The sequence below is a fragment of the Oryzias latipes genome, chromosome 7 (genome assembly GCF_053564925.1).
Source record: "Oryzias latipes strain Hd-rR chromosome 7, Olatipes_Hd-rR_3.1".
NCBI lineage: Eukaryota > Metazoa > Chordata > Actinopteri > Beloniformes > Adrianichthyidae > Oryzias > Oryzias latipes.
The window spans coordinates 18,437,493-18,725,850 of record NC_136243.1 but is presented as its reverse complement, the minus strand read 5'-3'; the positions used below and the strand labels follow the sequence as shown (position 1 = coordinate 18,725,850).

General features: G+C 39.4%; 11 protein-coding genes across 52 annotated transcripts in view; 6 read left to right on the top strand and 5 right to left on the bottom strand.

Annotated features, from left to right (window-relative positions):
* fbxw12 (F-box and WD repeat domain containing 12) overlaps nt 1–7,482 on the bottom strand; it is an 18,312-nt gene extending 10,830 nt beyond the window's left edge. The window contains exons 1-5 of one of the 2 annotated variants that reach the window (XM_004070542.5): nt 7,302–7,473; nt 7,155–7,192; nt 709–875; nt 492–616; nt 18–224 (exon numbers count right to left, since the gene is read on the bottom strand). In XM_004070542.5, the coding sequence (XP_004070590.2) occupies nt 18–224; nt 492–616; nt 709–875; nt 7,155–7,192; nt 7,302–7,403 (639 nt within the window). In that variant the 5' untranslated portion in view covers nt 7,404–7,473. Of the gene's footprint in view, nt 1–17; nt 225–491; nt 617–708; nt 876–7,154; nt 7,193–7,301 lie in introns of both variants that reach the window. The other variant, XM_078950454.1, reaches the window with a different exon arrangement.
* Nucleotides 7,483–7,974: 492 nt separating this feature from the next.
* On the top strand, nt 7,975–14,847 carry wnt7ab (wingless-type MMTV integration site family, member 7Ab). The gene is made up of 4 exons (XM_004070543.5): nt 7,975–8,324; nt 8,715–8,941; nt 11,222–11,484; nt 13,225–14,847. The coding sequence occupies exons 1-4, from the start codon at nt 8,254–8,256 to the stop codon at nt 13,705–13,707; spliced, it is 1,044 nt and encodes a 347-aa protein (XP_004070591.1). The 5' UTR covers nt 7,975–8,253; the 3' UTR covers nt 13,708–14,847.
* A 32,718-nt stretch (nt 14,848–47,565) lies between these two features.
* Nucleotides 47,566–71,219, bottom strand: LOC101172410 (fibulin-2). Its single transcript, XM_078950452.1, has 17 exons — nt 70,690–71,219; nt 67,614–69,007; nt 61,513–61,627; nt 61,036–61,163; nt 59,417–59,599; nt 57,533–57,751; nt 56,859–56,969; nt 56,351–56,449; nt 54,030–54,161; nt 52,057–52,194; nt 50,859–50,999; nt 50,489–50,617; nt 49,899–50,024; nt 49,514–49,630; nt 49,301–49,429; nt 48,982–49,105; nt 47,566–48,469 (listed from the first exon to the last, which is right to left on the bottom strand). Exons 2-17 carry the CDS (start codon nt 68,917–68,919, stop codon nt 48,112–48,114), a joined length of 3,555 nt encoding a protein of 1,184 aa, XP_078806578.1. The 5' UTR covers nt 68,920–69,007; nt 70,690–71,219; the 3' UTR covers nt 47,566–48,111.
* An 8,078-nt stretch (nt 71,220–79,297) lies between these two features.
* On the top strand, nt 79,298–111,741 carry nup210 (nucleoporin 210). Of its 2 annotated transcripts, none has more exons than XM_011477293.4 (40): nt 79,298–79,926; nt 81,105–81,244; nt 82,783–82,914; nt 85,260–85,356; nt 85,545–85,695; nt 85,798–85,930; nt 86,091–86,249; nt 86,407–86,475; nt 86,557–86,663; nt 86,866–87,006; nt 87,106–87,243; nt 87,468–87,623; nt 88,921–89,119; nt 90,872–91,017; nt 91,753–91,971; nt 92,048–92,221; nt 94,939–95,131; nt 95,314–95,420; nt 95,545–95,649; nt 96,035–96,136; nt 96,271–96,399; nt 96,599–96,726; nt 96,808–96,943; nt 97,018–97,080; nt 97,655–97,834; nt 97,918–97,998; nt 98,089–98,220; nt 98,697–98,855; nt 99,241–99,332; nt 99,427–99,601; nt 99,874–100,049; nt 102,389–102,609; nt 103,116–103,252; nt 103,926–104,040; nt 105,509–105,655; nt 106,460–106,710; nt 106,797–107,001; nt 107,364–107,483; nt 109,900–109,977; nt 110,685–111,741. In XM_011477293.4, exons 1-40 carry the CDS (start codon nt 79,769–79,771, stop codon nt 110,780–110,782), a joined length of 5,649 nt encoding a protein of 1,882 aa, XP_011475595.1. In that variant the 5' UTR covers nt 79,298–79,768; the 3' UTR covers nt 110,783–111,741. The 2 variants fall into 2 exon arrangements, with proteins under 2 accessions (XP_011475595.1, XP_011475594.1); XM_011477292.4 differs by having other exon boundaries at nt 107,361–107,483.
* A 4,287-nt stretch (nt 111,742–116,028) lies between these two features.
* On the top strand, nt 116,029–220,360 carry iqsec1a (IQ motif and Sec7 domain ArfGEF 1a). 18 transcript variants are annotated; one of them, XM_023956711.2, is made up of 17 exons: nt 116,029–118,170; nt 140,592–140,621; nt 149,390–149,497; nt 204,807–205,086; nt 205,303–206,582; nt 207,091–207,252; nt 208,802–208,924; nt 209,449–209,615; nt 210,418–210,557; nt 211,609–211,638; nt 212,994–213,119; nt 213,213–213,312; nt 214,001–214,162; nt 214,354–214,530; nt 215,732–215,781; nt 216,182–216,243; nt 217,018–220,360. In XM_023956711.2, exons 1-16 carry the CDS (start codon nt 117,911–117,913, stop codon nt 216,203–216,205), a joined length of 3,219 nt encoding a protein of 1,072 aa, XP_023812479.1. In that variant the 5' UTR covers nt 116,029–117,910; the 3' UTR covers nt 216,206–216,243; nt 217,018–220,360. The 18 variants fall into 18 exon arrangements, with proteins under 18 accessions (XP_023812479.1, XP_023812471.1, XP_023812470.1 ...); XM_023956703.2 differs by lacking the exon at nt 216,182–216,243 and having other exon boundaries at nt 149,393–149,497; XM_023956702.2 differs by lacking the exon at nt 216,182–216,243.
* A 2,425-nt stretch (nt 220,361–222,785) lies between these two features.
* Nucleotides 222,786–224,247, top strand: gp9 (glycoprotein IX platelet). Its single transcript, XM_004070544.5, has 2 exons — nt 222,786–222,917; nt 223,042–224,247. The coding sequence occupies exon 2, from the start codon at nt 223,043–223,045 to the stop codon at nt 223,787–223,789; it is 747 nt and encodes a 248-aa protein (XP_004070592.1). The 5' UTR covers nt 222,786–222,917; nt 223,042; the 3' UTR covers nt 223,790–224,247.
* A 1,415-nt stretch (nt 224,248–225,662) lies between these two features.
* On the bottom strand, nt 225,663–232,860 carry LOC101172977 (haloacid dehalogenase-like hydrolase domain-containing 5). Its single transcript, XM_004070545.5, has 8 exons — nt 232,551–232,860; nt 230,546–230,749; nt 229,398–229,510; nt 229,227–229,320; nt 229,107–229,140; nt 228,422–228,596; nt 228,156–228,344; nt 225,663–226,702 (listed from the first exon to the last, which is right to left on the bottom strand). Exons 1-8 carry the CDS (start codon nt 232,674–232,676, stop codon nt 226,306–226,308), a joined length of 1,332 nt encoding a protein of 443 aa, XP_004070593.1. The 5' UTR covers nt 232,677–232,860; the 3' UTR covers nt 225,663–226,305.
* Nucleotides 232,861–233,460: 600 nt separating this feature from the next.
* Nucleotides 233,461–239,071, bottom strand: cnbpa (CCHC-type zinc finger, nucleic acid binding protein a). 6 transcript variants are annotated; one of them, XM_004070547.5, is made up of 6 exons: nt 236,634–236,722; nt 236,424–236,474; nt 235,088–235,208; nt 234,882–234,947; nt 234,548–234,746; nt 233,461–234,467 (listed from the first exon to the last, which is right to left on the bottom strand). In XM_004070547.5, the coding sequence occupies exons 3-6, from the start codon at nt 235,203–235,205 to the stop codon at nt 234,350–234,352; spliced, it is 501 nt and encodes a 166-aa protein (XP_004070595.1). In that variant the 5' UTR covers nt 235,206–235,208; nt 236,424–236,474; nt 236,634–236,722; the 3' UTR covers nt 233,461–234,349. The 6 variants fall into 6 exon arrangements, with proteins under 6 accessions (XP_004070595.1, XP_011475598.1, XP_078806577.1 ...); XM_011477296.4 differs by having other exon boundaries at nt 235,094–235,208; XM_078950451.1 differs by lacking the exons at nt 236,424–236,474; nt 236,634–236,722 and adding an exon at nt 238,933–239,071 and having other exon boundaries at nt 235,094–235,208.
* raf1a (Raf-1 proto-oncogene, serine/threonine kinase a) lies at nt 236,891–250,212 on the top strand. Of its 15 annotated transcripts, none has more exons than XM_023956715.2 (18): nt 236,891–238,085; nt 240,736–240,961; nt 241,063–241,175; nt 241,764–241,866; nt 241,958–242,115; nt 242,598–242,687; nt 243,311–243,464; nt 243,843–243,962; nt 244,123–244,147; nt 244,382–244,497; nt 244,584–244,701; nt 244,804–244,888; nt 244,997–245,173; nt 245,246–245,292; nt 245,376–245,494; nt 245,654–245,785; nt 249,228–249,362; nt 249,457–250,212. In XM_023956715.2, the coding sequence occupies exons 2-18, from the start codon at nt 240,761–240,763 to the stop codon at nt 249,595–249,597; spliced, it is 2,034 nt and encodes a 677-aa protein (XP_023812483.1). In that variant the 5' UTR covers nt 236,891–238,085; nt 240,736–240,760; the 3' UTR covers nt 249,598–250,212. The 15 variants fall into 15 exon arrangements, with proteins under 15 accessions (XP_023812483.1, XP_078806567.1, XP_023812487.1 ...); XM_023956719.2 differs by having other exon boundaries at nt 237,774–238,099; XM_023956716.2 differs by lacking the exon at nt 236,891–238,085 and adding an exon at nt 238,363–238,483.
* Nucleotides 250,213–255,523: 5,311 nt separating this feature from the next.
* syn2a (synapsin IIa) lies at nt 255,524–266,417 on the bottom strand. The gene is made up of 11 exons (XM_011477298.3): nt 265,603–266,417; nt 261,353–261,410; nt 261,166–261,257; nt 260,925–261,081; nt 260,686–260,775; nt 260,537–260,599; nt 260,204–260,346; nt 260,044–260,118; nt 257,779–257,881; nt 257,478–257,624; nt 255,524–257,375 (listed from the first exon to the last, which is right to left on the bottom strand). Exons 1-11 carry the CDS (start codon nt 265,941–265,943, stop codon nt 257,241–257,243), a joined length of 1,404 nt encoding a protein of 467 aa, XP_011475600.1. The 5' UTR covers nt 265,944–266,417; the 3' UTR covers nt 255,524–257,240.
* A 2,215-nt stretch (nt 266,418–268,632) lies between these two features.
* Nucleotides 268,633–277,521, top strand: vgll4a (vestigial-like family member 4a). 4 transcript variants are annotated; one of them, XM_004070792.5, is made up of 6 exons: nt 268,633–268,819; nt 269,342–269,488; nt 271,874–272,036; nt 273,165–273,390; nt 273,633–273,747; nt 275,644–277,521. In XM_004070792.5, exons 2-6 carry the CDS (start codon nt 269,407–269,409, stop codon nt 275,841–275,843), a joined length of 786 nt encoding a protein of 261 aa, XP_004070840.1. In that variant the 5' UTR covers nt 268,633–268,819; nt 269,342–269,406; the 3' UTR covers nt 275,844–277,521. The 4 variants fall into 4 exon arrangements, with proteins under 4 accessions (XP_004070840.1, XP_078806573.1, XP_078806574.1 ...); XM_078950448.1 differs by having other exon boundaries at nt 268,736–268,819; nt 270,400–272,036; XM_078950446.1 differs by lacking the exon at nt 268,633–268,819 and adding an exon at nt 268,901–269,036.
* The last annotated feature ends 10,837 nt before the right edge of the window (nt 277,522–288,358 follow it).

Below are 288,358 nucleotides of genomic sequence, written 5' to 3'. Positions count from 1 at the left end.
AATGTTTAACAACTCACAGTCAAGAACCAATCGTTGTTTTTACTGTACTGCAGCAAAGTACAATGTGGAGATGATGTAGAAAAGGAGCCTAACTCTTTACCAGTCTGGCCCTTCCAGGTCTTTATAAGACCATTCGAGTCAGATGTGATCACAACTTGATGCTGCTCCTCGCAGATAATCCCTGTCAAAGGACTCTGCACAGGTGTGCACCACAGAAGTTCGCCCTGATAGAAGGAAATGATAAAAATCAATAACCACATCATTTAATACTGAGCTAGTTCGACATTTATCTTTGGATGGATCATGGACGTGTACAATTTACATGTACAATTTAAATGATAACAAATGCAGTGGAGATAGTTTTAGGAGTCTTTTTTTTTTTCTTCCTTCACAACCCCATAAAAGTTTGTTAAATCTGTGAGGAAAAACACACTTGTTACAACTAATTAAAAATGCTTTCTGGGTAAGTGATGAAATGATGCTAGACTGACATTTCGGATGTTCCATGCTCTGACTGTACCATCAGTCGAGGCACTGCAAACAGTGGCCTCCATGTTCCAGAGGTTTGGATTGTGGCTAGAATTCCCATACAGATACGCCAGACCAACCACCTTGCCTGAAGGACAGAAAACCGGTAAGACGCAGTTGAGGTGAGATTATGAAATCCTGCAAAGGGAGATTTCTGACCCAGACAGAGAAAAAGCACACCTGTATGTCCTCTTAGGCCCTTGCACGTGTAGCTACCCGTCTGACCTTTTGTCATGTTAGCCTCCAAGAAACTACGGCGTAGGAAATATCTTTTCCAGGAGCAAGTGTCATGTTCACTCCCCAGGGCTGCGAGGTTGCAGAAACTCCAGTGCTGCAGGCATATCCTCCTGAGATGAAGACAAATGTTTGTAGTTCTTTGACCTACTTTTGAGGTGTTATTTTAAAACAAGATTGATGTTTTTCACATTGACAGAGTAGAAAAAGCTTCAATATATATACAGTCAGACCCATAAATATTTGGACAGACACATTTTACCTAATTTTGTTTCTGTACATTACCACAGGGAATTTTAAATAAAACTACTCAGATGCCATTGAAGTGCAGACTTTCAGCTTTTTCTTTCATAGGTTGAACAAAAAGACTGTATAAAAATGTGAAAAACTAAAGCATTTTTTAAACACAATCCCTTTATTACATGGGCTTGTAAGTAATTGTTTTTCATTCATTCAATTTTCATTACTAATATTTGGTTGAAAACCCTTTGTTTGCAATGACAGCCTGAAGTCTTGAACTCATGGACATCACCAGATGCTGGGTTTTCTCCTTCTGAATGCTCTGCCAGGCCTTTACTGCAGCGGCTTTCAGTTGCCGTTTGTTTGTGGGCCTTTCTGTCTGAAGTTTAGTCTTCAACAAGTGAAATGCATGCTCAATTGGGTTCAGATCAGGTGACTGACTTGGCCATTCAAGAATATTCCACTTCTTTGCTTTAATAAACTCCTGAGTTGCTTTGGCTGTATGCTTTGGATCGTTGTCCATCTGTATTATAAAACGCCGCCCAATCAGTTTGGCTGCATTCACCTGGATCTGTCCAGACAGTGTCTCTGAACACCTCAGGATTCATTCAGCTGCTTCTGTCCTGTGTCACCTCATCAATAAACACTAGTGTCCCAGTGCCACTAGCAGCCATGCACGCCCAGACCATCACACTGCCTCCACAGTGTTTTACTGAGGATGTAGTGTGCTTTGGATCATGAGTTTCTCCACGCCTTCTCCATACTTTTCTCTTGCCATCATTCTGGTAGAGGTTGATTTTGGTTTCATCTGTCCAAAGAATGTTTTTCCAGAACTGTGCTGGCTTTTTTTAGATGCTTTTTAGCAAAGTCCAATCTAGCCTTCCTATTCTTGAGGCTTATGAGTGGCTTGCATCTTGCAGTGTACCCTCTGTATCTACTTTCATGCAGTCTTCTTTTGATGGTAGACTTGGATATTGATACGCCTACCTCCTGGAGAGTGTTGTTCACTTGGTTGGCTGTTGTGAACGGGTTCCTCTTCACCATGGAAATGATTCTGCGATCATCCACCACTGTTGTCTTCCGTGGACGTCCAGGTCTTTTTGCGTTGCTGAGTTCACCAGTGCTTTCTTTCTTCCTCAGGATGGACCCCACTGTTGATTTTGCCACTCCTAATACTGTAGCAATTTCTGGCATGTTTTTTTTCTGTTTTCTCAGCGTAACCCTTGTGCTATCCTAGGCACTCTAACATTGGGAGTTGGGTCATCTAGACACACTAGACAGTGCGCTAAACCTTTTTTCTTCAATGATTTGTGAACCTCACTTGTGTCCATGGATTACATGAAATCCTCTCCACCTTTATCATGGTAAGGAGAACATTTCAAAATAAGGGTGGGGTGCTAAGATAGCACAAGGGTTAATGGTGGCTCATTTCACCTGCATGGAGAGCTCCTTTGACCACATGTTGTCTGTTTACAGCAAAATCTTCAAAATACAAGCACGAGTCCTCTAATCAACTCCAGGCCTTTCATCTGCTTCACTCATAATGACATAACAAGAGAATTGCCCACATCTGCCCATGCAATAACATGGAAGTCCATTGTCCAATTACACTGACCAAAAATATAAACGCAACACTTTTGTTATTGCTCCCATTTTTTATGGTATGAACTCAAAGATGTGAAACATTTTCCACATACACAAAATAACCAGTTCTCTGAAATATTGTTCACAAATCTGTCTAAATCTGTGATAGTGAGCACTTCTCCTTTGCCAAGACAATCCATCCCACCTCGCAGGTGTGCCATATCAAGATGCTGATTAGACAGCATGATTATTGCACAGGTGTGCCTTAGACTGGCCACAAGAAAAGGCCACTCTGAAATCTTCAGGTTTCTTTTATTGAGGGGGTCAGGGGACTCAGACAACCAGTCAGTATCTGGTATGACCACCATTTGCCTCATGAAGTGCGACACATCTCCTTCGCATAGAGTTGATCAGGTTGTCTATTGTGGCCTATGGAATGTTGGTCCACTCTTCTTCAATGGCTGTGCGAAGTTGCTGGATATTGGCAGGAACTAGGACACGCTGTCGTATACGCCGATCCAGAGCATCCCAAACATGCTCAATGGGTCCGGTGAGTATGCTGGCCATGCAAGAACTGGGATGTTTTCAGCTTCCAAGAATTGTGTACAGATCCTTGCAACATGGGGCCGTGCATTATCATGCTACAACATGAGGTGATGTTGTTGGATGTACGGCACAACAATGGGCCCCAGGATCTCGTCACGGTATCTCTGTGCATTCAAAATGCCATCAATGAAATCCACCTGTGTTCTTCGTCCATAACATATGCCTGTCCATACCATAACACCACCACCACCATGGGCTACTCGATCCACAACATTGACATCAGAAAACCGCTCATCCACACAACGCCACACACGCTGTCTGCCATCTGCCCTGGACAGTGTAAACTGGGATTTATCCGTGAAGAGAACACCTCTCCAATGTGCCAGACCCCATCGCATGTGAGCATTTGCCCACTCAAGTCGGCTACAACGACGAACTGGAGTCCTCGATGAGGACGACGAGCATGCAGATGAGCTTCCCTGTGACAGTTTCTGACAGTTTGTGCAGAAATTCTGTGGTTATGCAAACCGATTGTTTCAGCAGCTGTCCGAGTGGCTGGTCTCAGACAATCTTGGAGGTGGTCATGCTGGATGTGGAGGTCTTGGGCTGGTGTGGTTAAACGTGGTCTGCTGTTGTGAGGCCGGTTGGATGTACTACCAAATACTCGGAAACGCCTTTGGAGACGGCTTATGGTGGAGAAATGGACATTCATTTCCGTAGCAACAGCTCTAGTAGACATTCCTGCTATCAGCAAGCCAATTGCACGCTCCCTCAAAACTAGGGGTGTGTATTGGCAAGAGTCTGGCGATACGATACGTATCCCGATACGCACCCCGCGATACGATACACATCCCAATATTTCACCGAAACATATTTCCTTTCTGTTTTTTTTAATATGACTTTGAAAAAACTAAACCTGAATTTTAATGTCTTCTTCATAGTGCTTTTATTTTGGTAAGTTAAAATATAGAAAGGGAACGGTTAGCATTGTCTGATTTCCAAAAAAATATATATTTTTCAGTGTAAGAAAAAAAACAAAGAATGAATGAGCCTTAACCAATACGTTTCTATTGGGGAAATAAAATGCTGTTTATTTTCAGCATTGCTTAATGTAGCTTCTCTAGTGCTTTTAAACAGTTCAGGAGCCTGAATGGTGCTTCAAATATAAAGGGTGGGGTGGGGGGGGACACACTGATTCTTTCCAGAAACAACAAAGTGTAATGATGAGGCAGCATGACAGAACAAAGGAAAGTTGCTTTAATGTGACACAAAAGGGGCTTTGTTTACATATCAGTCTGCTCTGCTGCACCTTTGCAGCCACGCTTCTCACACATGGAAGTAACTGGTAACGCTCCTCGCCACGATCTGACATGTCGGCCTATTTTCAGAGCATTGTACACATCCCATGATCCAACAGGTCGCGAAACTAGAATCTGTTGCTGGGAGGTTCTGCAGAACTTTGGCCCGCTTTGCCGATAGCATTTTAGCAGATGCTGAGCGCATTAGCATATTAGCTGCTGCCGTGCTTCATTATCTATCTTATTTATCTGAGCCGCTAAAAAGCACAGCAATCCACGTTTTCATATCTTACTGGCAGCAACATGGCTCAGAGTTTCTGTTTTGTATCCATTCCAAGTAAAAACTAAGTAGTTCATGTCTAATAACAACAGAACAAGCTGCCTCTGGCTGCAGTCTTCCTGTTGTCTTGTGGAGAGTAAAGCTGCTCAAAGAGGCTCCGTGTGCTCTGCTGCCAACTAGCGGCCGTAGGGTGAAGTGGACAACGAGAGTCAGACACTGAGGGACGCCCAGAAATAATTAAATAAATATTGTCCTGGCAGCATTTTGAATCGATAAAAGTATTGCCAAATGAAGTATTGCCGAATCGATTTTTTCTTACACCCCTACTCAAAACTTGCGACATCTGTGGCTTTGTGCTGTGTGATACAACTGAAGATTTCAGAGTGGGCTTTTCTTGTGGCCAGTCTAAGGCACACCTGTGCAATAATCATGCTGTCTAATCAGCATCTTGATATGGCACACCTGTGAGGTGGGATGGATTGTCTTGGCAAAGGAGAAGTGCTCACTATCGCAGATTTAGACATATTTGTGAACAATATTTCAGAGAACTGGTTATTTTGTGTATGTGGAAAATGTTTCACATCTTTGAGTTCATACCATGAAAATGGGAGCAATAACAAAAGTGTTGCGTTTATATTTTTGGTCAGTGTATTTACAAGCCCATGAAATGAAGGGATTGTGTTTAAAAAATGCTTTAGTTTTTCACATTTTTATGCAATATTTTTGTTCAACCCATGGAATAAAAGCTGAAAGTCTGCACTTCAATGGCATCTGAGTTGTTTTATTTGAAATTCACTGTGGTAATGTACAGAAACAAAATTAGAAAGAATGTCTCTGTCGAAATATTTATGGGCCTGACTTTAAATCTGTGAAGGGCGCTGCAACCTGTAAAGCAAAAAGAGCCATTATGTCCATTCTCTTCCAGAACAAAACAAGCGAGAGCTCCAAAGCTCCACTTTATTGTTCCATCATTTACACTTTATTTGTGTTTGTGGTCATTAAACTATTCATTTATAAAATGTAGCTTTCATGCATTTGCAATGACTTAATTAGAACTGTGCTCATTTTTAATGTGTAACAAATTTGACTTCTTTTACTTTTGACAGCAGCACATACAAGTTCCTTTTCAAAATAAAAGACATCCTGTCAAATAAGGATTCACTTTAATTAAAAATGCAAGAAAACAAACATGATACTATCTTTTATCATGACTATGTTGCGCCTTCATCACATTTCTATTTTTTTACCATAAAATTCAGAACATGACATGATAGGTGTAGAATCCAATTTTAAAATTAAATTAAACCTTTACCATCATTTTGCTTGTTTGTTAAACTCGAAATCTAAATGACAAAAACCTAATTAACTAAAACAAACTACAAACCTATTATTTATTTAAATTGTTAATATTTTTTTCAAAGCCAAAGAGTCACAATGGAGGGATGAATGAGTCACATGTGGCTCCGGGGCCTCAAGTTGCTGATCCCCTGGGTTAGAGATAGTGTTTAGCAATGAGAAACTGCATAGTGCTTCTGTTAAAAGTAGGTAAACACAACAAATATTTGTATCAACCTTGTCATCATTTTGTGCAAATACTTAAATGTAAATGGGAAAAAAAAACAAGTCCTTTGTTTACGATCTTTTTGAATTACTTTTCAGATATTTTCAAGTCTTAAACGTATTTCAAACATAAACAAAAAACTGTAATAGTTTATCAAAGTATTGCAAAAAAGTATTGTTATTTAAAGTTGTCTTTTGTCTTGCCTCTAATTGTATATTTTAATTTGACTTATTTCACTCTACTATTTTTGTGATTATATGTCCATTTCCTAATGATATTATACCCGTAATCCCAAAACCCTCGCAGTAAAACCATAATAGACCTTGCATTTACAGCTGCGACTACTCGGTTTTGGAATGCCCTCCCTTTGTAATTTGACAGAATGACTCCATTAAGTGTTTAACGTCTAGATGTCATTCATCCAAATTTGTCTTTTACTGTGATACATTTGGTTTAGTCTGTGATATGAGAATGACATCTTGTAATTTTAAGAGTGTTTACTATTTTGAAGCACTGTGAATTTAACTGAGGATTCTGTAGAAATAAACATTTGCTTATACTTGCCCTGACTTGATTTGTACACGAATAAACTAATAAAGTTTTTATTTTAATTTGATTATTCTGTGAATGAAACTGCCATGTGTGTATATTATATGGTTGCCAAACTACATTTGGGGATGTGTGTACTAAAAGAAACACAGGAGAGGGTTAACTATTAGACTGAAAATTAAGATAATCCAGAAAACACATTTTTAGTAAAAAAAAAAAAATGTTGGTGATGCAATGTAAATGCCTGTCAGCACATGAAATTAAAAACAGGTATTACCACTCCACTTTATGGGTCTATTCTAGTCGGGTTGGAAAAAAAGTGCAGTTAACTCACCTCCATAACCAGGGAGTCTCGGCAGCGTCATGCCAGTCCTGGAAATAACACACATCTAGATATTTAAACACACCTATTTTCCAAACTGTCTTTTCAACCACTTCCGCATTTCCGACACTCCTTATCCTTTACTTTCAGAGGCATTACCTTACAAACGCTTGAAACACGGATTAAATCTTCCTCGCTCAGATATGTAAAAATGCATATAAGGCAGTCAGTGGTCACTTGTGGATGAGAAGAATCATCCATCGTGACTTCAGATTGTAGAAACTCCACCAGCCTCCTCCGGGGACGGAGAGTACAGGAAGAGAAAAGGGACAAACTGGTTTTGCTTTGAAGGACAAGCCCCATCCTGCCGCTAGATGTCGCCATTGTAACATTTTCAGCGCAGAGACGCACCGAGGTTTGCAGCAAAGTGCGTGACACAAATAAATAATATTAACCTTAATAAAATCAGTGATTTAAAGTTAAATCATATAAAACTATTAGTTGAAACGCTGTAATGTATGTTAATTATAATCCAGTTTGTCTCTGCGGATTAAATTGCAACTTTAATGCTTCTATAGTTACTTTGTGGGTTTTGTGGCACGTTTTGGAAGCTTAACTTGTCGTGCTTTAAAAAAGAAACACTACTTATATATTTTGGAAAATTAAGATTGATAGTAGCTCTAATCAGTCAAGGTGAATTCAGAGCCTGCGTCTGCTTGTGTGAGTGTGTGCTGAGATTCAGCCCTGGCGGGATTCTTCGGCAGGGCCCCATGTCTCCCATGAACACGCCCCGCACAGATGAGCCAGATATATAACCCAAGACTTGTGAGCAGCAGAGGAACTGGGAGACAGATAATCGCACTTGTTCACCCCAGACGTTACCTGTGTGACACCCTCGCAATGACAAGAGGGCCCAGCATCTGGGGGCCACGCAAAGGGAGTTTGGATGATACCACAATCGGTATTTTATAGAGCCTGTCGGCAGTTTTTGGATGCTTTTCGCCACTTTCCTTTGGAGTTACCTGGGGCTGTGATCCACCGGAGAACAGAGGCGAACTGAGTTATTAATCACCTCCACAGATCCGTGCATGAAACTGAGATCTGGGCCGCCATGAGTCGGAGAACACGAAGATGGATTTTAAGAGTTTTGCTTTGTTTGGGGATTGTTTATTTGAAAATTGGGTGAGCTGCGTTTACTTTATATCTACTATTCCACCCCCCACCCTCCTTGGATATCCCAAATTGTTGGAGAGCTGACAGATTGTCATACTTTAGTTTTTCTCAAGGGGCAGTCGGTGTAGATTTCCTGAAAAGTTGGTTTCTAATTTAATAAGGGGGAATTAGAACATTTTCATGCGTAAAAGTGGCTGCTTGCGTGCGCAATAAATCAACGAAGTGGTTTCTTTTGTCAGAGCGCGTAGAGAGAAAAACTTCTGAGTTTAAATCCTGAAAGGTGTACTTGAAATGACCCTGAGTTAAGGTTTAAACCGGGGGTCACATTTTTAAGTAATAAAAACTACAATTCTAGTGTAAAAAGGATTTTTATTTTACCCATCCATCTTTTATTGACAGAGGCTTCTCGTCGGTGGTGGCCCTAGGTGCGAGCATAATCTGTAACAGGATCCCGGGTTTGGCCCCCAGACAGCGGATTATCTGCCAGAGTCGCCCCGATGCCATTATCGTCATCGGAGAGGGAGCCCAAATGGGCATCAACGAGTGTCAGTTTCAGTTCAAACACGGGCGCTGGAACTGCTCCGCTCTCGGAGAAAGGACCGTCTTCGGAAAAGAGTTGAAAGTGGGTATGTTGCTGTCTGCTAACGTTTGTTTACATTTGAAGAGTACTTTTAGTAAACACAATTTATCAACAGATTATCTTAGATGAATTTGTCTCATAGCAACCTCATGTGTATTTTTGCAGATTTTCTTTCTTTTTTTTAAAAATAAAAATAAATAAAAATCTATCCAGCACGGTTCCCCTTAGTTCTATGGAGCTGTCCTTCCTAAAGGTTTTTGCAAACTGAATTCAAAACACATCTTTAATTGTCCTTCATTATTGCACCTGTGGAAGAAGCATGCCTTAAGGAACCAGTGTCCTTTACATCAGGTGTAGTTCTGTTTCAGACTGCTGCATGAGCGGGACCCTTTGAGCCTGTTTAAAGGCATTTGAAGCCAGCATTGTGACAAAGCTCTCCTGAATGTTGGCAGCGTTTCCTTTCAGCCCGGCAGAGTCTCTGGAGGGACATTTTCTCTGGTCTTTATCCTGTGTAGTGATGGGTGCTCCCACTGTAAAGATGTAGATCTTACCACGGGTATAAGTTACAGTGGAGAATAGCCAAGAGGAAAGCAGGCCTTAAAAGTGGAAAGTTAAGGACTTAAAGGGATCCAAAATGATGGATAGATCACCTGCAGAGGATGCTGAAATTATGCTTCGAGTTTTACGGATTGATTGTTGAAGCCATGATTAGACAAAAGTGGATTAAAGCGTGGAGGATAATCTTTGCAGAAAAGCCCAACATTCTTTAAGAAGATACCTGATTTAGTTTTATGGAATGAAAGCACCATTGTTCATTCCTTTAACATTGATTTGAGTTCATTCTAAAGCTAAATAATAAAACACACATATCCAGAAATGCTTAATATACACAATTGTGAGTGGCTTGGACCAGCTGTTTGAGGCATTGTGGCCTGCTGCTGTTGGAAAATAGGATTATCTCTTCATGCTAATGAACTGAAAAGAGAAAAAAAAGTGTCTGACAGCTTGCGCCTTTATGAATGCTTGGTTTTGGCCAATCAAAAGTTCTCATTTCCATTTAAGCCATGACTTGGACAGCCATGCCAAATAGATTGGTTGCACCGGTCAGATTAGAGCAGAAGGCCACTGGTTTTAAATGCACAGCATTGTTGATGCCCAGACCGAGGGGAGCTGTGTCATTTTGATGTTTTTTTCCCCCCTGAAAAGCAAAGGAAGATAATTGTATAATGCTTGTGTGATGGGGAGCTTGCAGGTTGGATATGTTGTTGATCTGAAATGTGCAGGTAACGTAGACTAATGGGGTTGAACACAAGGTTTGTGAGCTCTTATTTACCCTTCAAAGGCTTATGAATCTGCCATTTGCCATCAAACATCACAAACTCCTTTTTATGTCTTGTGGCAAACTTGTGTACTCAGAATTGTAGGGCAAAAAATCACCATTAACGACTATCCTCCTCTGACACACCTTTTTTCCTTTTTTGCCTTTGAGCCTTTAAGAGTCTGTAAAAATGTCTGCATAATTGATGCCTCAATATGGACTTTTTTTTCCCTTTTTCAATAGCAAAGGCACTCATCCAAGATGTTTATCGGAAACGCTGCAGGTTTACATAGTAAAACCGGGTGGCAGGAAGAAGCACAAAGAAAGTATGATGTTTGTTTAAAACAAACAGTGACAAGAGGAGATTATTTACATACAGATATGACAGATTTTGCAATCGCCAGTTTCCTGTTTGCATGATAATGAATCAGAGATTTAAAAATTGAAGGATCCTGGTTGCAGGTTAGGTTTGGGATCTCACACTCAAAGCTAGAATGTGCTCAGTGTTTCCATAACGTTTACTCTTCATTCGGGATGGAGAACTTTTTTCTGTCAGCGAGTGAGATTAACCTTTACTTTTTTGCAGATATTTCTGTATGTGTAAATGATTTGTTCGGCTGGACTTGGGTGCAGATAAGAAGGAAGATTCTGATGTCACTGCCTTATAAGTTTACACACAATGAAAGAAGTGGATCAATAGCCCTTCCTAACCAACAGCCCTCTTATTCATGCAGCTTTGTTGATTGTACTGTCAGCAGACATTTTGGTTCACAGGCAGGACAGTTTCCAGGTCAAATAAAAAAAAAAGGTGCTGTCCTTGAGTGATATGTTAGCAAGACTATGATGTAAAGTCAAAATGTGTTAATAATTGACCTGTTTTGCCCATCAAAGATGCCCTCTTCCAGATGTTTTCAAGTCTTTTGCACAGAAAAAGGGCACAAACCTTTATTTAATTAGTTAAATTTCAACGTCCCTTGACTTCCTTGACACTTGTTTCGGCTTCCCCAGGTAGCAAAGAGGCTGCGTTCACCTACGCCATCATAGCAGCAGGGGTGGCCCATGCCATTACAGCTGCTTGTACGCAGGGGAACCTGAGCGACTGCAGCTGTGACAAGGAAAAGCAGGGTTTCTACAAAGGATGGAAGTGGGGAGGCTGCTCAGCGGACATCCGCTATGGTCTAGGATTCTCCAAGGACTTTATAGATGCTCGAGAGGTCAAGCAAAACGCAAGGACGCTCATGAACCTCCATAATAACGAGGTGGGGCGCAAGGTAAGCAGTCAGAAAATGGGTCGCGTTTGACCTGTGAGATCATGAGGTTTGGGGCAAAAGACAAGCTCGAATGTTGCGCTGGAGGGATGGTTAAGTAGTCTCAGTAACTATTAACAGTCTCTGACATGCTTTGATGAGGGTGAGGCTTGCCAAACATTTAGAAGCCGGGGCCAAGCTTAAACAAGAAGTAGAATAAAGGGCCGCTTTTAACAGAGACGTTGAGTAAGTGGCAAAGCTTGATTCCAGCCCAGATCCAGGCACTGAAAACAGACTGACTTTGTAGGAAAAAAAAAGAGATTTTAGTCCAGTCCCCTCATGATTTGCACTGCTGGGACAGGATACAGTTACCACTGGGACAATCTGCAACAACAGTTTCTCCAATCGGGACAATTCACATACGGGGGTGATGTGTCTGCACATGCACTTTGAAGGGTGTTGACTTACTGTTTAATATATAAACTGGACCTTCAAGCTAAATCTTGCAAAGGTTTAAGGCATACATTCCTGCTTTTACATTCAAACTCTTCAATACTTGCTAATGGAAAAATAATCCATTAAAAAAAGTATTCAGAATAGACAGAAAATGTTGAATTCTAATCACCAAGAAAAAAGGGAAACCTAATTTGGTTTTTGATGATTTTTCCTTTATTTATTTAGCAGAGAAAGCGTTAAAAGGGAGGAGCTTGTGAAAAACACAAGGAGCAGTCTGTTAACAGATACCCCTTTTCTTTCCATCTTTTCCAAAACAACCTGTTTCACACAACCAACACGTCTGACACAGAGTATGAAAAGCTTCCTCACACACAATTGTGAGGCGCAGATCGTTTTCAATGCACATTCAGGGCCAAGGTTTCAAAATGGACCTATCCGGACAGCTAAATTGCCTCCCAGGGAAAAAGACTGTCCTGGAGGAAAGAAACTTCGAGCAGTCTCACTTATTTACCCTTCCTTCTGCGCTTAAATAGACCCTCTGTTTTGATAGTCACCCCCTCCTTTATTTATGCAAATCAAAAGCAGTGACATTGAGCAGGAGCAGCGTTCATGGTGCCCTGCTGGAAGACATGTGGACAATGGCTGTCACAAGTGTTGGTCACAGAACAATTGATGGATTAAGGAGCTGATGCCAAGGTTTTTATGAAGTGCTCTGCTTGGGGAAAAGTTCCTTTTTCTTTCTTCTTGTTCATATGTCCCCCCCTCACCTTTTTTTTTTTTTTTTTTTACTGTACAGCTTTCCTGCCAAGATCACAGCCATAAATTTTTCTCACAAGCGGCTTTTGGAGACCATATCACGTACCAAGCTCCTGGCATTATAGAAGAAAAAAAAAAAGAAAAAAGGAAATTGGAATTGACCTTGGTGCTAAAGAAAATTCCTGTGGCACTTCTCATTGTCATCAAGTCAGGGTTTAGTTGTAATCCTAGTCACTCGGCACCTTGTACAGTCACTCTTGACTTTTGTCGGTTGTGTGTGGTAACTGAACACACAGAGCCTGAAATCTGATACATGATTTTGGCTTCTGTGTATATGGTATCACACTGCTGTGTGTTGGGTCTAATCCTTAGCTGCGGTGAGCGAATAAGTCACATTGTTTAATAAAATTCGTCAAAAAGGTTATAGAATGAATTTAAATTATTTATTTAATACAAAATTTAATTGAAAAAGGTTTGGAAGGAAAGTCAAGATTATATACTTTCAGTGTTTTTTGTTGTTTCAGTGTAACCAAGTTGTTTTCCTGTTCTTAGGTTCTAGAGAAGAACATGCGATTGGAATGCAAGTGTCATGGTGTCTCGGGCTCCTGCACAACCAAAACCTGCTGGACTACACTTCCCAAGTTCCGCGAGCTTGGCTACATTCTCAAGGAGAAATATGCCCAGGCAGTGCACGTGGAGCCAGTCAAAGCTAGCCGCAACAAGCGTCCAAAATTCCTAAAAATCAAGAAAACTTATTCTTACCAGAAGCCCTTGGATACTGACCTGGTCTATATAGACAAGTCACCTAACTACTGTGAGGCAGACCATGTGACAGGGAGCCTGGGGACCAAGGGCAGAGTCTGCAACAAGACAATGGTGCAGCATATCAGCGGTTGTGATTTGATGTGCTGCGGTCGAGGATACAACACACACCAGTACTCCCGGGTCTGGCAGTGTAACTGCAAGTTCCTGTGGTGCTGCTATGTCAAATGCAACACCTGCAGTGAGAGGACAGAGGTTTACACATGCAAATGAGAGTATTTATTGTGTGCGCATGAGATGATGTATGAGAGCGTTTTTGTGTGTTTTCATAGACATGTTTGGGAAAAAGAAAGAAAAAGAAAAAGGCTGCTGTTGGAGCCTTTTTTTTATATATAATGGACTGCTACTGTGCTGTCTGTGCTGCACCATGAAGATGGGCATCACCGTTCTTTTTGCACATAAAGCTCTTCACCCATCTTCTTGTGCCGTTGGGATGCAGCACTGAGGGCTGTGAGACAAAAGGAAAACTGCAGGCTTGCATATGGATCCTACACAAAGGAAGCAAAATGTTAAGACTTTAAGCTATACAGACATTTTTACTGTATGGATTTTGCCAAGTGAAATGAAAAAAAAAGGGGGGGTGAGACGATGGGCAAGACAAACTGCTTTTTCTCTCAACGCCTGTGCACAAATTAAATGACACAGCCATTTGAAATATTTAACAAACTATATGTAGAAAGGAAGAATTATTAATATTAATTTATTACGTAAAAAACTACTGATTTTTGTGCTTTACAGATAAGAGATAGCTATGTTTCATAATTTTGTAGTTTATTAAAACAAAAATGTCCATGGTTAAAACACTGGATTTGTATCTGTCTGGATAATATGAAACATTGTAGTAAACATATTGTTCCAGGGGGATCTACTGTAAGGTACTGAAATCCACTTTTATGTCTTGTCAAAACCTTTTTTTCCCTTTGTTTGCTGCTAGTCTAGAAAACTCCACATGTTGAAGTCGAAGGCTTAAAAGCTGACCCCCCTGAGTGGCAAGGCCTACTTCAAGCTCATTTAACTGGATTTTGTCTGATCAAAAACACAGACACAGCTTCCACATTTGGTTTATTATTAAATAATAGAGTATATATTTGTAAAATCTTATTTTTATATGATGTTTTATTTATATCTTCTTTTTTTGCATGTTTGGTGTCACATATTGACATTGAGGTGAGTTTTTAAATCCCTGTGAAAAAAAAAATCACTACGTATGTAAATTGGCCCAGCTGTCACTGCCAGAGTTGTATATTTTATGAGGTAGAGACTGTTTGTGTGTCTTTGGTGTTCAAATCTTTGTTTTTACTGCATTTCATGATCACTACTGGTGAAATACAGACACAGAATAACACCTAACAAGACATTATTTGCCTTTTTGTCTCATTGGATATTATTGTTTACATTTTTAAAAAAAATCCAAGAAATCAAGAAGTATGAGATATGGAACGTTTTCTTTGCCAGTTTTACAAAGATGTAAGGCATTTTTTAGGATTCATAAGATTTTCTCTTAGTAATATAATCTTATGTTGATATAGAATTTATATATTTTTTATAATTGAGTGTGACAGCAGACACTGACCTTTAGATTTTAAGTCCCAGTTCCATCATCTTTTTTATCAATTTTCAAAGCATTCCCAGTATTCTTTTAATTACGATTATGCTGTTTCTTGCCAAAATACAAAACAAAACAACATTTTTTCTGGGAAATAGTTTCTGCATAGCAGCAGTAATTTATTAGAAATTTGCCTCTTAGTTGTGGGCGGAACTGTTGGTGTGAAGTAAGTCCCCATTTCCCATCATCCATCTGTTTACTCGCTAGCTTATAACCCCAACCTAACATTACTAGTGCAACTAAAATGGCGAACAATATTGGAGCAATCCAGCAGTACAGTTTGGATCCAGATACCAGCTCACACAGGGAAAACAAAGACGTAAATGGATCTAGTCATCTAAAAGTGGATGCATCAGAATGGAGCGAAGCAGGAAGCTTGTGGCTGGCTGATTGTAGTTAACACGCCACAACTGCAAGCCAATTCTAACTGCATCTTTTTGCCTGCTCCTGGTTCACGGTGATTTGAATAAGGAGATATTCAGAAACGCAATTTTAAGGTAAATTTCTTTGTCCCCCATCATGAGGACAAGAAAATGTTAAAAACATGCTTCTCATTGGAGTGGGTCTTTAAATTAGTTCTTAGGCTAATAATTTAATATATTTTAGAGAGAAACTAAGTAATAGCAACTATTGTACATAGATGCGCTTTGAGAGGACAAGTCCAATGTGTGAAATGTCTAACTAAAAGAGAGACGTTCTTTGAGAAGGGAAAGTTATTCAGTCTTAATTGAGGACCCATCGTGCAGACTGGGAAGCGGCTGTGTGAAAGGGAGAAAAGGGTTTGTGCTCTAATAGCAGGGTACCCTTGTAATTGATGAGGCTGGTTGGGTAGACGTGTCACACTGATGACTTGCTCAGTTGGGGGAGTGGAAGTTGTCAGGTGATAGATGACTCGCACATCTGCTTCATTCACTCCTGAGCCACTAGTTGCTACAACAACTCCTGTGCAGCAGAGAAAATGCAGGGCGGTCTCCAAGAGAGGCCGGCCGACGTGTCAGGAAAATGTTAACGACGCTAAAGCCCACAGTCATTACAGATTCCACTCTCATCGGCCTGGAAGTGGAGCAAGCAGACGGCCCTGAAGGTGTTGATGGAAAAGCTGCTCCCAACAATCTCCTGAAACTTGTAAAGTTTTCACCTGTATTTTACATATTTGTTTTCAGTAAAAAAAATACAGCTTCTCTGTGGAAAGAAATGTGGGAAACCAAAACTGTTGGTTTAACTAACAAAACACAAGCTTAACTGTGTGTCAGGGGGGTAAAAAGAGGGAAAACGTGGGTAAAACCCAAATAAAAAAGTAAAATAGTGGCTTGTCTGTTTGGCGCAAGCTTTCAGCTTTTGTAATGTTGATACAAAAGATTTCTATAAGAGCAGGCAGCAGCTAGAAAAGCTCTAGTTAAAACCAAACTGGTCTTCTATGTGCAGAACTTTGCATTATCTCATGAACAATACACTTGCATCCTCAACTCTTTCAGGTCCCCCTCCCTATTTTATCTGCAGAAATCCAACATTTGAATGACAGCAGCAAAGACCCACCTTTGAATGTCTGAAGTTAAAAGCTGACGCCAAGTTCCGCCATTACAGATTAATCATTAAATTCTAAACCATTAAATCAAATTTTCAAGGCAGGATGTAGGGTTTTTATTCCCAGCAGCTTCGCCAGGTAATCCACCTGTGCTGTTTGCCTGCCAGGTGCACAGCAGAGACCAGAGTCTTTTCATCCCAGCTCAGCATCAACCCCAAACGCCCCTCGCTTTGATTCTCTTATTGATATTTTGTCAGGATCACTAGAAGGCTGATTATGATCTTAGCTGTGTTTCTTTATAAACAGTTCCAGGCCCATGTTCAAATGTCCCGGGTTCTAATATCCATGTTGTGCTGACGTTTGATGGCGTTGCCCTTTGGAGTTTTGTTTATGAACACACACAAACACACAGATCCTGGCTCCATCACCTGCAGTGGTTGGGAGGCTGTGGTGGCTGCAGATTTATGGTTGCCAGTTGGGATTGCTCCCTTTTGTTATTGCTGGAGGTTTGCCATGGCTTACCTACCTGCTCCCATGACCTCTTACATCAGAGACGCCCAGCTCTGAGCTGCAGCCAGCAATTAGCGTCAAAGCCGACAATGACTCTTTTAAACAGATTTAAGCAAGACGCATCCTGCTCTGTTTTATCATTAGATCTGCCTTAATGGCATGAGCGATCAGATTTATAGCTGAAATAAAGTAATGATGTGCTCATTTCAGGAGTTTCTGAGTCATATGCTAATCACACACCAAACTGCAAATGTAAATAAATACAACGCTGAAAATCCCACCTGCAAAGAAGAACTCTGTTTTACCTGGAAGGAATTTTTAAATGGTTAATCCTTCAAGGCTTTCAGTATGGCACAATATTTCACTCAAGCAAGTGAACAAGAATAAAGACAATAATTTGAAGGAGGAGGAGCCAGAAAATATGCTATCCAGTCTGTTTCTCCCATTCTCACACTTCGGCCATAAATCTTCTGACACATGATTTTGTCAGTCATACTTTTGTTTTTCTTCTGGTTGAGACATGCACAAGCACCTGAGCGCTGCACACTAAATTGCAGAGCACAGGGTTGTCTTTATGTGATTCCAGAGATACTGTAAGGGTACAGAGCTCATTCATGCACTCTTTTAACCGCGTGCTCTTTGAGACCGGGCGATGAAAGCAAGAGATAGACGACAATATCCACTCCTCACAAGAGAGCTTCACTACTGTTTGGCCCTGACAGGGTCTATCTGACTTCCCATAGTCTATCTGATTTCACAGGTAAACATATGGTCAAATAGCCGCAGGGTATTGTCAGGGGCATTAAGGTAAGAACAGACTGAATAAGCTCAAAGGGGGAATTTTGACAGAGCCGTTTACGGTGATTCATGTCGGCATACCGGCCTGCTTAACCTGCCGTAAAAGGCTTTCGAAATATTAAAATAAAGAAGAGTAATGCATCTGAGAAATGGTGCAACTTGGAAAAAGCTTGTTAAAAAAAAAAACACCATTAATGGCGTGCTGCAGTGTATCTTTGCATGATCTGGGTCCCCCATAAGACACTTTTCTTGTTTTTGGAGAAGTGTGGAGGCAGAATATAGAGGGCCCTCATATCTACCTGAAACACACACGCATGCAGACACACACATGAACATTTAAATATATCACCTGAGCCAAGCTTACAGTAATCCCTGGATGTCTCCGTCATCCGATCACGGGATGTTTTGAGCAAAAACACCAAACTCACTACAACCCTTTAAGACTTGGAGACGCTTAGGAATATCAAAGAGTCATATGCCTGTCAGCCGCTCCATACTTTCCATGACAGCTCCTCTTCGACCTTCCAAATGAGAAGGTAGCAGCGTTTGCTGCATTTGATTAGCTGATTCGTATAGGGAAAAGTAGCATCCATTGCTCTGAAGAAAGCCAAGAAGGACATTTGCATATGCGTTTATCTGCCAGCGTACAATTCTTACTTTCCTTTCAACTGTCAACTTAGTAAAAGGTGCACGAACAAGTTACTGGGAAGAAAACATTCTGCCTGTGCTTCACCTGTGGTGTCATAACTTCCAGGCTCATGACTCCGAGCTTGAGTTCAGAGGGAGTTGCAGTGAATTCTCTCCTAGCATCTTGTGGCCTGTTCAGACTTGCACCTAAATGTATCATTGCAGAAAGCCATGAAACAATTTGAGCTGATGCTGCCAGTTTAAATAACTAAACAGTGTGGTCAGAGCTATTATATCATTAATCTTCTACCTCTCTCCCCTTATGCTTTGCCAAGATCTAGGGACACCCTCACCATCAACTGAAATGAGTAAGAAGATAGCTGAAAGTACTTCTTTTGATATGTATCCCACGATGCAGGTGACAAAGAGGTTTGAAGTCTGCGCCACAGAGCTTTTCATTTAACTTATCTTCATTTCATTCCTTGCTGCTGGATTGAAATGCATGTTTCACGCAAGCCTTTGAAAGGAAAAGAATTTTCTACGACAGCATTTGCTCGCATCAAAACAGCTCTTATGTGCGTATAGGTCAAACTCAGCGTATAATGCACTGATGTCATGAACTGTAATAACCATTTGTATAGGGGGTTTTATGTCCGTGGTTCCCTGTAAATAACAGCCAGTGTTGGCTGTAAACAAGCCTGCTCTCTGACGTGTGATGTCTCAGGTCATTTGCTCATTCTTCCAGACAAAACATTTTCCTTTTGTCGACTTTGCACTCACACCACATTGCCATCAAGATCCAAATCTTTTTAACAGGAGAAGAAGGAGAAAAGCTGAATTGACAAGAGGTAGTAAAGTGCACAGTGACCTCGGAGTCGCGCAGGTCGTGCAAGTGACAGTGGTGGATGAGGCTGTGACAGTGGTAGATGATCCTACAGTTCAGCACAGGGTCATAGGTTTGTCTGTAGGGCAGGAGAACACAGCTGGAAGCTCTGCACTGAGGTCAGCTTCAGTGATGGTAATGAGATAAAGAATAGAACAAAAGAGAGACAGAGAAATTGATCTGTGAAAAGGAGCTCACTTTCACCCATCTTCAGTCACTTTAAATAGCCTTTTTGTACATACAGTACATTGATTTATGAGTATTGTAATGTTATATTGTTGCTGGATTCATAAAGGAAAGCTCAATGGACTTTTTCATTGGTTCATTGTGACAAACTGGAGTCTTGTGAAATCTAGCGTAAAAACCAGACATTGACAAACACCCTAAAGTGTTCGGGTAGGAAGTGTCTGATGCTATGCTGTCATGTAGCCAAAAAATAAATAAAACACACACACAGACAAAAAACTAATCTTCTGTCACTGGTTTGGTCATGTGTCGATGAAACCCGTGCTTCAAGTGCATCCTTTCCACCAAAAGGATGCCAAACAATACGATCATGACTAAGATCTGATGTCACCTCCAAAGCAGCAGCAATGCAAGTTGGCACCAATTCCACAGTGATCATTTCCATCATAAATCAGCGCTCTTCAAAAGGAGAGGTGTCTGGTGATGGAAAGAGCATTCCACACAGAGTCAAGTCTGCTGCCGTGACGGGATCTCACATAAATAAAGTGCAAACTTTTTTTCTGTTCTTTTTTTTTTCTGTGGTTGAAGACTTCTCCTGAGAAAATACCTGATGAGGAAAGGATGAGGACAGATTACAAGACAGGTTTTCTTCGAAAAACAAGTGTTCTTGAACTCAGAGTAAGGTGACGGAAATGTAAACAAGCATTTTAGCATTCTTTTTTGTTGTTGTTCTCCATAAAAAATGTTGAATATTTTTCATGGTACAACTAAACCTGCCATAGACATTTGACATTGTGGACTAATGAGGCTTAATCTACATTTGTTATGTTTTGCTGCCATAGGAAATCCCTTGTAGTCCTTTTTGACACACTGACAGCTTGCACCGGAGATCTTACAGCCACTGTGAGCCTTGAACAGGAAAAATTGATCATACAGAAAAGACAGATGGGGACTATTGCACAACCAAAGATTTTCACCTTTAACATGCAGTGACAGATTTATTGGCCACCTGGGGGCAGTGAAAACACAAAACTTTACCTTTGGTTTGAGGGACTTGTCAACTGCTGTTTATTTGTCCATTCCAACATTCTGAGGGTTCAGTAATGATTAATTTGGACTTGAAATTCAGTAAGTCTGGTGTGAATCTACCTGCATAAGATTTTAAAGTGAAACGACTTCAACCATTGAAGATAATTACAGCATTTGTCTGTGGTTTTGCTCTTCTGTTACATCACCATCAATTTTCTTCTTGAATTGATTTAGGGGTTGACAGTACCATGAAGAAACTCAGAAACAAATCCTTGAGCTTTATCTTGCAATGTCTGCATCACTGCCCGATCACCTGATGTGAGAAACTCACTGAGTTCATTAAGCACTTGTGCTGCAGCATATAAGGATGCAGCCGATGTAAAGCCGAGAGCACTCACTGTGTAAACTGCTTCCTAATGGATGAACAGTTCAGTAAACAGCATGTGCTTCAGAGGAGAGTAACTTTTAAAGGCAGAGTGCAAACAACATGGGGAAAAACAGACTAAACAGTTGCTATATTTTGTAATTAGTTTAGATCTAAATATTTAGCACTAATATATCTAACAGGTTATGGAAAAGCTCTCTATTATTCTAGGACACAATGGTTTACCGGTATATAGACTTGTGTGGAGTGTGTAAAGGGAAAAAGTGTTCTCTTAGTTAACCTGAAGCTTTATTATGATTATCATGGGTTCGAAGTGTGGTGCACGGCAAATTGTTCTATAATAAAAGCACTACAATTGATGGCACACATCTCATAACTGTTAAGCTATATTCACACTGCCCCTGGCAACGCATGTTCAAGCAACCACTTCCAATGAAAAGTCTATGTTAATGCAAGTAAATGTGTGTTTCAGGCTTCCTTGTTCAGAACTTTCGAGTTCATGTGTAGCTAAGCAAGTTTCTACAACCCTTTTCTGGTTTCATGTACAAAACATGGAGCCACTGAAAATGCATTGACAGTAAAATTAATAAGAACTTTGACACGTTAGGGACTCGGATTTGGTAGTGATGGAAGTGCCAACTGAACATTGATCAAATTAGTAGTTGTGGTTTGTGCCCAGCTGGAATTCTGTAACACCAGGTCTTTCGTGATTTAGGAATAGAGCTGTGAAAGAAAAATCCTAGAGCAAAATTTGCGTTTCACACCAGAAGGAAACAGTAGGGAAAAAAAGAAGAAGCCCCTCTCAACTTGTCCAATGTGAACACCGTGGACTAAAAACACATTCAAGAACCAGTGTTTAGAGCATTCTTGAACATGCGTCACAGTCCCGGTGTGTCCATAGATTATTAGTCAGAGAAGAAATTCAAAAGAAGAATCAGAATGTGACAGATTTCTATGGCCTTAAATGACAGGTTTATCTCGAAGACAGACAGAGACAGAGACAAACAGTACCTCAGAGTTGCTGCAGACTTTCCGTACATCCTAGAGGAGCATCAATTCACCGAGTGTGCACTGATCTTTCCTGGGGGGAAAACTATTTTCTACCACTGTCCCTCTTTGCAGCAAACTGTAGTTGTCGACATTTGGTTCAAACAATGATAAATTGGTGCCTTTCAGTAGTGGAAACTTTCTACTGTTTTGAACATAGTCTACTAAGCTGAGGGCTCTGCAGGATTTCACATGTTGATGTTTAAAGACATTGTAGATTTCCGAAGTCAGGCACACCGACGGATTATAACTCTGCTCAACTACCCACAACAGTGGCACTCCTATAAGTAAGTGCCTTTTGAAACGCTGACAAAATTGGACCAATGGCTGAAAGTGAAACAGTTGAATTTACCTTTTGCCAACAGTAACTGGTTGAATATGCTTTACAGTGAAAGAAACACTCTAGCCCTTGTCTCACAAGCTGCCTCGAAGCCAGTCAGGCAGGTTTTTTGTAATTACATGAAAAATGGTTTTGGTTCCTGCGGGGTTTTGCTCACATTGGAGAGGCAGAAGAGATGTCTTTGCATGCCTGTGAATGTTTACCATGAGCAGAGAAACAAACTAAAAAACTGTAAAAGGTTAGAATATCCCAGGATAAAAGTTTTCCATGTGATTTCACCAAAATTCCGTGACCATAATCTAAACCACAACCTGCCAGCAGTATTGTCAATACACTATCCAAACACTACTAGCATAAGCATTCAAGCAGTTTGTTCATGCACCCTTTCCCGGTTTGTGTTAAATAGTGTGAGATTCCTCCCTAAATCCTGGAGATCAGTCAAAATCTTTGCAAAACATGCCTTGAGCAACATATTCAGGAAAAACCCTGGTGTTGTTAAAGGTGGGGAGCATAAGCTGAAAATAGATCCAACAAGCATCAGTTCAGTCACCCAGCCCCACCCTAACCCTTTTTCTCTGACAACTTCATAATTAATCTTAGTTGTATGGATTTTTGGCATCAAAAATAAGCTTTGATTTTATAATATGAACTTACTAGACTGTCCTAGAGTCACACCACGGGCTGTCTGTGGGCTGCTGGATTCAGGTGAGAGTAAAATCTGTCTGGAACTCAGAAGCCTGCTGATGCTTGCGTATCATCACCTCTTTTATCACCTGAAGAGAGTCATCCTGCCAACTATGACAGTAATTCCACCTGAGAGGGTCACACTGACAGAGCTGTCAGCCCATCATGCTTGAGCAGGACTGACTGAGTGCGCACATTTGCATTACAACTCATGCTTTCGGCTGATTCCGCCTTATTTTGGTCAGCTCTGTCAGCTGATGTTTGGGCTTTCTGGATTTATGTATTCAATAAAAAGAAGAGCAGCACATTCCACCAAAGTTGTGTGCCAACTTGCGGAGCAGTATTTGTACACAGAAACCTGATTTCACGTGTAGGAGAAGGAAACTGTTAAATTCTCCTACTTTAGCAACCAGGAATTCTTTGATTCTACTTCAAAACTCTAGATGTTTACAATACTTTAAAGCTTGGGTAAAAAGAATGCCTTACAACACGAAGAAACAGCATGATTGACAAGAGTTATGAAATGTGTCTCATGGTACAATTAATAGATCAGGAGGCAACAGTTAACAGGCATCTGGTGCAGGAAAAGTGCCAACGTGCAGCCATTGGTTTTAAATAGCCTCCGGAGTTGAGCTGCTCTCAGTTTTATGGAAAGATTACGCTGCACACAAAGAGGGAATTATCACAAGTGCTAATTAAAAAATGCACCAGGCATCAAGTTTTGTGCAATTTTTTTCTGCTTCTTGTCCATAAAAGTTGCAGCATTAGCTGATTTGAATTCATACCTGAACTTGTGTTTGTTAGCTGATTACTGCAAACTCCTTTTTTCAAAAATTTTGCAGAACTTGTGGATGTTCACTTCATATTTGGAAACAGTTATCCCGAATTTAAAAGCTCACTGTGAAATGACATTGCGGTACACCAAAAAAATAAACGTATTACTTGATGTTTTTTTTGCCCTGCATTTTCGAAAAGGCTGGTTATGAGAGTCAAGCTTTTTTGGAAGAAATGTACCAACTGAAGAAGTCTCAACCACTCCTGTAGCACTTTGAACAGTGCTCAAAAAAGAGCTCTGGTTTATGAGGGATTTAAAAAAATGCTATAACATCTAAATAAATAAAGATTTAAGCAAAAACAGCCACTACAACGCAACCTAATGTCAACCGGTTATCGACCGAAACATTAACATTTAAAAGCTTTGTGCTGTTATTTACAGTCATGCAGAAAAGTAGATTTTTCCTTACTGGCCCATCTACCATCCTTGGATGCAATTTGCCAAGTTCACACATTTACACAATTTGGTGCGAAACAGGAAGCTTAAAATGTTGCTGTTCCACCAAAGACCTCTAGAGGTAGGCTGCAGAAGGGAGCCGTTTCTTCTAAATCCCATGTTAGAAAGTCAGATTTTACACTAAAAATAAATAAATGAAAAGTCTGGTACCTCTTTTTGTTGTCCATTTCCTTATGTCACAACAACAACAACTATGGGAGGGTGAAGTTTGTTTTAATCCAGCTGTTTTGATATTGGTGCTGAATGGTGACACAGTAGCTAGCGCTCACGCCTAACAGAGAGAAAGCCCTGATTCAAATCTTGGTGGGTACCTTCCTGTGTGGAGTTTGCATGTTCTCTTACCATCTTCCTCCCACAGTCCAAAAACATGCTTCAATGGTTAGTTGGATTCTCTAAATTGATCCTAGGTGTACATGTACGTATTCAGGGTGTACCTCATCTCTGCACAACTTTTGCTGGGTTGGCTTCAGTAGCTTTCTGACCCGAAAAGTATACAGCGGGTTTTAAAAGTGGATGGATGTTTTTATTTTACTTGTGGTCTAATTTCCACATTTTTAGAGGTGTGGATTTTTAATTGGCAGACAAAGACACAACAGAGCTTTGACCTTTCTTTTGTCCTGCATTAATACTGTTTTCAAAGTGCTTGTCTCACTTTATGCTTCACTTTTGCCTGTAGATCTCATGGGTTACATCAGCAAATCTAGTTATATATTGTGTGTTAATGTATATTTTCTGCTTATTAATTATCTGTCAGAGACTACACAAGCACCCTGAGAAACCCATCAAGCTTCTCCCGTTGGACGTTTTATTGGAAGGTATGAAATCTGAGGTAAAGCTTACGAACTGATTTATGTTGTTTATGATTGTTTAATAAAGAAGGGAAACACATTTATCCAACAAATATGAATGATTCATCATTCAAAGAGACAGTTATTTTCCTTCAGTTCTACGTTCCTTTATAAATTACAATGAGGCTTTGGGAAGGGAAGTGCCAACAGACTTCTTGACATCTTTCATTTTCATGTCTATTTTAATACCATGCTGTTGAAGTAAAAACTTCTTTCACATTTAATTATGGTAATTTACCATTTATAATGAAACACTCATAAAAATGTGTGAATGTACTGTATGTGTCAAAGCACTTCACGTCCTTTTATAGGGACAGCTTTGGTTTCTGTTCCGCAAACCCATATTGAGTAAATCTTTTTAGGCTCTTTTACACAATACTTCTTCAACCATTTTGGTTTGTATTGCTCAATGATTTATATACAACAAGAAGATGAAACTGATGGTTCACGTGAAAAAACTTTTTTTCCCAAACACTTTTTCGGGTAATGTAAGACTCTGTAAATCCAGCTTTCAGGAAGATCATAGACTTCTGCAAAACTGACAGCTCTGGGATCAACGACAAAGTCTTAAAAAAATTTTAACAAATAAATAAAATATTCAATCAGTTCAAGAAATTCTTTTAAAAACCTTGATTGTTTTCAGGTGCAAAAATAAGAACCCCAAGGCTGGCGCTCCTCTTTTTTTTTTGGGAAAAAATAACACATAACATTAGTTAATGAACAAACATAAACAATATCAAATTTAGATTAAAAAGCAGCACCAACCATTTGATTTATAGTTTGTTTGACAAAATTGTTTTCATATTGAGAAAAATAAACTAAACTAAAAAGAACAATATGGGGAGTAATTCCTGAACCACTAAGTTTATTTTCTATCTGTTAGGAGTATTAATTACAGTAGTTCATATTTGGTAAAGTTGGCAGATGAGGAAAACTTCACATTGGTTGATGGGTCCTAAACTTCAACTTTTTCAACAGATACAATCAAGTCAAAGCATGAAACTGGTTGAACACAACGCCTACAATATTGCTCAACTGTTTTACATTGACTCTCATCTATAATAAACTCTGGTAAAGCACAAAAATACCTTGAGTGGTAAAAAAATTATTCTAAGGTGGAATACAACTTTTGTATAGTGGTGGACACAGAAACACATTGATATTGTTAACATCAACGGCATTTGTTTTCTTTGAAAATGAATAGAATTAGCTGGAATACTATTTTTAGTGCTTTATTATTGATCAACATCTTTGTCCACCAGAGACTAGATAAATCACCAACTGTATTTTTACTGACCCTTGAAAGTTTTACTTTTATGTTTGTTACAAGTGTAAAATTCAAAAAGACCCACTTGAAAAAAAATAAAAGTTCATCATATCAGGAGAGACCCAATAAAGAAGCAGACAAAAAATTTAAAGGGAATAGTAGGGCCATGAATAAGTCAAAGTGGAAGGTCATAGGTTAAAAAAAAAAAAAAGCTTTGATCTAAGAAACCAGGAAAGTGGCAAACATGCATAACAGTCTGATAAGGGAGTCAAAACGTAAAGCACTGACGCAACAATCAGAAAAGACAAGAAAGTCTCACTTTCATAATGAAACTGTTATTTTACGGTTAATACTTTTCCCTTAAACCCTTTGTGTGAAGAAGGAATATAAATCTAGGTGATTTTTTACATTTTATTAAATTTCTATAATCCGCACTATTCATCCTGATTGGCTCTCATGGCCTATCTCAGCAGTTTTTGGATGAAGGTAACATACACCTTGTCAGGTTGCCAACTCACGCCCTAACTCGCCAATGTCAAACCTCTTATTTGCCCATGTGTGTGTGGGCTGCAGGAAGGAGCAGGACTCCCTGGGGAAACCCAAGCATAGAAACATGCAAACTCAACACAGAAAGGACAGAGATGATCTGAACCAGAATCATAAGGCTTGAGAGCGCAACAAAGAAACCAGCCCAAGTGTGTGGTTTTCTGAGAACCTTGTAATATTTGCATAAGGAAAAACGTAATCGGTAACCAATTGTAAAACTCAGAGCCATGGGCTTTTAATCAGCAAACAACAAAACATAAAAAGAATAGAAGAAAGATAAAGATTTAAAAAAAGAAACAGCTGTCTTGACATTTTCTTTTGGTCCTCCTTTTCCACATCTAGCCAACTTTGAAGTCTTGATTAAAGCAACTCTACGTAAAAAGCAGCAAATCCTGCTGTTTTAGAGCACAAGGATCTGAATTTTCATCGTGCATCTTTGAAATCATTTTGAGTCATCAGCTCCTGTGGGAACAAGTCTGCAGATAACCCAATCAGGAAGCCCATATTAGAGTCAATGAGGCAAGGGAGAACAACACACAAAAAACACAGCCCTGCAGGTAAAACAAATACTACATTTTTAAAGAAGAAACCCCAAGTCTGGCTAAATGGAATGCTCCGTAAAAACCGAAAGGGCTCTGTTTTTAAAACGTCTGAAGAATGATCAATTTATTATTATCTTAAGACAAAGCTTCTGGACTGAAAACTGTTTTACCACTCAAACCAAATAGGTCTGCTGTGATATGTCAGACTTCTCATCCCAGTTTAACAGCACAGCTCCCTGTCAAACCAAAAAGTGAGAAACACTCTAATGTGATAATAAACAAAACGTTTTCCGGCTGCAACACTTCAAAGCTTGTCTGATGCTGACATTGTGGAGATAGTCACAGTTGAATATGCCAGGATTTGACATACAGGAACCTTTTATAGGCCACCCAGGACTGTGTGTTTTACCAAACAAATATAATCAAGGTAGATAAGCACGCAGCCAAAATAAATAAAACCAAATCACGTTTTTTCTTTTCTTTTCTTTTTCAGATGCAAACCATCTCAGACGTATAAGAAGCGTACAAAAGTTTGCTTTCATGTTTTTGCACATCAAGGGTTTTTTTGTGGTTATGAGGTGAAGCAATTTCACTTTTTATAATCAAGACCTGTGCTGATTAATATTTCAAAAGCACAATAAAGGGATGCAGGGAGGATCTCACACAACGTTTTAGCTTTGCATGATGCATTTACAGCAAAATAAATAATATTTAAATGAAAGACTTGGAAAAAAAATTAAAGCATGGAGACTCTGTTGCCAAAAGTCTTCCTCAACTGCTGTTGTTCTCTTATCAAGTGTACTTCAGGTTCACAAGGATCTGCAGCTCCTGATCTGCAGGTCTGAATCTGCATTTTCAGCAGCTCTGCTGAGCCTGGCTGCACTTCAGATACTTTGGATCAGCCAGACTCCATGCCGTTTTGAAGCTCCGCTCTTACCCAAAACAAACACACACTGTCGTCACTATATCACATGCAGCGATGGCCAAGTCTGACTATCTGACCAGCCCTAATTTTGACCTCTGGTAGCTATATTTTATCAGTAAGTAGTCATCTAGACGAAAGAAGTTAACGTTGAGAAAAGCACAGTGAGAGTCAAAGAATAATAATAAGATATTCCCAACTAATTAAGCCAGCATCCGATCCATGGTGCAACCAGGTGAAATTCTCATCGTTTGAATGTGAGCACAATCAGGTGTTTTGAGAACTCGCAGCAGATACTCATCTGGAGACTGTGGCAGAGCTTCAGGGGAGGGCTGCTTTCCAGCCAATTGTTGGCTCAGGGCTGCCCTCTCTTGTGCATACCTGAGTTTCTGCACGAGTCTGCATGCCTTTGAAGGTCTTTGTGCGTTATTCGCTTTTAAGTTGCATGTACCAAAAAGCCTGAATCATTGAGACACACTGATGCGTTCAATAACCAGTTACACAAATCTTAGTCTCATGTGGTTGACTCTACCAAATGAAATCGGGGCTCCCAAAAAGGCCATGCAAAATAGTCACGTAAGATAGATTACAATAGCTATTATATCAGTTGCATTTGTGACCATGGGGGTTATTAGCAGTTAAAATATCTTCCTTTCTTCTTAATGCAAAAAAAGCTTCTCTTTTAAATCAGGCAGAAAGGTATGCACATTTTTTTCTAATGTCGCCTCTGGCCCTATTGTCAGGGCTAAGCGTGTTTTAGGAGGGCAGAAAGAAGACCCACAGCACATTCCATCTTTATGAAAATGCATCATTAACTGCTACTTGATTCAAATCAGGATATTTTCATTAGGTTCCATGTGAAAAGAAATGTTCTACTTGTTCATCTGATATAGGAAGGTATTGTTCTAACAGTTAATTAAGAAAGATTTTGAAGTAATAAATGCAAGGATTTTTGTGCATTATTACTATAGACAGATACATTTTTGTTGTTACAGTTATGATGGAGTCAACATATTTAACTCCAAACAACAATATCTAACGTGAAATAGGTTTTAACTAATTTCATGAATCAACTTTATGTTTTCTCAGACTTGGTTTAAGAAAAGACTAAAAGGAGTTGGAATTGAATTTACTTTGTAAATGCTCACTGCTTGTTTTCATTAATTACCCTGTAATTAGTTTTTCTTCGTGAAGATTTGATCCTGATCTCTCTAAAGTTGATTTTTCTCTCTGGAGCTGACTTTTTAAGCCCATAATGAATCTGTCTTGTAATTTCAAAGTCAGAGAAGTATCGTCATTCCCCTGTTATGTGTGCTTCTGTGTGCATGAACACATGCGTACAAGTGCAGGCATGAGCGTGTCTGTAAACTCTCACCAATTTTTCCAACACGTCTCCTGGCTTTGGCTCTTTCAGTGTACGTCTTCTTTGAAACCAGTACCATTTTTGACCCACAAAGTCCCGCAAATAAACTAAGTGGCACCTTCCAAAGCCTTTTCTTATGAACTGAGCCTTGACCCAAACATCCAGAGCTCAGATGATCATCATGCAGAAGCTGTATGAGACGCAGAGGAGACATGCAACCATCCTAGCGCTGTGACAGCTGTAATGAGCCCTCACATTTAAAGCTTTCTAGAAAGAAAGAGAAAATTTTAATGAAAGACTTTCTTAATGAAACAATGACAGCGCTTTTCAAACGGGAAAATCCCGCTTCATTAAAGACTTCTTGCTAAGATCCATTGGATTCGTCGGCTACAAAAGTATGCCAAAACAAAGGGATTTCACAAAATAACACACAATTTCAATTAAAATACCAGGTTCATGTAAATTATTCAAATAGTGACAATAACAGGGATACAACCTAATGTCTTTTCATGTGTTCTTTGAGTTGGAGAAATGATACCACCTGCAAACGAGTAAAAGCCCAGATGAAAAAGGCTGAAAGCTTCTTTGGATTAGCCTTAACCTTAGTAGTGGCACTGTGGGGACACCTAACATAGAATTAAATGTAATTATGAAAAAATGTTTCCAACCCAAGAGGTGCCTGTAAGAGGGGAATCAGAGAGGCTGTATTCATTTCACACAGCCCCGGGTGCTGAGAGGATATGGTAGTCCTTTTCATATTGGGAGCTGTTTGATCAGGCTAACTGTACTCTTTAGCTTCAGGTCTGATCTCAACTCCTCAACAGATTCTACAGAGACATTGCGTCTCCAGGCTCCTCTCATAAACACAGCTGAGATAGTGCGCTCACATCACAGGGTTGTCTCTTTTTCTTTTAGACAGCAGCAGATCCGAATACCTCACAGTGCCGCTATAACTTCCACCAAAGGTGTGAAATGTTTGGCGTGTGATTGCTGGCAGATGGATTGTGGTTGATAGTCTTCTTTGTGTAAAGAGCTGGACAATAGGGAACAGTGTTGTAGGACAAAAAAACGTCACCACAGACAGTTGCCGTGAAAAGAGATGCATGGGTCTATGAGACCAAAACTTGATAGCAAAGATGTCGTGTTGTGCAAGTGTTTGCACCTTGTGTATGCGATCTGAATGACTGAACAACAAAGCGCCTGAATAGGTTCAGTCAAAGCTCTAACGCTGATTCGGCTGCATTCCGGGAGATTTATGACGTGAAACACCAAAGGAAAGGAAACAATGATCTCATTCATGACTTGTCATTTTCTCCCACTTTTATCTTTGGAATTTGTCATGTTTTTTTTTTCCTTTTTAGAAAAATATTATATGTCCACTGTGTCCATATAATATCTATCTAGTAATATCTGAAGGCTTACTGTACAATCTTGACCTCTATTTCACTGAAAAGATGATAGAAACCTTTGCCATACATCTAGCTTAATGTCGTTTATAGTGAGGTATAGCATGTTCTTCTCTTCATAATCACACGTTTTGATAAAAGAGGTAAACCTGAAAGAAATCGGAAAAACACTTACATTCAAACATACATGTGACATTGAAATGATGTTCATTCATCCAAAATAGGCTTTTCTCTATAGCAGATTATAGACCCACTTCAATTAAAAAATGTGTTTTGGTGTTTTTAAAATGTTCTTGTAGCATTTTTCTGATTATGGAGGTCATATAAAAAGGAAATTTAGCTTGAAATTCAATTTCTAAATATTTCTTTATTCAAATCATAGTGAATTAGGGTCAGACAAAAAAAATGCTATTTGAAATAGCCTGCAGCTGAGACAAAGCAGCTACAGGCTCCCTGCTCCCCTCCATTCTGATGCATGCACTTGCAGACAACTAGATCCATGTACGTCTTTGTTTTCCTCGTCTGGTTCAAAGCTGTACGGCTGGATAGCACCTATATTGCTCACCATTTCTGTTGCACAAGTAATGTTAGTTTGGGGGGTGTGAGGGGCTGTGAGCTAGCAGGAGAGCACATTAGATCGATAATGGGATGCAGCCCTGCTGACAACTAAGAGACAGATTCCAAATGAACTACTGCGATATATATATATATATATATATATATATATATAAATAGATCAAAAAATGATAGGAGGTGGACTTTAAATACTTTTTGATGTAGATTCTACTTTTACCCCAATTATCCCCAGAGTTCAGATGTGACAGAATGCGTTGCTGTATGAGAGTTTACATTCTATTCAACATGGGGCTGCATATAGTAGAAAACCCGAGTCCTATGTAAAGTCTACTTTACTTGTTGGGACTTATCTGTCTAATAAGATCCTATTCAGAAATAAAAACAGGATTCTGCCTGAAATGGACACTTTTTTTTAATCTCAAGCCTACATTGTTAAGTTTGCTTAACAGTAACCTACATCGCCTGTCCGTCCTGGGGAAGGTTCCTCTTTCATGTGGACACCCCTGAGGTTTCTTATTTTTTCCAGAATCAGTTTTTTTTTCTTTTTAGGAGTTTATCCTTACCATGAAGGAGGGTCTAAGGGCAGGGATGCCCAGTTTAGTTTAGTCTGTTCAGTTTAGTTTAGCTATTAACTATTAAATTCTATGACTTTATGTTCTTTATGATTCATGTTGATTACACAATTACAGGTATGAATCCCATTGAGATGACTATTGTTGTAAATATGGGGCGATATAAATAAAATGGAATTGAATTATTGAACAGATGTGACTTAGATTGGCCACATTAAAAGGCCGCTCTGAAACATGGCATTTTGTGTAGTTGTGGGGGGGTATAGGGGGAATCATAAAACCGTTCACCATTTGCCTCATGCAGTGCAACACATCTCCTTCACATTTTTTTTTTTTTTATTGATTTATTTCAAGCATTGTAGTCAAAGCAATAAAGAATTTACACATATTTATCAAACTCATTACAGAAATGATGAAATGCATAGATTAAAAAGACAGAAAACAAAACAAATATGTCACTTAAATCATATATGCTTTATTAAATACAGTGATAATTAACTGAGGTATAAGTAGAGTTTGATTTATTGCTTGAAAAGGAGTGGGAAGAAGCAAGCTTATATAATCCCACCCCTACTGAGTTCATTCATTTGATAGTTTTACAGTGTTGTCAGATAGATTCTCTTCAAGTAACAAAATCCAGTGCCTAGAAATGATTGATGATCTTCAGTAAACATTCATTCATGATTTCAGTAAACAGTAACGGTACCGATATGTAATAATAATTGATCATCATTGATAACATCAAACTAGTTATTATTGCTACACATTGCAGATCAAGTAAACAAAATCAATAGCTTATTGATTGTAATTTAAACATTTCAGTAATATTATTGCACATTAGAATGTAAAAGTCATTAGTTTTAATTAAAGGATCTTTGATTATTTTACCACAATCAAGTTCACACATGGATTTGGAATTATTCAAACACCTGTTGATCCTTAAATCCTCTTATCTTCATATCCTGAAATAAGAGTTTCTTTATACATTTTCTTGAATATTTGAATATTTGAACATTTTTTTGAGCTCATTACTTAAAGTTTAGTGCCACACACCGACACACAGAAACCTTTCTTAGTGGTTCTTATCAGTTTGATCTTGAAGTTCCTACATCCCCTCAGTCTGTAGCCTCCTTCATTTTCTAAGAACTGTTTTTGGATATTGAATGGTAACGATTTCCAACTGGCTCTGTATAAAAGTTGCGCAGTGTAAAAATCCACAAGGTCATACAGTTTTAAAAGTCTTGATTGATAAAATAGATTGTTTGTATGATCAAGATATTCGGCTTTATGTACAATTCTGACGGCTCGTTTTTGAAGTAAAAAGAGAGGATGTAGTGAACTCTTGTAATTATTCCCCCAAATTTCTATACAGTAGGTGAAATATGGTAATATTAAAGAACAGTACAATAAATATCTACTGTTGTATCCTAATTTATGTTTAGATTTATTTACGATTGAAATACTTTTTGAGACTTTAGTTTGTATGTGTCTGATGTGTGGCTTCCAACTTAGTTTGTCATCGATAAAAACCCCTAAGAATTTGATTTCTGTAACACTTTCGATTAATACATTATTTATTTCAATTGAGAGCTCTTTATTTGCATTGTAGTTTCCAAAAAACATCACCTTGGTTTTATCTAGGTTCAAAGATAATTTGTTGTAATCCATCCATAATTTTATTTTATTTAACTCTGTGTTCACCACCTTGATAAGTTCCCTATGATTGTCTGTAGAATAGAATATGTTTGTGTCATCAGCAAATAATATGAGTTTCATAAGCTTTGAAACATTGAATATGTCATTTATGTAAATATTGAATAGCAGCTCCTTCACATAAAGTTGATCAGGTTGTCGAGTGGTCCATGGTGGTGGTGGGGTTATGGTATAGGCAGGCGTATGTTACAGGACTTTATTGGTGGCATTTTGAATGCACAGAGATACTGTGAGGAATTCCAAAGGCTCATTGTTGTCCCATACATTCATGTTGCAGCATGAAAATGCATGGCCCCATGTTGCAAGAATCTGTACACAATTCTCTGAAGCTGAAAACATCCCAGATCTGCATGGCCAGGACGTGTCACCCACTGAGCATGTTTTGGATGCTCTGGATCAGTGTAGACGACAGCAACTCACAGCCATTGAAGAGGAGTAGGCCAACATTCCACAGGCCGCAGTCCACAGCCTGATCAAGAAAATGTTTTACACTGCATGTGGGTAATTATAATGGGGTAATGTACATATGTATATTTCTCAGTTAAACAAATTATTTATTGTTCTTTTAGTGTATTACTTATTTATATTGTTTTAGCAGCTGGAGTGCACCGGAATTTCGTTGTCACAAGTTACTTGTGTAACTATGATAATAAAGGCTTTCTGATTCTGATAGTCACCCAGATGCCGACAGGTTTTCATTCTTCCTACAATCTTTATTATAAAGAATCACAATTCTGCCTGTTTCGTGTCTGAGAAATAACTGTTTTGAGGAAAGTTGGCAAAGCTGTGAAAAAGTTCACCTGTGGAAAGTGGGTCAGATAGTAAAGGGGTATAACAGCAAACTCAACAGAACTTTCAAACCCCCCGGAAAAATGGGAATTTATGAACAAACATAGAACTATTTAAAGAAAAGATACCGAAAAGGCATTTAAATCTTTTGATTTATATCATGTCTCTTCCTTTAAACAACGTAAACACTGCAGGATTAGTTGTTAAATCAAAATCATTAAGTAATGTAGAATGATTTGAGGTCTTTCTTTTGTGTCACTTTCAGCGTTTTTAAAGCAAGTAATGGAAGAAATCATGAAATTCAAATGGTTACTTTGACACACTAAAGTCTTAATTGTTTGAAACAAATGAAAGAAACAAAGAAGAGGAATGTGGAAAAAAAACGTCTTTAAAGCTAGAATCTCAGTTTTAAGATACAGGTTTGTACTTAATCGGCGTTAATTCTACTTCAAAAGCACAAGGTATCATCATTTTGAAATTTGCTAAGTTCTCTGAGGCATTAAAACAAGGCTATAGATAAGATTGTATATCTTGGAAGAAAAACATGTTTTTTTTCATAGTAACTACAGACTTATTCACATGGGTAGAACATCTTTGACGTCAGGCATCTGCTTGGTAAAAGTGAAACCTAAAGATGGGCGTGTTCCTGGTTGTTTTTGTATTTATCCTGCCTTTCAAAGCCAATTATCTGAACCTGATATTGTGTGTCTGCTGCGCAAAATAAACATTTCATGGTAAATGATTTTTTTTTCCTATTTGACAAAGTTTAGTCTTGCAAATGTTTTGTCAATTCAAAATTGAATTCAAAAATACTTTTCTAACCCCCAAGTGAAAATTAGAAGTTGTAGTTACTCATTCTTTCTTATGTTCTTGAGAAGCCATTCCAGGTGGTCATTGCTGGAATGTCGGTGGCAGACAGTGTTGCAGCAGAGCAGAAACCTCTGACTGAAGGCAATGTTTCTGAGATATGTATGCCACAGGTTTTCAATAATAACTGTGCTCCCCCTAAAAGCATACCTCTTTGAGCAATCAGCTAAAGCTTCAGAAAAGATCTCAGTGGTCAGCAGGTCTCTTTAATCCATTTGCTCAGCCTCTCAAAGTCATTTGCTTTGATGCTCTAACAGATGTACACTCATCACAACAGATCTATTGAAGATGTGGAACATCTTGCAAATGTTGAAGAACTCAGACTTGCTCAAAAAGAAGAGCTGAAAAGCTGAAAACATAATAATCGTTGAAAGTGGAACTTAAGCGAGATTTGCTATATTTGCATTTCGCATCAAGCTAAATGTAGGTGATGGATATGCACTAGGGTAGGGTAGCGACAGTCCAGTGTACACACCATATGCTAAATGCACAGTAAAGAATGTGGATTTAGTTTGTTCTTGAGCACGTCTTAGACGTCCGATATGAACGTAGCATTAAAGTTCTGTGTGCTTTATATAAGACATAAGTTCAAAAATAGACCATTTATTGGCGGTGCATCTTGTAATGCGTTGCACCCTATTAGTGCGTAAATTACGGCAAGCATATGACTGCAAAATGGTGAAAACTGTGATAGAGTTAGGTAGGTGTACATGTGTGTGTCTTTGTGTATAGGCATTCTGACCAGCAGCCCAATTTGAGAAGATGAAAATGTAATTTTTTTAGACCTGGATGTGTACCTATCCTCAAGACCATGAGAGCAGATGGTCATCTGTAACTTTTTCTTGGCCAGCCTTTAGTTTTTTTGAGAGCTGTGCAAGGAAATTTCTCTCTGCAACAAGACCATTAAGTGGGCGTGCTGCTCTTGAGTCATAAGCGTGTGCAACAACGGCAAGTCAGACAATTAGACAGAAATAACAACAAATCAACCTGTCGTTGAAAAAATTGTTCTTTACGCGCATAAAGTGCTGAGTGAAGTGATTTATGCTGATTGCTGCTTGTGTTTATGAATAAGAATATTGAGCAGCTGTCAGTCAGTTTCTAGCTGCTCACAGCTGTTTATGCCAGGATTCATTTTAGATAAGCTCACAGGCATCAGTCTTTGTAAATCAACATTCCCTGCTATCAAGAGGGTGTGCAAAAGAATATAAAAAATGAGAATGTTGTCTTTAGCGTAAAAGTATTGATTCGGACGTCTTTGTAAAGTGTCTAAAAAGTCCTTAAGTCGCATAAAGTTCAATAAATCAAGAATCCACTTTAAAGAAAAAAAGGTTGCTTCAGGGGTAAACACAAACGAATGTACACATCCAACTGAAGTTTTAAAAGACGAGCATTTTTTGGAGGCAGAACACAGAGTTTTCGACCCCGCAGCCGGAGGGAGCAAAGATAAAGAGGGTAATAGTTAGACTGTGGTCACGTTGGTATGCAGACAGCCATGAAAGCAGCACAGTACCTGTTGCATCTTGCAAATTCATTTGCTCAATATTATGAAATTGCATTTCTAAAATAGCAAAGTTATTAATGGGGCTGATGAAAAGGAAAAGTCTGTGGACCTGCTCTGATTAGCATGACCAACATCACAAATGCAGGCTAACGTTTGACTATACAAACAAAACCATGAATGGAAAAAAAAAACTGTCTTGAAAACCCAGAGAAAAAGAAAGTTGATATATTTGTATAATAGGGAAAAGTTAAAAAATTGTTTCATTCCAATACTTTGAAAAATAACAATATAATTACACATTTCTATCAGAAGTCAAATGTGACTTCATCTATGTTAGCAGTTTCTTGAAATGTTCATGTTCAGGCAGATGCATAAAAAAATTATCTTGAAAATGTTGTAGTCAATTATTCAACTCCACATGCATACTGAAAGGAGAGTAATTTAAGAAAATGTAGAATGTAGAAGAATGTATTTATACTAAGACAGATGATCAAAAACCTTTAAAATAGATTCTGACAAAACAAGTCAATCTACCAGAGAGTGGACTCAACAATAGCTTTATTTTTATTTTTGCTTTCAAATATTCTGTTAAATTATGGAGTGAGATTGGCTTTTTTGATCACTATTCTTCTGTTCATAAAAATGTTCACTACAGGGATTCCTACATGAAATCCCATGAAGCTTGACTCCTCTATATCATATCTTCTTTTATTGCTTCTTTTTTTTTAACAATGATTTAACATCATTAAAAATGACTATTTGCATTTGTGCAAATTAAATAACACAAAAAACAGTGTTAATGTTTTAAACAAGCCTCCCAGAATCTAATTTTAGAAAGCAAAAAGTGGGAAATGTGGCCAGTTGAGTCAAAGGTAACACATGCCAAAGATGTCTTGCATAACTATTCGTCAGAAAGTCAACAACCATCTGCAACTCTTATCCTGTTGGTCAGAAAGTCTGTTGCCGAGATTGTTGACCTGCGATTAAGACTCCAGTAAATCTTCCCACCCATGGAGACTTGGAGAGCGGCTTTACCCTCAAGACAGTCCACTTAGTCGAAATATTCTCCTTCTGAATCTTCCCTCAGGCTAAATCTCTATGCACTCTGCAAATTTTACATTCTAAATAACTTTCTAAAGAACTTTTGTTGAGCATAAGCAATGAGCACTTTTGTTTTTAAAGGTGGAAAATTATATACATTGTGCAATATCTCAGTAAATGTGGTAACAGGACACATAGGTTAAGCTATCAGATGCCTAAAATTGACAGGCATACTTGCATACCTTCCTTCATTTTCCTCTCAGGCAAATTCCTCTTCCACTGTGTCCCAACTCTTTTTCTTGTTCAACTTTTCTACAAACAATACAAGGAAAAACAAGAAAAGGGCATTTTGCTCTGAAGGTATGCTCAGATGGTAAGTATCATGAAAATGGACCCTTTCTCATTCTCTATTGTCCTTATACTATCTTCCAAAATAAACCTCAAGTTCATTTTTCCCTCTTAAAACACAGGGTTTGAAGTGATTTCATTAATTTCATTAATTAAGCAAATTACCCCCGTCGTCTACAAAAAATACAGTTTTAGTGGAAAACGGATATCTGTGTCATTTTAGGCACCTTTTAACACACCAGTTGTGTTTGGAAAACATGTATCCTCCTTCATTTGTTGATCCCATTTGGTAATACACACAGGCTAAACACAGCTCAGTGTCATTCCATCAGACTGATCATCTACAATAGTGTGTTTGCCATCATTGATGGTCAGATCAAACAAGTTTAAAACCCTGGGCAGAACATTGCATGAAAATCCCATATACAGAACTCGTTACAGAAACGTGCCTCTCTCTAAATGGAGAACAAAGCTGTAGCAGAAACGCCTCACCTTTTTTCTAATCTGGATTCTTAAGTAAAAAAACAACACCCCACAAAGGTGAAAAATGTAATCTTGATTGTGGAGAATCATGGCCACTCTGCTACTGTAAGAGATGGGCTTGACTACAGGTCGTTAGCCTCCGCTTAATCTAATGATGCATACTTCCCCTTGTTTATTGCAGCCAGAGAAGTGGAAGCACTAGCCTGTGCTTGTCTGCTGCTGAGAATGCCCATTAATGCTTTTTCCCCTCAGGTGATGACCACCTGAGCTATCAAAGAAAAGCTTGTCTGTGACACCACCCTCCCCTATCCTCGTCCTCCTCTCACCATGTTCATCCCCACCCCACTTTTCCTGCGACCTCCACCTATACACGCAGGGAGACTGCACCCAGTGGACTGCAGCTGAGTTGCTCTTTGAAAAAATGTAGAAATTGTAATGAGTTAGCCTTGAATGGAAATGGAGTGAACTCAGTAACCCTGTTATGAAAGATGTACATGGTTCGTAGAAATATGTGCATCTTTCATGGAAACGTCTACAACGTGGATCAAATGGAATGATGATTTATGCAGCTACTGATATTTATTTTTCTTCCTTGTTCTACTGCCGGTACTTGTTTGTTGCCTAGATGCATAGATTTAGATTCTATTGATTCTACTTGTCGCTTAGATTAAGAGTTTGTTTTAAATACAAAAAGTTTAAGATTTTTGTTGGTAAATTCAAAAAAGAAAAATCACTGAATCATTATACTTAAATTGAAATATTTTAACCCTTTATTTCTCGTAAAATATATTATTAAAGATTTTGTGTTTCAGAAAAACAGGATCTAACACCAAAAAAAAGAGGATTTTAGTATAACTGTCAGGCTTCTGAAAACATTCAAAAAACATTCATTTCTGTGCACCTGATGCTCGAATGGCCTCCTTTGTTTTTCATCTTCTTTTTTATCGGTTTTAAGTCAGATGAGTTTTCTTGTACAAACAGGTGTAGTGTAAAAATGATCACTTACTGTGGAGACCTCCCACTGAACGTTTAGCAATATGGATTTTGGGCCTCTCCATCCTTTCTCCAGACTCTGGGAACGAGATTAAATGCAAAATGCACTTTCACACCGTCTGTTTTTTTTTGTTCTCCTCAGTGAAGGTAAGAAGACTCTGATGTCTTTGCTTCAGGAGTAGCTTGCCATCAGGAATGAGACATTTGAATTCCACGAGTTGTGGCTCTTTATGCACTCAGTCTATACCAAGTGATGCTCTTCTAGATTTTTGAATGAATTTCCCTTAAAAATCCTGTTGAGGCTGCAGTTATCCCTGTTGCTGGTCCCTCCTTTTCCCACCACATCTTTTTTTTTCTTCTCTCAGCTTTCTACCAATATGTTTTAATAGAGCACTTGGTGAACAATCAACTTGTTCAGCAATGACCTTTTTGGCGTTCCCCCCTTAAAAAAAAAGAGTGTTGTGTAGCTCAGACAACCTTAGCTGGTGTTTTGAGTTAACTAGTTAATGAGGAGGTGACACCATGAGCTTTCAAAATCGCATTTTTTCACAATATTCAAAAGTTCAGAGAACTTTCCATAACTGGAAGTACCATTTTTCAAAACAATGAACACATTTGTTATGTGCATAAATTCTACATAATTATCATGTTTTATTTTAAACATATTTTTGTTGTTTTTTTCAAAGGTTTCTGCTGGAGTTAGGAGTTATCCTCTTTCCTGATTATTTATTGATAAACTATTTTAATAACCTTGACTGTATCACTCATCATTAGTAAGCATATTCAACAAAAGAAAGCAAGAAAAAAGAGAGTCCCACTTTCTATCACACACCTAGGTGTGCAAAATTTGGTCTACGCATTTGACCCATCCCCTGGGGGAGCGGTGAGCTCCAGACGAGCCTCGCCCAGGAGGCAGCAGCGTTAAGGGTCTTGCCCAAGGACCCCCACTGGGTGATGTAAATTGCTCGCCACACATTTGGTGATTGTACCCAGTACCGCAGTTTATTCCCCTCCAGGAATCGAACCTTGGATTCCTGCGTGGCAACCTTACCAACCGAGCTACCCAGCCGCATGTCTCAAAATAGAAATAAACCTAAAGCTGCACATGTCCTTATAATTCCTCTGTTTCTGCCATCTTAAAGCTTCCTCTCACTGTCCCTACACCCTTGATAGATATGCATGTCTTCCTTTATCTGGTATGCATGATTTATCACCTCTAAAAAAAACTGCAACACCTAATCTTAAACAGCAGATAAAACTAATTAAGGAAAAGAGAAATCAATCACCTTGCTCAGCACTGTTATGCACTGTACATACCAACAGTGGCATTTTAGTCACTGGGTGTGTTAAAGAACTTGACTCATCAGTACTCAAGTAGCTATTATTATGAGTTATGTGAAGAGGAAGATACCAGATTAGAGGCATGAGAAAACTGAATTGAATGCTTCCTTTCTGCTTTTGAGACAAACCAGCTATTATCATTTTCTCCAAGATAAAGGTAAGAGACAAAATTTAGTGAGAGAGAAAAAAAGGTCTCTTTTGTTGTAGTGACCTTTGACAGTATTTCTCAGCTGAGATAACAGAAAACAGGTCGTGTCTGAGGCTTGGATGTGCAAAATGCATTAATAAAGCTGTCAAGGAGATGTACACCCTTTCCTTTGATTTCACCAGGTCAAGGAGGTTCACCCAATTCTCAGTGAGGAGGAGGAAATTATCCTCAGACTCAGTTTTTGTTTTGTTTTAAGTGATGGTTCAATTATCCATGCTGAGCATTTCTTCTTTAGTTTTGTCTTTAGTTTTTCTTTATTTTCCATTATGCACATTTTTATGTGTAGAACCTTAATCTTCCTGTAGGTGGAGGTGCAGGAAAAGCTGAAATTAGAAGTTGGATGCAGCAGTTCTGTAGACAAGGGTAAGAAAAAAAAAGTTTGGGTAAATCTTCCGTTAATGAAGGAAAACCAAAAAGGATTTCTGGAATAACTTAAAACAAAGATAATTTACACAAAAAAATTAACATTTCTTAATATCAAGACAATAAAAGAAGACATTGGTTTTGAATTTTCTTTAACAGAATAATTTCAAAACTGAACTAAACCAAACTAAACTAAACCGGCCAGGAAAATAATTTGACTATAAAGGAACATGATAAACTAAGGCTAATCTTTTAATTTATTATGATTAATATGGACCACAGGAAGAGAAGAAGAGAGCAATCTCATGAGATTAGAAAAATAACAACAGACATGCTAAAATAAAAGGCTAAAAGACCATCCCTAAACAGCTCGACATTTCCTGAGATGACAGATGCACATGATTCAGAAGTTGGGACTGAAGCAGACTTCCATTGAGGTGGTCACAAGAAGAAAAAAATTAAGATGGATAATAAATTTCCCAAGAGCCAAAAATTCCTTCAAAGACATTAAAGGTCAACTCCAAGATCAAGTCCTATCGTTTATGTTACATTACACAGTTGGCCCAGTAAACTTCACAAGTAGACAAGGAAGGACACCAAATCCTAAAAGAGCAAGACTGGAATTCGGCACAGTGAAAACTGAAAAGCACCAAGGTTTCTGGAGAATTTCCTTTGGCCAGATGGGATATAACTGAAGCTTTATGACAGGGAATGTCAGTCCTTTGTCGCAGCAACCTCAGTACAATTAAATTTCAAGACTGACAAGAAGAAATTTTGAGTGAAATTTGTTGCCTGCTTTCAGAAAGTTTGGATAATGAACCAATACACATCTACTGTAAATACATCCAAGAATGGTTTACAGTAAAACATTGGATGTTTTGAATATTGGTGGAAGGAAATCAAACACCCTGTCTCGAGAAGTTTCCCTTCAAACTAGACTTTGTAAGAGCTAAAAAGTAAGAAAAATGATTTCACTAATCACAGATGCATCAACAAAGATGTAATGGTTAATACTGCTTGTGGTAGTATATGAAAAATAACATTTAAGGACATGGTCACGTTGTCAAGAGATGGTAAAAAAAAACAAAGAAAACAATTGTCATTGAAACAGACAATTATGTTTGCATGGGTAAACAGGACATTTTATAGACACTGTAGGGGTGAAACGATTCATTTGAACAACTTTTTGATTCATATCATAATTTGCGATTGCAAATACAATTTATCATTGATATTGGTTCATTTAAAATGATCCGATTCCTTGACCTAAAATTGATCTTTAGCCAAAAATTTAACTATTATGACTCAGAGATAAATACCTGGGGACTGAACAGTACAAGTGAAGTTTTCCACAATACTTGTGTGTCTTGCAAGATAATCAAGTATGATTAAATATGTGTAAAAACAAACAAGTAAACAATAATTAATGGCAAATCCATTCACATTTTAATTTCATTTAGGCAAGCCCACTGTTGTTTTTCCATTTCAAAATAATGCAAAGGGAACATTATTAGAACATTCTACCACTCTGTGTGACCACATGTCTTTGCTAAATTCAATGTATTTCCACACGTTGGACTGTAATGATGGCTTGATCCTTTTTGCTGCCATCACATGTTTTCCGCTGTGACGCAACAACCATTTTTAGGTCTCAATCCAAATGGTATTTTCCCAGATCAATATAATCAGTTTATTTCACGTTGAAACAATTTTATAATGGTATAGGTCAATTTGATTAACAGTTTGCCTCAGACAGAAGGGTCTGGTTGGATCTTAGGAACATAAATGGCTTCTAACAACTCTGACTACAATTTACTTAGAAAAACTTAAATAAAAACCCACAGCTATTTTTTTCTTAAAAATAGAATTATGTGTAGTTAACCACAAGCCAAGTAGACCACAGAATCAGTTTCGGACATGTTTCCGCTACATTGATGTCTTCGTGGGTTCTTATGGGTTACCTTCAACCAAAATCCTGATTTTAAACATTTCAATTGAATTTAAACAGTTCTAAACTTTATCAAAAGTCTACAACAATTTGTGATAAATCCTACCATTTTATGGTGAGAGTGTTTCATTAATTTAGTAGAAATATCTTTGTGTGTTACCTGCAGGTGCTTTTCAAAAAAAAAAAAACCTTTGGCCAAAGGTGCAGCTGACTGAAATGCTGAAGCCAGCTCGTTAGACCGTACCAATCTGACGTGAGGGGGAGTTATCCTAATTTGGTTTCTTCTGTGTTAGGCTGTCATTTTGTTAAATGAGTTCCTAAATTATTTTTTCATCAGACAAGGTCTGTGTTTGTCTGATAAAAAATAATTTAAGAACTTATTTAACTTTGAACATGAACTTTGTTGAATTGTCATTTTGTTGTCTTTGTTTACCCCTTCTTGTTTCAGGTGGTTTCATTAAAATGTATGTAAACCCATTTGTGTCCCTGTGTCTTAGTTAAGTTAATCTTTATTTAACAGTTTAATATAGAGTTTCCATTTTGAGTACAGTTATGTTAATATGTTAAAGTTCAGTTGTGCTTTTCTTTGCCTTTTCAATAGAAAAACAAAACCCTAGATCAGGGTGTCAAACTCATTTTCACAGAGGGCCACATCAGCATAAGGGCCCCTCAAAGGGCCAGATATAACTTATACATGTAACTAAATGTAATGAAAAATAAATGTAACTACTCCTTAATGTTAAATAACTATATTTATTTATTCTAACTTTTTACAGTCACAATTGCCCTGCTCTCTGGTTTACCCAAAAAGTCGATCTCAAATCTACAACTTCTACAGAACTCAGCGGCACGAGTTCCGACGAGAACCAGAGGGCGGGAACACATTACACCGGTTTTAAAATCGCTGCATTGGCTCCCTGTGCGTTTCAGGATTGATTTTAAAGTTCTTTTAATGGTTTATAAATGTTTTTATGGTCTTGGGCCTTCTTATTTAAATGATATTATTTTAAAATACGAACCCTCGCGGACCCTGAGGTCCTCTGGCACTGGCCTCTTAGTTGTCCCTAAGGTAAGGACCAAGACACATGGTGAGGCTTCATTCTGCCATTATGGTCCTCGCCTGTGGAACAGCCTGCCGGAGAACCTCAGGGCCGCAGAGACTGTAGAGCAGGGGTCGGGAACCTTTTTGGCCAAGAGAGCCATAAACGCCACATATTTTTAAATGTAATTTCAAAAGAGCCATACATTAATGTAGTGTCCCTTTCCCACACTGAGCCACGGAGACTTAACCTCTTTTCAGGTTTTTTATTCTGGTTACTGCAGACCGCAACAAACGCCGTACAATTAATTCAGCAACTCCTGAATCTCTCTCGCCGAGACGAGAGAGAGCGCTTCTCCCAACTTTATATTTTCTCACTGCCGCATCAGCCCTCCTATTTCCTTATTCGGCCCATAGCTGAACCCCATTGGTCCAAACTCCCTAACAACAGGCTGAGCGACAGGACTGATGGCCAATCAGATCTCTGCTTGATGCGTTCCATGAACTCCAGAACTTTTAACGCGGCCCAGTCACCCAGTCCAAGTCAGACCGCGACAATATGTTTAAAACTAAATATACAAGTGAATGTGTGCATTTGATGTAATTTCAACATTTTTAAAGTACAATAAGTCTGTGGATTCTTTTTAATAACATTGTTATGCTGTTGTTAATAAATGATGAGTATTTCTCGTGGTAGTTTTGCTGATGGTCTAGTCCGGTTGATACGTGGTGAGTTTCTGCTTCATGCAGGCGTTGAGACTTTAAACGTGATCTTGGGTCTGAATGTTCTGTAGATGTGAGACAGACATGGAACCAAACACACACTCACACGCTGCAGTGAGTGACGGACAGCGGGTTTATTACTATCCCTGCGCGATTCACCTGTTGCCTGTCCCCCCACCCCCACCCTCTGCTTTCTTCCTCACACATCCCGTTCCCGAAACTGCGCGCTCTTCCTCAAAGACGGGAGCGCGCCGTTTTAGGCACGGCAATTCACAGGTCTCCGGCTGGTACAAACTCTGTGAAATAATAGATAATAGTAAACTGATAGTTTTCTCTCCAAGCACCGATACTACTCCGCGCCTCTGGCATCGCATCGCACCCGGGAAGGACTGGTCTAATGAAAAAAAAAAAAAGTAAAATTAAGGATTTGTCTGCGAGCCACATGTGACCATCAAAAGAGCCATATATGGCTCGCGAGCCATAGGTTCCCGACCCCTGCTGTAGAGGTTTTTAAGAAGAGGCTCAAGACCCACCTTTTTTCAGTCTGGCTTTTATATGACTTTGATAATTCCTTATGTCTTTTATTATTCATCTATTTATTAATTGAGGTATTTATTTACATATTTATTTATTTATTTATTTATTTATTTATCTATTTATTTATTTTCTTGTAAGGACTATTATTATCTTTGTTTCTAATATGCAATTCTTTTTATTGTTATTTTACCAATGATATTAGGTTATGTTTTAATCACTGACGTTTTTTATTTTTTAATTACTAACATTCTTATATCTTATTTTATTTTTTATCTTTTTCTATTTTTATTGTTGTTATTTTATGATCATTTTTATTTTTTATTCTGATGTTTTTTTACTCCAGTGTTTCCTCTGGGGGATCCATCGTTCTTGGGCACCACCAGCTTGACCTGTAGGGCGTGCCGTTGCTGTGGTGCCCGTTCTGGTTGGGCGGGCTGGGGTCCCACTCTGTGGTCTAATAGCCATGGATGGGGCCCTGGGCTGCCCTGTGTTGGGCGGGCGCTGCGGTAATGGCCCCTGTGGTCCGGCTGGGCCTTGGAATGAATGGATCCCCATGATATCGTTTCCTCACAGCAGTACCAAGCTAGACCTTCTTCAACTGCAGTTATTTGTTTCTGTTCACTGTTCTACTGGGGTAACTGGGTGGGTGGGGATGTGGGCGGGGGGTGGTGAGGGAGGGGTACCTTCTTTGTGGGATTGTCCTTTGTTTTCTGTTTTGAACAACTTTCATTTTTTATGACTGTTTTATCTGTTTTTATGTTAAGCGCTTTGTGTTTTTAACCAAAATGAAAGGCGCTATATAAATAAATAAAGTTTGAGTTTGAGTTTGAATTACAGTTGCATAGAAAACATATGTTTGCTTGTTACTCTAGCATAAATCTTTTTACAATATATTCTGTCAGGTTAGGTTATATGGACAGTATTTAAGTCCTAATGTATAGTTGTCCAATCCGGTATTTTAAGTCCGATTCCCCCTAAATATGAAAAAAACACAGATTTTAAGAAATTAAAAACTTTTATGCTCTCGCGGGCCACATAAAATGACATGGAGGGCCACATTTGGCCCCCGGGTCTTGAGTTTGACAAATGTGCCCTAGATCATTAAACATCCCTGTATCCCTCTGCCTTTTTAATTGGTCTCTAACGCTCCCCATTCAAAAACCTAATCTAAACCAGTAGCATAATAGTATAAACTGTTACATAAACACACACAACACATGCTAATCTTTTTCTTTTTTAACTTTACTAAAATAATTTCATAATATTTTAATCCAGAATAAAGGTATGATACATCCACAGATATAATATATAACTTTATGGAGTGACAATAGACAACAAATAACTAAAATTGTTTTTAAAAAAAAGTCAGCAGTGCAGGTTAAGAAAAATATAATAGACTGTTGATGTCATAGCAAGTAAAATACTGCATAAATGTGAAATCAGGATTTCCTGATCAGAAATGCATCTGTAGTTGAAACAACAACAACAAAAAAACATTTTATTTTTTTTACTCAGTATTATGTAAAAAACATGTGGATTAAAAAAGGTTTTTTTGGTGTCTGGAACCAATTTCAGTACAAATTTAGGAGAAAAATACACTTGGGTAAAGTCCTGAAGTTGCATGAAGCATCCATTTTCTTTTACAGGAATGTTCAAAAGCATACGCTACAGAGAGCAGGACTTGTTTCAAAATCAAAAGTGGTGATAAGATGCATTGTTAAACAGTGACTAGATGTTCTTGAGACGTTCCTCAGTTCAGCGCTGCAGCCGTTACAGCAAGTTGGCTGTGATGAAAACGTAGATCCGGGCCTGGAAAGTGGTGAACGCCCCCTGTCTCCAAAGTTTCATCTCCACTGTGATGAGGAAGTCCCTTGGACCCTGAACTTGTCTCTGTAGGAACACAGCCCCAGTGTAGGCATTTAGCTTTCTTGTGCTGAAGTAGTTTTCCTCGTTTCCTTGGGTGATAGTGACAATAACATTGTCTCCAGAATAGGCAGGGGATGGTCCGATGCGGAAGATCTGAGCGGGAATAACAATGTTGGACTGGAAGCTGAGGTAGTAGTATGTGATTCTCAGAGGAGAGTTTTGACACTCCAGGTAGTTCGGGCAGCTGATCCGCTCACAGCGTCTACAAGTGACACACAAAAGCTTAACTTGTAAAGTAACTTTGAAAATTGCTTTATTGAAAGTAAGACATGTAAAGGTATTCATAGTGTAAACTGTGAGGGGTGGAAGACAATTAACTGACAAACCTTTAGTCTCTTTTCAGTAAAACGTAATCATTCATTTCATGTTTGATACATTTCTGAGCCCCCTTTCTCATTAGCATGATCCAAACTTTTCTTAATAACCCATGGATATAACAAAAAAATGTGCGGATCAAATTTAAGACATAACAATGTTGTGAGCAAAAACTTACCAAATTACCCAGCGTATAATAATTGATACTATCTATATCTCGTGAAAGTTGATAATGCAATTTTTTGTTGTTGTTATCCTCAAAGGTTTTAAAAAAGATCTTATTCTAAAAAAATAGAATTTTACGCCAATTTTTTGACATTGTCGGCTTTACAGGGTTAATGGGAGGGCCACTGTTTTGAAATGATTTATTAATTCTGGTTTTTAAATGTTCAGACTTACGTGTCGGACACTTTGCGGTAGTTCTGAGGACAGCTCAGAGAAAGACAGCGGTAGCTTCCTTGAATGTTGTAGCACGTGTCAGCTAAAGAGCAGTTGTGGACTCCTGCAGCACACTCATCAATGTCTGAAACAGAAATTTATGATCGACCGTCAAATGTCAGAGGGCCTTTGAACAAATAGGATTACCCCCGTAAAAATCAGATTTTGCAAGATGAGACATTTAATAAAGCCATTAGAGCTTTTTTACAGAATAATTACTTCACATATATAGGACTGCAAGCATTTGTATTATAAACTTTGAAAGGTTTAATTAATTCACCAATGCAGGATCGTCCATTTGAAGACATGGTGTACCCATATTCAGGACAAGCGCAGCGGTAACTCCCTGGAACGTTTACGCACTTATAGGTGCATAGAGGACCAATGCTCCGGGAACACTCATCAATATCTGGATACCAAAAAAGAAACAGTTTCATGACAGGGTAAGGGATGATCGTGTAAAGTGAGGTTTATGTTGTTGATCATGTCCTACCATCACAGGTCTTCCCATCTTCTCGGAGGTAGTATCCCTGTCTGCAGTAGCACTGGTATGAACCGTAGATGTTGGCACACTCCTGACTACATGGGTTAGCCAGACACTCGTTTACATCTGGAAATTAGAGGTGAGAGCTCTTAACACAAGATTCAATTGCTTTATCTTTTCACATAAACGTGCAAAATGCCATTTCTGGTACACTTATTATTTTAGATTCCTCACTAACTAACTCACTAATTCTGCTTTTAAATTTTACACTAGTCTGATGTGTTCACAAATGCACACACACATGCACGCCAAGCATATTTTCACACACAACTTCACAAAAACATGCATAGACCTGCACACACACCCATGCCGGCTGACATTAACACAAACACACCTTCACAGTTTTTGCTATCACCAGATAAGCGGAAACCAGAGGTACACGAGCATTCATAGGAGCCTGGGGTGTTCACGCAGGTCTGGGCACAAAGCCGGCCCGGGTAGCGCCAACACTCGTTTACATCTGGGAGGAAGGAGCAGAAGCATCACTTCTCGGTATGGCCATTTCGCGTTTGCACCCATGTGTGCAAGGGAGCATGTGCAGTTTTAATGTGTGTATGAGTGCAAGGAGGGAATAAAGCAAAGAAACTGCCGGTCTACTGCCTGTATAAACACTAAAGAGTTCAGTACTCTGAAGAACACAAGATGATGGAAACAAAGAGAAAGAAAGCAGACATGATCGGTCACCCACTGCCCTCTGCAGCAACCTGCAGCAAAAGTCAGAAAGCAGCACCAAAAGAAAAACATGCATGAGAAGAGTTAAAACCAGAAAAATGGGTAGAGCACCTGAGCGGAAAATGGATAATGAAAGGTGAAAAAACTGAAGGGGGAAGGTGAAAACATGCAAAATAATGTCTTTTCTGTTTTGTTTTGTTTTTTGACAGAGAAGTATTCTTTCTCGTCTTACATGAATAATGCTTAACACACCTGTGCACATCCTCCTGAATGAGTCATACTGGTAGCCTGCCTGGCACTCACAACGATAGGAACCAGGTAAATTGACACACAGCTGGCCCTCTCCACACTGATGCAGGCTGCTTTCACATTCGTTTACATCTATAAGAATCACACAAAACCAGAGTAATCTGGGAGAAATGAAGCTCTCGCCTTTGTTTGAGGTTGTGAAATGGAAATTACATTAACTTCTAATGAAACATTAAACTGTGAATTAATCATTATTTCAGGGAACGACAAAAATGTTGTTTAATTGAACATCTCAGTGACCAGGATATTTGTTCACCTTGACTTTTTCAAATCCCAGAGTGTGTGCCCCATGTGTAATAATTACAAATCTCACCGACACATCTGGAGCCATTAGGACTAGCATGATAGCCACGGCTACATATTATCCTCCTGTTGCAGATGTAAGATCCTACTGTGTTGATACAGCTGGATCTTGGGTTACAGGTCTGGGTCAAAGTACCGCACTCATCTATGTCTGGTGAAGAGAGAGCGTGAGATGAAGATAAAGGCAGGTTAAAGATGTAGGGATCAATAGACCAGAGGACTTCTCCGAAGCCACACTGCTGGAGAATCAAAGCAAACTACACACACGGTGTGACAATCTGGGTAGTCTCTATGTGTGCTTGTGTGAACCTGACATTTCTCAATTTTGCCATTTCTCACAGCGTTTCTCCTTTTACAGTGGTGTCTGCTGCCCAGACGTGCCCCAGTTCCTGCCCCTGGGGGCTAATTCCACAGCATCAGTTTGTACTGGAAGAGGACAGAGGATTGGCTTTTATCCGCCTCTTTTCAGCCTCTGAAAGCAGCTTCTCTGATCGCCTGTCTGTGTGGCATTTAACCCCTCTCTTGCATGATGTTGTTTGTGAATCTTCAGAGACCATGTTTCCTTTGTGCTGGTCACACAACTCTGCAATAACGAGTCCAAGACAAGAAGTCCATTCACAGGGTCGTGTACAATGCAAAAAAATTACTTTGTTTTACTTCTTTGTCTTAAATAATAGAAGTTAAAAAAACAAAACTTTTCCTTTATCCTAAATAAAAAAAATTTCCCACACAAGTCTTGGCTGACCATGACCCTTTAGCATTGTCATTTTTACCTTTACACTGATATTTTATTTGATGTCTTTTGTAAATCGTCTTGAGATGTAAAAATGTAAAAAGAGAATGAGTAATGTCTGAAGAATTTGTAATCGATTTTAAAGTCTTGAAAAGTAATTTTTAGGCACATAGAGGAAAATGTTATATGGTAGACACAATAAAAACAAAAAGAAAACAATTTCAGGGTTGGAACCAAGTACACAATCTGGCCTTTTGTACATTTTGACCTCAATAAAATGATGTAACTAGTGGGTTCAACTGTATAAATAAATGTGATTGGTCAAAAGAAGAGAATGATGTATGTATGCAGCAATGTAATTACGTTTTTTTTCCTATGCTAATGCATTAATTTTAATCTTTAAAAAAATTCTGCACAATTATTTTATTTTAGCTAGTAAATAATATGCATCAAAATAGGATATATTGTTGCTTACCCACACAGTTTCCCTGTGTGTCCTTAATAAAGCCTCCAGCACAACGAGCCTTGGGAGAGCATCTGAATGATCCCTGAGTATTCACACATTCAGAGTCAACCGCACAGTTATGACTTCTTTGTGCACATTCATCGATATCTGCAACAGAGGGGTAAATGAACAACTTCATGAGACCTGAAGGGCAAAAAAAGCATACATGCAGTTTCATATGTAACCACTGGATGGCACTGTGGTTTGATGGCAAAGCACATGCTCCTCTTTCACCTGAATTTACAGTAGAATAACTTTACCTTTTTAAATCAGACTCAGAAAAAAACAAATTTCTTGATTAAAAATCTAAATCACATAACTGGAAGCAATAGACATAACTGTGTTAAAAGGGTCAAACATTAATGCAGAATGTCTTAAAACCACCTGTCCATGATTGGATTTCCCCCCTGTCAATCAATCTCCAAACCTATCACTACAAAATGAATTAAACCTGGGGGGTAATAATAGTCTTCAAAGATTGTCAAAAGCCATCCATGGGTGTGTTCAGCTGTTGCACAAAGGATTGTAAAAGGGTTTTTCAGAGTTCTGCCACTTAAAGACCAGTTAGGGAGGAGCGACAAGCTGGCAGTTAGCCTCATGGATACAGGGGAGGTTTCTTAACAGAAGAGACTGACTGAGCATTTTGCTTTTGACAAAATCCTGGCAGAACTGTCAAGATGATTGGTTGAAATGCATGAAAGGAGAAAGGAAAACCTAATTGTTGGACAGTAAAAGGTCTGCAGAAGAGCATCTCTGAACACACAACATGTCCTACCCTGAGGCAGATGGGCTACAACAGCAGAACACTGGGTGCCACTCCTGTCAGCTAAGAACAGCTACAGTTTGTACAGGCTCGCCAAACTAGAGAATAGAAGATTGGAAAAACGTTGCCTGGTCTGATGAGTCTCCATTTCTGCTGCAACATTCGGATGGTAGGGTCAAAATTTGGCATCAACAACATGAAAGCATGGATCCATCCTCCCTTGTATCAACAGTTCATGCTGGTGGTGTAATGTTGTGGGGGTATTTTTATATAGGCAGCATCATTTTAGAACTTTCTTTAGGATAGGTTTCTAGGTCAAACTAAAATTCTGCATTGAGGACTAATGCCCTTACATCACAGAGAGGGTCTGTTGTAATATTTACTGCAAATGTGATCCTTTTTGTAATATAGGCCTGTCCATAGCTGCCTGTAGCTTTGACAATTTTTGTGAAATGTCTACACAACCACCAGATTCTAATGCCAATCACAATAAAATTAAAGACTTAAATAAATGATTTTTTCCTAAAACATTTTAGCCAGCATTTAAACTTTTTCCGGAAAATGGCTTTTGTTTATAAAAAGATTTTTATCAGACAGTTTAAAAAAGACACTTTAAAAAAGTCTAACTAAAAATGTATTTAACAATTCCATTTACTATATTGATCTGAAGGTTGAAGGTTTATCAGTACCTACAGTATATTTTACTTCTATACCTTGGGAAAGCAGATTAAAAGCGTCTATGAGCAAAAGCCTACATCTACAGCAGCAAATGTCTCTCAGAGCCCAGGAACTCAATCATCAAAATCCCGGCTTATGGTCCACAACAATCGCAGGTCTCAATGGATTGGTTACTGTTACACCTCAAAGTTGGGGGACCACCCACAAATGCAAGACATCAAAGAGGACGAACAAAAAATCAAATGTAAAAAAAAAGGAACAGTAATGTTTTTCATAATGAATATGTAGCTGTAAAAGAACATAATTACTGGAAGTGAACATTTTCTAAAATGCCAAATTTTCCAGTCTTAAATGCCAGGGACAAAAGAGATTGTTTCATTAACAATGCACTTTCCTAACATTCCGAACATCCAGCCGTACAAACTACTCCCTCTACAGCTTTTTCATAGTGGGTGGAAGAGAGCCTCTGGGTGCTGCTTAGTGCTGATAAGATGCACAGTACCTTCACAAACGTCATTGTTGATCTGTTGTCCAGGCAGACAGGTGATCAGTCTCTGACAAACATAACTCCCCTGAGTGTTCATGCAACGCTCATTTAACAGGCAAGCGTTTGAGGATAAACACTCATTTACATCTGGAGAAAAAAGTAAAGATAGATGTGTGAGCATAAGGACAGACATATAAAATGAAAACAAGCAAAAGGGTTCATTAAAGGTCAAGAACATTTTGGTCTATTTGTAACAGATAGCAGATAGACTTTAATCCAGGATTGATATTATTTATGAGACCTTGGGAAGTCAATTAGAAAAATTAGAAAAGCTTTTAAGTTTTCTCATTTTGCTTATTTTGAAAAGCTGTGGAGCATGATCACAATACATCAGAGCACATAGTTTTTGTATATAATTGTAGTAAATCCCTGTCCTGATGACCAGGGGGCTGATGACCAGAGGAAGTGAATGGGCAACAAGAGCTGTTTAAAATTGGGGCTTGGGTTATCTTTGGGCAAAATTTTTTTTTTTTAATCAGTGTGTGGCTCAACAGGAGTTTCTTGAGTTTAAAAATGTGGGGAAAAAAAACTATAATTTGACAGGAATTGTAATAATTTGTTCCACATTGATACCCGGTAAGGACCAGATTATGGCAACTGTGCAAAAATACATAAAAGAAACAACTCAATTGGGGTGGGATTATATAAAATTGCTTCTTTTCACTCCCTTTTAAAAAACAAATCAAACTCTACCTTACTTTAATTGGTGATTGTTATATTCAATTAATCTAATGTGACATGTGTGTAATGTATGCAAACCTGCAAAAAAGTCTATTTATTATTATGAGTAACTACGCTGATAGGAAGATGGGTTAATCTTCTAACATCTTTGTTAATATGAGGACAACTTGCGATTTGTGATATTAGTGATCAGTATTGAGATGGCGATATAACTTGCGATACATTCGCAATAAAAAAAACATAAAAAAAACAAAAAAATTATTTTCATTTCACTGCAACAGTTTAATTTAAATGAGAGTTAACATACCATAAATAACACTTTAAATTACCCTAGTCTACATGGAAGGCGAGCATCTAACATAAAAGGGCTCCATCCGATTGGTTAGCAACATGAAGGGGTCCAAATTCATAAAGGGATTTATTTAATTTATTAAATACTTCAAGCTGCCATAAGATTGTTTTAGCACATTTAAGGGACCGGTAACCAATTTTCGCCGGCTTTTGCGAAATCCGTGTTGCACAGCTTGATACGCGATGCCCAAAAATTTGCCATTTATTATTGTGCAGGCCTACTAACCCATGTATAACTTTATATCTGAAATGGGTTTAATATATGTCTGTTTTGTTATTGTTTATTGCAGAATTCAATTATTGTTAATGCTTGAAATATATCAATGAACTCAAAATTAAAAAAATAAATCAAAATGATCTTTAACATAACATGTCAAAGGTGTGCCATGCTGTCAACCTATTGCTCCATGTGTATTTATTTATTTATTTGTTTATTTATATGTTTATTCATAGAAAAAATGAATAGGATGAAAAAACCCAATTGGATTTAAAATTAATTCAACACGCAACATTTCCAAAAATGGAATAAAACCTGTTTCATGTTTGTGATTACTAAACAAAAAGTTGCAAAGATATTTCTGCGTTTTGTGTGCATACTCTGTGCAGCAATTAAGCAAAATAATGCAAATAATTATGCTTTATGGTTAAAAGTCAATGAGTTGCAGGGGAATAAAAAGCTTTAGCTTAAAATGGAAACTTAGAAAGTAGCTGCACCACTGCACACAGCATATCATGCTTTTGTGTCACTGACTATTGGCTGCTGTAAAGCTAGAGACAGACCACAGTTATGGCTTAGCTTCTGCGTGCAGCCCTTGGGAAACAGCTCAGGGACACAGTGCAGTAGCCTGGCCTAATGATATCACACAGTCCACCATCATACTGACTGTAAAAACGGGTATATCTGCCATCCAGTTGGTGAGATATTCAATAATAGTTAGGATAATCCTTCTATTATCGACTCAGTTCAGCAAGCGAGATGAAAACCTCTCAAACAAAGGATTAGAGCAGTATCTCTGCACATCTAGAGATGTCCATGAGTGAAAGAAATGAATTAATGGCAGGAAACCTTGTCAAGAAAGTCTCAGCAGTTGGAACTAAAATTCTCCAGTTGGAAAAAAGCTGGGACAAAAGCTGAACTTGAGGGCTCAATATTCTCGTGTGTCATACAACAGCATTTACACGTGCAGTCTAAGTCTGATTCAAGGTGATTTTTTTGGGATTATCTCAGGCTTTTAGTTTCCCACCTTCACAGGAGCGTCCATCAGCTTTCAGGGAGAACCCTAGAGAACAAGAGCACTGCGGCCTTCCTGCCACTAGGACACACTGTTGCTCACAGATGTTTCCTAAAAAAACAATATTTACAGGTCACATGAGCACACCGTAGCACAGCTTCACATGGCAGTATTCATGCAGGAACATAGATTTTGTGTGTTAGACTGAACAGATTTTTATTTCATCCCAATTTGACTATTTTCTTTTCCACGTTGATCCCTGACCAGGTCACATTATATTTCCTTTTTCTACTGCAGCTCCACCCTTGTCTCATAGAGACCAAATAGGAAAAATAAAATGAGAACTTTCCAAAATACTGCTTTCTCTTTTTACGTTTTATGGAAAAGGTGAAAATAACACAGTAATTTCCCCTTTTAACTATATTTTTGCATTTGAAATATTCTTCCCCATTCTACGGAAGGCCTATAAATGAATGACAAGGCTTGTGGTGAGCTGTAATGTTAAGACTGCACATCTAACCTTCACAGGGGTTGATTGGGACAGCAGGCAAGGTGGGAGGCAGAGGCGGTGAGGTGTTCTTCACTGCTGTTCTGTCAATCTCCTTTAATCTGTTCTCTTCATCCACTGAATCTGCAAGAATAAAGTCATCACAAGAACGATGATGTGTGTTCATTCACTGATCTGAGGCCAGTGGCTACAGATGAAAGTTGTAAAAATAATGTTGGTGAGACAGGAAAAAACACAGCCTGGAGAAAAACATTTGGCTTTATCAGCGCGCCCTCATACTTCACTGTAATTTACTGAAGGCTCTGGTATTAGAATCCTGTTCAGACAGGCTTGTGTTGGTGAAAAAAAAGCCACTGTTGAGTTAATTAGAACCTGGTTCTATGCAAAGAATTAACGTTCAACTGTACTTTGATGCTTTTTCACAACTGCAGAGATTTGAGCAGGAAAGGGATGTTAGTGTAAGAATAGAATCATTTTTATGAGGTTGTATCAGGCCTTGCAGAGAGGAAGGAACTCAAATGCGCCAGAAAAATAATACAGTGTAAATGTGTAGACAAATGGGGTCTTTTTGACATGCTTTAGGTTGTAAATCACACATAAAAGAGCTAACGGCACAGAGAACGGCTTTCCTGTGCGCTGACGTCTCTGGAAATGTCATGGTGACAACATAAGATTTGTAGTTTTACCTTGTGCGCATGTGATGGCGTCCTCTTGCAGCACGTGCCCTGGGTAGCACTCGCACCGATAAGAGCCTGGCGTGTTGACGCATCTGTGGTGGCAGATCCTGCCCTTGTATATCAGACACTCATCCATGTCCTCAACCTCAACAGGGCCTTCCACTGCATTTTCCCCATCACGGTCCTCACCCATAGAGAAGGCTTCTCTTGGAAACAGGCCGTCTGACACTAAAACACAAGGGTGATTAATGTGAGTGTGGCCTTATGGAAAATAGTAAAACACAAAAGAGTAACTTTTGAATATATCAACAGAATCTGTCTGTATTTAAAAATTCAAAATGATGAGGATGATTTCTCGCCTGTATGTTTTTTTTTCTCTTTTCAAGTGGGCCTCAAAACAAACCATTAATAACAGCAAAACTCTGACAAACATCTTTTTCAAAATGCATCGATCATTGTTTTTTTGTAAAAGATGAGCACTGTATGCAAATTACACGCTGCTGCCATTTGGGAGCAAAAATTGATCAAATCCTAAAGCCAAATTGAATTAGTGTAAAATGAAAAAACTTCCAAGAACACACTGGTTGACTGGAAAATAAATGAAGGCTGTGCTCTGCAGGCAAGCTGACACTACATCACTAATGGTACATACTGAAAGGAGCTATTAGCCACATCATATGTCAGCAAAGAAAACTTAAGATTAAATAAATCAGGTGATTTATTCCCCCAAAACCAATCCCAACCAAAAAAAAAAAAAGCCTTTCGTGAATCTGTGTTTTGGGATTACACGTTAATATTTTATAAATATATAATTAATAATATATTAATATTTCTAGGTTAAAAGTCTGTGTTATTTTTCGCTCGTACTTCCTTTCACCTCATAAACTAGTAAAATCACACAAATAGCATTTTCCATTTGCGCAATACTTCACAGTTCTGTTCCATGCATTGGTCACATTCCATATTGACAACTATAACTTCCTCCTTTTTTGTCTCGCACATAAATTCATCCATAAGCTTGAATTGGCTTACATCCCTCTCAGATCTCCCCATCTCTATCAACCCTCCCACACTCTAAGATCATATCTGAGTTCTTTTGTCTCCACTCCATAAGCTCATCTTTCCACCACGGGCTCAAGAGCATTTAGCAGATCTGTTCCTCACCTCTGGTACTGTCTACTGCAGGGGTCTGCAACCTTTAACACTAAAAGAGACAGTTTCTCACTGACCAAAACCCAACGAGAGCCACAAAGTTCCACTTGCTGTTTAGAAGATACATTTTTTTAGGCTTTAAATATTTTTTAAAAAATGCTATTTTTTTTTGATGTAACAAATGTAACTTATTTTACTTTTGACAGAAGAACATACAAGTTAATAGTTAATAAATTACACTGTATTTAATAAAAAAAAGATTATGTGATAAGAATGTGCTTTAAGCTTATTCTAATTATACAGCACTCTAACAATAGATTAAGCATTTTGCCATAACTTTGGTCTATCATCTGACATGTTAAAAATCTAAACATGGACAACAAAACTTTACCTAACTAAAGCAATATGAACAAAACTACAAACCAATGGTTTGTGTAAAGCAGTTTCCTTCAAAGCCAAAAATCCACAATTAAGGAGCGGAAAATGACTTCAGATGCAGACCCCTGGTCTACTGCATGACCTCTGCATCATAAACTCTCAATCAGTGTTTAAAATCAAGGCATGAAAATTCACATTTTTAGTTTAGTTTTTAATACTTCAGATGAAAATGCATCTCATCAACTTTACTTACATTGCAATATGTGTCTAACCTTATTCGCCCTTGTGTTAATTAATTAACCTGTAAAGTGACCTTGAGTGCCATGACCCGTATGAAATATTATCAATATTTTGTACTTATACCTTTTCTTGGGGCTGAAGTTGTGTCCAGAGCAGGTCTTTCTCTGATTGTGGGTTTAATCTCCTTCCCCTCACAGCAGGTCAGAAAGATGTGTTGGCAGTGGTAACCCAGGGAGTGGTGGGCTTCACACGCATGCCCCTCTTTACGGAACTGCAGCCCAAGAGAGCAGCAGCCACAGCAGTCCTACAGTTGCAAAGCCATTTGTTTTTAACAAAAGACCATGTTTATAAGGATGTGAATGGGCTTCTTTTGCTCAGAAAACAAAAAACAAAAAACATACAATTTTGGACAATTGGATTATGGACATTAAGAGACTAAAAAGAAATTTCAGATTAATTGTTTAATGGCAATTGATGGTAAATTCTAGTAATTCAATAGGGTTTGTTTTCACAAATTAATAAAAAGAAATTTGCAGAAAAACAACAATAAAATTAAGGTTAAAAAAAATAAAAAGAGTGAGTTTGTGATATTGTGGCCAAACTGCATCATCATTTCTGTGACAGTGATGAAAAAAAGTTCAAGGAGAAGATTGTCTTTTAGCTGAAATGACGTCTGGCATCCAGACATTTATATCGTGCAAAATTAACTTTTTAAAGCTTTTAAATGTATCATACTGTTCATTCCTCAAAAAAAAAAAAAATTCTGAGTATTCTTCTAAAAACCTTTGCTCTGAGCACCAGCCCTTCCTCTCTGCAATAATTTTTAGTTCAATTTTTAATCAAACATTTTTAAAGTCGTACTATCAATAATTTAACACTTCTGTACATCTGTAGTTTAGGGGAAAAAATCATCTCTGGTGTTCTCTTCTGTTAAGAGTACTGGATAAATCCTACAAAAAAACAAGAATTTAGTTTTCTATGCAGGGAAACAGGAAGTTCACCTCTAATCTGTTGATGTTTTTACACGTTATCATCTAATTTCCTACATGGTGCGACCCTTTCAAGCTGAAGTCCTTTTTACATTATAGGACTGACTAACATTTCATGCAAAGGTTAGCTAAAAGTCTGAAGGTCTGCTACTGAAACAATGTACATTTTTTTGGTCGTCTTTTTCTGATCTCAACCTTTTACTGATCAGCTAATTAGTAAAAGATAAAAGCATGGCAGCAAGGCAAAACAGGAAACTGTAATACAGTGCATTTCTACATGTAGAACAGAAACTACAGGGGAACCTCAGAAAGTCAATATTCAACAGCTGTGCTTCATCAAAGTGTCCATAATGACTTCAAGGCTCAGAAGTGGCTCTTAAAAGATGAGTTCTTTCAACACAGGTCAGATGAATGACTTTGGAAATCTGGCCGAACACTTACAATTCCTAGTCAGTTACTGGTAACTCATATAGCCAGACATAATGATGCCCTGACATTTTTATGTCACAGCTGCTGTTCTGACAGTGTTTTCAACCAGCTGTCTCTCAGTCTTCCATAAATTTAGAGAGGCTTGAAGAAAGAGAACATAAAAATATTTCTAGGACTGCAGGATTTGTGCATATTTAATTCATTGATCAGTTATAAGGAAAAGTGCTGAAAGAACTGCAGATTGCATAATATGAATTTGATGTACAGTATGCAAAAGGCCAACAGTGTAATGGGCCTTTTGGCACTGCTTCCCAATACTTCCCTTGTAGGAATGGATTCCACATTTGGTGCTGGCACCCTCTCTACACGTTCTTCCTGCCCTGGCTGCGTTTATTCCAGCCAAGCACTGAGCTTCTGTTAGGGAGCCGAGGCAGCACTGTTGTTGGGCAGTCCTGACAGAAAAAAGGCACACATGAGAAATGACCGTACAAGTGTCTGGACCGCAACAGAAACAAAAGCTCTTCCCACGGGGGTTGCCATGGAGCCCAACCAACTGTGTTCTCAGATTTCTAGGAATTTAATTAAAAAGGGAAATTGAAATGACATTTTATTTTAATTTGTCAAAGTTCCAAAGAAAACCAAAGAAAAGTATAAAACTATTGAATCTAACTAATGTTTCAAGAAAACATCTCAGTGAAAAAAAACATAAAAAAATATGTTTTGTCCATATTTGTGGGCCTTAGCTCCAATTATTGCTCCTTTTTAAGCTTCCAGTAAATGAGGGTTACATAATAGGCTCACCAGCAAATGGACTGCCTGTCTTTTGTAGGTGGCTCCATGTTGTTGCAGTGCCCATTAGCTGAAGCCCATTTTTCACCAGTCTCACAGCAGGTCTTCATCAGCTCCTTGGCAGACACTAACAAAATACAAACACCCAGACCTAAAATTAACTCTTCTTAGTACAGCCACCGCTCCAGGGAAATCATTTAACATATAGAGGTCTATATGACTGAGATGGTTGAAGAGTAAAAATTTTTAATGAAATATATAGCTCTTTCATTCCCCATATTTAAGTGATATCATACTAAAGGTAGTAAAAGTTAAAGTTTGCTTTTTGCTGACTGAACTTTAAAGCCAGTTTAAGTGACAAACTATGAATCACAGTGATCCAGTTTTTCTTTAACATTTCTGTCATATTTCAAGTGCAGTTAGATCACACTAAAAGTATCAGACCTATACTTATTTTGAAGTCCCACTCCAATCATACTTTGTTCTATTGTAAAAGCGTTCCTACTGGTCTTTTAATTATGATTGTGCCGTTTTTAACCAAAACCAAAAAAAACAAAACGTGTTGTTTTCTGGAAATTGTTTATGCAGAGCATCAACAGTTCATTAGAAATTCACCTCTGAGTTGTGGGCAGAACTGTAAAGTAAGCCTGCCTCAATTTACCATCATCTACTTGTTTATGCTCTTTCCACTTAGCTTAGAGTCCCTTACACGCCCAACCATCAGAAGTATTGGAAAGGAGCTGAACAGGGAGCTTGAGGCCCACTGATTGCGACACCTACGTCCCAGCTATGAGCTTTTTTCCAACAGTATTTTATCATCTGCTCCTGATTCATAACAATTTGAATTTTAAAACAAAAACACTCAGAAATGCAATTTTAAGCTTACTTGTATTTTCTCTATAAATGACTTTCATCATCAGAAAAATGCCACAAGAACATATTAAAAGCACCATTTTCATTGAAGTGAGTCTTTAAAAGTCAACATGGAGAAAAAAAAATATTTTTAACTTTAAAGGGGAAAATGTGTTCCTTCAATCACAAGACAGTACATTCCACATCTGATTAGTGGCCCCTGCTTTACAATACAAGACACGACTCTTACTACTGATGTTTTTGTTGCCAATCAGACCACTCAGAGTCCCAGAAAGGAGAAAGACGTCTAACATTTTCAACTAATCCTAGAAGTAAACTACAAAAAAAAAATAAGTTAATTGTTAAAACAGTGGGTTTACCTTTACAAATTGAAAAATGAATCTCAGTTATCAGTAAAATGTTCAACTTTTAAGTAATTCAATAAAATGAATATTTTGTTTTTTATTTTCAGTTGATCTTTTCTTTTAAATCTGACCTTTTTAGTACTGGAATCCAGAGGATGACTGATAAACATGACGCGATCATCAATAAACTGAGAGTTATGATGTTAGTGTGACTCCAGGGAAGATGGGTTAAAAACTGCTCAGCCCTCTCAAAGCTTTAATTAGTCCCTCACAGCATGGTGAGCCGCGATATAAGCTTTAAAAGAGAGCAGAGGTCACAAAGAGGAAAAACATCCCACTCAGTACTACAGAGATTTCGTTAAATACTGATGTGTTTTAGGCTCTAACTTAAGCAAAGCGCTTCAACGTTCACTTATTTTTGTTGCAACCAGCACACTTATATAACAAGAAAAATACTTAGCCGTAGTGATTAGTGATTGCAGTGATTGCAGCCTCGTGCTTAATTTAAAGGTTTAAAAAAAAGGAAATCTGCCTTCTAAGACAGAATACCTTTGATGCAAAACTACAGCCTCTGTTCCAGCTGTGCAGTTAAACAAGCCCCTTTGAACCTGTTGTGACAAAGTATATTAAAGACAGCGGACATAATTACTCATCATTTTTTTTGGCTCCTCTTACTCCTGAGGGGGAATCGGCTCCCTTGTTGTGAGCAAACACAAATTAGCTTCACGTGTTGATCTTAAAAGTTTGATATTTACAGTACGAGGTCGTGGCCAATGTTTTGTTTCTAAGGTGGATTGTGTTTCACAGAAACAGCCACTGAGGATAAAAACAATGACAAACTATTTTAGGACGGCTACGTCAAACTGAACCAGGTTTCCCCCTCTCTGACTCTGACGGCCCTTATAATTAAGCCTGTCTAGAAATGGATCCAGTCTAGTTGCGTAAAAACTCTGAGTCATTGTGCTTCTACAGCAGAGATCCATGATGTGCACATGAAAGATGACAGAAAGGGATCTCTCTGCTTCAGGTCTGTTATTACTATAAATGCCTGTGAGAGTAACAGTGAGGTTAGATGCTTTCCTGAAATTGCACAATCTGACTAAAACAACAAAAACTGTTTCAGTCAACATCCCTAAAAAAATTCATAGAGCAATCAGCCTCCAAAACCTGAGTGTCAGCTTTTAGGCGGAATTGGCAGTGGGCTACACTGAGGGTACGATGGCTGAAAATGGTTAAAGGACATATTGATCCTCTACTTCATCCTTTTTAGAGACCACATCTATCCAACCTTGTGCTTGAGCACTCTCAGAAATAGTCTTTTTTCAGTCCCGTGGTTGTCTAAGAACAGCTGGCTGTGACATAACAGGGAGGGCTCTCCAGCTAATTTCATGACTTCATTTCCAAAACAATCAATTTCATTCTCAACTATTAGTCAGCTTTTCATTAATTTACCTAGTACTGTGAGCCAGTAATTATGAGATCAACCTTTTTTTTCTTCTTCTAGATGTTGAAATTCCTGCAGGTTCACTAGTTTTACAAAGCTCAAAACAATTCAATGAAGGGGTAAAACAATAAAACTCATTTGTTTTTATCTATCACTGCTGAATTAGTTTTCTAACTCAAACATGTGTGTGTGACTGTCCAACTTCCCAACATCTATAGTGGAGTTTTTTTCCCTTCTTCTTGTTTCCTTTTACCATTAACATAAAAACATGCTTTAAATATATTCCACAACATGCCTCTGTTAAAGGCGGAGAGTTTTTCACTCTTCAGTAATTTGAAGCTGCACCCTGCAGCCTTATTATGCCAAATATACCCCAGGGAGAGTTCACAACCAAGAACATGGGAAAATTGCCAATTCGTCCCTCAGGAGATCTATCCAAATTCCGATTTTGACTTAAAAACACTAACAATGAGGAGGGTTTCCAACAAGTATACAGGCCTATGATTTATAGAAGACATTTTCAATAAGATAAAACTATTAAAGGTGTAAACTATAAAAGTAAAAGAGTTCCCTAACTTTGAATTTGCAGAAGAAAGCTGACTGGCTGTATGCCATTAAACCTAGTGTAAGGAGGATGATCAGCTAGTCTTTTAATTTGACTGTGGTTGCCCTTTATGAGTGGTTTTTGCATGTGGAGAGGTTTGTTCTTTTTATAATCTATATGCATGCTGGCTCACATGTGTGTTGGGTTTTCAAAACGGCCGAGGATGGAGGAAGCATCAAAGACGACTGCAAGTGACCAGGGAGGTGAACTGTCAACTTCAAAACAATTTCTACAGCAGCACTACAGTAGGAATGAAGTTTTGCATGACCAGCTCTGGAATTCACCCTCTTGTTTCATCTGAGAGAAAATTATTCATTTGCTTAGCCCACTCCCACATGGACATGTTGAAACTGCTCTTTTTTTTAAATAAAAAGTGCCTCTTCTGTTTATTTCCCCTAATCTCTAATTATTTTTAGTATTTATTTTTGCCTTAATCCACTTCTAAGTTTAACATTAATGAAGTTTGTTCTCTAAGGTGGTTGCTAAAGTTGAGAAGGGGGTGGTGCGATTTGGATGAAGTGATTGCTAGGAAGATTGGGAAACCTGCAGCCTCATGGGAGATGTGTAATCACCCAGACTCATGAAGGAAAGGGAGAAGCGCTTGGCAATCAGCAGATAACAGTGGTCTCATTCAGCACATGGGTATTACGCTGCTCCACAGGTACAGCCCACAAGAAATCCTATATCAGGGCATCTCAGGATCGGAAAGCCTAAACAATCCCATCCCCCTTAGGAGGATAGACACTGGCTGGAAAGAAAAAAACTCCAAATGAGCAGGAGTTAAAAGGACATAAGACTGTGCTCCACCAAAATCAACTCATTTCAGTTTGTATAAAAAAAAGCCTGTGTGCTTGTTATTCATACTTTCCCCTTTCCTGTCTAAATAACTTTGATATCCTCCTCTAAAAGCACTGAAAACAGGCATCAGTCAAGGCTCTTATCAGCTTTTTTCCTGTTTGTGCTTTAAACTGACACCACTCTGGAAGTCCTGTTATAGTCCAGAGCAATGTTCAATGTCATTCTATCCTGCAAACTCCAGACCAGTGAGTTTCAGCTAATTACCCCTAAATTAAAAACAAGCCTGCTCTGATTTTAAACTTCAGACCATAATTCACAACAGGTTACAAGATCTTTATCCCTGCTGACTTTAAAGATGTTTTAAAAAGATTATTTAAACTCACCAAAATAATAAAAAAAGCGTTAGATGATCTAGTGCCTTGCTTTTTTTAACCACCTATGTTCTGTAGCTTTTTTCTAAAAGTCTACTTTTTGTACTCTAGAATGCCATACAAACACGTTACAGATTCATTCAGCTTACGCTATACATACCTATAGGGGACGGGTCCTGAAAGTTGAGAAAAGTCCAAACAGGCCTCAACAAAGGTCATATGTGGTAAAGCAAGTTTGCTGTGCAACTTTACTTACACTTCTATAGGGGAAACGCAACTGATTTCAAATTACCGTTTGGATTTTTAACACAGCTCATTTACTAATTTCTCTGGAGTTCCTGTACTAATAAAAATCAATATATTATTCTAGATACACATTAATTATTCAATATGATATCAAAGGATTTGACAGCCAGTGCAACAAACCCAAAAACAACATGTGATCATATTAAGGTTTCTTGACTCAAATGTTCTTAAACTTGTAAATAAGATGAAATCTCTGATTTTAACATAGATATCCATTATTTTAACATATAAAAGCAACAGGAAGTTACTTATTTTCTAAATGAATCTACTTGTTGCTTTTGCTTTTCTCCCATTACTGTCAGGTTTTAAAAATATCAAAACGGAATGAAAAAGCACAGGGGAAGAGAAAAGAAAATCTGAAAATATTATTAAAGTTATGCCCAAAATATCACCTTAATTTCTCAAGTTTCCCCAGAAATGTAAAGACACGTACAATAATTCCTATTAGACTGAAAACTGAAATACAATAGTCACAAAGGCAACGAAAATCGTTTGATTCAACTACTGTAGTCTTTTATGATGAAAAGTTTTAAACTAATTAGGTAAATGAACGACTTATTAAAGAATTGGCATTTTATAATATGGAATGACAACATCCTTATCATCATCTGGAATTATCTGGTAATTTTTCATTACTGTGCAAAAATCCTAACTTATTTGGAGAAGTGAGGGATGAGCTTCTGCAAGTTTTTTTGACTCAGGTTGTCTTGTTTATGGTCAAAATACTTATTTCTTAAAAAAAATAAAAAGAGGTGAGTTACAGTAAATCCTGTTAGGCTACCCGAAGGGTATATTAAAATGTTATGCTATTACGATTATGATCTAAATCTTTCACGCTGTCTTTAAGGGTGTTAACCTGACAGCACAGTTTTAGTGACGAGATTTTGTCCATTATCTCAAAGTTTCAAAGGTGTAACTTATTTTTCAGACGTCCTTGTAAACATTTCATCATGATCCTTCCATCCTAGTGCACAAAGCTGTTCAGCAGCAGCATATACCCTGAGGGGAGATGATCTGCAAAGGATTATGCTCATAATAAGAGATTTAAGAAAATGGAGGAATATTAATGGAGCAAAGTAATTTACTCTATATACAAAAGTTGTGAAATGATAAAGGAGCATTTGTAAACTTGGGTAAATGAATAGAATTGTTTTTAGCCAAAGTTCACTTCTGATTGAGGCATAGAAATACTATTTTAGGATAACAGATATTTCAGAAACTAACTGAACTCTTCAAAAGACAGGATGTGAGTGAAACACTATATTTGAGTTTATGAAAACATGTATTTCATCCAAATCAAAACCTTTTTTTTTCTTTTCACTATTCACAATTGGAAGCAGTGAGTGTTAAAGTGTCTAGGAAAGGTTACTCACGTTTTGAGTTTTCTGCTACTGATGAGCGGTGGGTGATGAAGGTTTGAGGGTCCTCGCTGTCCTCATTTATCCTGATTGAGGCTCTTTCAGTGGAACCAAATTGAACGTCAGGCATGTGATTAGGCTTTTCTGACACTTTTTCTTGTTTGGGTGGGATGGCTGAATGGAGTTGACCACCATTAGAACTACTCTGACCACGATTGTGCTGCTCAAAGCTCCGGAGTCCTGTTCTCGTACGGGTACCATGCCATGAGTCTCTTGCAGGGTCCTGCATCTCACTGTTTTTTCCATTGTTATTCCTCGTAGAGCGTTCTCCAAGTTCCTGCTGTTGCCTGTGGATCTCTGTGGCCATTCCCTCCTTGGTTGTGGTTGTAGGTGATGCTCTGGTTTGCGCCCCTGCAGAAGTTTGATTCATGCTCTGTGAAGGCTTTTCTTCAGTGCTCCTCACTAGATTAGGTTTTCTTTGAGTTTGCTTCTTCTCATTCCTCCTGCCACCATGAGAGATTAAAGTAGCATTTGACTCTGGGTAAGACAAGGGCAAGGTACTTGATTCCACCAGTTGGGCCAAATTCAAAATAGTAGAAGATGTTGGTTCTTCCCGAGAGTAGTCATGGTCCTCTGAGCCAACTCTGGGTGGGTCCTGTTTATACAGCGGCAGAGTGTTTCCCAGTGCAAGCTTGGAAAAGGGCTCCACAAGACTTTTTTGTGAAGTGCCATGCCCGCCGCTTATGTCTCTGAATGGGCTGCTGTTCCCAGTAGTCGTCACCCCTATAGACTTATCAACACTGTGTAAGTCACAGTCAGGGATGGGTGAGCACATTATCTTGCCCCCTTCATTTGGACAATGACAAACTTGGCAGTTGTCTGCCCGAAAAGAGTGTCCTGCCTCATATTTCTTGTTGCCGTGGGTACAGCCGATCCGCCCACACTCAGAGCATCCATCTGCAGGTTGTAAAACATCAATGCAGTTTGGGGGAATTTCAGGACACTGAATGAAACGACAGCTTATCTTCCCTCCTCCCTGAGGACAGGAGCATTCCGTGCTTCCGAAATCCACAAAGTAGGATTCTCCCTCTGGGACTCTCCCGTTTTGGAAGCCAACTTGGATACAGTCGTAATACTGGTACCCTTCGCAGATGCATCCCCTTTCCATACATTTGGGGCAGCAGGCACCTGTCTCTAAGACAGTTTCGATGCAGTTTTGCAGAACGGGACAGACCACACCTGAGCAGTCTTTCTGGCTTGCACAGATGTCCAAAGTTAAAATCACAAAGCAGAAAAAAGAGGAATACTTCTGAATCGTCATTCTGCTGAAAAAAAGATGCCAAAGTCTTAGCTCTTCAGAAGTCTTGAGTCATTTGTTTCCAGGTTGGACAGAATTTAACCTTTTTTGCCTGTGAAAGTGAACAGGGATTAGTCATATATTTACAGTTCACACTGGAACAAATTAGGGTCTTATTATGTGGTTTGTGTTCTAACCTGCTTTAAAGCATATTCAGTTTCAACCTAATTACCTATCTGCATCCGTTTTATCACCTGCGGAATGTGTATTTTTCTAAGCCGTTTGCTGTGACATGACACAGCAGGAAGGATGTGGTTTTTGTTTGATTTCACATAGAAATTTGCCAAGAAAGCTTAGCGGAGGAAATGTGTGCAATAATGACCCAACACGTTTTTCAGCTGCAACAAAGATGGTGCTTTTATCATGCCGCACATACTGAGCCTGCCACATGAAAATATTTGATGTTTTGTAAAGACTGCAGCTTTTCTATCATTACTAATGTGAAAATATATCCTAATTAGGTAACCAACATCCTTAGAGTTTAGTGGGAACGCTGGAGATTAATGCGAACGTGTTTGCAAAGAGGTTAAGCTGGTGGAGCACAAACTGTTTTGGCAAACTTCTCCCCTGCAACTGTTGGCACTGGCAGAGATTCAATATTGTGATTGCATTCAGCGAGCTTAAGAGCTTTTCTTCTTCTAACATACATACTGGAAATGGCAACACCAACTTTATCAGGTGTGATTTAGTGTGACTTTAAATCCCGTGAGATATTGAAAAACTTGCATGCTATTTCTGTTTTGCTTTTTTTTTAATCTAGTGGTCTAAATGATTGGTGTTTTCACAGCAAGGTAAATTTCAGATTTATCAGATAGAGCTATGGTTAACTTAACATCACCAATGTTAGGCCCTTGATACACTTTCCCACCTTAAAGGTTTGTTTTCTTTCAACAGAAGCAACCTTCAAAGTAAAATTGCCATGCATATTTTGAGTTAAATGTGAGCTAAATGTGGAATGCATTTGCTTGAAATCAGATTAGTTCACCGTAGGGTCCATCAAGATTTATTTGATATTGAAAACCTTCATAGTTCAGTCATAAAACAACCTAAAACCTGATGGAACTCTGTTTGGTGAATCAAAGAGGCCTTTGTGTGCAGAAAGGTACAGAATCATTTTACCAGATCTCAAAGTCCCCAACTGGCACAGGCTGACTGTTATGGGGCTTTAATAGTACCCTACCACTGTCAGCTGTAAAGGCACCAAAGTTCATTTTAAGCGACACAAAAAATTCAATAAAAAAAAAGAGAGATTGTGGCACAAAGGGTTTGCAACCTAAGTGAAAAACACTGTAATGTTCTTCCAAAGAATAATGTAGAGTGGCTGATTGATCAGGACTGACCCTTACCCTTACCCTTATTGTGTTTGTGCGCATGCACAGCATATCCACTTTCAAGAGAGTGCAAACAAACGCACAGAGCCAGGAGACAATAATGCGTGACAGCTGCACATAATATACCCGTGGAGGTCCAAATGTACACTTCAGTTCATTTGTGATGAATCACGCTGTCATATGATCTTTTAACTATATTAAAGGCTTGTTACATTCCTGGCAGGGTCACGACACAGCCTCCTGAGAAAGAGCAGGCTCATATGATCTCTTCAAATCAGCGATGAAAACACTTTAACACCAGAGTAGTTGCTCATGCTCGTGTGATGCCCCTTGGAAATCAAAACTCGCTGTTTTCAAAGTCGTGGAGAGTTTTTAATTGTAGGGAAATAGAGACTCAGCTTACCTCCTGCTCCCGCTCCTGCTGCGCTTCAGAGCTTCTGACGGGACGTGTGCGTAAAGTTTGCGCCCTGATCGCTCCTATTTAATCAGGGGAGCGCCCCTGCGCTTGAGGGCGGGACAAACCTTCACAGACAAACTTTTCCAGGCTACTCTTTTCTTTTTACTAATTTCTTTTCAACGCAGTTCACCCTTTAATGCGAGAAATGATGACATGGAGTGGCATTTCCCATAAATTTGATCATCTAACTTCTAAGTGACCCCAAAGTTGATTGGAATAGAGAAATTGAACTCTTTAAAGAAAACTTGTCTCAGTGACATAAGCAGAAGCTTCCTTGTCATGTGCCAATTATAGGGATAAGCAATAAACAAAGCACAAAAATAAGACGTGCTTCATTTCTTGCATTCTTTATCAATTTTTTTGTTATTTTATTTGTTTTATTTCTCTACTATTTTTATCTTAAATGTAACCTAGTGACTAATTCGAGTGGAAAAAGAGAAAATCTGATTCTTTGGGTGAATAGACTGACTTCAAGTGCCTGAAGTGCTGGTGGGCCATGTGGTCACTTTGTCTAAGGGGTTTCCTTTGAAGGAGCAGTGACAGAGATCTGTTGGTTTCCTATTATTGGTTTGCTCTGTTCTTTTCATTCAAATGCAAGCAGGGCTGCACATGCTGTAAATGACTTCCTGAGTTCTCTTGAAAAGGTTTTCCCAACTGAAATTTATGATGCATAATACCCCGAAACAAAAACCTTTGTAAAAAGGCTAAACAAAAAGCACACAAGAACACACAATTCCTTTAGAAAAATTGGTTATTCAACAGAACTTTTGCATTTTGAGTGGCTGAAACGACTGCTTTAGAGTCAGAATTACATGTAAATCAGCACAAACCTTTTACCTATGTCTCTGAGCTTAGGTTCATCCTGGTGGTACACTCACATTCAAATTCATAATCTGATCACATACAGAGACAGAGTATGGAGCTTCCTGCATAAAAGAGGGTGTTGACTCTGTGCAGAAATTGTGAATACTGGAGTACAACCGTCATTCTATGGGTATTCGAAAACTTGGCAGGCAGAAATGCCATCAGAGGTATTTTGTTGTTGATTTTTCAGACATTTTGCAAATTTCTAAACCACATAAGTATTTCTTGTGAAGGACTACTGTGATATGGTTGTAAAATACTTCAGAATGTTTTGAAAGCGAATTATCTCCTCTGTAACAACAGTATGGTTCTAATCTAAATTCTACACTGTCAGCGCTCTAAATATGAAAACAAATCAGCTGTGCAGTAACAAATACAAACAATATCCTCACAAACATCTGACACCACATCCACTCTAAAGAGATTTCCTGGTGTTGCAGGGAGCAAATAGCCTGTTCCCTCATGTAGTATTTGACCTCCGTTGACTCCTCTGGGGCCAAAAAGCCTCAGTGCTGTGTTGGCTCTCCTCCGTCTGTGAGATAATGACATCTGACAAGCACTAATGCGGAAGAGCTAATTGTGCCACACACTGTTGTAATTTCCCATTCATGCATGTCTGAATGGGGACTTATGCAACTGATAATTACCCCGGCTCACTCACTGCACCCCTACTTTATAATAATCCACCTAATGGGTAGCCTGCCTTCTTTACACCACGCTGAATTAAAACTTAAGAGACTATTAATCATTGGATTTAGAGCAGAGGGAAGGCTGTTTTGCTTTTTAATTCTACAGAAAGCAACTTTAGTATATTTGGGGTTTTGATTGAAATTATGCTCCGTGACAGTGACATCATTCTCTACACATTGGCCCCCAAAACACAGAAGGCATTAATGTGATCTGAGTGAAACGTTGTCCTGCTCTCCTGCCTTTGTTTGAACAGGTGGATTGGATCCTGTAAGTGGGAACCTAGCAGGAGCAGCGTGAGGTGGTTCACTTCAAGTCCTGAGTTATTCCACATGGATTTCAGTGTGTTCATCCTAATGCACAAGTTTGTAAATGTATATTTTATCAATCTGAATCACAGCAACAAGATCTTGAATAAGCATGTTCATGACCTCTTCATTCATGTTTGTTATTTTTCTCACGATAGAGGACATATATAAAAAAAAGTAAGATTGCAAGAAATACAAGAAAAAGCTTGCATTTATTATGTAGAGTATACAATGGGTGGGCCACAAGCTTCCTGCTCCGCTCCATTCTGATGCATCCACTTGTAGACGACTAGATCCATGAATGGCTTCGTTTTCCTTGTCTGAGCTGAAGTCTGGCTCAAAACTGTCGGCTGGATAGCTTCAAGATTGCCAACCATTTTGTTGCAGTGTTAACGTTAGGTTGGGATTGTGACGTTTTTTTTTTTTTTTTTGGGAGGGGGGTGGTGGTGGTGGCTGTACTGTGGAGCAGTGATTAGCGATCTTGCCTCACAGCAAGAAAGTCCCCGGTTCAAATTTTGGCTGGGGGACCTGAAACAGAACACTGATGGGGGACCCTTCTATGTGGAGCTTGCATGTTCTCCCCATGCATGTGTAGGCTTTCTCCGGGGGGGGGGGCAAAACTGGTTTGGAAGATGATTGAATGATTTTGCAAAAAAAACGGCATAATCATAAATAAAAGACCAATGGGAAAGCTTTTACTATAGATCAAGAGATGATTGGAGTGGGACTTTAGTGGCCTCTTGTTTTGTCAAGAACTAATATATGTGTCTCTGAAGGGATAAAGTTGTTCTTCAGAACTGTTTTGTTCTAAAGAGGGAAAAATGCTCTTAAAAGAAAACCAGCAAGCACACTTCACTGATTCTCTGTGGGAAGTCATGGAAAAGGAAATTAAGACCTGAAAGCTAATGTGGTAAAAGTGACTCCCCACCTGCATCTTGTAAAGACTTTCCAGGCTGTAGTTAAATAGCTGTAGTTACATTGCTGTGCTCCTGATAGATGCAGTCCATCTATCAAGACCCACTTTTGGATTAAGTACAGCTTGTTGGTTTCTGGCTCACACTGAGGCAGAGTTTTTGAGGAAGTTGATCTCCATGTGAGCATTTGAAAAACCATCTAAAGCAAAAAAAAAGAAAAAGGAAAATTCCAAACAACATTGCTTTACATTCAGCTGTGGTGACCTGAGTAAAAAGTGAGATACTTTGTAAAACCAGACACATTTAAAGTGAGTTAAATTGGATAATTTTTTATCCGCAGTGCTCAGTTTTGACTGTGTGAAGCTTCACAAACAATCCCACTTAACTTTATTTACTTATGCCACTGAAGTGGCAAGTGGATTTAATAAAGCATGGTCTTAATTGCGTGAATTGTGCAAACTGATTTAATTATAAAACCAGGCTCTGTAGACCCACTCTCCTCTCTCTGTTGTATTTTATTCTCTATAGATTAATCTTTATGGAGATGTGTGTTTGTCATACTCTGCAGTTCTCTTTCTAAGACTCTGTTGGGACTTTTCTGTAAATTCTTGCAGCAGTTTTAGTCAATTCCAGTTTTGTCTTAAAAAGGTTGAGCTTGAAAGATTAATTATTTGGTGTGCAAAAAAATCAAATACTGTTGGAGAGCCTGTTTGCTACTAAAATAAATGGTGGCGCATTTGTGAAGAACATTTCTGGGAAAAGCAGCAGATCTAAGTATGTTTGTTGCGCTCATGAATAATTTGCTAGATCTGATACCAATACCTGGTGTGCTATATGTTGACTCTGGTTATAAACTTCTGGAATACCCCCAGGTGATGCTAATTAGGCCCCTGGGAGGAGGAAACGGCCGACAGCTCTCTGTTCGAACAATCCAGAACAGACTGCATGCAGCCAATCTCTGCTCTAATACGGGTTTGCTGGAGGGCTGTCATGACTATCCTTCACCATAAGGCCTGTTTGATGTCAGTAACACATGCGTTGGAACCTGAACATGGGGAGGGTCATTATTTGTAGAAATGAGTCCAGGTTCTGTCCAAGGCGGTTGGACTGTAGACCTAAGAAGAAGGACCTAAGAAGAAGTTGGACCTAAGAAGAAGACACAGAGAATGGTATGGCGTGGCATCGTTTAGTGGGGGCAGTGTGTTGACATGGGATGGCTCCATCCAGGTTAAATGAAACTTTTCATCATATTATTGCAGAAAAGAAAAGGAGATAAGATTGCTTTTGACACAAGCTTGAGTAAGTTGTTTGTACTAGAATGACTGACACAACCATAAATGCTTGATACCGGTTCCTCCTTTGACCAGCAAAAGGAGGAAGGGGTTTCCACCTGTTGTAACTGTGTATGGTTCTTCTAATGCTACAGAGGCCTCTGCTTATCTGTTTTTTAAACCCATTTTGCCAGACTTTTTTTCATATTATGTAAAAAAAACTTTCTTCTGTTATTTTTCTTTCAAGATGATGCTAATTGAAATGGAGACCTGGATTTATTGGTATGTTGCAAATTATCAATATATGATGTGAAGAGGTTAAGCTCTAACCTCTCATTCACATGTCTCACAGATTTGATGCTGGTTTACAAACTTTTCATGATTATGCAGCTTTTAAACAAAATCAAAAAAACCTGTCGTTTTGTAAGACAGTTTCTGCAGAGTGGCAGCAGTTCATAAGAAATTCGTCACTGAGTCGTGGGTGGGGGACTGTTGGAGCAACCCCGCCCCCACTTCCCCTCTATTTTGTTTGCTCCTGATTCACAACAATATGGATAAAGAAATTGTCAGAATTCCAATTTCAAGCCAAATTTTCTTATTACATAAAAAAATGCCACAAGAAAATGTTAGAAAAACAACAAAAACACAATTTTTGTTGTTTACGTTTTAAAACTTTGTCATTATTTGGTTTTGTTTGTGTCCCTTATTTTGTCCTGGTTACCCAGCATTTCTGCAACAAAAAAAAATCTATTCATCCCAATAAAATAGACAACATGACTTTTCACTGCTTTTTGGATACTTCATTAGAACCATACCAACACACAACACAACTTGGCAGCATTGCTATTTTAAAAAATTGAGTCAAAAAATGTATTTTATTCTTTTTTGTCATTTTTTTATATAAGCAAAAAAGTTGAAGAAAATAAAGAAGCTGCACTCCATAAGAATGTCTGTTTCCATAGTTGTACATAGGTAAAAGTTTGAGCTGTCTTTCCTTTGATATTATTTTTATTTTTACTCCTGTTAAAATTCACAAGATTTCTTAAGACAAAGGCTGATGTCACAGCAACTCGTATTCCTACCTAGAGCAATGCAGACCATGTCACATGTCAGCAACCTCAGATTTGTATATTTTACAAGCTTATGAATGCACTGACCATAGTTTGGTCAAAGCTAAGCCAACAGATGAAAATGCTGGCCTAAGGCAAATGCTTAGGTTTATGCTGTGGCCCTCTGTCCCCACTTCTCTGCATCAAGCCAAGCATGGTAGCCAAGAAGCATTCCTGAAGAAAGGATGTGACTACTGATGCACGCCAGATGAGGAGACGCAGGGCCGGGTTGCAAAGCAGCTGCAGCCATCTGTGATGCATGAAAACATTTCATGTGCAGCATATGGGTGCCTGCAGCATGCCTATAGTCCAATGCAGGGAAAAGATTTAATATCTTTCAGGTCTGTAGTGGTGTGCCTGTGCAAAATAAAGTGAAAATGAAAAGAAACTCAAAAATCCTAATTTGTCACATACATTTCAAATGTGAAATCAAAGTCTTACTCAATAAAATAAAAGCAACAACCATTAATATTTTCTGGTTAAACAGTCCAGGTAATCTGGAATTTATTTTTCATTCATCCATTTCTTTACTTGTCAGAATTTTAAACTCTTTCAGATTTGGCTTGAGAGGTTTTATGTAGTTGCGACGGAGGCAAAGAGGAATTGACAGTGAATTTGAGCAACATAATTCCCAATTAATATGTAAAGTACTGATGTGGTAGAGTGTGGCATTTAGCTAGCTTATTGTATTTTTCACACCACATCATCCAGTTCTAATATCAAATGCAAATTACCCATAATACAGGGGAACAAAGACGAAAATGTATGGTGGCCTGGAGCCAAAAAGTGCAACCTAAATATACAGTACAAGTTAATAATGTAACAAAACCATAAATAATCAGGCTGCAGTCACTAACAGGTGATCCACAGAAGAGCTGCAACATTTATTTTCAACCTTGGCACATCTTGAGAAAGTATTGCTGAGTTTTTATTGCAAACTTCAGCTACAAATCATGTCTGCACTGCAGTATTTGCAGAAGTGCTGTAAAATGTAAAACCAGCAGAGAAGTTATCTAAGAAAAATTGAAGAATTAAGAGCATCAACTATGTTCCGACTCTAAGTTAAGGAAAAAAATTTCTTAGTAGCTCATTTTTATCTCAAGACCAGCCGAACTGCCAAAAAAATGATTTCGACCAAATGAAGTGGAAGCCAGTTTAAATCATTTTGGCTGGTTCAGTGCGTCTTACGCTGTCCTGCGATACCCTGTAATGTTAACTGAGCTCATTTTAAATCATAGTGGTTGGTGTCAATCATTATTTTTCAATTATTACTACATTACCGATAGAATTGAAGATTGTAGAAAGATCTTTCACACACAAAGGAGCCGTCTATGGTTCTTAGTGACACCTACTGGTGAAAAGCTGTAAATTAACTATTCTTTGTCATGACTGGAGACCAAAATGCTTACTGGATGGAAGAGTGGCAGTCCCTTCTTCATAATCCTAACCCTGCCAACCATTTGAGTTTATTGAAAATTTAAAACTTCTTATAGATGCACTGTTTTTACATAGAAGGAATTCATGTACGTACTGCTGAAATGAATCCTGGTCTTATTTACTTCACGATGCCCCAAATCTGCAGATTTATCAGCAAGCTGAAAGCCTTGGTTTAGCCAAACACTAGCAGAGTTTTGTAACTGGCTAAAATGATGTCTTTGAGTTTCAGCAGCTGGGATTGTGTTTAATCTTTTCATTTCTAAATAGCCTACAGAAATGACTTTTTATGGATTAAGATGCTAAAAGATAAAACAATTCCAGTGGAATGCCTTCTACTTACAACTTTGATATGATTTACCTGCATGTATAAATGACAATACATACATACACCCCTCCCCTTTTCATAGTATGTAACTTACATTAGAACATTGTTTTTTAACCTTTTTTGAGCCAAGGTGTACTTTTACCTTGACAAAAATCCTGCATAGACGTGTGCCACGGATTGTCCCCCGCTCCTCCCTCCACGCACTTCTTTAAATCAATTGTCTGTTGACAAGTCACATCCTCTGCTTTTGATTTAACATGCATCAAAATCGCTGCTGGACGTTTGTCCAAAAGTGTCTTTAGAAACCTGACACTCCTGTCGCGTGTGGGAGGAGCTTCCGTCAAAGGTTTTTCTCGCCCTCTTTGTAACAGATGCGCAAGATGTTGATAGATCCAGTATGTTTATACTGAGGAGCTCATCAAAGCTGTGGGCAAACTATTCAGCATGAAACCTGAGCTTTTTTTTGATGAACACAGAGCTGATATTCTGGTGAAGGTCACTGTTTTTAGATCAGTGAAATGAATGATTTCCCACGGCACACCTGACCATCTCTCACGGCATACTACTGTGCCGCGGCACAAGGGTTGAAAAACACTGCATTAGAATAATTTATTGTAAAATCTTTGAAGTATTTTGCCACAACATTGCAATGGTATTTGTGCTGTTTTAGATTGATGTTATAAAACTTGTTAGTATATTGAAGTTGTTGCCATTTTTGCCAAGAGTATTTTAATAGTCCGGTCATAATAAAATCACAATAAGTGGGATTTTCTTTGATAATGCGAAACTGATCATTAAATGTGTTGAAACCATTGAATCTAAAAACAATAGATCCCTCCCTTCTTGTGTTCCCAAATAGGAAGTCCAATTGCTTTCTGATACAGGCGTCGCCGTGTTGAAACCAGTTGACAGTGATTGGTCCAAGTTGCTCTCAGTCATCCTATTAATGGAAGTGGCGAGAGCAGTTGACAAAGATATGACTTAGAGCGACTCTGACCAATCACTGTCAACTGGTTTCAACGCAGCGGCACCCCTATCAGGAAGCCAGAGGTATTATTATTATTAAAGCATTTTCTATGGGTGACGACGTCACACCTCGATTCGTCCATTGTTTTTAAAGTCCATGGTTGACACTAGTAGCTAGTGTTTATATATATATATATATATATATATATATATATATATATATATATATATATATATATATATATATATATATATATATAATTTCTCAACTTTTAAACTTTGAAAGCATTGTTTAATATCAGAGTGGACCCCTTGAGAAAGATTAAATGGTTAAATTTGCTTTAGTTGTTTTTAATGTTGATTTCCAGATGTGAATGGAATGGTCCTGTACTTGAAATTTAATAAAAAATATTTTGTGCCCAAAAATTGCTTTTGTGTGGCCACCAATTAAAATTTTAATAATATTTTGTCTGCCAAAATTAGAATTTGCATGCACAAAAATTATTTTGTGCTAACAAATGAATAACGTGTGTGCACAAAATGCTAATCTGAGCAAACAATTTCGTTTTTCTTTTCAATGTCATGTCCAGGGTACAAGGGCCCCGGAAAAATCACTTCAACTGTGGAAATTGTGCTTCTGTACCTTTAAGAGCAAACTCCAAGCCCGCCCCGTGGTCTGTGACGTCATTCTACTCCCGGCATGCTCACTGGAAGTCCAATTATTGCTAATGGCGGGTATTGTATGAAATATAGGTATTTTGAGCTAATGCTTACGAACCAGTTGTGTTACTCCGTTACAGTAGGTTTCTATTTAATGTCCAGTTTGCATAGTTGTGTTTAAATTAGTTGCTGGTTTTAAATAAGAACGTTAGAGGACTTTGTTAGTTGTTACCACCAACATGCGGCGACATTGATTGTATGAAGTAAATGTGAAACTGCAACGGGACGGAACTGTAGCGTTAGCCTCATTGGCGGCTATGTTAGGTAGCAGTGAAGATAACCTTTTAGATAAAAGTGCAACATCACAGCAGTAATACTCAACTCCATGAGCTGGAAAGAATATAGCCAAAACCCAACAAGTAGTAGATTCATAAAAATCTCTGAGCATTGCCCCTGATAAATCCTTGAGACCCGCAAATCGGAAATGAACCTGTTTAAACTTCCATTTTTGTTAACGGCAGTATTAGCCGTGGTCGTTGTGGACGGTACTTCTAAGCTAAGTATCCCAAAAGTTTTACTCCCGCTCGCTAGAGGTACATTAATCAACTTCACGTTGGAAACCACTGACGGCTGTTACAGATGGTAAGTAATTATACTGTAAAGCCTCTGCAGGGGGGGGGGGACTGATGGTGTGAGACCACGTGCTTAACATGTATGTGTGTATAATAATATTACCATAAATAAAATAGACACAAAGCCTTCCATTACACAATTATCATTACCTTATAATTTAATAGTACCCGATGTAGCTGAACGGTTAAGCAAATTATTAAATGATATTTCTACCTAACCGTATGCTTTAGCTTACTAGTTAAGATCATTTGAAGCTTTTCTCATCATGTTCAATTAAGACAACTTAATATATATTTTTTAAAGTGAGTGTTAAAAGAAAAAGGAAATAACAAATGGGAAATTTCCCCCAAAAGCTACTTTAAAAAATATTTATAAATACCAGAATATAACAAAATTCTAAAGAATTAGTGGTAGAACGATGACTCAGCTTAATCAATGAATCAAATTATATTCCTGTGATCAATGATCTATCTGTCTTAGGCAAGTTGTTAATCGAATCAACCTATACCAATATAAAATCCTTTCAAAATGCAATAAATCAGTTAAATCGGTATTCAAAAATACCATTTAAATAGAGGCACTAGAGGTATGTTTATTTTTACTTAAAGGGAAAATAAAAACGTATGTCTTCTGTTATTCCTTTTACTTTTTTCTCTCAAACGGTCTTGCCTTTTGCCCGGCTGCAGTGGAAAATTATTTTTTCTCTTAATCTGTCTTGCCTGGATAAATAGAGGTTATTAAAAGTAAATAAATAACATGTATAAACAACTAAGTATCATCGCAGCAGACAAAACATGATCAAGCCATCGTTACAGTCCAGTCTGTGACCATTCCGCTTGTATTGTGTTTATATATATTATCTTGCAAGAAATAGAAGGGAATCTGGAAACCTTTACCGGTACTGTTTTCAGTACCCAAGTATTTATCTTTGAGTTACATGGGTTGAATTTTTGGCTGAAAATGTCCTGGATCAATTTTGGATCATTGATTCGGATCGTTCAAAATGACCTATATCAACTGTGAATCGGATTGGGAACCACAAATTATGATCGGAATTGAATCGTTGTTAAAAAAATCATTACATCCCTATAAAGAATAATTGGAAGAAGATCATTGATGTTATAACATTATTTTTTAAAACAAAATGTGGCAACTGCAACTATGTCTGCCATCCTTCCATCTTTTAGGTCTTCCACCAGACCAGAAGTGGCAAGCATCCAGGCTGCTGACGAGGACCTCAGCAGAGGGTGCTCCCGCAGAGCCGTTGTCCAAGCACTCTCCACTCAACCCTCCAGACTCACCAGCATCATTCTGGCCGAAGATGTTGGTAAATACAAAAATGTGGTCTGGGGTTTACGGTAGAAAGGATGAAGTCACTAGTTATCTCTTGTCCTCTGGAAAGCAATTTTCTGATTGGTGTTAAAAAAAAACAAAAAACAAAAAAACTCAGAAATTCCATAAGTAAGTGGTTTGTGATGATAATCTGGAAAATCTGGAATGAATGTAGCCTCGTCTGTCTACTGACCCTGACGTGTTACGTGGGAGAATTTGTTTAATATCTCTCAGGAAGCTTGATTGTCTTCAATTTTTTGTTTTTTCTCTGTTGCTTACAATGTAAAACAATTAATTTTAAGAATTGTAACATTTTTACAAGAATTTCAGGTAGAAGTTTAATTTTCTTTCTATATTGATGCAAACTTCTTAAAACTGCATTATCACTTAAAGCACCCTATCGGAAAATGTTAGTTGTTTTTAGTAGGGATGCCACCGTTTTTGGTTTCCCGTTAAAAACCCAAACTTTGTTGCACCATTGAACCCAATCGTGTGGAAAGTTTATAGTTGCATCCTTACTATTTATCAGTGTGTTCACATTGAACGTGACAGACATTTGCTGTGCAAATTAAGGGAAGACGTATTATTTGTTGTTTTATTACCTTACACCAGGGGCTTAGAATAAACCAACTGAAAGGTTTTTCTCAGTTGATTCTTGCCTAACAAAATAAAAAATAAAAGATCTGAATTTTATCTGTTTGTTCTTTTGTTAATTTAGTGAACATAAATGGCATATCAAACTAAAACAAAACTGTGACCAAAAAATCTAGGTTTGAACTGAATTGTGAAGAAAGCATATGCTGCATCCTTGGTTTTTTACAATGAAGAGCTATGATGGTAGAATGGCTACTATTGTGGATGAATTTGTTTTTATGAAATACTCATCCAAAATGATTTTAGGCTGGTTGTCACTAATGGATATAACTGTTCTTTCTGTCTCCTAACTAAATAATCATTTGATCAGCAGCTCCTTCTGGGTGGCCCAATAGTTCTTTGGTAGTAGGGCGAATGCGGCCTAAAAATTTGGTATAAAATGCTGACTGATTATTTTTGTTTTTAAACATTATTTGAGTTCCTCTGTTTATGTTTGAGCTACATTACAAAAAAGGAAAGAAACTAGAATTACCTAATAGATACTAATATAAATGTAGGTCACATTTCTAAAGTTGTAGTTTATTTATCTCCATTTTTTTCCCAATTGTGAGATGCAAAGACCTTTGAAAACTGGAAAATCTGCCACATTGGGTCTTTCACCAATATATCAGAATAAGTTCTAATCAAAGGAAAACCAAAGCAGTCTATAAACTGCCACTACACACTTTGAATTTGGCCTGATTCACTCTTCCTGCATTTAATCTCTCTCCTTCAAAAGCTTATTTGTCTGTTGAACAATACCACAACATGTAAATTGACTGATAACTGCAGGGCACTCTGCCAGGAGCCTGTTAGTAGCTGTCACACTCCTCTGGTCATTTGCATGCTTCTCTGCTTACCTGCATCCTTTTTTTCTCCTCCTCCTCCACTGTATTGCAGTCACAGGTCAGGTCCTGCGCTGTGACGCTATTGTCGATGTCATTAGTGAAATCCAGATTGTGTCCACAACCAGAGAGCTACATCTGGAAGATTCACCACTGGAACTCAAAATTCATGCACTGGATTCTGAAGGTAAGATCCCTGCAAATCACATCAAGTGATTTTACTTTCCACCCTAAGTGGAAAACTAATGATGTTATTCCCAAGTAAATGCTCTTTTCTGATCAAGAGTAATTTACAGAATGCATGTAATCACTCAGTTTCCAGCTGTGTGGTGTCTGCATTGTTTATCAGTCGGTCTAGAAACTTGGGAGAAACGAATGGGCCAGCTCCAGGCTCCTTTCTTAAGTCTGCCACTCTGAGGTGGCTGTTTGTTCTGCGTGACTAGTTCCATTTGGGACAAACACACTTAGTTTAATGAGCTGAAACTATAGCCTGATTCTTTTTGATGATGGCTCCAGGCTCTGGTGTTTTGTTGTGTTTTGTTTGCTTTGGTGTAGGAGTACATTTCACATTCTTCAGATGGAGGAAATTGTAAAATGTCTCGACTGCATCCATTAATGGATTTTTTTTCTTGGTTTCTCTAGCCAGAAGCTTTCAGATGACAATAATCTGTATTTAGCATACACTCAGCCACAACGCCTTCCTCCTGCTGCTTCATAGATTAAGAACCTATGTAAATATTCTGCATTGTACATTAGAGGCAAATCCCACTTCTATCATGGAGACTAAGTTATACTTTCCCCAACTTCTTTTTGCCTAAAAGAGACAATTCTTCAAAAATAAAAATACTTAACCACAGCTGCAGGGCTGTGGTGCCGTACGGCCGCCCCACCCTGAAGGTTGAGTGCAGGTTCGATTCCTGCCTTGCCCGCCTATGTGTCGAAGTGTCCTTGGGCAAGACACTGACCCAGCGTGAATGGGACTGTGACTGTTTAGTGTTTTGGGCCTTTGAGCAAGGTAGGACAAAAAAAGCACTATACAAATTAAACGCCATTCACCATTTTGAAGAAAATAGACAAAGCTACTCTACAGTATGTCAGTATTTAGGGAAGTCAGCTATTTCAGAGTACATGTATTGTTTACAACCTGAAGAATTGTTTAAAATGCCTATATCATGCTTTTCTTAAGCCTTTCAGAGTAAACTACGTCCATAGACATAATATATTACCTTTGCAAACTAAAGAAAGATCTTTAAGTAAATACTAGTTATTTTCGTAACCCTTTATCTAACCTGGAAGTAAGACGACTCGATCTCTGAGGCACCGGCTTTCACTCTGTTTCACGATGTTAGCCTAGAGACGGCCTTGGCAGCTTATCTGCGTTTCGCCCACAGACTGAAATAAAAAAATCTGTCATTCCTTATTTAAACTAGAAACATTTTGACCAACTGAACCATTTGATGCTGATAAAAATAATTCAATCAATAAATAATATTAAATGTAAATTAATGTGAAACATTAACACAGCAGCACCAATATATTTAATGTTTTAGTCTAAAGAAATGGGTAAAAAACATTGTGCATATTTTTTTTCAAAATAATCGATTGTTTATTTATGATCTCATAAAGTGCAGTTGTTTTACTGCATTACCTGCTGACTTTATGTCAAATACTGACACCAACTAAACGACAGGCAGACAAAGAATACATTTATGGAAAATAAAGACGCGTCATCAAAATGTCTACAATAGTTGATAAAGAATGACATTATTAGCATGAGCTGAGTCATCTAAAGGCACATGATGATCCTGGTGTTGCGCAACAGAGGCAGCTGTCCGCGTGCGCGTTCCACCACGCAGCCTGAGCCCACTACCCCTCCCCTCCCCTCTCCTCACACACACGCAGCCGTGTGTGACAGGAGACAGGACCACCTGCAGGGACGGCAGTTCACAGGTTTCAGGCTGTTACAAACTCGGTGTTAGAACAGATAATAGGTAACCAGCAGTGGTGCAGATTTTTTTTCCAAGCCCTGAGCCGCTGTCACCGCAGCCCCCCTGTTTCGCCTTGAGCAATAGCCCATATTACCTATTCCTTAAAACCACTACTACTGCGCGCCCCTGGAATCAGCGCGCCCCACTTTTTGAGAAGCACCGGGCTAAGGGCAGGGATGTTAAGTTTATTAAGCAGCTATTGTATTTTATAAATGATTTTATGTTTTGTACAATTGGTGAAGCCCGATGAAACAACTGTGTGGTAATATGGGCTATATAGATGAAGCAAATGCTCTGCTGAAACTATGTCTTAGAAAGTGACTGTTTTTTTTTTTATCTTGGCCAAAAACGGCTTAATCATAATTCAAAGACCACTAGGAAGGCTTTTACAACAGCTCAAAAGATAATCGCAGTGGAACTTTGAGGCCAGATATAACTTTTGGAAGCAAAGCTTAAGGGTAGAAAAAGGTCCTACATTTCTGCTTTCTTGTCTTTGATATCTATTTTTATTATTAGCCTAATGACATGTTTTCTATGTTTTCAGGAAACACATTTAGCACGCTCGCAGGGCTTGTGTTTGACTGGTCCTTCGTGAAGGATATAGATGTGAATGGATTCCCTGACTCTTACAACTCATTACGGTGAGCTTCACCCTGTTAATTCCACTGTCAAATTGTCTTTAAAGGCTGCCAAGACTTTCTAGAATGATCTAGCTATCTATCTGCCTGGAATTTCTTTGGAGATGAAATATTCTTGAAAGAAGATGCAAGAGACAAGACTCCACTAATCTCCACTGAGACTGTTATTCTTGCCTCTTTCTCTTCTAAAGGGTACTTAAGTTCTCTGAGTCCACATACACTCCTCCTGCATACATATCTGAAATGGAACGCGTTGGGAAACAAGGTGATATAATTCTGGTGTCAGGACTGAAAACGGGACATGCCAAGCTGAAAGCTAAAATACAGGAATCCCTGTATAAGGTAAGCTCTACAGCAGAACGCTACAGAAAGAGTTGGAACTTGTAACCGCTAATTCTGGTCATTGAGAGCATGCTTTTTGTATTTGTGGCACCTTTACCACAGGATGTGGGTGCTGCAGAAGTGAGACTGCTGATCTTGGAGAACATCCTGCTTAGCCCTGCGCATGACATCTACTTGCTGGCAGGAACTTCCATCCATTACAGAGTTCTGAAGATAAGACAGGGCACAATCACAGGTCTGATTATTGTGGAGTTCATTGTTTATTTTTTTCCTTGAAAACATTGAAGTTGTTTCATAGAAGTAAAAAATAAATACTTGTGTCTGTGACATTTGCTGTCTTTTGTTTCAGCTTAAAAGCATCTTTCACGCTTAATAATTCATTTGTTTTTGTTCAGAGCTCTCCATGCCGTGTGATCAGTATGAGCTGCACCTTCAGAACAGCGTGGCGGTGCCTGCTGGAAGTCAGGATGCTCCTGTGGCCAGTCTGGATCAAAGCACATCCACAGTGACAGGACTTCAGTTGGGACACATTAATGTGGTGTTGGATCACAAGAGTATCCTTCTGTCAAAGCACAACACTTCTGCGTGCTTTGTTCTTAACATGGTACAGATAGATGTTCTCACTAGACAGAATAAATATAAAAAAGCTAAGTTTAGAGTTACTATTGCCAGAAAAATTCACCTAAATTTTCCTTAGCGGTATATCTGAAGGCCTTCGAATGCAGGGAGTGTCTCGCCTCCCTAACAGCACTCTATATGTTGTTGAACCAGGCTACCTAGGTATGTTTTCTCCCTTCATGAGAACTATTTCAGTGTTTAAATGTGTATCTGACTTGTTTCTTTTTCCTCTTGTTTGCTCAGGCTTTAAAATTCATCCAGGAGATAGTTGGGTTCTTGAAACAGGCAGAAAATATGATATTTTCATTGAAGTGTTTGATAAATCTGGCAACAAAATCTATCTCTCTGATGTAAGTACACGCTGGAGAACCAATGTGTGTTTTTTTTGTGTGGACATGCACTTGTTCTGTGAATAATTGACATTTTTGTGCAAATGTGTACAGCAGTTTTAAAAATCTGACAATAGATTGTGTAAAGAATCTTAGCTTTTTTTCCAAAATCTTTTCAGCTGTGAGTAGAATCAAATGTTTGGGTAAACTTTTTTTGTTTTAGAATATCCGCATCAGAACTGTTTTTGCTGAGGAGTATTTTGAAGTCCTGCATTCCAGTAAAAATGGATCTTATCATTACGTCAAAGCCCTCAAAGATGGCCTAACTCTTATTGATGCCACGCTAAGAGCTGTGGAGGATGACGTGAGTTGATCTGCAGCTTTCACCGTTATCAGCTTGGATTTCTTGCTGAGCGTCACAGCAGACGTAAGTAAAGATCTTGTGTCTTGTGCTGTGTTGCAGAGAGGACGGGTCCACGATCTCACCAACCCCGTTCACAATGAACAAGATGTGGAAATATATAACCCTATAGTTCTAAGACCGAGTATTCTCACTTTTCCTTGGCAGCCCAAAGTGGGAGCTTATCAGTACACAATAATGGTTTGTTTTCCTTTTCAGACCTGACTCTTGAATAGCGTTGAACCCATCAAAACACAGAAGAAACAAAATTATGAACCTTTGTACTAATTATACTTTGGCAGTTATCTCTGTTCATTAAAAAATGCTATTTTTCATCTTTTCTTAGTACACAAAATAAATGTGAGATGAAGTATATGAAGTGCCATTTGTTTGCTCATAATTACTCTTCACTGGGCTCATGGCAGGCGACGGGTGGGAGTGGAAATTTCAGCTGGACCTCATCCAATACCGCTGTCGCCACAATGACTGTGAAAGGAGTGATGACTACAGCCAGCGACAAAGGTGTCAGTGTGGTTTATGCTCACGATCTCCGGAACCCACTGCACTTCGGACAAATGAAGGTAAAGAGGGGCCGCGTTGGAGCACTGCTTCTACTCCAGTTTAAGCCGTTTTAAAGAACATAAACTGAATTGATTAATCTGTTTACTACTTTAACATATTACTATTAACTATTCACTTTTATTGCTTCTGTTATTATTTTTTCAAGAAATATTCCAAATATGTTCACATTTGGGCCTTTTTTGTTTGTAATCCTGAAATAGCACAGAATCTCCTTAGAGGGAAGCTGTGTCAGCCCTGGTGTTGTGTCTGACAGAATAGCCTACAGATGGACAGCGAAGGTCACAACATTGAAATTAGGCAGAACATGTGCAACGCAATCTATCGGTTGTGTGCACTCCTTCAGCTGGCCTTGTGTGGAACCTGTGGTTGCATTTTTAAAGGAGAAGATCACTCAGACCCTCTGCAGACTGCAACCGTAACCTTCTATTAGGAGCTTTTATGTTCAAAAGAAACCTGTATCTACACAACAGTGTCAGTACAGAAAGTGAAACATCAGTATATAGGCTCTTGTGCTTCTTTTTCTTTTGCTTTTTTTGATGTTCGAGCATTTAATTGGCAAACTCAATTGACCACAGCCTTGAAATATGATGCAGATTTTTCTACTTAAAAAAACAAAAGTTTAGATAGCCTGATTTTGGGTGCCAAAACTGCAAGACTACCGTATCAATTTGTTGCTTTAAAACCTTGAAAATCTCCTTAAAGTTCTGATATATTCTGTCAAAAGGATGATCATATCTTCCAACCATCTGCCATCCATTTCTCTCTAATGTTCAGTGTTCTATTATTAAACAAAGCCAAAGCAGCTCAGCCAAACATGAGGCATTTTTATTCCATTACGTTTTTTTTTTCCTGCTTTGCTTCTTTGCCCTTTCTGTGCATGACAGCATGACAGTGTTAGCAGGAGCTGGCCTCTCGCTCAGCCCAGCACTAAAGCACTCTACACTGGACAGCAGCATGTTTGCCAGGGGGGGGTTTAAAGGATCTACTTGTAGGACAAGCATCAGTCACTATGGGACCAAAAGCGTTCTAAAGAATTTCTGGGAAGACTCATTTAAAAAGGGTCATCAGGATTTTTTTAAGTTGAATAATTTTTGCCTTTATTTTCCAAAGCATTGTGGGGAAAAAGTTAACTTGTGTCATGTTTATGATAAAGTGTTGATAGAGGTAGAGTTTGATTCTGTAACTCGCATAATTGTTTTTGTAAAGACAGTCAATCATAAAGAAAATCTAAAAACGAACATTTTACACACACATCTATGTTTTCTTATCTTTAACGTCTCCCCCCACATTTTCTAGGTGTACGTTGTTGAGCCTGTTGCCATGGACTTTGCTCCTTGCGCAGTAGAGGCCAGATTGGGCCAAGTTCTGGATCTGCCCCTCAGGATTTTTGGACTGCTGGAGGAGTTTGAGAACGAGCGAGTGATGCTGAGTGACTGCTCCCACTTTGAACTGCTGGTTGCAGAGGAGACACGAGACGTCTTTGAACTCCTGGATGGTAAAACCCCAAAGCAATCGTATGCAGAATAATTATACAAAATTGTGTGGAAAATAAAGCAAGAGAAATATGATGAATACAATTTTTTTTTAAGATTTGCCATTTACCATGTTATCCAAAAAAATGCTTTTTGTTTGGAGATATGGGTTAGCATTTGCAGCCCTGAAAAAACACATTAATCTCTTATTTAGTAAAAAATAAACTTTTAACCTTTTTATATGGAGACATTTTTTGTTCCAAACACAACTGACCATTTATTTTTGTTCATTCTAAGTGCCCTTAACAAATATGAATTGGGATAACAGACTGTTGGAAGAAACCAAAAGGAAAGAAAAAGCTTGGTTTTTTGTTCTTTTTATTTTTTTTTAATATGTAAAATTCTTTTATTTTTATTTTTTGTTCCCTGCTTTTGCGATAACATTTTGATTTGTAGCTAGAGCAGGGAATTCATTACAATTCAATTCATATTTTTTTATATAGCCCAATATTACAACGCAGTTGTCTCAACGGGCTTCACACCGGTAATTGGGAACAGGTGGAGAAGCTAGAGAGGTGGAGGTTTGCCCTGGAAAGGAGAGGACTGAAGGTTAGCTGCAGTAAGAGAGAGTACATGTGTGTGTGTGAATGTAAATGTAACCTCACGAAGAGTGAGGTTACAGGGAGAAAAGAGAAAGAAGGTGGAGTATTTTAAGTATCTAAGGTCGGCGGTCCAGAGTAATGGAGAGTGTGGAAAAGAAGGGCAGAGGTGAGTGCAGGCAGCTTGGAATGGGTAGAGAAAAGTGTCAGGTATGAAGTGTGATAGAAGAGTTTCCGCTCAAATGAAAGGAAAGGTGCGCAAAACTGCCATGCTGTTCGACCTACATACAGCGGGACTAAGGAGATGACAGGAAGTAGACCTGGTGGTAGCAGAGATGAAGATGGTGAGGTTCTCATTGGGAGTGACCAGGATGGATAATACCAGGAATGAGTAAATCAGAGGCACAGCCCCATTTGGAGGGTTTGGAGATAAAGTCAGAGAGGTCAGACTGAGAGGGTTCAGACATGTTCGGAGCAGAGACGGTGAAGATATTGGTAGAAGGCTGCATAGTCTAGAGCTGCTAGGTAAGAAGTATAAAGGAAGACCAAAGAAGAGATGCAGTGAATGAATATGTGAAGGTAGTAGAGGATGGAGAACACCGAGTTAGATGGAGGAGGCTGATTTGCTGTGCCGACCCCTGAAGGGAAGAGCCGAAAGAAAAAGTGGTATTTTTAATTCTGGTATCTGCCAGCTTTTCTTAAACGTGGCGGCTGCTCATAAATCTTTAATCTTTTTTATTTTCAATCTTTCTAGTTTCTCATGAATATAGTAGAGTCATACTTCTCTGTACTTCTATGTTTTTACAAGGAGAGTTGAGGTAAAGACAAGGAAACATAGCTGTTGGATAATACAAATTGGTTAAACTTTAAAAGTCTTCTCAGAGTTCTTCCATTAAAGTAAAATAACTCTTTATAGTTTTAGATCCAATTATATAATTTATCAGAATGCATTTATGTGCAGGATGTTTCTGGATTTCATCTTGGATTTTCCAATTATTATTTAGAAAGTGCAGAGAGAAAATTAATGAAACCTGTCGACACCCTATTGAGTTGAAGATTAAAGGGATTGATGAGAGTTCCTGGCAACAAAAGATGCCTTTTTTTCTTGTTACATAATATGTTTTTTGATTAATCTTCACTATTTGTCATTGACCATTCTGGTGCTGTCCTTTCTAGGGAGGCTGGCTCCAGGCCAGGATCACTGCAGTGGAGTCAGAGCCAAGGCCTTAAGTCCTGGGTACACTGTACTTACCGTCAGCTACACTCATGGCAACATTCATCTCAGTGCCAAGATCACCATAGCTGCATATCTTCCTCTCATAGTGAGTCTTCAGCTCTTATTCTGTCAGGAATCAACTTTGAGCATCATCCTTTTCTCTTTTTAGAACACTTTTTTTTTCTTGGCAACGTGTCTGAGGCAACCCAACTTTTTTACTGTGTATGTCAGATGTGAGCTGTATTGAAATCTTGATTTTTGTGGCACATTTTCCAGACAACATGGATCCACATCTGTGAACACTGACTACTTTTAATTTTGGAGGAAAATTCTGTTCATGAGACAATGACTTGTGTTTCAGAAAGCCCCCCCCAAATACACGCTATAACAAATATGATAATGAAGCGGCTAAATCTTATCAATACGATGCCACAAACACACTAGCCTCCATTTTTTTTACACATTACATTCAGATTATTTGACCAATAACATGTTGCTTGAAAAAACACTTTATGCATTTTTTATTATGGGATTTGATGGTATTCTTCAGAATGTTTCTGATGTGTCTTTGCTTGTTTTGCCCTGGCAGCCAAAGGTTGACCCAGTTTTGTCTCTTTGATGTGTAGAGCTTTGTAGTGCAGCTTAACACTTCCTCAGCTGAGCTATGTTTGAAAATATAGCAACCAAAAATATAGATACATATACTTGAAATCAGGTTAATGTTTCTTTACATTTTACATTTCATTGTCTCTTGTTTTAGTCAAATTTGATATTTTCTAAATCTGTCAAGCATCAAATGACAGAACCTTCATGTATTTTTTTTAATTATTTTTTTTCCAAGGCGGTTGATCCCGTTTCTGTGGCAGTGGTCACGTTGGGATCATCTAAGGACATGTTGTTCGAGGATGGACCTCAGCCTTGGGTTTTAGAGCCTTCAAAGTTCTTCTGCAACTTAAGAGCTGAGGATGAAACCAGTCTGAGTCTTACTCTCATCAGTCCCTCGTCCCACAGTTTTAATCACCACTTGGTTAGAGCAACCTGCATGGCCCTGGGAGAGCAGGTTGGTGGGTAAAATGTTTTTAAAAAATGTGTAATTGTTTGTGTTTTTGCTCAGATTCTGTCATCATTTTCGTCAGGTGCTGGAGGTGACTGTTGGAAATAAGGCCAGTGTGACTAATCCTTATCCTGCTGTTGAGCACGCAGTAGTTAAGTTTGTTTGCGCCCCTCCATCACGCCTCACGCTGCTGCCAATTTATAGCAGCCCACAGCTGGACCTGACCTGCCCACTCCTGCAGCAGAATAAGCAAGTGGTACGTATGGGGTCTTCTCAATGCGTTCAGACAGCTTTGCTTTGCTGTATTTTGCTTTGAAAATTGCTCTCATAACTGCAGTTATAGGAAAAACACCTGCTGTATCTTTTCAAAATAAAACCACTTCTATTGTAGGTGCTTCAAGAAATGATCTTAGTTCGCCTTTGATAGAATAATATGTTGCCTCTTATGCTAATATTACTCATTCATCTTCTAAACCCATTTTGTCCCTTTCTGGGTCACGGGGCTGCTGGAGCCTATCCCAGCCACTCATGGGCGGAGGCAGGGCACATCCTGGACAGGTCACCAGTCTGTCACAGGGCCATAAATCACACACCCATACACACTAGAATTCACACCTAGGGGCATTTTAGAGTAACCAATTACCTTCGAAGCATGTTGTTGGATGTTGGGAGGAAGCTGGAGTCCCCAGAGAAAACTCACGCATGCACGGGGAGACCAAGCAAATTTCAAACAGAAAGGTCCCCCATTGGTGTTCTGTTTTGAGTCCCCCAGCTGGGACTTGAACTGGTAGCCTTCTTGCTGTGAAGCAAGAGCGCTAACCACTGCGCCACCATGCAGCCTCTGTTAATATTTTATTTTTCTTTATTTTTTCTGTTAATATTACATTTTTATTATTTCTCTTGACTAAATCACATTTGGATTTTTTTCTTCTTGCATTTGCTTTTTGTCAAACCTTTGAAATTTTTAATGTGAAAAGTGGACTTACGGTTAGTTTTAATAGTAATCTCTGCATTGCAGTATCTCATATATAATGTTAAAATGATCTAAACATCAGTGCTGATTTGTTAAAGACAGTTAAGTTTTTATTATGTTCAGTTGGGTAGAAAAAATTAATTGTGAATAAAAAGAGATGATCCAAGATGAGAAGCAGCTTTGATAAATGAGTTTAGACTTTTATGGTTCTGTTTTATTCACAGTTTTCATGAAAGACTTTTGGACCATTATGTACTTACATTCACACCTCTTCTTCCTGGTAAAGTGCAGCCACTTCACCATGTTCACTGCAATTATAAAAGTTCTTGTAAATCCAAAGAGCAATTTCAGAATAAAAAAGAAAAGCGTAACTTCGGAAGAGATCTATTTACTATCTAGTTTGTTTAAATAACATTTCTAAAAGATGTTTTTCAGCTTAAGTGTGATCAAGTATAAAGATTTAGTGCTTATGTAGGACTAGTACCGTAAATTCCGGACTACAAAGCGCACCCGATTTCAAGCCGCACCCACCCATATTCACGTGTTTGACTGCTTTTATACATACACAAGCCGCGTCAGAGTACAAGCCGCGCATGTGTTAGCCGATATTGTCATTCAGACAGATCACGCCCAGCATCCCAGAGTGAGTGCAATTTGTTAGCACATTGTGGGTGGTGCCAGTTTTGACTCTGGGTCACGTATTTGAGTGTATAGACATCTGTCAAACAGCATGGACCTATATTCTGTTCACAAGTCCCTCAGTTATGGTGTTTTTATTTCATTTTTTTTTTACTTATTGACAATCTAGGTATCTAACATAAAATTACAAACAGTAACCATATAATCAACATTACATCCCTCAGTTATAATGAGGAAATTTACATCCGCGATTCCACATTTCCCATGAGTCTTAGGGGCTAAAGGCGGGGCCAACGCCCGGCTCGCCATTCTGTTGCACGTGTTTAAGAATTAGCAAGTAGCAGCAGTGCATGGAGGGGTGAACGGGAAAAGCTCTCCTTCCGCTTGTGTCGCGGCAGCGTTGTGGGAGTAACAGGACTGGTTAGAAAACACAACGGTAAAATAAAGCAGCGGCGACTGAAAAGCGCGCGCCTCAGCGCGATACGCGCGCCTCAGTGCGGCGCGTGCGTCAGAATTCAGAAGCCTCTGCACTCCGCGGACGCCTCTGCGCTCCGCTCCCGCCCCGCGCGCTCCTTGTCTCCCCTTCCTATCTACTCCGACACCTCTTGCCAGGGCAGCTTCAAGGAGGAGCACTTCGTCCCCGTTGCGCCGGTGGACGGAGCAAATCGCTTCTGTGCAAAGCAATCGGACTTAATACTGTACGTTTTGTGTATGAGGGGCGGATGCGTTGTTACGTGTGGGAGCCATCAGACTGCCATCGGCCCCGCAGCTCAATCAGCAGGAGAAGATGTCTCCAGCTCACACGGAGGCTGTGAGTTTTTCAAAGCAAAATTCCGCTTTTACGGTTTCCTTAGAAACCGTACATGGAGTGTAAATTCACTCCATGCGCTGTTCTCTCCGTCACGCAGCAAACCGGCTTTTCCAAACCCGTTGGTGACGGTGGACTTTTTTACGCTGCTTTTAACGATTGCTTTTAACTTGAAAGCTTCATCATAATGTAGCGGCGATCACGTGCACGTTGGGTCTAATGGCCCCAAAGGATTCTGGGATGCGGCCGGGCATGCGTGTTTCATTTTGTTGAACCATGACTGAAGTGTCTAAGACCTGAAGTCAAGTCCATGCTGTTTGGCTGCTAAGAGGTGTGTTGAATAAAAATGCCTCGTGCTTGGTGTTAGATAGAGAATTCAAACTATTCACTTCGAAAGTACGTACATGGCGGCCGCCAATTAAATCCATAAATTAGCCGCTTCACTGAATAAGCCGCAAGGCTGTAAGCGCAGGAAAAAAGTAGCGGCTTGTAGTCCGGAAATTACGGTACTTGTTTTAACAAATCTCGTGTTTTCATTCATTTATTTTTGCAGGTGCCAGTTTCAAATTATCGTAACCCTATTCTGAACTTGGCTGCATTTGATCATCAAGGCAGAAAGTTTGACAACTTCAGCTCACTGAGTCTTCTGTGGGAATCTACAAAGACCTCATTGGCCAGCATTGAACCCACAATGCCCATGGAGTTTCACCTGCTGGAGGAAGGCCAAAAGCAGATGAAGCTTCACGGTAAAAACATAAAATGTTTTTACCTTTTTAGCTGTTTTGTTTGGGGATAAAAATGTGAAAAATAAGGACAGTGCAGAAAAATAACATAATTGGGAACAATATGTATAATTTTTGTAGTTTTGAGAGTTATTGATGTAACTGCAGCTCACTTGTATTTTGCTTCTTGTTATTGTTTGTGTCAGGACGCCAGACAGTTCTTGTACATCAGCAAACAGGCCATGCTGCCATTACTGTGACAGCGCTTGCATACCAGGTTTCACATCTGACTGCAGCAAAGGTTCCTAGTCCAGTAAGTGTTTACATTTATCAGATTTCCACGCTAACATTCCTCGCTCCATGTTTTATTTACTGTGAAGTGGAGCGTAGCATGTATTTGTTGATGTTTCACATGTTGGACTTCCTGTTTCTGACAGTATGAGCCCTTGATGCCTGTCTCAGCCATGCTGGAGCTCCTGCTGGTGGAAGATGTAAAGGTTTCTCCTGACTTAGTGACGATATACAACCATCCAAACGTGCATGTAAGACCCTCTGTGGACTCGTCATATCTTTTGTGAGCGTCATTTTTTACTTAGGCTGGTTTCATTATTTACTGTTTTACATTGAAAAGGTACTTTCTTAAGATAGGAGACATTTTATTTATCTACTAAAAAATAACTGTTCTAACACACATTGCATTCAACACAAAAATCATAGGTGCAGCAATAAGTTGGTTGAAATGATCTCTAAAAAGCATTTTTAAAAAGTACCGGTATACATATATATAATGTAATTATTAGTTATGGCACATATTTATCCCTTAACTCAATGTAGTTGAAATGTCTGGACATACTTCACAGGGTTAGGTGAAGCAATGCATTTGTAAACTTTGCCACAAAACACTGACAGCATTTTGGAATGTTTTAGGCCAATCTGGCCCTGCAGGAAGGTTCGGGGCACTTTTATCTCAATACCAGTGCCAGAGGGATTGCAAATGTCAAATTCCAGAAGGCTCAAGGCGCAACTCAGGTGAGAAGCAACACTCACAATTATTCAACACTTTACTGCACTCTATTTTCATGTTTTTCCATAAGATTGTTGACATTATTACACCACCCCTAAAAGGTTTCTGTGTGAAACAAACTTTTCTGTCAATTTTCCAGGTTTCTCCGGTTCATCCTGGCACTGTAAATGTCATGGTGCATGACTTGTGCTTAGCTTTTCCAGTACCTGCCAAAGCCACGGTTCATGTTTCTGATATCTTGGAGGTTTATGTGAGAGTGGTAGACAAGGTCTGTTTACATAAATCTTCATTTTTTCTTGGGGTCATGGCTCCACTTGGTTAGATAGTCTATCAGTGTTGCACATATCTGAAATAACCCAGTAAAAGCCTAATTCCTGCATAAGTCTGTCATTTTTTTGTGTATTTAAGCCCCTCCTGTAAACTCAAAATATGTATCAATTTATGGGCGTTATTCATCCTGATTACAGGTGGAGATTGGCACATCTGTGAGAGCTTATGTCAGAGTTTTGGATGATAAGAAAAAGCCCTTCTCAGCGAGCTATTTCCAGTTTATGAATCTCAAACTCAATGCTGCTTCTGAAATAGTCTCTCTCAAGTAAGTAAAAGAAAAAGTGCTGTTTTGGTTTTAAGTATATGTGAACAACAACTCTATAATGTTCAAACATCTCTTCTGCAGGCCGTTACCAGAGTCCACAGAAAATGACACAGCAGTTTTTTGGGTGAGAGGAGTCTCCATTGGTCAGACCTCTCTGTCAGCTGTTGTCATGGACAAAAATGGTAGAAAAATTGCCTCTGCACCACAGCAAATTGAGGTTTGTTTCAGGCAGTTGTGTAATTTTACATCTTACAAACTTGAAGGACTGATTATATTTTGTTTTTTGATTAGGTATTTCCACCCTTTAAACTCATCCCAAGGAAAATTACTCTGCTAATTGGTGCAATGATGCAGGTATGTGTATACTATTAGTTCCCATGTTGACTGCCCACGCTTTGCCTCAGCTCATATGGTCCTTAATTTATTCCTTAGAAGAATGATTCTGGGAGATGGCATTATCTTAATTGGTTCTTGGGTAAAACATGGAGCTTTTGCTTCGTCTCTTTCTCTTATTAGAATGCATTTTCCTTCCATCCTTGAAGCCCCCAACAGTAGAGCATTTAATGCGTTTTGTGTGTGTATACAGATAAATTCCACCTTAACATCTAGTGTTAGATCCAAAGGATTCAAAGGGGTTTATTTTCATATGCACATTAAAAAAAGGTTTCCCTGTACAATGAAAATCTTACTTTGCTGTTCACTTTGAATGCCTTAAACGTTTAAGGTTAAATAAAAAAATAAGAAAAAAAACAAGAGAGAAGGATATTTACAGGATGTACTTTGACACAAAATATAAACTGTGTATCAATAAGTGAGTTAGGCAGTGAGACATTGAAAAACCAAATGTTTTTCCTCCAGTAGTCATAAAACCTTGTACTGGTAATAAAACTTAACTGAAATATGGTTTTTCTTGTTTGTGTATTTCTAGATAACATCTGAGGGTGGCCCTCAACCTCAGTCCAATATCCTTTTCTCAATCTCTAATGAAGACATGGCCACTGTTAATGCTCTGGGCCATGTCAGGGGCGTTACTGTCGGTAACGTAACAGTCACAGGAATGGTCCAGGTGGTCGATGCAGAGACTGGGAAGCTGGTCATCATATCTCAGGTAAATGTTCAACATAAACGCTGATCCTTGGGTTGTATCGTTAGCTTTTACTAATGAGACTCCTTCCGCCTTGTGCTTTTTAGGATCAAGTGGACGTAGAGGTGGTGGTTTTGACTGGCATTCGCATCAGAGCACCTATTACCAGAATGAAAACAGGAACACAGGTTTGAAGACTGTCTGTTTTGCAGTTTATTTTCTGGATCCTGCTTTCTGTGGATTATTATTCTTACTTGTTGGATGCATTTGTTTTCCAGATGCCCGTATATGTGATGGGGATGACCAATAATCAGAGCCCGCTTTCTTTCGGTAGTGTTTTACCTGGTTTAACCTTCCACTGGTCCACCACAAAGAGAGACGTTCTGGATATTCAGTCTCGACAAATTGAGGTGCCTTTACGTTTTGAGTTGATTTCCCATTTAGCCATTCATAACCTTGGGTTACACGCATTATCTAATCTGTTGGTTCAAAAATCTAGCATGTGTCTTGAAAATACAATTTGTCTAATCTAATAATTGAAATAATTTACTATTTGCTAAACGGTGCATGAAGTTTGTGGCGATGTTTCTGGTTGAGGTATTCTTCTTTTAGTCACTGGGACACTGCGACAGCTGTAGCCTCTTAATGTTGGAGACGGCTTCTGTCACTGCTTCATGCTATTTTTAGCTCTGCCTTCCTTGTGTTCCTTTTATCTGATTGACTTAAGATATATTGGCTCTGGATTACAGTGTGGTTTAGAAAACAAATGTCTGTCTTTTCTCTGCTTCCTCGACAGCCTGTTTCTCATTTCTCATCATTGTTGGGTTTTTATTTGATTAGCCGCCACTGCTGTTGTCAGTCTTATAATGGTTCCTGTCTTATCTAGGCTAACATTGACCTCCAGTCAGAACACAACTTTGGCATGACTGTGGTGGGAAGAACTCGAGGGCGGACTGGCCTTAAGGTGGTTCTGCGAGTTACTGACCCAACAGCAAAGCAGCTGGAGAGGAACCTGCTAGAGCTCAGAGATGAGATCCAGATCCAGGTACCGGAGTGTGTTTACAACTATGCTCATACCTGTCAAGTAAAAAAAACTGATCATCTACAGTACAGACCAAAGTTTTGGACACACCTTCTCATTCAAATGAATAGGAAGGTGTGTCCAAACTTTTGGTCTGTACTGTATGTGTATGGACTACTTGTCATGGTGCTGTACTCCATTATTGGGTTAAAACTTGGCATCTAGTGCAAAATATTGTGGAGCTTTGACTTATCTGGAGTTATTACTTGGCTGAGTGATATCAGTACAGATTATCTGGAGGTGGAGACTTCAAACTGTGTCAGACTATAGCATGTCACTTGTACAGAAATCTCAAAGAATGCATAAAGCACTGTAATAATTGGAGCTTCAACATTCTGCTTTGATCAAGGTCTATGACAAGCTGCAGATGCTTAATCCCCAAGTAGAAGCCGAGGAGATATTGATGGCTCCAAACTCGGCTATTAAACTTCAAACTAACAGGTAGGACAACGATAGAATTTGTTTAGAGTAAAGATTGTCACAGTATATGATTATAACAGTTCAAATAAAGTGGTTTTGTTCTTGTGTTCAACAGAGACGGCATGGGCGCCCTTTCCTATCAAATGCTGAATTGCCCTGATCAGATGGTTGTTGCTCAGGTTGATCATAAGGGCTTCCTCTCCTCTGGTTCTCTGACCGGCGTCTCATCACTGCTGGTTACTTCTCAAGAAACATTTGGTGTCAATCAGACTCTCATCCTCTCTGTGAAGGTTAGTTTAAGGGCCACTGCCTGAGGAAAGCTGCAGGTTTTGCTTTAGAAAGAGTGAAAGTTGTCCTGTGGTTTACTGAAAGCTCCCGTCTTGACCAAAGAAACATTTCCTTTCAAAAATTTCAACATATTTAAAGAAGGAAACTTTTGACATGTATTTGTTGAACATTTTTGAGAAATTATTTTAATTTATAGAAATGGTTATTATTGCCCTTTGCTTTACTTTGCCTTTCATCCACCAAATGTTCTAATGTTTTTTTTTTAATTCATCAGGTGGTTCCCGTGTCCTATTTCCGCTTTAGCACCAGTCCGGTGCTCTACACTCTCAACAGAGATCACCTGACTGCCTTTCCTCTGGGAGTGCTGCTTACCTTTACTGTTCATTTTCACGCTCACACTGGAGAAGCTCTTCACAGCTCCAACTCTCACCTCACGTTTTCTACAAACCGGTTAGTCACTGCTCAAGCCTCATCGTTGCTTTTGAAAAACAGAAGCCGGTGTAGTTGCGGGGTCTTGCAAACATCAAGTATACTCCTCTAGTGTCCGATGGAATGGCAGCAGCTACACCAGGAATTACTGTGGCAAAAAGACTGTGAGGTCAAATTATGTTTGGCAGCATTTTCACTTTTTCTTGTTTCTTCAGTCTTTGGCTTTAGTCAAACCAAAGCTGTAATGTATAAACTTGCCTTTAAAAATTTGCTGCAAAGTTTCTGTAAAAGAATGAAAACATTCTTTGCCAATTAGTCATTTTACCTGTTATATCACTCCTTTTCTGTTCTGAAAAAAGTAAGCAAGTCCTTGGAAGGGCATTTTTATCATTGACTCCCTGAAAACCTAGACTGCCCTAACATAGAAGTCATAATGACACACTTTAGGGAGTCACAACTTCTGTTCTTGATGATGGGTTTTGTCTGCATGAAACTAATGCTTAAAAAGCAGGTGCAACAAAGCAGCGTTTTGACCCAGTTAGTGTGAAACACCTGTCTGAAGAGCTTTGCTCATAATTGAACGCTAAAAAGCTCTTCAACATGCAGCCAGAGGCAATTTTCAGCAACCAACAAGCTCGAACTGTAAACTTTAAGAACTATCTTTGCTAAAAAAAAAAAATGTTAGTATTAATTGATACTTTAAATATACAATCAGTGGCTTTTAAAAAGGCAAAAAAACAAATTAAAAGTACTTCAAATAAAAGGTCAATTGGCAGATCTTTAGTCATTTATTTTGCCAGCATTTAGTCCCCTTTGAAGATTAGAACCTTTAACATCCATGTTAACTTTCAAAACACACAGTTTTGTTTAAATTCAATGTGTATTCATAATATTATGTAAAAAATAAAGTTTTCTCTGTTTTCTGTTGACTGCTCTCGTCATAGAGCAGAAGCCACAGTGTTAACATGACTGAGAAGGAAGAATAATTCCCAAAGGTTTTTTTTTAGCACATACCAAATCTAAATGACATCTCATGGTCCCTGAAGCATAATGTCCCACTCTAAGCTTAACAAACCCTGGCTTTGTCATTTAGGAATATGATAGTGCCATCAGGGGAAATTAAGTTTTGAACTGGCCGATCTTGTTGCCAGATGAAGCATATTAATCATTGTTGTACGTACATGTCCACTGGGAAGCTTTCAATGGTTGAGTTCAAGGCAGACGGTAGCACAGTTTCTTCCCTTGGCCATTGCTGCAACGCACCGCGCCATACTTCGATCCTTGGCGAGTCCATTAACGTCTGCTGATTCTGACCCGAGCCGTGCGGGTCACAGCAGTGTGTAGTGGCGAGGTCAATGAGAAGTTCACAACTTTAATTTACAGGGTTGACCCTGCAACCTTAATTCAGATGGAGCCATTTTCACCTGAGTGAGGGAGATAAATTAAAAGGAGTATTGCTCAGAGACAACAGTTGCTGCACCTTCAATGAGGGTCTCCTTCTATCTGCTGGAGAAATTGGTCCTATTATCTTGTTCTGCGGGTTCTGATCAGATTTGAAGGGAAAATTACCTAAATCTGTTGCTGATTTGTGGCAGCTCTGCTCACTGGCCTGTTCTTAAACCTTCCTGCTCTCTCAGGGACCAATTTGGTCCAACTCGAATCTAAACTTAAACTCCAGAATCTATTCTTCCGATCAAGAGAGAAAACATAAAACTGTTGTTTTAATGTCTTCAACAAAGAGTAAATTAATGAAATGGGGCGTACAACATTTTCTCAAGCCAATAAAAGAAATTCAAGTATGGCATGCATTTTAAAATGTTTGCCATTTTTCCAAACCTCGCTCTCTGAGAGTTTTATTCATGCAGGGACTTTATTTGATCTAGTGGGAGAAGTAAGGCGTGGAATATGTGGGCTTGTGGGCAAAGAGGGTGTTTAAGAGGAAGCGCCAGGAGGCAGGAAGCAGTAAACTTTATCAATATGACAAGTCTTATCTCAAAATCATTTTAGAAAGTCCGTATTTGACTTCTAGAGTTCTCACCAATATTTAATCTTAGCTTTCCTATTCAGGAAATGCTGGTTAAAGTCTTTCATTATATTTCTATTGAACGCTTACAGGAAAAGATTGAAATGCATAATAGAATTGTTTTGTTGCTGAAAGGGTTGGACTTAATGAGATTAACCAAAATGCCGCTCAGTTTTTTTTGTAACACTGTAAAGGATCTGACAGAAATATTAGATATCTTATACAAAACACTTTCTATCCAATTTCCTAAAAAAAAATGTTTTTAAAGAAACAAACAAAAACTTCAAATAGTGCAAAACTGTGCCTCTTTTTAAATCATGTTGTGTTTGATTCACAGGGATGACCTCGTACAGGTTGGGATTGGACCCAACAACCACACGATAACGGTGAAAACTGTGAATGTCGGTCTCACTCTTCTGGCGGTGTGGGACAGTGAAAACACGGGGGTGGCGGACTACGTTCCGCTTCCCGTTGATCATGCCATCCGCATAGATGACGCTCGCCAACTTGTGGTTGGAGATGTGGTCTGCTTTGATGTCCAGTTGGCGAGCTCCGATGGTGAGTGATGTGCTCTCAAGGCAAACAAATCCGGAAGTCTTGGTGAGACATAACATTTGGGTAAAGCTGTAAAAGGAAGGCCCTATCCGCTTTTGTATTCAGCTTAGTCAGAAGTTTCATTGATCTTTGACCTTGGGAAGAGGCTGCCATCCTGAATAAAAAAGAAAAATACACTTTTGGTACTAGTTACAAATTAAAAATCCCCAACGGATTTTAATCCATCCCCTCTCAACTCCTCTAGCATCATTAAGAAGCTACTTGAGTAAAAAATAAAATGGTTGCTATGGAGATTAAACCAACAGAAATGTTGCCATTTTGAAAAAAGTTTTTTAATACTCACTTTATGATTACATTTAGAAGAATGGCTTTCCTTTATGGTTTCATGCAGTGCTGTGCTGCATGTGCATTTCTGAAAAGATCCATCCCTTTTTCTCTTTTGTTACTAGCGGTTTTGCTTGTGTGTGAACGTTTTTGAAAAGTAAAACGTCATCTCGCCACCTTTGCAGGTGGTCACGGTGTGTGGAGCTCTTCCGCAAATGGCATTCTCCAGGTGGACCCTAAAAGTGGTGCAGCTTTTGCCAGAGAGTCTGGGACGGTCACGGTGTATTATGAGATACCTGGTGTTCTGCGAACATACAGAGAGGTAGGCTGCCTTCTTTTCAACTGAAGTGCTTCCTATCTTATTGGAGTGTTTAGAGCTGACATCGCATCCCTTAATAATACTGATAAATAAGTAACCAAAAAACAGACTATGGTGTAGTGATCCAAAAAAGCAAAAAAGCTTTCCTTGGTGGTTTTCTTTCGACAAATGGGATTTTTTTCTCCCCCCCCTCTTTCTGTTTTCTGTCTTTCTTTCCTCAAAGTACCATTGCAAGAGAAAATGAATAATTAAAAGGAGATTTTTTGATCATGACTTCAGGGGAACATATCGTCTCTACTTAACACGTGTTCGTGAAATGCTGGACTCCAGACTTGCACTTATGATCATTTTTCTGAGTGTGTTTGCTCCGTCATGCTCCCTCATCGTGGAGTCGATTGTGTCAAATAAATATGTCCTCTTTCAAAAGTGAGAATTGATGAGAATTTGTTAAGCGTCTTTTGTCATAAACAGAAATAACTCAATTTTTTTCTCTCTCTAAATGAAGTGAAAGTACTTTATCAGCGCGACAGAGGGAGGGATAAAAAAATAAGAAATGTTTTGTTGAATATGTTTTACTGAACAACTGATGTGATTGATGTACAGGATTAGTTATAATCTGATATTTTCCCCCTCCTTTTTGTTTGGTTTTTGCCACCGTTTGTGTCTGTGAGTGCAGGTATCTGTGGAAGCCCCCAGCAGGACAGCTGCCATTGCTCAGACCACACCTGTCAGGATTGGCAAAGAAACAAAGGTTCTACTGATGACGACAGAAAAGGGAACCAACCTGATAGGTGAAAAGATTCCTGCAAATCATTAGATCATTAATCCTGGATTCCTCATACTGTATTGGAAAAGTCAGTTAAAGAGCCACTCTGATGTGTTTTGTTGTTTTAACATATTGTTAATTTTTTTGATGATGGAAGACATAAATGAACAAAAATAAATCATAAAATTGCACCAGAAATGTTAGACTAGGGTTGTGAGGGGCTGTAAACTAGTGGAAGTTAAGTGTAAACCGAGAGCTCTCGGTTATAGGTTAAAGGTGAGGTAGCTCCGCATTAGTAATCCCGCCCACATTTCAGAGGTAAATTTCTAATGAACGTCTGAAGAAACTTTGTCCTAGAAAACGACACAGGTTTTTTGATTTTTTTGCCATAGACTGTATAATCAGAATTAAAAGACCACAGAGAATGCTTTTACAACAGATCCAAAGATGATCGTAGTGAGTCTTTCAAGAAAAATAAAACAATGTCCGTTTTGCATTTCCAACCATATTCAGGATGTAGCTGTTTTGGTTTTGTTTTTTTATTTACTTAAGAGGGAATTTTGGTTAGAATTTTCTTAAATAATTCACTCAAAGCATCAAAACATGGACAGATATGGAAAAGTTTAGTGAGTCTTATTGTCATGGAATTGAGGTTACAGTGAAGTGTTTATATTTTGGTGCTTAGCAAACTTTGGTTTGTTTTTGTGTCACTTTTTTGTGATGGGACTGACAAAGCATTCGTCCACATAAACCATCAGAGCATGACAGTTCTGCTCAAGGACACTACAGACACACGGCTACGTCACCTGTCTGCAGCCTCCTGTTTCCTTATTGCAACAGCAGTTCCTCTCTCATCATTTTAGCTGAAAAGTTTTCATTTTATTGATTACCTTTAAGACATTATAAAGTATACTTCCCACTTCTGCTGTATTCTCTTTCTGGCTTCCAAAATAAAAGTAGGAAAAAAGCTCTGTCAGAATCCCCACTTCTACTGTAAAGGTCATTGCTTTCTCCCATGTCTTTTACATTTCTGCAACAATAAACTATAAATTTAACAGAGCAGCATCTTAAAGAGGTCTGTGCACAGATTCATTTAATATAGGCTCTGAGAGATCAGTTCTTCCCAGGAATGTCACTGAGTTGCTTGGCAACTGCTCAGAACAGATAAATAGTTGCAGACCAAAGGGGTTTTTTTGTTCTTACATTTTGTTTTTGTGCATGTTAAAAATAATTAATGAGCTTTAGAGCAATGACTGAGGTGGAATGGCTGTTAAAATATCTTTCAGAAAGATTTTAATTCAGGAACATAAAGTTTAAAGTTATTTTGAAGAAAAAAAAACTATAAATGTTGCAAGTCGAGACAATAAAATGAGTCATTTTTTTGTTTTTAATGCCCTCAACTGATAAATTGAAGATTTATTGAATTTATTCCTGCTGATTTTACACCTCTAATAAAAGAGTTTCTAATTCTTCCATTGTTCTTCACGCTGCAGGAACTTGCTCCTCCACCCAGATTGAAGCGATTTCACAGTTGCAGCCAGAAACATCTGTAAGCTGCCATCTCAGCTTTTCCAGTGACACAATCGACTTCTCAGCTAATGATGTCTTCAAGACTCGCACCGACTTTGACTCCAGCATTGGTGAGAACTGATCTGAATTCAGGCCAGAACATGTAGTTCATGTGTTTACATTGGAGGATATGGACAAATCCGAGCTAAAATTGTCCATTTTGTTATAATCATATTAGCAACATGTGATGGATCATGAAGGACACTAAAGATCAAAATTTGAAAAAGTGCTTGAATAAATCAATGATAGCAGTGTCTTTTGTTATTGTTAGTCAGTCCAGGTATGGACGGAGCTTCTTTCAGTTTGTTGCTGTCATTGGTGTATGGATTTATGAGTATAGTTCAGAAGGAAAGTGGGTTAATGTGTCTGTGTGCCTTACAGGTTACTGTGCCGTCTCATGTGTATTCTCTGCATTGGAAAAGAAGTGCATGTTTTACAAGGCTTGGATTAGTTTTGCAGGGACAATTAAAGGTTGTTCCAGCCATTTATTGAATTGAAGACAGCCACTATTGATTAAAAGCAGGGGTCTAATTGTGTTTGGGATTTGGGGACCCCGGTAGTTGTTAGATTATCTCTGACAAATTTACTGAGCCTGTGCAACACTTTGACTGATTCCTGCTGTTTCTCTGATTGTATGTTGTGATTATGAAATGTTTCTCTGTTAATCAGTTAAACCCTCATACCTCAGAGTCCAGAATTTATCCTTTGCATTTGCACTTTTTAAGAATTCAATTTTTTCACATTAACATTGTCCTCTAGTTCATCCTTTAGTTTATTTATAAGACACCAATTTCCTAAAAGATGAGAGAAAAGGGGTTAAAAAAGGATTTTACATAATAAAATGCTGCAGCCATCACTTTTAACTCTGCCTGCAGGCCTCTACACATGCTCCCTGACCATGCAGCCTTTGACAGACCAACAGAGCCGTGTGCTCAGCATCTCCATGACCAATTTGCTGGTAAAGGCAGGCCTGGTGGGTGCTGGGTTCCCTGTGGATCAAATCAGCGCCAGGCTGCCCTTAGAGCCAGGCCTGTACTTGGACCAGACGAATCTGCTGCTCTCGAACCTGCACCCATCAGCTGAGGTTACAGTTTTTGGCCCTGTGACTGCACTATCCAATCTACAGGTCAGACATGACACTCAAACGTTTGCATTGCATTTGCACGATTTAGAAATGTAAAGCCACTTTTTTTTTTTTTTTGATGTCTTTAGGTGTTTTCTACGTCTCCCAGCATTGTTGTGCAGGAGAAGGAGGTCCACCAGGGGTTCCCTGGTTTTGCTAAGTACACTGTCAGTGCTGTGGAAACTCAGGCAGCTGGTTCAGCCACAGTCACCATAAGCAGCTCTTCTTCTGGCCAGAGTCTCATCCTGCCCGTTACTTTGATGCATATGTCTGATCCTGGCGCAGCCAAAAAAGGTGAGACATTTTTAGCGGCACTGTGAGCTGGTGGAGTCACAAATATGAAACCTTTGAGTGCATCATTGTTCTTTCTGTGATAGAGGCAGATTGTAAATTATTTTGCTACATTATTGTGATGATTTGATCCAATCTAATTTAAAATGGCCTCATATTCTATAATAAAGTCATATTCATGGTGCCCTCTTTGCAGGCAAGAGCCTTCTGCCAGAAAAGACTTTTTTTTTTTTAATTTAGGATATTTCCATCACTATTAGAAGCTTTATCATCCTTCCTTGGCAGAATTAACGCTCCTTAGTGTGTGCAAAGCTTTAAAGACATTTTGACAGCTCGTTCTCCCACCGCTGTCCTCCTTTCAGCAGTTGCTCCTCAGGTTGGTCGTACGGAGGAGGGGTCCTCCCTGCACAGCTTCATCAACAGCTACCAGATGATGTTCTGCACCTTGTTCGCACTGCTTGCTGGGGCCGCCATCGTCATCATTGGTGGGTCACATCATTTCATTTTGAGCAGTCGTAGGCTTAACAAGTAGTTACAACTGTATTTTTCAGAGTAAAAGTCGCGCTTTTTTGCAAAGTTAGGTTTGAGGTGTGACTTAAATGCGACTTTTTTTTTTAAATAAATAGAAGTAACCACTAGAGGGCATAGCAGGTGTGTATCAGTATTTGCAACTGAGGCAACGCAGAAGAAGTCTTATGCCGGGCTTGGCAGTATTATTCCAAAGAGACACGGAGGATTAAGAGTTCAATGGATTTAGTGATTTTGAAGTGATATGAAGTTTAGTTAACTTGTTGGCATGTTCTTTATGGTTATCTAAAGAATTGTTTATATTTTGAGCTAATATACTAGATTTCTATGAATCATCATCTTACTGTCAAAATTATGCAATTTTAACTTTTCTTCTGATGCGCTGCAATGGATTGACTCTTACCTCACTGACCGCTCCCATCTTGTCAAAGTCCAGTCATTTAAATCTGCAGCTCTGTCTGCCAACTGGTGTTCCCCAAGGATCAATTTTGGGACCTTTGCTATTTTCACTGTACATTAGTGACCTTCCATCCAGTTGTCCTGATGTGTCTGCGCAGATGTACGCTGATGACACTGTAGTCTATGTTCATGGCAGTAATTCCTCTCTGGGGGCTGAGAAGCTCACCAATGCCATGGTCAACATCACAGCTTGGTTGAAGTACTCTTGTTTGCATTTAAACACATCTAAAACAGTTTTAATGTTTTTCACCAAGTCCGATAATTATTTCACTGTTGAACCAGATGTTATTGTTTCAGGAGAAAGGCTGCAGATTGTGTCAGAATACAAATATCTGGGTGTCATAATGGATTCAAAGCTGTCTTTCAAATCACACATCAAAAGGGTCTGCAATAGAGTCAAATTCAACCTCAGTAATTTTAGACGCATTCGCCATCAGATGTCCACACAGTCAGCAAAAACGTACATGCACTCCATGATTTTCTCTCATATCACTTACTGTTTGCCCGTCAGGTCACAGGCTTGCAATACATCTTTAAAACCTCTCCAAACATACAAACAAACTGTTACAACTTTGGATTAAAAAAACAACATATTTCATCATTGTCCAATATTAAAAAAACATTGATTACTGAGTTGGGAAAACTTGGTCAAATTTTCAAATCTGTGTCTCATGTACAAAATCATTCATGGCTTATCATCCCCTCCACTTCACCAGTTTGTTAACATCCGGACAGCAGATCACAACAGAACTCTGAGTGCAGTTAGAGGAAACTGTATCATTCCCTTCAAAAAAATAGTTTTTGGTCAGACTGCTTTGTCTGTTAGAGCTGCAACTGAGTGGAGCTTCACACCCGTAACTATTAGAAATCAAAACGCATATAATTTATTCAAGACACAAAAAAAGAAATGGCTCATTGACAATCAGAGCTGTCAACACCAAGTAAACCTCCTATCACCGATCCTCGCTACTATCTTGTCTTTTATGTGTGCATATTTTTATATTGGAAACTGTTTTTGCAAATGTAAACCAAAGTAAAATGGAAAAAATGTTCCTTTCAACCTGATCTTTACATATATTGATGCTAGATTGGATGTTTGCTCAAAATCAGGTCATACTGAAGGTGTTTGATGTGTGATTTCTATCAGATCATTCCTTCAGCCACTTATCTATGTTCATCTTGAAAAGCACTTTCACTGCTTTGTGGTTATGTATATGATCACAGTGCCGCTGAATGATGAAATGTCTGGTAAGTTTGGTGTAAGTGGGTGAATATGAGCCCAAAGTTCTCCAGAACCCTGTGTTCCTTCACCAGTGAAATCTTCATCAGCAGGATTTAATCCCATCGGGGTGAAATATGTCCTCCCTTTGTTCTCTTTCCACCTCAGTTGGAGGATAGCCTGCAGATAATTGTATTGTCTTTTAGCTAACTGATTGCAGAGGGCTTTCTTTTGAGGCTTTTTGATCATGTTTCCAAGCCGTAGTCCTGACGTATAGTCAGACAGACGCCTACAGTTTATGTCCTGTACCATGGTAACGTGAATAAATCTAATTAAATCAGCAACTTGGCAGCTTTTATGATAGTACCTGTTGTTTTCTGCAAAAGGACAAAACTAAAAAACACAAAGCCGCCAAATACTTCAATTCTATGCGGCAGATGTACTTATTTTTAGATATTGTAGGAGTTACTTAAGCAAATTGTATTTCTTTTATGTTCTTTGGCAGTGGCTGCTGTTAATAACCCAAACCGTCGCTGCATCAGAACACATAAATTCTGTAACTGGATTTTGCAACAGTTTGCTTGTTACGAGGATTTCATTTGACTCATGTTTTTCTGGAGCTCTTTAAATAACTTATAGGCTTGTTTTTTTTTTTTAACTCTCCCTCCTTTTTTTGTGTATGCTCTCCCCTGCAGTGCTCCACTCGTTTTTCTCTCCAAGAGAAGAAACGTATCATCCAGCTTTTATCCAGAGAACGCCACAGATGGTCAGAGGTAGGTCAGCATGTCTGTTGCTCTCTGTTCACCCAAACATGTACAAAAGCTCCTAAAAAAGACTCCTTTCACAGATTGAGACTATTTTTGGTGTAACGGAGTAGAAACACTGATAGAATTTTTCTTTAACTCTTAAATGTTGAAGTCTGAGTCAAGCAGTTATGAAAATCTTGATAAATCATAGAATTTTTTATAAATAACACAACTTCTCACCAACGGGGAAAGTTATTGCTAATTGAATGTCATAGACTTTAAGACATAATAAAAGAGAAAATTGGCCACCTTTAGGTGACCAACATCTCCAGAGAACTTTACATGAGCTGCAGTAACTGGAAGAGAAGAACAAACAGCCCTTCACCAAACCAAACTATTAGGATATGACATTGAGGTGACATGAAATGACCACGCGGTTAGCTTGCTTATAAAGCTGTTGCTGTGTAGACACTGTGGCATTGTTTACATCTTTTTTGAGGACGACTTAGAAGCTTACTGTTGTGTTTGTACAAATGATTCAGCCCTTCAGCTCATCTCATTACTGTCTTGATGAATTTATTTGAGATCCTTCTTAGTCCTTTATAGTAACAAACGCCCAGGATGATGCATTTTAACGATGTTGACGACAAAATAATTAGTAATCTGAAGATTAAGTATCTATCTAGTTTGATTTTAGTGATTCAACTTATTTCTTCCTGCTCTTGTACTTTTAGACTCCCCGGTAGCGAACTCCTTTACCCCCATCACCTCCAGAAGTGACCTGAGCAGCAGCCCCAGGTCACGCCTCTACTCCTCCCGCTACAAGTCTTAACGAAGCCCTCTGCCTCCATCTTTGACTTCTTTAAAATGAGAACCCATCTGCCAAAACTTGCACATGGACTGTGCCTTTTTTTTCCTTCAATTACTGCTGCAGTATGTGAGAGGAAGTCCCGGTTTGAATGTTGGTACCGATGCTTTCAAAGTTTCTTTTACGCCAGTCAAAAGGTGGTGCCAGTCGTTAAAGGGCTACATTTAATTTCTGTGTGTGTGTGTGTTGGTGCAAATATGTGTGAGTTGTACTAAATATATTTTAATTTTACGCAGCTATTCATAGGAAGTGTTTTGCCACAAAGACGTTTTTATACCGTCACTGATTGACATATGTTGAAGTGTCAAAACAAAATTGCTTGTGCGTTTAAAAAAAATAGCATTTTGTTTTTTGATTGTTGTTGCTTTGTCATTTTCGACATGTGGAACTCAGGAAAATCAACAATTCAGTTTGTTAGGAAGCAGGAAAATATTATATTTATTTTCATGACAAAAAAAAGATTTTTGTTGTAGCATTTGTACATTTTGAAAATCTGTTCACTGAATCCGTCCTGGTAAATCGTGAAAAGTTGAAACTGAGTAAAATGTTTCTCCTCTGGGCATTTCTACCCTTATAGTGACAAAAACCTTGATTTTTGAGCCCCAAACAGTGCAGCTCCTGTAAGAATAATTATTGTGACATGGCTAAAGAATGTGAACCGTCACTTTGGTTTGTGGTTTCTACAATGAAAAAGCTCTCAAATGTACCCTGCTCTTATTTCTCAGAATGTGAAGTTTTCTTCCTGTGGTTTCCAAAAAGAAGAAAAGACTGGGATATCAAAGTGTGATTCTTTTAATATGTGAAGATAATGATCATATTCATATTTTTGTTGCCGTTTCATCAAAGCAGCTTTCAGCACATAAATACTGTTGCCTGAGTGAATTTGTTTGCCTTTGTTAAATAAAGTTTTTACTTATGTTTAATGTTTGGAAGATTCATTTCAAAATGTTGTGACCATTGACGGAAAATGAGAACTGGACCAAGTGAGTGTGACATCATCCCTAGAAAATGACTTACTTTCAACCAAACGAAGGCAATTCTATCGCCATATTTTTTGTGATTATGGACCCCGCCATGTTGGTGAAAACGTTGGTAAGCAGTGATTGGTTCGAATCACTCGTAGTCAAAGTTTCTATGGCAACCACTCTTGCCAATCAGGAGTGAGCTTGTGAAAGACCACACCCCTTCCACTCAAAGCAGGCTGATTTGTCAAACCTTTCGAATGTTTGAAACGGGGGCCGGTGTGCATCACATTCCTTCATTGAGGCATCTGAGTGGTTAGTTTTTACCTTAAAGGACTTGCAAGATGTCCAGGTATGTGAGCAAGAATGGTTATTCTGACAATTGGAATGAGTAATGAGTTTATTTCTCTACAGAAGTCTATGGATTTAGGTTTCTGGGATCCAGCACACCAGGGGGAAGAGTCAGCTCAGTCCAGGTCTCTTCTGAAGTAAATTGTTTCGACGTTTTTTTCTTATTTTTATGGCTCTGTGTATTATGAAGCTTTCACCTAAATATTTTTATATAAAATAGATTTCATTTAAGTAGCTAATAAGAACAACCAACTTTGTAACGTAGGGTAGTTTAAAAGGATCCAAATAATTCTCGTTCAGCCACCTGTTCTAATTTTATCATTTGGCACCATCCATTTTTGCTTTATTGTCCTTTGTTCTGCTTGGAATACACTCCTCGTTGAACAATGTACATGTTTGGTCTATTGCTTCCTCCCTCGTGAGCACATTTGTCTCATTTGTGTCACGCAGATGAGTGAGGGTGTCTTGTCATGCTGGGCACCCGAAGGATTTGTAAAGGCCTTTCACCACTGATCAGCCTGAAGCTCCCATTTGTCTGCGACTCTCCTTTGTCAAGTCCCAGTTACCTGGCTCATTTGTATGCTCTTGAATGCTGCAGCCTGCATGCCAGCAGCAGCGGCTGCTGCACAGTCCATGTAGGGGATCAGACAAGAATGTACACCACAAAGCGATTCGTGAAGTGGTCTTCGACTCTTCATCCCTCAGAAAACTGGATTTTTGAAAGTATTTATTCACTTTTTTAAGCATTTAGTTATTTGAGAGTTGATCTTAAAGAATCTGAAAATGTTTGAATAATGTTTTACTCTGAAAAATATCACTATACCTTTAAAAAAAAAACATAGCAACACTTTGCAATTCATTCATATTTTTCTTTTTCTTAATTCTTTTTCTCATTTTTGGGTTCAGAATCAAGTTTTTGCAGTTTACTCCTTCACCATTGATTGAAAAATGCACAACTTTAATGTGATGTCTGCGTTTTATTCCCCTTGCATGCACAATAGTGACTGATTTCTGTTTTGGGGAAAGCTATGGAAGGCTGTTTTCCTTTAGATGTTGTCTGGCTTTTGTGACACAGGGCACACACTGACAGCAGCAACACACCAGTGTTTTATTACCTTTTCTGTTGACATGCAAAAACTAAAATTGGCCCCTTTCTTTGCATCAACGGATGTTTTCACATGGTCTGAAATGTGATATAACAGTCTGTCTTCTGCTAGTTGAAGGAACAGCCTAACTTTAAGTGACAGTTGGAGAATATTCTTGACTAAGTAATAAAATAATGCTTATTGGTTAATCATCTTTTGAAGGATTATCATAAACCTATAAAAAGCTTTGGGTGGAAAAAAAATAGATCCACTCCAATCATTTTTAATACTATTGTAAAAGTGTTATTTTAATTATGATTATGCTGCTTTTGCCCCCCCCCCCCCCCCCCCCCCCCCAAAAAAAAAAAAAAAAAAAGCATCTTTGTAACAGAATGAAGCGGAGCAGGGAGCTGGGGCCTGTGGATTGTAGCTTCTACGTCACAATTACAAGTTTTTTTTCCAACTGAATTTTTTCGTTTGCTCCTGAGTCACAGCAACTTGAATAAAGAAATAACTACTCAGAAATGCATTTTGAACTTAGCTCTCTTAATATATGTCCTCTGTCATGAGAAAGATGCCACAAAAACACATTAAAAACACCCAAAACATTGGAGCAGGTCTTTCAAAAATCTTTTCTTTGACTTTAATGTCAAACAAATATAAAAACACAATAATTTGCATTGGACTGGGTCTATAGGGAATGTCAGAGGTGGCTTCTGTTAAGATCATGAAGATTTCAGAGTGAGTAAGATCTGTGCATAGATGCAATTACAGGAGTGGACTTGAATACAAGTAAGAGATGCTCAAAAATATCTCAATCAATCCTAACCCAAATGTTATATTTGTTTTAGTTTGAGCCATAGCAGTACATTAATTTTATCTGCTGTCTGCCTTTATTTAAATAGCAGCTCTTTAGCTCAAGACAAGACACATTTTGAACAAATTAAGAGTAGCAACAGCTAAATCTCACTGTCCAGCTTGCAATTTCACATTGACACACATCAGTCAGCCAAATAAAGAAAGTCTGGACCCCAATGGTGTAAAAATAACAATCATCTTTTAAAGACAGTTACATTAATGGCTTCTACTGTTCCTTGTTTGAGTTTAGGGATTTTCCATAAATTCTAATGTTCATTTGTGACATTGGTGGTGGTCTGAGAGTTTTTGTGTTTTAAGTTTTGACCAAAATGAAAGTTGCGCCATTGGCTGATACAGAATATTAAGACTTGGAGTTTTAGTAGCATGGAAGGCGCAAACAGCCGAGGTTTGTTTGTTTTAATGCATTTTGGTGCGACCCCTCCTCTTTGAAGCAGATTTCAAAACTGTTTTTAAATCTCAGTTCATCAGCTAACCACTAGGTGGGTTTTGAACACAATTTTCAGTCCATTCAACTTTAATGTAAAATGCAATAACTTTTCAACAGAAATTGATATACTTATGGTCTGGTTCTAAGAGTGTTTTTCACTCCTGTGGTTATGTAATCTATACATTTCCACTGTACTAGATTTAGATTTTCATTGATAAAGAACCTAATTTTTAGTTGTACACTTAGTTCTTGTGTTCTAACAGATGTCTTAATTGTTTGTCCTGCTTTTTTTATTTTAGAAAGTTGTGGTTTTGGTTAGTATTACAATCACTGAGGAGCTTAAGGACTGCTAGTGAAGAAGTCAATACAAACCCTGGAAGTGATGCCACTACACGCCACGTCCATCTTTAAGCAGTTACTGGTTTTAAATAAAGTCGATTGTTTTTTGTTTTTTAATTTTATCAAGTAAGTGTCTTTTCCTTTGGTGCCCTTGATTTTGTTATTGAGTTTTACACCTCAGGGTCACCATATGTCTGGCATGACTGCATTTCCTACTGGTTGGCATGTTCCGTCCATCCTGAGCTCACAATCTGCACTGTGTTTACACAGCTGCATGTTTGATTCGGTTCTTTCTCCCATTAAAATTCAATTTTCTCAGATCATCCGAGAGTAGCCTTCGGCTGGAACACCACGAAGATAAAGCTATCGGTTTTACCGACACAACACTTCAAATGACAATATTTAAAAGGGCGACATCTAAGTGACTTTCAAAATAAAATAAAAACTTGGAGAAAGTGCAAGAACAGGCTGAGTAGTGGTGTCTTCATGAAAATTCTCACACTGCAACAGCAGGCCGCCTAGATATAAGTCCATTCTGAAGAATTGTCTTTAAATAAGCAAAAAAGAAAAATGGTCTTGGCAAGAATTTTTATTCTAAGAAAAAGAAGCTTAAACGGAGAATAATTTTACTATTGAAAAACTTTCTAAAGAAAATTTCTTTCAAGGCAGAAAATAGGTCAAGTATCTTGAAACAAGGGTCTTTTTACTTTCTCAAGATGTATTTTGCAGAGTTTGGTGCATGAAGACCTTTTTTTTCTTGCAAACTGTTAAAAACCTGCCAAATTTGTGTTTCTTTCTAAAACTTGAACCAGGCAATCCATCAAAAAAAAGTCAACGGTACTGCAGACTGGTGTCAACAGAAAAATGGCAAATTTTGCATGTGTGGAACAAACTGAAACTGCTTCTCATCCATCTTGTCCAACAAAGATGATGTCATTTAAAAGAAAGTATATTAACAGGCTTTTTAATAGTATCATATTTATTGCCAAGCAACATTAACAGAACAAATGATCCAACTGCAAAAATTTGCTTTTTCTTACTTTTTGTTTAAAATATCAATTATGACAAAACCTTTTACCTCTAAAACAGTTAGCATATCAATAAAACAGATTAAATAATGTTTGAAAAATATTCTTAGAGTGAACAGACAGTGAAATGAAAGGTAACAAACACAAATGTGCATTTATTGACAATATCTAATGTCACCCTTAGAATTTGGATCAGCCAAAAACAAGATGCTACAGACATGTTGACTTTGTCTCAACATTTCAGAACAACAGGAAACTGGGAGAATGAAGTCAAGTTAGAAGCTCAGCTTGGTCTAACAAGGATCCATCCATATGCTTATGGAAAATGTGCTTATTTATGCAAGTTTGAGCTCTAACTTAATCATAAGAACAGATTTAGAAGGCACCCCACAACACACATCTGTCATGAATTGAAAATTAAACAGTACACGTACATTAAAAATGTCCTTAAAACCAGACAATAAATATGTATTTTTTTGCTGTAAAGTCTGATTTTTACCATTGGAGTTTAGTGGAACTGCAATATTTGGTCCTTTCCAGTTTGTTTAGAATTTGGGAACAGAGAGGTCTTTGTAAATTCACCCTTAAAGTCCCACTCTGGTGCTGTTTTGATCTATTTTAAAAGTGCCACTGGTGTTCTTTTAATTTTAGTTGTCACTTTTAGTCAAGGGCATGGTGTAGACCTGCCCGTCATCCATCTGTTTATACTCTCTCCCCCCTAGCTTACAGCCCCTCACAACTCCAACCTAATATTACTGGTGCAACAAAAATGCCAAGCAACATTGGAGCTATCCTGCTGTACAGTTTTGAGGCAGATGCCAGCGCGGATGAGGAAAACAAAGACAAATATGGATCTAGTCGTCTACAAGAGGATATATCAGAATGGAGTGATGGAGGGAGCTAGCGCCTGCTGAGAGTTAACACCCACGTCACAGCTTTTTCAAAGGCATTTTTTCGTTTGCTCCTGATACACAACAACTTGAACAAATAACTACTCAAAAATGCAATTTTGAGCTTACTTATGTCCTCCATCATGAGATAAATACCACTAGAACATGTTAAAATACCATGTTTATCTGAATGGGTCTTTTCTAATGCACCTCAATCCGGAAGTCAATTAGTTCAGCCCTACCCCCCATTTGCAGGACATCTGCTGCAAATATTTTGTGGACATAAATATTATCCTTTCAAAATCAACCCTCCAGTGAATGGATAGTTCAGAACTGCAACCACACAGCCTTTGCCTTTAATTTGCTCCCAGGTCTCATGATGGTGTGATACCACATCCGGGGGGTGCACAAGTAGTTTGTCCTACAGCGGCTGATGGAACTTCAGCATCAGACTTCATTTATCAAACGGTCAAGTTAGAAGCTGAACAGCTGAGTGTCTTTTTTAATTAATGAACTGCTCCCATTCACTGCAATCATTCCACCAGAGGGGGGCCAGCCTGCTGCGTGGGGATGGAGACGCACAGACAGCATAGTAAACAATCCTGCGGGGGAAGAGCAACTCCAGTACACCGAGCTGGAGGAGGACGCGCACAGTAAAGTTATCTCTGATCAAACGCATCCATTTCTCAGGCGCGTGAAGCCGCACGGCGTCAGCTGATCGCTGGGATCCGCAGGTTCATGAAACTTCGAAGCCCCGCCCACTCGCCAGCCAGCGTCTGTTTACGAAAAGTCACGGGAATGGCATGAAGCTGGAAGGAGCAGAGGAGAAATGGCACAGCGCGCAACCGGCGGACGCACGCAGGAAGGGTGACCGGGACCATTACCGGGAAGTCCGTCAGCTGGCTGCCTCGCGCCGTCAGCGTGGGTGCTGGTAAAGCTTCCAGTGTTCGGCCGTGGGACCGCGCGTGTCCGGGGGAACATACCCAATTGTGGAATTATTGCATCCTTTAAATTAAAAAAAAAAATATGACGAAGCGTAAAAGGCGCAACCCTGGGGATTTTTGAACCTGGATTTTTCGTCGATACAACAGAGACCATAGCGAGAAAAAAAGAATAAAGAAATAAAAAAATATGGAAAGCCCAACAGAGAATCCCACCAAGGCTGGGGAATATCTGAAGGAGCTGAACAAAATCATTGAGACCCAGCAGGAGTTGCTGGAGAGGCAGAAGGGGAGGATAGAGGAGCTGGAGCAGCAAGTGTCCGACCTGTGCTCGGAGAACGCCTGCCTGAAGGAGCAGTACCAGCGGCACCTGGCAACCTGCAGGCTGCTTCAGGGCAGCAACAGCCTGGGCGCGCTGGGGGCCATCCGGGAGCATGTCACACAGGAGAAGTAAGATCCCATCATTATGTCTTTTTTTTTATTTCTTAGGAAGTTAAATCCTCAGTTCTTCATTCATCCTAAAGGAAGTTAGCTGCTGTCATCCGGATTTACTGCAACTGGAACATGCCATTGAGATGGATTAAAAAATAAATAAAAGCAAGTGCTGCTGCTGCTGGGTGATAGAAATCCATGTAAACACACGTGCGAATTGGTAAACCTCACCATAGCAACCATCCCCACTGAGGGGTTTGATGGACAAAACTGGCAGTTTGAACACAGAGCTGCATTTTGCCTTCATCAACACCTACCTGACTGTGGTTAAGCAGGCTGATCATGTTTTGTTAACACCTCAATCTTCTGCACTTTTGTCATGTAATACAGATTATCTCAGTTTGTTCTCATATCCATTTGTGGAAAGACCCAGGCCTGGATTTAACCAGCCCTACCATAGATGCAGGTAGAAAGTCCTGCTCTCATCATATCTGTTCATCCTATGGCTTACAATTTTTATGTTGAACTTTAATGGGCTTGGGACAGGAACAAGCAGGACACTGGTTTGTGCCCTGTTGAGGCATCTTTTTTCCCTTTTTTTTTTTGGTTAAATATGGATTTTTGCGGCGCATCACATATGGGGGAAGGGGCAGTTACGTCATTTAGGGCACAGTCCCGTCTTGCCCATGCCTTTATCCGGCCTTGGTAATGCCTCCAAAGAAATCCTCCATGGAGATTCTAATTTTTAAGATATAAGTGGAACAAGTTTATTGTCTAGTTAAGCTCGGCGGTGGGTTGAACCACCATGGTTCTGTTGAAGACCTTGATGGTCAGGCCTCCACCCCTCTGCTGTGCCAGGGCTCACCTTCTGTGAGCTCTTCTCTCAAGCATGTCTCAGCGTGCAGACATTTAACTCTGCTTCTGACAGCAGCGGGATCATGTGATGGTGCCTGACCTATGTCTCCAGGGGCATGCTGGTGTCGTGAATTTCAGTGGCAGCAAATCAATATTGTTGACTCAGGGGCTTTGTGTCTTTGCTGGTTGATAAAACCAGACTCATGAGATTAGAACACTGACCTTTTGCGTATTTTATCTGTAAGTCTCATTTGGGTGTTACGGAGTGATTTTTCTTTTTCAGAAAGATGCGTCGCCGAGTCTGAACACTATCTTTTAGCGCTATCTGAGAGCTGTTCTTCTTGCTTTTGTTTTGCCAAAACTAGTGATGACTTTATCAAATCTTGCTTGTTTTAAGTTTGGGTTACTCAAAAGAAAATATTTTTTTTAATGGCATTTGGAAATGATGAGTACTTTAAAGGATGCAAAGGCCTCAACAAAGTGTAATTCTAAGACTTTGAAAAGGTCATTTTAGCATGAAGAAAATGAGACCTAATTACAGGGGTTTGTTCTTGGAAATTAAACCGTCCAGACATTCAGGGTTAGTTTTGTGTTTTAGGTGGTCAGCCAAAAGAATCCAGCTTTTCCTTGGTTTCTATTTTTTTCCGAGGGTTTCCCAGGAAATTGGTCCCCAATCTTTGCAGGAGGTCCAGAAGACACTTAATCCCACCTGCTGTTTTTTCCTGATATCTGATGATTATTAATATCTCTTGTCTGAGTTTCTGGCAGACTTCATATCTCCTAGACACTTTTATGACATCTATCTTCAAGCTCTCATTTAAATTTGAAATCTGAAGCACATAAAACTCCTTCTTCAGTGTAAATTGTTAGATTTTTCTGTAAAAATGATATAAAGCAAACCAGAGATTATGCCTATGACAATCCATCCCTATCGGCCAAGAGCTGATGCTGATGCTTAAACAGACGCTCATCAGACCTTGGCTTCTCCTTTTTATCCTAGAAGTGGATTTCAAACACGTCGACGGAGACGCATCCCCGGCTTTCAGTGGTGTGACGATCTGAAGTACTTTAAAACTGTCGGCTCTGTTTGTGATGTAAAGCATGTTTTTGTTCCCTCCCCTTAAGTTTCTTGTCATTCCTGTTAAGTGGTAACTAACTGACTTCCCCGAGAGTGTTTCAGTTGAAAATCTAGCAGCACAAGCAGCTTTAAATGGGACATGCTCAGTGTATGAAGTGGTGAAGTCTCCTCTTGAGAAACGGAAAGACCTTGAGATGGCAGCCGGAGAAGTTCTGAAGAAAATTTGGAAAGGATTCTGTGGTATAGTTTTGTGAAACTAAAACTACGGTAGCCTAGAAGGCACTTCATTGGGCGTTTGAAGAGTTGACGGCCTCCGTTTTTGTGTATCTGACAGGATTTGTCAGTTAGTTGTCAGTTAGTTGTCAATCATACACACAATGTGTAAAATGGTTTATTTGCAAAAGTAAAGAAGTGGATTTGTAGCTGTTTTTTTAAATATTTATTTTCTTTTTTTTTAGTAGCATAAATCTGAGATTTTATCCACCTCCACAGTCTTACTGTCCTTGTCTGTTAAACTATAAATGAATGCAGAAGTTTCCTGCTCATTTGTTTACATATAAGAGGAAACTTTCTGCTACAAAATAAGGGCAAAATCGTTTGCACAAGTTTTCTATGAACTGAAAACTACAGAATGAGGTAATGTCCAAAAATAAGTAGATTTAAAGACCCACTTCGATAAAAATCGTGCTTTTTGTGTGTTTTTAACACAATCTTATAGCATTTTTTTTCACGATGATGCGCATATGTATGGAAAATTAAGCTCAAAATTGTATTTCTGTAAATGTCTTTAATCAAATCGTTGTGAGACAGGAGCAAACAGCAAATAATGGTGTTCAAACAAGAAGGTATTTGGAATGTAGAAGATATTCCGGGCAGGCCACAAGCTTCCTGCTCCAAAGATGACAATATACGTCTTTGTTTGTTTCATCCGAGCTGGCATTTGGCTCCAAACTACAACTGGAAGCTCAGATCTTGCTCACCATTTTTGTTGCACCGCTAATGTTAGGTGTTGTGAGGGGCTGTAAGCTAGTGGGAGAGAGTATAAAGAGCTGGATGAAGGGAAATGAGGACAAGCTGACTTCATGCCCTAGGCTAAAAATGGCATAGTCCTATTTAAATGACCACTAAGAACACTTTTACAATTAATCAAAAAATGATTGGAGTGAGACTTTGTTTTATTTAGAAGCAAATAAAAAAGTCTACTTTTTTTTAAACAATGTTTTTTTTATATCTCATACTGCTCACCTTTTCACATTTTAAACTGGTTTTATACTGTAATGTTAGCCTTTTTGAAAATGTGTAAAAATCTCACATCTTCTGGGTCAAAGATGAAGAGTCAGGTTTGAACTGCAGGCCATGTTGCTGTGAGAATAAAAAAAAGAGGAACTTTTGGGCTGATGTGGGGTGTTTGGGCTCCACTGCTCTCTGATTTCTCTGCTTTTCCATCTTGAATAAATCTTAGCTGCTAGTAAAATCTGAATTAAATCAGATTTTCAGTGAATTAAGTCAAAAGTTGTGTCCAAATTCCGTCACTACTCAGTATTTAGTGCACAATGAAAAATATGTAAAAATGTTTTTTTAATAAACAATTCAGGTTTTCATCATCAGATGATTACATTTGTAAAATGTTATCATGTTAGGTTTTTACTTCGTCAAATCGGTGCTGTCATACAGTATTTGCCGTTTTAAAAAGAGAAGTAGTTAGCATGGTGTCCGAATTGCTTTTTAAAATCCAGGGCAGTATAGTCCTGCACTGTGTCATTTTTTTAGTAGTTGGGGTTTAGGGAGGGAATTTCGACGTATAGCCAAAGACTGTTGTTATTCTCTTTGTCATGTTCTGCTTTGTTAACGCAGCTCATTTTCAGTTTAAATTTGAAGCTTCTATTATTTAATCCCCGCTTTTAAACTGCTGTTGATCATGTAGCAGGTGCAGGTGCATCCGAACCACACGGCTCATTTGTTACAATGAAATATGGATCGTACTTTTCTGTTTTGGATGTTTTTCAGCTTTAATTTGACTAAGATGCAGTCTGTGTTCATGCTGGAAAAGCTGTAAAGGAGAAAAATGCAATAAACATTAACACGCAATAGTGTCGCTGACTAAGATGTGGACAGTGTCAGTGGACAGTTCTTCCCCGTTTGTGCTCTTTGACTCATCCTCTCTATAGAAACAAAGTTGTGGGAAGTGTAATGTGATGCATCTCTGGAAGTTGAGTCAACAGATCTTTGAGTGTTTACCACAACAAGCTCCAGTGTCAGCCTGGGTCTCAGGACTAAGTGCAAAGGAGTTGGAAAATGTTTTGTGCATCCTCTGACCCTACTCCAAACCTGTAAACCAGCAGCAGCATCCGGATGAACTCATCAGCAGGGATTGAAACTGGCAATTTGTCTAATGTCAGTTCATTCATTCAGTTACAGTGAATCCTTTTATTCCCTTAGATACTCATCGAAACAACAATGCATGCTATTTAGGTTCCCCTTTTATTATCTGTATCATATCATATAATATTTTGAATGTCTTAAATGTTTACATAGGTCAAGTAGGTTGAAATGTCTTTATGCTGTTAGAACTAGGTAGCCCAACTGGTTTAGCTGGTTGTGCTGAGGCTGATTTCATGCAAGTTACCAGCAGTCCCTGCTATGATAAAACATTTAAAATACAAGAAATAATCTGCTTTCATCTCAGGATACACAATTTTTTAGCAGGTAAAACAATTTTGTGTTGCTGGAAATTTTTTTTCTGCAACCTGCAGGTTGCCAGCTCTAAAGCAGAAACCTGTTAAACAAAGTTAACGCTCCAGTGTCACAATGGTTTCTGTGTTCAGTATGACAGCGCAACATTCGCTCTCTTTGCAGCTGTTTTATTACTGTTGGAGTGGATGTAAGAAACCATATTTGAAACATGACATTTGTGGAAAACAATGCTTGTATGTCATGGCGGTTCCATAAATATTTTAGAATAAATTATTAAAAAGAATATCAAAAAGATGTCTAATCTTTTTGATCGCTTGTTTGGGGGGGGGGCTAAGTAACTATGTTCTAGAAAATGACAGTTTTGTTGAATTTTGGCTAAAAACAGCATAATTATAATTAAAAGACAACTGGAAATTCTTTTAAAATTTTTTAAAAGATGATCGTAGTAGGTCTTTAAAAGTTAAATATTCAATTATGACACAAGGGTTATACAGGGTTGAGAGCAGCTTTATAAAGAAAACACTGAGTCATAAAGTCAAACTTAAAAAAACTGTTACAGTTTGACAAGAAAATAGTTTTGGCTGAAGTTTTTTTATTATATATTTTATTTAGTGTTTTTTGGTGTTGTCAGTGCTTTCATTATTCAGTGTTAGTATTTTTTTATGCTTTTCATTTGAACATTTCTCCAATGCGTCACATATCCCTCACAGTTCACCATTATCTGTTTGGTCTTTCAAATAACAAACATAACTCTGTATAAAGTCCGGTGTACTATCTGTGGCTATGATTCAAGGTTTTCTCTCATGATGCAAGAGAGGCGGGGGGTAATCAGCGTGCATCACTTACGATATGAGCTTTTCCCTGAGGTTTGAGGTGGAAATGCGCATACAAGTGCTTTCATTTCTCTTTTTGTAGCTTATAGATTCACACACCCACATGTATAATTCAAACATTGTCCCAGTCCCGCATGTAAACAGTCTTTGGTATGCTGAAGTGATCGCTCGAGAGATAATTTCTTCATTTGTGGCTGCCACGCAGCTTGTGTTCTCCTACATGTGCGACAGGGCTGATGTGAAACTGGAACATTTTTATTTACCAATCTAATGGATGATATGTTGTAGGAAAATGATTTTTTTTTTCCTGTAATGACAGAACAAACATGTATTATGAGAACGTTGTACTTGAGTGTGATACGTCACACGTGATAAGTCCTTTTGAGTGGGCAATACCTATTTAAAAAGAAGGAAAATCTCAGCAAACTCCAATTCTTGTGCTGTTAAATACCCTAATGAGCACCACTGGGTTCATAAAGGAGCAGCAAAGGTCTTAAGTTGTTGCATCTGTGGTAACTGTTCCATAAAATGTGCCAAGATAAAATGACTTTCTTTCCATTTATATACACTTGTGATGCAGGCAACACATTCATTTATGCTCGTGTTTCTGTGGAGTAGCTTTTAGTCCTTCATTCAAATTTAATTGTTGCTAAACTCAAACTGCTGCTTAATTTTGTGCCGTTTAGCCCGTTGTGCACTTTTGCAGCATGTGTGCTTTCACCTTTCATACCTGCAGCGATGCAGATGCTGCTTCAACAGTTATGTGACAGATGGACAAGGTGTGTGGGCGTTTGCTGGTATCACTGGCATGCTTAAACTCAACTTTCCATTTTCAAGTTTTTTTTTAATTTATTTATTTATTTACGTATATTTTTATTCTATTTATTTATTTATTTATTTATTTAATTAATTATTTATGTATTGACTTACTTACTTGCTTACCCACTTACCTCCTTACTTACCTCCTTACTTACTTACTTGTCCTGTCCAACAGCTGGGCAAACAGATGAGAGCTGAAGGCCTCTTGTGTTGGACATATTTTACTTTAACAAGAGGGGTTATGACTCTTCTGACAAACCAGAGGTATGTCTGAAGAAACCCCTTTTGGTATCAAGGCCAAACTTTATTCAATTTAATCATATTTGAAAATCATTGTGTTGGACCAAATGGAAAAGGAAAGGAGGGAAGAAGAAAGAGGGATGTTAGAGAGGGGGGGTTAGGAGGGTCATTATAGAGGGGGGGCGGGGTAAAACCATGAAGCAGCATAAAGCAACAAGTTGCTGGATGGTTATAATCATTACAGTGAGGTTCAAATGTAATACAAATCTAGAAGGGGCGGGGCCTGTCCACACACACACTCAAATGCCACAAACACACCTGTTAGCTCCAAAAACGTTCACCTGTCAACATGTACATAATACAAATAATGTTCCCACACGCATACCTATGCAAAGTGTGAAATATTTCATTCAATCATGCAAACTATTTGTGCAAAGGTGAGCTAACACCTGTGTTAGAGTGAGTGTTTATGTTCTTCTAAAATGGATGATGGAATGTAAAAAGAAGGAGGGAGAGTACCAAGCATCCCCACACCAAGGCCCCCGCTGCAGCTGCAGTGGCAGCCAGAACCCCCCAACACTCGCACGGCAACAAATAGAGAACTACCACCCCCCGGGCGATCACATCCGCCACCTAGGCCAGGGCCAGCAGGACCGCCACGGTTGTGCTAAAAATCTTGATAAAATTGTGTGTTTTTACAATAAACATGCACTAAAGGTCAAAATCTATATTTGCCATGTTTATGAGTGTGACTTAAGCAGCAAACCTTCTGGACCATGGTGTTAGGAAACCTCAGATTGTGAAAACCAAGCAGGTCAGAGGGAGCAGTTCTGTGTTTACAATTGGATCCACAGTCGTATTTTCTCTTGTCCTTTCATTTATGTGTTTTTTATTTTTTTTATTTTGGCATCTAGCTTGATAGTTCCTCTTGTCTAGATATGCAAGCAGTGGTACAGGATGGATATTTTGTGGTAAGTAAGTAAGCAACAGCATTTTGAAAGTGAAATATCTCTCAGCTTGCTTTTTCTGTTGTAAATGTGCTGCCTGCTGAGTAGCACAAAAACCTGTCTTTTTATTTTAGTGACAAAGACACAGGTGAAGCTGGATGTTGGGTTGTCATGAGTCGGTGGAATTGCAGGCGCTGTCATTGCTTTACAGGGAAGCTGTAAAGCTAAAACAAACTGATACATTATTGTGTTCTGTTGAATTTTGTTTGGATCCCGGTCTATAAAAAAAGTCTGTAAAAGTTGAAAACTGTACCCGAAAACAGGACACTTTTTAAAACTCCCAGTCTGAACATATTTTGATCTATTTTAAAGTGTTCCCAGTGGTCTTTTAATTATTATTATGCCGTTTTTACCCCAAATCAGAAAACCTGTGTCGTTTTCTAAAACATAGTTTCTGTAGAGTTGTAGTTAATTGAAAACTCATATCTGAGGTGTGGGAGGGGCTGTTGGCGCATAGTGAGCCTGTCCGCCTTTCTCATCATCACTTTGTTTACATTCTCTTCGGCTAGTTTACAGCCCCTAACACCCCCAACCTAATTTCGGGTGTATCAAAAATGGCGAGCAATAGTGGAGCTGTACAGTTTGGAGCCAGATGCCAGCTCAGACGAGGAAAAACAAAGACGTACATCAATCTATTTGTCTGCAAATATATGTATCAAAATGGAGGCAAAGCAGGGAGCTTGTGGCCTGCTGACTGTAGTTCGTATGTAACGTCAAGCTTTTTCAAACGGCTTTTTTTTGTCTGCTCCTGATTCACAACGAATTGAACAAAGAAAAATTCAGAAATAAAACTGTGATTTTAATTTTCTTAATGTATGGCCTCCATTATTAGAAAAATGCCACAAGAACACAGGGGAGCAGGTCTTTTTTAAAAATATTTTCTTTGACTAAAATATTAAACAAATAAAAAAACACTTTATTTTTTTTGAGGTGATTCATATTTTTTTTTAAGTTGCATGTAGGATTTTTGACATTTGTTTGAGAAGCAAGTGTCATTACAAGTTTCTTTTTTATTGATTGTCATGTATTCATGTAGGTATTGTGTTCATGCGGGTTTTTCTTTATTTTATAATAACAGAAATGAGCACAGCTTGACTCTGAAAAGAGTTATTAGAGTTGACAGTTAAATGAGCAAATCTGCAGAAGTCTTTTATGAGGCGTGTTTGTGGTTTCCTATTTTTGGCTCTTCCTTCCGTCTTTCTAATATGTTTTGTAGTTTTATTTTCAGTTTCCGCATTGTAATTATTATTTCCTGGCATTTCTGCCTTATTTTTCTAATCTGTCATTCTGACCGTGTCCGCCTCTAAATGGAGCCTGTGGATTGAAGATTGGCAAATCCGTGGATAGTTCATCGGGAGCCAGTGTAACTGCTTAAGTGTGAGTTTGGGACCCCTCAACTGCATAGTAGAGAAAGCTGGTTATGGAGGCTGGTGCAAGTCCGCTCTTTTAGCCAGAGATCTGCTGAACAATCACTGTGCCAAACCAGATTTATGAGCGCACAGGCTCCCTCTCCTCAGCAAAGGCTTTCTAATGAAATACTCCTGCTAGATTAGTGTCTGCGCAGGGATGATTTGCATTCATACTCACCTATAAATCTTAAGCAATGTCGAAAGACAATTTGCAACTTGCTCTGAGAATCAGCTGCGGGCTGCATTCATCTGTTATAAACTTTTTTCTGCCCACGTCTTAGTGTGGCGGCAGTCCTGCTGGAAGAAAGCCAGCAACTGCCTGACCCCGTTTTCTTCCAGTCAGACGTTCCAGAAGAGATTTACTGTTGGCCTTTGTATTTTAATGATGCAAGATAAGAAATGATCATGCCTTTAATGACCATTATTACTTGTGTCTTTGCTTGTAAAGGTTTTGCCTTCAGGGGATGAATTTGTGCAACTTTGCCTTTTGTACAGTGGGGGTCTGTGTTAACTTGAGGGTAACGTCAGGGTCAGTAAAAGGAGTTGCTCTGATAAGAGCTAATTATTATAAGGAGTCATATAAACTGCATATAAAGCATAAATTGATGAAGCAAAACTCTTGAAAAGTAGGAATGCTACGTTCACATTGAGCATTTGATGCAGCCTTCATGAACACGGGTTTAGTGTATAGTGTTCATACTGGACAAGCAGTATTTGTCTACTGCTTATTGTTGCATGTCTGCCACCTAGAGTTGGAAAACGCATGGTAGGGAATGTCAAAGTGGTGTAAATCTTGCAAATCCAGGCTTTTTCGGTCACAGCTTTTGTTCCGATATATGAAAGACTTGGTGTCATAGAATTCCACCGGGCACAAACCACAATTTTTAATTTCTCCTCCATGATCAATTTTCGAATTGTTGGCACTTCTGTGAATTGAAAGGGATGCCATCCATACATCGCTGCCAAACCCAAGTCCCTGATTGGTCAAAGTTCAGCCTGATTTCACTTTAAACATGCATTCAATGGCCACGCGTTTGCACGCAGAGCCCAAAAACTATTGTAGAAACTTGCGTAGATGCATGAAGGCAAGAGTTTTGAACGCAGAAGCTGTAAACGCACATTTGTGCGTGTTTACATAGACTTTTCTTTGAAAGGGGCTGCTTGAATGTACGTTGGAGGAGGGTGTGAACACAGTTTAACAGAGTTAGCATGTTGCAGGGAGGAGGTCTTTTTTTTTCTTCTGGAACTGCGTGATAATCCCGGGCAAGCATCTTTTTAAGAACTGCAAAGGTTTGTTTACCACCTAGAGGTGAAATGAAACGGCTATCATCAATATCCTTTAGTGAGTCAGCGCTCTTCTGAGCTAATCCCACAAGTCGGATGCTCAAATGTTTACATGTATTTCTTTTTTTAAATATTAGCAAAATGTAACTTGAATTTTACTACGGGCCTAAAGTTGTCTGTATAATTGGATAAATGCACCTCAATCTATTGAACGATGGAATGATTATCCTTACAGGCTGAACTAGAAAGGGAAAAAACTAAAAAGGGAAAAAACTAAGTTTGTGTTAAGGGAAAGCAGGCTCCACCTCACTTCACTTTCTGAAAACGCTTAAGATCTTCAGTGTTTGCAGAAAGCCTCTTGTTTGTCTTCTGTAAACCTTTGGTAAAACCTCAGAGGGCAGTTCTCTGAGCAGCCAAGATGTGGCATTTTCTAATATTTGGGGGGGGGACAACACAAACTGAAAATGAAAAATGGTCATTTATTTCTCCCTACAATCCATTTTTATGTACATGTGGCAAACCTGTTTTAGATTCACAGCATCTGGCTGTTGACCTTTAGGGTCAAGAGCTTCAAAGGATTTCTGACTTTGGGTTTTATCATTTTTCAACTGAGATTTCTGCTCTGTTATTTTATCGGTGTAAACCAACTCATATTTCAAGTGCAAACTATGTAACATTTGTCTTTTTTCAAACTTTTTTTCTTTTTTTTTTTTATTAGCTAGAAAAACACCGTAATAAATCTCGTAAAGCTGGATTATGGCAATTTTTAAATCTTCAAAGTGCATACATTTTTAAAAATTGTTAGCACACTGCCATAAGACATGTAAAAAAAAAAAGTTACATTATCTTTTTGTGAAAATCAGATATTTTTGAAACTGTCAATGAGGACTTATCATTTCAAGAGAGGAAGTCTTAAAGACTTGAGTGTTTAATGGTTTATTATGAGACTACCAGCTTTTTGCCTCAAAGTTCAGAGGAGACCAGGTTGAGGTGAGGGTCAGTTTAGGTGTAAAAGAAAAGTAGTTACCGGTAGTTGTTTTTTGAAAAGATGTAATATTTAATGTCGAATAACTTTTAAAAAATATGAATGAGTGAGGACAAACACTGGTCTGCGTGTGCGGCTGTGTATTTTTACCCCTTGTGCTATCTTATGGGGTCCAGATGACCCCACCCTTATATTGACGTGTTCTCCCTACCATAACAAAGGTGGATAAAGGTGAAGAGGATTTCATGTAATCCAATGAAGATCACAAGTCATTGAAGAAAAAAAGGTTCAGCACACTGTCTAACACAGGAAATTCATAGATAACAGAAAATTAAATGCAAAAATGCTTTTTCCCCTATCATTTTGTACTAACAGATGCATGAAAAAGCAGCTTTTATTAATATTCTGTCAAAAGCAGTATTGTTTATATGTTCCAATGGTTGTAAGGAAAAAATATAACAATCTGTAGTGGTAAAATATTTCAAATTTAGTTTTGTTTTTTCCCCCTCTTTTACAAAAATTAGGCCCTAATCAAAATTAAAACGCCTAAAGAGGAACATAAGTACAAAGTGAGCCTGGCCGATGTGTGTTTTTTTGTTGTTTTTGCAGGTTAACCAATTATCCTCCTCGCAGCTGTCAGAAGCAGCTGACACAGCAAAAGGATCGAAGGCCCTTTGAAGCGTAGTACCTGTGGAGAGCCGCTTGAAAGGCTGCCATGAGTTTTCTGCCAAGTTGGGAGTGCAGGATGGGCGTTTGTGTGTAGACAGCTGACACGGTATGGGCTGAGTCAACAACTAAGCAGAGATGAGGAGCTCCTGCTCGCTGCAAATGTTCTGTCACCGTAGATTGACATCAGCACGGATTTCCTTGTTGCCGGCTGAGTCTTTCACAGCAAATATTTGAGCTGAGCCTTTAATATGAAGCAGTTGTCTTACAAACAATTCAGTCCAGTGGCGCGGTACATAACCTCTGCAGTTCCTCTGTGTTTGACTGAAGTCGGTGACTCTTCGGGTAAACGGTTTGCATATTTTCCACTAATGGAGGCCTGTAAATGTGTGAACTTGCACTCCTGCTTTTAAAGAAATGTCTGTGTCCCATATGTTCTTTCCAGCCCTGAATTTGTCAAAATCCAAGGTTTATATGGGAGAATGCGGCCAAAATGAAGGCATAATCTCTTTGTATTTATCACCCGGACTCATTTTTGTTATTTAGAGCTAAATTTAGTAAATGGAGACACAAAAAATGTAGTGCTTCATGCAGAGAGAGCACGAGATTTGGAAGTCGGATAAAAATCAAACTGTTTTATTATTTTAGTGTGTGTGTGCTGAGGCAAAAGATGCCTGAAAATGCAAACATTAGAAATGAAAATTCTTCAGAGTCCATGGATGAATGAAGTGCTGCCAGAAAAATAATCCCCTAAAGTTTTTTTGGGATGGTATCAAAAAAACCACGGGCGAGACGGGAAAAGAGAAGCTGGTCTTTTAGGTCAGAAAGAACACATTTATGTGTTCTAATTGGAGGCATTATCGAGAAACGCTTGTGTGGAGCACGTTTTGCAGAGTTTTGAAAATGAAACTTCACAACCAGCATACTTGAAATTTAGATTCTAAGTTTGGATGGTTTTTTTTGTTTTGTTTTTTGTAATTTAATTAAATTCATACTAGAAAAAAAAAAAGAGCTGTACGGCAAATGTTTGCACCCGCCAGTTTATATTTGTAAAAAGCCTTTTTCTGAACATTCATGCAGAGGTAAGAATACAATCTTAACTTTAAATGGGCCAATGTAGAGATTTGAGTAAAAATAAATGTGGCATGTATGACATATTATATGACCAATTTCATTAGAATACAGTATCTCTTGTTTAATGCAACAAATGTTATTTTTGTACACATTTGAATATGTTTTAATAAATAACAAAGAATTTTGACAGGTCAGCAACTTTTTGTTTTGACTACTAATCCTCTAGAATAATTTTTAACTAATTCTATACTTGAGCATCTAATTTATATTTTATAATTCACCACAGAAAAAAGTAAAGGTTATTTTTGATAATATTTACAAATTTAGAGACAACTTTAACAAAACAAATATCTTACTGAATCTGGAACCTCTGTAGAGGATTAAACCATTTAAAAAATGTCAATTTTAGTAAACATATTATCAGGATAAACTGATTTGTTTTTAATTTTTTAATTATAAATTTTTTAGCTCAGGTTTTTCGGTCAACTTCAAGGCCTTCTCTGAAGGAATAAAAAATATCTGAATCATGTATCAATTATATTTTATCCATTCCCTTTTATTGTGTTTATGATTGTTATGCTGCTTCCAGACAGACATATTTTCATATTAGAGCCTTTAACCAATCGCATTTCAGCTGTCCTTTGTTGCCAGGCAGGGTCAGAGCTAAAGAGGCCTTCGCTATCAGTTCTGAAGGCCCCTAATGCAAAATCAATGTCGGACATTAATTTCCTTCAACCAATCAGATTCTAGCAGGCTTAGGCAACTTCACAGTATTCAGACCTTCTGATCGGACAGAAGTTTCAGAAATACAGGAAAACTTTCCCACATGCAGCCTTGTCCAGTTTGACACAGAGCCACAGGGCACTTTTTGATCCGTCTCAGTTAAAAACAGAGCTGACTGTAATTTACTCCATGGAGGATTTTGCAGGAAAATCTCCCACTGATCTCCTTGACTTCTTTCATCAGAAAAATCGGAGTGAGATTGCGAAACAGCTGTACAGATTTGTCCGAAATTGTGTGTTTGGCGCTGACCATCCCTGTGTCCACTGCGTCTGTCGTGTGGACATTTTGGGCTTTAAAGCAAATTTAAACCTACGCTGAAACACAACTGGACAGACTCGGCTATCAGCACTGGCCTTGATGGAATAGGAAAGGACTTCTTGATGGAATTGAAGCGCAGAAATCTACATTTTACATGAGGAAAGAGAGAAGGATGGATTTTGTCTTCAAATGATTCAATTTTTTGATGCGTGAAATGATAAATATCATAATAAATAATATTTCAAATTGTTGTGGTTGTTTTCAATGTTTTTTGCTGGCTGTAATTGCATAACAAGATTTGTTCACTGTTTTGTTTATTCTGTTTATTTAGAGGCACTTATTGTGGCTACAGGAATTTTCAATATGCAATGCAAAGCTCATTTCTGCATTGTAAATGAGGGGTTGAGTGATTCAGGCGTAGCGCTACTGAAGGCCTGGGTGTGTAATGCATAGTCCACCACTGAAAAATTTAAAATCAATCAGCATGATCTCACTTGTCTTTAATTGGCTGGTTTTGTGGCTCATTTCCAAAGCAGAGCTCTGTGGCAAAGTTAAAATCCAAAAGATGAGAGAATACAAAAAAAAAAGGTGTGAAATTGCAGGATGAACCAGTGGTATAGAGGTTGTAAAAGCTCAAAATATTTAGTAACCCTAAAAAAAGCAAAAGAATGGATATTGCAAGTAAAGGTTTCATTTGTTTCATTATTTTTTTTTATTGTAGTGTTTTACTCTTGTTTTTTAATCACTGCATAAAGAATAACGCCATTCCTCTTTTTTAAAACATGCAGTTGAATATATCTTTTGTAAATAAATGTTTATATTTAAAATCATATAGTAGATTTATTTATTATTTTATTTATATTTATTTAGATGCTTTATTTTTACATCCAAGTTCATTTTTGATCATCAATAAGAAATGTATTTCTAAAGACCCTCTGGTTCCTCCATAAGATCCATCCCAGTATAGAAAATAAACAAAGGAACTCCAGCTTTAGCTTGATCTTGCTTAATTATTGTGTGTTTTACATGTCCTATATTGATACTTAAAATAACAGGAATTGCAGATATATTGGTGTGTAATTCATACATAGCAAAAAAAAAAAAGAAAAGTAAGAATTTTTATAAACAGTTAATTTAGCAGAATGTCCAGCAGATATTTTGGTGTCTTTCGCCCTACTGGTTGTTCCATCTCCCTTGTTCTATACAGATGACTGTATAGCAGGAATGTCCCGTCAAGTCACATTCCAGCTCAGAAAACTGGAACAACACAAGTCTAGTTCTCCCTCTACTCTGCTATTTATATTTTTAAATGGTCCTTTTCCTGGATAATATTCATGTACTGTTTCTAAAAAGTGAACACATACTTTTTTTCTCCTAATGTATTCCCTACACATTGCAATCTCAATATATTTAAAACAAAATCTAAAAAACACACCTAAATATTTCATAAACACACACAAGATCTTAAAATTCATTCAAATCCCGACCCAACCCCCCCTTTGAAAAGAAGTCTGTGTATGAATGTTTATTGACTTTTTACACAGAATACCTGGCGCAGCATTCAGCTTTCCAAGCAGAACTGATATATGAACTTGGCCAAACTCCAGCTTGACAGCAATAATGATGAGTCACCGGGTCAGGATATCCATTCTGAGGTCCCGTCCCCTTACTGGTTGCTTGTCATTCTGCTTGGCATTCATCTAAATAATGTATTGACTGTCCACACAGTGTCAGAGAAGATAATTTGAGATGTGAAGAAAGGCCTTTGGACTCCTATTCACGACTTTCACCATCATATTCCAACATGAATGTGTGTGAAAGTGTGTGCCTGTGACAGACTGACACCATCATTTTGTAGCAGTGTAGTTCATGCACCGCTAACTCCACCGAGATAAATAATTTGTTAGAGTCACAAGAGGCAAACCTCTGGAGAGAACTGGGCTGAGTCATTAGCTCTGCATTCCCCGACACATTTATACTTGTAATTCATTGCTGATTTACCCTGAACTCTTAGGCATGAATAAAAGGGTGTTAGGAGTATAAGTGGACAAAGAAACACACGATAAGTACCTCAAATCTCTTAAAAGTGAGGTGAAAACCTCAGCCCACACATGTTGTTGAATTTAATCTTTTTTAATCTTTTAGCCATTCTGTGGGAGTCATGAATGCTTTTATGTCGACCTGTCTGTACTAATGTGATGCCCTTTATGTGGATACTTTATGCCACAGAATATTTTAATGCCTGCAGTCGCTCCAGAACGCTGTGGCACGCCTTTTAACAGCAACTAAAAGAGGTGAAGATGTAGCCCCCAGGCTTTTGTCTTTGTGCTGGCTTGCTGATAGCTTTAGAATTGATTTTATTTGGTAAATTTACTATATTCTTAACCCTTTTAACACAGGAGACATCCCTGGCGACACATAAATAATACACGCTCTTTGACATACTGTAAATCTTAGGCTGTTTTTATGCGAATCAGCTGATTCTGACACAAAGAAAAGTGGCTTTTCATACGGGCTTTGCACCAACATGCAAAACATTACTCAAGTAAAGTGTTGCATAACGGCCAAACCCGCTTTTCTCAACTGATTTATGTTGATTGCTTGACCAGGGGTGTCCAATTCTAGATTCCATTCCAAATGATAGACATGGTATTGTAGAATTTCAGCCAGGCACAAACTGCAATCATTAATTTCTCCTCCATGATACATTTTAGTAGAATACTACATTTATACCCAATACATTTAGAGTTATTTAGTTCTCTGTTTCCTTTATTTTTATAACCTGTGAGAAGCCATGGTGACATCAGTGTAACGTAAAAAGACACCATAAATGTGTTCTGTGGTCCACTTGGTCTGTGGTATTTCCCACAAATCCCGCAAATTTTTTGTTTTTTATAGATGTTATTTTATTTTTCTATTGACTCTTAGTCAGTAAAACCGATGGTGTGCCTTAATATTTTTGTCGGTGCTGGACTGTGGAATCATTTGTTTGTTAAAGATTCGAAATAACTAATGTTGATTAAATTTCCTAATTGATTGAACTTCATTTGCTTGTCATGGTAGAAGGTGGTTGTGTTTTTAATTTTACTTTAGAGCTTTTAAAAAATGAAAGCTTTTGTCATTTTGAGACCATGATTCACATTTTTTTTTTCTGTTTATGTGGTGCACCGATTGTGGTGTACTTCAGATGGAAGGGGGTCAGTGTGTGGTTCTTCTAAGGCTGTTGCTGATTTTAAAATGTTACCTCACTTCAGACAAAAATGAAAGAATTTTACTGTTAGTTTTTTCTCTTAACATTTAAGCTTCTTTTTTTCCCACCTTGTTCTATTTATGATGTGCTGCTTGCCTGCTTTGTTCACCACTTTAACACACTGTGGTCAATCGAAGGTGCTATAAAATGATCCCTTTTCATCCTGAGGGGAATAATCACTTTTTGATGATGAGGGGATTAAGTTACCTCCCTGTAATCAGAAAACATAGCAACATACAGAATATATAGAAATAAAATGTGTGTCATAGGCTTCAAAAGGTCGATTGAATATTTTTTTCTGTGAATATAAGGAAGCATTAAACCCACAAATAATTTCTTTAATTTTCTAGAATGATGAAGTGCTATAAGTCATTTATTTGGGTGTATTCATGCTCCTGTCTTTGGCAGCAAAAAACAAATAATGAGTTTCTAATTACATTGGGCAAGGCATTTCCTGGAGGAGGCGAGTAGAAAGTAAAGCAGCTTTAAGAAGAATGCGTCCAAGCCTTTATGATGCATGGCATTGCATGTGAAGGCAAAACAAAACCATAGAGTGAAAAAGAAAAAGGAAAAATGCTGCATCCATATCAAGAGTAATTCACGTGCAAAGACTTGAAATGGGTTTTGAGCTGTGCAGTAGACGATGTTCTGCTCCATTTGGAGGCGTTCAGGAGGCTATGATTAAACGAGCACACTGGTGCATTTTCTGCAGTCGTGTCCAGTTGCACTTACTCTTGCAGAAAGGCAGATTGATAAACCCTGAGTCAGCGCTTTTTGCCCTGCCTGTGCCCTTTCCTCCCTTCCACCCTCACAACAGGAAACAGACTGTCCTTGTTGCAACAGATTCTGTATCTGAAGCACAGCAGGATTTTAACCTGCACACAAACGTGCAGATAAAGGATGAGGCAATGTCTCTGACATGTCAGGAAAGCTTGAAGTTCAGGGTTTTGCATAGAGGTAGCTACTCAGGATAAGTCTAAAACCAGCTGCAGATTTAGCCTCTTTTCAGGTCTATGTGGGAAAAAAATCTTATTCTGGAATTCTAGATGGGAAATAATGCTTCCAATAGGATTTAGGCCTTTCATGCATTATTTAAAGGCTTTGGGAATGCACCTCAATGAGCCTCTGTAGACTGTGTTTCTATGCACTGTGGGAAGAAAACAGTTTTAACTGGATTGTAACTTCTATTCAAATGTCCATCCATCATCATAAGGATGCCAGAGTCTGTTATGATGAAATAAAAGTAAAATGCCTCTTTTGTTGTATGTCTTGGTTGGCTGAAAAAGAGGTTAATTAGTGCTCAAAACAATCCTCTGCTACAAATATACTAGATTTTTAATTTTAATTTTTGTATACCGCTGGTTTATTGAGCTAGATTTTGTAGATTCTAAATCTTAACCTGACAGACCTTTCTTTGTCTTTGCCTTTTATGGCTTACAATACATATTTATTTTACAACTGCGTCTCCCCTGAACTATAAAATACCTATATCCATATTGCAAGAAAGCAGATAATCCTTTTTATCTTTTTTATTTTTCTTTGAAAACATTGCTGCCTTTACTGCTTTTGCTGTGGCTAAGTAGCCAAAACTAAAAAGAAAACTTTATACATATCAGGCATGATCTCTTAGGGCCCAAAGTGAGGTTCCACATAAATATCAATGACTAATGGTACATCACAGTGTGGGAGATGTAGTAGACAGGCCATCTGTCTTTTTTGTAGAGGTTTGAAAGCACTGCAATCTCGTAGTAAAACAACGTTTCATGACATACGAAGACTTGGTACTGAAATGTACATAGCTGTGAACCTGCATTTGCTATGAAACGCATGGTTGGATGTGATGCAGAGGCAAAAAATGTTTTTAAGGTTCCCAGGTTGGACAAACCCTTTGTTTTAGAAGATAAATGGGGTCAAAGAAAAAAAAATAGAATTAAGCCACCAAACTAAAGAGTCAAGAAGAACGAGGTGTAAATAAATAAACAGTTGGGTAAGCATGGATTTACTTAAAAAAAAAAGAACCGATAATTCCTGGAGATTGTGTTTCCAGAGGGAAGCTAAAAGGCGTAATGGCTGAGTCAGTTACTGTATTGCCTTTACCTCATTGTTTTCTCCATAAGAAAAGTGAAAAGGACCAACAAGGCGTCTCATGAATTCACCCTGATGCGGCCATGCAGCTGCTTTATTGTTCCTCTGGGCTATGGTTCACAGCATAGGCTACATATTATTTCTGTGAGGGGTATGGTCTTTGCTTTTGCAGCGCTGTTTCTTGCATTGTATAAAAAACAAATGCAACAAATCTGATACTTACAAAACCCAAACTTCTAAGATATTTCAATCCAAACAAATATCCATTCACATCTGGAGGATATTTCCTGATAATGAAATCGTTAATGTTGTCCATGTTTTAAATTTTGTGTGTCTATCACTCAAAGTACCTTTAGTCTAACCCAGGGGTCGGGAACCTTTTTGGCCAAGAGAGCCATAAACGCCACATATTTTTAAATGTAATTTCGAAAGAGCCATACAATAATGTAGTGTCTCTTTCCCACACTGAGGCATGGAGACTTAACCTCATTTAAGGTTCTTTATTCTGGTTACTGCAGACCGCAACAAACGCCGTAAAATTAATTCAGCAACTCCTGAATCTCCTGTCGACACGAGACGAGAGAGAGCGCTTCTACCAACTTTATATTCACCTGCTCCCGCTCCAGGCCTCCCATTTCCCTTATTCGGCCCATAGCTGAACCCCATTGGTCCAAACTACCTAACAACAGGCTGAGCGACAGAACTGAGAGCCAATCAGATCTCTGCTTGACGCGTTCAATGAACCCCAGAACCTTTAACGCGGCCCGACAGCCAAGTTAAACTCAGTCCGCGACAATATGTTTAAAACTAAATATACAAGTGAATGTGTGGATTTGATGTAATTTCAACATTTTTAAAGTACAATAAGTCTGTGGATTATTTTTAATAACATTGTTATGCTATTGCTAATAAATGATGAGTGTTTCTCGTGGTAGTTTTGCTGATGGTCTAGTCTGGTTATGTGGTGAGTTTCTGCTTCATGCAGGCGTTGAGACTTTAAACGTGATCGTAGGTCTGAATGTTCTGTAGATGTGACAAAGACTGCTCACATGCAGACGGGGAGCCAAACACACACTCACACGCTGCAGTGAGTGACGGGCATTGGGTTTTACGTTTTTACAATCCCTGCGCGGTTCATCTGCTGCCTGTCCCCACAACCCCTCACCCCCACCCTCTGCTTTCTCCCTCACACATCCCGTCTCTGCATCTGCGCGCTCTTTCTCAGAGACGGGAGCGCGAACTTTTAGGCACGGCAATTCACAGGTTTCCAGTTGGTACAAACTCTGTGAAATAATAGATAATTGTAAACTTATAGCGCTGGCGCAGATTTCTCTCTCTAAGCACCGCTACTACTGCGCGCCTCTGGCATCGCATCGCGCCCGAGAAGGACTGGTCTAATGAAAAAAAAAACTATAATTAAAGATTTGTCTGCGAGCCACATGTGACCATCAAAAGAGCCATATATGGCTCGCGAGCCATAGGTTCCCGACCCCTGGTCTAACCCTTTCCACTGAATCAATTATACTTGGGATATTCCACCAAGGGCAACAACCCTCAACAGCATAAGTCCTGGAATCATTTAGGCACTGAAACCTCACCTCCTTAAAAAGGGGCAATTCAAGAAGGTTGCTGTCTCTTGTGGTTAAGAAAGAAGAATTTGGAAGTCAAAGCTGTCAATTTATCAGTCAGTTTATATTCTTACTCTGTCATAATCGGGGGCTGTGGGCTACAAATGAGCACTAGAGATCATGGGTACATCATGTGGAAAAAATGAGCTTCCTTTGCAAGTTGGCTGGGGTCTCTGCTAAAGAAAGGATACAAACCTCAGTCCTGAAAGAGATAAAAATAGTCCAGATACTCCTACACACAGAAAACCCACTTGAGATGTTCTGGACATCTAAGAATGGTACTCCGTTTCTGGCTAGGCATTATGGGTTTGTCCAAATAGGTGAATACCCTAAGGCAGACTTTGGAACATGCCGGTGAAATTACTATTTTCTGCTGGCATGGGAAGGTTTCTGAATCTTCCCAAACAATTAGGAAGAGATCTCCAGGGAGAGAAATCTAATGATACTTTCACACCAGAACTTTAACTTGAGTTCAAGAATGCACTTTGAGCATGTTCTTAACGCTCGTTTAGCATATGGTGTTCATGATGAACAAGCAGGGAGGGGATGCTTCTTCTTTTTTGTCTTTTGCTGCTGTTTACCACCGCATGTCCGCCACCTATAGTTGGAAAGACTTGTTGCAAAATGTTATTTTTTCCTCCATTATCAATTTTCAACTGCTTTTTAATTCTGTGAATTAAAAGAGACGTCATCCAAAGTTCAACTGGTTTACTTTATTTTATTTTTTTACAAAAACCCTTAAACGGTCGTAGAAATTTACATAGTGCCACGTGAACGTGAGAGTTTTGAGTGCAAAAGCCCAAAACATGCATATATGCGCATTTACTTACACTTTCCATTGAAAAAGGTCATTGCAGAAGGCGGTGTGGATGTAGCTTAAGCGTCTTTGCTTCTTTTGCCACCTCAGCCCAAATCCAGAGAAGCAGCAGACATCAGCTCGGATGTCTTCTTTGTTTTGCTGTCAAAGAATGTGCTTATTAACAACAAAAATTGTACTTTTGATTTCCTTCGGTGCTGACTTTATATCCTTGTTGATTTGGCCTAATAAACTTTTACGGTACTTATTTTTTTTTAAATCCGTCTTTTTTTATACTCTTATTTTCAGCCACTTTAGAAGATTAAAGCTTCAAGTTCGATGTTATTCCGTCATTGTATCTATTTTTCCCCTTCATATATTAATAATACAATGATAATGGAACAAAATAATGTAATTTAGGTCAACCAAGAATACTCCCCAGTAAATTTGTCTATTGACGGCTGTAGTAGAAACCACTTTTTCTAGAGATGGCATCTAATCTGTTCAATAGAAGAGCTCTAATGGTGGTGGACTGTAAACCTTTGTGCAGCAGGTACTATATCTGCAGAGTCCAGTAATGGTGGCCACTGAGGCATTTTATGTTAACGTATATGTCCTCTGATATCTGACTTACTGCAGCATCCCCTTTTCTGCCTGCTTTAAAATTTTTGACCCTTTTCATTTTCTGATTTCAGGTCCGAGTACGACCCGTCCAGAATGGTCAGGTACGTTCAGCTGCTCAATGACAACAATCTTTATACATCCGAGCATTTTTTTAATTTAATCACAAGGTTCTATTGCTTGTAAATTAAAAAATCTAGCCTCATAAAATCTGCAACATAAGTGGTAAATTAGTTTTTGTTTAACACGTTATAATAGACACATTTTTTGGGAACTTGAGCAGGTAGAAATCGGTAGGAGTGCCTCTTCTGTCTGGTCTTAAAACTTCATGTGAATCCATCTTGCTGTGAGTGCAGCTCCAGATCATGTCCCCACATTCACTTCTCTCTGCGATAAACCTGCTGCTTATCTGTAGTGTTTCTCTTTGAGGGTGCTTCACTTTAAGGTCCAAACGCCTTCTAACTGTGAAGTGCTGAGTATTAAGAATGCAATGGGGTTTAAATGAGTTTTGAAAAAGCGTGCAGTGCAGCTTGTCTTGAGCTTTAGTAGAAAATGTCCTGGGCCATGTTTTTTATTTTCTTTGGGTCATCTACTGTCTGTGCTGCCAGAGCTTCAGGGGCAACTCTCCCAAACAAATAGACACGGGGAGCCACAGCCTGGAAAAAAGCTCTAGTATTTGTCTACATACTAGATTTTTTTTTGTATCGTTTTCCCTTAGTGTGTTATGTGGGAAATATTCATAACCAAATTATATTACCTAAAGAGAGAATTCTCAATCAATATCTAGTGATTGATAAGTATGACTCAATATTAGCTTATCCATGTTTGAGGATCAATTTGATTTAAACTCTTTAAAAAAGTGAAAGACTGTGGGAACAGGGGGAGTATTTGAAAACAATTCCCCCTCAAAAAGAAAGATATTATGTAGATATAACTGTAAATTTTGGTTTCCTGCAACTTGTATTACGAGGATTTGTTACACTCTGAAGCTTACTGTATCAATAATTGAAAAACAGCTATAAAATATTTACTGATCAGAGACGAGAAAGTATTAGTTTTTTTTCTCGCAAATCAGAAAAAATAAATGAAAAAGAATTGTCTAAAAAATATCCAATATTCTAACTTCTCTCGTGTTCCTTGCAGAAACAGATGTACATCAGTCTGCCTCCTACTTTTGTTTCGACCTTATTTTCCACATTTTTCAGCTGTAGTTAGTGCAGTGGAAATGGAGGACAATGCTTCAGAGGCAAACAATCCCATCTCACCAAATCTATGTTTTGATGTGGTTGGAAACATCCCAAATGGCAGCAGCTGTATGCGTTCTTGGTCGTGCATTTGGCCTAATCTCAGAATGTTCCCTTTGTTACTATAAAGCTGGCACCCCATAATTTTTATCCTCATTGTGTTTAAAAAAAAAAAAGATGCAGAATGCAAGATCATCATCCTTGTCTGACTTTTTAACCTTCGTGACAGGCAAACTATAGATTTAATGTTAAACAGTGAAGGTCTGATGCATATTTAGTCATTTTTCCTAGTAATGTAAAATGGTTAAGGTGATAACAACTGACTTTTTTGTCAGAACTTATAAAAAATAGAGGAAATAGTGTTTTTAACAGTTTTTTACACAGGAATGAATCCATTAATAATTTAAATAGAAAAATACATGTTTCATTTAAAATCTTGATTCATGCTCTTCAATACATTCACCAAAAAACAGGTACCATGCAGCTCCTTAAAGCCCCTTAAAAGCACAGCAAAGGACACCAAAGTGGTGCTACAACAAAGCTCCATTCATGTAGAACACCCAATGAAAAACAGACACAGCTCAATGAGATGCATTAGCAGGTAAGTGCATCCTGTCTCTTAGCACTTTCATAAGCGAATTCTGCTCCATCAGTATGCTTTGCAAACATCTGTGGGTTCATAAAAAGGAGGTTTGAATATCACAAGAAATAAGTTTTAACAAAACAACAACTTTACTTTGTTGAAGGTTTTATTGCTAGTATTTAAATCAGTCTTTTTGTTTACATTTTTGCATAGTCAAATTGGACACTTTCAACAACCAGGTGCAGCAATACAACAAAGCGACAGAAAGTCTGATTGGTAATACGTCTTTGACCTATTCAGATTTAAAATATTGCAGAGAAAATTCTTTAAACTTGTGATTGAAGGCTCTGTGAATCAGACTAGTTCTGATCAAGGATGAAAAAAAAGTGAAATTCTCTGTTTAATCTGAATATCTTCATTTGTTTGGGGTACAGTAAATGTACCCCACATTGTTACCTGCCTATACCTTGTGGTTTCTCTGGATATCTCCGTTGACAATTTGAAGAAAGGCTGTTCACCAAAACGAAGAGAGAATGAACACAATTTCTGCAGCTGCTGTTAAAGAAGAATGAACTACATCCAGTTGAAGGTTTTGGGAACAAACAATGATTCTGCCAGCTTTTATGGCTGAAACACTCTTCTGCATCTTTCTTTTTATAAATCTAAGAAATTGTGACATCACACCTTTGAGGTGTCAAACCTCAAGCCTCGAGGGAACGTGTCCTACATGTTTTGCAATTAACCTGCCGTTGAGGTTCCTTATTGGCTAAACACACCAGGTAATCAGCAGCAGATAAGGCAGGATTTCTTAAAAACCAGCAAGATGCTAATGCCCCTAAAAGAAAAGAAATAAAACCTCCTGCTGGAGCCAGTTTTAATGCCCCCTGTGGTGCAAGCCGTCTAATTATTTCTGACATTAGCGTTGCTTTACATCCTTAAAGGCCCACCCCAGTCATCTTTTTATCTATTGTGAAAGCGTTCCCAGGGGTCAATTTTATTACGATTATGCCATTTTTAGTTGTTTTCTAGGACAAAGTTTATGCATCGCGGCAGGAGTTCATCAGAGATCTGCTCAGTTGTGGACAGGACTCAGTTGTGGGGCGGGACTGTTGGGGCAGAAGTAAACCTCCACTAATATCCCATCAGCCCTTTGTTTACACTCTGGATACCTTACAGCTCCCTTACAACCCTAAGTTGACATTAGTGGTAAAACAAAAATGACGAGCATTATCAAAGCAATCCAGCCGTTCAGTTTTGAGTCAGATGCCTACTCAGACGAGGAAAACAAAGACGTTAATGGATCCATTAGTCTGCTGGTGGATGCATCAGAATAGAGCAGAGCAGGGAGACTTTGCCCTATTCATTTCAGTTGCTGCCTAGCAAACGAGAGCTTTTTCAAACGACATTTTATAGTCTGCTCCTGATTCCTCCTGATTTGAAAAATCATCATTCCTCCATCATGGGAAAAATGCTACAGAAACATGTTAAAAACACCAAAAAGCCCTTTTTTATTGGAGTGGGTGAGAAAGGCGTCAATTGAAGTAAGGTCAAAGTAAGGTCAAACACAGAATCAGTGAAATCTCATTATGATCGCACATTAAATCCTTCATATCTAACATTACTCTAGAATATTTGTATTAGAAAAGCCAACTTTAAACCACATTCAAAAATACATCATTTTTTATTTTTTTGTTTCTCACCAGAAACTTCAATTTCACCCAAAACCCACATGTTTGAAAAATTAAATAATGTAGAATACACCATAAAAAAGTAGACCAATAAACACATTGCTGACATTTTTCTGTTACCCAGATGTTACCATGGGTTCTAACAGGTTAAAGGGTGAAAAAATCTATTTTTAGAAGATGGACTGATAGCACGCTGACAGAAATTTCAGAAGGCGTAAACAAACAAATATTGGTAACTGACGTAAACACATCCAGCATATATTTACCAAAAATAATTCAATCTAGGTCTTACAGTTGATCTTTATGCATTATATGAACAAAAACCCTATATATATATATTTTTTGGTACTGAAACAGTTTCATTCAACATGTTTTGTGTGCTTCTTCTCCCAGTGGCTCACGCTATATGAGTGTAGTATAAATACATTGGAGTAAATATTTTGCTGCTGCGGTTTAAAGTCAGGCAGCAGCTGTGGCAGATTTTATCATTCCCCTGGCTTTTTCCTCAGAGCTCCGTTTGACGTAGCTTCAGCCCAATGCAGTGGACAGTTTGGTGTCAGCAGACCTTTGCCTGTTGCCTTACCGCAGCATGCTACCAGTGAGCCTTGCTGTTCAGAGTTCTGCATGATTGTGCAGTGTTTGGTGGCTCTGATTGTCGTTACCGATGTGGAAGCCACTTGAATTGCAAGAGGTGTTATAAAAAAATAAGCCCCGTCCTGCAGGATTGCTAGTGCAGTAGCGTGAGAGGAGTTTGTGTGTGCAGACAGAGATCGACTTTTCCTATCATACCAAATTATCCTGGCACTCACACTCTGTGCCTAATGTGAGAGGAGTAGCGTCACAATGGTGTTTAATTAGTGTAATCAGAATGGATGGCTTCATTCAGATGTGATTGGAACTCGGCTGAGGTGTTTAGGCATCTCTCGGCAGCCTCGGTGACCTGCTTTTATTGGATTGTTTTTCATTGAATGCCTAATGAGATGCTCCTCCTCATCCTCTCCACCTGATGCATTTTTCCCGCTCTGGAACCCGAGTGACAAAAGCTAACGCACAAAAGCGGTCCATCATTTAATCACAGCTGCTGCAAAGTGTTGCTGCAGAAAATGCATCTCTGTATCTGTTTACCTGTGAATGAGGAGCTTCATGATAGATGGTAGGTGCATCTAAACAGCTAAGAGCTAATTGAAATCTCACAACTGCAGGGACACCCTGTCCATGATGGCGGTCCCTCTTTGCAGCATTATCTATTTGTTTATTCAGATTTTTGATTTCACTCAGAGTAGAGCTGGACCAGCTCATTCCTGGTTCTGGAAAGCTTTAGTGAGACCTGTGGCTTTTATTTCCCTGTAGTTCTCCACAGAGACTCTGGGAAACATAGAGGTGAGGATTATACGGCTGGACCGTTATTAAAGAGGAGACAGTGAGGAGAAGAAAGCTTTGCCGGGCTGTTGTGGTGGAGGTCACAACCCCTCTCAAAGTGCGTCTCCAAGCAGCAGCCGCAGTTACTTTCCTATTCATTCACACATCAGCTCTGGCTCTCTCCCTGTTAGAATAGAATGCTGACTTAATAATAAGGCACAGTTTATTGTCAAAGGCATTAGACATTAACAAAAGGGGATCACAGAGACAGATTCTCTTGTTGAAGGAGGAATTGTTGAAAGCGACAGTTTTGTGCAGATAAAAAGGCAGCTTTCTGAAACCACATGCAGGACCGAGCTGCACTCTATTTACATGACTGTGAATATCTAACCTAGAAATGACCAGTGGGTCCCTCAAAATTGTGTTTTTTGTGTCAACATGTTCTAGTAGCATTTTTTTCATGAAGGAGAAATATATAAAGAAAATTAGGAGCAGACAAAAACAAAAGTTGTTGGAAAAAGCCTGTAGTAGGGACCGCAAGACGACAAGTGCGTCTTTGTTTTCCTCGTCAGAGCTGGTATCTGGATCAAGGCTGGATAGCTTCAATATCGCTTGCCGTTTTTGTTGCATCAATAATGTTATGTTGGGGTTATGAGGGGCTGTAAGAGTTTAAACAAAGGGACGATGGGAAATGAGGGGAGGCTTGCTCTGCTCCAATGGTTCCACCCACAACTCAGAGAAGAATTTCTGAAGAACTCCTGCCACTCTGCAGAAACTTTGTCCTAGAAAATGACACGTTTTCCAATTTAGCCAAAAAGCGGCATAATCATAATTAAAAGACAGCTGGGAATGCCTTTACAATAGATCAAAATATGATTGGAGTGGGACTTTAAACAGATTTTAGTCTGTGGGGAATGAAGGTGACATGGCTGTTTCTCAAATCCTCACCAGTGCAGTCTCGCACCTTCAGCCAGCCAGCGCCGTCCTCTGGGATGGCATAAATCTGCCGTCCTCTGCTGCCTGCTTCACCCTCTGTTGTTGCTAAGGAGAGCCATGCTCCGCTTTGATGGGACCGACACTGAGCTGTTAGTCTTCGTTCTTCTGCGAAACCGACTGGGCAGACTGGATAGCGAATCATTGTTTGAGACATTTCTCCCTAGAGGACCTCAATGAAACCCAGCATGTCATCCAAGAAAACAAGGACACTAGTTATCAAAAAGAGTCATTTTTTTCAGAAGTTGAGTGTTTGTGAATTGGGCAAGGACTGAGCATTTCGTTCTATGTAGCAAATAGTTTAAAAAAGCAAATAAAACCCATCAAATGTCTGGATTTATGGCTCCCTGCTCAGCCAGATTAGGGAATGAGCTTTTTTAAAATTAATAATTCTGCCTGACAAAAGTTTTTAAAAATAACAGCAGCTGTGACACAGCTGCTGGTATTTCTCCAGTCTTAAGTGTAAGTTGCTGTCATTAGTGTATATATTTCTGTTAAAACTCACTTTGGTGTTTGTCTGAATGTATTTTTGACAAACCGTTCCATCTCTAAGATGCAGTTGTTGGTGACGACTGCCGGCGTTTGACTGTAAAACTGACAGCTTGAGGAATGCGTTCGGTCCATCCGAGACAGCCAGTCAAGATGTGCCACGGCTCAGTGGAAACTGTGGGGTACGAGAAATCTTTGTCAGGACCACGTCTTCTGTGGAGGGAAATGAGAAATGGCTGAGCAGAAGCAGCTAATACTCTCTGTGCTGCACCACTGCTAGATCACAGAGCTGTAAATGCACAACAGAAACCTGATTCATCAGTTTGTGTCATGTAAGATGAGCGGGTTTCATCCGCTACAACATCTATATTACTGAATTCTGTCTCTTTTAGTCTAAAGCACAAACTTGCAATTGTGCAGAAAGCTTGTTTACAATATTTTCCATGCTAACTCTTTTATTTTTTTTCATAAATGACCACTTACTGTTAAGTTTTATTTTGCTATAAACCTTCAAATCAGGGAACTTTAGCAGTGCCTTCAAAATAAGAGCTCTAGAGTTCAAGTTGTTGCTAAAAATATCTTATGTAAATAAGTCATGTCTATATGTAATCACACTGCTGTTGGAGGCTGCTGTTTTGCTATCTTTTTTTTTTTAGTTTTTAAATGACACGCACAATGCTTTTCAGTGGAACAAAGAACAAAGCATCCTTGACCTAACAGCAGATAATTTATTGACAAAATCCAATTTAAGATGTTGATCACAGAGATTTTTACCCGTTTGTGCTGTTTAGCTTCCTTGAATTGGCATCAGCAGGCGCCACACTTGAGAACACACAGCCTTGGCAGTGCAGGAGTTTTTGCACTTTTAATTTAATAGTTGAATCGGTTTATAGTTGTCATCATAAATTTGCATTAACCTGATTAATAGTCCCAAAAACCTTTCAATTTTTCTGGGATTAAAAGACAAACTGTTCTTCATGCAAACAGGTTTTGACTGCATCAGGCACACATGCAAGGATCATTAACTATTTTAATGAAAAAGATTAAAATCAAAACACCAAATTTTGTAAACTTTCTGTAATTTCCTATTTTTATTGTACTATTCATCCATCTTCAGAACCCGCTGAATCCCTTTCAGGGTCACAATGTTGCTGGAGCCGACTCAGCTACTGTTGGGCAACGGTGGGGCAAACCCAGAAAATGTTGCCAAAGTGTTGCAGAACCACACAATCACACTTGCATGCACACCTAGGGATAATTTATAGACGGAAATGAACCTATGAAGCATGTTTTTGGCTGGGAGGAAGCTGTAGTGCCTGGAGGAAACCCACACATGCACGGGGAGAATATGCAAACTCCACACAGACCTGTTTCAAACCAGGGCCGTCTCGCTGCGAGAGTGCTAACCACTATACCACAGTGCAACCCCTTTATTGTACAAAGATCCAAAAAGCAAACATTTTGGGGCTCAAATAACCCCTGCACTTTTAAAAACATGTTGGCAGAACTGTAAGTTGCATTCAACTACAAAATAAAACCTTAAATTGGAATAAACTAAACTAAACCTGCCTTTGATTACAGCTTTTGGACAAAATAAACAGTTTTCCTCTCAAAACAGATGTTTATGTAAAATAATGATTGGAGATTCAGTCAGAATCATGTAAATTATTGCACTTTCTCACACTTTGGTAACCTGAAATGCTGCATTCAGCATAGATTATGTGCCCAGAAAGAACATTTTGCATCATCGCAGCAGGGATTCAGACTAGAAACCTGTGAGACGACAAAGTCCTGGCGGCGGCGGTGGTGGTGGGGCTGCACTACCTTGCTGCCCATCCCACAAAATTAGTAGACCTTTCAGCTCTTGTTTCAATATGTGTGCAAAAAAAAAAAAGAAGCCAGAAGAGGTGGTGATGTCGAGCTGATCGTAGCACATAAAAAGCAGCAGCTGATTAAAACAAATGAAAAACACAACAACGTTCATGTTAAGCATACAGAACAAAACAGCTTTTGAAATCTACTGACAGCTGTGAGTACTTATTTTTCTTTTACAGATTTTATTTGAAATGATAATAAAAAAAAAAATGCTTCAAAGATTATTTGTCATTGCTGCCATTTGTCTCCAGTAATAAAGTTTTACTAAGTCAACAGTCAGACTGCTTATCATTTTAATGGAACGTTAAAGTTCTTTAGGAGGTTTGTCCTTGTTAATACTCTGGTGGTATCAGATACGTGCGATTTTAAAGGAATTATTTGCTAAGCGCCGACGTGTTTCCATTTAAAAATGCATGACGCGGCACAGTTGAGAAATAGGAGTAAGCTGCTTTAACTGCTTCACAGAAATATTACTCTGCACTATTCTGAAGTGTAAGAGTAGAATTCCTTGCAAAGAAAAAGGAAAAAAGTAGTCCCAGGCCTATGTTCTGTGACCCCTGTTGTTGGACTTTTTCCCCCGTATCTGTCATTTTACATTAGCAGGTTTGTATTTTGCTCTGACACTGTTTGTCCTTCCACAGAAGACATGCATCTCTACCGCTGGAAGCAACTGAGAATCCCTTGAGGATGGTGTCTGAAGGTTGCAGGAGAGTCACCCCCTGTCGCCCGTGGAAATCGGCATCCTTTGGGTACAGTTGGATGTTATTTTTACTGATAAAGCAATGTTAATTCATGTTTGCTTGAAAAACAGCAGTCTATTTTTTTTATCAGTGTCACGGAGATGTTAGACAGTCCTCCCTGCTCATGTCAAACACTGCTAACTAGCTGTCCTCTGTCGGATGCAGCGGTTGTGACAGTTTGACAGCTGCAAACTTTGCAGCGTCTTAATGTCTGAGTCGATGCAGCTGCTCTCCAGTCGTCGGCATTTTCAAGCCGTTTGACTGCTGCTGTAATATATGTTTTTTCCCCCAAAAATTCTGTGAGCGAATGCGCTGCAGGAGGAGCTCATTAGGCACAGCTTTAATGAAATATGATCCCTGCATAAGTGAACCATCAGTGCTGCTCAGCCATTAGCTTATGCTGAGCTCGGACCTTTAGAGAGCCTCCCTGCAAATGAGGAGAGAGGAGAGCACTCGGTCGCATCTTGGGGACCGACTGAGGGTTCAAAAGCCTGAAGACGGTCTTAGACACCTCTGTGTGCACGCTCTATGCCTCATCATTAAAAAAAGAGATGTGTGGCTAATCCACAGCCCCACTTTTGGCTCATGTGCAGCCCAAAAATAAATCCCACCGTGTAGCCGGAATATGTTCTATTTTTAAAAGCTTTGCTCAGAAGTTTTTGATGAGTAAGAGCATTTGTGCTTTTGCGCGCATGTTATTTTTTTTTATCTTTCTCAGACTTTGATAACGTTGCAGAAATTGTGCACGTGCTGTTTTTTTTTTCCATTACGTTTTAATACAAGTCTCCTTTTAGTCCTTTGTTTTTGTTTTCTATTATTTGACTGTAGAAGGGATTTTCAATAACAGCTCATTTTTAAAGAGTTGTTGACTTCAAAAGATGAGGCAATGGTGAACTTTACCTTATCTGTTTCTTTTTCGTCCTCTGATTTGAAGATTGCAGGTTTGGTTTCCACCTAGTCTGCGCATGTTACAAAGTTTTCTTGGGCAATACGCTAAACCCCACTTTGCTCCTGTTGGCTATAGGTTGGCGTCAGTGTTCGACATTCATTGTGTAAATGTTTGAGTGAATGTTTGAATGGGACTGTGACTGTAAAGCGCTTTGGGAAGGTAGTAAAGGAATACATAAGTATACCCCATTTACCATTTACAGCTGATTCTGACATCTACAAGTATAATAAGAAAATAAGTAAAATCTTTGCATTTTGACTTGCTCCTATACTTTTGGAGGTTGTGTTATCACTTTGCGCCTGCAGTGATGTGACAATCTGTATATGTTGTGTCTGTTTTTTTTCTTGTTTGTAGCTACAAAGAGTTGTCTAACTTATCTTCTACACAGGTGGTTATTTAAATATGTTTTCATTTTAATTCTTCTTCTAAAGAGCTTAAAACCACTAACATTTAATTTATATTTGTTGATCCGATTGGCTGAAGCTGTGACAGATAACTGATGCTGTTCCACTTGATCTTTTTATGTCTTTTTATGAAGGTTCTCTTGTTTTTATTCTAGATTTTGCTGGTTCAAGTTGTGGTCTTTTATACTGAATTCCCTTTTGTGGCTCTTTTTGCTTGTGTTTGATTCATTAGCATTTGGGGTTACCTACAAGTTACTCTTTGACCATTCAAGATTTGTTTGTTTTTGCAAGTTTAACATTCCAATGAATGGGCAGTTCGCCAATTTTGTACGAACTACTGGAAAAACCGTAAACTTTTTTTTTGGCAGCAAAACCTGAAGAGATAATTTGGTACGGTTCCTGTTTCAAATTCTAAATTTGTTATTCAAAGAATATTAAGGAACTATGTTTCCGGCTAATTCTATGAAAAGCTTTAAACATCTGAGAAGATCACACCGAACTAGCAGGGTAGCTGTTTCAGACACACAGACATTATGCATGCTCTCACTGCTGCAGATACAGTCATTAGTGTAAGCTCTGTCAAAAGAGTTAAAGAAAGAATTAAAAATGAACACAAGAACTCTTGTTCTAAAGCAACTCATACTCACAGAATCTGGCTTTCTCATGCTTAATGAGTCTGAGGCAATATCAGGGGATAACCTATCAAATTCTGAGCAAGGAGAGCTGCTGTGATCCCCCTGGGATGTACTTGAATTGTTGCTTGTGATGTATTTCTCCTCTTTAACTGTTCTGGGTTATCTGTACACCACTCGCCTTATTCCGTCTGTTCTTCTTTGCCACCAACCTCCTCCATATTCCTCTCTTGCACCAAAGGCACTTCAGAAATGTACAAGGAGCTTTTGATCAGCCGCTGTAAAGAGTTCCAGTTCTTGGATGTTATAACTTTTTACTGCAGTACATCACTGATTGTTGTGATTTCTCCAATAAACCTGGTGATCTTTCTTTTTTTTCTTTTAAACTAAAATTGGAATGAACCACAGCAACACAAGTGTTTTTCGATTAGAGCTCCATCCTCGGTGTTGCAATAAATGGAAACAATCTCAGTCAGCTAGCTGTTGCAGTCACCTGGACAAACGGTGCAGCCCTTTTAAGCTTTCCTTTTATCCTTGATTTTAGTTCAAGCTGGCCTACAGACCTGCGAAAGAAGCTGGATAAAACTCTGGTAAACCCACAATTGCAGTTCTCCATCCCCCGAAACATCGACCAAACACTATCTCTGTCCAATAAAACTAGATGATGAACTACAAATGTTGGGCTGTTCAGGTGGTCTGCATACTGTGATGCAACTGCATCCCGAAAGAAAATTTTGTCTGTTTATATGGTTTAGCCAGATGAGGTATGTCCTCTGTGACGTTTTGGCGGAAAATGTAATCTTTGCAGTCATCCATCAGAGCCAGTGATTAAAAAAAACAGACCAGACTGATTACAGCTCAGGGACCAGTAAAGCTGAATTAGTAAAGATGGACATCGCTTTCTTGGCAAAGCATTGCATTAAACCTTCAGAACCAATGATTCCACAATGGACTTTTCAACTTCACTCTGTTAAAGGTCTCTCATATATTTTGATCTATTTATTTGAGTTGTTTATTAGAGCTATTTAATGTTCTATGACCTAAATCAATTCAATTAAGCTAACATTGAACTACACCTTGTTACAAAGCCACTTTGATCAATCTCAAATAATAGCGTTGCAGTGCAATTGCAATGATTTAAGAGAACCATTAGTATAACAGAATCTGTTTAAATTTTAACATTCTTTACACTACCTAAAACCATTAAAAAAAACAACCTAAAAATGGATTGTTGGTGACATGAAGTCAATGCAATGACGACTTTAATGTTTTTCAGTGATTTAAAAACAATCTCCGGTGTATTCTGAAGTCTGACACACTCTGCATTCATATTGTGACTTTTGGTTCCTGGCACTGTGTGAATGCAAATTATTGCTAGATGTGTTTGTTTTTCAGATATGCAAATAATTTAGGTATGGACTGCACTTGTCCTGCTTTGCAGAAAAGGTTTTGCTTAATACTTTTAATAAAAACATAACAAAAAAAAGGTTTTTAATGCAATTTTGGATAAGATTCTTAAGTTTTGCTCTCAGGACCTTGGACAGCGCCATGTTCCAGTTTGTGTTACTCTCCCGATTTACAAGGTGCATTTGACAGGCTTCTTCCTGCGTTCATTGCACTACCTGCCAACTATCAAAACAGCGGCATCACCTTCATCAGCTCATTTGTGTTCTCTTATATGTTAAACTGCTTCCTATTTTATCAGACACAACTTTAGCTACAACAGACTCTCTAATGCTTTTTCTTAAATGATGTATTTATATCCTGAATTCTGTCTCTTTATGTGGTTTAGCCGGATGAGTTGTGTCCTCTGTAACGTTTTGGTGGAAAAAATGTTTTTTTTTTTTCATTTTTTAAAATGTAAAATCTGTTTTGTTCTTTTATTTTAATTCCAATATGTTCCTTTTTTAAAGTGCCAATTCCCAACAAAGATTGTGTCCAGGTGCCACAAAAAAAGCAAAAAATATCAATTCCAGCTTTAAGAATTACGATTGCTTTAATCTAATTTATTTCAAAGATTTCAGACCATCCATCCAATTATTTTCTTTACCTGCTTATTCCTGATCAGGGTCACAGGGATGCTGGAGCCCACCCAAGTACTGTTGGGTGAAGAAGGGATTTATTTGTCCTTATCTAACGCATGGGGAAAAAAAACATTCTTGGTAAACCCTTTATCGCACATGGAAATATTTTTGGCCCACCAATAAATTTTTAGGACTTTACTGACTACAGGAGAACTTGTGAGTATTTGGAAATGCTGCTGCCTCTTCTGAGTCAGAGGGCTTTCTTTTTTAGATGATGCTCATCTTAGTAGGACCAGGCTAAACCTGATTATGTGTATTAATTAGCAAATACCAGTCGTCTTCACCCAGTTTCTGAACTGCCTTATCTTTTCCAGCTATTGCATACATTTTTAATTTTCATATTTAGCCTTCCTCTTATGGTTACTTTCTCCTCTGAAAGTAATGGTCTGTGTAGATCTTGGTTGCAGCCTCTGCGCGCGCATTGCCCCGCCGGTGTGAAAAAGCAATCTGCAGCAGTGAGAGGTGAACGAAGGCAGCGTGTTTGTCAGATTGATGCAGTGTAACTAGAGCAGTCATGCATTCCTTTGGTCATGCCGAGTTGTAGCTTATTGCGTGAAGAGGTGATTGCTCTGTTATGAAGTGGGTAGTAAGACAGAAGGATTTTTTAAAAATGTTTCTGAGAGTGGAACAGACATGCGTATCAAGGTCAAATCAAACATGGGGACATTTCATCCCTCTTGTGAAAATAAATCAAAACCTTTGAGGTTTTCATTCAAGAGCATAAAGAAAAGGCATGTTTTAACTGATTGGGTCATTGCCTGTGAACTCGCTGCCATATTCACTGCCTGCAGCTGTCTTTTAGAGCAGTCCTGTGTAGAGTTAAGACCTCTCTGTGCCCATCAAGCCCAGCTCAAAGCTGAAAGAATGCTTTTTTTTATTAATACCCAAGACCCCCAACCCCTTTTTTCTACTTCTCTGTAGGTTCCCTTCACTCTCCTCTAGATATTCTCTTTCTTCTTTCATTCTTTCTAGGAAACACATCGCAGGTCTGTTTTCTTCTTTCACACTGGCTCTGTTTTTCTGTCTGTGTCGTTCTTTCCCATCTGTCATCTGACTTTTCAAGTAGGTATCATGTGAGGGCTTTGCAGAAGTTTGTCTGTTTTGGTTGAGGGTAACTCTACCTTATTTAGGAGGCTCACATGGTTGAATGTATAGGTTGTAAAATTCCTGGGATTGCTGTGCTCCTTTTGAATTGTAGGCTCTTTGCCAGGCAGCTTCTTGATGGAACACAAAGAGCCTTATCTCGCATGTAAATAATTGATATGCTTTATGATCGTCATTACAGGGATTTTGCATTTCAATTCAGAACCTGTGAGCATTTTCCAAGCCTTTAAATTATATCACTGCAGAGCCTATTGATTCCAGGGAGTCACAGACCCCCCCCAGCCACCCCTACTGCAAACAACCGCCACTTTATTTGCTGTCTGCTGGAAGCAGGCAGGCAGGCAGCTCATGTGACTCTGGCACAGGGCGGAAAGTGCTGGAAAATGGCATATGCTGTGGAAGTGAGGAAATATCGCCATGCAGAAGTTCATGAACCCAGCGGGCGAATTTGATATTTTGCAGGTTTTTTGCTTCCAGCATTCTCCCCACTTAGATTCTCTGAGGTCTTTCAATTAAACGCTCAGCCATGCAATAAATATTTATTATTTAATGCAAGCTAAAAGTCCTTCAATAATAAAAATAAATGATTGTTTTTTGCACAACAAAGTGATTTAACCTGTTTTTTTAGTTTTTCCCCTAATTGGAATTGTTTATGTTCAGTCTCTATTGTAAAGTTTTATGTATAAGCAATTGAAAATAGGAATTCTACGATTATTTAGTAACCCTATAAAATAGGGGAGCCCTCCTCCTTTTTGCATTGTTTGGAAAAAAAAAAACCTCTGGAAGGCTGTCTTTTGAAGTTCCCGTCACTATTTCATCACTGCATCCTGCAAGAGTTAATTATAGAGTCCACTCTGCACTCTTGAAGCTGGATCTGAGGAAAGGCACAGTTTTGATTTGAAGTGCACCAGGCGTCTGACTGAAAGTTGGAGTAGGGGATGTGACGTCCCTCTTGTGCCATCTGCACTTTTGCTTCATTCAGAGCTGATGATTATACTTGTAGAGGGAAAAGGAAAAGCTTGGGTCATTTGCATATACAATTTTTATAATCTCTCCACTTTCACTAGATATTGTAGTTTTTCCTGATGACATAAAGCAAAAAATAAAAAAACAAAAAAACCTGAGAAGTTAAATCTAAAGTTTATTTTCAGCCAGTTATAGAGTTTAATACATTTTCACAAAATATTTTGAAATTTCTTGTATTTTGTTAAATATCCTGCTGCAGCAAAGTCTAAAGATACACATTCTGTTACAGTAAATACATGTGATATTTGATGCAATAGAAAAGGAGTCTTGCTTCAATCCCTACTAGATACTTTTTCCATTGACTTTATAAGAGAACGAGACCAAGTAAGGGTGGCATCACCCATAGAAAATGACTTGCTTGTGGCTCAGACAAATTTAAATCAATCTATTCACCACTTTTCTGCGATATAGATACCGCCATTATTAAGACAGACCATATCAGGAAGCAGTGATTGGTCCGAGTAGGTCTGACTCAACGTTTCTATGGCAACCACTCTTGTGAGCTTGTTTGAAGCCCACACCCCTTCGGGAGAATCTGTCAAACATTTCAAAGTTGAATATCTTGCAAGAACGAAAAAATATTTAAAAAAATGGATCAGCAACAACATGTTAAAAAGGAACCAGAGCAAGAATGACTAAATAATAGTGGTTTATTTCTCTATAGGATTCCTATGGGATTTTGGGGGCTGGTCATTCAGTCGAGGTCTCTTATACAGGTTTTAAAAAGATTTTGAAGGATTTTTGGTGGGGGTTAAATATCCATTCAACTCATGTAATAGTCACAGAAAATTATTGTTAATCGTTTCTCCTTGCAGGCCTCTACATAATGTTAAATTTAAGTACAATGTTCTGATCATGTGGCGTTAATGACGTGTTGGCATAGCAACACACAAAAAAAATATTTCCAGGCGTTTTTTCCTTTTTTTCCCCAGTTTAAAAGTTGATTGCTGTCAGAACAGAAATGGGTTACTACTTGAAATTTTATTACCAATTGTGGTTTCAACAAGAAGTTATCACTTCAAGGAGCATAAACTCTAATTGTATTTGCGGTATTAAACCTTTCCTTTATGATAAAATATCATACAGTAAGTCCTCTGACTAGATTGATGTGAAATTTTTAAGGTTTCTTTCTCTCAGATACAAAAAAAATACATTATGCATCAACAAACTACCTATTTCAAACAAACATTGTATCTGTGTCCTTCTCCTCAGAAAGAGGTGCGTTCTGGTCTTAGTGAAAGCTGAATGCATGTTTTGGGCTTTGCATGAGTCCTTCTGCTCGGCGGTGATAAAAAGGCACCCACGGATCTGGCAAGTAGTGTAAGACAAAATGATGTGAGACATGTGTGTGATCTCGAAAACCTTGAGGTTAAGCAAGTGCAACCGACGGACGAGCGAAGCGCTGAAAACATTGTCATGCTTTCCTCATCACCCCCTCCTCCCCTTACCTTCCCACCTGCCTGGTGAATTAGATGTAGTGGGAGATTATTGTGCGACTCCTTGGCGGCTTATTTTCTCATCAGTATGACGCCTTAGTTATATTAGACAAAGGGGCCATAGAGCATGTCAGAGCTGTCATTTTGAAAGCAGGCATTTGCAGTTCCTCGGCATTCCACAGTGGGTCACACACGGAAAACGGCAAAGTGAGCACTTTGCGTCGATCAGGTGGGAGCGAGGTAGGGCGGACTGCCCTTTGAAGGAAACTCCTTCAAAGGAGGGATTTGCCTTTTGATTTATTTGTGTTCTTTTCAACAAAGTGCATCATTTGAAAACGAACAGAAGAGCTTCAAATTTCTTCTTTACACTGGGTACATTCATTCTGCATCAGGTGCCCTGAAGTATAGAGTTGTAGGTCTTGGCTGCAAAAAGCTTTATTTTGTTTACAGTTGATATTTTTTAAATTAGCTTCAAAGCGTCACAGAAGGGTTCTCCAACAGTGTTGCCACAGGTTTACAATGCCTTAAAACGTAAATTTAGCCAACTATGCTCAAGAAATCATACACATAGTTTTCAAATAGTGCTGGGGGCCACCTACTGTACTATTGATTTTCTGAAAGAAACCTGGAGATTTGAACACGGACCTCATTTGACCCACTGGCTGGACATAAAACATGCATGACCTAAAAATGATAAAATTATTCACCATAGGTTTCTGATTCCCACTGTGCTTTTTTTGTATAAGAATTACTTAATAAATAAGTAAAATTACGAGATTTAATGTCGTAAATTTACGAGAAAAAACTCGTAAATTGACAAGATTAAAATCAAAGTGAGCATACAGAGCAGCAGCAGAGTAAACCGACTAAACTATTTGTTTGATTTATGGTTTATTAAAGTGTTATATTTATTGATGGGCGGCTTGCAGGATCTCTGCAGATCGTTGATGAAACCATCGGTGTCCCTGCAGCAGTCCACTTCAATCCTTTCTTCCTCCACCAAAGATAAGGTCTCTACATCTGTGTAACACTTCCGTCTGAGGAGGCTCACTTTTTGGCATTTTCAACGTTCTAATGCTATAACAGAATATTTTCATGGGACGTTTCATCTAGAAGTGTATGTAACATTGTTTACCTTCTGCATTGGTGTTCTGCGCATGACAGGTTGATGATGTAAGGGGACAAATGAACTTCTGGGTATGTGAATGAAAAGGAAAATACAGTGGTGGTCCTCTACACCCAAACGTGTCTCTGAGCTCCTTATTTTACATATGAAACTCCGCTTTACAGACACCGAACCCCGGAAAGCCGGCTGCACAAATAATAATTTGATTTGGAGTTACCAAAAGTTTTTTTGTTTTTGAAACCTTTCCAGAAATGAGGCTTTACAAAATGCCCCACATCTTTCATCTTTAAGCAAGGATCCGATAAACAGGCAACTTGGATGTACCAGGTTAAATCTATTTCACCTTTAATTACGACATTTCAACTTTTTTCTCAAATTTTTATTTCAACATTTCGACTTTTTTTCCTGTAAGAAAACAAAAAAATTATCCTCCAGAATGTTTTTTCTCACAGTGGCCCTAAAACTCCTGTCACAATGTCTTTAGGCAGATTGATAGCACTTTAATAGAGGTAAGGTGCGCCACAACAGCTGCAAATTAGATTAAAAACTGCTATGTTGACTTTTACACCAGTTACATCATTAAGGGGTCTTGCTGATGGGACTTATCTACTTGGTGGTTTATAAAATATGTGTATTTGATACTGCATATGTCTAATTTCAGTCGCTGATGAGCGGTTTCCTTTTTTCCCTGCTGTTTGACTTACTACAGAGGATGCAATGATTCACATTCCCCACGATTCATTTCACACCTAGATTTGAGGATTTTGGGTTGGTTCATAAATGATTTGTAAATATCAAAACGGCATAAAACAAAAAATTCAGAGCAATCTTTTTTTTTTTTGCAAATAAGCGAGAAACAATGGCTTTCAGTGGTCTTTTTCTAAGCCTGGTGTAAAGTATATTGAATATAACACATTTGGAAGTAGAGTTTGATGACGTTAAACACATGCAAACGTATGCAGTAAGGATACAAGGATTCACTTTCCCCACAGCTTGATTCAATGGTGGAACATACAGTTTGGTTTTAAACTGAGAATTGTGGCATCCCTCTTAGTTACTCTGGCCTCGAGTTAGACTGTTTTTCCACTGAAGCTCTAAATGCAACAATAAACTGTAAACACTGTTGTTTTTGTCGCTGGTGTTTTTCTGTGAGCAGAGAAGGTGCCTGAGCTGAGCACACACAGTCATGTAACCTGTAAATACATAACAACACATGGCTGTTTTTTTCCGAAAATGCACACAGAATTGTTATTTTCCTTCTAAAGCACCAAAATTTCAATTTACTATCGTTCTCATTTTTATGTGTGTGGGTTGCAAGCTTTTAGTTCTACTGCAGTATCGGTGGAATTTCGACACCTTTGAACAGCTTTGGATCTGTTTTACTGACATCCGATTACCTAAAGGAGACTTAGTTCATATGATGGGGGCCAAGAGTTTCAGCAGAGGCCTGAAAGGTCAAGTCCAGGCCTCGTCTGCGCCACATAGTCAGACGCAGAGAGACAGATCTTTGCTCGGCCTGCTGTGAAAAGCTTCTCTGTCTTCATCCTCTGATCTTCTCTGGCTGGAATCCAAACTAGAGATGGTAGGAGGCTTTGCGTAGCATTGCACCCTGTGACTGAGAGCTATAATGAGGCTGTCCCGTAACAAGGAAAACTACAGGAAAAAAATGCTCTCTTCCTGTTTCCATGGTAGGAAGAAGAGGTCACTATATAAATAGGCGGGAGTCAGTTTTACTGTTGACATTTTTTTTTCTCAGCTAGGAAAATGTTGTGTTGGAACAAAGAGTTCATATTGTATTTTGAATCGGAAAGATTCCTGAGAGTGAAAGCTGAAAAACCAAAACGCATCCAGATCTCATTCATGTTCTTGTTTTTTTTGCTGCCAAATCTAAAACACACCATGAAAAGTTAAAAAAAGTTTGTTTGAAGTATTTAGAGTCTGTAACTTGTCCTCAGATTGCTTAACTGTAATATTTCTGTTATCATTGTTCATTTATTTGCTGTAGGATTTGTTTTTTCAATGTGGCTGGATGATGAAAGTGCTGCAGAAGTTCTTCATCCTGCAGTTATGGTCACATGTACATAAAGAGAAGGTAATACATTGCCATCTTGTGGCTAGTCATTGTAAGTTTTCAAAATACCTAATTGCCCCATATAACGGCTTTATTTTTTTAATTGTTTCATTAAAAATATATTTTTGCCTTTTAAAGTAAATTAAAGTATTATGGCTGGAGACTAAAGAAGGTTCAGAAGTAGTTTTCCCTACATCACTTGGGCTTGATGGGATTAATGATTCACAAATATCTAATTAAAAAGCAGAGCATGTTGCTCATTAAAGTTCCAATTCAGGCCCAGAAAACCTGTTTTGTGGCTTCGCCGCTCAAACATTTGCTGTGTCCACCCACTAAAGCAGCTGCCAAACACACAGGCGGGTGGAGCAAATGCTTCATTCATGTGGTTGTTGCAGAAAAACAAAGAAACTAATGTTCTGGGTATCTTGAGCTGTGGTTTAAGCTAATTTGAGTATAAAAGTGTCTGATGTGCCTCTGTGACCTTTGTGGCATAAAGTCCAAAATACAAGTGTAAACAATTTAGTTGTTAAAAAAATAACATTTTACTACTTGACAGTAGAGATGTGATGTTTGAATGAACTGGAGGGAGTCTTAGTCATGAGTTTAAGTTGTTCTGTTTTTAAAAATGTTTTATTGTTAAAATGTTTCACCAGAAGTTTTTGCGTGGAGCTTCAAAGTAGCCTGATTTGTTTCTTACTGTGTATGTGGTTGTTGGTTAAATTTTGTTACTGTATTTAAGTTTTTTTTTTTAATGAGGTGATCTTGTAATAGTAAAATAAACCTGTTTTAACTACTCCTAACGTGACACTAAATCAAGAGGCCTTATGGGTTTTATCAAACCTCCAAAATGCACACACGTCAGATGACTGAGTGAAATGATGATTAAATTTATTGTCAGAATTGTTTAATATTAGATTAAGTTTAAAACAAATGTTCTTATCTTCTACTGCACAGCAGTACCTAGTTTCTTTTCTTTGATTACACAATAGATTTTGCATTCAAAATAATTTCCTGGTGAGCTCTAACTGAGCGAGTCAGCTTCTCTTGCATTAAGTCGAGCTGAAGACAAAACAGAGGACGGGCATCCGTGCGTTGTGTTTTTAGAGGCCTTAAATTTTCATACTAATAGAGAAAAAGCTAAACTGCACAACGTCACAATGTGTACTGAGCAAATCTACACCAGGAAATACTGTTCTGTCCATTAGGTTCTGCATATTTGCCTGCCGAGCGTACGAAAATCAGCTTCTGTGAGAAAAAAAAAAAGAAAAAAACAAAATTATGAATTTAAGATTATTTGTCAGTTTGAAAGAACACCTTTCCTCACCTCCGGATCCCTCTGTGTGTGGTTGTGTGCTCTGACTGCTAACGCTCTCCTCTAGGTTAGAGGATGCACACCAAATGTTGAATAAAAAGGAGCTCGCGGCTGCTGCTGTCATAACCCTTTTGTCCTGCATGCACACGCACTGAGCACAAATAGGCAGGAAGTTCTTGGTGTAATTGTACTTGACCTTTGCAGGAACTCTTCACTAATTAACAGTCTAGATGCTCTTGAGGTGGCATTACAAAGCCTGCTTTGCAGGAGTTGGCCATCAGCAGTCCGAGGCATTGATGTTTGGAACATTATGAAATGGGAATCGTCTGTTTTTAAAGCCTCAGAGCTTTATCTGAAAGCCCAAGCTGAGTTCTTGTGAACGGTCTGACTTCCAATCATAAGTTTGGAGGTTAGTAGTTTTTGATTCAACCAACTATAGTTTACCTCAGAAAAGAATTGGGTTCATTGTTTTCTTCTTAAAGCATTTTATGGGAATCTTTTTTGGACTGATGGAAAACAGACGTTTCCACATTCGTAGCTGCTGACAAACACACTCCACTTCAGGATCAGCGTGCCCGAGCCAGAAAGACGAGCACTTATGCAGATGATTACAGGCTGGATCAATTACATATGCAGGGCACTCCAGATTAGATGAAGTTCCTGTGTGATTGCTGCACTACACATGCTCATAAACAAAAGGACAAAGGTCTGACATGATTAGTCTCTTTGACTTTAGCTCATCAGTCATCAGTTGCACTGAAATCGACTGCTGCTTGTTAAACATGGAGAGCTAGCTTCTTCCCATGCAAGGCTCTGCTTTTACCTATGTTATCTTACTTGAAGGTAAAGCCTATCAGTCATACCGCCTGCATTTGCAAATGAAAATCAGTTTTAAGACCCACTCCAATGGAAATCGTGTTTTATAACGTGATCTTGTGGCATTCTTCCTCATGATGGAGGACATTTATAAAGAAAATTTAAAATGCAGTTCTGAGTATTTCTTTATTCAAATAGTGGTGAAGACGAAAAAAAACAGTTGGAAAAAGCTTGTAACTGTGGTGTAGAGGATAGATGATGGGAAAGGGGGGTGGGCTCTGCGTCCACAATTTAGAGACAAATTTCTGATGAACCCCTGCCGCTCTGCAGAAACTATGTTTCCACCGGGAATGCTTTTAAAATAGATCAAAAAATTATTGGAGTGGGACTTTAATCAAGAATTTGTTGATTTCATTTTTTTTTCTTTCTATTTTGTCACCAATTTTAATGACAACTAATTGTCCAATGGCATTGAATTAGTTAAGAAATCCATTTTTTATACCGGATACATATGTCTTGGCAAGCAAATGATGGATCTGGATTATCCTGACAGTTTTTGATTTTAATTTGTCCCTGCCCTTTTCCTCCTCTCTGATCAACATCAGTATAAGTTGTATGATGTACTTGCAGTTTTTATCATAATATGCATCTGAATTTTTACCTTTTCTGAAGAGAGTAAACACCCCCCCCCCCTCCCTCACCTGCACTGATTTCAGCGTAGTGCTGTGGAGAGAGGGCAGGGAGTTAAGTGTGAGAAGAAGAGCGAGAGGAGAGAATGATGGAAAACACAAAAACCAGAGGGAGGGGATGAGAAGGTATGATAATGAGCCCTACCCCTGACACATCCTCCTGTTTCTATGGAGACCAAGGAGCCAATGGAACGGCCCTGCTGAGGACTGTACTATCGAGAGCAGATAAGAGGGTGGAGAGAGGTGTCTGCAGATGCATCTGTGCCTGTGAGAGGCTGTAAAATCTCATTACATGACACTGCCGCTGCCCCGTGTGCTGCGACCTCTTGAATTCATTTATTTATGGCAGTTACTCTACTACTCTTGATGCGAAGGTCCTACCAGAGGTTCCTTATCAGACAGCTAATGTAACTTCGCTCCACCCCACCTCTTATTTCCTCTATAAGCAGTCCTCTGCCCCCCCTGCTTCCCACCAGCTGCCAGCCTCTTGGATGCTCCTGTTACATCACGCATTGTAGCAGCCCATGTTTGTGACTGGGAGGGAGAGTGCCCGTGAGCCAGCCTGTGTGCGCACGCCATCCCATCTTCCAGTCCTTCTTGATCCAAACACAGGATGGACAAGCCAAGCGTGTGGCGCGCCGTGGTGAGCAGCACCGACCCCAGGCGGACCCGAGAGCCCGGGCCACATTCGAGCAGACCGGGCTCCGCCATGGGTTACCGGCTCTACGACATGTGAGTGACATGAACGGTGTAAATGCTGTTGGCGGCTCCCATTCACAGAGAGTGCAGTCCGTGGAGAAGTGGGGAGCGTCTGCCTCTCTACTGTCCGCGTTGAGTCATTTCTGAGAGCCGGACCTTCCTGTGTCCTCTCATGTTCCCTTCATGTGTTCTGCGTAAACAACATCAGTCCCCAGGGGAGGGGCGGCACCGAGCAAAACCGCAGGCGTGTGAATGACACCTTAGATTTCCCTGTGATGAATGAACGTGCTCCCACCTGAGTGGTGTTTTAGTATTTGTGATCCCAGCGTGGTCATGTGAAGGCTGCTTTTAGAGCCTCGGGTCACTGGGAAGCATGACTCATTTGTGGATGGTGCTGTGACAGTCTGTGCCAAGTTCCTCACAGCTTCTGCTGTACTGCTGCGCTCTGCTGCGCGTCTATATGCATGTGTACACTGCAGCTGGCTCCACAGCTGTTCTTTTGGGGTAGAGATCCGTCCTTGTGTGGAAAGCTTGCTAAATTGTGTTGCTGTAATCAAAGGATGACAGTGTTTGTGCTGATTTTTGTCATTTTTATGTTTCCTCAGATTTTGATTGCTCACAATTTGCTTTTGATTACTACACAGTGAAATAATTTTGCCATGTTTTTATATTTTGGCTATAGCTAAGGTTGTCTGCGTCACAGCGTGTACAGTCGTAAATGAAAACATCTTACACACATGGTCGTATCAGCTGAAGCGTAACAATCCACCAAATTGCCTTGTCACGTCATGATGGACCGCTGTACGTGAGCATCAGTCATCTTAATGATTATGAGACCTTCATGGCTCCCTGCTGAGTCTTCGGCGAGCAATCTGCTGCCCTTCCCTTGGCTTAAATCACTACCTTGTTTTCCGTTTTTGTCAACGACCATCATATGTGCATCCTCTCCTTCTCACGTTTTTTTGGTGAATCAAATGAGTTCAAAACACCGAAAATCTTTAAGCGGTTCATCCTCTCTGTGGTTTAAATCTGGCCTCCTTCTTCGCTTTTTTTTTCTTCTCTCACAGCTTAAATCCAAGAAAATCCTCCACCAAACAAAATCATGTGACCTGACCAAAAATACAGCCTTTAAAAAAGGAGATGATGATACAAACTGATGTCTTTTGGGAACTTTGCCTGTCGAGGAGTGAAAAGAATCAGGAAGGAGAAGTGGCTGGGCACTAGTGTTGGTTGTTTTCCTCTCTATAGAGCTGGAGTTGGGTGAGCTTGTTCTGCTGTAAATGCCACTCCATCATAGCTGGCAGGTCCCTGCCTCTCCAGGATCTAACGCATCTCTTACAACACTAAAGGCCTGAGAGATCGAGTGTCGCAGGTGTTGCCGAGGGCTTTTCTCTGCCTTTTAAAGGTACTACACTTCACTGCTCTGACCTAAAGGGGTGCACAGGATATCTTTGGGATGCTCCAGCAAAAGCATTACGCAAGCTGGATTTTGCCCAGCACGGTTAACTAGACATCAGCAATTGAAAGCAGCAATTCTGTCACAGATGTATATGATTAAAATAAGAGAATTAGTAAAAAAGAACAAATCAAATATCTCTTTTGGCAAAAACTAATAAAATTATATATTTTTTGTTGGCCTACACTCTTACCAGCATGCTAGAGTGTATCTTTGTTTGTGCTTGTATTTAAGTTACAAGTGATGGGCTTATCCTCATCAGGAAAAAGTCATGCATCCTCAGAGGACGTTAGCACCATGAACCCATTCCAGCAGGAAGACCTATTGCCTATTACTGTTAAGACATTCTTAAGGCCACGCGCCTGTTCGAGTCACGCCAGCCCTGATGAAAAAGAACGAGCGTCTCCAGAGCTGGAGGGCACTGACAGCGCATTCCTCCACTGTGGGCTGGAGGCTTTAGCAGCAGCGCATGCTGGGTCTGCAGACTAAGGGAGTCCGCAAAGACTGCTGACAGCGTTGCTCTGAATACGTCTTTGCTGCAGACGGAGACTAAAGGATGCACAGGGTTGTTGCATAAGGCAATGACTGCATTGAAGGTAGTGCAAGCACATGGGCTGTCGGATGGGGGCATAAAGCTACAGAACAGGACGTGAGTCACTTGTTAAACTAGATGCAGTCTCTGAGGATGTGTAGCCATGCCTGTCCAGCTCATTGCTCTTTGAGTTTACAATATTTGTGGTATTTTTGTTGCTACTTACTTTTATTAAAGGAAATTCTTGTACATTATCTGAATCTCTTTTTATTAGAAGGGTGGTTCTGGAGATATTTCTTGTCAGGTCATGCTTAATCAAAGTTTTTCCACATACTTATTTTTTACAATAAATAAAGATGGAACTTATTGAGTGCAGTTAACAACTAACAGTAAAGATATTTTTTAGCCCAAAAAATGAATGTAAATGCCATATAAAATAATAAATCTATCATGAATTTAAACTGGATGTTGTTGAGGACATTTTTTTCTTTTTTTACTCTGCCCTAACAACCCTAAAATAATAACTGTGTGTGCATTCGTGCTAATTTTCAGATAATCTGTATTAGTTAATATTTGCAAATACAACAATGGGGGGGGGGGGGCACTTTCATGCCAGCCAAAAAAATTACAGTAGTTTAAAAATTGTATTGTTTGATATTGGAAGTTGAAGCTAATTTTTTTTTATCATCATACAAGTTTTGCTTTGAGGTTTACAAGCCTGCTACTGACTTCCATAGGAGAGACTTTTATGTAGCAAACTTTGTATGTTGATGTATCGATGAAAAACCTTCAGAAATGCTTGTTGTAATTGGAAATGAGTTAGAGTAAAGACTGGATTATTTTGAATAAAACTGGCATGTGCATATTTTTTATCCCAACAATGGTTTAAGTATAATGAATTGATCCAAAAAATTAAGGGGTACAATCAGGATATATTTATAATATTGGTAGAAAATGATTCCCTGTTTTATCCAGTTTCTGACACTAACCAGTCATTCATATTTTACATGCAAAAGCTTGTCTGTCCAGAAAATTCTATAGAATGGAATCAAACAAAACGAACTCTAACTGTACCTGGATCATGACTTATACCTGATATTATAGGTTTTAGAGTAAAGTAAAGAAGAGCTTCACAGCTATTTTTGGTTGTGTGTGCAAATGGTGAGTTTTTGGTTAAAGACACCACTTGGCTTTTACAAAACTCACACAAACTTAAAGACCCACTCCAATGAAATTCGGATTTTTAACAGCATTGTTCTCATGATGGAGGACATGTATCAAGAAAAATAAGCTTGAAATTGCTTTTCTGAGTATTTCTTTATTCAAATCTTTGTGAAACAGATAAAAAAAAGTTACATTGGAAAAAGCCTGTAGCAATAATGAAGTGCTAAAGTAGGCGGGCTACAAGCTTCCTGCTTCGCTCCATTCAGATGCATGCACTTGTAAACAAATGAATACATTTATGTCTTCGTTGTCCTCCTCCAAGCTGGCACTCAAAACTCTACAGCTGGATAGCTCCAATATTGCTCGCCATTTTTGTTGCTCCGGTAAGTGTAGGTTGGGGGGTGTGAGGGTCTGTAAGCTAGCAGGAGAGGGTGTAAACAAAGGGATAATTGGAAATGAGGACATGCTTACTCTGGGCCAAAAGTCGCTCTGCAGAAACTATATCCTAGAAAACGACACAGGTGTTTTGATTTTGCCTGAAAATGGGACAGGCATAAATACAGACTTTTACAATTTATTGAATGATGACTGGAGTGGGACTTTCCTGCTTTTATTTTTTCACAAAGGTCCCCACCTGCACCTCTGTGACCTGGTAGGCCAATAAACTTGTCTGCCAAGTGAGCATGGCCCGTTGGGGAAACGTGGCTCTCAGTACTGATGCATCCAAGGTTTAAAACTCTTTACGCTAACAGCAGCAGCAGATGCGACAGTTCAGAAAGTGTTAGGATGCTACATTTCCAAAACATTTTGTCCTTCTCGCAAAGATGACAACACTGTATCCAATAATCCTTATCAACAACAAAGGTCTAGCCTAGATTTTGATTTTATTGTTTGACGGCGTTCCGTGGTAAAATCCCATCTGTCTTTTGTTGCGCGCCTTTCTGAGTGACTCAGGTCTCCTATTCCCCACGTATTCGTGTTTCCCTTCCATGGTGACTCTTGCAGCTCTCACATGTGCTGTGTTTACTCGGAGCATGTTAATCCCATCAAGGGTTTTTATGGTGAATCACTGCGACGTGGAAATGCTGGCTCAGTTATGAGCCTGCACACATTTCGCCTGCATTTAGGCAGTTATTAACAAAAAGCTAACAGTCTTCTTAGATTCACAAAGGATTTGGGCTGCATGTCTTTAACAGATTCAGCCTGTTGTTATAGGTTATGAAGTGGTTCTGCATGTATTTAGAAAAAAAGAATCATTGAATCACATCTAGTATTTTACAAATTTTGTTTTCTTATGCTTTCTAGTGTTCTTCTAGTTTTCTTGCTGGAATGTAGACGCCTCTATTTAAAAAAATCTAAAGTCTGTCTGGGGAAAGTTTGCTTCAAACTTTATGCAAAATTACATTTTCTGCCCTGTAGCTCACCTCCAAGACACCAATTATGCCCCCATCTGTTAAGGACAGGAATTTTTATTTCTTAGGGAGAGAAATAAAATGTCTGATCCCTTATTGCTGTGGTGGTTTTAAAACGTGTCTTTAAAACTTAAAATGGGTTGCAGATTATCAAGATCTCATTATTCTGGTCACATGAGGTCTAATATCTGTTTTATTGATTGTCTGATGGAGTTTGACGAATCCACCTTTTGTGGCACTGATGTGAAAAATCAGAGATGTTGTCTCATACTCCATATTTTAGAACATGGAAGCTTCTCCCCACCACCACCAGAGGGTGAACTATTCTAACATATTTTTGTCCTTCACACATGCATTAATCTGAGCTAACTCATGACCTCATCTTGTGCCCTCTTTAAGCATCAATGGAATATCTGCATCTACAGGCTCTGGTTGCTTGAAATAATGCTTCATTTTTGGGTCTTGAATGGGATTCTCTGCTTCCTCTTCCAACTGCCTCCTCATCTGCTGCTGGCTGCTTTATATTGATGTTTATTGACTTGAGCCTGTCTTGCCCAGGGGATACAGTCATAAAATCTCCATCTAAAATGCATCTACACATCAGTTCTCAGTATTAGCATGTTAGTACATTTTCACATACATTTAGTACAACTATTCACTTCATTTAGTAAAATCACATAAGTGTTGTCCACGTTGAAGCCTAAATATAAATACTGGACCTTGAAAGATTAGAAAAGCAGATTTTTTTTTTTATTATAGTGTCATTTTTATTTTTCAAATGTAAAAATATCTGATGTACTTTGAATCTAAATAAATGTTTATGTTGATTATTGGATGACAGTTTTTGGTGTATTTATGGGGTTTCTCTGTGGAGCAGCTTTGACAATGTCTTGCCTCGACTTTTTTTTTTTTTAATTCATTCTTTATCTATCGCAATGGGAAGTCGATGTATGGTGGATTACAATTGAGGGATGAATCCTGGCAGAGTTTTGATCATCAAGCATAAAATCATTTAATGCTTTGCTATGTTTTGCATGTGTTGGGGTGGGGGCATTGTGTGTTTTTACATTTTTTTTTATTTGTGAAGGTTACTTTGTAAAACACTTTGAATTACATCAGTGTAAAAAGGTATTTGATTTGAGCACTGCATTAGAAATAAGACAAAAATTCATTTAATTTCAAAAATGTTCTCTCAGTAGGCAAAATAATCTGCCAATGTGGTGAGAAAAATGGTCTCACCAAGATATTTTTGTTTTTTTTTTCTTTAAATCTCATCAGTAAAACAAATCTCTTTAGATTATTTTGCTTTTTAAAGTCTTTCTTGATTAAAAAATTTTTTTTTGCAAGATAGAAAATAAGAAATTTTCTTATTAAATGATCTTTTACTTACTCAAGATTCCGTTTTTGCAGTGAGACATCCCCATTCTTCTGTGTTGCTTTGTTATCTCACATTTATGGACATTTTTGTTGAGTTTTACCGCTTTTCATGGTTACAAATCGAAACTATAAGCCTCCTCAGAAAGCTTTTACTTTTGGGGCATTGCTTGTTTACACAATAATAACTAACAAGTTTCCATTTTCAGCCTTTTCCATTTTCACACAACTGATCTTTTTTGTAGGTGTCTGATAAGCGTGCAGGGAAACGGACAGAAAGCCTGCAACAGAGCGTTTTTCTTCTCGACAGAGTAAAAACGGGGTAGTCAACCCTTTTCCTGCCATTCACTGACATTTATCAATTTCAAAAGCAAAAACACACAAAAAAGACAAAGAATTGTGTCTAACCTTCATTTGCTCTTGTTGTTTGTAGCTTTTTTTTAAGAACTTCAGGTTTTTCCACATCTTAAGGTTCAATCCCTTCTGTCCCATGAATTCACTATTCAGGAACGATCCACCTGACTTGATTGTGGTAATTTTTGCAGATTTCCTCTAACATCACTTTTGCTGTTGCCTTTAAACATTACATTTTGCTCCCAAAACTTTTTTTCGGTCTTTGTCTGACTATTTGCTTGAATATAGCTTTAAAAACATACTACAGGCATTGGTAGTCAATTTATTTCACAAGACTGTATTTCAATAGTCAGCATTGAATAGGCTGCTTTTCAGTCACATTATTCAGATCTAGTTAAAGACTCACTCTGATAAAAATTATGTTTTCGGAGTTTTAACATGTTGTTTTGACATTTTCTCACAAGGGAGGACATGTACAAAGAAAACTAAACTTTAAATTGCATTTGAGTATTTCTTAATTCAACTCGTAGTGAATCAGGAGCAGACAAAAAAACAACATTTGAAAAAGCCTGAAACAGTGATGTAGACGCTACAAGTAACCCACGAATTAAATAGAAAAAATAAAATGGCTTCACCATTTGGCATAACTCACATGAATGACTTCTAAAGATGAGCAGTTGGTATTTTGCATGTTTGTATATTTAAATGCAACCATTTATCTTTTAACTAGTTTTGTCCTCAGCTTTATTTTCTGATGGTGTTCCCTAAATGTGTCTTTACTTCCTTGGAAAGTTTATTTAACTCTTTATAACTTGGAATGGAGGAATTCTAACCCATGTTCAAGGAATTTATTTAAAGGACATCAGCATTTATTTTACTCTAGCACAAAATTAAGATGCGCATGGCTGCGTATCCACTTGTTTGCTCCTTTTCTGTGAGATGTGTGTAAACGAGGGTGTCCGAGTTCAGACAAAAGCCTGATGAAAGGCACTTCGATCAACTCTGCGTCCCTGCTGGTCACACGGACTCCTCTGAAGCCTTTAGGCTGCTGCAGCCTTTCTATATCATGGCTGGGAAAAAAAACAAACGAAGCGCATGCTGGCAAAAAAAAAAAAAAATCTCGTGGAAATTGACTTGTCAACCCAACAGATCGAAGGCTTCACTTACTGTGAGAATGTGTAAATACGCAGACGTTATTACATTTGTTGATTGTGGGCTCACGCGTGAGGGTCTGTGTGTTTGTGTCAACATGTTGTGTGTTTGTGTACTGAGAGTGAATATTGATGAGAGGCCAGTTTCCCCTGATGGCTGGGTGTGAGTGAGTGACACTGCAACAGAACAATTAGCTGCAACACAAAACTTTGCAAGTTCTGCAAAAATGCACCTTTTAAGCACAAATATTCCCTTTTTTATTAGATCATTTTCTTTGCATTTATGCCCATTTCTTGGGCACAATTCAAGATTTTTCTGCTCTTTCGCTATGACCTTTGTGAGTCTCAAAAACCAGACCTTCATTCATGAGTAAATGTCAAAACATGAAAGCGGTTGGGTTTCATTTTTTTCACGTTAACAAAGCTTTTGCATAAACGTGTGGTCATGCACTGCTGCCGCAGACCCTCCCCGCCATACAGCCCACCAATCACGAGCTTCTAGGCTTCCATTTGAAGCTTCACTAGTGCGGTAGTGTTGCACGGCAACCGGAATCAGCACATTTGTCTTAGGTAGTGTGTGGATGGCAGCAGCTGTAATACGGAAGAGGACACGAGAGAGAGCAAGAAACAGAGGAGCAGGAGACAGAAAAAGGAGAGCAAAGGTTGACTATTTCAAGGTGAACATGGCATTAAGCTGGAAAGAGAACAAGTGAGAGGGGACCCCCCACCCCATGTCTGAAGTTCGTTCTTGCAGCAGAGTAGACAGAAGACAAGAAAACCCCTTTTCGCTCAGTTCAGACTGGTTTGATTTTTATTCCTACTCGTGCATGTGTTCCTGCACACTCCTCGGAAAAGCGCTGGATGGAAAAATGCTAAGCTTCAGCCATGGTTTTCTCACAGGACTTGGAGCTGGTGCACAGTTTGAAGGGACGGCACAGAGGACGCAGACTGACTGACCTGGATCAGAGTTAAAACAGCACTGAAGAAGCGAACATTTCGTTTATTTTTGGAAGTGGATCCTAATAAGACTGCTGCAAGTTGATCTAGAGGCTCATCTTTAGCTTAGCTTTCCGGATTGCTGACAGCTGAGACACATCCAGGATTGCAGCGGTTGTAAAGCCACTCAGACAGAGATTCAGCGGTGCAGTTCTAAAGAAAAACAGAACCATTTGGGACTCCCAGGCTCAACAAGATGTTCTTTCCGGTTCCACAATGCCTTTTTAACTGCCAATCTTCCCTGTTGATTGTCTGATTGAAGATGTGGAAGTTTAAATCATTTTGCCTGGACTACTGGCATGTGCTGTGTTTACATCCTCACAACAACTTTTACAAAAGGTACGTCAAAAAAGCCAATCTTATTTTTATTTTGCTTTTTGAGTTTTGTTTGCATCTTGTTCTGCATGTGTCACAGATCTCACTGACATATCAATGTCTTTTCAAACAGACTGAATCAGCATGATGAAGCTGCTGCAAGGGGAACTCATTCTCTAAGAGTCAATACTGATTATAGATGGTATTTTGTTGGACTGCTGTGTTGCTACAGCAGAGAAGTTGAGCAGACTCAGATCCTTCGACTGCAAACCTCCAGTGTTTTTGCAAAGACCCACTGTAATGTCAAGGGCGTGAAACAAAGGAATACTTGGGTCAGGAAGTTTGGATGATTTCTCTGTTTTGTGGAAATATTTCACATTCCTCTTTTTCTGAAATTCTTTTATCTCCATAAACAAAATGTAGAGACTTTACAGCCGAAGAGCTTTACAAACAACAAATATGATATTGTGAGTCAGTAACTTTGCTTCTGCTTCAGGTGATGCCAAAACAACCAGTGCCATATTGTGACAATTGTCACAAGTGTTAGTATTCTAAGAAAAGGGCTGCAGTATGTCCAGAATGCATTAATAATGGATCACCGTTAGCTTTTTCAGCAGTAGTCTTTAGGAATCCATCATCTGTCAGAGCAACATCAGCACTGTGTCGAAAATAAATCCACTTTCAATCCTGTCTTGTCTGTCCATAAAGGTTCATACTAGCTTTCTGAAAATTAGGTGGAAACAGTATTAGATAACAATCATCACATTATTTTAGTTGTAAATTTTTTAACCTCAAAATTTATATTCATTGGGTTTTTGGGTTAACTTGTCCTTGTAGCATTTACTCATGGTGTAGCATTGTCTCATATATAAAGGAAATTAAGAGTAAAACTTTGTTTCTGAGTATTTTTTTAATTCAAAACGTGGTGAATCAGTAAGCAGACACAAAAGGCAGTTTCAAAAAGCTGGTAGTTGTTGAGTAACTACATCTGGCAGGTCACAAGCTCCCTGCTCTGCTCCATTCTGATGCATCCACTTGGAGACTACATCCATGCACTCATTTGTTTTCCTCGTCTGAGCTGACGTCTGGCTCAGAACTGTATGGCTGGATAGCTCCAATATTGCTAGCATTTTTTTTTTTTTTTGTCTTTTTTGATTTGTGCTAAACACCTTCACCTTCACCTTCACAATATATAAAAAGATGATTGAGTGGGACTTTAAAGGCACGTATTTTGCTGGTCTAATGCATTTATTGTTTTGATACCAGTTGCAACACAATCCCACTAAATGACTAAAACAAATGAGCAGCCCTGCAGTTCCAAAAATAAATTTGAATTACAGCAATAATCTAATGTGCAGACATTTCACCAGAGGTCAAATTTGAACCAGGGAAAAGCTGCATATCAATTTGGAGAATTTTATATCATTGGATGATCAGAAAATCCATTTTTTTGCCCTATATCAAACTTGTTACATCCAGTATTTACTGAATATTTTTTATTAAAAGCTTTACAACACTGGTATAAAAAGACTACACAAGTAAACGCTGTTTTGGTTAATTTCCCGGAGACATGTTCTTTGAATCAAAAAAACTGCAATCTAGCCTAAGTTTACAATGTACATCTGATCAGTCTTTGTGTTTTGAATCATTCTAAAAAAAAGTGGATTTATATTGCTCTTCTGTCTTTGGGATAAAAACAAATATTTGAGTCATTCTATGACTAACAAGTAGCATTCTCTTTTGATATTTGTAAGTCCTTGTGCTTTTGAATGTGCTAAAGGTTGATGAATCACTTTTTTTGTAAACACCCATTTTATTACCATTCTGTGTATTTGGCTGATCACAACATGAGGTCAAAGTTTGAACATATGAGCATCTGTGGAAATATGGCAGGTTTGATATACAGAATTGTGAGCAGTTTGATGGGAGGAATACTGATATAATAACATATACATGGGCTGTGAATTTTAATCAAGCCCTTTTGGCTTCATGGGTCTTCAAGGGGGGCCAAGTCAGAGCTTTGTAGGATAAAATCTTTTCCACTGTCAAACACAGTGGCGGAAGTGTAATGTTGCGTCATTTCTCCTGATGGTTGTAGGTGCCAGTGATCTGCAGTGGAGCCATCAGTTTGTGAATGTGTGTGTGCATGGGTGAATGCAATTCTGTCAGTATTGGGCTGTCTAAGGTGCTATACCAGTTTATGCCATTTTCCAGATCTAAAGTTACTGGGATTGCGGTTAAAAAAAGACAGACTGATTACTTTTTCTCGATTCTTTTATCTCCTTTAATGTCCCTTCTAGTTCATGGTGCCGTAAATATGACAAGTTCAAAACTATACCATTCCTTGACAGTGCACCCTGTAGTGCGGAAAATGCTAATTTTCTAATACATTTTTTTGTGTGTTTATCATTTATTTAGTTTCTAATTTTTACTTTTCCCACCGCCTTTTCTTAATATATGGCCCACTAATCTCTGAAATTCCTTGTGAGACGTGTATAATTCTCTCCATACAAGGTGAACGACTCAAAGTCCCTCATAACACAGAGTTAATGGAAAATGCTGGTCACTGGGCGTTACTCATCACATTGCTTTGGCTTCAGTGAAAGAGTGTGTCTTGAGACAGATCTGTTAAAGCAAGGTCCGTTTAGGAACTCAAAACAACCTCTCCCAGCTGCTGAACTGGATTTAACCTTCCCTTCTGAATGAGAGCAGTGTAATTGTTGGACAGAGGTCTTGTAAGCACACACACACACACAATACAACTGTATACTTAAGATTTTTTTTATTTTGTTTACCACCTTTTTTCGATTCTTTTCAGACCTAAAACAAGCTCGCATCAAAAACATGCACATCTCCACAGAGCAGGGTGCATCATGGACGCGCCAGATGAGTGGACGACTTCATGGGGCAATCAAAACAGAACAATAGGAGTGTCTGCAAAAGAGAGAAAAAGGGCTGGTGTGTGGTTCGTTGTGGGTGGAGAGGTTTAGTTAAGGACAGGAAATTTTTTTTTTTTTCTTGCTGCTTTACATTCAGTTTCTTTGCCTTACTTGGTCAACAGACAGCTTGCATGAGCAGAAGCTCTGAGTCCAACATAAACTAGGGCAGAGAGAATTCACACACAGCAGCTTTTGCAGCAATGGAAAAAGTCTCTCCGTGGATCAGAAATGGAGTATCTGGGGTGTAATTTGTGGTTGTGGGGCGAGTGAGCACAGACTGTTCTTCTCCTGGAACTTTTAAAAGGGAGTTGCTCCTTTTGGAGGTTTTCAAGTCTTACCCGTAGCCCCATGTGTGTGTGTTTTTTCGGGCATGCCCGATGCCTCTGGTGATGTCAGTGCTGCGTGGAATGTGATGTGGAAGTACTGCATTTCCAGTCGAACTATAAGGTAGGAGTTTTGCATGGATGGCACAGGCCTGCGGTCAAAGGCGGCGGTTGTTGTTCCGACTGACCATAACAGTTTTTTGTAGATATTTCTGACATGTGGCTGGCTGATCAAATAACGGTCCTGTCTGTAAGCTCGAAGATGATGGTTTCCTTTCTTGCGGCATGGAAATACTCACCGCAGGAAAGGAGAGGAAAGAAGCTCTGAACTTGGTTAAAGTCTTTGTGAAAATGGCTGTCTCAAAGATTATAGAGATTTCAATTTAATTAGACTTCTTTATCTTTGGTTTGCCACAAAAACAGAATATAAATAAATATATTTTAATTCAATGCAGAAGCTTGGACAGAGTAACCATTATGTAAGAAGGGCCTTTTTTTAGTTCTTATTAAATCTATAGTTAGCTCACAACTCTGGTATCATGGGAGTGGTTCGCTTGCTCATTTTATCTCCTTTATGATTTGTTTTGGCATATGTGCTTATAACTTAGATTCAGCAGAAATCCTTTGTTCAAATATTAACTCAACTGAATTAATAAAAAGTTGGGATTTTTGAGTCTTCATTCTCAATTTAGTATAATTATCCAAACTTACAATTACAGAAACTGTAATTATCAAAAATTGCAGTTCCTCAGAAAAGTTTAACTTAACTCAGCAGATATGTGAAGTCATCCATCCATTTTCTATCCTGTCCTATTTTAAGGTCACATGGTTGCTGGACTATACCCAGCTCCTGGGTGGCGAGGATGGTGCACACTGTCGACAATTTGCTGGTCCATTACAGGGCAACACAGAGCCTGACAACCACATATTCTCACATTCGAACGATTGGGAGAATTTAAAATACTAATTTGACCAGTTAAAAATGTTTTTGCAATCTGGTAGGAAGTCAGAGAAACCCATGCATCCATGGAGAAAACATACAAACGCCATGCTTAAAAAAAAAGCCAGAATTCAAACCAGTGCGTCCTCGCCAGCACCTTTCATATTTTTTATTTTGTTTAAAAGCTTGCCTTATCTGCTGCTTATTACCTGGATCAGGTGTCTTGTGCCACTAAGAAACTACACTAGCAGGTTAGTTGGTAAACATGAGAGATACTAGCACCTGAGGCCCTGAGTTTGACATTTGTGTAACTACAGCAGTGTGTGGCTCCAAATGTAAAGTCTGGTTCCAGCAAATGTATATATTTTTATGATGCTTGCTGCTCTGCTTTGAATTCAAGACAACTGAGTGAATGTAATTTTCCACTGACATAAGATGTACTTGTTCAAGTTGATATAAGCCTATGTTAAAGTGTTTATTATACTATGTTTATTGTCTTATAAAAGCAGGTGTTGTGCACCATTTTCTTGTTACATCACCTCGTAAAAATGCATCACTTCTGACTTTAGTTCATTCTAATGCATTTTCATTAGCTATCTGTCTTAAAACAAAGCATTGACACAGATGTCTAAAGAAACATTTGATTTTTTTTCTGAAACTAATGTTCATTTCAAACACAAATCTACAGCCTTTTAGTTTCTATAGTGAATTATTTATTTGTAATTATTCTATCAAGTTTAGCGTTACGTCATAACTGATGGCATCTAAAAAACTTCTCTATATTTTTTCTCTTAAGTCAAAAATTTAACTAAAATGCTGATTCAAATAATTTCTTATTTTATAATTTCCTTTTTTTGTCTGAGTCTTCATAAAGTTTGTACAAAGGGCGTGTTTTACAGATGTACAGTGCTGCCCGAAATGTTCATGCCCTTGACAAACATTGGAAATGTCATAATTTTGTTCATATATAAAAAAGAAAATACCTTGAAAAATGTATTTATCATATCTCTTGATACATTATTTTATTACCTCCTGGAAAACGTCACTTGTAATCAAGAAAAAACGATGTATGGGTTGGAAAAAATAACTTTCAAGTCCAAATTTGCCAGGGGTATGAAAAAAACGGGGCTTGAATGGATAAGCACTTGAAATATTACTTTTAGTCATTGCAGAGTTGCACTTTTTAACTTCTGTTCATTTTTTTTCTTTTCCATATCAGTTTCTGCCCGAAAATCAAGAGATTAGGCACTGCAAAAATAATTTTGTTAAATCAACAGTATATTGAAGAAAGGCTTCATCATGAACTTTGTAGCTGAGACACCAGAGACTCCAGGGTACATTTGATCTGGCTGGTTTGGTCTCTCTCAAAGACTGTGACGACAAGAGCATTATTTATTTAAGTTGTGCTGCTCTTCCTGTATGGATACCAATGTCGCTAAGCGGTTTGGAAAGTCCAACAGAACTGGCATGCTTAACGATTTCTGAAAGGCTTCACTACAGGTAAACCAACTCTTGCAACATCAAATTTGGGTCTAAAATAACCGCAGATGTTGATCTGTCAAGACTTTGGCTTCAGCGCTTGGGCTGCATGAACAAGTGAGGAGGGGTTGTTGGGTTTTTTTTTTTTTTTTGGATGGGTTGGGATGGATATCTTGTAATGGAAAAGCGAACTGCCAACACAAGCTCAAAGTTTCACAGTGGTGAGTGTTGGGGAACACACAAAAAAAGAGAAATCCTGACTGTGGAAAAGCTGAGACATGTCTAGGAGGAAGACTTTGGTCTGAGGTGCAGTTAGTAAAAACAGAGAAGTTCTAGTCATTTTCTAATATTTGCTCTTTGTTAAGTTAAAGGTTTGGCATGTTAGCAGAGTTCACCATATCATCTCAGATGTTGTTCTTGGTATCTGCTGGAGCTATTCTTTCGATTTTGGGTCACAGCTTCAAGTGTTCCAATTACCAAGCAGATGGTTGTCTTCACCTTTCCTTCCTTCCTTTCCTTCCTTCACCTACCTTTCCTCATTTTTCTTCTGTCATCCCCTGGGATTGCTTAATCTTTTCATGTTTCTGCACTGTTTCACACTGCATCTATCATTAAGACCTCTTTCTTTGTTTTAAACAGCTCTACAGTGTTTGCTCAGTTAGCCATTATCATTTTGTGTGTCTTTATCTGGAAGTCTAGTAAGATCTTTGCTTAGTCAATCTGCATCTTCTCACTTGCCTGCATTAGGACCTCCAGCTGTTCTGTAAACTATGACAATGGCGATGGTGCTCCTTGTATGCCTTGCCTACTGTAGCATGATCTGCTGGATAGTCTCAGTGTTTTGTTTTGCAAAACCTGCACGTGGATTCGAGTCTGGTCTGGTAGATTTTGACCTTTATAGGTCTGCTACTGCTGTGCTGCCATGATTCCTCTTTGCTGTGTCTTTCAGTCCACCTTTTACAGCCATTGATAGTATTTTCTAAAATAAATCACTGCTTGTATTTGCCAGTGATCCTCTCATGCAGGGGTTTGTTTTTCCATGATGGTTCCTATTCTTCCCTCTCTTCTTCCTTGTGTTCAGTAAGCACATCGTACGTTGGAGCCATCTTCCTGATGTCTTCCTGGATATTTGTTGTTTCATCTTGGATAGTAGCTCTGGTCCTTGCCAGCCATTGACATACTTTGTTCTGCTAAGTGTACAGTCTCTAGATTTGGGTAGCAACTTTTCATGGAACTTCCTTGTCTTTATGTCAATGGTCTTTATCTCCTCTTTGGCCCAGGGTATTATGCCAGCTGTGTATCTGATGAATTGCAGTGCATTGGTGTTGATTGTGTATTTGACATTTGCTACTTTCTTTGTAGCCTCTTCATGGTTCTCATTTGCTCTCTCAAGTCCTTGTAGATGTTCTAACCATATGCTATATAAGCTTCAGTTTCTACAAATAGCTCAGTTATGATAGTCTTCCTTCTGTTTGTTATCGTCCAAGCACTTTTGTTCAGTCCAAATGACTTTCCAATATAATTGCTGAAGATTCTGGAGGTGGCTGTGAACTATCTAGCATCTCAAAGGTCACTGTTGATGTTGTGTATATCAGTTCCTTAATCTCAGTGATGGTTGTAGGATTGATTTTTCACATCCTCTAGTAGACTTTAAGAAGGTACTTCATTTAATGTTGGTAGCAAGCTAAGATGCTGACGAAAAATTTAGGTCTTACCTAAGGACCCCTACTGGAAGTTTGCCATAAAAAGGATTTGACATTGTAATGGTGGATTAAGAACAGAGGAAAGCCGTTGTGGTGGATGTGGTAATGCCAAGCGATGGGAACATCAGGAAGAAGGAACATGAGAAACTGCAGAAATACCAGGGACTCAGAGAAGAACTGCAGAAAGCCTGGAAAGTGAAGGTGACAGTGGTGCCTGTGGTAATTGGAGCACTCGGGGCAGTAACCCCCAAGCTGGAGGAGTGGCTACAACAGATACCTGGAAAGACCTCAGACCTCTCAGTCCAAAAAGCGCAGTGCTAGGAACAGCTAAGATACTGAGCAGGACCCTCAAGCTCCTAGGCCTCTGGTAGGGGACCCTTGTGTGAGAAACCATCCGCAGAAGGGTGTGAGGGGCCCCTCTCACCCTCCGCGGTTGGTTTGTCACCCAATGGAGAGACAGGTTATTGGCCGGTAGTTGGATGGGACTGCACCCTTTAAGGGATCCTTCTGGATCAGGATTGTTTTTTCCTTCTGTTAGCCATTTGGGGTGACTCCCATCTCTTAGCAGCTGGTTCATTTGTGCTGCCAGGCGCTCGTGGAGTGCGGTAAGCTTCTTTAGCCAGTAGGCATGTATCATGTCAGGGCCCGGTGCTGTCCAGTTCTTCATACCTGAGACTCTTTCTTGGATGTTTGCCACTGTGATTCCTATGTTCTTTTCTCAGAGAGACCAGCCACTGGGCATTGCTGTTATGTGCTGTCTCTTTCTCCCATATACTTTTCCAGTACTGTTCAGTTTCTAGCCTTGGTGGGTCTGATCGGCTGTTTTGACTCTGCCAATGAGCGTACACTTTTGCAGGCTGAGTTGCCTGTTTATCCATATATATATATATATATATATATATATATATATATATGTATATATATATATATATATATATATATATGTATATATGTGTATATATACAGTGTATATATAATAGCCCCTTTAACTATTTGGCAATTTTTTTGTTGTAGCCATAGGTAACAGGCCCGAAAATAAACAACATTTTTCACTGTCTGTTTGCCTCATGTTGCTGCAGGGTGAGACAAAAGTGGGAGAAAGTGTTTTAGAATGCTGCCTCTGCAGCAGCTTCTTCACAGCTCATCCTAAGACTCACAGCTTTTGAAATGCAAATCATCTGTGCAGGCTTGTTTGTTTACTTTAATGCTGAAGAATGCCACCCTCTCCAGAGAGCACGTTCATGTTCAGGATGTCTGATTAGAATAAATGCAAATGATGCAAAGACAAACTGCACCTTGAAAAAAAGTGCATGTTTCTGTGGTGTCTCTCTATATTCTTTCCTTTATATTCATAATATTTGCCATTACAGCATACTCAAAATAGGCTTTCTCTCCACTTTGCTTGTCATGATCAGCAGACTGTGACTGCTCCAAAAGAAATACAGATCTTCTTTTGTATTTTTTCTACCATTCCACTTTTGATGACATATTCCTTTTACAGCTTCTTCAAGGGCCTGCCCGGAGAATTGTGAGTGTGTGCAGCATTAACTTATGTAATGGTTTGCAAGAGGAGGACTGAGATGGGGTGGGGGGGGTTGAAAGAGGAGAGGGAGAATAGAAGAGTGATGAGCTCATGCTGCTGCACTGCAGTTTTTATAGGCACTCTGCACCTTTTGCTCCTTAATTTCATGTTATTATGCATGCACAAAGATGCCGTTTGACGTTATTTACAATGATGACTTAACTGATTGGTTCATATGGTATGCACATGCTCGTGCATAGGTGCAGACCAAAGGACCGCCTCAGCCCCCACAATTTTTAAACTCAACTTAGACATCAAACTGCATTTTTTTATAGACTTTATGCCTCGCACCCTTTGTGCACTGTGTCCTTTATTTGCATAAATGAAAGTCTAACGCGTTGATGCTTGCTGAGATCCAGCTTGCCCAGTGGAGCTCAGTTTAGTAATTGCTTGCTGTTCACCAATTTCTTTCAGGCAAAAGCGATGCCTCATTATCCAGTGTGTGTTTTTGATTTCTTTTAGAAGTTAGCTCAGTGGATTTTGGTCAGGTGCCTGAGGAAGATGATGACAACACTGCATTCATGCTTTGACAGGATTTAATATCCGGCGTTGTCTCAGTTAGAACTGTAACTAATCAACATTGAGCATTTCTGAAGTCATTTGACTGAAGTTAAAAAAGGCCATTGCTGTATCTCCATCAAGCTTATTAAAATAAGAATTAATAATTTTGCATGTATTATTGTTTGAATGTGAAGTTAATTTTCTTTTTGGTGTGCAGGCTCATTATATGAAAAATTAGCACATGCCCCTTCTGGAGAGTCTAATAACTGTGCTGTCAGAGGGGCTGTGACTGGTAAACTATCATTACATTTTAATTTGTTGTCTTAACTGGATTAATGGCTTTGAACGGTGCGTACACCAAAGCTGGCGTTTGCCTGTGCATGTGAAAAACCATTTATCATTTAAGGGCAGGGACTGAGCTTTCTTATTTCCAAAAACTGTAACTGTTGCCATGACAACCTAAAATCAGACAAATTCAACTGTTACTGAATGAGGCACCGTTCATAAAAGCAGAACTGCCTGAATCATTCAGACTTCTTAAGTCACCCACATTCAACCCATTAACATCCTCCAGTGGGTAAGTGATGCATGTCTCAGGAAAAAAAAAAAAAATCAGTTATAATTAATTGTTTTTATACTAGTAGAATTAGACTAAATGTATATTCATTTTTTGTAAGTTGAACATATTGTTGATTAACAACCATTTGGGCTAAATGGGCATTTCTGACAAGACTTTTTTTCAGTTAAATTTTTTTAAAGAACCTGGATGTCTGAGTTTTATTGAACCTTTCCTGTGTTTAATGATATCCTACATGGCCGTGGACATGACATTCAAAAAGCAAAAATAAATTAATGTTCCCTCAAATTAATAAATTAAATATTAATTTTAGTGAAACTAATATTTAATGGCCATATAAGCCATAGTATAAATATTTTTAACAATTTAAAATACCAATGCACAAAATGCTCATTGGTGCATTGGTATTTTATAGATATTAATTTGCTTCCACAAAGTGTTATTAGTTTGCACAAAAGGTTGTTTTGTCCACATAAAATGCTGAATATTCATAGTGTCCACTAAAAACAAATTTGTGTGCAAAACGTACCGTGTTTGCACAAAATGCTAATTTTTACTAATAAAATGCTGATTTGTGCACAATAAATGTTAGTTAGTCCACACAAAATTAAACATAAGATACTGTTTTTGCTCAAAAGGTTAATGTGACTACATAAAATGCCATTTTGTGCACAAAGAAATAGTGTGCACAAAGAGCTATGTATTTTGTGGCCACAACATACTGTATTTTTTCAGAAGATGCTAATTTGTATGGATAAAATGCAGATTTGTGCACACAAAATGTACATTTGTGTTTGCAAAATGCTAATTTCTGCATATGAAATGCAAATTAGTGCAAACAACTTTTATTTTGTGCACATAAGATGCTAAATAGTGGCCACAAAATGCTGCTTAGTTTTTTGTGGCCACAAATTAATAATTTGAGGGAACAGTCTAATTTTCATTTTATTTTTTAATGTCGTATCCAAGGCTCTGGAAAAAATTACTTGTTTCTTTATTTTTTTCCTTTCAATATCATGTCCTTCTCCCCACTGCTGCTCCCTTGACATCAGCTTGTTTCCCTTCACCCTTTCGATCTGTGGCGTTTTATATCTGTCTGAGTGCTGGTCACCAGCGCCCTCTGTTGGTAAGAGAGACTTCAGAGTAGAAGATCATGGCCACAAAAACGAAAAGAAACCTCCTGCGAGGGCTTGATTGAGGTCCTGTGTTAATGTCCTTCCCGTGGTTGCATTTCTTACAAAGCGAGTCAAGAAGCTGTGAAAGTCGCGTGGCTGTTAATAGCCTGGCGGTCGGTCGATTTGGGCCTCTGCTGCGAGGAAGTCAAGAGCAGAGAGCTGAGAAATTAAACAAAGGGAGATATTCTACGTCAAAATAAATGAGCAGACCTGTGAGTCATCAGGGAGTGAATGAAAAATGAGGCTGATGGAGGCACAAGCCTCATTCCAATGAAGCACCTTGAGCTTTATAGCCAAGGTTTACAAAACCATAGTAATTCATTCATTATTTTCTCTGAAAAAAAATTTTTTTGTGGGGAAACTTAGTACATTCATTTTATCTTCTCACTTATCCATTTCCAATCCTTTATGTTCGATTTTGTTTATTAAAAATTTTAGTAACTTTTCTTTTACTGAAGTAGGATTCTATGCAAAGTGTCAATGGCATCGGAGATCATGTTCTGAGTGTCTGAGGATGTTTGCGACTGAGATTCAGGCAGGAAAAACGAGACACAACGGGTGACCTTGCAGAGATATAACACGCAGGCCTCGAGCACGACCCCACTGAACCGCCAACATCAACACACAACAGCTGAGCAAATGACCACAAACTGCGGGAAAGGCGGCTTTGGTCAGATCGAGTAGACAGCTGGTTGTGGGAACAGAAAATGACTAACGGCATTTGAAGATTGTAGGAGACTCAGCTAAGCTGGGCATTGGGGAAGGCATCTAGAGACCCTCCTCTTTCATTTCCTTTTTTTTTCTTTTCCTTTTGTGTTTGAGAGGGGAATGTGCTGATTAGTGGAAAGCAAACCAGTCAGATGGAGGTTCCCACTCTCTCAGGCCTGACAGAACAGGCGTGGGTTTGCAGTCTCCACTGTCACTGCGCGCTTCGCCCAAGCCCGGATCTTGTTTAAAGCTATGGGCCAGCTCAGTCACAGATGTGTGCAGGTAGGTGGGCTCTGTTCTGTGTGCAGGAGTTCATGTTCATGCAGATCCTGTTCATGCAGATCCTGCAGCGGACATGGCTGCTGTTAGCATTGCTCAGCACTGCAGGTGCCTGACTGGAAAGTGATTACCAGCAAGTTTTGATCCACATACAGGGTCAAGCTGTCTAACAGAAAAGCTTTTATTTTTCATATATAAAAGCTTTATTTTTCACTTCCAGGTAATTAATGAGTTATTAGCTTGTTATTACTTTTTTGCTCATTTTAAATCCAAACAAAACAAGTTTATATCAATCTGTGTCATTCTTGTGGTATAGTATGACTTTAAAAGGTCATGGGTGTCATTTTGGCTTTTAACAGATTCAGCATTTATCCCACTGAAGTGGCAGCTGCCATGATAATAGAATCTTATCAGGACAGGATTTTTATACGCTGTGATTACAGATTTTCTCATCTCTTTTTTCCTTTTTACGCCACTCATATCAAAAGCACACAACCTGTGGTTTCCCCGTTTTAAAGAAAAACAGGAAATCTGTGCAGGAAGATACTTATTTTTAAATGTGTGTCTCATCTTTTAGCCCCTTTTGAAACGAGCGTTAAGCATGGCAGATGTCTAGAGAAGAGGAAAACTTTGGAGAAAGAAAGGAATAGATGGTATTTGAACATCAAAAGCTATACTGAACATCCTTAACTCATGTTTGTATCTATTTCAAAAGCATTTTAGTGGTCTTTTAATTATAATTATCGGATTTTTTTTGTCAAGATAAAAAAACCTGTCGTTTTCTAGTGCATAGCTTTTGGGGAGTTCATTTGAAATTTGCCTCTAAGTTGTGGGCGAGACTGTTGGCTTAGAGCCCAGACCCTTTCCTCTCCCTGTTGCTGAGAGCTCTCTGTGTACACACTCTACCGCTTGCTTACAGCTCCTCACACCCCCAACTATAATTACCGGTGCAACATAAATGGGGAACGATATTGGATTTATTCACCCGAACAGCTTTGAGCCATACTGGCCCGGACAAGGAAAACGAAGATGTGGAGTTTGTGGCCCCACCCCAAACTATATTTTTGTCTGCTCCTCTGCTCCTGATTCATAATGAATTAAATAAAGAAATATTCATAACATGTTTAATTTTCAAAATAAATGTCCTCTATCATGAGGAAAATGCCACAAGAACATGTTAAAAACACCAAAAACATGATTTTTATTGGAGTGGGTCTTTAAATGCGGACTCACAATTATCCATCTGGAGTTCCTCTCATCAGGCTTGTTAACATGAACGGGTCAGTAAAAGCATCTTTAGAACCTATTAGATGCACATAAGCATTAGACTTAAGACCATTCATTGGAGAAGGTGGAGTTGCTCTGTGCTGAATGCATGCAATCTTTTTGCATCTCCTGCAACTCTTCTCTTCCTCTCTGTCCCTCCTCCCTGAGCCCCCCCCCCCTCAAGCACACCCATCTGTGTCAAGTCACATGTCTTGGTGCTGAGCTGTTTCATGGTACAGCAAATAAAAGGCAGAATTCCCTTCTGGGGCAATCGTGCACTTTGCAGCAGCTTTCATCTACTAGTGTTTTATCTCTGGGCCGTCCGCAGTGCTTTGTCACTGAACCAAAGGAAGCCGTGAGCTGGCTCTTCTGGATAAACTGCTTGCTCCGCTGCAGGACGAGAAAGGGTTAAAATGGCATCTGAAAGCCGTTTAAACCCAACGAAGCAAATGCTTCCTTAAAGCACCTGCCTTATGCTGAACAGGTGTTGAGCGCTTGAACAGGAGGTGCAGCAAGGCAAAAGAGCCTCCTATGAAAGGAGGCACGGACCGAACTGCAAGGGCTCAGGCTTTAAACACCATGCGCAGATGATGCCAGTAAAAGGATTCCATGGTGTTATCAGTGCTGCTTTAAGCAGGTAAATCTCACCCTCTGAAAACGCTCCTCTTCAGCTGGCGCCGATGTTTTATTGCTGTGCCGTTGACGCAAAGTTTAAGCCATGTCGCTGACCTTATTTACCGCACAGATTTGCTGGAGAGCTAAGATGATGAGGTGCCTGGAAAGCCAGCGGTGGCAGACTGCTACACATGCTCTCATCTGCTCTGCATGTTCCAATCCATCTTTTATTTTAAAAAGGAATTAAAAAGGCCACCTCTTTATAGCAAAAACAGAAAAAAAGGTAAAACATTCAAGATGTTCTATAACTCTGGAGCTTAAGAGATGTCACCATTTAAATAAGAAGATGAATACCACTTTCATGTCAAGTAAATCTTTACAGCCAACTTTTAACTTACTTCATGTAACAAGATTTCTTTTTACCTTCCTGATCAAGGATGTAGCCCTCTTTTATACTCTACTCGTAGTCTATCCAATGAGAAAAGTGAAGCTGACCTTTAGTTGCATCGTTATTCACTTCGTTTTTATTGGACAGAATTACATTTAGCTAACAGCTACCAGCGTAATAATCAGCAGCTTTACTGCTCAAATAATTTGCAGCAATGTTGACCCCGACCCTTTACCCCTCCGGCGCCACTGAACGTTAAAATGCCAAAATATTGCTGTGTTTAAAAAAAAAAAAAAAAGGCCTCTCTAGTTTCACATTTTTGATGGAAAAACCAACATTTCTATTTTCAAAAATCTAAAAAAATCAAAAAGTAAATTTCAAACCAAAAAGCAGATAATGTCAGATCTACTTAATTATTCATAACTATGGAGCTACAAATTCTACAAACACAGCTGCGTGGCTCCAGTTGGTACCTTTAAATCAGCGTAGGTTATGATATCTGCTACCTGCTCTATGATGTGATAATTTTCAGCAGCATGTATGCAGTTTGACAGGCGTGAAGCATCGACTTTAAATATTTCTCAGTCAAGAAACAATTTGTTTCATTTTTGTCTGTGTTTAACTTTTATTTTATCAAGCTCGGCCAAACAGGAACTAGGTATGCAGATCTTTTGGATTTCAAATTAAAGTTCCAAAAAGGAAACAAACTCCAGAGAAAAAGCAAAGCTCTGCAGTTTCTCTCTGTTTACCTTGTGTCAGTTAAAGATTAACGTGTGGGTGTGAGAATTACTCTCCACAGATTCCTCCTTTTGCTGATTATTGACCCCTGAGGGTGTAAGGAAACTCACTCGATTAGATTAAGAAAATGAATAGGCTCTAAGAGCTTAGAAACCAGCCTGACGTCAGTCTTGGTTGCACCCACACCTCTGGAAATAGTCAGAGATAAAGATTGTGGGGGAATGTGGTCAAAGCCTGTTCATTTAGTCTTCTTTCATTGTCGCGGTTTTAGAAAAAAAAAGATCAAATACTCTTTTACACATTTCAGTGATGAATTCCGTCTTATGGTCCTGCAAACGTAGAATTGGCTCCGGCTTGGTTATCTGTCAGAACGAAGACAGGAGGCTTCTAATAAGTAATTGGGGGTTGTAGATCAATAGGCTTGCAGCCTGTAAAGACCCGAGCTGTGCTCTGAGTCAATAAAACAGTAATCTTCATTGAGAGCACATTAAACATCCAAGAATGAAGGGAAAGGATCTTATTTTTTATTTGTCTGTTTTACATTAATATAGCTCAGTTTCTGTCTTACATGTTCCTGAGGGCCTTGGGGGTTTTATTGGCTTCCCATGTGCTAGAGAAACAACAGGAATTGTTTTTATGATTATGTTTTCTGGTAGAAATGGTGCTTGTTAAGTGAAGGTTCCAATAGAACGCTCCTCTGGCCTTGGTTTTACTGAACCTTTCCATTTTTGTAAATCTGTGTGAAGCCAGGCACTGCATTCTATACCAGTCCTAGCCTGTCTGAATGAACTTCATGTTGATGTTCATTCTTCATGATCTGCTGACTTGCAGCCTTGCTGATCGCGTGAAGAGGAGGTATGAATGGAACTTGTACACTCAGGATATCTTGTTCCACTGGAATATGTCAACATGAATCAATTTTCAGCACTCTTGTGACCCGAACAAAAGACTTCCTTTTTTTTTTTGACTGGAAAACAAATCCGGGATGACTGCTCTATCTCTGTGCTTTTGTTCTGTGAGTGATTGTTTCCTGCAGTTGACTGGAAAAAAAATCTGACCAATTGAAGATTTAGGGTAGTTCCTAAATGTGTCGATCTTGCATAAATTTCCTTTTAAAGTCATGAGCAATAGAGGAGGAATAAATTCAGTGTGTGCTTTCAAACTGTGTTTTACGTCTTCATTTGACTTCATAGAGCTAATAAATGTTTTCTTATGCTTTGGCACAGCTGCACATTGTAACCTTACCTGGATATTATCATGTTTATTTAATCTGACTTGATCTGAGATGATGTTCGGAAGTGCAAAGATTTCAAAAGAGAAAAAAAATAAGTCAGTTAAGCAAGTTAAAACTCTCAAATCTTAAAAGTTTGACTATTTTCCAGTGTATTTAGTTTTGGCTGTCAGTACAATGAACAGACCTACAGGGCTCAAAGTACGTTTTATTTCTGTGGTATGTCTTGAATTTCCTAGCTGGACTCGGTTGTATTATTGCTGCTGCAAGTCCAGATTCTCACTGCAGCCTTTCAAAATCCCCACATGTCCACCCAGCCCTGCATTATTTGGCAGGTTCTGCAACGATAATATTATGTTTGCTGTACGAGTCCCACCCTGTCAGCATAATGAAGACCATTAAAATGAAATGCGTGACTCTTTCACATCCATGTGCTCTGAATTCAGAAAAGAAAACTTGTGAAATAAATTCCTTCTGTCACTCCGGATCAGGACTCCGGCTTACAAGCCCAAACAGGTGAATAAAAAAAATTGTGTTTTTTGCAGTCTGACATGTCGGCGTATGTTACGGTCATCCCTGCAGGGCAATTCTTTATAGTTGCTTCTCTCCGGAATGAAAGTCTGGACAGGAGAGATGGAGCCGATATGAGGAAGGCTTGCTTTTGTACACGCTGCCAACGCAAACAACAACTTCTGCCAGTGTTGATGTTGGAGATGGGCGGTGCTCTTCGGCAGTCGTCATGGCTCACTAGAAACAGGGTTTGTGCTTTGAGCTCTAGATAGCAAGGAAGCACAGTAGGGTGAGTTCACTGCAGAAAGGCAGAGTAAGGGGAAACATTGCTGAAGTTTGTGTGTGAAGGGAAGGTTAGCACTTCGGTTATCAGTAGATCACATGTCCTTTCACTTCATTAGTCTCCCTTTAACGTAAACCATCAACACACGAAAGAAAGGAGGTTGATTATTCCAACTCCAAAACACAATCAGCATTCATGTGTTTGCTGACCAGAAATGCAGAAATACCTTAATCTGGACATCTTGATCTCAAAACAGGTTCAGGATCATCAGGCATATATATATCTGCTGCTGATGAGGATGAATAGTATCTGATTGTTACAGCCCTAGTTTTACTGGAAGGCTTCAAGTCAATTTCACCGCTTCATTCTTCTCGGTCATAGAGCAGAGGACCACACACAAATGCATAAATAAATATACCAGGAACATTCATAGTTTTAATTTTTCCTCTTGGAATCCAAAAAGGATGATTATTTTAAATAAGAGTCTGGGATACATAAAAAAGTTTTAAAGACTATAGAAAAGCTGCATAGAATGATGGAAATCCAGAGAGAAATATATTAAAACTAGGGCTGCACGGTATGTGGAAAACTTGCAATATGCGATATTTGTGCTCAATATTGCAATGACGAGATGACTTGGGATACATGAACTAATAGCAAAACAGCTAATATATCTTTTCCACTTCACTGCAACAGTTTATGTAAATAATGGTTAACAGAACTCAAACCATAATCGAATTAACCCTCGTTTCCATAGGAGGCGGATATCTTACAGAAAAGAGCTCCATCTTATTGGTCAAATGCGTAAAGGTCTCTATTTGATCTGTTAAATACTTCAAACAGCCATTATATTGCTATAGCATGTGTGTAAAAATTTAAATTAACCATTTATCGCAGTTTACGCCATATCTTAAAGGCTGATGTCGCCATGACAATAAATTAGCAAGGTCTATTTAAAACTGTTGTAGAAATTCATTATTTGTTTCTTCAGGACAGTCAAACCTCAGGACACTGTTATCTTACAAGCAATAGTATTGGTGTGGTTTATTAAAATAAAATAAGAAATACCATAAAAGGCTAAAATGAACCATTTTCAGCTCCGATAAAAATCCATTGGACAACTATGAAAATGTTGTCAATTTTTATTTGCAGGGCAGGATATGAAAAAACTACAAAAGTTTGTTAAGAAAACACAACAACATAACTGATTTTATAACTGTAAATATATTACGTTTAGTTAAAATATAAAGAAGAGAAATGGTATATTTACATGTAGGATCTCTTGTTTAATTCATAGATACTGGAATACTATGGTTAAATTGTATTTTTGTGTTAGTCTTCTGCTCAATGAGTTATATCACTAGAGGAGACACGCCCGCTTTAGAAGCCTGGTCGACGGTGGCGGAGCGCAACGCCATCTTGGTGAGGTCGACGACGCCCACATGACATTGATTTCTATTGATTTTAGTGGTGTCTAAGTAGCTTTTATAAACGGTATACATTTCTAGATTTAAATATATTTATACATATATATAAAGATATTATATTTTATGTCTATAATATATATATATAGATACATCATTTGTTGTTGTTAAAGAAGAGAAACAGTCAGCCTAAAAAGCTCAAACTTGAATGAAAATGCATTGTTGCAGGACTTCTTACAAATAAAAAAAATATTAGAAAGAATTTTTAAAATCAGTTTCTAAACATTTAGAAGTTTTAGACATCTTTGACATGTAATTTAAATTATTTAGAAAAACCCAACAATAAGTCAATAATAATAATAATAATAATAAATCAATAGTAAGTCAATACAAACTATAAATAACAATAAATAAATAATAAGTCAATAAATAAGAATAAAAATAATTATATTATTGTTATTATTGTTATTATTATTATTAATAAAAATAATAATAATAATAATATTCAAAAGAAGTCCAAAAGTAATCAATAGATTTACCCTAAAAAAAAAACAGTCTGGCCTCTTATCAAAATCTGTTTCCACAAATGTTTTGAACAGCCAGACTGTATTACTAGTTGGTACCACACTGATCCATCTGGGTTAACTCTTTTGATAGCTAAGGCCGCATTTTCCCCAAGTCTGAATCCATTGGAAACCTGCAAGAAAAGTTCAGTCACTGAGTCAGAAATGTATAAATCTGTATTACTATAATAGCCTAGTATGCTGTATACAGGTTTAGCAAAATAAAATGTACATTTATATTGACAGCAAAATAAATGTACATCATGCAGCATGTTGATAATAGCCCTGCAGCATCATGCATGTCAACATGTGTTCTATTAATGAAGCCCCTTCAACCTTAAAAGAAAAAAAAAAATTAAAATACTTACCTGTGAAATGATACACCTACCTCCTTCATGGACTCATTTATCTGATTTTGGCAGTTGAAACCTGCACAATGAACTGGCACTATGCTAAAAATGTGTTCAAATGCATTCACTGCAGCAGTGACTTGACCTCACCAAGATGGCGGTGCTTTCCTTCCATGAGGAACCATGTGATGTCTCCTCTAGTGATATAACTCATTGCTTCTGCTCTTTTGGACAAGAGTGCCGACGGCCCAGATTGACTGGCATACACAATACAGGGGTGTAGCAAGGGGCTCAAGATTTAATTCAAAAGTACTGCTTTTGTTATTTTTGCTTCAAGAAGCTTGAATTGATGATTTCTTAATCTTTGTCCACAATGATGCTATTGACTCAAAATTTGGGGGGCTTATCTTTTTGCTTGGAGGTCCGCCCCTGATCAGTTGTGATTTATTGAAATGTGTTTTTGAACATGAAGTATATTTGTTGAACCTGCATTTAATAATAAGATGAAACAGATTTCTTTTTAAAATAAGAATACAAATTCTTAAGAATTTCTTACCACATTGGCAGAATTTCTTCTTATTGGAAGTAAGATTTTTTTTCCACACTTTTTATACAGTTTTTGCAGTGTAAAAAATATTTTTATATCATTTTGGTTAAAAACTGCAAGATGATTTTCAAAAAGCTAAATGCCAAAAGCAAACCGAAATAGAATATTTCTTGTTTTAACGACATGTTTTGAGCCTGGTGCAAGTAGAAAAATATTTTAGCACAAAAATTAAGAAATGCATCTCTGCAAAAATAAATAATTTCACAAATGCTTTGTTTTTTATTTATCTAAATAATCTGTAGGATTTAGGACTTGTGGCTCTGTCGCTGTGCCATATTTATCAGTGAACAGTTCTGTTTACATTGCAGGACCTTTGTAAGACACATGATGCAGGTGTGATTCTGCTGCTGCCACAAATAGAATAGCCCCTCCCACCCCTCACTATGTCTCTCGTCCAAAAAAAGACTGTTCCCCTCATCTTGGCTCTGACTACCTTAAACCGTCCTTCCCTCACTTGCAGTCATTAAAATGAAACATCTGACCACATGACCTTACTGCCTAAAATGGAGCACCAGTACACTAAGTGCACGCAGACGGATGTAGTCTCATTTCTACCCATTGGGTGGCGTTGCCATGGTCCACTGTCTCGTCCTTCAGTGTGCACAGTGACTCATGGTAATCATGTCCACTATCACCTCAGTCTCTTTTACGTTCTGTTCTGAACTCCAACCTCTGCAGAAACTACTAGTGTGTTTTTGCTGAAAGGTGCACGGCGTCATTCAGAAGTGCTTCACACTGCTGCATCATAAGGAGTAGATAACCAGATGAAATTAGCAAAGCGTTCAGCGGCTCCGCTTTCGCATTAATGCGTGTTCTTTGTCTCCTTCCTCGCAGCCTCGTCTTCCTCGCAGTGTTTACCAGAGCGTGTCCCCTCACATGGTGCTATTTTTAGAACTGTGCTGTACTATGTTTCAGTGAGGGGTGGGGCTTCTTTGAAGAGCCTCAGAAGTATGAAAGCGTGTAATGGGCTGCACTGGAAAGACAATCATGCAACACTAAACCCTTTGTTTTCAACCATGCCTGCAGTGAGAGTGTAAACCAAACATGCAGCAATTCATACTCGTAGATATTTTTGACTTAAGTTTGCAAATGTGTGGCTAAGTCGCAAAGAGTGGGTCTGTTTGGTTTCCACTGAAAGGGTGTCATTTAATTCCAGCAGGTTCTCTGCCAGCCTTTAGAAGGATGGCAGAAACGATGATCACTGCATTCATGTTTCTGTGAAATTTAGATTCTACACCTAAGCTGCAAACGCCTCTGAAATGTGAGCAGCAACCAGAGGGCAGACCATAATGTAAGAAAATGTTTAAGCATCTCAAAGCATTTCAGAACAAGACCAAAATTCCCTCTTACCAGTAGTATTTTTTATTCTAAGCCACTTCACCATTAGTTTGTTTCACCATATGGATCTGAGAGAAGTCCTTCCCTCAATTTATTTGGGGAAAATTCTGAAATTAAGTGGTTAAATTGGGGGGGAGGTGGGGGCAAACAAAAATCCCAGTCACTTTAAATCTTTAATTGGATCAGTAGAGTTACAACTTCAAAAATGAACTGAATATAACCTAAAAATCATAATGACAGAGATAATTTTCATATTTTTTAAAGCATGAAAATGAATACATCTTCTGGAGATAAACACAAAACTATGATGTTGGTTTTATCATTTATTACTTCAGTGGTAGATTGTTAAATTGGAATTTCATCTCATTTATTTATTTATTTAGATTAAAGCATAAAGTTATTTCATATTCAGAATTTATTTGATGGTAATTTATTACCGGAGCTAATATAAGTTACTACTTGTGGAGACAATAATATCTTAAAGTCCCGCATTCCCATTGGTCTTTTAATTAGGATTTTGCTGTTTTTAACCAAAATAAAAATAAAAAAAGAACAGCAGTTTTTATGAACTAGCAGCAGTAAATTTGTCTTAATTTGTCTGACCTGTGACAGTTTACATGGAGCAACCCCTTTCCCATCACCCATAACTGAGAGCTCTCTGTTCACACTCTCTCCCGCTAGCTCACAGCCCCTCGCAACCCCAGCCTAACATTACTGGTGCAACAAAAATGGTGAGCAATATCGGAGCCATCCGGCTGAACCAGAAACCAACTCAGACGATGAAAATAAAACAAAGAAATACTCAGAAATGCAATTTTTAGCTTAATTTTTTTTTTATTTTCTTCGTATATATGTCCTCCATCATGAGAAAATGCTACAAGAACATGTTCAAAACACCAAAAACACAATTTTCATCAGAGTGGGTCTTTAAAAAAACAAGTCAAAAATCCAATTATTTCAATTTTTTTTATTCAATTTCAGACAGTCTTCAAAGTTCAGAGTTCTTTAACATTCAGAGTAAACCTAACATCAAAAGCCTCAGAAAGATACCTGTGGAGTACTGTCCTTGGATTTGACTCCTTCACAAGAAGTGAATGTCCCTGCAGAAAGCAAAACTTTGTGGAAAACTGTTATTTAAGGGGACTTAAAGGCTTTGAGTCCTTTTCAGTTTTTCTTTTCTTTTAATGTTTTGATTTAAGATTAATTTTCTGCAGTTCAGCCTTGAACTTTAATGCATCTGGATGATCTGTTTCTATCTGGACTGGAATCGCTTACTACTATTTGTGATGCAGAAACTTGTGGAGTGAAAACTACAAAAAAAAGAGTCCTTTCAATCATCTCTTAATGATCTTTGATCATGCGGATGCCACAATCGACACGTCTGGTCCTGCTTTGCTGTCAGGATGTGATGAACGGATGCTTTCATTACTCCTGCTCCTGCTTTATTTATACATTTGCAATCAGATCAGAAATTCTTTGTTGTGGAGAATTTCTAGGCAAATGTGTCTGTGTTCTTTTTTTTCTTTTTTCTTCTTCTGTACAAAGTCGTCTGTGTTCACTAAACTCTCCCAGGCCAATACAGCTCATTTAGTATGCTTTTGTATCAAACTACGACGTCAGCCTGGTCTAATTGTTTCCAGACCAGGCCGTTTTCATTTTATTTTCCATTTCTTAACGCAGTCACATAGCATCCAGCCAAAAGCAGATAATGAGAAACGACATGATGTCACATGGACAGAAAACACTGCGCCAAAATCTTTGACCAACTTTCCAGGAAGCCTTCTCTTTCCCCTGTGACTTCCTCTGGTTGCATTTTCCCAGCCCCGTCTTTTCGGTTTCATTCTCCCTTATTTTCAGGTGGCACACCTTCAGGAGTTCACCAGATAGCGGAGACTCTGTCTGTCCTGGAGATTCCTCCTTCGGCTTTACTTTTTCCACATGTGTAATGTGCGATCGAAAGCAAGAATGATGAGGAGCAGAAGGGATTGCACTTAAACTGAAAGGGTGGTAATGGAGGAGGGAGCTGAAATGCAGCGAAACCATATGTACGCAGTTGAATAAATGATGTTTTATGAGCAGAGTGGGCCTCTGCTTGGAATTCGGGATGACATCATGCCAAAGTGTAGCGTTGTGCAGCCAGAGATGAAGTGGACCTTCACCAGGCCCGACACCCCAACTCAGTGGTAACTTTAGAAAAGGAAAGGAAAAAAAAAGTTGCACAGAATTGTTATTTTAACTCAAGATCGTTTTTTAATTTTATTTTACATTATCTACTTTTGGGTCATTTCTGTCAAGAAATTTGTGACTTTACCTTATATTATGCTTTTAGATCTACTTTTGCAAACAAACTCACATCAGTTGCTCCCCTTCTTCTAATGTTTTCTTTTATTTCTGTTAGAAAGACAAGGTTGTGTGACAGGTGACATAAGTAAGCTGAGTCGAGCGGCTACACCTCTGCGAGCTTCAGCAGCTGCAGCCACCAGAGTGCTGAGCCAAGGTCTCAGTCTGAAATAGATCACTTGGCCAGTTCCTGTCCAGTCTGACTAACATTTTATATGAGGCACACTTTTTTCCCCCACAGTTTTTTTCTTTTGTTTTGTCTCTCCTTCTGCATCCCTGATTTAAAGCCCCGGATCAGAAGAGGCGAGAGTAGGTGCTCATTTCATGATTTCAAGCCTGTAATTAGAAGAATTTTTTTTTTCTCAACAACCTTGTGAGTGCATTTAGATGATTGGTGTCCCTGTAAAGCGGCACCATGTGGGAGCCATTCTCCTCTGTTTCCTGTGTCGGTTGTCATTAGAGGGAATATACTTTGGACTTGGGGGTAGTTTACCCCAACCCCCTTTCCTCAGAGGGGAGATTAGTCTCAGGCATGTGAAGTCCAAAGACGGGGTGCTGTCAGTACGGAGTCTGCTGTTAGTTTGCAGCTGGGCAAAAGGCCTTGAGAGCATTGCATGCTATGTAAGGTTATCCATGAAAATCATAAATGCTGAGCTAAATTCAGAAGATAAATAGAACTTTTTTTTATAATAGTAATTCACGATCCCATGTCACCCTCACCTACTGAAATCCTCTATAAATAGCACGTTTTATTTGTTATTATGCCTAAATACGTCCCTTCCATCCCATTCTATTCCGGCCTGAATATTGTCCACCTTTTCATCTGTCTTTTGTGCAGAAAAAAAAATTGTCCAAATTTGCTTTTCTTTCAACCAAGTATAAAGCTACCAGGGTTTTGCACCCCGCCCCCTTCCTCACAGCTCAGGGCCGGGCAAAAACCCACACTCCCCGTGTCTGACAACCTCCACCCCCTGAACCTCCTACCAACCCGGTGTTTCGACAACACAGCCAAGGAGAAACAAAAAAGAAAGAGCTCAGCTTTGTCAGAGGTTGCAGGCTGCCACTGAGCACCAAGCTGACATCTGCAGGAGTCTCCTTTTCAGTAATGGAAGCCTGTCTCAGCTAAAAGCAGAGGGCGGTTTGAACATGTGTGTCTCTCAGAGAAGTCTTTGGGGCAGAAATGGGGAACGGTGAGGAGACGTGCTAATGTTTGGAATACGCGAGTGTTGGCCAGCATGTGGTGTTTGCAGTGTAACTCGGAGAAGACCCAGTCGCTGCTGGAGTTGGAGCTGAATGGCTGGTAAGAATAATAAATGGTGGTGAATTGGGCGTGCATGTTTGATGAACAGAAGGATGCTCACGTTATTTCAGAGAATATAGTTAAAAAAGAAATAAAATAAAACAGTCAATCGCCTCAATTTTGACACTCTTACAATTGAAAATAGATCATGGCGGTCCTCTGAGTCACTATGTGTGTATATGTGTGTGTGTATGCTGTCACAGTGTGTTTAGTCTTACTGTAAAGAATCCATCCCTGAGCTGGATTGCATTGCATTCCTGTGGTGAAACCCCCCCCCCCCCTTTCCTTAAAAACTAAACAGACTTTTCCCTCATAGCTGTATGTTCCCGGGCTGTCGCAGATCGTGGTGAGGATAGCACAATCATCCATCAGTGATGGATATTAACGTTCGCTCAGATGTTGTCAGATCCTGATGAAAGGGAGGAGAAGCGAGGCTTTGATCAGACAGAATGAGGCCTCGCAGTTAGCGAAGAAAAAAAATGCACTGATTTCTGCATCAGACCTCTCTTCACACTCACTCTTTACTGAATTAAAGCCTACTGCACCTGTGCTCAAAAGGCCGTTATTCACGTTGCTTATTTGGAATTTGATTGTTAATTGCTATGGGACATCATGCTCTCTTATTAAAGACCCACTCCAATGAAAATGGTATATTTACCATGTTCTTGTAGCATTTTTATCATGATGGAGGACATATATAGAAAGAAAATTGCATTAGTGAGAATTTCTCCATTCAAACCGTTGTGAATCAGGAGCAAATGAAAGATCGCTGTTTGAAAAATCTTGTAGGTGTGAAGCTAAAATGGCAGGCCACCAGCTCCCTGCTCCTTGCTCCAATCCATTCCATTCACCTGTAAACATCTAGATCCATGTATGCCTTCATTTTCGTCGTCATAGGTGGCATCTCACTCAAAACTGTACGGCTGGATTTCTCCAATATTGCTTGCCATTTTTGTTGCAACAAAAATGTTTGGTTGGGGATTTGAGGTGATGTGAGCTGAACGACAGTCTTGTTAATAAAAATATTTCTATGCAAAGTACTATATTTGTGTGTGTTTGTAATTGATAAACAGCAAATACTTATATGCCCCTTTACTACCATCTTAGAAGGCCCAATGCACTTTACAGTATGTTCACACTGATGGCGGCTCCGCTGCTGAACACTTGCTCCAATCTATAACCATCAGGAATAATGTGGGGTTCAGTGTCTTGCGTAAGGACATTTTCTGATCTATTAGAACAGTTTTCCTGACCTTGTTGCATAATTTGACCAGCTATAATGACCCCGAATACAACTTCCAGACTCCTGTTTCTTTTTATGACTACGTTGGGCTTCCAATTATTTAAGCTGGGTAAATGATTGTCAGTTTTGCATCCGAATATGAGGAGCTGCATGATTTATAAAATAAATAGCAGGATTCTAACAAGCTGTTATCAAATTGTCCACAATTCAGTCTCAATGGACACAAAGTGACTTGTTTATTTACTTATTTTGGTCTGAGTTGGTGAGTAGTTGGTGTAAGAGGTTAATTTTTGAACGCTGATGACAGAGTAGATTTGCTTGTGTAAACGTCTTGTCTAGTAAGGGTCTCCATGGGGTGATTTAACCAATGAGGATTTGTCTGTTTACAGCTGAGGGACCCAAAGACAGAGACAGTAATGTAATGGGTCACATCCACATCTGTTACAGTAGTTTTTCTTCTTTTATCTTCTGGTCATTCCTATTATTTTGATTACAAATGAAGTGTCAAAAAGGAAAGTTACACGCATAAAGTTACACGTATATATATATACATACACACACACACACACACACAATACCGACTGAATATATATATATTTAAGATGTGCAATCTTTAATTGAATGCTTTTCATTATGTACCTAAAATGTTCATGCCACTCATTTTCTAGCTTTATTGGATTTTTAAAATCTGTGACTCAGCTCTGATAGTGGACTTGTAGGCCAGCTGCATCTCTTGGATGTAATCCCCAGGTTTAAAGAATTTGATATGGACTGCCAAGGCTGACCTCCTGTTTCCAAAACAGTAGTCTACAAGCAAATGTTTGACATCAAGCCAGACAGATTTCTTTTTTCCTGCAGTGTGTGGTCACTGCCGACTGTCACTCAGGAGCCCTCTGTAGATGAGCGGTTGCTGAGCATTTGGTTTTCGATGGCATTCGATAGCAAATGATGGTTTATGATCAACCAAAGTATGCATAAATCCCTCAAAGACAACTTGAGCCATGAGTTATAAAGTGTTTCTGACTTTATGTATTCTGCTCTAAACTCTCAGGAGTGGTGTTGTCAGTCTGTCAAGCCTTTTCCCTTTGCAGCTGTGTTGTACTCCCATCATGCTCCTCCTCGCTGTCTTTTTAAAGCGGTTTAAAAAAAATCATTCCTTATTACCGATTCTGGCATCAAAAGTGTTTGGTGTTTGCCAGCGGGTTGGGGTTTTAAAGAGTGGACTTCGGTCGGGTGTAATTTTGTTGTCTCTGGAGCGTCTGCATGCAGAACCAATTCCTTTTTACATCTGTAAGAACCCAGCCAGTGCGTCTGTATTTATGAGTTCTCTGAGTTGCTTTGAAAATAGAGAAAACATCTGTTTCTGTGGCGCTCGGAGCACATGCTGTCACTGCATGTGGGAGGGTGGCACACAGGGGCTCTTTTCCTTCCATACTGTACAGTTTGGTCTTTTGAGAAACAAGCTCATTAGAGATTGCGTTCGTCTTTTTACGTATCTCCACAATAAAAAATATGTAGAATTTGTATATATTTGAAAACTGCAAAGGGAAATAAGTGGGGACTTTCTGCAGAAGAGGGTTTTCAATGGGGTAACTATAAGCTGAAAGGAAATCACTGAGCATCCACTTGACGATTTTCATCTTCACTCACTGAAATAAGCAGATCCATCTATGTTTATACAAATGCCCTTAAAAAGAGCACATTTTTTATTTACATAAGGAGCAATCATAGCAGTGTGGTATTTATTCAGGTCATACAATTCACAGCTTAGATTGTAGATGTATTTGCCTTATATTGGTTCCTCTCTGCAGATTTCTCAGTCTGCTCTTCATTAGCCTTTCCCTATTCCCAGAACTCCGGTAGATGTGACTCCTCTTTTCCGGGATGGGGGAATGTCTCTCCCTCAGGTCCGACGGATGGAATGGGTTGAGGCCTGGGCAAGGGGCCTGTTTGCTCAGACTGTGCTTGAGAGGGAAGAAAGGATTGTTTACAATTCTTCTCCAAACACACACATCCATCCAGCAGCTGAAAGTCATTGCCAGGCATGCTGACATGCTTATCCGATGCTCCCATCGTGGGGGTAAAGAGGGCCTCCTGTCCGATTGAAAAGCCAAAAGGAGGGACCGTGGCTGCTAACATTTGTAGATCGTATTTCAAAGGCTGTGGTGTTGTAACCAGGAGGTGGGCCAGAGGTGACATCACTGCTTCTCTTTCACCTCTCAACAGTTGCTCCCTCAATTTGTACTGCAGAAATAGCATCTTTTAAGAAATTATGGGTTATGCAATTATGCATGAGCCATTTCTTTTCGGTTTCTATTCCTTTAAAGCTCAAAGACCCATGCCAATGAAATTGGTGTTTTTAACATGTTCTTGTCGCATTTTTCTCATGATGGAGGACATATAAAGAATGAAAGATGGGTCACTAAGAACTTTTTTATTCAAATCGTGATGGATCAGGAGCTGAAAAACTCCCAATCGTTTGAAATAGTTCTTAGTTGTGACACAGCAACTGAAATTCTCTCTGCTCCGTTCCATTCTGATGCATCCACTTGTAGTGGTTTTAGTCTAGAAAACTAATGTTTTTGCTGCAGCGAAAATGTTCATCACCCTATTGTCTCTTTTTTTTAATCATTAATTTTGCATAAAACTCAATTTCATCTTTAACATAAAATTTCATCCTCAGCTGCTGCAAACATGAGGTCAAGGAACGTCTTTAGTCAATTAGTTACTAACTGATGTAAATTAAACCAACTCAAAAATTACAACAACAAAATTGTGGAAGAAAAATGTAATTTATGTGGACACACAAGATATTGACACAGATTTTTACCGTAATTTGAAAGCCCAAAAAGACTAAAAAAATGATGCTGAAAACAGTAAAAACATTTTCTTTTAGGTGAGCAAACACACCACACAAAAGTTGTTGCCACAAGTTTTCATGTTAATGTTTATCACTTCAATATTTCCCTTAAGTCGCTTTGGCTTTGTTTTGACATAAATATTGATGCGTCGAGACACATCCTGTTTGTCATTCCTTTATTTAATATGGAGATTTACTTTTTTTCTTTCAAACAAGGAAAATGGATTATTACCTGGATTCTGGGGCTTTGACAGCTGGCAAGGTGTGACTTAACTCCAGGGATGGCAGCTTTACAGATTGTGGGGGAGATTTGTCCCAGAGGCGATTATACCGTTGGAAGGGATTATCAATGCTGGCTCCATGTTGTTCCAACAGTATAAAAGCTTTTTCGTTATTTGCTGAGCAGTTATTCACACCTAAAGTGTACTGAGGGGGTCGGCAGACACTTATCGTCCTCTTTTTCACATTTCTCAGATGGATTATTTTCACCTTAACACACTGAAAGTGGGTATGTATTTAGTGGATGATAACAACCTTGTTACTGCTGAGACATGATATGATTTCAGTGAGCATAGAAACATTATTGCATGTGCTGGAAGTGAAGGGTTAGTTTTCTTTTATTCAATTGTTTTATATTAGTGACATCAGATGGGTGGTTCTCATTTTTACAGTATATGTAAAAGAAAAAAAAATGTTTTTTTGTTTTATGTTTCACTTCTACCATTGCATTGGGTTTTATCTTTAACTATCAATCATAATAGTGTTCAGAAAACTGTGGAATCATTTATTGTTTTTCCTGTCCCGTTGCAGACTAACCAACCTCCGGTTTGCACATAGATATGCCTCCTCGACAAAATAAGTCGAGTGTCCCCGCACAACATATCAAAAGGTACCCTGTAAGTCCCGTATTCTCAGTGTGTTTGTTTAGGAAAGTGAGAGAATTTGTGGATAAAGTGAGGGGAGAGAGAGACGTAAATCACATTTTGTAGAGATAACACATCAAAAACCACAGAAAGACTAAACTGGAGATAACGTGCTGCCTGGTTTACAGTTTTAGCTGCCTTATTAGCAGCCCTTTTAGCCAGCAGCTGCTTTTCGTATGTGTGTTACAGCAGCAAAGAGCGGCCACAGAGCTGATCTTCCGGCCAGTGCAGCGTAGCCAAGTATGAAGCATTGGCCATTTAAAAAAACTCAAAGTGAACATACACATAGTAATAAACATTACAATAATAAAAGCCAGATTAGAAGATCATCTCGCTCTATGTTGGAGCTTTGTTTACAACGGAACACCAGGCCCCCGAACAAGGCCTGCAACTTGGCCGAACTGTGCGCACGATTTAGCAACCTGTGCGCAAGGTTTACTAATCTGTGCGCACGGTTTATCAGATTACTTTTTTTTTTTAAACCATTGGCACCTGGAGGGCTCAGTACGATTCAGATTGATTGATTGATCTTATCAACCTGTACGTAGTATTTAAATTTATTTTATATAAATCATCCAACTTGTCGTTATTAAAGCACATTGGATTTAGATGGTCTTTTTAAATGTTCATATGTATAACGGCATTTACTTTTGGAAATTGAAAGTAGTGAGCAAGATCTCCGAATTGCTTTTAAAATCCAAAGCGCTTGATAGTCCAGTACTACCTAGTTTTTTTATAGGGAGTAAGGATGGAATTCAGATAAAACCTTAGGCTATGTCCGAGTTCTGTTGCAGACTTTTGGAGAAAAGTGTACAACGGACTTACTGGTAAGGAAACAAAATTGAATTTCACTGCCGTTTTTCATTTTATTTACTCTGCCTCTTTTGTTTAGGCAACATTTGTGTAAAAAGATTAAAACACTAATAAAATGGGTTGATAATTTTTTTTGTTGAAAGTATTTTTCACGAGGACTTAAACCACAACTTTATTGTGTTGTTGTATTCATTACAATCAACTTTTCTGAAAGTTTATTTTAAAAAAATTCTTAAAATACACTTTATTTTTTACTGACCGGGTCAAATATTATTAAAATAATCAGTTGTAAATGAGGGAAAATCTAAGAGTAAAATTGCTGCCTTTTTTTCATGCTGACATTCGAGCTCATGCTGTTTCCCTCTTTCACATAGTATTGTTCACTTTTTAAGAGTGAGCTGCAGCTGCTGAACGCTGGTTTCAGGCTGTCTAATAAAGGAAGTGAATTGTGTACACTGCATGGGTGTGTCAAAGTCACATTTCCAACACATTAGGCTGCCGGTGAAGTGTGCTTGCAGCACAGTAGACTAGAAAAGTTGTATTGCTGACAGCTTGTTTCGAAACGTCCTGGCTATTCTTGGGAGATCACAGAGGTAGTGTTTTCTGTCATTTCGCTCCAATCTGGACTTTGTATCATGAACTGGGTAAGCGTGTCGTCGCTCCTGCAAATATGATGTAATTCCCATGATGTGGCTTCTGATTGGACGTTAAGCTGGCATAAACGTTGGTTTCCTGGAGGAGCCTCAGTACTCTGGACTGCACTTTACTGACAGAATGGTGGACAAGATCTGGAGGAAGAGCTGGCAGTTCATAGAAAATAGAAAGTCTTTTCGGAACAAGCAGTCCTCCTGTAAGGCTGCAGAGCGCAAGAGTGTGTGAGTAAACCTTTGTACTTGTTTGTGCAAGGCAAAATTAAACAAGGGCAGCGAATGTGCTTAACCCAGAGTGTCTATGTGGCCTTTCTCTGAATGAGGTGAAGCAAATTGTTATACAGGTTCTGTTCTTATATTAATCCGTACTCGTGTTCTTTGAGAAGCAGCTGGCTGCCTAATGACAGTTGGGTCTGCTGCTCTCATTTACTTAATTTGAATCCAGCTTGCCACAAAAAAATCTTGAAGTTTAACAGCCCCCCCCCCCCCCCCCCCCCCCCCAAAAAAAAAAAACAGGTTTTGTGGAACTGTCTCAACAATCTCCAATTCTTCTTTTATTTTATTCCAGTGTGGAAGGGGATGGACGGCCCAGTGATAGCGGCCCTTCCTCGGATGGTGGAGCCAGCTATTGTCAGGGCCCGGTGACACACGGCTCTGCCATCAGCCCCGACCGATTCGACAGCCCGCTGTATAGCCACGGGGTCCAGCCGGGGCCACAGAGGCCCCGTCGGCCCAAACTTCAGCACTCACAATCCATTCTCCGCAAGCAAGCTGAGGAGGAGGCCATCAAGCGGTCCCGCTCATTATCTGAAAGTTATGAGCTTTCTGCTGACCTCCAGGATAAACAGGTACCTTGACAACGTTAGATGTTCCCCAAAAAATACTGTACATTGAGTTAGGTCAGAAATTCAGCTGCTTAAAAAACTTTTGATGCTGGCGCTTGTTGCACATAAAAAACACTGATGTGTGAAAGAACAAAATGTTATTTGAGAGGATAACTTAACAGACTTACAAAAAATCAGTATTCAAATGTCTAAAAGCCAATTTCTTCTCTGTTTTGCTAGGTGGAGATGCTGGAGCGTAAATATGGTGGAAGATTTATAACTCGACATGCAGCTCGCACCATCCAGACAGCCTTCCGCCAGTACCAGATGAACAAAAACTTTGAGCGCCTCCGAAGCTCCATGTCAGAGAATCGCATGTCCAGACGCATTGTTCTCTCTAACATGAGGATGCAGCTGTCATTCGAAGGCCCTGAGAAAGTGCATAGCTCCTATTTCGAAGGGAGACAGGTGTCCATGACAGAGGATGGCACCCCGGTATCTATGGTGCAGTCGGAACGTGGAGATATAGAAGTCCACCAGCAGCCGAACATGACGTCTCACCCAGTGCAGCAGGCTGACCTGACAGATGCCATCACAGAGCTGGAGGACGCCTTTTCCAGGCAGGTCAAGTCTCTGGCCGAGTCGATAGACGATGCACTGAACTGCCGCAGCCTTCAGGGGGATGAGGGCCCTGATCCAGAGTCCATAGATCGCACTGAGGTAGTGGGGGAAGTGTCCTATAAGGTTAAGCCTCACCTCAGGACAGCTGGGCGGATGCACAATGACGCAATGGCTTCCTATAGTGATGTTACTCTGTTCATTGATGAGGAAGACATGCCACCCTCTGTCGCTTTGTCGAGGTCAGGAGATCAGCAGTCCAGTACAGAATCCGACTTACGTTTGCGGTCAGTCAACTCCTCACAGGAGTACTGGCCTATTGACCCCAAAGATGAGAGTCGTGACACAGACACGAGCTGCCGCAGCACTCCTTCTCTCGAGTGCCAAGAGCAGCGACTCAGAATGGACCACCTCCCTCTGTTAACCATAGAACCTCCCAGTGACAGTTCTGCAGAGCTCAGTGACCGGTCTGACCGGGGCTCGGTCAAACGAACGCCTGTGTATGAACCTCACGGCCACATCGTAACGTCCTCACAGGCAAGCCCTAAACACATTTCCCACGGGCCCCCGCCAAGAGCTCCTTCCCGAGATGACGATGCACCTTTGCGCCATCGTCACCGACAGCTTGAAAGCCACTTGGCTATAAACGGTTCAGCCAACAGACAAAGCAAGTCCGAATCCGACTTCTCTGACGGAGATAACGACAGCCTCAACAGCACGTCCAACTCTAATGACACTATAAACTGCAGCTCTGAGTCCTCATCCAGAGACAGCCTGAGAGAGCAGACACTTAGTAAGCAGACTTACCACAAGGAGACTCGAAACAGCTGGGATTCGCCCATCTTCAGTAACGATGTTATTCGCAAGAGACACTACCGCATTGGCCTCAATCTTTTCAACAAGTAAGTCCTCAGCTCCAAGTCTCCAGTAATTAGGCTAGATTAAAGAGCCTTTATAGAACTGTATACTGTACTTCTTTATGTCCACAACAAAGTTGTTTGAAAAACTGTAATTATGAATGATCAATGTTTATGTTACAGTAATTTATTTGACTTTAAAAAATACAAACATTTAGAGCTCTCTAATTATGATTTATTCTTGAAAAAACAAGTTTACAAAAGCATTCAGCTCTTTATATTGACTCTATTAAATGAGTCCAACATATCCCTTATTTAAAACTTAAAAGCAAAATGTTGTTTTTGCTCTGACTTTCTACACTGTTAAGATACAGTTTCTGTCTAAGGAACAGCTTCTTTATTAGCCGTTTATCAACTTGCCTGATCAAAATACAAATGATCACTTTAAGGGTAATCAATTTAAATTTTCTGCCAAAATGTTTTCTCCTGTTTTTTAAAGTATGTCTGCTTCATCAGATGCAACTGTAACTTACCGGTGTGTTGAATCCTGCAGGAAGCCAGAGAAGGGCATCCAGTACCTGACGGAGAGGGGCTTCATTCCTGACACTCCGGTTGGAGTGGCACACTTCTTACTTCAGAGGAAGGGGCTCAGCAGGCAGATGATTGGAGAGTTTCTTGGTAACCGGCAGAAGCAGTTCAATAGAGATGTTTTGGAGTAAGTGGCTTTTATTCTTATTCTCCTTTATAACCTGCTTTGATGAAAGGGAAATACAGTAGTGGTCGCTCGCTTTAGTGTGATTCACCTTGGCGGTTTTGCTGATTTTTTTTCTTTTTTTTCTGTGCAATTTTGTTTTTTTTTTTTTTCTTTTTAAACAGCACACTATCTGGAGCATTTTGATTGGCTATTGATTTTTTCATCCAATCTCCTCTGTGCGGTGTCTCTGGTACAAAACGCGTTAAGTTCATCTCATTTACCAAATTTTTCTGACTTTAAGTTGCTTCAGAGTATAAGTCGCAGCAGTCGAAAAAATGCATGATAAAGAGGAGAGATTCATATACATAAGATGCACTGAAGTATAAGTCGCACTTTTGGGAGTAAAGTGCAATGTTTCTAAAACAAATCCAGCAAAGTCTGCGTATTGCTGCGTTTAAACCGAACGCAATACACGCATCAAATTTGTGTCTGCTGCCTCTTTTTCAACATGCGTCAAATTCAAAGCTCAATGCTTTTCCCAAAATGTTTTTATAAACTAGATAGTCCCGTCACATAATTTACTGTTAAAAGTTTTAAGCATCATCTCTATATGAAAGCATTGGCCTCATATCTAATTTAGACACAGCTGACGTAGAGAGATCGAGTTTATTTATTTTAAAGAGCTCAAAAAACACGTCTTCATGTCTGGGTATATGAGATCATTCAGCCTTTTTTTTGACCCAAGGTGAGGTTTACCATCTGTTGCAGGAGCTGCGTCTGAATGACGGCGCCATCGGCGGTACCACCGTCTCTTTGTAATCCAGTTGGACGATTTACTGTCCCGCATTAAACCGAGGGAGGAAAAAATAATTACGAGAATAATAATGTCTCAATGCAAACAAGAAAAATATCATAAAGTTCATGAGGAGAACAATTCTATTCTCCTCCATGTTTGTTTTGAAGTGCATCTTCTTCTTCTAGGTTGTTGCCAGTTGCAAATACCGATACACACACCTACAGTGCCCTTTAGCGGTTGTTGGTGGGAAAATAATGACTTTATGAGCCATAATAACCTTTTTATAATTCACATTTAAGTCGCTCCTGAGTATAAGTCGCACCCCTGGCGATGTAAAAAATGTATACTCCAAAAAATACAGTTCATAAATCTTACATCGCTAGTAGATCCTCATCTTTTGAAATACTGATAAAATACTTATTTTTCCATGAGGTTTTGAACTATGAGAATTTAAACAAGAGAGAAAAGGGCAAAAATGTCCATGTCGATCTGAGAAAAGTGTATAAAGTGTGTAGTGAGGGGTTTTACAGCTTCAAACATCTATTTGGCGGATTTCACCCATGGATAAAGGAGGGAACACTGTTCTTAAAACCTTAAAAACTTTGTAAGATGACATCATGTCATGTTTAAAAAGCTGCTTTGAATATATGATCTATAAGTAACTTTGGGTAGCAAGTCTTAGCTTTATAGCTGTGAAGCAATGTAAGTTTATATGCTAAAAGTTAAGTTATTATACCAGTAGTTTGTCAACATTTACTCTCCTTTTTCTATTAGCTGCGTGGTTGATGAAATGGACTTCCAGAGTATGGAGCTCGATGAAGCCCTCCGAAAGTTTCAGAACCACATCCGTGTGCAGGGGGAAGCTCAGAAGGTGGAGCGGCTCATTGAAGCATTCAGGTACATCCACCCATTGTGGCGTGGAGAGGCTGTCCAGGGGACCTGCAGTCTTTATCCCAGCATACAGGGATTTCATCTGTGGACATTTTTTCTTCCCCGTCACACTTTTCCTTCATCACCACTTACTAAACACTTTACATTTGACTTTTTGACCCACACCCATACAATTCCCAGTTAAGGTGGAGATAAAGTGACACATCATTTTAAAAGTCATACGCTTGACACTACATTTAAAAAAAAAGGAGTTCTTTGTATTTGAATCCACCTCTTTCCAATGGTTTCCTCAAAAAATAACTTTAAAATTATTGTCAAATCAAACTAAATGACTTGTTTGAATTCTTTTTCAATGCTGTCTTTCTTAAATTAGGGTTAAAACAAAAAAAGCTGTTACAGCTTCACTTCTGCTTTTCCTGCCAATGCTGAAATCATTTCCTTACTATGGAAATGGATTGTGTGGTGGCTCAATGCCCTACATTTGGTTGTTCACTAAACTTTTTTTTTGTTTGTGTGTTTTTTTTCCTTAGCCAGCGCTACTGCATCTGTAACCCCACAGTGGTGCGGCAGTTTCGAAATCCAGACACCATCTTCATCCTCGCCTTCGCCATCATCCTCCTCAACACAGACATGTACAGCCCCAATGTCAAGCCTGAGAGGAAGATGAAGCTGGAGGACTTCATCAAAAATTTAAGAGGTACCTTGTTTGCCAGCTGTCAACAAATGAGCGTTTTAGAAGAACGATTGAAAAAATGGATGCTTTACATTGTTGCATTTGTTATTTTAATGGCATTTGTGATTTTTTTCCATCTGTAATATACTTTGACTTTTAAATGTTTTAACAGAGCAAATGTAATAAAAGGCTTTCTTGTCTTAAAATCAACTAAAAAAATCCTCATCTACCTAAAAGCTATATGTAATTTGAGAGAATTAAAGAGAAGGTAGAATTCTGGCTGTCCTTTCAGCTCCAGGAAATGAGTCTGACAGAAGATATTATTACAACTCAGGTTTTGTTTCTTAGAAAAAGTTTGTTTGCTCTGTAAATACACATGTACTATCCACTCAATCAAAAATGAAGCAAAGTGCTTTTGTAAAGTGGAACAACTAACTCCAAGGTCTTTTTTCTTTAAAGTTTACTGGGTCTCCTTTACAACAGTTAGCTTGTAGGTTACTCTTTCTGTCAAAGTGATGCATTAAGTTGTAAAGGCTGCAAATAAATGGCTTTTTGAATGTTGCCAATAGTTTGGTTTTTTGCTGACTGTATAGGAAAGTGCACAACTGTAACTGACTCAATTTCCCGGTTTAGTAGAGGGTGAGATGTGGACAAAAGCTGGTACTCTTCTGCTGGGAGGGGTTTATTAAATTCAAGATGAGAGCAGCAGGAAGAGAAATGTTTCTTTTCTTTTTTATATTTTTACAAGCCCCTAATTCTGCTTTGTAATAAGGCAAACTCACTTAACGTGAAACGGACAATAACTGTGCTCCTGCCTGTGTTGAAGGGGTGGACGATGGAGAGGACATACCTCGGGAAACTCTGGTTGGCATCTACGAGAGGATTCGCAAGCGAGAACTTAAAACCAACGAGGATCATGTCTCTCAAGTGCAGAAGGTTGAGAAGCTCATCGTGGGAAAGAAACCGGTATGAAAGGTTCTCTGTATAAAGGTTACATTCATCCTAATATGTACAGTAAAATGCAATTTTTTGGATTTTATTTCTGCTTCTCTCCTTACTTGTCTCGAAAAACCTCATAACACGAAGATTTATAGCCATCATCTGTACCTTTTTAAGTATTATTTTTGAACCTTATAATGAGGATTTCAACACAATCAGAGCTCTTGGGAGATTATGGTTTCAGCTACCTTAATCCATCCTAATATCTCATAGTGTCAAATGAAGACATGATGCAGTTTTCTAACAAATCCTAGCCACTTTTGCTTTGTTAATGTATATAGGCAGCTATTTATATTATTTATATTATATTATTTTATTTATATAGAGGCTGAGTAGCTTGGTTGGTAAGGTGAAAGGCTACCACGCAGGAATCCAGGGTTCGATTTCCGGAGAGGAATGAACAATGGTACTGGGGGCAATTACCATATTAATGGCGAGCAAATTAACATCAACCAGTGAGGGCAAGACTGCTTGGGCAGTGCTTGGGCAAGACTCTTAACGCTACTGCCGGATGGGTTAAATGGGTCAAATGCGGAGAAGAATTTCCCCATTGTGGGATAAATAAAGTATCAATTATAAGCAATATTAGTCTTCATTCAGCAGCATATCCTTATTTCTGCAGTTGTAATGTGGGAAGTTTAGACGTGTGGGTAAGTGATAGAAGGTTCAGTCTGTTTTTAATGAAGTCTGTTCTGCTCTAACAGCACCAGTAGAGTATTAAAAATTAATATTGCATTATCACTTAGTCACATGACTAAGCGGGGAATTTTTGGTCTTAAAACTAGAATTCCTGTCAGAAATAGATCCATCAGTTTTGCAGTCAGATGTCTTCTATGTGACCTTTTATTTTTTCATTTTATTATCACCGTTGGTACATTTTTATTCAGACAAATCAATGTCATATTATGTGATAGAGCAATTAATACATTTTAATTATTTTGCAGTCTTTAAAAGTACTCATGTTCTAAATCTACTTGTAATTGTTAACTATAATGTCCTTTCTGCCCTCTGTTTTCAGATTGGATCCCTCCACCATGGCTTGGGATGTGTAAGTCATTTCCATTTCTATAAATAGGCAGCCTTGGTTAGCCTGCACAATGAATGAAACATTTTTCAACATTACGATATCAGCTTGTGCTTAACGCGTGTAATACAAGACCAACCATCTTTTCGCCAGTTCTACCAGAAAATGTGATCATTGTTTCCCTAACATACAAGTTCTTAACTGTCTCCTATAGACATAATTTATGTTGATTTTTATTGAAAAAAACTAATGCAGTGAAAAAAATAATAATGTATTCACTGTTTTTTGTTTTGCTATGTGTTCATGTATCACAAGTAATATCGTCATCCCAATATTGATCATTGAAATCGCACATCACAAGTTTTCCTTATATCGTGCAGCCCTAGTCACCATCTTGCTATCTTTTTTTTTAGCTATTTCAGCCCTATTCACTGATCATTACCTGCATCGGTTTTGTTTAAACGATTGTATGATCTCCAGTAACCTGGGATCACCTGATCCAGGGAGGGGGATCTCAGAGATCAGAGTTTGGAGCCCTGCTGTGAGTGATATTAGGATTTACTGTTGCTTTACTACATACAGAAAAACTAGAACATACCCCGTAATCATTAAATTCAGGTGGTTCAAGTAGAGCCACTGAGGTTTATACCTACAGTCCTATGTGTCATTCTACGAAATGATGCACCTTTGCAATATGTCAGTCAGATGTGAGTGATAGCCAATGACAGTGGGAGCATTTCAGGTTAACCACTTGAAGTTATTAAAATGAGGGCATCCTTTTCCACTAGAATTATTGTGAGCTCATAGAAACTGCAGTGGGAGTTTCATGGTATGGATTTCCAAAGCTAAGCAGTTGCGTGCAAGTCTCGTGTTGATGACTCGCATTGTTTTGTTTTGGTTTCAGTTAGGCAAATGATTGTAGGTTCTTACTTGCTAGACACGTCCGGTTTGGATGACCTGACTTTCAATTGAGGACAAATGGAGCTTCAATTTACAGACACATTTTAAACAACTAACTTTTTAGTAAAGTAAAATCACTGATTACTTAATGTAAAAGCAGGGTTGGATAAGTAAGGTGTGAAAGAATTTACCTCAAATTCCAACAGAAATACTCTCAATTAATATAAAAATTGTGGAGCAGAAGTGTTGGAGAGTCTTTCTTTATTGTTACAATGCATTTTAATGGAGTGTTAATTTTTGGTGCTTGTTGGAGTAATAGTCCGAGATTTCAGCGCATTTCTCCGCTTTGTTTTTGCCCAACTTCCTGTCCCTGTAAGAGGCTCCGCTGCTGTTTCAATCTGTAACCGCTGTTCCTCATTACACTGCAGACTGAGTCCATAATTACTTCTGAAGTGCTGGTGCCTCTGCCGCCCTTGTAGGTGCTGTCACTTCCCCATCGCCGGTTGGTCTGCTACTGCCGCCTGTTTGAAGTGCCAGATCCCAACAAACTTCAGAAGCTCGGCCTGCATCAGCGGGAGATCTTCTTGTTCAATGACCTGCTTGTGGTAAGCTCCCCCCTACACACACTCCTCCTTTAATTGATCGCGTCGCCTGTCCAGACCAAACTTGATCTTGTCTGTGTGATTTTTTTTTTTTAGGTAACAAAGATTTTCCAGAAGAAGAAGAATTCAGTTACATACAGCTTCAGACAGTCCTTCTCTCTGTATGGGATGCAAGTTTTGCTCTTTGAAAATCAGTGTAAGTGTTGAAGGATTTTCTTTATCCCTGCAGCGTCTTAGCTGCCTAAACACGATAAGCTACTTTCAAGCAACCACTTACGATGAAAGGTCTGTGTAAAGGTAGCTAAACGCACGTTTCGGGCTGCCGCATTCAAAGCTCTTGCAGTTATGCGTATTTATGCAAGTTTGTGCAATCATTTTCAGGTTCTACGTACAAAACACACGGCCATTGATTGCGAAAGTTAAACCAGGTTGAACTTTGACCAATCAGGGACTCAGATTTGCTAGTATGGATGAAGTCATGGAAGTACCAACCAATTGAAAATTAATCATGGAGGAGAAATTTATAATTGCAGTTTGTGTTTATATGACACCAAGTCTTTCATATATCAGAATATATATGAAAAAGAAACAGCCTGGAGCAAGATTCATGAGATTTTGCTCCACTTTGACATTTCACACCAATCATCTTCCAAGTGTAGTTAGTGGAAAAGTGCTAGTAAAATAAAAAGAAGTGGAAGCCCCTCCCTGCTTGTCCAGTGTGAACACCGTGGGCGTAACGCGTGTTCTTAAATGCTTGTCACATGCCGGATGTTGTTTGTGCTCTGTTAACTCCAAAAGTATGACCCATTTTACATCTGCTTCAATCCATGTCCCTTTCATGAGTGTCCCTTCTTCTTCTTCCTCTTCTGCTGCTATTTCCACAGATTACCCAAATGGAATCAGACTTACATCAGCCATCCCAGGGGCAGACATGAAAGTGCTCATCAACTTTAATGCCCCCAACCCCCAGGACCGCAAGAAGTTTACAGATGACCTGCGGGAGTCCATCGCTGAGGTTCAGGAAATGGAGAAATACAGAATAGAGTGTGAGTTTACTGTGTCTTTCCCAGTAAATCCAAACACAAGATGGCACCTGATTATTCAGCAATTTACAAGTACTTTGGAGATTCGAGTGTGTTGTTTAAAATGAACCATTGGTGCCCTGAATCATGACAGAATAGTGTTATTTGGATTTAAAAGCTCTTACCTTGGTCTGTCCTTGGCTCTTTTTCCACAGCTGAGCTTGAGAAGCAAAAGGGGGTGGTGAGGCCCAGCATGTCGCAGAGCTCCGGCCTGAAGAAGGAAGCCGGGAACGGCAACATGAACCGCGCCAGTCTAGATGACAGCTATGCCATGGGGGAGGGCCTGAAGAGGAGCGCCCTCAGCAGCTCCCTGCGGGACCTTTCTGAAGCAGGTACAGCCAGGACATCCTCGCTTTTCCCAGCCGGTTCTGTGCTGTCATCGACCTCTGGGAGGTGATACCAAGGGGATAAAAATAGCAAAATGTTGATTCACTGCACCATACTTTGATTTTTTTAGAGCTCTGCCTTTTGAACCCTTTAAGCCCCTGGTGACTGGACGTTTCGGTCTGGACGATTTCAATGTTTAACAAAGCAAGGCATGTTTAAAAAGACACTCGAGCCACGCTCCAGCCGCTTAACAGAAGCTTGAGCAGTGCAGCTTTCTCTGACACAGGCAATCAGTCGCCACCACTCAAGCATTTCCAGTGAATTTTTGTTGAATTTTTTCATCTTTTCCACATGTTGTATTTCCGTTCAGACTTCTTCACCAGATATCATCTCATCGTCTTTCAGAAGGATATGAGTTTATTTTGGCATCAATAGTCATTCCATGATCCGTGTAAATGAGTGTGCAGGTGATAACACAATGAACTCCAGTTAGGGGCGTGCCTCACAGTTGAGCATCTGGGCTTGTGATCACCACCTCAAGTAGACAGAAGTCCTCATAAGTGTCCCTACCCTCATGTTTCTTGTGTTTTTGCAGGATGAGGCATGCTAATGGAGTCATTACTTGATTTTTGGTTTGTTTTCTCCTTCCATACTCCATCTCATATGTATTGTTTTCTATCTATATTACCATTAGGTATTTTGCTGTTCATGTGCAATAACTGGCTGCAGCAGACCTCCATCCTCAGACCTGTAAATACATTTTCCAGGTGCAACAGCCATCGTATTGCTTTTGATGTTTCTCTTTCTTTGTGACCGTCACTGGCTTTTTTTGGTTGTTTTTTTGGACCAACCCCTGTCGCCAAACCAGCACTTAGTACGAAGAGTGGGTTTAATTAACTCTAAAAAGACAAAAGGACTTTTTCTTTTTACGTCATCTGAAATTTATCAGCATCTCGTTCACATTTAGAGTTTGAATTTCAGTGAATCTCCAGGTTTAAAAGAAAGCCACGGCACCATGTCAACTATCACCACCACCTCCTCAAACCTGAATGCCCTTTTGCCGCCATCCCGCCCATATTTTTTTGGATTTTTAGACTCACAACCCGCTGCACTGCCCCCTAAGGGACGGGCGAGCCACCCGACCGTCTGTAGTCGATCCGGAAGTGCTGTCGATCTCTAATGTTTGGTATTGCATGTCTCGGGCAGGCAAGCGGGGGCGCCGCAGCAGTGCAGGATCACTAGACAGCAATATGGAAGTAAGTTGGAAGCAGCTGGTATCCAAGCCAAACATTTTTTTTCTTGTTCTGATGTGCACTGTGAACACTCCATTTATTTATTTTTGGTCTTACACCTTCTTTGCTTCATAGACATTTGTTTGGATCATTTATTTTTCTTCCGGGGATGCCTTATGACCTGCTCGCCTCAGTTAGTGTGCATGCATGGGATGCCTGCATCTGATCCTGCCCCCACTTTTCTTTTTTCTTTTTTTTTTGGAAGCCAGAGAAGTTGAGGTCATGTTTAATGACCCACGTCCACGTTTCCTGCAAACAAGCATGACTCCCACTAATTCCTCCTCTGACTCCTCCCCCCTGTTGCCTGTCTGTCCTTCATTCAATCACATCCAAGCAATTTTCATTTGGTTCTTCTCTTTGGCAGGGTGGTAGCTCTGAAAGACACTAGGAAACTCTTCATTTCCTGCAGCCCCTCTACCTGTCTGGGTCTGTCTTTTTTTATTTTCCTCTATCCACAACCTTTTATTAGATACTGTGAGGTTCAGGGAGGAACATAGCCGTCATTATCTGAGATGGGCTTCGTGGATTTTTCAGTCATTCGTTTTACTCTCATTTCATTTCTCCATCAGCTCATGTCTTGACGTTTTTACGTCCCGGGAAAATGTAATGCTGCTCTCAAACCCATCCGAGCAGACATCCTTTCCAGCTTTAGTGCCAAAGAAGAAGCCTTCCGTTCAGGAACATTTTGGTCCTTTTGACCCCAAAAACAGGAGGGAAACACACAAGCGCTCAGTTCCTCCTGCCCTCTGACTTGTAGCGGTATGCCAGTGTGTGAATAACGAGTTTGCCTGTCACACCCCTGCATGTGGAAACTGTGCTGCAGACCAAGTAACACCAAGTTGCATGTCTGACCCTTAGAAACACAGTAAAAGACTAAACGTCGTCCTTGATGCTCACCTTAGTACCTAGCTCTTGTTATAGATTGCTTTAAGGCGACATTGAAAGCATTTTGGAATGTAGGTTCCCTTTCTTGTGACGTGTTTGCTGAAGTATTCCTGCTGCTGCCTCCTCATGACAACATTTAAGTTTTCATTTGCATGCCCTATAACATTTTGCTACTTCTTTATCTGAAAAGATATACAACAGAAATGATGACTTCCTCTTCCTCCTCCTCCTCGTGCCAGTGTACAGGTAGATGGTTTGGAGCAGCAGTTCTGTGGCTGACAGGTATGCTGTTGTCTTTTCCCCCAATTCCTGCAGGGGTCCATCATTAGCAGCCCCCACACACGAAGGAGAGACCCCCCGCCACGAGAGGCTGCTCCCCGCGGTCATCCCGCCTCCATCCCGAACGCCGCATCCACCTCCATTCTCGGGTCGCTCTTTGGCAGCAAGCGAGGGAAACCACCATCTCAGAGCCACCCCCCCTTGGTGCCACCCGGCCATCCCACCCTCATATCCCACAAGCCCCACCCAACCAACCTGCACCACACTGCACAAGCAGTGCACGCAGTGCAGGTCCAACTCCACGGCCACCAGTACTGCCAGGTCCCGCAGAACCCCCCGCCTTACCACCACCACCACCACTACCACCCGCCCCCCCACACACAGTACCACCAGCACCCAGCCTTCAGCTCTCACGTGCACCCCCACGCCCACCCGCAGCACAGCCACTACGGCCAGCATCCCCACCACGTCCCGCACGGGCCCCACCACCACGCTCAGCAGGCGGGTTCCGCTCCCGGTGCACCCAAACCCAAACACAGTGGTATCAGCACCGTAGTGTGATGCTGCTGACACAAACAGGACAAGCAAGAAGGGACTTTAAGGAAAGAGGGACAATCGCTTACACCAAAGGGACTGACAGCATAACTCTATGGCCTGTCCACTGTGTTCAGCTGCTGTGATGGGAACCAACCACACGCAGCCTCCTTCTCACTTCCAGGTCCAACCAATATGCAGGATGGAAATCGGACTCCAATCTTCCACTAGGGGCCTTTTTACTAGTCTGCCTGATGAAGGACTCATGTCCCATCAGGGTTTTGTGTGGGTGGGAAAAGGGTTGGTGGGGGTTTGCACAGGAATACTTGTTTTTTTTTCTTTTTTTCTTCACGCACCGCCAGTATGTGACGGCTGTAGCGGCAGAGTCTCTGCATGCCGCTCCTCCTACTTCATTCCTCCAGAAATCACCTTGTCTTACCCTCACATTATCAGGAGGCAATGTGCTCTGAGATTTAAAAAAAAAAGAAGAAGAAAAAAAAGGAAAAACATGGCTGACTGTTTTCACGGTTTCTTGTGCTCAGTCGTTTTGAACTGTTCAAGTCTTTGGTTTGCAGGTTTTCCCATCATATGAGAATGCTAATCGTTGTTGCCTCCCGTAGAGCTCACATATAGTGAAAAATCTAGATATAATCATTTCATACTATCTTCAATCAAAGGACAGGTAAACAACCCAAGTCAGCCATTGTAGTTCTAGTGCTGTATTTATTGTAGATGACAGCTATATGTGTTGTCTCCTAGCTCTCATAAATAAATGTGCCAATTATTAATGCATAATCTATTTAGTCGAGACTTAATGTACAGTATATTGTGTGTAAAGTAATTTGTAAGCTTATACATACGATTATTATCAGCAAAAATCAGTATCAGTATTATACTGGCTGTGGAAACAAGATCTAGACCTGAAAGGAGGGCACTCCGCTTCAGTTTGGCCTTTAATCTCGATGAGAAAAGCTTCTGGACAGCAGCTGTCGCACACGGGGCTGCAGATTCTCCCCTCAGTCCCGTCCCCTCACGGCTGATAAACTCAGATCGTGGCTGACAAAATAAAAGCCTCAGTTACTGTTACAAATGAAATACTAAAAGTCTGCTGCCGTTAGCGTGTGCAACAGCTGTTCTCTTGAGTTAGACAAAAACTTTTTTTTTTTATTTACTTTTGCCTTGTTTGAAATTTAGTGTTCACCACACGATTTGGTGAATGAATAAAATCAACTCACGTGGTGAGATTTTCCTTTTTTTTCTCTATCATTTGTGCAATATCTTCGTACTGATTTTGTAAATCAATTTGAGATCTCCCTCCGATTTGTGTTCAACATTTTCTGTGGTTATTTATTCATTCCTGGTTTTCCGCCCCTGTCTGAGTCTTTTCTTGGTGATTTACTGTCTGGCTGTCCTTGTGGTCTTACAGGAGGTGCAGATCTGAAGTTTAGTGGAATGTCTCGTTGAGTGAGTTTGTTTGCATGTAATGTTATCAATGTGAGGTAAATCCTCTGCACATTATATGACAGAATCAGTGTTACCATAGCAGGATTAAAGTGCAATCGTGTTCAGTTCAACGCAGACTCAAGAGTCTGTCATCTCGTCCAAGACGAGATTCAGGTGAGATGAAGTAAAACGTTTTGTTTTTTTTTGGTCATTAGAAGTATACCTAAATAGCTCACAGTGGAACGACGAATGTGTGTATATATATTTTAATAAAAGGAAAATTGATCTTCTTGGGCTGAACTATTTTGCTGGATAAGCACATATGAAAAACAACCTTCATTTTTTTCAGGAAATGCAGTTATAACATAGATAATGCAAGCTGAACAAACTGGTATATATAAAGAATATCTTTCTACAGTCTAAGAAGAGTCTATTCTAGTGTGTAAATTAGTGACAGTAAACTGTTTGTCCCAATATTCAGGTTGTAAATGTATTTTAATGACCTTCATAACGAATTCATTGCCACGAGTCAGAGTGTTGGGGTGACAGACATATCACATGATCAGCTGAATGTGTCCATCATTTCAGACCAATTGGGTTTGTGTATTTTTTTTTCTGTTTTGTTTTGGGTGTGTTGTTGCGCTTCACATGTCATATTTTGTGAGAAAGTACCCCAGCAATGCACTGCATGGATCTGATGCATCACTGTTCACTGTGAGCTGATGTGGAAGGAAATCAGCCTTTATATTGGGACTCCTCTTTCGGTTTTCAGTCTTCGATCATAAGGAGCTCTGCTCTTTTCCATGTGTCGTAGTTCTGAAGCTCAGCATGCATTTCATCCACAAGCCATCGTGTAAATTACCGACCGAAATGAACATTGCACTTTGTTGTTTGAGGGCTTTCATGGTGTAAATATGGGGGATTTTGATGTGCGAGCAGATGGACGAGTTTATCTTTGGCCGACTGTAAAGGGACCACGACTTTGGTTATTTGAGATGTACATAATGTGTATACGATCAGCGTTCTATTCTCATATCTGCCGTTTGGATCAGGATGTACATACATCACCTCATGGGACGGATGCGAGGGCTGATAAACGAACATATCGATTGTCTCTGCCTGCCTCCAGCTGCAGTGAACGGACTTCTGCTGTGGAAATCAAATAACAGACTGTTAGAAAAGGGTGCTGCAAACAACGTCCAGCTCTGTCGTTACCACCCACCTCCACCCGCCAAAATGGCTTGAGACGCGTTTTCAGAGAAAGCAAAGACAGGAATGGCCTCATTTGTGTGTGCATTCAGTTTGTACAGTGAGTAGTCAATCAGTAAGACCCCAGTTATTGTAAAACTACAACTGTGACAATGTCGAGAACGTCCAATAAACAAATATATGAGTTATGGTACATGTGTTGATTTTCTTTCTAATGGTATGAAGGCAAGAATTTGTGCTTGCTGTGTCACGATTGGCATCTTTGTGCAAATATAGCTGTCTCCTGTCTGTAAAATACTGAACAAAATGTTTCTAAAGTCACTTACATCTCAATAACTTTGGCAGAACTCTATGGTTTTATGCCAAATAGTTACATAAGAAATAACTTTCAATTTTTGGTCGGATTTATTTTTAAACCCTTACCATGATATAGCTGTCACCATGTTTCACAGTGACTTTGCTTTTTTTTTTTACACCTGAATGTCATTAGGTTTTATTATGCATTTTTGTTATGTTTTATTATGCACATTTTTCTAACTGTTATTGTTCTTGTGTATTCATTTCTTAAAGTCCCAATCTGATCACAGTGGTCTTTTTATTATGATTATGCCATTTTTTCCCCCCCAAAAAATTAAAAAGCCTGTGTGGTTTTTTTGGGACATAGTTTTTTCTGCAGAGCGGCAGTAGAAAGGCCAGACTGTTGACTTGGAGTAAGCCTGTCCTCACTTCCTATCATCTTTACACTCTCTTCCACTAGCTTACAGCCCCTCACAACCCCAACCTAACATTAGCGGTGCAGCAATATTGAAGCCATCCGCTACAGTGTTGAGCAACATTCATGGGTCTGTCTGCAAGGGAAGGCATCATAACGGAGCAGAGCAGGGAGCTTTTGCCCTGCCGCAGCAGCTTCTATGTCACTGCTTCAGGCTTTTTTTCAACTGCATTTTTCATCTGCTCCTCATTTACAAGAATTTGAATAAAGAACAACTCAGAAATGCAATTTTAACTTTAAATGTCTTTATAAATATCCATCATGAGAAAAAAAACACAAGAACATGATAAAATCACAAAAAACACAATTTTTATTAAAGCGGGTGTTTAACTTTACGTTCAGGGATATTTATAAATGATTTTTTTCTGTAAATGCACCACCGTAACATCTATTTTAGTGCCTAGATAGATGCAAAAATGCCGCCCTAAAATAATGCCAAAACCACCATTACATTAGGGAGACATGATACTGATCTCAGCTCATTTGTGAGTGTTTGAATAAAACAGGGAAGCACCACCAATCATAACACAGCTTCCTACAGAAAGTTTTAAAAAATCCAGTTTCCATTTGCAATGTCTAAGGTGATGGAGGTCGACCTTGTTTATTTTTACACAACTCAGAAGTATTTCCCTGTTTCACAATTACCCCAGAATAGTCAGACATACGTGGACCTTTAAATTTAAGAGTTTTACTGAAACAAATCGCATTATTAAATACAGATTTTATATTAATGCTGAGCGTCATGTTTTACCCCATTTTCCCCATGTATTTAGATTACTTTTTTTAAATAAAAAATAAAACCACATAATGGTTCCCTCACAACACAGATCCAGATGTTTTCCAGACGATTTAAAACTTTTTTTTTTCTTATTTTATTCCCTACGTCATTTTTTAATCAGTGTGCAGCGAAGATGGTCAGGCGTGTTATGGAAAATGAATCTATTTAAATGGTAATGGCGTATACTTATATAGCGCCTCTCTCCCTACAAGGACAATGCGCTTTACAGTCACAGACCCATTCACCCAGTCACACACACATTCACTCACTGGTGGCGACTCCGCTGCCAAACACAGGTGCCTGCCTACCACCAGAGGCAAGGTGGGGTTCAGTGTCTTGCCCAAGGACACTTTGACTCATGGGCGTGCAAAGCGGGAATTGAACCTGCAATCTTATGATCATGGGTTGACTGCCCTACCGCTGCACCACGCCTGCCCTATATTTTCACTTATTTGGTCTAAAACCATTTTCCATTTCCAGGATATTGGCTCTGTGTTTATCCAGGCATAAAACAGGTTGTGGCCATTTCTGATTATTTAGACTGAATTAACTCCACATAGTTCCAGGTTGCTTACTATGTTGGCAGAAAAATTACATTTTGTGTTTATTCTTATTTAAGACACTTTGATATGAAGGACTGTATGCTGTTAATGCAGACTACAACTTGTTTATTTATACGTTTTTAAACATTGTCAGTTGATGTGCCATTTGATTTTTATCAAGGAAAAAGGTTAAAAAACCCTGGCCTAAATAGCAATGTTGCAATATTTCCACTAGAGGCCGCGCGATACACTTGCATTGAAAAACTGCTTGAGCTGTTGCGCCCCTACTGGCTGAACGATCCACTGCCGGAGAAAATGAAGATGACTAAATTATTAGACACATTTTCCTTTAAAACTTTTTAAAAGGGTTTTTAAATTATGTAATTATGTTTCCTTTCTATGTTCCAGCACATCCGCAGCAGTGCTGCGTGGAGGCGTCTCTGCCATTATTTCAATAGATAAACTCTTATCTCCTCAAGGCAGCTGGATTTCTTTCATGTCACATGCTCCCTTGGCTGCAGTGTCATTGGAGTGCTCCTCACTCTGATGCTGCTCTGTTGTGGGGAGTATGGAAGCTTGGGGTTACAAACGTAGAAAAGTCCTGAATGTTACATTTTACAACCGCAAGGAAGTTTCAAGGATGACAAGATTCTGAAAGGTTTGCTTTTTTTCTTCTGCATTTGCTCTTTTGTGATGTCCTTTAACCATAAGTCACATCCAGCAGTTTTCTACTCCTCAGCTTTGTGGTCGTGTGAGTTCTAACGTTCTCTCCTCTTCCTCAGGATGCTGTTTTTGAGTCTAAGCCTGGCTGTTTACCTCCTTCCGACTTCCTCAAATGCTCACATCAGTGGTAGGCCCTGCATCTGTTCTGCACTGGTGCCTGCTGGGCTTCACGTGAACTGCAGCTCTTTGAACCTCACCCATGTTCCTCGTCTCCCTTCAAACACCACGGAGCTCCAAATGCAGGACAACAGGCTCACCTCAGTGGATCCAGGTCTATTTGACAGATATGTCTCCCTCAAAAAGCTTTCTCTGTCTGGAAACCCATTCCACTGTGACTGCAGAATCCAGTACCTGAGGAACTGGGTTCTAAAGAACAGACACATTATTTCATCGGTGCCAACTTGTTCCACTCCAAGCTCTGTTGCTCACAAAGCCATGACAGAACTGACAGATGAGTACTTTTCCTCCTGCGCCAGACCGAGCTGTGCTTATGCAACCAACGCTTTGATGGTGGGGATGCTGCTCTGCCTCCTCCTCCTGTCTCTGTGGAGCCTGAAGCTGGGCAGAAGGTCCACCTTCACTCTGTCTATAGATGAAAGGCATTCAGGCTTCCAGAGCTACTCTTTGCGCTCGCTGAGGCCCAAACACAGACGGAGGCTGCACACAGGACAGTCAGGGGCTGGTGAGGACTCTGACTTTTTCTTCTGCTCAGAGGACTTGGAAAGGCCGCTTCTTAATATGGAGCTACTGCCGCAAGTGCTGGATGTGTTACATAAGAAACACAATATAAAGATAAAGGCGACCTGAGGAACATGTGTTCACAGCAGGCAACGTGAGGCAGATTTTTTTATTTTATTTAATGGACTCACAAATAAGCACAATCCAGAAGTCTGGTATGCTGGTCCAAAGTCTGTATCGATGCAGATGATTGTGTCCAGAAAATACAAAACATAAAAATTTAAGAAAACAAAAGTGGTAAAAGGTAAGAGATTTTCTGCTGTTTCTACCTAAAAAACAAACACACTTTGAATCTTGGACTGGAGTAGCAGTATTAAAAAAAGAATCAAAACTGTTCTCTGAATGTGGACCCTGACATGCTGTTTGGCTGACGTGAAAGAGCTGTTCAGGTTAAATGAATTTTTTTGTCATGTGTTTCAAATGCAGACTGTATTTAAAATGTATAGTTTGTTGCAGGAACTGATATAAAAATGTACTATGAGTTTACAGGGCCAAAAATTAAAATAGAAAAATTGTGAAACTGGAAAGTTTTGATTATTATTTTAAATGTACTTTTCAGCTTAAAAATTTACACCAACAAAAGGAGGATTTATTCCTGTTTGAGGTTTTTCAAGGGCACAAGGGCTTAAAAATTGCATTAAAAAATTATAAAGATAGATGGATATGCCCTAATAAACTTACGAAGTACTGTATTTTTTACTTGGATAAAATAAAAATAGAACATATAAAGAAATGTAAGTTTGTTCATATAAAACTTTACCATTTAAATTTATTGGGGTGAGAAGGTCACGACAATACATAGAAAAAGATTTGAGAATCAACCTGACCAAACTTAAGTCTTCTTGAAAAGGGAACGTTTAAAAAAAAAGTTATCTGGATTTCTGGCTCTTCCCATCTTGTGTATCTTAAGCCCTAAATTACTTTTAAATTATAATTAAGATTGTAACCCTTGTGCTATCTTAGATGACCCCACCCTTGCATTGACGTGTTCTCCCTACCATGACAAAGGTGGATGAAGGTGGAAAGATTTCATGTAATCCATGGACACCAGTGAAGATCACAAATAATTGAAGAAAAAAAGGTTCAGAGCACTGTCTAGTGGGTCTAGATGACCCAACTCCCAATGGTAAAGTGCCTAGGATAGCACAAGGGTTACATGATATCCTTTAGCTGGTTTATTTTATGCAGATGGTTGTTCAGGGGTCATTATTGAAATAAATAAAAAGGAGTGAAAAATAACGTGGAAAACGTCCCCTTTTTGTAATTTAAAAAAAAGGTTTACTTAATGGAGGCAAACCTTTAGAAATGAGTTAATTTTAAACAAAGAAACTTTCCTATTTGATCCTATTACAGGATGCAGAAACAAGGATAAATAAGTTCTCTTGGCGCCAATTCACTTATGTGGAAAGGTTTTTTTTGTTTTTTGCTATGATACACTGAAAGGATTTAATAGTCTAAAGAGCTCCACTTCTACTCACCCCAGACAATTACTTTTATATTGTTTGACTTTTTAATTCCCTAAAATTCTCTAGTGGTTTTTGCAATGTATACTTAATCCTTGTGCTATCTTAGATGACCCCACCCTTACATTGACGTGTTATTCCTACCATGACAAAGGTGGATAAAGGTGGAAAGATTTCATGTAATCCATGGACACCAGTGAAGATCACAAATCATTGAAGAAAAAAAGGTTCAGAGCACTGTCTAGTGGGTCTAGATGACCCAACTCCCAATGTTAAAGTGCCTAGGATAGCACAAGGGTTAAAAAATGACAGCTAGGTATTCAAGGATCACTGAATTAAATCATAAAAAAGCAGTTTATATAAAAGGAAACTGCAAAATGTGTGAAAAAGAAGGATTTGGGTGATTCTTTTTTACTTAACTTTTTTTCTTTTTCCATTCTGAAGTGTGGAATTAGTGGAAAAAAGACACAAACGATTAGTTGAACTGTTGTAAGGATTTCTTTTTTTTTTCTCTCAAGGTAAAATATTTACCTTCAATGAAGATGGAGGTAAACACTATGGATGGGTTTTTAGAAGCTGTTTTGCTAAGGAGAAAAACATAAAAATAATAATACTGCGATAAGGACAGATTTTTCATAAAGAAACTAAAGTCTGTGCAAATATGGCCATGAGCCTCACAGCTACACAAAATGCAGACCGACAGTACTATTACAGGACAATATTGCACAACAGACAGCTGTTACAGTACAGGTGTTACTCTGCTTTTCATGCATAGGTTTACCAGGATTAATGGATGAGCCAGCGGTTCATGAAAATTGTGTCTTAATATAAAACGGTGGTAACTTCTTGTAATAAATATAGGATGGCTTTAGGAGTTGAAACTATATCCATCATCTAAAAAAAACACTTAGAAGGTAAAATAAGGCAATTCTTTGACAAAGGGGTTGTTGAAGTTATCACAAAAAACAATGTAAAAGAGCGGATGAGGGTAACACACGGAGGCTCCGTTAATTCTAAGCTTTGTCTGAATACTGAATATATATGTTCTCAATGCCCTGTTCATGTCCAGTGTTGTGCTCCTACATGTTAATGTGTTAACGTGGCGTGCTCCATGGTTCAGCTCTACTGAGGCACAAACTTCTCATGCTTGAAGATGAGGTCGACGGCCTCTGCCACGTCTTCCGTGATGTAGTCCGGCTCAACCAGAGCGGGCTCGAAGCGGAAATCCCGGTGCCCGTGGAACACGGTCTGTTTGATGCAGCGGTGAGGGTCAGACGGCACGTCCACGCTGTGGTTGTACACCCCCGTGCACACCAGAATGGACTTACAGGAGGTGGCAGAGGGCAGCGCCAGCTCGCTTTCCCACAGGCTGTCGGACTCCTCCTCCCCGGGCAACGTGGAGGCGGACCCGGTGACGGCGGCCATCTGTGCCACAGCTTTGGGGTTCTTTCTAGCCACTCTCTCTTCCAGGTAACGGTTGTACAGGTTGGCGCCATAGATGTCAGTCATCAGGTTATCGCTAGGGAAATAAGAAAAGGTTATTCAGACAACATTTAAACTAACAAAAGCTGACTTTTTTGTGTACGTTGTTTAAACCTTATCAATAGAATAGTAAATATTAGCAACAATTACAAAAGCAAAGCAACAATGAAGTTAAAAGAAATACTTTTTTAGTAACAAGTCTATGGGCTACAATTCATATCTAGTAAAAGATATGAATAGATAAAAGATAAAAGTGGGTGTTTTTTTCTGCATATATTTTCTTGTGTTGTTTGTTAATGTGGCTGCATGATGGTATAGTGGTTGGGGCTTTTACCCCGTAGCGAATTTACCCTGGTTCAAATCCCAGCTTGGACCTTTCTGTTTGCATGTTCTCCCCCATGCATGCATGGGGTTTTCTTCCTCCCATAGTCCAAAAATATGCTTCATAAGTTAGTTGGTGTCTCTATAAGGTGAGTGTGTGATCCTCCTCAAGCTGTAACTCACCATCACCCAACAGTAGCTATGCTCCAAAATGTTCCTGACCCCAAAAGGGATTCAGCAGCTTCTGAAGATGTCTGTCACTGTGTCAGCTGTTAACTTGCATAATGGGATGGATCTAAAACACAGACGTTCGTCTGCTTCTTCCTGTATCAGTCTTTATGTCTCCTCATCTCACAATGAGAGTGAGGTGGGTTGCTGTTCACGACTTTTCTTCTAAAGTATTGCTGCAAAACGGGAGTCTATGCAAAAGCTTAAAGACTCACTCCAATGAAAGTCACATTTTTGGTGTTTTCAACCTGTTCTTGTAGCATTTTTCTGATGATGGAGGACATTTCTAAAAAAATTAAGCTTGAATTTGGTTTCTGATTATTTCTTTACCCAAATCGTTGCAACTCAGGAGCGACAGAAGAAAAAAAGGCCGTTTGGAAAAAAGAGCTTATTTGCGCTGTAGCGGACCACATGCTCCCTTAGGTCAAGCTCTCAGCCACAGGGAGGGGAAGGGGGGGTGGGGTTGCTTGACGCCAGCAATCCTGTCCGTAACACAGAGGTGAGTTACTAATAAACTACTGCCGCTATGCAGACATGATGTCTGAAAATGAGACGGTTTGTTGATTTTGCCTAAAAATCCTAATTAAAAGACCGCTGGGAACGCTTTTCAAATTGATCATGAGATGATCTGAGTGGAACTTTAATAATCGGCAGAGACTCATCCTGAAAGTGATGACAGAAGCAGGTGGAATCAGAAGGTGGTTTGGAGTTGGTCAAAATGTTGACTCCTGCATTTTTAAATGCTGTTGAAAGCAGACTGTCATTTCCTTTTTTTTTTTTAATCCTCTGACAGATGTAATGTTTGCTTTAATGAGCCAGATTTCTTCCAACTTTATGTTAAGACAATTATCATTTAATCTGATGGATTCCCTCCTCTGCTGCATGAGTGGTCCCACTTGTTTGTGCAGGTCTATGTACGATGCCGTGACCTGGTTTCTCACCCTATAGCATAAAGGGTAGTAATGGGAAGTTTCCATTGCCTCTCCAAGGCTTGGCTTCTGATGAGGAACTCTGCAAAGTGGTAGGTCAGCTCGCTGGGCTTCCCCATGAGAGCCTCATACTTCAGCTCCCTGCCTGTTATCTTCTTAAAGATGTTCTCAAGGCAAACAAGGAAGGTTCCATGGCCAAACCTAAGAGAGGGATGTGACGGTAGAAGTTAAGACTTTTTCCTTCCTTCAACTGAGAAGAATGACTCCTAAAAGCTCACCGTGGAGAATTAGCTTCAGCCATCCACATGAGGTCCATGTTACAGGCCAGGAGAGGGAGGTGGGGCATCACTTGGGATTGGTGTATGCCACTGGGGTTACCATTAGTCAGCAAAACGTCAATGATCAGCTGCAGGTTGGTTTCCCATCGAATAGGCTCCCCAAACAAAACTACAGCTGCATTTGAGAGTAGCAGACATGAAGGAACCGTCAAAGAATATCCCGTAGGACAAGACCAGTGACTGTATATGAGAAGTGGACTGAGTGACTCCTCCCCCCGGTGTTCCAAACAACAAGTACTCGCTGGCTCCAAGAAGCCAAATCCATTTAATATCTATTGAGAAATGAACTGCTATTACTCTGTCAGTAAACATGTTCTTTGCTAATTCGCATTCCCTTATATTTTTTCTGTTGTGCAAGGTATTCAAGTTAGAAACTGACCCATCAACTGCCTCTATGAAAGTATGTGGTGCCTAATGGCCCCCAGGTCAAAACCTTTGAAACATATGACAGATTTTGGACCAATCACTGATTATTTACGTCATCTGGCCTCAACATCTGTATCACAAATTTGCTGATTTCATTTGATTGAAGCGGAATATAAACCCCTTTCCATAAATGATGTCACATTCAGTCTAATTCACTTATACAGTCACCAGATAAGACATTAGAGGAGCAAGTTCTCACCTTCAACTTTAGGAAGATTGATTACAGGGTTGGTCTGAAATGAGAGGTATGAGCTTCATATGACGGGAACACAAGAATTTGGCTGTCATCTCAGTTTAGCATCAGATAGTGAAGTCTCACCGGAAGTTTGGGTCTCCTGTTGTGATCCACCATGTCCAGCAGTGGGTACGACTCCCTCAGCATGTCGATGCTGATTACATTCTTAAAGCCAACACTGAGAATGGATCACAAAGATGAGTCAAGAGAGGAAATCAAAAGGTTCAAAAACTGAGAAAGCAAAGGGAAAATTACTTTTTAGCGATATCTAGGACGGGCCCCTGTCCAGACACCAGAACACATTTGTCATGGAACTTTCTCAGCATCCTCAAAGGACTGTGGGACATGACAACTTGCTCTTGAGTAATCTGAAAGTACAATGAATGCAGAAGGAACTGATGACACTTGATTTAGAAAAAAAAGGTCAAATACTTTCTATTTAAACAAAATGTAAAACAAATGTTTCATGTTGTCTTAAAATTCAGCCAACAAAGTCGTCAGTGTTAAACGTTACTTGCTGTATTAATCCCCGACAGAGCTGTTTTCCAAGTAATCTTTTTTCTGGATGATGTAATCCCTTGGTGACCCTGAAGGGGAGGGGTTTAAACCAACCTCTCTTTGTGTGGCTTCAGTTCATTGATTGTTTTGTTTTGGGGGGGGGGGGGGGGTAATTAGAAATGTTAGAGCATATCAGTCAGTGAGTAGCCTGGACTTTGACTCTTTAAACACCTTGACCCCTCTCACCTCAGCAGTTTTGTTGATTAACTGCTCTTGGGATAAATTTAGCAACCAGACAGAGAATGTCTTAGTTGAAAAGTAAATATTTACTCCAACTTTAAAATATAGCAATTAGCAGGCACTTATATAGATTACTTTGGCAATATAGGGGGCAAAGTAGGGTATGGTCCCCTTGCCCTTGGACATCAATGTCTACAAAGTCTGGGATTTGAACATTTGACCAACCTTTAGACAGACAGGCTGCTCATCCAAGAGAGATAAAGTCATCCCCAAAATATAAAAATATCTATTGAAGATAACCGTCAACCCAACTGCCCTATTTACACAGAAGGCCCATATAACTATCCCCTACCATCGTGCTTGATGGTTTGTTTAAATAATTGTCAAACTTTAGTTTGGGGTAATCCTATAGGGCAAAGTGAAACTTTTATGACATTTTGTAGTCTTCTTTTCATTAATGATTGTATTTAGTGAGTTATTACTGGTGGGTATTGTTTTTTTTTATTACAATAATGCAATTATTAAGTTTTAAGGGGAAGCAAGATCGCAATCTGCCCCTTTTTAGTTTCTATTACCTAACATTTATCTCTTTATGCTCAACTTGGCATTTTACTTGTTACGATTCCCCTGTGGGTCAGTGTCTTCTGTAGGTCGCCGTCACTTACAGGCACTCCCAGGAGGTGAGAGAGCTGGTCAGCCTTAGTTTGTCGGAGGCAGTTCCCTGCATTTGTGACAAAAACTACTGGCACCACAAACTGTCCCTGAGAGTTGACCAACTTCTCAAACGTCTTCTTGGCCGCAGGGATTGGAATCCTTCCCCGAACAAGCACGCCATCGATGTCAAACAACAGGCCAAACCTCGGCTGTGGCTGCAAAAGAAAAAGAATCGAATAAATGGAGCCATGAAAGAACTTTGTTGAATGAATCTAAAGTTATGTACACAACAACAAAAACGGATGCTAAATTGAGAATAGCTTGAATATTTTAAAAATATTTATGATTTCTTCAATTGGAAATGAATATGCATTCATTGGCCACTTTATTAGTTTCACCTATCCAAACTGATTGTTAACAATGCAAATTTCTAATCAGCCAATCACACCGCAGAAATTCCATGCATTTAGGCCTAAAGACATGGTCAAGACTGTCTGCTGCAGTTCAAACAGAGCATCCGAATGGAGAACAAAGGTGATTTTAGTGACTTTGAACATGGCATGGTTGTTGGTGCCAGACAAGCTGGTCTGAGTATTTCTGCTGATCTACTGGGATTTTCACCCACAACCATCTCTAGGGTTTACAGAGAATGGTCCAAAGAACAAAATACTCAGTAAGCTGCAGTTCTGTGGGCAGAAATGCCATGTTGACACCAGAGGTCCAGACTGCTTCCAGCTCATAGAAAGACATCAGAAACTCAAATAACCACAGGTTAAAACTGAGGTCGGCAGAAGAGCATCTCTGAACGCATAACACGTACAACCTTTAGGCTGATGGGCTACAGCGGCAGAAGACCACACCGGGTGCCACTCCTGTAAGCTAAGAACAGGAAACTGAGGCTACAATTCACACAGGCTCACCAACATTGATCAATAGAAGATTGGAAAAACAATGTCTGGTCTGATGAGGTTCCGTTTCTGCTGCAACATTCGGATGGTAAGGTTAGAATTTGGCGTCAACAACACAAAAGCGTGGATCCATCCTGCCATGTATCAACAATTCAAGCTGCTGGTGTATGGTGCAGGGGGGGGGGGGGGGGGGGGCGTTTTCTTGACCTACTTTTAATTGAGCATAGTTCCAACGCCAAAGCCTACCTGAGAATTGTTGCTGACCATGTCTATCCCTTTATGACCACAGTGTACCATCTTCTGATGGCTACTTCCAGCAGGATAAGGCGCCATGACATACAGCTGGAATCATCTCAGACTGGTTTCTTGAACATGACAATAAGTTTACTGGACTCAAATGGCCTCCAGAGTGACCAGATCGCAACCCAATAGAGCACCTTTGGGACGTGGTGGAATGGGAGATTGGCATCATGGATGTACAGCAAACAAATCTGCAGCAACTGTGTGATCCTATCATGTCAATATGGACCAAACTCTCTGAGGAATCAATGTTCCCAGTACTTTGTTGAATCTAGGGACCCCAACACAGCTCAAGCAAGCTTTACCTAATAAAGTGGCTGGTGGGTTTAGAAGTGAATTTATTATTGCAATGCTCCATAACCCTTCAAGCAGATCCATTGGGGTGTCGTGTATCATAATCAATGGTCACAACAGAGGGTGACACAGCAATGCATGATGAGTGCATGGATGGAGACGCTGCCATTGTGACAAACTGTTCTGTTCTTCACCAAGAACAGAACAGTTTGTTACTACAGCACTGCTCTAATCCTACGTGCCTTTTGAACGTGTTATCTTATAGACAGCGGGGCCAGACCAAAAAAAAACCAACCCCGGCGGAGTTTGGGGTTGGGGGGGAAACAGAGTAAGCTCCATGATCTGCTGCCCTCCCGGTGCTCCGTCCGGCCATCAACAAAATGAAAAGTTGGGTGGAAGCGTTACTTTAACGGCAAAAGGGAACGAACATGTGACACTGGCATCGCAAAGAGTCACCCCCTATCTGTAGTGATGTTAGCCTGAGCCAACCCGAAGCAACAGCTAAGAACCGTACCTTGGTGGTAAAAGAATGAGTTCCGCTAAGAAGCCCGCACTGAGAACCGACAAGCCCCGCTTTTCCAGCGGCTGGACGGTTGCTCAGAGTACGCAGGCCCCGGTAACACGGTAGGAGTCCTTTCATCTCTGTTGCTTGTGTCGGGGCTAATAGAAAAACTATTAAATAAGAACGATAGTTAAAAAAATAGACTCCTGCGTGCAATACGAGCCGGCTCGCACCGGCCACGGTGGCTGGCTGCTCGGCTTGTTTTTCCTCAAATTATTTCTCAGCTCTAACGTGACTGGGCCAGCTCCGATGACGTCACATGAGGAGGTGGAGGGAGGGTCTCTTTTGCTGCATCTCTGTGGCGGAAGGAGATGTGCGGAGCTCTGGCCGCAGCTGCACTGCAACCGCCGCTGCCATTTTAGACGATGAAGCGGAGTTGACCGACCGCGTCCAGACCAGCACGCGCCGGCAGCTCACCGATTCACCGAATCTTTCCGCCAGAGAAAGAGAAGAAAATGGCTCGACGCATTTTTAAAAATGTGTTTTTTTTCTAGGCGGTGTCCTTTTATAAAAATATTTTAAAAAGATGTGAACTTGCTAAATAGGGCACCGAACTGGCTTGTTCCAGTTAAGTACAGCAACTCCATTCTTAGTGCATCTCGTTTTTATCGAGACATTTCTACACCTTCTGTATGTGGAAAAACAAACGTATCCCCTCAAAAACACGCAATCAGACATACAATAAATAAAACCGCTACACACCTCTTTAGTAACTATACAAGTCCAAATGTAGCTAAAATGAAGCAGACATTGCATGCAACATTTATTACTTTGAAGTCATTTTACTTGCCATAAGTGAGAAATTTTACTGTTTATCACAAGTTCCTGTAAAAAATAAATGCATAGAAACCAGACAGCTCCACCCCGTGCTCCTCCAGCTTTATTGATAGTTTAAAATTACATTTCTATTATCTAGGACTTCAGTTGCACTTTCCTTCCGACTTAAAAACTGAGTACAAGCAAATGGTATTTATACAGTAGTCTAAGTGATATTGTACAAAAATAACATTTTGATTTCAGAGAAAACATTGTTTCGTTCCCAAATAACTCCAAATTCTGCAGTTCTGACAACTGTTGATGTTCAAATGTTTTTGCCAAGGCATGAAAAACAAAAAGGCATTTTAAGGGAGAAACTCTACCTTGGACTACTGAGTGATATTTAAATTGTAAACAGATTTCTATAAAAGAGCGTGTTTTTCTTTTTATACCTTGAAAAAAAAAATTGTTTTGAAATCTTAGTAATATAACAAGTAAATTTGTTATAGCCCACTTGTAGCTGCTTGTATGGGCTGAAATGCATCATGTTATGAACTGTTTCCATGTCGTACTCTCTTGGCCAACTCATATTCCACTAAAACAACCCAAAATAAACCACACATGGCAGTTTGGTTTCCATTTACACCAGTCTTCCATCTCATTTGACTGAGATGCTCATCCACAAGCTCAGAGGTCCTATAGATTCCCGTTTGTTTAGTCCCACTTGTTCATCGCTGATCACCAGTGGCTTGGAAAGGGGGGGGTTCTTCAACAAAGCATTATACATAACACCGCTACCAAACTAAAACATTTTATTTTGTATTGAATGCAGAAAGATATTTTTTCACCCCTTTCATTGTATTACATGTCTAGAGGCTCACTGGCCCGGGACTAGCCTCTGTTAGCCAACCTTTGGCCAGTGAAGAGGATTCAGAGAAAATAATACAACCAACCATCAATCCGAAAAATAAAGGAGGGGCAACAGAGGGCACTGCTTATGCGGTCGCTTCGATGGTGCACTCTTTTGCCAGGTGGCCTGCCTTTCCACAATTGTAGCAGTTAGTCTCGCTGGCTTTACTGCAATGCACTGCGACGTGACCGATCTCACCACACCTGCAAGAGAGGAGGAACGGGGCCACGTGACCAACCCAAGATGACAAACGTGCACGTCTGAAAAAGACGGGGAAACTTACCTGTAGCATTTCACCTTATCGCAAAGCTTCTGGATGTGACCGAACCCACCGCAGGAGTAGCACTTCTGCTCGTTGGCATGGTCGCAGTCACGCGCCATGTGGCCAGCTTTGCCGCAGGTGTAGCACAGCTGCTCCCTTTCCTTCTTGGGCTCCTTGCAATCCCTGGAAATGTGACCACTCCTGTGGCAGTTGTAGCACGCTAATAAACGCAAGCCAAAAAAAAGCAGTTTACAACTACTGTTAGCTTAAAGAAAATAGGTCCAAAATTACTAAATTGGATGCTTTGGTTTTAACATGTCAATACTTTTTTTTTTATACTAAAAAAGCTGCACACCATCCTCAGTTTGGTCACAATCCCTGGCCATGTGTCCCTGGTCACCACAGCGATAACAGAACAGCTCTGAAAACACAAGAGAGCATGTTACGTTACTTTTACTATAATTATTAAACATTTTGCTTCAAAATTAGAGAAAAAGATGTGTAAAAACGTGTGAGGTGCAGGTGAACTACTCTAGCCGTAGTCATAGTAATGTGTAGTACCCTTGCCTCGTCCCCGGCCCCTGCCACGGCCACGCGTCCCACTGGCGTTGGGACAGTGCTTGACCCAGTGCCCAGGGCGTCCGCAACCAAAGCACTCGCTGTTGCTGCTCATCTCCATTACCTAAAAACAGACACAAAACTAAAATAACTATATGTGCTTAAAGAAACCTATAGTGGGGTGGAGCAAACTAATCAGCAAGGACACGTTCTCTCCTGAAATTTCAGTGGATTCATGGGAGATTTTGACGTGATCTTAGCATTTGTAACATGCAACTTTATTGTGTTTTTTAGTATTAGCAAACCAATTCAGTTCAACACAGGACTCCCATCACAAATTACAAGCCAAATGACTAAATGGGAGGGTCTACTCTACAATCAGAGAGGGATTTTTTTTAATCTATTTTAATTTTCATCTAATGTTGCAATCCTAACTGTCAAATGAAGCCAATAAACTACAATTAGCAGCTACACTGACTAACTTACAAGATGTCCTCAGTGGGATCATGTTGTGATTGTCATAGGGCCAAACTTCAGTCTGCTGAAGACATGAAGTCAAGAAGGGCTTTAGTTCATAAATTGTTTAGCTTTCTTTTAGACTAAAGTTAGCAAAAATATATATACTGGCTGTCATAAATAAAACAGGACCAAGTATTAATTAACTCGTGAGCAATTGTCCCTTAAACACTTCTTTGCTGAAATTTCATTAACCCCAATTAACATGTGATTTAAAAAGTTAATACTTTAAAAGCATAACTTGTGTGACTTTAAAAGCTACACTTTGAAAAGAAGAAATACAAATCCTAACTTGAGATATTGGCTGGTTTTATTTTAAGCCAAACGCCATTAGAGGCCGGAGGATGGCCATGCCGTGGGTAACTTTATGTCCAGGGGCCAGCACGCCGCATCGTGTTTTGATTTAATGCCTTCAAACTCAACCAAATTGATGGGGCGTTTTGCAAACAGTGAAACGCTTTATGCTGTTTTAAATACCTTGTGGGGGGTTTCGTGTGTAAATTGCCCAACACAGAACATGTGGCTCTGAAGCGTTTAGGCGCTCACAGCAACAGAAATGCCAGAGGTTGAGGCAGCATGAGCGTCGGCCTAGTCACGTTGATTTTTCTGCGCACTCGCGAGACCGTTGCTGGCTAGCGCACGCGAGCTCAGCTAACCACCTCATGACCAAGAAACGCGGTTCAGTCGACGATCAATCATCGCTGCCCAGTAAAAGGATGCCGATCCGGGGTTATTATCGATAGTTCCTTGCGCTAAGTGTTTTTCCAGGAGTATCAGATTCAATATTGCGTATAAACGAAATTTCCCGCCAGGGCGCACTCACCAAAGTCGTTGTGATGTGCTAACGTTAGCAGGCCGGACTACGAAGCCGATGCTGAGTTAGTGAGAGCAAACAAATTGACAGTAAGCCGTATTCACAACAAAATTAATCAAACGTCTACGCTGGTTGACATTTTGATTCATAAATACAAATGTTGCAAAAGACCTTTAACACCAAACGGTTATAATATCGCAAAGCCGTTTTATTGCTTACCTTTATGGCTACCTAGCTATGTCACTGTTTACGCCTCCTCCTCTGCGCTGCATGCGGTGCAGGCAGGAGTTCCTGAATTGTCATTCACAGTATCCAGTAAAAACTCGCCCTCTGATTGGCTACGTGCTCGCCAAGTAACCAATCACAGACCAAGAAGCCTGGACACCGCCCCTCCAAATAGGCTAATCGTTGAGATGAGACGGTCCATATTTTTCCCTCCTCCGCTAAATTAGTCGTTTTCTCTTCGCTTCATTTCAGACATCTAAAACATCTGGAAGTGCGAGTACCGCCCGTATGCTAGGAAGAACACCAAACATGGCAGCACTTTAAAGTTTAAGAGAAACATAATACAATTGAAGCCAAGCTAAATTCATGTTAAAATTAAGGGGGAAACTCTTTATGTAATTAACACATTTTTAATGTCAACCAATCTGGTTTTGGATCTACATTCATGCAATTTGGAAATTGCATGGAGGTTTGATTTTTAGTGGCTGAATTAAAAAAAATATTTTAACACTTTTTCATTAAAAAAAATTAAAATACATGAGAAATGTGAAAGTAAATAACTGAATAACTCCGATTTTAATAGACTGTAAACAACAGCTGTATTACAATTATCTTTATTCCAAATAAGCCAAATTTAAAGAAATAAAGTAAAAAGACAGATCCTTAAGCTGTTTACTGGAATTAAACTAATAATGGGTCAATTCAACCTATAGTTTATGTCATTGTTTGTTTGTAAAACAATAAACTTTAATATTTCATCAGTCTTCTATTTATTTTTGAGTATTGAAAGGTACACATGTCATAGGAGCTGAAAACATCTCAGCTAACTGTCCTGAGTGCTCTCCTAGATCAATACGTGGAAGAGACGCTTTCACCAGTCTTAAGGTGGATTTGGATGGAAAGCTTTCGTCGTTTGATTTGTCTAATATCTCATTTTTGCATCCTATTAAATCTGATCATGTCTAATAACTTGTAATGGATCGATCTGGATTGTGTAAAATGATGGATTTTATTCAGCGTCACTAAAAACAGAGTTGTGGTTCTGCATATGGGCTGGAGCACCTTAAAAGCCAGCCCCATGACAAAGCCCTGCCCCATCCTCACTGGAACACTGTTTAGTATTTCTGTGTTTCAGTTACTTCTGAGATTGGGTTAGAAAAGCCTGCTGTCGGAGAAGATGGGTGAAATGTGAAGTTACGGATAGTTACAGATGAAAAGTGTTTATTGGGAAAGTATAGAATAAACCTACAGCTTTGTGGCTTTATTGTCTTGGTAAAACTGTGCAAAGAGCTGCTCATGGAGATATCCAGCGCTCAGGACACAACACACTGCCTGGTATGATGATAAAACTCCTTCATTGCTTTGGAGGATACTGGAGCCATCTGGGATAAGGGGACCTCGGAGGATCCTTTCAGGCCAGGACGTCACAGAGATGATGATCACATGGTGAGATAAGTTTGGTATGTTTTCAGAATGATACTGCTTTAAGAATAAATGGACATTACTTGCCAGAAATTATTATGGTTAAAGATCTTACAAAGGTAGAACAAGTAATGACGTGGTTCTTTTGTTCTACTTGGCTAAAATACCAGTTTGTATTGTGATTATTTATATTACATGGCTTCACATTGTGGTTTATTGATATTTTTAGACCAAATATGTCAGTTTTGGCTCAGATTTACTACAAAGAAGCAGATAAATTTCAGGGTTGCAATAACCCGTCTGTGCCACCAGGTGGCGCGCTTGGAAATGTAATGAAATACTTATTAGCCATGAGCGTAAACCAATGAAGACCTCCGGTGTAAGTCCATTAGCTTTTTGCGTTTTCTGAAAGATTTGCAAACGTAAGTAAACATAAATGCGCTTTTGAAGCAAAATAGCCTAAACGAACACTTACTGGGGGATAAGAATGGACGAAATCCGGTGTAAAATATGACTTCACAGGTCTGTATTACAGACAAAACTGTTTCTTTTCAATTATTTACGAATAAAGCCGAAGAAGTGGGAGGACTTCGGCTGGTCCTCCAGCTGCGCAGTCAGCGTGAGCGATGCTTGCAGGTCTTGTTTTGACTGCAAGGTCTAGTTTCAATCCGTGGCGTCGGGCGGACGCACGCCTTCAAATCTAAACAATGTAAATAATGGAGCACTTGCAGAAACTAATGGAGGTTCGACTTTAAAGGTGAATTAAAAAAAATCTCAGTACAGTCTGACTTTTTATGCGAACAACATTTTTGTTCCAATTTAACCACCGGGAGACGAGGAAGAAGGAAAGTTTTCCGTGAAAGAGACTCGCCTGTGACCTTTATATGAATGCAACATTCTCCGGACGCAGAGGATTATTCGACACAACCGAACCGGCGGATACACGTCTCCCCCCGTTTCAGCAGTCCTGACGTTCTCTCCATCTTTTCTTTGAATGCGTTGCAAAAAAAAAATCCTGATGATGTCACCGACGCCACTTTTTCCTGAAGTTATGGCGGAGCCCAAGTTTTTGAACTTCTCTTGGTGAGCACGTACTGGCTGCAGCTTGCAGCATGTCTTGCTTGTGTTTGCTAGCTCGCGCGAGGAGTTAATTTACTTCCACGGAGCGCACGCGGACACAAAAATGGACTCTCGAAACGAAGGGAAACCGAGTACTAGGATAGCTTTGGACTTCACTTATTGGCGAAACGGTTCGCCTCTGAGGGCCTTCAGACTCTAACTGTTGTAACAGGAACTATAAGGCCTCACATAACATCACCGTTACCCACTGGTAGAGTTGCCATGTTAGACACGGTCTTCGTTTAATTCAGCTTTTATTTGTTAATGCTCTGCTACCTTAACACGTTCCCATACGTCATCAAACAGTGCTACGCTGCTGATAAAGTTTTTATCCACACTTCAAACTCAGGGTTTGGAGCTGATTGTTTTCATTGGAGTTTGAGTGGCGTAACCGCCTATAAAATTAAATATGGGGACTGTATTTCACCCCCAAAGTTAAATACTGTCTTGTGGATGGATAAAAGCTCTTGTCCTGCAGAGTACAGTTAAAAAAAAAAACTTTTCTGCATATTAATCATGGCTCCCGTGACAGCTAGCCAGTACTACTTTACAGTAAATATTGCCCTCGGAGACTGCACGTTTTGGGGTAAAACACAATAGAGGTAACTGGAAAAGGGGTTTTTTTTTTTGGGAGGGAGGGTGAAAGTAAACCGGGAAAAACACTACCTGTATGTGTGTATCTATATTTACAACATAAGGCCACAGTGTGCACTAGAAACAAAGCAGAGGGTTCGGTTGTGATGGTTCATCCCAAGCTGTGAACACTGACTCCAGTTATTTTTAGCTCTGCTTATTATGTGTGTGGTTTTAAATGGTACACAAATCCTGATTGTTATCATCATTCCTATATTTCAGGTCAAACATTGAACGTATATTTAGTTCAATTGTTGTCGTTGCACGTTGTGCAATTGGTTCATTTGTCTCAGATTTTGTGTTACATTAGCCAAAATGTCCTTAATTTTGTTGTAATACTGTTTTAACGGCTGCTGCAGCCCCCTCTGAAAGGGCCCTAGTCTTAGTTTAATCTGGTGAGGGCATACCTAGTGAGATTATATTTAGAGATGACCTCAATTCCAATTTTTGACATCTAAATAAAATGTTTTCCGCCTTAATAAGAGGCAAATGTTGCTGTCGGCTGAGTATTGCTGTTTAGCAAAAAAATAAATAATAATAATAATAAATAATAATAATTAAATAATAATTTTTCTCCACATGACCCAGTCTACATAGGAGGCGAGCATCTAACAAAACAGGGCTTTACTCGATTGATCAAAGATGTAAAGGGGACATCTGATTGGTCAAATGTGCAAGAGACAATATTTTTTAAGTATGTCAAGCTCCCATGAAATTGTTTTAACATGTGTGCAAACATTTAAGGTAACCATTTATTGCAGTGTACGACGTCTTTTGCAATACGTGTATTGCACAGGCTGGTATCACCATGGCGATACATTTTCCGTTTTGTGCTAGGCCTAATCCAAAATTGCACAACAAATCTTTTACAACTTCTCCCAAAAAGATGCTTGAGCTCTTGACCATCTTATTTTTTTTTTAGACTATCGTGACAGTTCGCCTTACTAATGGAGCACCTTCAGGGAGCTTGGAGGACTCTGAGCAATGGATTTGGAATGAAGGACTCTGCATTTGAGGGCCCCTGCCTTTCCCCGACCATGGTCCAGGGTTTTCCCAGCCAGCGACGCTCCTCAGACGACAGCAGGACACCAGACTCCAAGGCCAGCAGCACAATCCGTGTCTACCTCCCAAACCAGCAGCGCACTGTGGTGAGTTCAATAGCGCAAAACTTCATGCCTATTTCCAGGACTCTGAAATCGACTTCCAAAACAGTGCACACATGTTGTAACTAATTCCCATTCTGTGTCAGGTTAACGTACGACCGGGTATGACTCTTTTCAACTGCCTCATTAAAGCGCTGAAAGTGCGAGGCCTGCAGCCTCAGTGCTGCGCCGTCTTCAGGCTACATCCAGGACAGACCAAGTGAGTTTTAGAACTAAAAGTGTTTTCTAAGCAGGGGTTTAAAGACCCACTCTGAGGAAAATTGTGTTTCTAAACATGTTCTAGTGGCATATAAAATGAAAATTTAGCTCAAAAATGAATTTCTGAGGATTATTTTATTCAAATTGTATGAATTGAGAGCAGATGAAAACATTCAGTTGAAAAAGAGTGCATTTGTGACGTTGAAAATACTCTTGGTGGGCCACACGACTAGATCGATGTACGTCTTCATTTTCCTCATCCAAGCTGACATCTGGTTAAAAACTGTACGGCTGGAGACTTCCAATATTGCGTTCTGTTTTCGTTGCACCGTTAATGTTAAGTGGGGGTTGTGAGGGGCTGTCAGCTAGCGGGAGGGCGTGTAAACAGAGAGCTTTTCAGCAATGGGGAGTGGAAGGGCGGCGGGGTTGCTCCGTGCCAACAGTCCCGTCCACAATTCAGATTTTAATGTTTAACAAACCACTGTCACTCTGCAAAAGATGATCGGAGTAGGACTGTAAAGATCCAACACACACAGATCTTTAAGATGCTCTATTTATGTGTTGGCTGTCTTGTTTCTTTTTTCACTAGCAAGAAACTAAGGATGGACTGGAACACCGACTCGACCTCTCTGATTGGAGAAGAGCTGCTGGTGGAGGTTTTAGATCACGTTCCCTTGACGACGCATAACTTTGTATGTGGTCTGAGTATCTTTGACAAACATTTCATAGATTTCCAGACATCAACACTATATTTTTTGTTGTTGGTGTTGTCGTCATTTTCAGGTTCGTAAAACATATCTCAAGCTAGCATTCTGTGACATTTGCCAGAAGTTTCTCTTGAATGGATTCCGCTGCCAAACCTGCGGCTACAAATTCCACGAGCATTGTAGCACCAAAGTGCCCACAATGTGTGTGGACTGGAGCAATATCAGACAACTCCTGTAAGTATTTAGGAGGTTATTGGATAAAGTAGCTATTTGTGCACAGATGTATCAAGTGGTTTTTGGTCATTTTTACCTTCACCATTATCGTCGTTCGGTTTAGTTGCCATAGAAGTAGAAAGGTCACCAAGACCAAAGAGGAAATTCGTGTCAACTGCTGCTGCACTTTTTAAAAATCATTTGCATGTTTGTTTAGTGAATGTAGAAGTTGTCTTTTCATTTTATTTCATGTATGCAAATTTATTATTTAAATTTTCTTCAAAGATAAGCAATAAAACCAGACTATAAGCAGACAGTGCTGGGAGTAGAGGAATGTGAAGGAATTCTAAAAAAAGAAAAAAATTTCAGTAGTTTCTCTGTTGAGACATGACCACTATCCAAGTAAAAAACAACATGTTTTCCTTTATTTAGTGAAGCAAATGTTGGTGATCGAGATGTTTATGATTGTCAGCATTCGTTTTAAATGGTTTTCGTACCTTCAGGTTATGTCCGACACCCGGGGAGAGCGGCGGCCCGTCCTTCCCGCCGCCAACTTCCCGGCGTGTGAGGGACTCCTTAACTCGCTTTCCAAGGTGAGATTGTGATTGTTGGCCTCCGTCTCATCCTCAAAAGATTGTTTGATTGATGCTTGCTGCCGTATTTTTAAGTGCAGTTTGTTTTAACAAAAATCTCCGTTTTAAGGATGTTTATGTTATCTTCTCGAATGCTCCCCAGTTCACCGGTTTATCTAACCGGGCGTGAACAGAGTTTCTGGGAGCGAATAAAACGGCACAAAAGACAATCGAAGCTATTTGAGCCACCAGATTAGCGGCCACAAAGTATTAAATGTATTCTATTTTCAGGATCCTCAAAAGCGGGACAGTTTGCAACAAGCAGAGCGGATGCATGCAGTTGGTTTTCATTGTCTTTGTAGAAACTCTGAAGTCATTTTAGACAAAGTCATGGTGTTGTCTGACAGGTTTTGGCCTGATCAGTTAACCTTCATCTCTAAATGCTTCTGCAATCTCAACCGAACACAAGAAAGGATCCAGATTAGATCATTACTGACGTTTTACATTTTTGGATTTTTTTTGGAGTGCATTCACTCCTGAACTAAAATAAATATGGTTTAGCTAAGAAAAAGTAAAGGACGGAAATGGTAGCAAGAGAAGGTCACTTATAAAATGAACGTTTTCCTTTTTGGGGGCCTCCACAGCTCCGCCCACAGATTCTCCACCTCCCACGCCTTCAACGACACAGAGCCTTACACGCCGCCGGGCGGAGGTCTCTCCCAGAGGCAGCGCTCCACGTCTACACCAAACGTCCACATGGGCAGCACCACTCTGCCTGTAGACAGCAGCATGATCGAGGTAACTCCACACCACCCTGTCTTGGTCCAGCAGGTCCTGAAATATCCCCGTGTTTCTTGTCAGCCTACATACATCTTAGGCATGCCAAGTATTTCTGCCTTCCCTGTTCTACCTTTTCCCCTTCTTTTTCTTCATTAGTCTCACGCTCCTCTTCCTCACAACCTGTGAATCCCAAATCTCCTCAGAGCTGACATCCCGCCTCCAACTAGATCTTTGAATAAATGTGGCCATTTGAATTCAAGGCAGTAGTGTTGTGATTTACAGGCTAAATAAAGCCCTCTGTGTGCTGTCCAGTTAGCATCCTTTTTCTTCACCCTCACTTCCCTCTCTATTCTGTCTCCTCTTTGGCCTGTTGTCTTGTCCCTTACTGTGGAGTAGCTAGACTGCCTGAGCCCCTCTGCCAGCTCCTGGTGCCACAGATTCTGGCTGAAGAGGAAAGTAGGTATTGTGCACTTCTCCCAGTCTTTTGTTGAGGTCCCATCTGAGAGTCCAGAACAGGTTAGAGAGCTGTGTGCAGTCTGACTGGCATGCCTTTACCTGTCTTCACATCTTATCGCCTGGGTTTAAAACCACACATGGCAGCATGGCGTGGGCTTTCGTAATCTTCAGTTTGAGTAAGGTTATTAATCCTAATTAAATGTGGCTTTTATTTTTCTAGGATGCAATGCGAGACCATGACTCAGGTAAGTCTGCTGCGTCACTCTTCCTCTTTTACTTTCCACATAATTGTCAGTCTGCGTACATACTGCTTCCTGCCACAGCCTCTTTTAGAGGAACCTGTTACAAAGAGAGATTTGATATCTGAAAACAATGCATTACACTTAAACAGCCTCAGCTAATCTTTGCCCGCTGGACTATTAATTTAAAAATAAATGTTTTGCCGTGCACCTGTGAGCATTTTTTCTGTGCTCGTGCAGCGGGGAGTTCACCTAACCAGAGCCCAACAGGCTGGTCCCATTCACAATCCAAGACCCCCACCCCTGCCCAGAGGGAGAGGGCCCCGTCCTTCACTGCTCAGGAGAAAAATAAAATTGTAAGTCACGTCGGCACAGACGAAAATACGAGCTTGTCACGTCTTATTTAAAGGTGCGACGTCTGGTTGGTTTTTTGTCCATCCAGAAGCCTCGAGATAAGCGCGACTCCAGTTACTACTGGGAGATTGAAGCCAGTGAGGTGTATCTGCACTCCCGCATCGGTTCGGGCTCCTTTGGAACTGTATACAAAGGAAAATGGCACGGTATGAGACATGCTCATCCCAGACTTTACACATATTCAGCATCAAAGAAGAAAGAAGCACGCCTCCTTTGATATGAGCTTAATTCATAGCTGTCATTCGCAGGTGATGTAGCAGTAAAGATTTTAAAGGTGACTGACCCCACACCGGAGCAGCTCCAGGCATTCAGAAATGAAGTGGCAGTCCTGAGGTAAATGGACTGACTGTCTTCCATCTGTATCAAACCTTTACCTAAACTGTATTTGCATTGTGGCATTTCCCTGTTTGTGGATTTGCTCCTCTTTGTTTGTGGGTGCAGGAAAACTCGACATGTCAACATCCTGCTGTTCATGGGCTACATGACGAAGGACAACCTCGCCATTGTGACCCAGTGGTGTGAGGGCAGCAGCCTCTACAAACACATTCACGTCCTGGAGACTAATTTCAAGATGATCCAGCTTATAGATATTGCCAGACAGACAGCTCAGGGCATGGAGTAAGTCACAAAAGGAGAACTCCCCTCGTGTTTCAAAGGAAATCTGTCTAATATTCCATTTTTCTATTGTAGCTATCTTCATGCTAAGAACATCATCCACCGGGACATGAAGTCTAACAGTATCCTTTCAGTTTTTTCACTAAAACGTGCAAAGTTCTGAATGAATTGTGTTTCCTTGTGTAAATCCTTGACAAAATTGCAGACATCTTTTTGCATGAAGGGCTAACAGTGAAAATTGGGGACTTTGGTCTTGCAACGGTGAAGGCCAGGTGGAGCGGCTCACATCAGGTGGAGCAACCTTCCGGATCCATTCTTTGGATGGTTAGTAACTCCATCAAGATCACAAGCAGTGTCCCAACAGCAGGATTTTGTTAAAAAAACAAAACAACAACAACAACTTAGAAATAGACAAAAAGTTAAATGATTCTTTTAGTGGATGCCAACTATAAAAAGCTTTCTTTCTTTTCTTGTGACTGACAGGCTCCTGAGGTTATCCGGATGGAGGATAATAACCCCTACAGTTTCCAATCTGATGTCTATTCCTATGGAATTGTTCTCTTTGAGCTCATGACAGGAGAGCTCCCGTACTCCCAGATCGCAAACAGAGATCAGGTAAAATCACAGGTATTGTAACATCCGTTGTGCACAAGAGTGTAAAAAAAAAAAAGATTGAAGAAATTCAAGGTGATATCAGATTCAAAAAGCCATTGCCAAAGAATCGCAAACTCACAAATTAGTTTAAGATGACCTGGAAAAGCCACGGTTGTGACGCTCCATTCATAAATTTTTTCCTCCTAAAAAACAGACATTTTCCAGAAAACTCATGGTGGAGAAAGGCTTAAAGTGTGCCGTCAATCACATCCTTCTTGTAAAGAGCCACTCAGATGAAAATGGTGTTTTTAGATTGTTCTTGTGGCATTTTTCCGATGAAACTTGCCTTTACCTTCCATATATCAATACAATTAAACTTGAAACTGTATTTCTGACCATTTCTTCATTCAAATTGATAAAAAAAAAGAATAAAAAGAACATGTTTGTGCACAACATCGAAGGGAAGGGGGGTCTGGGTTGCTCCATGCCAACGGTCCCGCCCACAACTCGGAGGTGAATTGCTAATGGACTGCTGTTCTGCAGAAACAGTCCTAGAAAATGACAGGTTTTCGGATTTTGCCAAAAAACGGTCATCATAGTTGGAAATGCTCTTACAATAGTTAAAAAATAATCAAAATGGGTCTTTAAAGGGACCTAAAGTGACAGAATTCTTTGACTTTGTCCCTTAAACATAATAATTAAGGATATCAAAGACAAAACTTGTGGTATCCTCAGACACAGCTAACCACAGTTTCAGTCAAACTTAATCTGAATCCACTTATTGCTCCCCTCATTGTGACATGTTTCTCTGAAAAAGTTTTTGTTTTGCATTTGGGAAGCGACATCATTAGGTACTTTAGACGAGTGTGGATCAGAGGTGGAAGCTTTTAATTAAACCTACAAAGCTCTGGTTTTGAAACGTTTCTGTTCAGTTATATTGTTGACGGAGAACAGAGGGGGGAAGTTGGAAAAACAGAAGTGACTCACGCGGCCGGCCGATAACAGACGCAAAACCACTTAGTGATGGGCGTGTCTGCGGCCGCACTTTTTAGTTATTTTCAGTTCTGGAAAAATACAATGTAAAAACGTAGTAAAAAAGTGATTAGAAACTATGGAATTTTTACTTTCACTCATGTGGGTTTTGGCCATCAGTTCTGCACTTCAGTTTATTTAAGGCTGCATGTTTTTTCATGTTCAGTTTAAACTGTATAATTTGTTTTTAAAGATAGATCTGCAGCTTTTACATGACTGCTCTTTGTAGGATGATCCAGAGAAAACTTTAATTGTTTTCATTAGCAGTTTTTTATGCTCTCTTATGCAGCATTTCAATGGTTTTGCCAGATTTCCTCCAAAATAATATTCCCATAATACATCAAATGTATGGAAATGAATGAACCCTCAGTTGTTCCTGAACTCACCGGTGAGTTTGCCAATCACATCGACTGTTTACAATGAGGCAGCGATGAAACCAACCAGCCCATTAGTATAGTTTTCATCAAAGTTTTTGAAGGTTTCAAAAAAATTTGAGCTTTGAAATTTCTGGTTTAAGACGAGCATAGGAAGAGTTATAACACATTATTGCGATACCCTCTTGGAATAAATCTTTACAACTTTGCATATAGTTCAGTGGAGCTTTTACCTCTTTTTGTAAAGACAATTTTCACATTGTTTTGACCTTGTATTTAATTTGTTTGTGGATTTACAAAGATTTATCTTCTCTCATAAAACATAGAAACAACTCCGCGAAACAGCGAGACGGCTAAAGATGAATTGCAATATAGCGATGGATCACTGTATCACGATATGAATCACGGTCTTATAGTAAAGTGGTGTCTAAATGAAACGTTGAGGTTGAACCAAACTCGCATGTTAAAAACCCTTTGACAGCGGAGATGTCGCCAGCAACCTCAAAATAACAGGCTCGAACTACCGTTACTCTTTGACCATTTCCGCAGTAGAAATACTTCCAATGGATTGTGACGTGGGGAAAAGCGGTGAGCTAAATCACGTCTAGTCCGACTCAAAGAACGTAAAGCAGCGTCATGTCGAAAAACCCCAAGATGGAGTCTCTGCAAAAAATCTTTTTTTTATTTCTCTTTATTTTACCCTCAAAAAATAGAATGCATTTTGACAACATTGATACAATCGTCACAGGCTATTTCATGAGACATTTGTTGTAATATTTGATCAAATAGAGAGAGAAATGGCACAATAGACACTTTTCTATCATCCCCACATTACGGTCGGCAAGGCAAGGCAAGTTTATAGCACAATTCATACACAAAGTAATTCAAGGTGCTTCACAAAACAGAAAAATGCATTAAAATCACAATACATCATCGAAATAATCAACATAAAATTTACTTTAAAGAAAAGTATGGATCGTCATAGCAATACCGCACAGTGTCTCTCACTGTGGCAGTCCTGACCGTCACTCAGAGCTGGAACTGCAGACATTTGTCTTAGCAAAGTTCTTGTTTGGGTCCGGGCGTGAAGATGGCGTGGCGCTGGATGAAAAAGAGCTGTGGAAGTTGCCCAAACCCCGTCACCCTCCCGGGATGGACACCTCTAGGCTAATTTTAGATGCTGTAACACAACCCTATGTAAGAAACGGGGTGTGTGAGCGTGACTGCATTTGTCCATCTGTAGTGGGCTTTTTGTCTGTTGTGAACAAAGTCTCCCCATACGAGCACTTCAATCCACTGTTGTCCCCGTCGATACTGTAACTTGTCGTAAGCGGTTCTGGCAGGCGCATAAAGCGCTCCTTTCATCTCGCCTCTCTGCAGCATTGTGCACTTGTGCCTTCACAATAGCTCCAGTGTTTTAAATGTCTGTCACCTTAGACTCACTGGGTGTATTTAGAAAGTTCTTGCAGGGCAGACTGCTGACTCAGGCTCGTCTGTCCCCCTGCAGTATGACTCTGACCTCAGCTGGTCAGCTCTTTCAAGTGCCGTCACTTTTATTTAGTGCTGATTACCGTATTTTCTGGAGTATAAGTCGCAGAAGCAAAAAAAAAAAAATAAGAAAACCCAAAGAAATTCGAACCAACTGCGATTTTTACGTTCTACTGTAACCCAGTTTGAGACTTACCGTCCCGCATTAGTCAGAGAAAGGAAACGATAAAAACAAGAATAATAATGTCAAATAAGAAAAATAATATAAAGTTCAGGAGGAAATGATCAGATGTTTATTTTGGACAGAGTTTTTTTCTTCTGCATTGTTTTTAATAGCAAATACTGATACATACCCCTAGAGTGTTCTCTAGCGGTTGTCAGTGAGAAACAATTGTGAAAGGGCAACCAGTTGTTAGAAGGAAAATAATAAATATATGTCTCTACGTTTGTTTTTAAAAGATCACATGTAAGTCCCCTCTGAGTGGAAGTTGCACCCCTGGCCAGCCTATACAAAAAAAAAATCACACACAACTTATAAACTACAGTACCCTTTGACCTTTACCTTGCAGATTATTTTCATGGTGGGAAGATGCTGTCTGTCCCCAGACCTCAGTAAGCTCTACAAGAACTGCCCCAAGGCCATGAAAAGGTTGGTGGCCGACTGCATCAAGAAGTCCAAGGACGAGAGGCCTCTCTTTCCGCAGGTGAAAGCCGCTCTCTGAAACTCTAGCTTCCGACCCGAGGGAATATGTTCTGCTTCTGTTCCGCTCACGTCGTTCCCTCCTCCGTCTCTTTTAGATCCTGTCCTCCATCGAGCTCTTGCAGCACGCCCTCCCAAAGATCAACCGCAGTGCCTCGGAGCCGTCCTTGCACAGAGCCTCCCACCCGGAAGACATCAACACCTACACTCTGACTTCCACCAAACTGCCCGTCTTTTGAAGGCTCAGACCGTCCCGCTTCCTTCTCCTGACCCCTCTCCTCCAAAATCAAGCACAACTCCCTGCAATCATATAGAAGGCCATGCTCAAAAGCAAGAGGGAAGGGAAGGAGGGAGATCACCTAAACCGTTGGATTATGGGACAGCATGGGTGCTCATATGAAGGGGGAAGGTCATCCTACAGGTACATCATGTCTGAAGGAGTATCTGAAAGGTTTTTTGGTTTAGGCTGTAAATATATGCACACACAGCTACCTGAGACACAGGAGATCTTGAAGGAAGTTTTGGAAGCAGATCTTTGTCTGTGTTGTGAGGCGCAGGACCTGAGGACTTTTGAAAACCCCCCTGAAGAAACAAAGCATGGACTTCAGAGCCTGCGCAGTTTCCCCTCCTTCACTTGTGGTTGTCACAAAGCCGTTGGAAGTAGTCGATCTAGTTGCACAGTAGTTGATTTTTGCATCGTCTTAAACGGTAATGGAGTAAATATGGGGATTTTTTGGGGGGTTCTTCTTGCCTTTATTGGGGTTCTCTTTTGTTTTAATCCAAAGTCTGTCTGACAGCGAGTGTGAATAATGGAAATCTGCACATTTAAGCAAAAGTAAAGGTTTTAAAAATGGTTTCTGCTCAGTTTTATTTTTTACTTCTCATGATAAAGCTGACAGGTGTCGTAAATATGAAAGCATTTAACCACTCATTTCTTGTGTCACCTCTAAAGAAATTCTTCACACAAATAAGAATCTTTATTCTAAAGGGCAGCAAAGGAGGTCATTGGTGTTTATTTGACATCCCCAGCTCAAAGAAGTCCTGCCATTCTTTGTCACATGGTGTAATGTTTGCTGTAGAGAAGCAACCTCCCCTGGAGACCGTCACGATGTACAGCTGAGGAAATCCGCCATTGGCTGATGGCGCTGTGCGCCTCCCAGCCGCCGTACCCTCAGGGGAGCAGCAAGCAGGTGGGGAGAGGACGGTTAGATGCTGTTTTTAAAAAAAACTCACCTTTAGGTCCTGTAGTACACTTGAGTTTAAAGGAACTGTAGCAGCAACATAGACACTTGAATAAAGTTCCAGTTTACCTTACTTTCATCATAGGTAAGGTCGGGTTAAAGTTGATACAAAAAAGTAAAACAGCCAAAACATCTACTTTTAAAATTGTTCTGCTGCATCCCGACAGGCTTTGTTATTTAGAGACATGTTCTAGCCCCACCTAGTGGGTTTTTTTTGTTTAGTAATCCAAAGTACTTGGGAGTCAGACTAGTAAGGACATAAAGATATAAGACCTACTTTAACTTCATATTTTTTACTGGAAGAAAGTGCATGTGATCAAAAGTCCTATTTGTGCACAGAATGACCTCCTTACTTGCAGGTCTGACCGTGACCCTCCAGGTTTGTCACACCTTTTGAAATTTCCCTCATGTTTGTTTGCACAACTCCCCCAGGCCCACCCACTTTCAACACCTGGTGACAGTGCTGAGCTATTATTAGGTTTCTTTAGAAATGCTCTGCTGGGTTTGGAATAAAATACACAATTCTAAGTTTTGGTTGGAATTTCACGTAATTGACATTCGAAGCAAATTCAGAAGAGGGATCTCTTAGTATTTACCTTGATTTCCCAAAACTCCGACCACCATTTAGGACAAACGTCTGCTCACAATGATTCTGTTTTTCAGTAATTTATAAAGAGCTGAGGTAATTTGTTTTTATATAATCCTTCAGCAAAATTGTCCCATATATTTTAGAGATATATGTTTTTTAATTTATGATCATTCTTTTTCATCGCTGCACATTTACTCAAATTAAACCTCTGTTCTTTCAGTAGAACCTAAATTAGAATGCCATCGGTCCATTATCTGAAATCACTGATTCCCTTTTGAGGTCACAGGGTTGCTGGAGCCTATATCAGCTAGTGCTGGGGGAAGGTGGGGTACACTCTGGACAGGTCACCAGTCTGTCCCAGGGCCACATTCTCACACTTAGGGGCAACTTAGAAATGTCAATCAACCTGTGAAGCACGTTTTTGGACTGTGGGAGAAGCTGGAGTGCCTCCATGTACGCTTTGGAGAACATGCAAACTCCACACAAAAGAACCCATCTGGGATTCAAACCAGGGCCTCCTAGCCTTAAGGTGAGTGCGCCAACCACTACACCGCCATTTCTTAAATACTAATAAACGGTGCATTTTAGGCCCTTGTATTTTGATGTGGGAGGAAAAAACTATCTCAAAGAATTTTAATATTAACATGATCATTTTATAAAACACAACATATTAAAGTCTCTTATCATTTACTTCATATCAAAACATATGACTTGGTGTCTAAATGATTTGCCTGAAAGTCATTTGCCATACTTGAGTAATTATTCATAAAGTTTTGTATTTAAAAACTGCACATTTTTTAAGACTGCAGGTATAGTTTTTAGCACACTGTTGTTGCCATTCCATCCCACGCAAAAACAACTTCGGTTTATTTTGCAAGTTTACAATGTAAACAAGTGTAAATGTAACGTGCTCTGAGCGGCTCAAAACAGGAGAAGCAGTTTTTATGCATTTGATTTGATTTGATTTGATTTGATTTGATTTGATTTGAACTTTGTTCCATTCCGTGTCAGGCATTTATTTCCTCAGGCTGGGTTTTGTTTTTGTCTCGTTTAGAATCCTGGCTGTTGTAGGACAGCATGTGTTTTTGGTTTAGGTTTTTCAGTTTATGAATATGGGTGCACACTTCAAAGACATCAGGACTACTTTTTTGGAGTGCCAGAGGAGTCTGAAGCAGCTGCAATAAAAAGTAGCAACTTCAATTAAAAGGCTGTAGTTTTTGTTCAGTAAAAGGTGGTTTATGTGGTAAGCATTTGGGGGTCTTATTGTTGAGTGAGAGAAAGATTGCTGAAGAGACTGATGGTCAGTCAGCTGCAGTACTGCAGTAGCTGTATTGATCCGATATAAGGAAGAAGGAGCTGAGCCGGAAGACAAAGCTCTCTGTAGACAGGCCCTCCATCCACATCGAGAGAAGCCAGTCGATTGTGTACGTTGATTTTTCAGACAAATCATGCGTTTTGTGTAACAAGCACAACATTTGCCATGGATGGACCTTAAGACAAGCTGCATGCTGGTGCAGTGGTTAGCATGCCTTAGAGAGAAGGCCCTGGTTTAAATCCCAGCCTAGACCTTTTTGTGTGGATGTTTGTATATACCGTATTTTCCGGACTATAAGTCGCACCGGAGTATAAGTCGCACCAGCCCTAAAATGCATTATAAAGTAGAAAAAAACACAGATAAGTCGCACTGGACTATAAGTCGCATTTTAACTTTCACAACCTTATATGACACAATCATAGCAGACTGTTTATCTAAGAATTTCACAGTAATTTTTTCTCAAACTTATTTATTTATTCCTTTCATGAAGCATCATTGGCCAACTAATACTCTGTTTTCATCCTGTATTTGTAGAAACAGTTGTCATTTTTATTGCATTTCTGAATCTATGAAATCATTGGAAAATAGAATATTATGTTCTTAGCCTTCAAGATCTTACTGTAAAAAAAAGTCTGCTGATTCTTTGAGTCACTTAACACTTAACATACCTCATACATCAAATTGACCCAGGAACATCATCTCTGTTCCTCACAAATGAACATAACAGGAGGGTTAACAATGTATTTATTTCAATTTATTTCTAATATAAGTCGCTGCGGAGTATAAGTCGCACCCCTTGCCAAACTATGACAAAAAGGGCGACTTATAGTCCGGAAAATACGGTATGTTTGCCCAGTGCATGTATGGGTTTTTACCAGACCCTCTAGCTTCCTAAAGACATGCTTCATAGGTTAATTGATTATTCCTAGGTGTGACTGTGATTGTGTGGCCCTGGGACATGCTGGGGACCTGTCCAGGGTGTACCCCACTTTCCCCCAATAATATCCAGGTTAGGCTCTGGGATAGAGTGTGTCAAAACATGGACGGATGTAGCTTAGGATCCCTTCTTTAAAAAAAAAAAAAAAAAAGTAATTTGCCACAAGAAAAATTTACAATGGCTGCCATTTTTAAAGATGGCAGCCATATGGTCAATTGTTACAAAAAGATTCAGTGCCTATTTGCCATAGTCTCCAAAATATGGGTTGTCGAAATGCAGACTATTATTTTAAAGGGTACCTACAGTACAGAATACTAGTATATATATTACAGATATTTTTTAAGTCTTGGACTGTCTCTTAGCAAACGTGTTTTTCTAGAAGTGGAGGTCTTAAGTCAAATCTAGGGGCAAATTTGGTGCTTGTACCACAAAATACATGATTATTTGAAAACCAGTTCCACTATTTTTGGAATCCTCCTGGATGGCTCTCTGGTTAAGTGTTGCTGTCATGTCTAACCCGGAGGAAGACCCTGGACTCACTTCTTTGGATGACCTGGGAGTGTCTTAGGATCCCCCAGCAGAATTGAAGAAAGTTTCTGTGAAATGGGAGGTCTGAGCATGTCTGCTTATACTGTTAGGGTTAGAAGACGGATGAAAGTAAGTCCTTCGTGACATTAATCATCACCAGGTTACATTTTCTCCTGGGACAAGGCCTCCCTTCATCCACAGTGCTGCAGCGCTTACTGGTGCTGGTTCTCCTCATTTCAGAGGCTCTCTAAGATGGGTTGCAAACTTCCATGGTCAGACGTGTAACCATAGCAACATAGACATACTGCAGAGTTCTTGTGCTTGTGATCCAACACCAGATGGCAACAAAAACTCTGCATCTGGTTAGACGTATCCATGAAAAACAATCACTGAGCTTGTCAGGGCTGTTTATACAGAACTGTTTTGTACATTGATCATTTTTAGATCTTTTTTTTCTTTTTTGGATGAATTTGAACACATTTATGCTGCTGAGGTCTTCAAAGAAACACACCCACAAACAGACATGACTGTGATTGATGTTAAGATGAAGTTCCCTTGAAGATAATGAGCCAGTTAAGGACAAAGCATCTTCACTCATGAGGAAAAAAAGTCCAGAGAGCTGGGTGAGGACAAACAAGAGGTGAAAAAAAGATGTAGGAAAAGCAAAATCAGACATTTCAGTGTCGTAATACTTCACAGATATGCTGTTACAGTAGATAACCCCATTTTCTAGGCGAGGTAGATGTGGATATGTAGATTTTAACTTTTGAGATTCACTGCTTTTAACCACTTGCTTTTAAATATTCTTTGAACAGTCCTCTGGCTTTTATTTTTTATCATTAAACAATCATCCAAACACATTTGGGAATGTAAGCAGTAGCAACGTGTTCTGTTTTCAATTGTGTGCTTGTCTGATTTTGTTGTTCCTATAAATGGTACGATCCAGTCGACAGATGAGTCGGATATATCAACATGTTTCAGTCGAAAGTAAATCTAGGACGTTGTGAGGAGCAGATCTGTACAGGTCTGCACAGCTGTGGGACAGTTTCCAGATCAGGGTGGGAAATGCGATAAGGATATCTCAGAGACTGTACAATCCCATCATCTAAGCCTGGTCTGTTACAGAACGAGACGTTGTATCCACACAGTGGTGCTGAGTTTGAGAGGATGACTGTCAGAGCTAGAATCGAATCACCAATCCCTCAGTTTAGACACGACTGAATACCTGACAAACTTTAGTGTAATTTTTTTTAAAGCAAAGAGCAACGCATCTGTTAATTTGTAATGTAGAACCTCGTAGATTAATAGACAAAAATGTTTCTTTTGTTTAAGTTCGAACATTGGTCTTTGATTGTTTTAGTTAGACAAATAATTGATTATGGCGGTTTGGCAGGAAGACCCAGCTTTGGTAAACACTTCTAAACTTTAACTTGAGTAAACATACAGTGCCACAACCTCCAGCCGATGTAATATTTACTAATATATTTACTTTTAATTCAGTGATGTATCTTTTAGAACACACACACACAGTATATGTGAGGACTCAGACCAGAAATATATTGCAAATTAAGCTTTATTGCCATTGATGAGAGGAAAAATTCACAGATACAATACACTGTGTTCTGATCTGGATGTAAACTGCTCCAAACTGGTTTTTACAGAACCCCAGTCCTTAATAGTTGCGGTCCAACAGGTCTGTATTGATTGAGCAAATGCTAGATCAACATTGCGTCTATTAATGACTGGGGTAACAATGCACATTCTTCCCTTGGATATCGGTGTAATGGCATTATTCCTATGAATCTGAACGTCACATACAAAAAGCCTCAGGCATGGCTTCCACAAGGAGACACTACAAAAAACAAAAACAAAAAAGAGAGCTTGTTGACCACGTTTTCTGTTACAATAAGAAATAGAGAACAGTATGATCTTTACATTATATTTGGCTGATTTTTAGCTGTTTAATATTTTTTTGAGTGTTAGATAAATAATAAAAAAAAGCTTCCACAAAAGCCACAAGACAACAGCAAGGGATTAAGACATTGGAGCAAAAGGGCCAAATCTTTTTAATGCATATTTCAAATAATGCAACATAAATTTTGATTTTAAGTATCTTGCGTGACACGTTTTTCCTTTTTCTCACAAGAACGGCAGTAACATAAGCACTACGGTAGTCCGGCACTGGTCCCACTAAACCACAGAGCACCTTTCGTCGTTGTCATAGCAACGCATCCGTTATATAGCTTGTATCCAGCCTGAGATCTACAAGGGGGAGTTCACTTCAAGCATTTTGTGGAACATCATCACTAAAAATAACTGTTTCCACATAGAAGACATTTGAACGCATCAGGACAATCTTGGACCACTGTTTGGATAAAATGGACAGTCGTTGTGCAGGGTGAACAGTCACCCCACTGGTATTTACACTTAGTGGAGTGCAAATAATAAATGAAAATAATATATTCTTTGGCTCAAGAATCTGCAAATATATTGAAGCTGTGTGTCAAGACACTTTCACAGCAAACTACTTCATAAAATCTTCGATAAATCTAATATTTCACCACTCTGAATAACTTTATTTTGAAGACAGTGTGACATTATCATTTAGAGAATAGATTAAGGAGGCAAATACAGAATTCTTTAGATCTTATTAATATTAGTCTCTTATTACACAATGAGTGAATCTCAGGAAACACAGCTCAGATAAGCACAGCAATCTAACAGCTATTTAATCAAACAACTCACTGTATCTGCATTGTGCCAATCATGCAAAACACAAAAAATAAATATCTATTTGACCAGGTATGAAAATAATCACATCTATAGGTATACACACCCACGACACGGAAATAAAAAGCTCCCACAGTATAGTGGCACATAAATCTAGCAACATCTAGGGGGTGCACATCAAACTGAAGAGACAGGGGGCAAAACAAAGAGTCACAGCGGGGTCAGACAGTTAGCATAGAGCACCACCCAACTCGGTGTAGGCACAGTTCTCTTTTAACGTCATCAACAACGGCCCCAGAGATAAACCACAGCAGCACAGACATACAGAATGTGACCCAAACAAGCACACTGATCAACAGCTCAGCAGGTAGACAGTACATTTGGACACTGCATAGAGTTAAAACAACATCCAGGCCAGCTCCCAGCTGGGCCGAGCTTTTACCAGTAAGATGGGATTCAAACATCCACAAACACATCTGAGCTTGTGTTCAGCTAAGGTCCTCATTGTTATTTAGACACTGCAACACTTTTTCCTGGTTCGCTCAGTTGGCCTGGACTGATTTTGGCCCCACTGCAACGCCATTACAGTCCAGGATGTACTGCAGGCAACCTTGAGGGGGGCGGCCAACGCCGTTCTTGATGCCGTCGGCTGTTATGTCCCCCTTTTGGCCCGCTCCCTAAAGAAGGAGGATGAAAATTACCTTACTGATCTGGCAAAAACTGTGAGAGTCTTGTGTCTAACACCCCATTGGCTATTATAGAGAATAAATCCTCTGTACCTGGGATGGTTGCACTGTGGTGGGTCTCTGTGGAGCGTTGGCCTCATTGCTCGCTATTTGGTTCATTTTTGCCAGCACCAAGTCTGCAATGAGCTGCCGGTCTTCATTCTGATGTTCCCCTACCAGTGGCATGGAAGAACCCACCACCTGCACCACACGGAAACGACAGGCGTAAATATGCAAACAGTAATGCCCTAATTTAAAAAGGAGAGGACTGCAAGATCAACTAATTCACTGGTAAAAAAAAAATGTGGGTTCCCAAAGTAAGATTTCAACATTTCAGAAAACATGACACTCTTACCTCTGTGATGTAATCTCTGCCATCTTTTCCATGTATAGCTTTAACAGCACAAATCTCCAGACCACCAAAAATCTCTGAGCAGGTGTCGGCCCACACTTTGTACCTTCACCAGACAAATTAGGTCATTGCACCACAAAGTATAGTATATTCTTTGTATTGTATTGCATATTTCAGTAATTCAGTAAAAAAAGAAAGAAAGAAAGTTTGTGTATTAAGCATATTTATGACATTTAAACTGATATATTTTAATAGTTTATTTCTTATAACGATGCTTGCAATTTAAAGCTTATGAAAACAGAAAGTTAAAATGTTTCAATGAAGGTAGCTATGGGAGATTCATTGTGTCAAACTCTAAGGACAAATAGTTCGGTTTGGGTCGTTTTGATTCAATTCAATTCCATTCAATTCTATTTTACTTTATTAGCATTATAATCTTTCCTGTACCTTAAATGGTCTGTTAGTCTAGATCAGTTCACAAACAGGTCTCAAGGCTGCTTTATATTATCATGCCAATCGTCCCTATGCAACCGTGAAGTCTATTTAATTCAATTCTATTCAATTTTCTTTGAATTGAATAGCCCAATATCACAATGCAGTTGTCTCAACGAGCTTCACACTGTTAATTGTGCAAAACATAAATTCAGTTTTAAACTATAAAAGCTGATTGCTAAACTAAACTAAACAGACTGAGCTAAACCAGGAATTCCTGCCCTTAGACCCTCCTTCTCGTCTAGATTATACTAATGTTAGCTGGTTTCGCTAGCGACTGTCTGCAATCACTGCGAAAAACTTCTGAGTGGCGTTTTAACTTTTCTTCCCTGGTGATGTATTTGTTTCCAGCGTTTCTGTAGTTTGGTATTTTATTTAATTTTGATATAGAGGGATATTTGAAATTCTGTTTTTTTGTATAGATAAAACCTTTTTTCCAATGCAAGTTTTTTCTGAAGATGCTTACATCCAAAACAATATTGTGGTTAAATAATGTTGCAGACAAAACAAGGAAGGTGGTACATACGGTTCTTTGGTATTTTGAAAGCATCGACATATCAAATCACTACACTTTAAACAAGAAGCTAAATTTGAGAGGATTTGTCAACTGCTTCATATCTTTATCAAATAGCTGAAGATGTACACTGGTTGCTTTAAAAAGTAAATATGCAGTGAAAACATGAAGTAATGTCAAACAGTAATGACGGCCTTGTCTTTAAAGTCCTGGGACGTGGAAATGGCAATTTTTTGGATGGAGCTTGCTCCACCATTGCCTCTTCTAATCACTGGAAATAAGTTCAAGCTAAATAGCATGATATACACAAGCCTATACTCTTGGCGTAAAGTTCCAATTGTGGATGATGTAATCTACTTGTGACACATTTTGCAGTGATTGGGGCAATTCCCTTGTGATAGTCTTGCGATCAATGCGATCCGAGTGAGTACAAATCCCTATGAAGTATTAACCGGTTCTTCGGCTTTGTGGACAACTAAACATTTGTCCAGATAATGATCAAGGACATAATACACAAAAAGGGATCTGCCTTTTTATGAGTTCTAAGTGTGGGGGAGCCCACAACCACCAGATTTTCAGTCTACTGTGCACTGAGTTTTGTGAGGTCTTAGGTCAACAAAGAGTCCATCATGACATTTTAGACCCTTTTATCTTTCCCTTCGCCGACCTGCATTATGAAGAGCTTCATTTCATTTTCCAGCAGGGCTTGGCATCTGCCCAGACAGCTAAGAGCACCAACTTCCTGTTTGGAGCCCAAGGTATCTTTGTGATGGATTGGGCAGCAAACTCACCTGACTGAGCCTCCATAAAGAATACCTAAGGTACTATGGAGAGGATGTGAGACACCAGACCCAACAATGCAGAAGAGCTGAAGGCTGCCAGATCCTGGCTTTTGTAATGTGGCACAGACTGATTAGCTTTAAGCCAGGATTTATTTCTATAATGATGATGCTGAGGGAGATACTAGTAAGTTCTCTGTGCCAGAAATCTTTGTTTTTTAGTGATCTTGTTGTGATTTAGTTGTATTTTAATTTTACCCAACAAGACTATTTTGATTAAATATGATCATCAAAATAAAAAGGAGTAAACTTTATAATGCAATCATATTTATGATTTATTAATTTTACTTTTTTAACTGAATTACTGAATTATTTTATTTTTTTATGTATTTGGACATTTTTTATTTTTTAGATTTGAAATATCATTGCAGTCATCTCAATTTTTGGTTCAATTACGGCCACCAGAGAGAGCTCAGTACTTACCGATCAGTCATGGCTACCTGTTCAAGCATGGCTGAGCCTGTGTTGGTCTTCCAGTTACCAGATATGGACGTTCTCCTGATGTTAAAGACACACAAAGTAAGTCGATTATGATCCTCTTTTGGTTTTGATATTCAGTGAAGCATGAAAAAAGAATACGTACATGTAAGCTTTGTAGTCGGTACCAATCTTCTGGATTCGGATGTCATACTTGGAGTCGATGAGAGGTTCTGTGGTGCTGTAGGTCTGTGTGAGAGCCACGACACTGGCTATGTCCTGGAACTTAGTGTGATTGTCCACCTTCACCTAAACACAACAAATAATCACTTCACATGAGAAAATATGCAAAAGTGTTATTGCGTAACAATAGGATGGTGGCAATTTTTTCCCTATAATGTAGATTATATTACAATTGTATGAATAAGTTGTATTGCATCTGTCTTTTTAGGAATAATTTTTTGTTTGTTTGTGTGCTGACCAAAAAACATCGAGATACCTTTCCAATTCCAGAGTGGGCATGTCCAATCTTCACAACAACAGGAAATGACGGCATGCTCACCTGAGGAAGAGAATTGATCATTTGATGCTTTCAATGCAAACTTTGATGAAACATTTCAAAACAAATGAAAGTATAATGCAGCTCACCATTTCCTTGTAGTTAGGATAAAAGGTCTGTTCGATCAGAGGGAACTTGTCAACTCCCAGCTTTCTGCAGGTATTGATAAGCTGAGCAAACTGCACACACATAAGTATAGAATTAAAATGTAACCTAAAAGCAAAAAGTTTCAATCTATTGAACAAAATTCAGACAAAACCACCGGTTACCCAGAAAAGAATATTATCACAGCCCTGCTTGCAGCATTGTTCAACTGCTGACTGCTTACCGCCCACGGCTTGTCGCATAAGTTGTAGATGGACTCCAGGGAGTTGATGCTTGGTACACCCCCATACTGGAGACCAATAATCATGTTGCGAAAATCTTCATTTTGGGTCATACTGAAGGCATGTTGACGAATCAGGACAAAGTCAGGCTTGAAGGACCTGAAGAATGCGAGCAGAGCAAAGATGAGGCAACGTCTGACAGAAACAGCGGCTCTGTTCCCTGTGTGTCTTCCTGTATCTCACCTGACCACCTTGGTACCATTTCTGAGAGCCTGCATGTTAACAATGCAGGTTCCATTGGCGTGAGCCACCACGTTGATATCATTGAATTCCGCCTGAGAAGTCAAGAATTAAAACGAAAACAGAGGTTTTTAATCCTGTGTTTAAAACAAATACTTGAAATGGATCTAAAGGACGTTATGAAACATACCTGCTCCACTTTGATGTCATAATCCCCATGCACTTTCTTCCCTCTGAATAATTTTGCCCTGAAAAGGAAAGAAATATTCCAAATGAAAACGAATGAGAATTAACATTGTTTAAAACCATTTTTTTCAGTTTTAAAGACCCGCTCCGATTGTCTTTTGATCTATTACAAAGTGTTTTCAGTGGTCCTTTAGTTTTGATTATGCCGTTTTTTAAACAAATTTAAAAACTCTGTTGTTGGACATGGTTCCTCCACAGGAGTTCATTCGAAATTTGAGTTGTGATTGGTATTTTTGGTGCAGAACCCCGCCCCCCTTCCCGTCACCCATAACTAGGCCATCGGTTTACACGTTATCCTGCTAGCTTACAGCCCCTCGCATTAACCATTCAAACCTGAAATGGTAGTTAATTTGGACCATGTACAAACCTTTGTATTTAACAGTCCTGTGCTCATTACCAAACCACCAACTGTCTTAAATGATTTGTTAGAAACAAAATGTAATCTGAAGTCCAGCCATTCACTTTATAGCGTGTAAACTCAAACACTGATAGGCTGAGCCAGGAAAGAGATGAGCAATGGGCTAGAATTAGGAATTTAGCCAAAGCGTCTGTTTGGATTGTAGAGAAGAGGAAAAAAATGTTACAACTCAGTTGCAACAATAAATGCAGCACCTCAACTCTGGGGTCACAAATCTAGCAAATAAGAGCTACTTGTTAAAAATGTGGAGATGTTTTTGTACACCACGCTTCTTCAATTTTTGAGTGACTCCATGTTGCCTGAAAACATTTGTATTAACAATTACTTCATATGGCTGGGATGAAGCAAACTAAACGATCAGTTTCATTAGAATTTTAGTTAAAATTCCCCAGTGAAGGAGCAAAGATTTGCTAACAGCTGCTCAAAATGTGAACAGAAGCAGAGAATTTCCACTACAGAAGATACCGTAATTCAAAGCTTTCAAATGTACCTTCAGTTTCAATAAGTAACATCAGACTGAGTTTGAATCTTCATAAGATAATGTTGGCTTTTGCAACCTCAACAGAAAGTGTAGCAAATCTAAACTTTTCATTGACTTTTTAAAAATGTACACATATCAAATCTCTCCATTTTAATTTTAATTTCAAAACCACATATCGTCCTCATTCAGCAAGTGGGACGAAGCTAAATTATTAATTCTTAACCAAATTAGAAAGGGGAGAAATACAGGTATAAACACACGAATCCCAGCTCCTCTATTTGCACACTGGTAGATGCTCTCCACCCATACAGACTAGATATGAGGGCTGCATAGCTATGGCATATGAAAAGCAAAAGCACCCCATTTCATTTTGCCCATTCAGCAGTTGATCATTACACAAGCATGTGCAAGTGGAATATACCTATCCAGATTTCATACTGCATCAGGACATAGCGACACATTTCAAACGAAGGAGGATATTCTTTCTGTGAATTTTCATTCAGAAAAAAAATAAGCTATTGAATATTTTGAGGTATTAAAAGTATTTTTAAATTTAAAATTAGTCAATTTAATGGAGAAATATGAAAGTATCGGAGTATAAAACTGTTTTTTAGACAGTATTTCAAAAGATTTGTTGAAAAGAAAATTTTTGCACAAGATCGAAATAATAATGGATGACTATGTCTTATTTCACGTGTTGCATAATAGACAGACTTTTTCCAGTCAGGTTTGAAAAGTAGATTTGTAACTGTTTTGAGTTCTGGGATAATGTTACGGTCAGAGCAGTTTCCCAGCACAAATAATCTCACCCTGACATTCCTTTCTTCTGTGCATTTTGCATATTAAACACAAAATGGAAGAGATTTCTTTAGTGAGGATTTAGAGAACAGGTATGGGCCGTAATTGCAACGGTAACACACTGTACCGAACAGATGCTGCTTCTTTCTAAAGAGGAATCCACAACACCGCTTTCCTGGCAACGAATGAACACGTCAGGATGACTGGCAGCTTCATCCGAGGAGTAAAAGTTTGGCTGGCTGACAACTTGATGAACACATTTGTTAATGCTCTGACTTTAATCTTGTCTGCAAGCACTTAAGGTAAAGCCTCATCACTAAAAAAAATGGCTTAAAAAAAATGGCTGCTGTTCAGTTTGAATGTCTTTCTTCACTGCATTTTAATAAAGAATATTTTGGCCTCAGTTTGATGGGAGACGGCCTTCTTGACCCAACCCTCTGTATTTAGCAGGACTTGGGACAAGCACATGGAAACAAAAGACAATTCTGTTTCTAACCAAGGCCCAACCCTGTTTATCTTCTGAGATCAGATGAGAGGTGTTTCCTTTTTTACTGCCAGCATTTCAGCTGCTTATTGTTTGTCTAAAAATGTGTCTAAGGAAAAAGTGATTTACTTATATGGAAAATCACCATTTGTTCCATCAAGACTACAAAGTATCTAAAAAAAAAATCCAAAACACTTAAGACTTTTAGAGCGTAAAAATTCTTAAAGAAAAGTTTCACAAACATAAATCAATTGAAATCAGTGATCGCGAGGGATAAGATAATTGGATGTGATGAGCAGATGGCTGTGACGGGCAAGGGCCTTCTGCCAGATGTAATTAGTCTGGTGAGCTCTCTCCTGATCATATTTTGTGAACCCATCGGGTCTCGTCCCTCTCCGTTTCATCTGTATCAGAGCCAGAAAGGGATGTCTCACCTGTCAGACGATGAAATACTGCACATAAAAGGCTGCAGACACGAAGCTAGCCGGCATCATGGAGGAAATGTGGCACTTGCCAAAACCTCCATAAAAATAAAGAGTTGCTTTATCTTTTGTAGGCTTGCCAGCTGCCGTACATTTCCGTCCTACCAAAGGTCATATTTCTACCACATCGGTTTTAAACTTAAAACTGTAGCTTTTCAATTATTACAATATACATGGATGCAAAATTCTAAATAAATAGTAGCACGTAAAACACTTTGGTCGTGCCAGTGTCTACTAGGTAAAAGGTCTTCTGCAAATGAAACTAAAGGGCAACCCTGCTCAGATATGTACAACCCACTTCAGATACACAGTATCACTGAACCACCATGAAATATAGATGCAGCACTCAGACAGAGGAAGACCGTCGAAGAATTCAGTCAACTCAAAAGTAAAAAAAATAATAAAAGGAACCAAACAGGAAAATATCAACAAATATTTCACTTTTAAAATAAACTCCAATTTTTTGATAACTGATCAAAACTAACCACTCAAATAAATCCATAAGTCACAGATTTTGCTCCAAGTTGAATTGTTGTGATTTTCCACTGAGATAATTGGAGTGTTTGCACATCAGACTGCAACCTTTGTTCCAAAAATAATTAACTTACAGTCTAGAACAACTGCTTTCCTCTGACCAGCCTCCACCCCACTGACAACTTATCAATAATTAACAGCTGTCTCAATGCATTGGGGGCCACTTCTCCTCTCAGCCATTGGATGTGAGACATAGGTTTCCTGGGAGTGATTTCCAGCACCAGTCTTACATTTATAACTGATGATTATAACTGATGACAAATGAGATTATGATAAGTGTTGCAAAAGCTGAAAACAACATTGGTGTATTTGAAATTCTTTACCAATTTTATTTTGAAAAAAAACACGAATAAAGTCATCTGTTGCCCTTATGTTTAGTGTATAAAAGCTATCTAACGTAAAATATGGTTGTTTGTTTTCAATTTAAGAAAATGAAGTAGATTTAGCTCTGGACTGTCTCAAATAGGGTCCTGCTTTTGATTTAAGTAAAGCATGATTTTCATGTCGTTTTTCTGCAATCTTCTGTGAACCACAGTGCACTGAGGTATGTTATTAATCCCATGTTCTTGCCACAGATGTCATGTGACCTGCTGTCGGTGAGCAGGGGGGAAACCCCACTGATGTGGGGAAAGCACTGCACTGCAATGCCACCACAGAATCAGTGCTGCACAACCTGTGGCATGGCAGAAAGCAACGTCACAGACTGAAAATATGAACCAATTTAGCAACAGACATGATTTAATAGCATATTATTGAGCCTAATGCGATCCATACAACCAAAAACTGCTGTCCATCTTTATGCAACGGATAATTACGAATCCTCTTCTGTATTTGATTTCTCTGAACATTTACAGGTATGTTGAGATCTGCAAAATGCCTTGATGTAGGTTATCAAACGATGATCCTCATGAAGTGATGATCAACATTAAATACCAAACATGGAGCACATAATTCATGAATAATTCACCATGTAGGTCTGGGCTGTGTGTTGCCTTACCACTCTTGCTGAGGCTCATCAATCACCAACAGAATCTTAAACTTCTTCGGCGTCGTGACTTGGGTCTGTTCCACCAGCCCTGCTGAGGCGGCTGTCTGCTTCACTACGTTTGTGATGGAGCTGAAGAACCCGGCCCCAGTTGACTGGGCCGGCTGAGGCTTCCTCTCCGGTGCAGGTGATGTGGCTGGAGGTGTTGGCGCAGCGGTAGGAGACTTGGCAGGGGTGGAGGAAGCAGGTGGAGGAGGCTGCGCTGGGTCAGGCCTCTGAAGGTCTGTCATGTAGCCATTGGGGAGGTTGGAGATGAAAGTGCTGTCCGAGAGACGCCGGCGCAGATAATTCATGGCTGGAGGAGAGTAAACAAGCTTTGGGAGGTTGAATGTACTCTGTGGAGCACTCCGAGTTCTGAAGCTGGAGATGGTCTCAGTGCGAACTCCTAAAAAACGTACAACCTCCCAGTCTTGCAGAGCATCCTCAAAGCTCTCCCTCACTAGCAGTGACGCTACCTTCTACCGCAGCCAATCGCCTCTGCCGGAGCTTTCCTCGAGCATAGGAAATGATGCTCCGCTGTGCCTCTCCTTCCTCTGCTTGTCCTCTCATCTCTCACTCTATGGCTTGCCTGGCTTCCCTTCCCCTCCCCCATTTTCTGCTGCTTCAGAGGCGTTCTCCTTTCTTAAATCGCAGCATTGAAAACAGGGATTTCCAGGGGAAAAGCAAGACGCTGCATCAAAATTCCAGTATATTCTTTTCCCCATGTTGTGAGACCTTCTCATACCGCTACCATGGCACAGCATTTGTGTGTAATAAATACACGCATGAAATCTAAAATGGCTGTTAGGACTAGTGGGTGGCTTTGCCTGAGAGGAGGCATCAGCAACCGTCTCATGAGACACAAACGCGTGCAGAACACCATCTACAAAGAACCCAGAGTTTTCAGTTTGATTTTAAAATCATTGTCTGATTCACTTTTAAATTCATAAAACATGAATAATTTGAAAACATTTTAGAGGAGTGCCAAGAATGAACTCCAACAAAAATCCTAGATGGTCCAAAGTAAATAAATAAATAAACAAACAATGAATTAATAAATCTTTGCTTTGGGCTCACCATTAATCTCTGAAATAGACAAGTTAGATTAAATGCATATATGAATTCAAGTGATTAATAGGTACACTCAGACTGCATTTACATTTATTTTTTCCTCTGTGGTCACAAATAATTAATGTTCTAAACATGTACACAACTCTTATGAACTTTATGTTATTTATGATCATATTTATGTCACTATAAATGTTTAAGTTTCTCTAAGCAATAACTTAAATATATTGGTAAATATTATATTTATGTACTTAATTATACATTTATATAAATAACATTTCTTGCACATTTGACTATGTAAAGCTATTATTTTGACAAAACAGATGCAATGTTTACTGTTAGACAATGGGAATGGAAATTTAGAAGAGACTTCATAATATTCTCAGTTACTTCAGTGAAGTACAGCTTGAATCAGTACCAACTGGATTTTTAAAAAGCTTTTTTTTCATTAAAAAAACTATTCCTCTGTTGAATTTTGTTTAAAAAAACAAACAAGCAAAACATGTCAACTTATAGCGCAGAAAAATCAAATTATTATTAAGCTGCACCCTTTACAAATCAGTGTCTTACAGCGACATCTGCTGGTGAATCTGGGCATTGATTGTTCCAATTCCAAGCCTCTGACATGTTAACCCTTGTGCTATCATATGACCCCCTTACATTGACGTGTTATCCCTACCATGACAAAGGTGGATAAAAGTGAAGAGGATTTCATGTAATCCATGGACACCAGTGAAGATCACAAATCATTGAAGAAAAAAGGTTCAGCGCACTGTCTAGTGCACGTTGAAGTGCCCATAGCATGAGGGTTAAACCACTTTCTGCTTTTGCAGTAGAGCAAACTTTGCTCCTGCAGGAGACATATTAAGCATTTGTGTAATGGTCGACTGTTAAAAAAAGAAAAGAAAAAAGGAAAGGCGTGTGATTCTTTGATGACACCAGTTTAACTTTTTTTTTCATTGTGTGCACTTTTTTAAAATACGGAAATGTGTTACTCTTGATGGGACAGTGATGGTAAGTGGAGCAGCTAGCACTGTGGTGTGCATCCCATAACCCCCAGATCAATGTGGACAAAACAAAAGAAATGGTGACCGACTTCAGAACATCTGGCAATCACCACACTCATCTGACCATAAATGGTGCTGCTATGGAGAAGGTCGACAGCGTCAAGTTCCCGGGGGTGCACCTCACTAATGTCTTGTCCTCCTCCACCAACTCAAGCACAGAAGCCTCTCAATCCCCTCTGGAGATTAAGGAAGGCTGGAATTCCAACACCTCACCTCATCACCTTCTACAAGGGCACCATTGAGAACATCCTGACACAGAGCTTCACATCCTGGTTTGGCAGCTGCCACGTTCAGGATAAACAACGGCTCAGCATGATTGTGAAGACTGCGAGCAAGATCGTTGGTGCACCTCTCCCGATCCTGCAGGAGCTATACGAGCAGAGCAACCACCATCATTAGGGACCCCCAGCACCCCTCTCATGGACTGCTCTCCCTCACGCCATCTGGGAGGAGGTTCAGCAGTATCAGCTGCAGATCCAGCAGGATGCTAAAAAGCTTCTTCCCACAGGCTGTGAGACTGCTGAATGGACTGTCCTCCTCATCTATTCATGCTCTCACAAACTCCACTCTGCAGTAAGACCAAAAGGATTACCCCCCCCCCCCCCCCAAAAAAAAAAAAAAAAACTGCTGTAAAACGCACATAAGGTCACTTTAGTCACAGTTAATGCTGGTCTCCATTCATTTTAATTATATTTTTATTTTCATTTTATTCTACTGCATCTCTGTTTTTCTTATTTTACTGCTATTTTTTTATTCTTTGATTGCTTTTATTGCTTGCTTCCTTGCACTGCCATGCTAGTAAGAAACAACATCTCGTCTCACATTTGTATTTCTCTGCAAATACTATGTGTGGAATGACAATCAAGCAAATCTTGAATCTTGACGTGAATCAGACCGTCAGAGATGGTCTCCGTAGTGCTGCGATCAGTTCCGTGGTGTCGCCGCTAGGGCTGCTCGGTTCTCTTTTGTTCGAGAGTCCGGTGATAGAAGGAAAGGACAGACGAAGAGAACTATGCTGTTGTCGTGATTTTAAAATCATCTTTTTCATCAATTAAGTATGTTTATTTATTTAAACTATGAAAATTACTTTTTTGATTCGAAAGGCCTTTTTAAAACCAGTAAAGAATTGTGACAGAGTTTTTTTCTTCAGTGTTCAGTAGTTGATTTGAGAAAGTTAGCGTCTGTGCTAATCATGTTAGTTGTTTGTGTCGTCGCCACAACTACATTTATTGATTTAGCTCTCTGCTACAATAGTTAAACAACACTTTAAGTGTGAGGAAAGTTTCTTTCTTTTTTAAAATTATGTATGCAGTGACATAAACTATAACTTCATATTTTACTGTTAACTTTTTTCCTTTTAGTTTCCCCACTAAGCTGGCGTTGTAGCGGTTAGCTTCAAGCTAGTCTGGTTTAGCTTTGTACTTCTGTTAGCTCGTGGGCGTCGTGGCATTTGCTAACGTTAATGTTACGTTGGGAGACTCAGTAAACAAATCCTAAAACCCATTCGTGTGTTTTAAACCAAACACAACATATTTATCGTTCTCAACTACATATTTTTTCGTTTGCTCCTTCTTCAGGGAACATTTATCTGCGGCGGAATAGCCTGCTAACATCAATGTTAGCCACTAGCCTGTACGTGTAAATGCTATGTACTAGAATGGACCTGTTGAACTCTCAGTTCCTGGACAAGATGAACAATAACATTGGGAGACTACACTACGAAGGTTTGTTGTCTTCTTTGTGATTGTGTGGGGGGTGACGTCGGCTTGAATGGCACACGCACTGTTGTGTTTTGTATGTTAGCATAATAGTTTCTAGTTTGTGCTAGTATTAGTTATTTATTGATTTGTTTTGGCTGAACAAGCCAAACAAACATTTTCATCTTTTACTTGAAAAGTATTGATTTGCGTTTAATAGTATTTTACATTTAACATAAAGGGTTTAAATTACAGGCAATCATATAATAACTTGGCGCTTTTTACGTTAACGTTTTTCAAAATTTCACTTGACCTATCGCAAATGTATACTTTTATACTTAAAAATACTGCAAAGTTGGTTATTTAATATACTGTTTGTATGATAAACTTTTTAGTCAGTCAGAATACTGACAATCAGGACATTATTGCTGCCTAAACAAAGGACTTTTTTAATTGACTTTTTAAAATTAATTTGAAATTGAAATGGAATATTTTACGTCACCCGGTTTGACCTGAATTCAATAAAATGTAAATTTGTTAATACATTCCCATTATATAAGAGTGATCATTATTATTATCGTTATTTTTTGGTTAGGAGAAAACATTTTTTTGTGTATCAAGCAATGTGAACTGAAAAAAGGTGAAACTGTCAATAATTAGTTTTTAAATATTAATAGTTACAGAAAAGCTGCTTGTTGCTTCCTTTTAAGGTAGTTGCTTTGAAGAAAAATTGATTTGTTGAAAGTACCTGGTAGATATATATTTTGTTTTTCAGTGATGAAAGTCTTCCGGGAATTCCCGGAAATCCGGGTTTTTGAGCAAACCGAACGTACTTTCCGGGAAATAAAGACCTGATCTCTACGGACAAATCGCTTTCCGGATTAGAAAATGGTCTGAAATCAGCTAATTTTAGCTTTATTTTCTATATTTCTCCGCAGATCGCTTCCTCTATGGTCGTGGCCATCTTTCGTCTTCCCGGCTTAATTGACCAATGACGGGACGTTTTAGTTGCTTTCGGATGCGTCGACGGGTCTGATTGGCTCTGTCTGCACCACGTGGTCAGCGTGACTTGCTTCCCTAGAGACCAAAACTGGCGGACCCACGCTAAACTTTCACAAACACATCTGAAGAGTTTGCGATCAAATTTGTGTTAAAATAATGGCAGGCATCGTCATTATTGAGCGTGGTCACGACCTCAGTTGTGAGAAGACGATAAAAAACAAATTGAAGTGGTCTTGGCTGGAAAAAAAAAAAGATTTTTAAGGTAGTGTAGGTCAAATACTTTTTTGTGTAAAATAATCTCAAAACCACATTTTGAAATAATTTCAATTTTAGTTTTGAGTTTCAGTTTTTATTTTGAATACATTTCTCTATCTAATTTATTTGTATTTCCTAATTACCATGATTTAGTTCAGTATAGTTAACATTAATTATAAGTATTTGATGGTTTGGACCCGCACTCCCTTAAAAAATAATGTTTACAATGTTTAGTTTAGTTTGTATGTTTGTTTTGATATTTCCCAGATTACTTAGTATTGGTGTTAAAGAATTGATGTATTATGTTATAGAATTATAGTTTAAAGCAGATCCCATATTTTGATGTAATTATAGTTTGAGAAAACAGTGCAAGTGGATGTTGTACATCAGTCATTTCTAAAGCAGAAATAATGTATAAATAACTGAGGTATTTTCATAGAATATCATAGTTACCGGTGTTCTTTTTGCCATTTGGGGCTTTGATGTTACTATATTTTAGCAATTGTATGTTTTGCAGCTTTAAGGAAAAGCGTAGATTGTAGGATTGTGTTACTTTGAGCAATTTTCCAAATTCTTTTTTAGGACCAGCAAGTCCTTAATGGAGAGTCAAACTAGGGGTTTGAATGACAAATCATGATGCTCCAATTAGTCTTAGTTTCTTGATAAAGAAGTGAATAACTAGCTGCCAGAATGCACCAGAATGCATCTAAGACCACGTATTTTTCCAAAATTTCGCTCTGTGCCCGCCATATCGCTCAAAGAAAAGTTCAGGGATTTTTTCCTTGCCTGACTTTCATCACTGGTTTTTACAATAATCCTTTCAAACAGTTCTTTTTATGTAGATTGATAGTTTTAGGTTTAAAGGTTAAATGTTTTTCCAACAATTTGTATATTTTGTCAGTCATCACAGTACCTTAGGATTTACTCTAATAGAGGCATTTTTTAACACTTATTTACACATTATTATATCTCTGTGTTGGACTTTTGGTTTTAGCCAAACTAACCTTAGATAAATCTATCATTGTAATCGAAATACACTGTCCTGATCAGAGCAGCTTTTTGATTTGGACACTTCTGCTCGTAATTTTCCTGTGTGGTGTTACCAGAATTTTACCACTTGGTTGAAAGTGTTTTTTTTTCCTTTCTTTCTCACAGATGAGTCCAGGATGCCCTCCCTGTCTACTGCTATGTCAAAGATAACTGGGCCTCCTCCACAGTGCCCAAGCAAAAGAAAGTATGGAGAGGAACAAATGGAACATCAAATCAGCTGTGATGATGACCACATGACCAAAATGAGCAGACTGTTGGCTACTCAGCTGTAAGTACATTGCATAATATCCAGAGCTATTTGTATTTGTGTTGCTGGATTGTTTTTTTCTTTTCTTTCTTCTCTCTTTAGGCTTGTTTTTCCAATCTTGAGCCCCATTGAGCTGAAAAATAGCGTGCACATTGTTCGCACATGTTATTTGAGCAACAAGTGACAAGCTACATCACGTGTAGCATCGTATTGCTGTTCCACTAAGGCAAATAAATATTACCCCTGGAATGTGTTTGGTGTTGCTTTTATACTTTTGGGTTAGTTGTTGTTGCATCTGCTGATACCAACTGTTCTTTGACTGAAGTTCTTCAGGTGTCAACACAATCACGTCACAAAAAGAGGTGTAACGATTGGATTCATATAATTTGTGGTTGCTGATACGATTCATAGTCGATATTGGTTGCTTTCAAAATACTTTCCTTTGCCTTACATACATTTTTGCGTTTGTTACACAGCTGTTTTCAGATGCGTTGTCTTGCATCTGGCTTTTTTCTCTATCTTTGATTTTGTATTCTGAACTCTGATTTCAGCGTGATATTTTTGCCGCTAAACCAGCCAATCACAGACAGGAGGGTTCATGGTGATTTGTCTACATTCTATCCAATCGAGTGTCTCTTCCTCGCATTAAAAGTGCTTGGAGGCAGACATGGACCAGGATTCTGCACTCTTCAGCCATTCTGACCTGTGTCTCTCAGAGCTGAACCCAATAGGAGCAGCAAAGGAACCTAAAAAGCAACCGAGCGTCAATATTGCTCGCCATATTTGCTGCTGCAATATCGTTAGGTTGGAGCTGTGTGGGGTTACAGGCTAGTGGGAGAGAGTGCAAACAGATGGATGTTGGGAAGTGGGGGAGGGCTTACTCTGTGCCAACGGTCTCACCTGCAACTCTGAGGCAAATTTTAACTGAACTACTGCTGCTCTGTAAAAACTATGTCCTTGAAAAGGTCTTTTGATTTAGCCTAAAAATGGTATAATCATAATTAAAATGTTTGAAATAGATCAAAAGATGATCGGAGTGGGACTTTAAGGCAGCAGCGACCAAAACCTGTAAATTTTACAGATATTCTGAATGGAATAAATTAATCTGAATCATCTAAATGACAGTTTTCTTTTTATTCTTTCATCAAGAGCCAGGCCCTCTGCTGGGAGTAACCATACAGAGCACTGGAGCCTCAGTCACAGTCAAGTCGAGCACACTGCCTCATCCCCGAATGGTATCCATGGTAACCACCTGTATGCATCCATTCCTGGCTATGATTTGGACCAGCCTCTGGCCCTGACCAAAAGCAGCCATAACACGGGCATCAGCAAAATCCAGAAGGCTGTCGTCGGTGACGCAGTGGAACGGCCGCAGGTATTTAAACTTTACCTCAGAATTTCTATCTAATGTTCTGTTTGTGTTCCTGCTGTCTGATACTCTTTGTTCTTTTTGAATGAGATTATGTTTGTATTATTAAATTTTCTTTTAACAAATATTTCTTGACCCGTGACAAAAATAAATAAAAGTTTCATGTGTCATGTCAGGGGTCACGTGATGAATACTTCTGTGTTTTTGCTCTATGTGCACTTCACTCTCCATGTAATGTCCTCCTACAGAACCGTCCTTCCGTCATTACCTGTGCCCCTGCCAGCAACCGCAACTGTAACCTCTCACACTGCCACATGAATGGCTGCACTCCCTGTCTCCCTGCTGACCAGAAGAGGACCAACGGTGAGGAGGAACACCTACACTGTATGATTTATACATGCTAACCAGGAGCAAGGCTTAACGTCAAAGATAAAGCTGAGAATGTGTTATTAGTGATGACACATGCTGAAAGGTTTTTTTTTCTTTATCTTTATCTTTATCTTTATCTTTTGGTTTATCTCATCTGTGATCTGATTAAATGTGTTTAGCAAATGCTTTATTAAATTGTTGTAGAGCTAACATTAAAAAATGTAAAGGAAGTGAGACGCGGTTCATAAGGAGTTCTTCAGTGTGGAACATTGACTGTATATGAGAACCGGACCGAGCGAGTGTGACGGATTCACTTCCAGCTCCAGCTAAATGGAGTCAATTCAGTTGCCATTTTTTCGGGATACAGATGCTGCCATGTTGGAACAAGACGTTGTCAGTAAGCAGTGATTGGTCCAAGTCAGCCTGAGTCTGTGGGACCCACTCTCACCAATCAGGAGTGAACTTATTGGAAGTCCATACCCAATCCACTTTAAAGCGAGCTACAACAAATATATTCGACGTGAGAGCACGTACTTTTATTGAGGTTCCTGATTGGCCCGTTTATAACTTGAATAATAAAAAACATTCAGATTAGCAAACACATCATGAAAAAAGGTAGCAGAGCAAGAATGATTATTCTGATAAGACTGAGCAATGGTTGTTTATTTCTCTAGGAGGATTTTGGCTTCTTGGAGCCAGCGGGTACTTCCTGTTTGGAGCACTCAGTCCACTTCTAAAATACTCTGCGGTTATTTTCCCATCATCAGTAGGATGGGGGCTTTTCCTCATGTAGTGGTTGGTAAACCATGAAGGTTAACCTTATTTATGGAAGGTGAATCACGAATTGTCCCAGAATAGTTTGAACGACACGGATCGGATCTGTTCAAATGCGACCCAGGCCACTTGGGTATGTGGTCCCGAATCCGATACTTATCCCATCTTTTCAAATGCGACCTCCGTCTGAACGGCCAGGCCACATGTGTCCGACACGTACGTCATTGATGCGCTACAAAAGTCATCATTCTGCATTGAAGTAGACGAACACGAGAACATAAACATCAACCATGGCGGACGATGCTGCTGAGACCAGTCAGTGGAAGGGAAGCGAGGTCACCGATTGATTCAAATTTGGGGTGACAGCTCTATTCAGGCCAAACTCCAGGGCTCTTATCACAACCGGCCAGCGAAACGAACCTTTCCTGCCATGACTTTTTTTCCTTTTCCGACCGTGGTTAGAAGCGCGGGGGCAGATCCTCCTTCTGGGTTCACTTCCCTGTTCGGACCCTCAGATTATCCAGAGCGGGTTAATAAAGAGTCAATAGCATTTATTCTGGGGGAAACCTTCATTTATTACCGTTCTCCTTCCTCCGTAACACACAACATGAATGCGTGCCCCCACTGCCCCCCCCCCCCCCCATTCTCTACATCGCTGCACTTACACACATGCGCGACCCCAGCACATACACATCCCCATTCACATTGTTGACATCCATTGTTAACGTTAGCTACTTCCACAAACAACAGTGATGTCATTCCCCGTTGAGTACTCTTCTGCGCATGCGGGTCACTTCTGGGTCATTTCATGTTCACACAGGAGATCACAAAAGTTCACATTTAATTGGAAATGTGAACTGCCTTGCAAAAAAAATGGAATTAAAAAAAAAATCGGAATGCAGCATTAAACCCTGCAGTGTGAATGTAGCCCAAGACACAATGTTTTCATTAGAGGTAGTATGTTTTTTCATTTTCCAACAAAGATTTTCTTGAGGTTTCAGCAGATTACTTGTAAGGTTTCTTTCTTTGCTCCACTTTGGAAGCATTTTCTGACTTCCTCTCTGTTTTTTCTCATTACAGCTGGTTATCTAACCCTTATCTCTCTTCTGGTTCTAGCTAACACAGTCTGCGACCCAGTGATTGAGGAGCACTTCCGCCGCAGCCTTGGGAATAACTACAAAGAATCTGAGCCCGTGTCCAACTCTGTGTCCATCACAGGCTCTGTGGATGACCACTTTGCCAAGGCACTGGGTGATACCTGGCTCCAGATCAAAGCCCGGGGCGGGGGTCACCAAACCCCGGAGGCTGACCTTTGAGCTACAAGAGAGCAATTAATCTAATGACTTTTTCTCCGTGCGCGAGTGGAAACAGCTCGCTGTCATTTCTTGCCTATAATTAAGTCTTCTTAGCCAAGAACAGAGCAACATGTTGAGCAAACCAGCAGTTCGCTTGTGAACCTCACGGTCAGCCTTCTAGAACGCTCCGATTTGGATGTGACGCCTCGGTCAGAGAGGTCAAGCTAAACGTTTTCTAGTGCGATGGATAAACTCTACAGTTTAATTTGTGGGGATGATAAGATTCCCAAGACGGTCAGTTGTTAGTAAAAACTCACCTGCCTAATAGCCAAAGACATTTCCGGTGTTTTCCAACATGAAAGCCATAGATCAAGCCTTTGATATTCATCCTGAAATGTGCTCATTTTTGGAATCTTTTAGTCGAAAAGGACAGCCAGGTCTCGCTTGCTCTCCTAAATGATGGCGCGGGGCAATTAATGTGTTGAAAAGTAATGCTTTGGGATGACACAAAGAAAGTTCTGGTCCCTCTGCTTTCTATAAACACTCGTGTCAAACTGGATGGATCAGACATGTAGAGTTTTAAGACACTAATACCAATCAGAACTGATGCGTCTAATTAGAGTCCATGTCTAAGATAGCTGGTTTTTATTACAATCCATACTATATTTACTCCAAATTTTATTTTTTATCTGTAACGTTTTAGAAATACTCACTGCTGGTACAGTTGTACTCAATCTATTTTTTTTGGTAACACGTTTTCATGACTATATGTAGGTGTATCTCTTTAGCATCCATCTCCACATGGCAGCCTCTGGAAAGGTTGGTCCTGAATGCAGTTGGATCCCTGTGTTCGTCTTTGTTTGTCTGCAGAGCAGGATGCTGTAGCTTTACACGTGACTGAAAACAGCAAAATCTCATTTGTGTGTAGCAGTGGTTTTATTTATTCCTGCTGACGTCTGCTAAAGTTTAGTGAAAGAACTCCCTTTTTTCTATCATTTTACTGCAAACATGTGAAGCGTTCGTTCATGACATTCCACTTTTTTGCTATTCGTTGCAGCCTCTTTAGTTTTACAGCTTTTAAAATGGGCAAAAAAAAAAACTCCCCCCCACAAAAATGTTACATTTTAATTTGAATTTGTAGTACCTACATATGAAATATGTAGAGTTTATTTTGACCTGCTCATGGAAACAGTCTCCTGTAGTTCTTTATTTGTTACACTTGCTGTTATGTTGGTATTTTTCACTAAAGACTGTCATTGCGCCGTGCGGAATGACGTAGAGATTTTTGTTTTTCTTTTTTACTCTGGAGTAGCGTACTCGTGTAGAACTAATCTCCTTTTTTCAGATGATTAATACGTGCGGGAACACAGCGATCTTTTGATGGAAGACTTCGTTCAGAGTTCAGAGTGAAACGTCTCTTATGTGCCATTATAGAAATGAGGGATGATCACTGAGTCTGCTTGTTTGATACAAGTGTGTGTGTGTGTGTGTATTAGGTCTCTGTTATTTAATTTCTGTTTTTAGACTACCTGTATCTCGAAGAATGTTTATACAGTTTGACACTCAGATCTGTTATTGCAGAACTTAAAAAAAAGGTAGATTTTTTTTCTTTTTTTTTTATCACTATTGTTATTTTGTCTGGAAGACAATACAGCTTTTTTTGTACTTACCTCTCTTCCAAATAAATATATAATACCTACCTTTGGATGCCTGTTTTATTGTATTAAATCTTACACATGGATTTCATAGTAGTGAAAGTAAAGCAAAAAGAATTGTTCTTAATAACAAAGTCTTGGTTCTTATTAGATGAAGTTTGAATTTTTGTCTTTTTATCAAATGGAAGGTAAAATTAGGCTTTTAAAGGCAGTTAGTGGAAACACTTCATCGGTTTATCGGTTATCTTCAGCACTGCAGTTTGACAAAAAAGATCTATATTAAATATTTGTTTTGTTCACCTGAAAAGCAAAAAAAAAAGTTTAAACAATAAGATCTTAGATGTTAAATCATGAAATCACTGTTACACTGTAACTGTTCTGAGGAAAACAGCTTAAGTTTTACATATAAACATCCTTTCTATAACCTTTCTTTTGTGCCATCTTGTAACTTTCTGCCAGCAAATCAGACCAAGTTCTTGACCCATGAAGGTTTTGTTTTTAACTCCTGTATCCCTTGTCCTTAAAGGGTCAGTCATACTTTTTCTTATTTTTGTAATGTAATGTCATAATCTTTAAATCCAAGAGTTAAATGCTGGGTTTAAAAAAAAAAAAATTGATTATCGTAGTTGCATTACTGTTCACTGATGTGTGACTTTATAGGAGGGCAATACTGTTTGCCATTTCCTGCTGACGGATTGTAAAATAAAAATTCCTTTCGTTTTGCTGACATGGTTGTCGTGTGTAAAATATTTGCAGGACTGCAGGGCAAGTATGACTTATCGAAACGAGTAATTTTATCAGTTAGGGCTGGAAAATACCCCCATTTTTTATAATTTCCTGACATAAAGGTGATATTTTTACTTTTGGGAAGTACTATTAAATCTAAGTCACTTAGTTTAGCATCACTTTGAACGGAAAAAAAAACGCTGGCGAATATTTTACATAGTTGGAAATGAAGTCAAACACGAAGAGGTTAAAATCTATACATATTCTAGTGAATCTGACTTTTTTGGATGTTCTAAATGCTGAAAAACTTTGAGCTGCTGCTTCCTCAGGGTTTAAGCTTCTTAAAACATGGTAGTCTGTTTTAGGAAATGACCGAAAATTCCTCACACTGTTATCAACATAAAAACAGTCTTATGAGATCAGACTGACGCTATGATAGTCTAAAGTTCAGTAATATACAAAGTTGACTAACAAAAGCCTCAAATTCCGTTCTTCTCTTTGTTGACCAGCAGGTGTCAGCATTGCGCTTTCATTCAGAAAACAACGTCTTTAGGGCCTGGAGAGGAACCAATGAGCTTCATCTCCCTGGAACAATTGGTATGGTCATTAGTACGTCAGCTCATGATGTTAAATGTCTTTTGGATGTCAGATTTGTTTGAGTTAAAATGCACACACACATACGCACGCACGTGCGCGCGTGCTCACACACACACATCCACACAAGTCTGAGTGCAAATGCTGAGACGTAACCCGACGTGACACCAGATATCCAGACTTGTCTGCAGATGCATCATTTGGAATGTCATTTGTATTTTTTCATGATTTAGATGCATTTTGATTTGGAGTTATTGTGTTTGAAGGCTTTATAGAAGTGCAAATAATTTAGGAGTCATTTTGATTTTGTTAAAAATACTCTGCTGAAATGCAACAAAACGAACATTTTAAGCCAAAAAAGAAAAAAAGAGCATCTTCTCTTCTTTTCTTTTGATATTTTTTCAGGGCTCAAATCTGCCCAAAAGCCCCTCCAACAGACCACTGCCTCCCCAAGATTAGCCCCAGCCATTCAGCAACCACAATGCCACGGCCGATGCTGCACCCTGCCTTCCAAGGATCGCCCTATTCTGTTGGATTGCAGGGAGGAGATCCACATTTTCCTCAGCCTATTCCTGCCTATTCCTGTACGGACCCATGCAAGCCCGGCGACAAATATCAGCCTGCATCGATGTCGATGGGAAACTTGTGTCTTAATCAAGATGACACTTCAGGGTCAGGCCAAATTTGGCTCGGCCTCCTCAATGTGTGAAGGCCACGAGGAGCATGACATGTGTGCTTGCAGAGGAGGACTGGTCTCGCAGCCGCTCCCTCCTGTTTATTTCACTAACTGCATGGACTCTGCTGCTTTCAGACATGTTCAAGGCTAGCATATGCCAAACATTGTGCTCACTCGCCTACGTATAAAGAAACGAACCAATGAGAGCAGCCTAGCACATTGCAGGGGCCACAGCATGGAGTACAAATGAATCCAATTGGATAAATGGATTTTATCACAGGCTAACTGGGAAAAGTGGCCCTTGCAGTGTCACACATGTTGGCTTGCATATTGTGCTTATTTGGACTACACAAATGGCTGATGTAAATCTCTGCCTCTCATTTGCATAATTCCAAATTTGTTGTGCCCGAAAGAATCCAGGGCTTGCATATCTGCAGCCTCCGAGTGGTCTGGGGAATTTGCATGATTGCCTGTAGATTATTCGAACATCATCTAACCCCTCCCCTCATCTCCCCACCCCCACCCTTTTTCTTATTATTTTTTGCGGCTCTCTTCTGTGAAGATCCACACACATCCTTGGGCAAAAGAATCTAAAATAGATCATACGAGCAACTGGAGTAGATGCACAGGCGCAGGAAGCAGCTCACGGGCAGACTTGAGTCATGCTGGCAAGATCATGCACCCGGAGCTGACAGCCCAACACACGCGATTACCAAGCGCGTCACTTCCACAATGCAGTTGCAGCCCGTTCTATAGGTTGCAAATGGCGAGCGGGAAACGCAGAGGTCCTTTGTGGGCCCGCTCAGAAAGCCACGCCGAACGTGCGTTCGAAGTGAGTTCGTACTTCCTTAAGACTGACCTGATGAGCATCTGTGAGTCAGTGGCTCATCCAATGTGTCATGTGGACTGCTGGCAATGGCATAACCTTTGTGGAGGGAAGGGAAGACAACACAGTCACTCTGGATAACAGTCTTGCAGTGAACAGAAACAGACCCTGTCAGGCCGCCTCAGCATCAGTTTTCAGCTGCACACCACCACAAACGCGGTTTACCCAGCGCACTTAGCATCTCAAACTCCTTCTCGATGAGCCCTCCTTACATGAGGTGGACTGATTGGGCAACAAATTTCCCCTACACCGGAGTCTGCACCCTTCAACAATTAGAAAAGTGTTCCCAGTTGTCTTTTAATTATAATTATGCCGTTTATAGCCAGAATGGAAAAGAAAAACCCTGTGTTGTGTTCTAGGACATATTTTCTGCAGAGCGACAGCAGTGCCGCAGAAATTCAGTTGTGGGCGGAACTGTTAGTCTGCCTCCACTTCCCATCATCCCTTTGTGTACATTCTCTCCCGCTGGCTTATAGCCCCTCACACCCCCCAAGCTAACATTAGCGGGGCAACAAAAATGGCGAGCAATATCGGAGATAACCAGCTCAAAGGTTTTGATCCAGTTGCCAGCTTGGACAAGGAAAACAAAGCTGTACATCCGGCATGTCCAAAGTCCGGCAGGTGGGTTAAAAGCAGCTCGCTCTCAAATTTCCATCGCCCTGCAGGCTCTTTTCATAAAATCAATATGTGGCCCTCGGCACTTTCTCAGAACTGTGTGTACAATTTCTTGATTGTGATTGGCTAAATTAGGTTATAAGCCATTGTAAACCTGTGGTAACAATCTGTGGCTCCTTGAGGTTCAGGGCCTTTAGAGCCAAACAAGAGAAACAGATTTTTTTTTTTTTTTTTTTTTTTTTTACTTGTCCTGTCCAACAGCTAGGCAGGCAGATGAGAGCTGAGGGCCTCTTGTGTTGGACATATTTTACTTTAACAAGAGGGGTTATTAATCTTCAGACAAACCAAATGTATGACTGAACAAACCCCTTTTGTAATTGAGGCCAAACTTTATTCATTTCAACCATGACTGAAAATCTTTGGTGTTAGACCGGACGGAAAAGGAAAGAACGGAAGAAGAGGGAGGGATGTCAGAGGGGGGGGGGGGGGGGTAGTGAGAGGGGGGGTAAGACCATGAAGCAGCATAGAGCAGACAGGTTTACTGGTTGTTTATCGTTACGGTACAGTTCAAATGTGGTACAAAAAGTGCGGGGCCTGTTCACACACACTCAAATATTATCAACACACCTGCTAGCTGCAAAAAATGTTCACATGTCAACATGTACATAAAACAGATAGTGTTAACGAACCCATACCTATGCCTTTAAACCAACTAGTGTGAAATCTTTCATTCATTCAATCATGCAAACTATTAGTGCAAAGGTGAGCTAACACCTGTGCTCAGGTGAGTGTTTATGTTCTTCTAAAATGGATGGTGGAATGTGAAAAGAAGGAGGAGGAGCGCCCAGCCACCCCCACAGCCAGACCCCCGCCGCAGCAGCAGCGGCAGCCGGAATTCCCCCAACGCCACACGGGAACAGGCAGGGAACAACCGCCCCCCGGGCGACCAAGAACGCCACCCAGGCCAGGGCCATCAGATTTATTTGTTTCTGTGATCAAAACCACTTCTGAATAAGAAAGTTTACAGTGAGCATTTTATTTCAAGAATCCTATGAACCCAGATTTAATGTTGACAAAATGTTTTTTTTTTCCAGACAGACTTTTTATTTTAGACATTAATTTCTGGTTCAAATTTGAAATTTACAGTGATTTAGGTTAAAATTTATTTAGATGTATCTCTGATCTTTATAAAATAAGTACCGGTATTTCTTAAATTTTGTGTAAATAGTTTATTAGCATTTGATGCGATTACAAGAGTTTTTTAGGAGTGGGTCTTTTTTTTTTTTTTTTTAGAGCCAACTTGGCCAATTTCTCACTGTCTCCTAATCAGTGTGAGCCATAAAGTCTCACTCCACACTTTAGAAAAATAAAACACTGATTTGAATTTATGTTATTTTTAATAATATGATTTTAAAAATCAAATTAATTTTTTCAAAGCATAAATAAAACATAAACATAAATAGAAAATAGTCTATTTTGTTGTTTGTTTACCGGTATACATTTTGACAGCAATTCAAATGCCTTCTTTTCAAAAAAAGACATCCTGTACCATTTGGGACCATTTGAATGCATAAAATGCAGTAGTAGTAGTGTTATGTCAGTGATTATAAAAAATAAAAAACTATACACAGTTTAATTTAACTCTTGTGGTGGATCTCAGCCAGAAATGTGTAAACCTAACCTAAGCCAAGTTAAAATTAAATCAGAATAAAATTAGTGACCCTTGCTTGATTTTTTCACTTGAAATCTAAGACTTTTTTTCAAAAAAGTATATCCGGTCCACCTTAAGTATGAATTCTAGTTGTGTTTACTGACCTCCAGTTTATTTTCCGGGATACATAACGCTGAGGCATCTGTCTAGTTCGACCTCTGTTAACTAAGAAGCTGCATCGCTTCATGACTTGCTGGAGGATTATGGGTATGTAGTCAGGAGCCTTACAGAGTGATAAGTACTGTGCTTCAACTGTTTGTGAATGAGTGGAATAAAGTTGGACTTATTTTTCTTCTTCTTTAAGTGGCTTGTAGTCCAAAAATACGTTACTTTTAAAATGTCATTTTTCTTTAACCGGAGAGCCTCAATAGAGGGGTAAAAGAGCCACACGTGACTTCAGAGCCTCAGGTTGCAGACCCCTGCCCTACTCGCTGCCTCAACTCCATCGTTTGATTGGAAAATAAGACCGTCCTCAATACCATATGGTGCCTGACACAGCCACTGGTAAGTTTGGCTCAAATGGCACAATGACTATATAATATTGATCTGTTCATAATTGATTTAAAGGTCCATCTGCTGCACACTAACATGCCTCTTTCCATTCTGTTGGAATCCATCCCCTCTGAAGGCATTGCTGTGGGTGAGAGATGAAGTCTTCCTTTCACATCACGCCATCAGTTAAGCGTCCGCGCTCAGCAGCGGGCAACACACCGAGATGTTGGGTCTTGGGCAGCGAACAGAAGATAGATGGTTTAACTGCCACCAAGGGGCATTTTCATGTCTCATTACGAGGTTTGTTAGTGACCACGTCACATCTGCTTGACTGAGCAGCGTTAATAAGGAAAGTGACCCAACACCAAGCATTTTCCCCTTCCCGCTGCTGCATTCCACTGCCATATCTTTTTTTTTTCCTTTTGCCTGTCTGCCTTCCCCTGTTGCCACAGCGCCTCGCCACCACCACAACCATCACCCCCCCCCCCCACCCTGTGTGTTTGGCAGTCACACAGTTGGCCATGTGTGTACTGAAGACGTTACATAATGCCCTCCTTTCACTGCACTCCGGATCAAAGAGAACAATCCAGCACAGAAAATTGCTTCTTGCTGATTTTCTTTTTCTTCCACCATAACATTGTTTTTTTTTTTTACTTCTTTACCAAGAGGCTCCACAGTAGTCTGGGTTGTGATCAGCTTCCCCATCTCCTTCAATGCTAAGTGAGGATGAATGATCTTAAGCTCACTGTTGAAATACCAAAAATAGGGATTTACAGTTTATTGCTGCGAATAAACGCGTGAACTCCGACTTTCACAGGATGACTTTTATCTTTAACGTTTGCAAAAAGATGCAAAATTTGGAAACTGATGTTCACATGATGAAAACCTGTTTCTCCGTTGGAGTTTCCGCTCTTACTGAGTTCTTTAAAGCCAAGCAGAAAGAGGCAAAAAGCATTTATTTCCCTTTGCAAAACAAAAAACAAGGTTTTCCATCGAGAATGCAGGGAGAGAAGGAGCTGAAGAGTCTCAAACGCTGTCAGAAATGCCGGGCCTGTCCACAGTCTTGCACGGATTGGAGTAATGAGTGCATGCTGGGGGGGGGGGGGGGGGGGGGGGGGGGGGGGGGATCATTTACCTCCTATGGAAAAGGTTGGCAGCACATTGTGAAAACACGTTGTTTTCCCCAGCAATTAAGAAAATCTTTGCAAATAATTATTATTGTTGTTTAGTGGATGAAGGAAGCTCCTCAGTGATTGCACATATTGGGGATGTTATTGCCAAAGGATAATACATGCTTCTCCACAAGGTTTATTTTGCTTGCATCACCGCCTTCAACCGTCAAACTAACAGTGAAGCGTGGCAAAAGCAGAAGCATTTGATTTCCTTCTGATGGCGGGAATCAGCAGCAGCCCTTATCTCTGCTACCCCCTACCCCCCTCCCAGTGATGGAGAGCGGTTCCTTGGTCCGAGGGAGCAGAGCGGCTGGGTTATCTCTGGCGCTCAGCCTGCAGGGAATGAGCAGGTGAACCAGGAACAAAAGCGTCTTTAGGACACAGCACATTCTTGCCGCGGTGCACAGTTAGCCATGAGCAGTGCAGCTGCAGCATCAAACGAATAGCAGCGGAACGCACAGGGCAAGGCTTCCGGGTGTCTTCCGGGCCGTTATCGCACCTGACAGTGTCTTGTTTGGGTTTCAGTGGTGCATGTGGCATCCGTAAGCAGCTGGTCATCTGTTGTGTAGACTGAAAGGGCGTGATGTGTCACACAGGACGCATTTGGTGAACCACAATACTGCACTGTTTCGGCTCTGTTTAGATTTAATTGGATAATTCCAAACCCCCATGTTGTATCTCAGATATGGAAAACTGATGTTGTACTGATCTCCGACTTTTATACCCATTTTGGTTGGAATGCATTTTGTATGGATTGTTTTGGAAGCACTGATTGGAGTGTCTTCTGGACCTTTATGGAGAGGACATTGAGGGAGCAACTCAGTGCATCACGGATTACATGAACCTCTGCATGGACTTTGTTGTACCCACAAGGAAAGTGCACTGTTTTGCTAATAATAAACTCTGGATCACCAGGGGGGTGAAGAGAGTTCCTAATAAAAAGAAGAGAGCGTTCAACAAAAAGGATGAAAACGAGATGGGAAAGGTGAAGACAGAAGAGAAAAACTGTTTAAGAGAATCCAGAGAGATCTATAAGGAAAGGGTTGAGGGGAAACTGAAAGAAAACAACATCAAGGAAGTGTGGTCAGGGATGAAAACAATCACACAATGCAAGAATAAGACAGGTGTGCTTATGGGAAGTGCTGAAAATACCTATTTTAATGGGTTTAATGTTGCACCTGTCATCTCCACTGTTTCCAAAATCAGCCTGATCTGCACCAAACCCATCACTGGTCCCTCTCCCTTGCCAGCCCCCACCCTTCTGCCAGCTGATGATGGTCCAGTTACTCAGGCTGCTCCTTCTTCATTCCTTAATCACAACATCTCTCTTCCCCCTCCTCCTCTCCATGTAATCCATGCCACTCATCTGCAAAATATGCATTCTCCCCTTCAGCTCCCATTACATCACAGAACATCATGTGAGAAAGGAACTGCAGAGACTTTACATCATGAAAGCACCAGGTCGACATAAGGCGTGTCCAAGACTGCTTAAAACATGTGCAAATGAGTGTGGGGTTCTCTCCAGCATCTCTTTAATCTGAGCCTGACCTTGGGACATGTTCCACCTTTTTGGAAGATGTCCTGCATAATCCTTCTCCCTAAAGTGAAGAAACCCAAGGGCAATAACGACTACCAGACTGCAGCACTGACCTCGCATCAATGAAGATCTTTGAGAGATTGGTGCTGCAGGAACTGAAGCCACAGGTGCAGGAATAACAGGATCCACTGCATTTTGTCTACAGGGACAGAGTAGGGGTAGAGGACGCTGTCCTCTGTTTATTACATCGCACCCTCTGATACTTGGATGACGGAGGTTGTGCTGTGACGATGCTTTTCTTTGACTTCTACTGCGCCTTTAAAATGATGCAACCTTATCTGCTACAGGAGAAGCTCCTCAAGATGGCTGTGGTGCCACTCTTGGTGTCCTGGATCATGCACTACTTAACCAACAGAAAAAGTGTCCAGAAAACCAAAGAAATGCTCATGGACTTTAGAAGAAAGCCTCTAACACCCCAAACCATATACATTGAGGGAGACAGTAGGGAGATGGTACAGTCCTACAAGTACCTGGGGGTCGTGTTGGATAACAAGCTGGACTGGACCACCTTTACAAGAAGAGCCAGTCCAGGCTGTACTTCTTTCATAGGCTGTGCTCAATTAACGTGCATGAAACTGCTGCACATGTTTTATCAGTCTGTCTTAGCAGGTGCCCTCTTCCATGCTGCGGTGTGCTGCTGCAGTACCAGTAAGAAGAAAATCTCCCGGCTGAATAAATGAATCCATAAGGCGAGCTCCGTTGTAGGACTGAAACTAGTGGAGGATGTTACAAGAAGAGCCAGTCCAGGCTGTACTTCTTTCATAGGCTGTGCTCAATTAACGTGCACGAAACTGCTGCACATGTTTTATCAGTCTGTCTTAGCAGGTGCCCTCTTCCATGCTGCGGTGTGCTGCTGCAGTACCAGTAAGAAGAAAATCTCCCGGCTGAATAAATGAATCCATAAGGCGAGCTCCGTTGTAGGACTGAAACTAGTGGAGGATGTGGCGGAGTAGAGGCCTTTGTTCAAGTTTAGGGCCATTGTGACCAATCCCTCAAACCTGCTGCACCAGGCCTTCACCGGCAGGAGGAGCGTGTTCAGCAGCAGACTACTGCCCAAATACTGCTCCTAAAACAGACTGAGGAAGACTTTTGTCCCTCGTGCTATGAGACGTAACAATTCCCTGACTGAGCATCAAAATTGTATTTACATTGTTGAAATTTTTTGGTTTTATTGTATATTTTAAATATTTGACTATTTTCAACAAATAGCTTTTAATATTAATATTTAATATTTAATTTTTTTATTGTTTATTTTATTGTGTGTGTTAAATGCAAGCAGATGGTTTTTAATTTCTTTTGGGATTAATAAAGCTTTTCTTCTTCTCAGTGTCTGCTTATTATCTTAATGGAAATTTCAAAATAATAGCCTCTAATGGGACATTGAAGTAAAAAGCAAACCGTTCTTTTTTTCTGTGCACCAGATAACCTCTGTTGGGCACCATATATTTTCTGGTGCGAACAAGAAAACAATACAGTTTTGAAACTGTAGAGACTTAAAAAAAACACTGATTCACACAGTCTGCTGCTTTCTTCTGGATGGATTAACAAACACTGATATTTCACCGTTAACCCCAAAGGGAAAGGAAACTGCACAACCTCCAGGGCTCTGACACCTCATATGTGGATCAGTTGTAAAAGAAAATATGGGAATAACTAAAAAGCTGGCCATGATGTGAGGTCAGACAAAGGTAGAATAAAATTAACCCAATCCGTAAGCCGGTAGCATGCAGCTCTTTGGAAAACAGTACACAACCCTTTATGAACTAGATTTTATGTAGCTTACAGTATCAAGAAGGGGCATTTTGTTAAAAAAATTGACTTTTATTTTAATATTATTAAAAAAAATAAAGCTATAGTAGTTTTCTTCCAAAACCTAAAACTGCGTATCAGTTTATATCATTCAAACAGTCTGTTCATCCATCCATCCATCCATCCATCCATCCATCCATCCATCCATCCATCCATCCATCCATCCATCACACTGGCTTATGGAGAGGCAGTCCTCGTAAGGATGCCCAGATTTCCTTCCTTGGTGACATTTTCCAGTCCCTCCAGGAGAATTCTTTAGCGTTTCCCAGACAACCAGTCTCTTCATTGTGTCCTCAGGTCCTTCTGCAGACTGGAAATGCCTATAATGCCTCACAATGAAGGTGTCCAGATGGCATTATTAATGTCCAAAACATCTGAAGTTGCTCTTCTCAATGTAGGGGAGAGTTAGCCCCAAGAACTCTCAGGCATCCTAAAAAGAAATTGAATTTCTGATATAAAAAGGCACCTGGTCAAATGGTTATTTCAGAATTTTCTGAATGCCACAGGGGGAGCTGTGGTGCAGAGGTTTGGTTCCTGCCAATGTGTCAAAGTGTCCGTAGTGGATACTGGTTGGTGCCTTGCTGCTATAGTGTGTGCATGTGT

Bases quoted from the DNA above. Each gene is read 5' to 3' on its own strand.
- vgll4a (XM_004070792.5), top strand. From the start codon at position 269,407: ATGCTATGTACTAGAATGGACCTGTTGAACTCTCAGTTCCTGGACAAG. The intron at 269,489-271,873 runs GTTTGTTGTCTT...TCTTTCTCACAG, and splicing joins TGGGAGACTACACTACGAAG to ATGAGTCCAGGATGCCCTCC. The intron at 273,748-275,643 runs GTGAGGAGGAAC...TTCTGGTTCTAG, and splicing joins TGACCAGAAGAGGACCAACG to CTAACACAGTCTGCGACCCA.
- gp9 (XM_004070544.5), top strand. From the start codon at position 223,043: ATGCTGTTTTTGAGTCTAAGCCTGGCTGTTTACCTCCTTCCGACTTCC.
- syn2a (XM_011477298.3), bottom strand. From the start codon at position 265,943: ATGAATTATCTGCGCCGGCGTCTCTCGGACAGCACTTTCATCTCCAAC. The intron at 257,625-257,778 runs GTAAGAGTGTCA...CGTGTGGTGCAG, and splicing joins GCAGAGATTACATCACAGAG to GTGGTGGGTTCTTCCATGCC. The intron at 257,376-257,477 runs GTACAGAGGATT...CTCCTTCTTTAG, and splicing joins CCACAGTGCAACCATCCCAG to GGAGCGGGCCAAAAGGGGGA.
- LOC101172977 (XM_004070545.5), bottom strand. From the start codon at position 232,676: ATGAAAGGACTCCTACCGTGTTACCGGGGCCTGCGTACTCTGAGCAAC. The intron at 229,511-230,545 runs GTAAGTGACGGC...TTGTACTTTCAG, and splicing joins CTCACCTCCTGGGAGTGCCT to ATTACTCAAGAGCAAGTTGT. The intron at 229,321-229,397 runs GTAATTTTCCCT...ATCCATTCTCAG, and splicing joins GTCCTAGATATCGCTAAAAA to TGTTGGCTTTAAGAATGTAA.
- LOC101172410 (XM_078950452.1), bottom strand. From the start codon at position 68,919: ATGACGATTCAGAAGTATTCCTCTTTTTTCTGCTTTGTGATTTTAACT. The intron at 61,628-67,613 runs GTGAGTAACCTT...GTATTTTGTTAG, and splicing joins AGTAGCAGAAAACTCAAAAC to TGTCTGCCAAGGAGCTGATG. The intron at 59,600-61,035 runs AGGGAAGTATTG...CTTTGCAACTGT, and splicing joins ATGTGGAATCCATTCCTACA to AGGACTGCTGTGGCTGCTGC.
- wnt7ab (XM_004070543.5), top strand. From the start codon at position 8,254: ATGAGTCGGAGAACACGAAGATGGATTTTAAGAGTTTTGCTTTGTTTG. The intron at 8,325-8,714 runs GTGAGCTGCGTT...TTTTATTGACAG, and splicing joins ATTGTTTATTTGAAAATTGG to AGGCTTCTCGTCGGTGGTGG. The intron at 11,485-13,224 runs GTAAGCAGTCAG...TCCTGTTCTTAG, and splicing joins ATAACGAGGTGGGGCGCAAG to GTTCTAGAGAAGAACATGCG.
- nup210 (XM_011477292.4), top strand. From the start codon at position 79,769: ATGAACCTGTTTAAACTTCCATTTTTGTTAACGGCAGTATTAGCCGTG. The intron at 86,476-86,556 runs GTATGTTTTCTC...TTGTTTGCTCAG, and splicing joins TGTTGAACCAGGCTACCTAG to GCTTTAAAATTCATCCAGGA. The intron at 103,253-103,925 runs GTAGGCTGCCTT...CTGTGAGTGCAG, and splicing joins TTCTGCGAACATACAGAGAG to GTATCTGTGGAAGCCCCCAG.
- raf1a (XM_023956715.2), top strand. From the start codon at position 240,761: ATGGAGCACCTTCAGGGAGCTTGGAGGACTCTGAGCAATGGATTTGGA. The intron at 240,962-241,062 runs GTGAGTTCAATA...ATTCTGTGTCAG, and splicing joins CAAACCAGCAGCGCACTGTG to GTTAACGTACGACCGGGTAT. The intron at 243,465-243,842 runs GTAACTCCACAC...ACTGTGGAGTAG, and splicing joins TAGACAGCAGCATGATCGAG to CTAGACTGCCTGAGCCCCTC.
- iqsec1a (XM_023956702.2), top strand. From the start codon at position 117,911: ATGGAAAGCCCAACAGAGAATCCCACCAAGGCTGGGGAATATCTGAAG. The intron at 206,583-207,090 runs GTAAGTCCTCAG...TGAATCCTGCAG, and splicing joins GGCCTCAATCTTTTCAACAA to GAAGCCAGAGAAGGGCATCC. The intron at 210,558-211,608 runs GTATGAAAGGTT...CTCTGTTTTCAG, and splicing joins TCATCGTGGGAAAGAAACCG to ATTGGATCCCTCCACCATGG.
- cnbpa (XM_078950450.1), bottom strand. From the start codon at position 235,205: ATGGAGATGAGCAGCAACAGCGAGTGCTTTGGTTGCGGACGCCCTGGG. The intron at 234,747-234,881 runs GTGTGCAGCTTT...TGCGTTTATTAG, and splicing joins TTGTGACCAAACTGAGGATG to CGTGCTACAACTGCCACAGG. The intron at 234,468-234,547 runs GTAAGTTTCCCC...CCTCTCTTGCAG, and splicing joins GATAAGGTGAAATGCTACAG to GTGTGGTGAGATCGGTCACG.